Genomic DNA, 278,180 nt, shown 5'->3' on the forward strand with positions numbered 1-278,180 from the left:
CACGTGAGCCTCTAGTGGACGTCTTAACGTTAATGCTTACAGTATGTTTGTCAGGAAAATACAAGCTGTGTAGATGTGCATGATTTGTAAGTTTCACTATCAACTCTTGTAAATTATTGAAACAGATGAGAGACATGCGCCTTGATCGCAGTTTCTCCAGAAAAAATAAGTTATTATTATTTATTATGAGGACAGATATAGCTGATCTTATCAATAAAGCAGTTGATTATTGCATGTAAAATCCGTTTGTTCCATAAAACTTCAGAGGAATTTTAATATAGTTGCAAAATAAATCAGATTTATGGGAAATGGAGACGCATCTGCTGCTTATACTGATTAACACCGTTTTAAGTGTAGGTCAGAGCTGGAGGAGCTCCACAATTTTGACACAATCCAACTTTTTAAAAGGGCCAATTCAGCAAAAACTCCACCATGCAAATACATACTTAAATATACACCTGTTTGGGCGATCAGAAACGGAATATTTCGATGTTCAATTGCTCAGGTATATTTCGTGTTTCCTTCTCTGTCATAACTGCAAGCTTTGACACCCTGTAACTAAAAAAGTCTGCCTACAGCATCTTTAGGCCTGCCTCAGACAAGTGGATCAGTGACCATACAAGATATTATTACGCATTTGGCCGATGTGTCATGGGTCACTGACTCGGACACAATTGCGGCCCGTTTAATTGGCCTCCTTGTGTGTTTTGGGGTTTTTGAATGTTTACATTATTGTTAGCTATTATTATGTCCCTCCTCCTCGTAGCCTTATTATATTTATAGCAAATTTTACATAATAGTTATAAAACTGATAAACTTGGGTCTTATTTCGCCAAATGTCATTGTGTCACATGGCCCACCTGAGGCCCACAGTGTGGCTACAAGTCTAGACAGAGGACAGGCAGCGGCGGCCCCTTATCTACATCTGGCATCACCTGCAAAGGATACGCTGAATGGACCCACAACAAAACGTGCAGCCGCGCAGCGCGGACGGGACTCCCAGCCTGCGGACGCACCCTGGCGTGTCTTGAGTTTATTTTCATTCCAGTAGGAATCCTGAGCGACAAATAGCCGCTGGACAAGAGAGCACGCAGGTCAAGCCGGGACTGACACACTACACCTCAACAATTTGTTGGGGAGGATCGGCTTTTATCAGTGGAGGAAGTGGAGTCTCCTTGAAATTAAAAATCCTGTTCAGACCTCGATATAAATATTTAAACAGTGAGCAAAAAGATTAATATATAACATGATATAATGATAAAAAAACAACCTTTGAAATATTTGAAACAAATACACTGTAAAAAATTTTAAACAGGTTGTTTTAGTCATTTTTCCCCATTTGGTGCAAAGGACTTTAAATAGTTCACACATTTTAAACAGTAACCCTGCTTTCAACTGAAACCGAACAAGCTGGAAAATACAGCATATTTACAGTGTTGAAAATGTAAAGAGCAGTTTGTAGATATTTGTATGTCTTTTTCTTATTTTTGGGGTTACCTTCAGGCAGCTGGACGCACTGCTGGTGCCCAAAAGCAGATTCAAAAGCTCATTAAAATATTGTCCTTTTTTTACATCTGAAATTTTTTTTCTTCCAAAAGGGGTCAGTTTGTGAGGGCGTTAATGTGGGTGCAAATCACACCATTTCATATGTATTCATGTTTCTTAGAAATTCAATAATTTAACCATTTTGTGGAATGGAAATTGTCCATCCAACCTTAGACCACGTAAACATACTTTCATCTTCCAAATAAGAGTTGGACTCAGTAAAAAACCAAATGAGAGCAGAGATAATGGTGTTTAAGTGAAATTTATATTAAATTTATTCAAACTGAAGAACAGCACATAACCATAAGTTGCTTTTTTTTTTTTTTTTTTTTTTACATAACGAAGGAAAATGACTCCCAACAAATGCCTGCTAACAAAGAGAAAATGGAAAGATAAGATGTGAGCTTTAAAAATATAACTCTTAACACATTTGAAATCAAGGCAGGTCATTTAACTTGTAACTGGTGTTATGTAGACAGTAATATTCTGGTCATTCACATTCACAAAACAATAAATTAACACAAAACAGTATGAAAATGTTTGGCAAATTATAAATTACAGTATGAGTAAATATTTCAGGTTTAGGTGGTCGCTGCTTTGCTAATGTAACTGTTTCTATCTACAACAGGAACAAAGAGATACAAATGGCTTATTTTAACATTAAATGGAGTAGTTGTGCATGTTTTTCTAAACGCAACGAACAAATAAGACATTTTGTGCAAAATTCCTCCTATGCATCAATCTGATTTCCAAGAACTCAAAATAGATGCACCAATAAACAATAAGGCTTCACAACTTTTACATTTGACAAAGTCTGAAGAACAAATTTAAGTGCAGAGGTTATGTCACGAAGAAAAACTGTTAGACTGTGCTTTTCCGTTCTGAGGACAACTCCTTCACTCCTCCTGCTTCTTGAGGAAAAATTGCAGTGCTGAATCCCATTGATCTCTTGGAAAACGGTTGGACAATTCACAGTAATCCAGCGGCTGGGAAACTGTACAGGCAAAAAAGAAAAAAACTATTATAGTGGGTGTCCAACAGAAACCCTAAATCCTTTTAAAACTGAGGGTAGAAAAGGTTTCTAATTATAAATTTGATAAACTTATCAGGAATACTTACCCGATTTACTTGTTTTATTGTCGGAATGCTTCTCGTTTGCAGCACAGTCCTGGGAGAATTGATAAGTTTTAGTGTCATTAAAGAGTTTGCTGCAGAGTATACTGTAGATTTATGTATTATTATTTGTGTGAAATGTCATTTGTCTCATCTTCAGTTAGTTAAACAAAAGCAGGAAAAAAATGATATATATATATATCTCCAGCAGAATTTATAGCTGCTCCGACAGCTCCATCTCCTCGTGATTTACTCACCAAACTAAACCATCCTGGATTAAATTGTTCCACTCGGAGGAATGCTCCTGGGGTTAACTCGGAAAGGAGGGCAGCGGGGCAGGACCCCATGCATTATTGCTTTGTTTGAAAGAAATGACAATAGCTTGTCTCCCTCTGAATGGAGGGTAATCGGTGTCAAAACAGTGGTGGTTGCGGAGTGGCGAGGGGCTTGTTGTCAGAGGAAGATGAAGGAGACAAGCTGTTTACTGGGAGTTGAACCAGTGGCAGGTAAATCCACTGTGAAGGAAACCATTTGTCTTTGTAAAAGCCAGCCTGTTACTGATTCACTGCGGCCCAAATGAGCATTTGTCAATTAGCTGATCACAGAGGTTTCTTTCTGATGTGAAAGCTATGAACTGAGTTTAGATATTTTATTTAGCGACATGAAACTCTCAAGACAGGATATATATATACACACACACACACACACACACACATATATATATATATATATAAATAAAATTTTTAATTTATTTATTTTTTTTAATTTATTTTTTTTAATTAAAAAAATTGATTTTCCACTTCTCTTTAACATGTTATTTGTGAGATCACGTAATTGTTCATTTATGGTGTGTAAATGTGTTGTAGTGCACACTATATGTGCGACCATGTTTCCATTCTTACCTGGATGAATGTGGCCAGAAGAACGCAGCTCATCTCCTGCTGCAGGATGACCTTGTTCTGGGAGTTGTTGTAGCAGGCCGAGATGAGGGAGGGAAAGAGCACTCTGATGAGGCGTGGGTGGCTGAAGTACTGGAAGGGCAGCTGACACAGTTTCTGCAACACGCTGGGCTGGCGGCCAGACTGCACTATCACCTGGAACACACAGGGAGCAGGGCCAGTCAGTCACTAAGCCAGTCAGTGCCACTGCTGGTTGTAAATCACTCCTCTGTGCCCCTCCCACATGTAAATCTGCCACTAAAACAACACACAAACAGCCATTAGAAGGAGACCTGGGGGGCACAGCCGCCCACCACACAATTACAGGCTATAAAACACAATGATGGGATGTTTTGTAGCAAAACGGCAATGGCAGAGCTGCTGTACCATAAGAGGAAAAAAACATGTGAGCCGATGTCATCGTTAGTGGTTAAAACTTCACTTTCAAGTTTTGTGTTAAGCTCTTTAAGCGACACTCAAGCACGGAGTCGGTGCAGGAGTGAAGCTCAGGTTGAGAGGGCATTCACAGTGCAACAGGGGCATGAAGGGGTGGGGTGGAAGGCAGGGGGAACAAATCCCTACCAGCAGCGTGGCCACCCCCACTTTAAGAAATGAGCAATACCATTAATGGTATTCTCACCCTGCCGACATCCTGCTTTCCATCTCGGCCCGTCAATCACACACCATCACATCCGGGCCACTAGTATTAAAACCAAATCACTCCCAGCCTCATTTGATTAGTTGCAAAGGAAGAGGGGGAGGAGTGGGGGTCCCGGTCTAATGCTCTGGTCATCTCCCCTGAGCTCGAGAGCACCATCAGCACCCATCTGAGAGTCAGGGGGTCGACATGCTAAATCCTGGCTGAGAAAATGCTGCACTGCTTCACAGGTACAGACTGCAGGGACCGGGGGCTCAACGTCAATGGAAAGCAGAAGGGCAAGAGGAGGTCCCCAAGTCACGTTGACATAAATTCACAAGATTTACAAGATTTAAAAAAAAAAAAATACACTCTAATACTCTTCCACTGGCTTCTCCTTTGATAATGCACTCCTAGTTTGAGGAGCAGGATAAACAAAGCGATAATTCATTGCTTTTATCGGCCCAAGGTGAAGCTCTCTCAGAGCTGCCCTCTACAGCGGAGTTCAAAAGGACATACAAGTGTCATATCCTGTCATCATTTGTTTAAAGAATCCATATGGACGGGTCAAACAGTCTAAACCTTGACGTAGAACAAATATTTGAAAATGTGAAAAGCACTGAATTTATCAAACTGAAATGTAAGAGTTAGTTTTTGCTGGTAAGAGAAAATATAAGTGTAGTACTGAACTGCAGAATAGTCTTTCATAAGACACAAATATGAAACCCTGAGAATGTGTGTGGAACAAAATCCCGACAGTTTCACTCACTCAGTAATTTTTTGGGGGGAATCTGGGACACAGACAAATCCATGTACTGAAGACAGGAAAACACGCAGGCTCTGGTTGTTTTCAAAAGTAGAGCTGCTTATTTTCACAGCAAGTAGTTTTAACATGTTCATGCTACTTTTTCCACTAAATTCCACATCATCATATTTTATCTTGTCTGTTGCAACGCTGCCTCCCCCCATACAAACACACACACACACACACACACACACACACCAAAATAAATAATAAAAAAAAAAAAAAAAAAAAAAAAAAAAATGGAAATCAGGGCCCACAAGTTTACGCAGCTGAATTAATTAGAAAGTCAAAAGTATGATTCTGCAAAAGCTAAAAGAATCTCATGTTTTAATCTGCAACATTTATGTAGGAGCTTCATAATTTAACACCACAGCGAGTACTGGATGTTTGAGTTGGAGCTCTGAGGAGATCCGACCCACAAATCACCCAGCGATCTCATAATCCTCCACTATGCGCAATTCCATCTTCAGCTGCCTAAACAAATTGTCCACCTTCAAGTGCCTGACGCAGAAAGACATAAAACAAAGCCTGGTGGCAGCAAAGAGTCTGGAGGTAGAAACCCAGTCGCCTGCCAACTTTCCACGCCTCTACCAGGTGAAAAGCAACACCAGAGCCTGAAATGGCTTCCAACTAGAGATTATGCCGCAGTGTTACTTCTCCCGGCTCAGCTGAAGTATCTGCAGCTCAGAGCTCGACATCATAAAACTAACAACAAGCATCTGAATCTATGCATCTGGTCCATGTGTAACGCCGACCCTGTAAAAACTCAAGGGTCCTGGCTGCTCTGTTCTTTCTTAAGTTCAGAGGCCTGGCATTTTTAAACAGTTTTATGACGCTTCCATTATATAACTTCCTCACTGTCCACAATGACAACAAAGAGTGTGTAAAGTTAATGTTCTGAAACAAACAAATTCCTGGGAAAACCCCAGTGTTGCAGCAGAAACCAAAGTTAAAGCAGACTTAAGAACAGAGGGGAAAAAAAAAAAAAAAAAAAGACAAGTCATCCTTCAGCTTTGTAATAATGCCTAAACCTCAAATAATAGCACAAGCCTACCTGCATTCATGAGGCTGCAGCACAAAATATTATTCAATTCATAAGTGCAATTTTACGTTTGTATCGTCACAATCTTTAATGTGTGGAGGTCTTTCCATTCGTCGTTGTGTCTAGACAGCCCAAACACCTCAGGAGGAACCAGAGTCAGAGAAGGGCCATATATCTGACACTTGAATCCACAGTATAAACCAGATCCAGTGGAACTCCTTTGCTGATAAGAGAATCAGCTCAGCAGACAACACAAAGCAAAGCTAGTGTGTTTAGTGTTTTTTTTTTTTTTTTTAGTTCTTTACAACATTTACAACGGCTTATTGAGGAGGCTGCGTAAACTGCCTTCTGACAATTGGATGCAGACATTGACAAAGACACTCCAACTTGACGTTTAAGGCTGTTGTTTTAAAAATCCCATGAAACCTGTTGTTTACGCAAGAAAGCCTAATAATTCTTTATTTATCTCCGTGAGCTGACGTGTCATTTCAGATCTAAGTGCTGATAATTCTGCTCGGACACTGACTCTGCTCCGACAACAGTGTTACAGACAAATAGGAACTCCTCACTGAAAGGATAAAAATGTCCTCAGTTTCACTGAGTCGGATGGACCTGTGTTCACCCTTGAAGCCGAGTGTAAATCATCTACCAAGCTAACAATCAAGCTATCTCCTGCCAGTTAGAGGAGTGCGTGCGTGTGCGTGTGTGTGTGTGTGTGTGTGTGTGTGTTTCTCTGCCTCTGTTTATTCTGCTGGGTGATACACAGTGTGTATTCCCTACTGCTGGCTCCCAATGGTCTGCACGAGCTGCACTTACCCTGCAGGCAGTGAGGGCTTGGTTGTCTTGGCAGTAATGGACTGCTGAGGGAAGAGTTTCAACATCAGGTTAACAGGAATTACAGGCCTAAAGCCTGGCTCGGGCCCGCAGGGCAGAGGAAACGCCCTCGTCGAGAATGGGAAGAAGAGGACTGACCCCGCCGATAAGGCTGGAGATGCGTCTGGGATGTTCACGCTAGAGTCGATCCATGGCTCATTCATGTGATGGTCATAAAGAAAACAGTTTACGAAATATAAGCACGGAGAAGTCTGGTCATTTCAGGAGCCGGTGGAGGGAAAACTATCCCATTACATTTTTAAAGCATCCATACGCCACCTGAAATCAGACCTGCTTGTGCTTGTGTGTGTGTGTGTGTTTTGGCCACAACAGCGTTTATGTGTGGCTCACTCTGCTTGCATATGTGTGGCCGTTTTCCACGTGCTGAAAAAAACAACAACGTTTTCTTAAGATTTCCACACTCTTGAAATTGCTCATGTCTTTCTAAAACAGCAAGCAGGAATCAGGTGGGTTAACATGTCACCAGTTTACAATTACAGTCCCCTCCGCTCGAAGATTCAACCGATCATCACCATTGATGAATCACAATTGAATCACTGCATTTAAAGAAAAGGAGATTACCGGTACATATCTCTTCAGGGGAGAAAAAAAAAAAAAGAAAAAGAAGTGCAATTATATGTCAGTTACAAAATAGGTTTAATTTGTTCTGCTTTTTTTTTTTTTTTTTGTCAAGAGGTTCCTTCAGACGCACCCAGCAGACAATGAAACATATGGCTACATGGCTCAGAGGCCCCCATAAGCAGAGAGACACTTAGAAAAACACACAAGCCTACATATGTCACTCTCCCAATGGCTTTTTGTGTGACAAGGTGAATTATTCACCCCCCCATCCCACCCCACCAGAGCAGAGGGAATACATCACTATGTGTAGTGCTGCTTCAAAGTTCTGCTTTTTATGAGCGGCTTTATTTCTAGAGCATATATATAAACAAAAGCTGGTGTGCCGACAGTGAATCAGCAGTCTCTGCGACCGCACAGGCCCCGGGTCGGGCTGCTTTTGTGTTCTGCCAATGCTTACATTAGCTCGAGAAAAGCTCAAGCTGCTCTAAATATTCTCCTTAACGCCATCCATCTTGGTGCCGAACTCAATGGATGCATTCCAGGAACTGGACCACTGGCAAAGATCAACTCTGTGTGAAGGTTGTGTAGGATCTTGTTTCCTGACAGTCTTTACTCAGATATGTTTCTTTGAAAACCCCAAAAACAAGGTGAGAGGAGTTTTTCTTGGCTTTCTATCAAAACCTTCTTAATTTGAAGGAATGACAGATTTTGCATCAAATCGGCAACATGCAAATGTTACTTTTGCTAAACACGGTTAACAAAGCATGGCTGCTCTGTTAGCATCGCTAGTGGGAATACCAAGATGAATCGCCTGTCACATGCCTAATTTAATCATCAGTCCTTATTCAATTATTCAATATAATATGCAAATTGGATCTACAATGGCCAACAAATGCTAATTCTGTACATCGCAATAATTAGATTGGTTAGTAGCATAGAGGAGAGCTAAAGTGGCACAGACACGAGGAGGTCCCTTTAATTAAAAATAACACATCTGGCAAATTAGAATCAGTAATCAGCCTATCAATTGTTGTGATGGGGGCTGACTGCGACCGTGTGGCCATAAATGACATATCAGAGGCTGAAGCTGTGGCTGCTGCCTGCATGGGTCAGGCTTAGCTTAATCAAAGCCCAGCCAACTGTAGCATGGCTAATCAGGGGCCCGGTAGACGGGCCATGCATGACAGCCAGCTACACAGCAGCCAGGTATGCTCCATCACATCCTGCTCACTTCCACAGAGCCCCCTAAGTAGTTGTAACAGCAAGGCCCAGCGTACTGCCCCGCTTTACCAGCAGGAAACAATGGGTCACTCTGTTGGGACAATAGACGACACACAGACCAAAAGCAGGAAGGTGCCAAGGCATGAATCTTTAAACAGGTGCTTTTTGTTACAATTACAAAACCACACCCTTTTTCAGACAAATAATACATGAGAAGAACAATAGTAAGATGATATTACCGGGATCTCCCCACTCAATAGACAGCTTTACTCAACTGAAAGCATTAAATGTAATTAACCGATTAGTAGACAGATGACAGGTGACTGATAAACTGCATTAAGTAGAGCTAAAACAATAAGTAGATTAATGGATTCATTGTTAAGATTAATCAGCAAATATTTTATTAATTACTTGTTTCCGTATTTTTCCATGTGAAATGGTAAAATATTCTTTGATTCCTCGCTCGATGAGGATTTGAAGCTTTATATTTGAAAAACATTCAATCCAACTGACATACAGTGCATGTCCATGTTGGACTGTTGATTATCTATAACAAGGAATCTTAAGATGTCAACTTGGTTTCTGACCTTTTACAACAAAAAAATAAATTGAGAAAATTATCTGAAGAATAATGATAATAGAAATTGAATTGTAGCCCTGGTCATGTATTTAAGGAGTAAAAACACTCAGTTTCCATAAATACACATATTTGTTTATAAATGATAACATTTAATTTTTGTTTTTATAATTTATGTAATTAAAAAAAATATGATATACAAGATTTATTTAATAAAATAACAACATCGTTTGGTTGTGTTGGCTGAAAAAAAAACTATAATTCATTCTGGTGTCTGTGTGTGTGTGTGTGTGTGTGTGTGTGTGTGTGTGTTCACGCTGGTTTACCTGGTTGTCAGGGTGGTTAACAGTAAAGTATCCCACACAGATGATGACTTGGTGCAGCAGCTCCTCAGAGGAATGCTGGGTACAGTACCAGAGCAGGGAGCTGACAATGTGTCGGAAGGCGAGCGACAGGCCTTCGGCTCCTAGAACAGACTGACAGGCCACAGACAAAGCATGTCAGTGTGTATCACAGTCACTTGAGCATGAATCCTCTATGATTGTGACTACAAAGCTCAACACAATAACAATGTAAAGCAATAAAAGGTTACATGCTTTTTTTTTTTTTTTTTTTTTTGGGAGTGGGAACATACACGGTGTGAGTGTATAAGCAAATCAAGCAGGTCCAACCGTAAAACAACCCAATCCCGCTCAGAAATGACACGCGACGAGCGGTATTTATTAAACATGTCAGAGTGACTGAGCACAATAAGATCATCACCATTTGCACTGGAGGTTTGGGTGTGTTAGCATTTTAACATCCATAAACACAATAGAAGCTAAATGCTGGTTTCAAGGCTCAAAACTTAAACTCACGGAACTATATATATATAAAGCTATTATTATTCATTTCACAATACATAAATGAATTTACATTTAAAAATCAATTCGCACTTTGAAAAGGTATACCCAACCCCAAAGCAAAGATGGAAATAGCCAGCTCTGGTTTGAACGTGAACTTTTTTCCTTTATTTTTCTAACATTGATTTTTGAGGATCGCTGATTTGTCACAGCATATTCTGGCAAAATGCAAGCGCTGCAAAACCCTGTTATTTATTATGCACTGGACCCTTTTGAAAATCCCTTTTGAACACATTATTGGGAGCTGATGCGGCAGGGGAGTGACTTAACGGCTTGAATTTTGATCAACCGTCCGCTGCAAGTACGTATTAGCCGTTTGCTGTGAGGTAATGCGAAACACAAGGTGATTACAAGTCCCGGCCAAAAAAACGAAACATTATTTAAAATGTTCATAAAACTCCAGCAGTGAAATGCTTTCATTTCCAGCTGTTTTGAGTTGCCTGAATGTGGCGGGTCAGTGAGAGGAAGCTGCTTCAAAGTAATTACCCCAAGGCATTAAAATAATTAACAGCATTCTCGCTTGCTCTTGTGGCTTTCAGTCTATGCGGTGACTTAGCATAGTGAAGCTGTCGCCCTCTCCTCCTCGGGGTGGATAATGTATGGCCCTGCATACAGTGATAATCACTCGTGGTCCATTCTAACTGCTGACCCACCGGGCTCTATTCAACCCGCCCGAAATGACCTGGGGTCAAAGGGCACCCGTGTTTATGTCCATAGGTCAGCTTTGTCCTGAAGACAGCAACTCCTCTTATAATGGCTCTTAACAAAGGAACGAGCATTCATTTGATCATGTATACAGAGTGACTGAATCCAGGGAGCATAATTAAATATTTGTGGGTTATTTTACGATACCCTGCTGTTTGTTACAAGGCAAGTAATTAAAACGTTATCTTTCTACTGTCTATCATAATAGCAGGTAGTTACTGTTAACAATGAGCTAATACCAAGGTACCTGCTATTACTATAACAAACCTATTATTGTGAATATCATCCTATAAAATATTTATGGTATAATAATACTTTGCAGGACAGAAAATGTACAAACAAAAATCAGATACATAGAACAAAAACAATCTGTCTGATCTTCTGTCAACAGTGTGCAGTATTTTTAATTCCCATTTTGTTTTCACTTTTTGTGATTTTTTTTTATTACATCATTTTAATACCTGGAAGGCGGACAGGTCAAGAAGGGCAAAACTGTTGAGGAAGCGAATGCCTTGTAAAGCCACCTGGATGACCCCGGGGCTGTAGGGTTCCTGACTCTGGGAAGCGGATTCTGGCAAGAAACTGTGCAGCAAGATACAATACAGGGTGTGCACCACTCCCACCAGATCGGTGGACTGCAGCAGGGCTGTCAGGCCGGTCGGGTCCTGACGTTTATTGTCAAATATACTGGGAGCACTAGAGAGGGAGAGAGGGCAAATGTATGCTCAGTGAAACAACAAAAACTAGAGGCATTCATTAATGAATAGAAACAGATATCAGACTAGGAAATATTACTGAATGTTTTGCGAAAATTTTCTGCCCTCCTGCTGCCGGTGTCATGTTGACTGCTCACTTACTGAAACATCCCAAAACACAAATAACACTCCAGACCTCCAAATTTACTCGCAAGACAAAAGTTTGGAGATGGTTTTCCTTTCGATGAGAGATACTAGCTCTGTTAGCACTGCCGTGTTATCTGACTTCACTGTCGACCACGGGGGAAAAAGCAGCAAGTTTGAAATGTGTTGCATATTAACATGTTGGATCACAGCTGCTCTAAAATTCATCTTCTGCTCTTTGTATGCTTCCTGGTTCATTCATAGAATAACAGTTTTTCATTCTTCGCATGCAAGAAGCTTTTGAGCGGTTTCACTTTTTGACTTAATAAGTCCAATTTATTGCTTGTCAGATTAGCTAAGGAGTGGAACCTTGGAGATTCAAGATTAGCTCTTCCACTTCCTCTCCTCCTATAGTAAACATAGTAATGCCATGACGTGAAGCTCATGGCAGTGATTTCAAGCTGGTAGATTGTACCGAGTTGCCTGACAAGGCGCTGAGTGCAATACATTTCATAAAAGCCTGCCTGAGAAGATTGTAGGTGATGTGTTTGTCTGGCTCCAACAAGATGCCACTGTGGTGGTTAAAGGGATTGGCAACATCATCCTTTCATTGTACATGATATTCAACAATAAAGCCAGGGATAATGCTGGTAGGAAAGTGGAGCAAAAGTCCCCTTTTAATAGGTCAAAGAGGTAATCATCTCAATGGTTTATCTTTTTTTAAGGTGAATGTTTTTATGGCAAGAACTTCAAAAGACAGGACATTTAAACAGAATCCAACCATAGGGCATGGACATTGTGGCATTGCTTAACTTTCAAAGAATCCTGACATACCAGAGAAACTGAAAGTCGTTAATGCAATAATGTTGTTTAGGATTCTCAGTCGCAATGCAGAAGACTCCAGTGAAAACCCCCGGCTCATACAGACAGGCAATTTAAGACTACCGCAGCAGCACCAGCTATGATTTGCAGCCATAGAATGGAGGGCGTGTGACCCCTGGATGGAACCTGCAGTGCATGCTGATACTTGATGTTAGCCAACAGGCTTTGCGTGAAATATGCTGCTAGGCAAGAACACAGCCTCCTAATGCCATTATAATCCCCTGACACAGCAACTGGCATGGCCCAAATACTCTACTAGCCTGCCGAGCATTTGTATGTATGACACAAAGAGAGGCCTGAGCAGTACAGAGTACACTGGCTGCTGCATTGATCATAGTGTCATTAAACACAATATTTTCTCATTAATATTCCGAGACAAACATAGTTCTTGCTACCACGGCGGTCATCAACTGGTCACCGTTAGTGCAGCAGCGCACTGGTGGTCCGATAACAATATTCGGTCAAACAATTCAAATGGATAAAGGTTATTCCATTTCAGATTTTATTAGAATGCAGAGCATAAACGGAAATCTGGTCATGCTCGACCATGCTCGGCATTTTCCCCTTTGAAGTCGGGACTTGTGGTGCTGATGTCCCCTGGTGTGACTGTGTGCTTAGCCTCCGTCAGCGGCGCCACTGAACCTCTGTGAGTGGAGGTCACCGTAGCACACGTGGGTGGGCTCCCCCACGCTGCAGGCTAAGGTTTATGGTGAGTGACAGAGCGCTGGGTCAAGTAGATGCCTATCTCTATCTGCAGTAATGACAGCTTAGCCAGTTTGCTGGCTGGAGTAAATGACTTGCCGGCTGATTGCAGAGGAACCACAGGCTTTGTTTGAGTAACCACGAGCCCCGTCTTTATGGATCCTTCTGACAGTAAAGAACCGACAGTGACTCAGTCTCTCATTACTTGCACAGAGGGAGGTGTGTGTGCGTGTGTTTGTCGTAGGAAGATCAAGAGATCACAGAGATGTTTAAGGTGTGTAATAGAGTAAGAGACAGGCTCACCGTCCGGTTACGACAAAGCACAGCTTGCACATGCTGTGCAGCAGAGCCGAGGCTTGCTGCAGGAAAGCAGACATCTTGGGGTGCTCGTCTACAGGACTTTGGACCGACAAGAAGCATCCGTACAGCGTATCAATCAAACCCATGTTCACCACATAGCTGGAATAAACGCACACAAAGAGAAAAAAAAACCGGAACATTATTTATCACATTGGTTCCTGAATGTTTAAACAAGTTAATCATGGGTGACTTTCCGAGTAAAAAGCTCATCTCACATAGGCAAACAAAGGTCTTTACTGTGCATACTTCCACACCGCTGCAGCTGAAAGCCAATACCTCACCTAAGCCCTCCACCCCCCTGCTATTACTGTGATATCTTCAATTTGTCTTTGCCAATGACAGGTCTCATGATCATGTTCCCTGTACTCTTTCAGCCACAAATCACTGCTAATAGTGTCATTAGAGGGCTGTTGTGGCCCCTGTGCCAGCCCAGCTCTGGGCCCTTGACAGTCTGCTGACCTGGGGGCTAGTCCTCTCAAAGCCCCGGCATGCGGGGACCTTTGGGGCACTGTCAGCTTACGAGAACCTAGAGAGCACTACAGCTGCCAATCAAGGCTTTTAAGTCACTGATGTGGTCACTGCGAAGTCACTGTTCCTCAACGTAACACTGCTTTGACCACTCACTTCTTTCGCATACCTGTCTGTCACTCATCAATGTCCTCTCAAAGCAGGTGATTACGACCGTTTTCAACCTGCACTGCAGGTCATCTGACACTTGAACCGAGTCCCATTGTTTTGACTTGATCCTCTTCCACAGCTTTACTTGGGGTGAAAAGATCTTTCCTCACACTCACTTGCTTGCTTTGCCCCGAGTTCACTGTTTGACAGCCTGCTTTGGGTGGTCAAACCTGCCACTTGGTGTCTCATCATTGTTGTATCTGTTTTCAATCCATACTCATATGATAAGGAACTAAAAGCACTAGAAAGCAAACTGACAAGCTGGTAATGAGCAGAAAGGAAATGGTTATGTCCTTTCTGTGTGATATATAGGCTGGCATAATGGGAGAGTGTTGCAAAAGCTAAAAATGTTTTAATCTTTTGTCCTTCCTCACATATACATAAGACAGTTGATGTAAATCTTGTGTTCGTACTTGGGATTATCAGTCTGACGACACAATTTTTCTCAGGCCCTCCCCTGTCTTTAGGGTTACGACTGGGTCAGTGGATGAGATTGGTGGGCCTGTGCAGCTGCTCTGTCCAGATGAATCATGGCTTGTGGGAGGGATGGTGGAAAGTCTGCACCAGTCCACGAGGCTTCATGAGGCCTGCCTTTCCTCACAGTCTACAATTCTCCATCACAGCCCCGACTCCTACAGCCCAGAACCACATGGCATGCTTGTACGGTAGGTTCAAGGGGACTTTTCAAAGCTTTGGAAGTGCTCTTTGTTTATGCTACTTTGTGACCCACCCTCCCCCCTTCAGAAAAGGATTTTACTTCAAATGTGGCACCTAATGTGTGGAAAAAGTAGATGCTGGAAGGATGCCAGAATACACCTCATTCTCACACTACTCCCATTCTAACAAGACACCACTTGGACCATTTCCAAGTGGCGATTTGACATTTTGTCAGCCTATTCTTCACATAAGGCATGCTGTTGAGGAAATCAGAGGTTGACCAACTATCAACCCAGTGAAGAGGAGTGGAGGAGGGATGTGCTAAAGGAAGTAAAACGGTTGTGAGATGGAAAAAAAGAGGTGCCATGTAGGAGGATGAGGAGCAATGCGAGAGCAGCACGGAGCATCGGGGAGGGGGGGGGGGGGGGGATACCTGATTAGGTCTTGTGTGCGAGTGTTGAAGGACTCTGCGGCAGAGCTCTTGACCTTGGCATCTGGGGAGGAAATCCGTGTGATTTCGCCTTTCCCTGTCTCAGAGCAATGTGGCCACAGGGACCCCAGGATGGTAGCAATGGTCTGAAGCAGGCCTGTCGTCAAACCCTCAAAGACTTGTTTGTTCACGTTGCGCTCAAAAATGGACTTATCCTCATCCGGGACATGTAGCTGTTAGAATGGAGGAAAAAAGGCAGTTCACACAAGATGGTATATTGAGCAATAAATGAACCTGTGTTATATACATCCCTGGGTTCTCTACTCTTTTAATGCATGTGAATGGCATGACATGATAAACTGTGAAGTGAAGTTTAAAGGCCATTTAATCAATGCAAAAGCTATTTGTGAAATGCCCTGTTTTTAGAGAATAAGGCTTTTCCCGCATTGTCGCTACATTACACCGTATTATTCACCACCTTTAGTGAACAGATTAGTAGATAAGATGTATAATAACTACAGTATAAGCTGTTTTAGGTATTTCCTCAGTCACACAAAAATGGTGTAAACAAATAAAGTTGTACTATAAACCAGCGACATCACGACGAGATGCAGGCCCAAATAGTGAGACAGGCATTCTTCTCATTTGTATTTCCAGAGAAACTATATGAAACACAGGAGCAGGGGTCAACATTTAAGATATAGAGCCACTATTTAACGTGGAACCCTGCAAACCTCCGCGTTTGGTCTAATGGTTGGGGTGAACGCTGACAGCAAAGGTAAATCCACCGACATTCTCCACAAATCTAATTAAAAGGGGGAACGCTCATATGGCAGTGCAACCCCCCCCCCACTCCCCCCTTAACTTTACTCTAATGCTTACACACACACACGCATACCAAAACACAGACATGCACACGAATAAGAGCGCGTGTACGCAAAGCTGCTTAAAAGTTTAAAATTGTAAACTAAATCACAACTAACTCACACAGGGCTGAGTAGGAGCGTGAGTAATTGTTGAGCTCAATTTTTTAATCTGCACTGAAGACGTTGAGGAAAGTTTGTTCATCTCCTGCAGTGCTGTTGGATATGTCAGTCAGCAGAGCAGCTGCTGGGATATGTTTTATATAAACTGGAGCACACGGGCTAACCTCTCCCTGTGCGCCCTGAGGAAATATGACTGCTTTGGATTGGAACTCGACGGGAGAAGGAAGCCCCAGTAGAGTTCATGCATGCACAGCAACCCTGCGCCTGTGCCTTGTCCCGTCTGTGTTGTGAGTGTAGGCGGCCCCAGTGAAGCCGCCACCGTTGGATGTTTGGAGTGAGCTGATGTTTACAGTCCTTCTTACAGAGTGCTGAAGGATATGGGCTGACATGTCGCCGCAATGCAGCCTGCCTGCCTGCCTGCCTGCCTGCCTGACTGTGCTCTCACATTCCCTCAGTCAGGAGGCATCTGTAGAGAGGTTGGCCAACGGTTTGTTACTCACAAGTCTGTGTCTCGCTCTGTCTTTCATTTACACTGTGGCAGTAACAGACACCAGCAAGAAGTCAAGGCTTTCCCTGTGTTCAAAGCAGTGTTTATCAACAGATAAATGTTGAGTAAACAAGGGATTGCTTAAATAAAAAAAATGAAACGCGCATGTGTGGCTATGTTAGTTTAATCACACCTTTAATACCCTGTATTTAAATAAATTCAGCGTTTTCTTTATATTTACTGTACTTCTTACAAATTTAAAGGTCCCATATTGTATAAATTCAGATTGCAATCTCTTTTTTGATAAATAAATACTGTGAACGTGTCAAAATGCTCAGTCCATGGAGAAATACACACAAGCTGCATTCAGCAACTATGCCATTTGGACGAGCAGTTTGGACTGCTGTGGGTTTATGATGTCATAAACTCACGAACATGTCATATGTCGTTCTTCAGCACCACACTGTCCAACCTTCTATGTGGTAGAAAAACCCTGAGTTGACATTCCTTCAAGGCGGTACCAAGCTATACAACCAAAGGAAACCTGTGGTTGGCTTGGGAAATCAATGCACCTTAAAGATGAGGACACAAAAAAAAAAGCCTGTTTTTTTAGAGCTCCAAAGAGAAGGTTAAGAGAGGAGATTTTAACCTATAATGAGATGTTTTTTGGTATTAAAAACCACAAAATATGTTCTTATGGATATCGAGACACCAAATAAAACTACGTAAAAGGGTAAAATACGGGACCTCTATATAGTGTTATTGGCAGAAACTAATCAAATAACATTGAATTTCATTGTATCATCAAACAAACATTGTGTAGAGGGGGGGGGGTCTTGTTCATGTACTGGAATGCATTGACTTACTGTTAACTGGTGCAGCAGCAGGTCCATGAGGAGGACTATCTTGTTGCTAAACAATACGTAGGAGCAGTTGAGGGCGCAGCAGGAACATGCCATGTAGTAGATATTTACAGCAGCACAGAGAGATCTAACACAGAAAAATGACAAGCCATTAATAATCACAAGTTTAAAAGGAAAAACAAACCTCGGGGGACACCCCTTCTCCCCTTGCAATTTGTTAAAGAAACACGAGTACTGGGATGTAAATGTGACCTGGAAACTGACAAGACTATCTGCAGGCATCAGGAAACCAAACACACTCTTCTCTATTTGTGGTTCCTTAAGGGTGCAGTTTGTCTTCTCAAGTCAAAAGCATATCTTACTGACAGCACAAGTAAGGAAGTCGATTTGAGGAATAAAACACTCATATCAGCTACTTATGCGGAGACTCCCCTCTCTAGAGCCACCTTCAGAGGTGCTGAGTGCAATCTCAGTCCCATCTTGGCAGAGATGGTGCAGCATTTCCGCCGGAGAGATAAAACTATTTCTCCTAGCAGCTACTCACAGCCGTCAGGCAGCCCCAGGCAGCAGCCAATGCTGAGCCAGTCAGCGTGCCTCTGTATTATGTCTCCTCTAAAGCAAGTCCCAGAGAAGATTAATGCTTCAGATAACTGACCGATCATTCTGCTGTGACTGCTACTCCCCCTCGCCCCGTTTCATCAGTTAATATTTTCTGACAACTGTATATTTTAGCCATAGGAGAAACAGCGTGTCCTATCTGCTCGCTGGAAGAATGGAATCCACCTCTCCAGTGCCTAAAGTAGGCCGTGTTTATTTCAACTGGTAAACATTTTGATATCTACTGAACCTTCACATCTGCTGTGCGTTTTCAGTCAAAACACGCTGGCATAGTAAAGAAAAATAGATTAGGCGGAGGCTCACCAAAGTCTGTCAATAACTTCCTCTATTTTGTGCTTTGCATTTGCTAGTGGGCAGAGCAGTCGTTTTGCCGTATCATTATTGGCATGGCGGTATAAAGCTGTCAGACGTGGAATGTGGTGTTAATGCGAGAAGCTCTACATTTTTCGTGATCGGAGAGCGTCCAAATCTGACATCAGATCTGACTTCCGTCCACTGCCAAACAATAATAAAGCACTTTAAAAAACATGAACTACTTTCTTACAAATTGTTACAGTACCGTATGGCAGCGATATTAAATATTAAAGACAGTGGAAAAAAGTTAATTAATGGTTAAGTGCATTGATAGAAGAGTCTGTGAGGAGGAAGAGGGGAGGTAACATGAGAACCCAAGCAAACTATGCTTTGTGTGCAGCCACGCAGCATCAGATTCTCTGAGACTGTGATTCTCGAGTTAACACGAGACGCCGCTATGCTTCTATGCAAATACCGAAACGACAACTCAAATCCTTTTTCACAAATGCTACTGTATAATTACATGCTTCACACAGTTTATGAAAACGGCAGCAGCTGCGATGTAATTTCCTGTAAAGGACAGGAGTTACTTCAGGTACCTGAAGTTAGTCGCGTGGTATTTGTCCCTTTTGAGTAAAGTAGTGCACAACAGCAGGGTTATCATAAGATCTATCAGAGATGAAATGACAATGCAGGACTGACAGTCAAAAGACCGTTTCAGAACCGTCAGATAAAGTTCATGTTGGTCAAGAGCATTCAAATTACACTGAGATTCTGGGGCTCTCCATCTGCCAAATGTTTTTCCCAAGCTGCGTATAAACTAATATTTAATTGTTCATTTAAGAAGGAAAGAAGAAGTCAGCAATCTATTTGTTGTCCATGTTCATATAGTGCAATGATTTTTGACAAAGTTTCCCTTGTGACATAAAATTTTTGTAAGTTTAACCGGTGTTCATGTTGGCTGCGGTTATTTCTGGTAATTTGTAGTTCCTGCCCTGTGATTGACTGCGGACCTGTCCAGCATGCACCCCGCCTCTAAAGGATAAGAGTGTATGACTGTTATGGTATTTGGAGTTCCCCAAAATATAATGCATATATACATATAATTAACACATCACTCCAGAGTGATCAAGAGGGAGCAGTAAAGGAGAAAAGCTTTTTATAAAGAAAAAAAATCCTTCAACAAACAGTTCAAATTTCATTTAAAAATGAATGGCTGCATTTTCCCTCCCTGACCTGACAACTATATTCTAATTAAATCACTTAACTTCTGGCGAGACAGATCGGGCCCTCAACTCAGCACACTGCTCATGTAATGAGCATGCAATTGCTTTGTAACACAGCTAATCAGGCTTGTCTTTGGTCATCTCTGAACAAATGAGGAGGCTGTCAAAGGCATGTTTGAGTTATGCCCTCACACCAGCCTGTACAATGAACCATCACAGTGATCTGTCTTTGGTTTCCTCCCACCTAATTGAGCTTGATGAGCATGACACCTGATAGCCCAAACCCTCTCTGGGAATCTCACTATCTAAATACACCTCAATGACAGCTCTCGTCAAAGATTTTGAGGAACAATTTGGTAAAGTGCCACACCACCCTTTCTCATATTGCACAAAAACTTTGTGGGGACTGATATGTGCCAGTCTATCTAAGCAGACCACAATCCTCCACCTACACCACTATGGTTCTCTAATTACATGGGAGAGATTGTGCTTCACAGGTTCCCAAAATTACCATAACCTCTATCTGTCTCAACTCACCTAGTGCATTATCCCTTTTTAGAACAATTCTGCTTTGAAAACAGAAGCAATAAACTATTGTCATTGTAAAAACAGGAGACAAAGTCAGACGCAAATAATTGAGCAACGTAATCTGCTCGCCAACACTAGATAGTTTAGACCTCCCATTTTTCCTGTAAAGCTATTCAAATCCATAAAGAATGAGGCCAAGTGATAAAGGGATGGAGCACACCTGATCTTGTCTCACCCCCCCCTGCAGCCCTCTGAGACTCTGCCCTGGTAGCCGGAAGGCCTACACACAATAAGGTGGAGGTTTGAGGGGGGGGGGGATTAGATGTGCAACTGACATCTGAATTTAAATTCCTAATGCTCAAATATTGTAGAGGTTGATAGACATGGATAGAAAAAAATAAAACTAGGAAGAGAAAATAACTCCTGAAGAATAGGATTTATCAAGAAAAGAGCTCAAAAAGCAGACTTCAGTGGCTGGTTAAGTCTCTGCAATAAATACAAAGTCACAATCATAAACACGGCTTCCCTCACACTGACATATACGGTTAAGGATATTTTTTTTTTCTGTCACCCAAGTCCATTTATTAAGGTAAATGGCCAACTCTCCATTCAGTTGACAACAGGCATGTAAAAGGCTCTTTATACTTTTTGTCACTGCATCGAGTTATCAACCCTGAGATCTGTGCTCCTCAACCTGAGTCTCACATTCCTCGCCCTTTCTGTGCGTTTCCTATATGTGCAGTCAAGCCTGACAGGAGCAGCGCTGCAGAAATCTGACTAACTTCCAGATCAGGTTGAGCCCCTGCCTCTTAAACGGGGGAAGAAAAAGAATCCTAAGCCAAAATAAAAGGTGAGGAGCAAATCCATTTCCTTGTGCTGTCAAACAATCCCCTCATTCACTGCTATCTAAATGACATTTAATTTGATGCTGCTGTTGATCTCTCCGATACCCTGAGTGCTTCCAAGACATCTACTCTGGCTGTCGTGCCACACTGGCCAGGTATGAAGGAGGAGAAATCTGATGAGCCGTCACACAGCACCATGCACACGAGTGGGTGCACACACACACACACACACACACACACACACACACACACACACACACACACACACACACACACACACACACACACACACACACACACACACACACACACACAAATGGTGGAAAACATCCTGAAATAAAACCACAGGTTGCAGGTCTAATTTCTCAGGATACACCGGGTCATGTGAGACAGAGGTGGAAATACAAATTGGGTTGACACGCATGTCCACGCACTCCTAAAGCTTTCTCTGGAGCTCACCTGTTACCATCACAGCTTTGTCTTCCATTATAAAAACATTCAACTATAAGACCAAGACATCACAAGATAAACTTTTGAATTACATTTTTGCTAGGGGGATTCATAAACGTGCTCCTCTGTTCTTTTTTGTCATTTTGTTTTTATCCTATGTTATGTACAGGCTGATGAAGCTCAGTGCTGAAACCATCTGCAAATAGTACATAAGACAAGTCTTTCTTCTCCTCTTCTCTCCAGTGACCCCTATTGAAGACAGAAGAACGAAGCATCTGCAATCTAAATACCAGCGCTGTGTAAATTCCCATCAGTGTGCAAAAAAAAAGATTCTCATCATCTTTGACACTGGTTCTGGGTTGAACTGATTATCTGGAGCGGTCATGATGGAAGGACAATAAAAGGACACCAATTACACACAAGCACGTGTTGGCCCCTTGATATTTTTGTCCCGGACTAATGAAACAGTTTTATACGAGTGGATCATAACAGCTTCAACTAATAACTGGGTAAGATTATGCGATCATTTATAGCTGAGCTGCAATACCGACCAACATATTGCACAAACACCATCACTGGCACCATACAACAACACAAACAAAGTCAGATCTAAATGCAATTTTAGCTTAAAGTCACTTTGACAATGGAGTTGATACTCAATTCAATGAATTATTGAATTGCCATAAAACTAATCTCTCCCCAATTTAAATCTCGAGTCAGTCAAAAACTGACTACAGTGTCCCAAATGAGGATGTTTAGTGATTTTCTTAGACTTAAAAAACAAGCGAATATAAATCAGTAAGTTAAACGTCATTTGGTTTTGAATTGTAAATTTGATAAAACAAGAAGACATCACATTTTCTGACATTTTATAGATCAAATAATCACTTGAACAAGGTACAACCTTTAGTTGTAGCCCTTCTTAATAATATAGGGGGTATATAAAGTATGATAATAATTATCAAGTAATTTAAATGCCTGTGAATATGAATTGCCAACCAAAATAATTTAAATAATGCAAAACAAAATAACTAATAACATTTTTGTGATGTCAAATGAATGTTAATCATGCCATGTTTGGGATGGTATTGTGCCTTTTGTAAGATATCATCTCTCCAGCTGAAGTTAATGTAAGTGGCTGCATAAAGTCTGATCTAGACACTCCAGCAACCACAGGGTTACACTAGAACATTAGCGCAGCCTCGTAGAGGAATTAGCTCATTAATGTAATGGTAACAAGATGGAATCAGCCTCCCTGGGGAGAGATATGGCAGGAGCATCTCGGCAGCTGCCGTTTTTTTTTGTAAATCACTCCGCTTATCTGGTGGGAGGAGGTGATCAATATGGCAGCATCACTGTAAACAGATAATGTAGCGCACTCTGGGGCTCGCGTCTGTACAGCAGCCCATTAGGCCACACAGCAATCCAGATGACTGATAGCGATAAGCAGACAGCCGGGCTGCGTCCTTGTGTTGCATCTAGTCATGAGCTGCCGGCCGAACTGACCCGACTGATTCAAGGCACAGCGCGTGACCTCTCCTGCACTTTACACGGTTTACGAAACAGGAAAAGACCTAATGAGACTTGTTTTGAGAAAAATGCCAACTATTAAAATCTGTGTGTGGAAAAGTTTCGTTATTCTATGATTTTAGCTATTTTATCATTACCGACAACTCAATCCAGAATTTGACTGAACTGCAAGCGGAAACACAAGCGCAGAATCTTCACCTCCTCCTTCTTCACCACAGCATGTCAAGGACATGTCTTGAAGCCAGACAGGTATTGTGTGTACTTAAGCTAGCGCGCCATCCTGCACGGATGTGCCAACAAACTCTGAAAACAAACGCTTTGCGCCAGAAGACAGTTTCTCCCCATTTAAGATAATATTTCTTCTAATTCAGAAGTCTGCTTGAAATTCCCTCAGATTACAATGATTGAGAAAGAGAGACTACAAAAAAAAAAAAAAAAAAAAATCAATATACATGCAATGCCCTTTAAAAGCCTTATAAATATAAGAAGCATTTGTCCATTAGGAGAGACTCAGAGACCAGTAAATGCTAATGAATGGGAGAGCAAGGCCATTCGAGTCCATTACAGAGTCCCACTTGTGAGTACAGCAGCATCTCTGAGGTTATCTACTGGCAGGCCATGCAAACGTCAGACCCACAACTCAAAAATACTCCGTACTTTCAATGATCGATGGGACACGTGTGCTTTTTGTGTTTTGAGAGAAAGAATGAGTACAAATTGATTACAGAAATGGAAATGCTTTCCATTTCTTGAAGGGCAGCGCTGTTATTCATCAATACATTTTGAGAGTATTTATCGAGATGAAGCAACTATAAACGGTGATAAAGTAGGCTAGTTGACATGAGCTCACTCACTTTATGCAATTGCAAAAACAGTCACAAAGAGGAAATACAGCAGTGTTGTTGGTGAGGTCAGTGAATGAATGCAGGCATAGAGAAGTCATCTGGAGGAAGGACTGTAACAGCTGAGGTCGTGCGAAGATAGACTAGATAAAACATTTAAAAGTGTTCCTGTCTTTTAGGTTTAGCAAACACAATCTTTCAACAATGTGGAAACTTTTTTCTGGTGATAAATGGTAGCAAGTCTATGATGTACTGTCAATCATAAACAACCTGTTTTTAATAGAGAAATAAAGATATAAAATAATAAAAGTGTTCACTTTTTTTTTTCTTTACATTGTCTAAGCTGGTCCATATGTGTTTTCATAATCTAAGTGCAGCCCTCTTTGCCTTCGTCCAATAAGAAACTACCAGAACATAAACATTGAGCATTAGATTATTACTTTCTATAGACATTTATTAAAAGAGACTGTTTCTTCTGCTATTTCAGAGCAAGTTAACAGAGGAGAATGGACCTTTTCCAGTCGGGTCATCAAGCAGGTTCTGTTCATATTAGATTGTTCATAAACAGATCCCACAGGGAATGTCTGACTTTGCTGAAAATTAGTACACATCTGTTTTAAAAAGGAACTTAAATTTAGACTCGCACCCAATAAATAAGATCACACTCAGTCAAGGCTAATGAGGCCACAGGTCTCAGCGATGACTGGTCAACATTTCCAAAATCAAACTTTCCCAAACATAAGTTAAAGAGACAGCTCACCCTGCTGGTTTGAAACAGAAACTTGATAAAGTCATGACCAATAAACCTGCAGGGCACAGCAACCGATATCTTGTTTTGTGTGGCGTGTTAAATCACGGGGAAAAAAAACAACACATCCACTTTAAAAGGATTTATGTAACCATAAATATTTCAGTTTGGTGGCGATACTCACCTGAGGGGAATACGGGGAACTGCAGTGGGTGTGGGAGCGGCAGTGATGACCTGCAAAATTTGTTCCAGAGCAGACAGGCCACCGCCCACTTGGAAGGCCACTTGGTCTGCATTGTTCTGTCAAGGGAAGGACAGAGAGAGAAAGAGAGAGTGAGACAAACCGAGGTACAGTCAGGGGACAGCGAGCCGCCGGCTGGACAGGGGATTACATGGCTCTCAGCAGAGAAGCAACCTCTCTTTCTCCGACTGGGGCGAGGGATTGAAATCTGAAACAAAGTGATCCCTGAAGTATTCCTGTTTAATCTCAAAAGTGCCCAACCTGTCCCCGCCCCACAACAGTCAAGTTTCAGTGGAAGGCTCTGCAGGCTCCAGTTAGCACCGGGGTGGTCTCACAACCGATGACCACAGGCCGAGTGAAACTGAGAAAATGTAGCTCGGGTGATCTAAGACCAGAGCATAATTCAGACAATCATTCTATTCATTTGGTATATTTGAGAAAACTATTGGATTCTTATTATAAATCAAACTGCATTAATATTGCATTATTACCATCTTTATCATCTACAAAGGTAATGTTACTTTACCTGTTGTGAAGGGATTAATGAGACATGTATTCCTGTTCAGAGGCGGGTTTCTTCAACATTTAACACCTGCTCAACACACTTACCGAGAGCCACTGAATGGTCTCATGTCAAAAGTGATATTTTGACTCTGGTTCTGTTCAAATTTTGTTTCTTTTTATTGTTTTATCCATTTTATTTACGACTAGTAAATCATAGTTTTCAAATAAACAAATGAGGTGACAACAGCGGATACGGTAACATTATTGAATACATTATTTTCTACAAACAGGCTTTAAGGCCCTCACCAATATTACGGAAAAACATTTGTACGAGGCTATAAACCCCAATTCAAAATTGACTGGTTGTGAGACAAACAGTAAATACCTGGCCAACTGCTGTTGACGGCAAACTTTTATACAAATTGAGATGCTTTTTAAAATTTACTTCGGTGTATGAGCATAGCATACATAGTGTTGGCATAGAATCCTGTGAATTAGTGAGGCATTTGGCAGATAGTGATTTCAAGTCAATTGACCTTTTGTGGTGTTATTCCATATTATGGAACTCTGTGAGTACTTGAAAACTGTGAATAGTTGTTGTGTGGGGGGAAAAAATGATTTAAACACATTTTTGCCAATCTCAAAAGTAGGCTATTTATGGCATTTTAAACTTAAGAAATACCAACAGAAAGCTTGGTTAAAAAAATACCCTTGGAGTTAAATGCATCTCACTCAAATCTTAAAGAAACAGCAAAGAGGAGAGTTAACTTCCTGGTCACTCAGAGGTTATTTTAATTCGCAGTATAATTTGAGAAAAACAACCAGAAAATGATTTATTCTACTGAAATCAAACTGCTTAATATGAACACTAAAACAGTTTTTTTTTTTTAATTATTATTATTTACTTTATTATTCTGTTATGTGTATACTTTAGTCCTTTTGTCTATTTTTTAAAAGTGATGGTCTACACTTGTATCAGCTTTAGGCACACATCCTTGTTGCACAATTTCTTCTGTTTTTTAGTAGACAAGGCGGAAATAAATACACTTTACTTAGAAGGGGTGATTTTTTTTTTTCTTTCTTTAATTTAAATCCATTGGCTCCTGTCTTTTAAGTGAAAACCATTTCTCACTTCATTTACAATATGAAGGATACAAATAAACGAACTTTGTCTAGGAAAATATATCCACCCAGTGCATTGGATTTATGAACACATGTAAATAGACGGGCAGGGCCCTCCTGTGATGACAGAGGAACTGACAGCAGGTGGGATGCTGTTGCTACAATGTTTTATACATCAACAGGTACAAAACCAGAAGTGAGCATTGACTGTCAGGCATGTTTGTGCCTGGCTCGACAATGAGGAAAGGAACTGGAGGAGAGCTGCTGATGGAGGTTCTTCTTCACACAGACACAGAGGACTGTGTTACACTGCGGGTCACTCCTTCACCTAATGACGTTACAGTCTCCTCCATGCTGTGACGGCAGTAAAATCCAGCCACTTCATAGTGCTTTTGTTCCACACATGGGAAGTTGCCAACAAGCCCGAACACATTGAGAGAGAAGCGCTTTACTAAATTACAGATAAGCTCTTCATCTGTCATTCATGCCCGCTGCTGCGGTAACTGCTCCTCAATTCCGGTGTTAAGACACACACGGTAGACGTGCTGAACAATCACTTCAAGTTTGACACTAAAACGTTAAACACGCTACTCTTTGCCTGAGACGTAATGAGAAATGTCTCAAAGACAGTTTCAAGAGTCAAAGCAGCGTTTGAAAAGGAGCTCATTGTGACTTCCTCTCTGTACATTGCCAGTAGTTTCCATTCCTAATCAATTAGGTCTCAATCACCGAGTTTGGCTTAACCTCTCTCTTAACCCTCCTGTCAACACACCAACCTAAAAGCTCCAGGGCTAAATGAGAAAAGGCAGCTCTTTCATAGCAGCTTATCAAATGGTATTAAAGGGGGTAAACTGGGACCTGCCCAGTCCTGGCCGTCTCCTGCCAAAACTAGACAAGAGTTTCTTCCCCGTTAGCTCCTTTTCTGCTCCGCTGACAGATTTATCTGTTGTGATGATGGAACAATACGGGTGAAAAGATTAAGTTCAAACTACCTGACGTACTATCTTTAGGGGGTCTATGCATGCACTGGTCCACAGAAAATAAGAAGTATTTCAGTGAGGACACATTTCAATAAAAATATTGTTACTTTGCATGATAGCCTGCAGTCTGTGAATGGATCTCGTTGCTGTGCAAGGCAGTTTGACTTTCTAACCAAATGTAACAAACATCTCGTGATGATATAATCCTTTCTACAGACCCACGGCAGGGGTAATTATGCTTTATAAGATAATTATGTTTGTATGTAATTAAGTGATAGTGTAAGCACACAGGAAGCTGAATTTTTATACAAACTTTTGTTTCTTTAAGAAGGATACACAAATTACATTCTTGAGAGAGAGCCACAAAAAAGGTCCTTGACCCAGTGTTTAAAAGGATACTTCAACACTTATTTGATAGCTGCTAATCTTATCTAACTGTGGTAAGACTACAGTTTCCTCCCTGTGCATTTAGGACATCTTAGCTCGGAGACTGAACCAAAGGAAAACAAATAGTTGTGCCAACTCACTGCATACCGAATCAAAAAAATTTGGCCACATAGTAATGTTGCAGGGTTTGCACAGTCTTGCATAACAAAACCCGAGAGATTTGGATGAATAGTTGGCTGGCCTGCTAACTGACAAGATATTATATGCTAGTAAGACAGGTTTGGAGTTGTGAGAGAGCAGATTGCTTTAGGCACATTGGCAGGGTAGCTCTAGGGATGGCAATGTTGGTTGTCCACCAATTTGAAACGGACTGAGAAAAGAAAAGAAAAAAAAAAAGATGCCATTTAAAATTGTGAGCAGACATTCAAGTTCCCCAGAGGATGAAACCTGCTTGAGTGAGCCACTGACTTTTCCTGCAGTCTGTGGCTTTAACTGACATGTCGAAGCAACTGCTGGATGGATTGGCGTGAATTTTGGCACAGACATTTATGTCCCCTGTCGAATAAACTATAATACTTTTGGGTGTTTCTTTAACTTTAAATCGAGCAACACCTTCGGGGAAAAATCCTCATTTGTACAATCTCTTGATTTTTGACGAAATATTTTCAAAACTGAACATCTTATCAGCATCTGCCAAACTCAGCAAACTGCAAATATATATATATACATATACACATATATATATACATACATACATATATACATACACATATATATATATATATACATATATATATATATATATATATACTTTTAATGCCATCTTACTGTTATGCCTTGTTCTAATTCTTCAATCTTTAATGTAATCATATTTCACAAAACACAGCCATGTCCCTTCAAGTTCTAATCTGTCTGTGCCTGGTGACAACCTGGTAGAAGCGACAACAAAACACAATAACAGGATGAGCGGCTAATTTCCCCCCAAAAAGAACAAAAAAAAGAGGAAGCAAGGAAGGAGCATTAGGACACGAGTGAGAGATAGCTCATGAATTATAAAACGGTGACTATTGTTACCCCAGCTGATGGGATGGCTGAAGCAGCTGGTAATTCCTGTGACAGTGTCCGCAGACCAGCAGACGAGCTAAATGGCTCTCTGCAGTCTCCTCCCACCAGACACTTTAAATAAAGCGGAGAGGAGGGCTGCCCACCAAACAGATGGACAACAAATGGCAAAGTTCATTAAGGGCGGACATCCAACTTTGATCTGCGCCTTTAAGTCATGGCTTCACTCCCTCAAAACTACAACATAAATGACAGAGAGAAGAACGACAGATGAGCCTGCGCTCACATGAATTTCATCATTATACTGTGAGCTAAGTCAACTGGAAACCACAACAAGGCTGCTGGAGTAAACATTTGCAAGTCTAAACTTCTAAGTATAAACTTGTGTGTTTACAACACATAATGGTGCATGCTTTAGTGAACTGTTTAGAATTATCATTTTCCACATTTGCCCCACGCTCACACACTGTTTATTTTATAAAATAAATCAGGATTAATCAATCGCCAGTGCGGCACAAAATTCAAACCTGCCACAGAAACCACAGACAGCTTTCAGCTATTACTAATAATACAAGAAGCTGAAAAGCATTTCACGCCCTATTAGTTTTGTGGTAAGCCCCCCCCCCCCCCCAAAAAAAAGAGTCTGTTTGGGAACACATGACAGCCTACGGTTAAAAAAAAAATGCAGAATAGCAACCAAAAGATATTTTTAATTAATTATTTGGTTGTCCAATTATTGAAAGGAGGCTTCAAAGATAATGATTTGCAGGTCACATATAAAAACTGTTAAGTGCCACCCAAGAAGTGATAACATCATTACATTTATTATAGCTGCCAAAGGAACTTGTTCTTACTGTTGACCATGTCAAAAATAAATTCTTTAAATGTAGGAAGATAAAAAAGCAAATATATTTACTGGCAAATTAATAAGCACTAATTTACAAATGTTTTGTAGTGTTAGTTGATTAAGTATTTTTGGGATGAATTACTTAGAAATTTGACAACTAAATTAATATTCATATCAGCCAATATATCCAAATTATTTAAACTAAATATTAATCCCTTTGTATTTCAAAAATGACGTATTTGAAAGGCTTTGTTAATAGTACATGTCAAACACACAAGGCAAAATAGACATTTGGCCAGATTACTGACACATAACTACAACATCTGTTTTTGTAACTCTCTACAACCGTTTTCTTAAAACCAAAGAATAAATGTACAACACAGAAACGCTTTAAATCAAATGTGGCAGGAGAATAAGTTGTTTTAGAAAAAAATTCTAAACTGAACTAAATAGCATGCTCCTCCCTTTTGTTCTGGAACTGCTGATCTGGGCTGTATCTGTCAGTCTGCTGGAGGCCCATGCATGAAACCCTGTTATCCTGCCACTCTGCCCTTCACCTTCCCCCATGTCCCCAGATACAATTCCCTGCAGCCCCGCTACTCGGCCAAACCAAGCTCTGACAGCTTCCAAATGAAAATGTAAATACAGTCTGCAGTCTTTGGCTCTAAGAGCAGCATGTTTCTGACAGTTCCTTACCTGTCATACACGTTACTCTTTTCTAGACAGGCTTTAAGTAAAAGCAGTGGTAAACACTTTGGGCAATATATAAATACATGTGCTTTAATAAAAAAAAAGGCACGTGTGTAGCAAAAAGAAAAGAGCAGCACATTGGGAAAATTGCTTTTCTCAATCACCCAAAGTAAAGAAAAAAAAAATCAGGTTTGACACAAAATAAACCATTAGAGGCCACAGAGGGAGAAACACACTGGGGTCAGAGACTAGACGTAGCCTAGAAAGTAAAGGAGGAGTGGGGGGTGGGGGGTGGGACCCAAACAGCAGTGCAGGAGGAGAGGGGAGGGTGTTGTCTAAGGAATTAGCAGAGAAAGTGGAGACTGAATCAGATATGGGGGAGAAAAACAAATCTCTAGGTGAGTCAACGACATGAGAGATGCTTGTTAGGTCAAATAATCTAAACGGCCCTGACTTGAAGTGACTCAGGGGCCAGACAGCCATGCTGATGGAGACTCTATTTATTTGACTTTGTCAAGGGATTAGAGAGGGAAGTGCTCCCCAGGCTGCCTCATTGGCCAATCATGGTTCGACACAGCTTTGGGTAGATATCTCTGGAAGAAGATGGTGAAGTAGAACTTGACAAAATAAAAGTGTGCTTTTATAAGAAAACAAAAGGACCCCAGACAGAGCCTTGAACTGCCTCTTGCCAGCGACACTGCTGTTCTCCTGTGGCCCACTGACCTCTGACCTCCCTCTGGGAATATGTGGAGCTGAGGGGAGGAGCACTCGTGTAGTAACAGCTTGTGTGCTACTCACATCACACTGGTCTCCTCCTCTCTCCTTACAGGACGCAGTGCCACCCACCTCAGCCACCTCTTTCTTCATCTCTCTGGGGAAATTCGGTAATGGCCTCTCCAGCCGTCCCTGTCACCGCTGATGGGACACCATAATCTCTCTATCCTCACGCCCAGAGGCATGCACAGTGGGATGTTATGATGGCTCAAACCACAAGTTGGCAGGAAATTTATGCCTCGTTACAGGAAGTGGGCTGTATATTCTCCTCATCATAAACATGGTGGCAGGTGTTTTAATTCCTCCCCTCAGACTCTAATTGATGTGAGTTTTACTGTAAAAAAAAACCAACCCATCATACAACAAAGCTTCTGTGGCAGATGTTTCAATTCAACTGCAGTTATAAATGTCTGCTGTTATATCTGACAATTATAGATATTTATACAGCTGTGAATAAGCTAAATCTGTTTTTTTTTTTTTTTTTTTTTTTTTTTTAAAGGCTAATTCACTTGCCTTTGTTGAACCAAGTCTTTTGCATCAGTGGCATTTCATGTGGAAATCCAATTTAGCATTGTCTAAACCAGTGACATCTGAGTCGTGCAAGCCACAGAGACACAAGACAAAGCTTGCCCTCGTGTTAGGAAGCTCCTCTATTGGTACCATGTGCACAATGAAAACACTGTTAATCTGGTCTTCGTTAGCCAATAACCAAAGGCAAGTTGGTTTGGAGTAAGTGATACTCCACATTGGGAGGGTGAGACACAGCAAAAACACAACTCATCACTGAAGAGACATGCCAAAGGGCTGGCATGAGCTATACACTACGGCAGACTGTTCGGTCTAAAGCAAAGCAACCAAACAGAAGTCTCAGACCAGCACATTATGCACCCAAAAGGGAGCCGAGGTCATAACAGGCGGCTTTGACATGTACATTAAAGAAAAGTTCAGGTGCATAAAAATATAATGCATAGCCAAGAAAAAAAAAAAATCCACATATTTGAATCACATTGCCTGCTGCATAGGTGGAATTCATTTGCTGCTTTACCTGCTTCTCTAAGATGCGAGAGATCTCTCCCAGAGTTCTGTCCAGACCTGATGCTTTGTTGTTGGCCCACTGCCCACTGTCTTGGCCCTGCAGCTGCTTCAACAGGTCTTTCACCAAACGCTGCAACCTGAAAATAAAGGAGCCATAAATTACAACAAATCCAGTCCTTATTCTCAGGGCTCCATGATACCATTAGAGCTTAAACTTTATTGATTGATTGATTAGTTGATCGAGAAGAAATTCTGTTATTTTTTTTAAGTCATTTTTCAGGCAAACATTACAAAAACATTGGTTTCTCCTTTTGAAAATGTGAAGAATTTTCTTAGTCTTTTAACAAATTACAAAAAAATATTTGAACAACTAAATGAGTTAAACCTGATTAATGGACTGAAAGAAATCACTAGTTTCAACCTTAAAACTGAATAGATCTTTTTTTGTTTTCTCCATTCCTCATTTCCATTTTCTGATTCATAGAAATGATTGAGAAAATAATCAGAACAATTATGAAGATAATGCAACCTTACATCACATCATCAGGGTAATACATTCAAAATCAAGAAGAACGTAAAATGAAAACACTTACTTGGCCTTGTACGGGGAGTCAGGGACCTGAGTCTTTGCCTCCAATGATGTCTCATATTCCTTTGCCCTGCAGAGAGAGAAGTAGGTAAAAGTCTTTGAATCCTAGGAAAAAACGTGTTTGGCTCGAAACTAAAGAACACAACGGATCAAAGTGAGAAGAAGGAGACAGAGAGAGAGAGAGAGAGAGAGAGAGAGACAAAACAACTCAAACAGAGTCTGTTTATTTGGCCTGTCAGCCAATCACCACGTAACTTAGCTTAAAATAATCAGACATAGGCTCTGTGGGGACGCATGGTCTGCTGCCAATGCCTAATATAACTAAGACTTAAATCCATCTTTAAATTCTCCTGCTATTACTGACAAGGGAGGCTCAAGTTTTTCACTGCACTCATTGTCAAACAGTTACGAGGGGTCAGAAGCAACACAACCTGTGTTTTCAATGTATCACCTCCTGAAAGGTCACCGTCATTGGGGGACTGGTATCTCTGTGGCATTAGGGCCAACAGACAGATTCTAAGCAACACAAACTGTGTGTGTGTGTGTGTGTGTGTGTGTGTGTGTGTGTGTGTGTGTGTGTGTGTGTGTGTGTGTGTGTGTGTGTGTGTGTGTGTGTAATCGAGGTGGCATATTTATCTGTCAATCAAGCCTTCCCAGACATGATAAGTAACTATTGATCAGAAGTCGACAGGGCACCTCTTCCGGTTACCCATCTCTACACTGATAGGATCAATCACTTCCTGGAAGACGACAGGTGGATTTGTCCCAGCAGAACGTACCTGCACTAACCAAAGCCTGATGTACTGCTCATGATCTCTTGTATCCAAGGACAGTCCTCTGACAGACACTCGGATAACTCACCTCAAGACTAGCAGGACGACGAGATAACAAAACCCTACAAGTGCATGGTCACCCAGGACATATATTCAAGCATTTAGACCGGTGGTATTAACATTTTGTAATTCCTGGTTTTAAGTGTTTAATCATTAACTGTATCGATGTAGCCATTATAAAAATAATAAATACAAAAAAATGTTTTCTTCAAAATATAAAAAATGCCTTTGTATATACATTCCAAGATAAAAATCTAAACAACAAATCTGTAAGATCAGCCACACTGCTAAAAAGTATATATATATATATATATATATATATATATATATATATACACACACACACACACACACTCACACATGCATGCATATATACATACATACATATACACACACATATATATACACACACACAATAATATTCTTCTGATGGTAGTCATTTTACTTGTCATTCAAGCAGAATAAATAGGTAGCAAAGACTTGCTTTCAGAAGGGCCTGAACTATATTCACCCTGTTTGGCATTCATGATATTACATTATGAATCGTTGACAGCTTTATACCTAATCAGGTTTAACAGGGAGCAATTGCTGAGCAATTCATTATGGTCATGTTTAAATGGGCAATAAATCTCAGATCAGCAATAAGAAAGAGAGAACAGATCTATAGTGTAAGACTTCATAACAACAAATCTTAATTCCTTATAGAAACATACTTCTCTCCAGTGCTGCAGAAACACATTTAAATCACTCCTACAAAGCATGCAACACAGACCTAAAAAGTATTATTTCAATTGCATTAAACCTGAAGAAAAAATTATATTAATATTCAAACGTCTCAGTGTAATCCATTAAACTTGCGTGTACATTGCTAGGGATGTACAGTATGTGTTACATGTACAACCAGAACCCTTTTCCCTTAATCTGAGGCAGCAGTAGAATGAGTTGGCCACGGTTACCACCATATACTGTATTCCATACTTCATACAGAACTGTCTTTGTATACACACAACAACACACTGGCTACTCTGTTCCCTGCTCAGCGAACCACAAGCAACCAGCCACAGGCGAGCAGAGTACCAGAGTCTAAGTGGAGACTTTGGTTTCCAAGTTCAGACACTAACTGACAGGCTACTACCATGAAATTTTAATAGTTTCTTTTCTTTTCTAATACATTTATTATTAAAGAAGGCTAGCAAAACTGAAAAAAGGGGGAAAATGTGGGCAAAAATGTGTACGCAACACAACAGGGCTGCATGTGGGCCCGGTGAAAAGTGCTGTGAAAACCACTCGCGTTTTACGGACACCATACGGTGTTCCAATAAAACGCTTCATTTCCAACCAGTGGTGAAGCGGCTCACCTTTATGTTTACTGGGGCTCTGCGTTATTTATGACCTCTGAAGGCCTGCTGCCTTTGAGTGCTAGCCTCAGCAGGACTGGTGCGCGACTGATGGTGAACAGAGGCGGATCATGTTGTCATTTTCTCGGTACCGCTGAGCCCCACAAAGCCAAAAACAGCAGCACTGAGAATAAAGCAGTGTAGCAGATTGGGTGTCCTATAGTTGGCTCTTTGGTCCTTTTTAAAAAAAATTTTTTTTAAATATATTTTCTTTTAAATAATACAACATTGTCTTTTTAGAAATCTCAGTCATGGTCACAACCATAGATCAATCATGATAAGAGGTTGGAGGCTCATTAAGTCTGCCTACACTCACAGATGGACATGATAACAAAGGAAGAAATGTACTCCACGAATAAAGCCCGTCTAAAATTGTCGAGACAGACTCACGTGCGAATGGTTAAAAAAAGACTGAAAGATGTTTCGGAGGTCATCAAGACACCACTACTTGATTACTCCAATCTTCAAAACAATGTTTGAGATAATAAACACAACTGATGGTATTATAATAAGCATGTATGAGTCTTAAAAAAAAAAAAAAAAAAAAAAAAAAAAAAAGCCCTCACTCCTATGATTTCTATTATAACCCCCCCCCCTCAAACAAAAAAAGAGTAGGCTTTTTTCACTAAGTAACGTTGCCCTAATGTTCCAAAACAAACAAGACCGTGAAGATTTAATATTGTACCTAGATTAATAAATCATAATTTATGCCCTCTTTTGAATCACCTCAGACATTTCAACTAACAACTTAAATTATTATTATTATTATTGCCAAATACAACTGTGTGGTTATTCCAATATCCAATGTTTTTTTTTTTTTGCTTTCTTTGTAGTCTTGCTCAAAGGAGAAGGTATTCAAATGAAACTGGTCTTGTTGTGGTGTTTGTTTGGGGAGTAAAAAAAAGCAGTCATGTTCATAAATTTTTTTAGGTATTCCTTCTTTCTATTCTGAAAAAAAAAATGTCTTACAAAAAGTTTATTTTTCTTAATACAACACGTGTGTGAAGGTAGCAGGAACTGGAATGGAGCAGATCAAAAATACTGTCTTAAAAATACTGATTGAGGCGTAATAATTAACAACAAAACATATCAGCAATGAAGAAGGTAACTTGTAATGTAAGAATTGAAATAACATTAAACTTTTAAGATCACATTTTCAACACACTCTCTGGTGTATTGTAAATGGCAAATGGACTGCACTATAGCACTTTCCAAATGGAGTGGGACACAGCTGTGTTACAAAGCCTCATTCAGCCATGCAGGAACACTCACTCAAAGTGCCGGCCTGGTCACGGGGACACTTAGGGGTTCAGTGAAGTGCTCAAGGACAGGAGTGGCAGGAGAACCAACCAGCAACCATACCATGGTAGACCTACTCTAATTCTTAGACCACAGCCGCATCATTGAGTTGGTAGTTTATGTTTGTATATAAAGGCTTTATGTTCTCATTGTGGTGTGTGTTAGTAGCACGGTGTTTATCTAATTACATCTTCAAGCTCGGGTGCAACAACTAATAATGAAATTATAAAAAGGCCGGTGTTGTTTTGATTCGGTTTCTGAAGAGTAACAACGAGTTTTTAAATTGTCCTTCAGGGTCAGTTTTCTGCAGGCAAAGATGGAGGATGCTCAACCATTTTAAAGCCAAAAACAAAAAGTAAAAAGCAGTATTACTGAAGTGCGCTCTTCTATTCAGGTATTTTATTGTTTAAGTAGATGATGATGGAAGTCATATCTTGGTTTATACCTCTTTAATCATTGTTACTGTATTAATGTCATCCTGCTTATAGTGGAATCCTCCCAGTAATCTGCATCAATAACATCGTACAGTAACTACTGTCAACATCGTGTCTCTCTGCACTCTCCTCCCTCTCTGTTGTGACTGCCAGTTAAATTGATTGAGTTCGGGTCCAGGTTCTGACACACGACAGTATCACCTCCTATTTGTTGATTACTATTGATTTTCTTTGATACTTCATTTAAAAATCAATAACTCAGAAGATGGAAAAATAGGCACGGCTCATTCATACTTTAACATGCATCCTGTACACCGGGGGAGGCTTCAGATTTGGCAGTGCCATGGCAGCAATTTGGAGGAAAGCTCTTTACAGGTGAAAGCCGGGGACCTGCGGATCGATTTGCAGCTTTGCTCTCCAATCACAGAAAGTGGTCATAAATTAAGATCATCAGTGTTACTTTGTAGACAGCCAGGATGCACATAACATCTGCTTTCCATCTCCTTGTCACTCATAAAAAAGTCCTGGCACAGTTTTGTCCTCTGTGCCTGGGAGAGGATGGCGAGGGAGGCGGAGAGAGAGATGGACTGATGAGAGGAAATGGATGCATTACCTGGAGTTCATCCTGGCACGGAGCTTCTTTGCCTTCTTCCGAGCCTTCTGCCGCTCCTCTCCATCCTTCATGCTCTCAGAGGAAACAGAGCTGTCCGTCAAAATATCCACAATGTATTTCTTCAAGGAAAGATGTTCCTATAGAGTAGGCAGAAATCCATACATAAGACACTGCTGGCAAATTACCATTGTACAAATACTTACTTTCCATGACTCATTGATGGGGTTGTTATAAGTACTTTTACTCAAGTAGAGTTGTAAAGTACTTGTACTTTACTTTTTCTATTTTCTGGAACTTTGACTTCATTGGTAAACGTTGGTAATAGAGCAGTAAATATACACTATCCCTTACTCAATATAAGCAGAAGCAACACACTTAAGATGCAGCACTGACTATACTGTGTGACACATAGCTGTACACTTCTCAATAACACCACTGGATCCTGTAATTACCTCCAATAGTCTTTTGAAGCCACCTGCCCGCCCACGAATGTGCTAAAGGGCTGGAGGTGTTGCTTCCTGTCTGGCCCTGTCAGACGATTCTGATATTTCCACTAAGAGACAGGGGAATGTAACCCAATTTAAACAGCATGATGCATGTGCAAGAAACCAATTACCCAATTATGCTGTCATCCAGCACCCCAGAGGATAGGATGGCCTCAGATAAAGGGTTTCCATTCAGCATTCGAGCTAACCTGTGTGTGGGATGCCTTACCGTTTGGTCAGTGTTTTCCCTGCACCTGCTGACTGAATAGAGATTTCCACTGAGAGGCGTTGTAAAAACAGGTGTCGTTAGGTGGCCTACAGTGTGCAAAAGTGACCTTATGCCACAAAAAACTACTGACTGCATCTAATGGATTCTTCAGTATCTTCACTTAAAGGCACTAAAATCTATTTTCTAAATGAGCTTCATATTTTGAGCAACAAGGAACTGTGCTTTTTTTTTTTTTTTTTTCTTCTTCCCTCAAAGGGTTGAGTGTGTGCAACTCCAGTAATAAAAAGGTCACATATTTCTGTGCCCCAATCAAAAATATCACATTTGAAATTTAAACTTGATGACTGTTTTGGGGATGTTGGCCAACGATATCAATCAAATCTGATTTACCACAGCACCACGGTCCTAATGATGTCAATAAGCAGAGGCTGTGGGTGTTGCTCTATAAGTGTACATGTTTTCACAAGAATAAATGTTCAACAATAAATATATGAAATGTTCAAGTTTTTCCATAAGATTTAAATCTCAGGTGCTTTATGTTGATCAAATAGCTAACTTAAAAGGAATAAGTTGTCATTCAGTTGGTAACGGTAACACGAGTAAAAAAAAAAGGGGAAAAGGGATGGTGATAACTTTGGAATATAAAGGGCAATGCAAGTGACGGTATTACGTTTCCTAGGAAGGGGGGGTGTGTGTCTGTATCTGTATGCGCACACCTCTGCCCTCTCCTCACTGATATTACAGGTCAGTCATGTCTCATGACCGTAGCTGTCCCTTGCTTGGTGGGCAGCTGTTCAGTAATCTCTCTGAGAGGCTATCCAGTGGACGAGCCACTCACTTAATGGTATTGCTTCAGTCACACACCCAAAACATCATCTGTTGCAAAATCACACCGGTTGCATAAAAGGAACCTGAAATATGAGAGTACAACATTGACACACAGACTATGATTTAATTTTCAGTCTCTGGGAGGTTATTGCGCATGAAAGTATTGCAGACTTTGAGCATTTGAGACAAGCGGAGTCGATGACAGACAGGTGTCGACCACTGAACTGTTGTAACAAAGCAGTGAACACAACGCCATCAGGACGTTGCTATCGCACAATAACACAGATCGCCTCTGGTGGGAGAAATGTCATACCACTATAAACATCGCTCCCTTTCCCCCGACACAAACGGATCTTTCACAGATCTAAAAGAAAGCTTACACAAATACAAATTCTATGGGATGTGTCCATCCACTGCTTCTTTTGTCACGTACAAAGGCCCAAGTGGTTTGCTCGCATTTGACATGAAACAAAACGCTGTATTATTTCATGTTGGCTCTCTGGGTAAGATATGTTACTGCATTGGATTAGGTTACCTGTACTACAGCAGTTTACATGACATTTTTGTATTGAACTGCATCCAATGACATTTAAGGAGGCCACAAGTTACACCAAAAAAAGAACAAAAGAAAACTCTTCATCTACTGATTTTTTTATTCTTAGTATTTTAAAAGTGGATAAATCTTTTTGTTTTTATGTGAAGAACAATGCTTCGTTGCTATACTTTACAACAGTCAGAATTCAAAACAGTGTGAGGAGGGAGAGGCTCGCTTCAGCTGGCAGTCTAGATATTTCATCACGGTTCTCACTTTGTGGCTATCAGTACAGCTTCAATGACAAGCCCTTCAGGACTTCAGTGTCTCTGAGAGGTCAGTTCTGATACCCTCTGCAGCACAGTGATCCCTCTATTGGTTGTCCTTGCCAAACACTACAGACATGCACAACAGGAGAACAGTCTTTCCTCAAAGAAATATATATATATATATATATATATATATATATATATATATATATATATATATATATAAATAAATATATATCCTGCATCATGTTAAAGCAGAACAGATGGTGAGTAAAATGAGTGGATACAATCCCAAGCCCTCTGCCCATACATCAATCCGGGCCTGTTGATAATCACTGTATTTTCAATTTAATTCACAAGTCTTGGAGAACGAAAGAAAATGACTAAATATGAAGGTACGGGGCATTTGCCGCCAGCTTTTGCTGAAAAACTGTGGAGTGACCTCTGCACAGTTGAACCAACCATCTTCTTTTTAATTAAAATCTTTCATTGCAGGAAGAGTTATGGAGCCACAGTCTGGAAAATAGTTGGCAGTGGTTTGAATGAAATAGTGAACATAAAATTGAGGTTTGATATAAATAACAAGCGGGCACACGAGTCCATCCAAACAAAGTCTCCAGACATGCACCTATTGGATGATTTGCTTTCATATACAATAAGTAAAAGTAGTTATGGACATCTAAATCGTATCTATTAGAGATACTACAATGACTAGTATCACAATCCTGAAATAATCCTTAAATTGGCAAAGTATGACATTCAGATAAAACCAGATATTACAAGGAGGACTTGACTGATTATTACTGACACAAATGTGTATGGAGGTATAACAGTAAAGCCTCAGTATTATGGTTACTGTTAAAGCTATATAATACAGAAGGAGACAGACTGCAAATGTAAATGAACTAGCGTTCATATATGAACTGTTAATTGTGTTATATTGGGGAAGTGCTTCTCTCCATTGCCTTGTTTATCATACTGTCAAAGAGGGAAAAAAAAAAGATCTGCATTCGAAAAAGGAAATGATTTAGAGGAAAGGAAGGCGGGGGTATCAATTATTGCCCGCTGAAAAAAGCTTTGAATGAAGGAGCTGCTGGGGCCAAAGGTGCTGCGTATAGCACCAACAGTTGTCAGCCTCACAATGAGCACTGCTGAAAAGCCAATCTCATATTGCAGCCCGAGAGGTTACCTTGCATTAACGAGCTGCCTTCCCATGGAAAAGCGCCCCGTGACAAAAAAAGCCTGGAGACAAGGGGGTGATGTCAGCTCTCCACTGAAGCGCTGAACCCGAACTGTGTACATTTCAAGGCCCATTTGTAATCTGACAAAGCCCGCAGCAGAGCCTTGGCAGTATATAAGGGGATGCATAAACAATAATAATGACCACGTCATAAAAGACAACTGCCGTGTCTCTTTGTCTTTTTACATGACACAGGCAGCAGCGAGGCAGTATTCTTTGACAGAGTGAGTGGGTGTTTGTTCCCCGCAGGGTGTGGGTGATACGCACCACTTCCTCATCGGAGAGCTCCCGTCCCTGGATGCTGCTACTGTCTCGCACGGCCTGCTGGTGCCTCCTGCCCTTGATGTGGCTGAACAGGTGCACCTCAGAGGTGATCTACAAACACAAACACAGCGGTCAGAGGTCACTGCTGCGGACACAATGGCGATAGAGGCAGGAAAGGGTCAACAGGGCCCCATGTTGCCCTGGTGAAACGATATACCACTCTGACATGTACAATGGGGCGTGACCTGCCTCTCCTGAATCTCAGTTTAAAGCAAAGACTTAAGAAGGGAAATGGGATTTGTTACTTATACCACATTACATGATCTTTTGACAATACAATTAAACACAACAAAACAAAAGTTTATCTTTTTTTTATGATATTGAACTTACAGCAACAGTTTAACATAAAAAAAAAAAACACAAAAAAAACCAAACACAAAGAGAGACCACAAAAATGTGAAACAGTAGACTTATCATACACGTCTAAATAAATGTTGTGCCGGTCTGAGAACTGGCCAGTGCAGGAGGCAGGTGTACAACGGCCAATTTGGGATGGTTTGGTTTTAATGTCATTAAATAAAGTGCTTGCTGCTGACCCATCCATGATCTCTGGTGTCAGATGTCGGCCAAAGTCATTTAACATTTTAACAAGATTCCTTCTTTCATCCTCCACCCTCCTCTTTATCTGATGCCGGTTTGAAGACTCAAGGTGTCCTACCTTTGTTGTCGAGGTAGCCAGTTAATCAGAGATAAATGTGTCTGCTTGAAGATTTGCTGCCTGATGCTTAAAAAAAAGCGTAATCGCGTACAGTCATGAATCTCTATGTTTAATCAATGCCGTTAAATCCTCATTTAAATGTGCCTTCTCCCAAAAATTGGAATCACCTTCATGTCAACATTTTTGTGGAAACACAGTCTGCCAAATAACACAGCGCAGTTGTCCAGTGATATTCTGGTGCAGCATTTGGGTCATTTTGTTTTCTTTATCCCCAAAGACACATTTATAACTCAGGAGATGACACAAAAATAATTAAATGAAGGGTTGGACAATTTGATCTCATTTGAAATGAATGAGTAAAGGAATTTAACATCCCCCGTCCCTTCAATAACAGGAGTTGCAAAAAGCTGTGCTGTTAGAATCTGCATAGTTCATTTAAATCCCTAGTGGACATCAATAATCCCTGAGAATGATGGGATGAAACTTTACATACCACAACGCTGCACAGGGAGCACTGCTTCTTGCGCTCATATGGTGTCAGTTTGGGGGCGTAGTCTGTGTTAGCATGTCGACCACTGCTGAGCTCAGCAGCCTTCTCTTTCCTCTGTTCGATTTGCTCCATATGCCTGCGGCTGCTCTCATCGTGCTACGGAGGAAACCGGAAACCGTGAGTAACCTGGGAAACGGGGATACCTGCACGGTGTCCGTTAAAGAAGCGAGGTAGCATGAGGGGGGAAACTTACCTTCATCTGAATTTTCTTCTGTAGCTCCTCCATGGCCTCTTGTTGAGCAGCACTGAGAGCAGCCAGACGCTCCTCTCGGTCTCTTCGGATAGAGCATACAAAAGAAGTGTAAAATTATTGTAAAACGACTTCTAGGAATCAAAACTGGTGCAGCCACCTGTGTGTATCTACAAAGTATTTAAAATTTTTGGACACTCTGTGATGTGGATTGGATAAAACTGCCATTTTTCTCATCAATCTACGCTCAATACCCCTCAAAACACGTTTCTTTTAAATCAAAATAATTATAAAATTGAAAGTCTCAGTATTTGCTGGGGCACTCAAAACTGTGGTCAGATGTACTCTGCTTACTTGAAGTGACATTTACAAAAATTGACTGAAGTCCATCTGTGGCCAACTAAACTGTTTCCACATAGTTTATACATGTGCGTATAAAGGTCCCACAACACACACTGCATGTTCGGACAAAAACTGAGCCACAATAAAATAGAGGCAAGGCATAGATTAGGGCTCACAGCATAATCATATAAGAAACCTTTTCTAAAGTTTTTAGTGGGAATAAATTTGCCATTTCTAAAAACATGTTTAAACTTTGTCATTATGGGTAATTACGTGTAGATTGCTGGGCAGGAAGTCAATTTGATCTCTAAAATTGAATGTACAATGTATTTCTAAATCCACTGTAGACTCCTATACTAAAGGGATTTTAGGACTACACACCTGGCTCTTTCCCGTGCCGCATCCTCTCTAGCTTTCTCTTTCTCCTGCTTCTGCTGTTCAATACGAGCCTCCTGCTCCTTCCTTCTCATCAGCAGCTCCTCAACTCTTGCCTGCCGCTCTGCTTCCAGGATCCGCTTACGTTCCTACAGAGGAAGCAGAAGATAATGAAGATGCAACCAAATGTGAAAATTACTTGGAGGGAGGGGGGGATACAAAAAAAAAAAAAAGAGCCAAAAATGTATTTTTAGTCACCTGCACAGCCTCATCTCTGGCCTGCTTCTCCTCCTGTCTCCTCTGTCTCTCTTCCTGCAGTTCGTTAAGGCGTTGCTCGTATTCACTTAACTTGGCCAAGGCATCGTGCCTCTTATTTTGGGCTTCCAGAGTGTTGATGAAAGCGATTTCATTCACCTGTGCAGACATATAAACGTATGTAAGAGGATACAAACTCGCACGAGGTATATAATGACTGCAAACACACTTCATTCTTATGCATATGGTTACAGCTTTTCAGGGCATCCACTCCTCTACCTTGGCTTCTTCTTCTTGGGCCTTCTTCACAATCGCCTGAAGTTGCAGCTCTCTTTTAAACTCCGCATGCAACAACTTTTCGTCCATCATCCTCCGACGCTGCTCCAGCAGCTCCTCTTTCCATTTCCTCACCTCCTTCTCCTGCAGAGAGTGAAGAGAAAGCGGCATGGAGGTGATGATAAAAGACTGTACGGTACATTTTTCAGGACAAGACAGTCAATGGATTCTTGACCTATCAGTTTCTACTGTCTCCTGTAAGTCCGTGTGGGGATTAATGAGAATATACACCACTTCATGTATTTGTGTGGTTAACCTGACTTATACTAGGACTCACTCATCTTGCCATGGCCTGGAGTAGAAAAACAAACTTCATGAAAGCGTGTTGATTTTGGCCGGGGGGGGGGTCTCTCTCACGACTGCCCGTGGCCAGCTGGCCTGGATGCGACTGGAAGGGGTTATAATATTTAGTGATTCTATCGGGCAGTGTGCTGACAGAACCTCTCGTTGTGAGCCAGGCTGAGCTTAGCTTGCATGGAGTTTCTTTAGGGTGCTTTCCATCAAGCCGGCACGGCTTACTCACCCTCTCCAGGAGCTTCTGCAGTTTGAGCGTCTTTTCCTCCCGCAGTTTGTCCCTCAGCTGCTGCGCCTTCAGCTGTTTCTCCTCATGTTTCTTCTTTGACTCGGCAATGGTCCTGTCAAAAATATGGAAACAAATCATTCATCTCTTTCTGTCCTTATCAACAGTGTGTAAGGCAGACATAGACACTAACAGACACTGGGTTTAGGCATTCTGGGTGGTAACCTAAAAAGAAAGAGGTGAGACATAGTAAGTGGGCCTTTGATTCTCAGGTTAAATCCTTGTCAAACTGACCGGACTGTGTAGATTTGTAAATATGTGTCATAAAATAAAGTCGGCAGGTGAAAAAAAAGATGTAATCAACCAACCACAGAATAAAGAAAATGTTTTGTACCTTTTGCGTGACGGTGAGGATAATTTTTCATGCATGTGGATCCCATGTCCAGGAGGCCGAGCAGGTTCTTCTTCTACCATGTCCCCCCATGAGGTACTCTGACGCCACGGTTCACGAGCTACAGCACAAACAACAAAAGTAAAATAGCCTTCAGTGTCATGTTTGCCTTTATAATGAGCCGAGTTGTCAATTAGATGTTTCCCTTCATACCGTCATAATCTGCCAGCATGTCAATCCAATCCATATTGACTCCACAACCTCCATTGCCGATGGCAGTCTGTGGTACAGATTTGTGTTTTCATGTCAGTTCACAATAAAGCTAAATAAATTGTAGTCAATATTTTTTTTTTTTTTTTAAAGAGGCTGGGAAAACCAAAGTTATCAAATATTTACAAGTATGAATAAGCATGACTGAGCTTACAGAGAAGTCACTTTCATTGTCAGTCTCAAGGTCATTGTTCTCTGCTTGAATCTCTCTGGTCAACTGCTCCTCCTCAGCAATGGCACTGGCGATCGCCTCTTCGTTGGCTTTCTCCAGACGGTCTGCCAGCTCCTCTTTCTTGGCCAGAACCTCTGCCATGGACTGGGGCTGAACACATGGCACATATTCTACCCTCAAACACGTTTCAAACTTCATAGATCAACAAACTGCACACTCAGTGACCAGAATATGGAAATTCCTGTTACTGTAATGCCATCCAAAGCAATGATCTCGTGATACATACTGTCTTTGTAAATATTGCGAGCACCTATACATATTTTAGATCTGTGCAGTTGGTCTGTTTTGCACATGGGTGCATGATCCAAAGATTGAAGGGAAATATCAAACCAATCACAGTTTGTACCACACAATCATCACAAGTATCACAAGTGAGGAAGCATCCAAAAGTCATGCATGGCACATCAACAGTGAGGGTGAAGAGATGGTGGAAGGAGGCAACTGATGGTTTTGCTCTTATGAAACTGTCAGTTTACTAACAGGTTTTAAGTATTTTGGGTAGTTTATGCATTTTCATGATATGGTAAAAATAAGGGAATGACTCACAGCATCCAGGGCAGCAAGTACTCTGAATCAACTGCATAGCTAAATGAGGACAAGCCTTCTCAAAAGTTATGCATCTTTTACTTGAGGTATGTATGAGTAGGTTAAATCGTTCTGAGTGTAAGCAGACAAGTATGGCCTGGACGAGACGAGACTGGTGGGAAAACTAAGACCAAATATCATTCACTGCAGATTTGAATGGAAGTTGTTTCTCCTTGCTTTCATTCATCACCTAAAAATCTAACAGTATTCCAATCAGATGTATATTTATCCTCGATTAAGTGAGTGGAGCTCTGCGTTTACATACTTCATCACGTTTTAGAGTCGAGACAACATTCACCAAAAGATTTAACACTGGGTTGAATACAAACTGGAAACTTCAGTTTTCTACTGTGCAGAACTACCAAAAGTGCCCAATATAACTAATCCAAGTTCAGATATTACTTTAAGAAAACACCCTGGGAGTACTTGCTTGAGTACAAAGGCCATCTACTCACAGCTATTCTTAACAGTGAACTGTGCTATAACAACACTACACAGAGCTATGCGGTCTTGCCTGCACATTTGGTCTGGAGGTTTCTTGAGACTGACTTTGTTTAGGCGGTGAAGGACCCTTGGGGGTCCCTGCCCTCCCAGCCCTCCCCTCCCTCTGCTCCTCCATCTCTCAGCACTCACAGTAGAAAGCTCTGTGGGGTCCAGCACACTCTCCAGTTTCACCGCTGCCATGGGAGCCTCAGCCTGTCCAGGAGCAGATGTAGCCATGCCCTGTGACGCGCCCCCCTCAGCCACACTGTCCCCAAAGGCCAACAGCATGCCGGGCCCATCCGTCTGGGGGAGATCTAGGGATGTCGTGAGAGCCACAGCAGGGACTGGGACTGATAAAGTAATGTCTGTTGGTGGGACTGTGGCTGTGGATGGGGTACACTCTGGGGCTTGGGATGGGGTAAGAGCTGCTACGGGGGGAGGCGCGTCTTCACGGGGTGCGTCGACACACTGCCCCGAGTCTTGTACACTCTCTGCTGGGGGCTGCACCGACAGTCACACACACACACAAACACACGCAAACTCAATTAAAGACGTGCATATTTCAAGCAATTCATGAGAGCAATAAAAACAAATTAAAAGATCAAATGAGTCAATACTCAACACACGGCTAAAAACACAAATCATGCAGGGGATCTTGTACTGACATGCCCTCAACATCCAGTTATGGTCAAACTAAGCAGAGAGACTGGAAATACAGATTTGTATTTCTAAATCAGCCGATGGCTGTAACACACTCTTACCAAGTGTGTCTTGATGCGTCGTCAGAGTATTCATTTCATGACAGTGAAAATGGGCTTTTCTGCCTCTGAAATGTCAGTCTACAATCAATCGCTTCAAAGTTGATATGCCTTTCTGGACAGTCTGTCTATGAACGCCATGGAGACCAAAACAAAAACAAATGTGGCTGATAAAATGGTCTAATGTTACACTGCTACTCGTGAATTATTGATATTCAGGGCCCGCTTGGGCAGAAAGACGTCACAAGGTACTGAACGTCAGTACCTCCATTATGTGCCCGTTCTCTGTACATTCAACCTCCTCCAGAGGGTCTGGCTTCACGGGGACTTGCTTTTCAGTGTCCGTCCGGCTCACGTCTTTTTCCAGGGGACACTCAGGACGGAGTTGTTGCTCTTCCTGCGACGGCAGATGTGACTCGTTACGCTTGGCGCTGTCCTGTTTTGGGGTGACATGAGCCAGGACAGGACTGACCTTGGCGACTATGGCAGCAGAGCGAGGTTTGGCAGTGCGTCCTCGCTGTACGGTCTCCCAGCCCTCCGCATCCTTTTTACCTGGAAACATATGTGTCACTCCGTAAATCAAGAAGATGAAACCATGCGTTCTTTAGAGTGCTTTTACGCGAGATTTTTTACCGGGTTTTTCTGCCGGGGATGCGGTCGGTTGACTTGAGCTAGGGGCGGACTGAGTGCACTTCACTCGGTCTGCCCAGCTGGGGCCTGTGTGGGAGAGCCGCCCTGTTGCCAGTGTTGAGGGAGGACCACTGAGAGAGAGAGAGCGAGAGAGAGAGACACACACACACACACACACACACACACACACACACACACACACACACACACACACACACACACACACACACACACACACACAATGCATGAGAGCAAGCAAAAGTGCACCTGCACAGTGAAGTCTTTACTGTCAACAGATCAAATTTTCAGTTTTATTAATTCCCGTCTCTGAGCAGCTCCTACTGTCTTGCTTGTCTGAAACACTTCTAAAGATCCATCTAACCCCTTCCTGGTAAGCTCCACTCCGAGATAGCATGGGACTGTATTGGACAACAGGCCTCCGTCATGATCAATATCCATTTCCTGCAGCATCAGATTACAGAGCAGTGCACATATTGAACTGATGCTTCAGCAGTCTTTAACTGACACTTTCCTCTACACCTTGCACTGATTTTGTGGCCCGAGAGTGAGAGAGCAACAAATTGCATTAAACAAATGCTTCACCATCAGCAATCATTGGCTGTCTGCTGGATATCATGGGCTGCACTTTCTAACTGCTTCAAAAACAGGCATAGTGCATCATTACAAATATTGATTGGTGAATAACAGGCGGCCTTATGATACAATGCTCGTAAAATCCAAATGTGTAACTTTTTACAACCAAATCAGATACCTAATGATGACAGAAAAAAAAAATTAACCAAACAGAGAATGGACTAGAAATGACAATAAACAGCGCTTACCTAAAGTTGAGTGTGCGACGTGTACCTGAGGAGGGTACCATTCTGTCTGCGGTAGGGCTTGGCATCACATGACGTCCTGGAGACATCTTACGCACCTCCCAGGCTAAAGAAGTGGGCCTGAACAATGTGAAAATAGCATATATTACTTACCACTAAACCTAATTACAGTTCCTAGTTCCCAAACACCCACCGACTTGACTCACAAATTTGGCAAATCAGATGGATGGCTGATTCCCTTGTAGCATTGTGCGCAACAAATGAAGCGTGTAAAAGTTTAAGGTTGTCTTATTGATTAACAGCGCGCTTTAAATGAACAAATTGGGAGGCAGCACTGGGAATTTAATTTCTTAGTCAATTTACGGCTGCGGTGGTCACTGTGTTAAAGAGAAGCCAATAAACTCACGGATCTTTTCAAATTAAAGCCAAGGCTATTGATCCATTCTGTTTGTGACTCAAAGCCAAGGGACCAGACACCGGCATTTCCAGCTTAGCCGCAGGGAGCAATTGAAAATGGGAAGTGACTGAGAGTGACAGAAGAAGAAAGGCAGCCAGTAAGAGTAAACTTTGGATCACCTGTTCTGGACATCAGTTTTCTCCAACTTCTCCTGAAGCTGGATCCAGTCTATGAGAGCTTTGAAATCCCGGACGTAGTTGTCCAACATCATCAACACCTCCTGAGGTTAAGAGTAAGATGGAGACGAATTAAACGGCAGATCATAAACATAACTCATAATAATTTACATACTTAAAGAAATCCAATGCATGTACCGTATGCCATTCAATATTTGGTCGACAATTGAAAAAAAAAAAAATGTAATTCTGTTTCATATGCCAAAAAATCCACTGAGACCCTTAAGAGAAAGGTTTTACTTGATGAATGAATTGGTTGATTTTGTTAATCAGGTCATTTGCAACTCGGTTTTCAAACAAAAATGACCCATTCACATTCGTATTTGCTAGTACACTGAATATCTTGAAGGTATTTACTAGGATAAAACAAGATATTTGAATATGTCACCTTGGGAACTTGTGTTTGGTATTGTTCCCTCTTTTTCTATTTTCTTTTTTTTTTTTTTTGAGAAAAAAAACTGAGAAAATAATTTGCACATTATTCTGTGCTACTAATACCTGGTAATTTCAGCCCTATTCAGCCCTTGTATTTCCTATATAGGGGCTGTTTGGGATAAACATTAAAGGCATAAAAACAATAAATAAACACATACATATCAACCCCCCCCCCCGCTCCCCCAAAACACCAAAAACAGGTATTTTAAATGCTTGCTGATAGTCCAAATCCGCTTGATCTATTCAAACTGACAAAAGGGACCTTCAAAAGATCAAGAGTTTTGCTGGAAAGCAGGAGCCAGCAGGTCCGCATATTTCTAATGAGTCTAAGGAGATTGACAGCTTGGAGGAAGAACAAAGAAGACAAATTCCTGATAACAAATGCCTATTATCTGCACTCGGACTGAGTCACAGCGCTGATGATCCAGAGGTGGGGGGCTGTGTGGAGCTTTTTCCCAAAGCTCTAATGAAACAGACAAAAGTGATTGACGGGGAGCGTGAAGGGAGTGGTAATTGAGAGTAAAGCTTCACAGTGCTTTTAGTTAATAGACAAGTCAGGCCAGTGAAAGATGTGTCCAGCAGCAGGTCTGCTGATCAGGGCTGGTTAGTAGCTACATCCCAGTGTTCATTTGGTAATGAAGGCCGAGATGGAAAGAGGTTTGCTGCGCCTCTGACAGATAAACCAACAGTGAGTGAAAGCACCATAAAGTGACTTGCGGCATGCTAACAGACACACTTACCCAAATATAACCCTCGCATAACGTTTCATGAGAAATGACTGATCAATGTTTAACCTTCAAGAGGCATTGTCATAAAGTGAGGTGGGCAGTAAAAGCCTCTGTTCCGTACATTGAAATACAAATGAACATGTTCAGCCAAGGTCAGAGTTACTGACTGCAAGTAAATAATACACACTATTCATTGTTATGTATTTCTAATGGTAACCATATAAGAGCAGAATAGCCTTTTTCAGTTCACGTAAGAAAATCATAGAAATTGGAAAAACAAGTTTTGAGCATCAGCTGCAAACAGGGCAAACAGGAATGGTGTCCGAGTAGCTTTTCTGCTTTGGGTGTCTAATAAATAAAAAAGTGGGACGAAGGAACAGTGTATGGGAAGTAATTAGGCCGTGGGTTAAGGAGGTGTACGCTTCATTAATAAGCACATATGAATCATTCTGCAGGGTGAACAATTTCCCTCTGACTGGAAAAACATTATATTAGGTCGGCACTATAGTTGTCATTCAAAATTACATAAAGTATAAAAGTAACACTGCCTTGGCTGAGAATTTGGCATCGCACACTGATGATGATTACGTTTATGTTCATCAGTTTCTAGGTGGAAAATGTTGGGCAGTTCGTGAGAGCACACAATGCAGATTGCCCACAGCTACACAGGGGGATTGTGGCTCAGGGCTATCAGAGCACTCTGCTTCCCCTCCAGATGACTCCATCATCTATCAGTGTCCATTAAGCCCAAGCTGGGTGGGATGGGGGATTATGAGCAGTGCCCAGGTTCATGGCCATTAGACAGCATTAGAGTGCAGAGAGATAGAGTGGTATGAGAAAAAAAAAGAAAAAAGAAAACAGAAAAAAAAAATTCCTAGCAGCCTGTTGTCTGACACAGGACAACTGACAGCCTGCTTATCACACCACTGGGAGTTGCACTGTGGCACTGACAGCGAGCCGACCACACCGCTGGGAGCTGGGCTACGGTACTGACCGCAAACCGCCACCAGAACCATGCTCAGCATAATGCAGCATGGCAGAGGAATCAATAAACGACAGGACCGGCAGTATCGTGCCAGCTCGCCCTGGAGCGACATGGCAGTGCCACAACAGGGCTGCACCGACAAAAACAACAACAACAAAAAAAACCACTTCCACAAAATTCAGTTGTTACTTTTAGGTGCAAAGTAGAACAAGAAGGAGCTGAAATGACCAAATCCTGTTTCAGAATATCCCAGATGCCCACAACACACATACAATAAATGTTTTCATTCCAGTCATTCAGGCCAGAGAGACAGAGCCTTGTGATACTTCTCTACCCAGCAATCCTTCAGAGAGCATCTCTGAACATTGTGATCTCAATGTCCCCCTCTAGTGTTCATAAATCATACAACCTTTCAGTTTACCCCAAAAAGTTTGCGCTGGTGACAGCTGCCTAACCTTGCATTCCAAGACACTCTGATCGGATTCACATGTGACGTAAATCTCGTCCACAGCCCGACGCAGGTTGTCGAAGAGGAACGCCCAGTAGCGTGCTCGCAGGTCCACCTTGCGGGGCTGTCTGGTTTTGGTGGGACTCTTCTCTGTCCCCTTGTCCAACAAGGCTCCAGCTGTGCCTTTACTGTCCACACAAGCATTCTGTGGAGACAGAGCATGGATACAGTTATTACAGTGTCAGGTAGCTATCTTACAGTGTAAATATAGCTGCTACAGCATTTATTTTTTTTCTGCTGGCATGGAAAGCTTTATTACTAATCGTGCATATAAACCTAACATGATGGAAAATACTGAGAGTATTCTGAGCCTCTTGGGATAATGGCGACACCATGTATGTCTTATCCAGTGTTTCTTACTCAGAGCAGCACCCCAAGAATGACAAATTATAAATGGTAAAATGTCGGGCCGTGGACAACATTTAAGGTGCAAAAATAAATAACATTTAATGCATCTCATTTTTATACAGTAAGTATCAAACAATGAACATTATCATTGTCTAGCATTAAACATAGAGTACAGTACGTACAGTATAAGAAACAAGAGAAAACTGGCAAGAAGATTATTTGGTAGCTGACATTGTAGAAAGAATTTTGAAACATTAGATGTGTCAAGAAACAAAAGAAAGTACAAAAAGCACCGTGTTTGATTAATGCATCCTTTCCAACAGCATAAGGTCTATGAATTTCTGTCTGGCTTTTGAAATTAGGGTTGTAGTATTGTTCCCCTTTAACTAAAGTTGCACAACCATCATAGATTCACAGGGGGTTGGAGGGAAGTGTGAGGCAAAGGAAAAGGATGAAATAGGTTAGTGAACAGGGCCCTCTAGTGGGAGAGGGTGATATTCCAACCTGTTTTTTATTCCTTTGTTGTCCAGAATTGATCCTCTGAGACCTGGAACTGCCACTGGAGTTGCCTTTGGACTTTGCTATGTAGAAAAGAAAAGAGGTTTACATTTAGTTTCTGATTAAATAAACACTGTCAGGTTAAACTAAGTCAAGAAACAATGTATACGTGATCCAAATGTCACAAATGTACAATAACCAAGACGCGAACAAGACAATCATTTGAACATAAAGGATTGACTTCATTTATGAAAGAGCAAACTATACGACATCATAAACTGAAATACTGCAACGAGAAGAATTATGGAACTTAATTCATCCACAAAGTCAAGAGCTGAAAAGAAGAATAAACAACTGAGCCGACCCACAAAGAAGGAGGAGAACCAGAGGTAGGAAAGCCTGTGTGTGTGTGTGTGTGTGTGTGTGTGTGTGTGTGTGTGTGTGTGTGTGTGTGTGTGTGTGTGTGTGTGTGTGTGTGTGTGTGTGTGTGTGTGGTGTGGAGAGTTCTCAGTAGACTGGTATAAAGGAAGCCCACTTGAATACAGAGCAGAAATAATGTGAAGGGGAACAACAACGATCGTCTAGGAGACAGGCTGAAAGTTACCTTCTAATCAGAGCTCTCCTTTTTAAGGTGAGAGGATTTCAAAATGTACATCAAAACATGGGGGCTATCAAAACGGTTCGAACACTGAAGCATTATACACAACACTGGACACTATTGCATATTATATATTCTACATGTCCAGTGAAAGATGACTAGAAACTGGGTATGAACTGCTTAAAAGTGTCCGAGTACTCCGTTATCGTTTATCAGCCGAGTCATGAGATGAAAAATCATCATTGGGCTCCAGCTGATACTGTATTACAATTAACAGCATTTTCTATAAGTAAGGTCACAGACTCTTAATGACATTGCCGAAGGTGGTCACTGTAATGCTCCAAATAAATAAACTATTTCCACTGGCCCCAAGCTATGGGTATTACATAAAAATTTGACATCAGCAGCAACACCCGCAGCATAATCAGAATATTAGCACGGACAGAGAGTTTGTTTTGCATGCAGCTACCCACCTTCCTCCTCTTTGTTCTCGAGAGGTACACTCCAGGCAATGAGGTTTCGAGCAGCACGGCCCTCTTCAGCGACTATCTTTCGCACTTTGTCATGGCTGTTGGAGCGCTGGAAAGAGGCCTGCAGCAGAGACAGAGGATTTAACACATGCAAATTCATTGGATTTTTCTCCTCATCTTTATCCCAGAGCTAAAAGGAAGAGCATTCAAACATCTGTGATTAATAATGTAGTGGTAAAGGTGACTTTACATACAATATCGCCAATATGTCGCCCAAAACGAGGCTTGTATCACATTCGATTATTACGAGAGAGAGGATAAATTGTAAGACAAACACACACAGTGTCTCCACGCTCATTAAATGTCCCATAATTGGTGGCATAATGGACACAAAGCTGTGCAGCATGTTTTCCACAAAGTCCATTACTTTTCATGTTTTGCAAACAGGAAATGTCTTCTGGGGCTCATTTCGTGGCCACAAATAATGAAGGTCAATTTAAAGCAGAAGTCTGGTGATATTCAAGTTAAACCAGATGTAATGTGTGTAGCCTATGCCTGATGTAGCTTATTCCTCTGTGCAGTAAGTAAAACTTTTAAATACACATCAGTCATCAATGAGACAGACTCTTACGCAGAGTGAGATGTTCCTTCATATTCCGGAACCTGTTGACCACTTGTTGTTGTTGTTGTTTTTTTATTGCATTAAACATTCCCTAGTGAACCAAATCTATCACAACTATCATGTTTGAGTAATGTTTGCTAATAACTACAGTGCCCAAAGGTTATATTTACTTGGAATATTTTAGTTTTTTTTACAACAATTAATGAAATTAGAGTGTATAAAATAGAATTGAAGAAAATTGTACTTTCTTGATTGTTGTTGTTCTGGGTTTGTACCCTCATGGTTGAAATGCACTTATCGCAAGTCGCTTTGGATAAAAGCGTCAGCTGGATGAAATGTAATGTAATGTAATGCATATGTGGCCCATTTTTTAAAAAGACCTTCAGCAGGAACAAGGGTACTTCGGACTGAGTGCGACAGACAGTGCTGAGACATTTGATTTGGATTTTGTTATCGTCGACAATAACAGAAACGCTGACTGTCCCCAGGCTTACTTTCTAACCCAAATAGTTTTATAAGTGTTTACCAGTAACAGAGCCTGAAGCATAAGCACTGTTGCTATGGTTACCTAAAACATAATACATCTTGCACACTGATTTTGAACAGTGGTTAAAATACAATTTACAGCAGTACAATGTGTTTTAATAGCTCTAAAAATAGCAAGGAAGAAGGAAATTAGTTATGTTCAATATTGATTAAATGCATTATGCATTTTAAGTTACATCAAACGGTAAGTAAAAAAAAGGTTGCAGTCAATTTAAGAGGCTCATATTTTAAACTAGCCACATGTTAGACGGTTTGATGTTTGAGACTGAATATGTGCAAAAAAAAAGTTCAACACAACCAAATATTTCAGAGCATGTTGTAATATCTTGTTTCAGTTATTGCCCCCAACACTGGTGTGCAGTTGTGAGGCACGGCTGAAGCCACAGTTCTGTAATATTAACTGTATGAAAGAGGTCTATTGGCATTGACAGTGACAAGAAGCAGCTAGAGGCAGAAGCTCGAAGCCCACTCTGTGCCCAGCATGCATCACGGTTGACCTACACATCGAATATGCATCAGTGAACTTGAGTACAACCACGGGTGAGAACGGTACTGTGTGAACCAAATTAAATGCTGCACGATGTCTTTCATTGCACCCTTTACTTACGGGACAATGAGATGCCCTGTGATGAGATGTAGCCTCAGCATCTTTCTGCATCCCCATCTCGCAGAGAAACAATTTGTTACTTAACAGTTTGATCAGACAGCTCATGAATTATTGCATAAAAAAAAAAAAAAAAAAAGTCTAAACAATAACAACTACAACGCTATTAAACTCGATTTAATGTTGCATCACTGAAGATTCTGACTTCAGGCAATCTGCTTACAAAACAACACGAGCAAATATCTAGGGGCTTATCATTCTGGATCTTCCACTCCCAGCAGAGCACTACTTCTGTCCTCCTCATAAATGATTTAATCTAATGTTGACTGAAATCCAGACCAGACCTGACTATTTTAGACAAGTATGATGCAGTTTCAGATTTAAAATACACTGCTACCTGAAACCAACATAAAAATCGAGAGCCAGTTCTCCTCTTTATAGAAAATGAGTCATGGAACAAACCGTTCTCACTCTTTCCCTGGCTCCCTCTCATGAGCAACACCATTTAGACAAGAAAGCTACAGTGAATTGATTATTCTTCCACACTCGCTATTAAAAAAAAAACAAGGAAACAAGCAATAATTATGCATTGGGTTTCATAAAAAAAATATATATATATCATCGTTAATTCAAGGTTAATAGAATAACGTGAACATGGCTCATTAGACGTTACACATGCAAAAGCAGCATGCGTGTATTGGTCCGTTACTATTTAATGTCCCCAAGGGAGATACCCAGCTGACCTACTTTTGGTGAGCAAAATTCTTTACATGTCAAGTGGCCTAGGCTTCATTCTGCCAAGTAGAAAACGACTTCGGAGAGATAAACGAACATCGACACAAGCCTGCCAAAATGAGCAAATAGTACTGAGGTGGGGCAGCATCAATGCACGATATCTCATCTTAAGACTGTAAATATTTACTCTGTATTTCCTGGGCTGGGAAGCCATTGGACGGTTGAGGAGTGTTTTGAGAATGCCTTACACTGATCTGATCTGTGTGCAGCAGCCACATGCACAAAAAAAAAAAAGGCTTACAGCAACCATTCTCTTGAGCCCCTTAATCAGCTGCGAACAAGCCGTCTCTTGGGCTGCACCGTAGAAGAATAAGATACGTTGTATGGATCATAACTTCTGCTCTCTTCCTTAGACCTGGCAGTCCTTCCCCGTGCACTAGACAGCACCTCTATTTTACAGACTGTGCCGAGTGAGGGACAAGTGTAAGGTTTCTCTTTTGGAAAGGTCTGCAAACAGATGCAAGCAGCAAGACAGTGTGGGGGATCACTAACTCGGTTGGAAAGACAGTGAAAGTCAAAATATTAGAGGATACATACAGAATAGAAGTACAGTCTGTAAGCAGGTTCCTCGTCTTTATCCACTCCTGACATACTTAGAAGCCCACTTCAGGCAACCTGTTCCCCCTCGGCAGCAGTGCCACTTGTGAAAGGTGACATCGTCATCTGACAGCAGGACCAAAATAGACTCCCACTGTGTCGTCCACACTGCTGCAGCAACTTGCCCAGCTGTGTTAACTGCTCTCCCACTGGCGACTGAGAGAGACAAGTGCTCAATAGCCTGCCGCTCCTCCCTTTCACTTTGACTATTCTGCTTGTAACTCTGTCTGTAATCTAGCCTGAGCCCTCAGCGCTCTGCTGAGTTAGCAGCCGCTCCTCAGGCCCGACTCACTGCCTCCTCCTCCTTATCTGCCTGCCACTAGCTTCTGCACGCATCTTCCTGCAGCTTCTCTTCTCTCCCTGCTCTACATCAGAGCCCCCTCTCTCTCTCTCTCTCTGTGTGCTTCTCATTTCTCACTCTCCTTCTGCCACAACACAGTCATGTGCACTGAGCCGGCCTGCCCCCTCCCCCCACCCCACGTCCTGTGTTGCCAGTGATGACAGTACAGCTGCGGGGTCAGAGATGGTGTGCACGGAGTGATGCTCTGGATCTGATTGGACTCCGTATTCAGTGATTCACAGGCTGCTTGAGGACAAGACACACAAGTCCACATGGTTGTACAAATTAAGAAAGTCTGGAGGAAGACGTTGGGGGGGGGGGGGGGGACAGCGGGCAACCTTGGCACAGACTTGACCCCAGTACTCCTGCATTACTTTACATAACACTACATTTGTTATCACAGTCTGGCTTTAACAATGATATGATAATACATACACAGTAACCTCATGATGAACTTGCATCTTCTCAAAATCCTCTCATCCATTGATAAAAATAATAATAAAAAAAAAAAACCACTGAGGTAGTTGTGTTTAAGAAGGCTCTAAATTTTAGGAACTGGGGTGGCTCACCAAAGCTGACATACATCACACCTACAGGAGGCAAGTGCCCCTAAAAAAAAAAAAAAAAAAAATAGTCCCTTCCCGCCAGCACTGTTATCCAAGTGATCCAAATCTCAATTATCCAGTTGCTTAGTTCAAGCTGGCAAAGTGTGCATTGAAACGATGATGCATTTGATAGAATTCACTGCAGTATTTCAACTATTAGCAACGAGATATTGTCCAGCACATACCTTCAAAGCGGTTATGGATGCGTTCTTGCTTTTACCTCCTCCATGCGAGGAGCCTGAGCTGTTACTACCAGACCTCTCCCTCCCGTCCCCACCTTGGCTAACTCTCGGGCTGAGACGGTGCTGCCCAGCGCCTCGCCGTCGTCCATCGTGGCGGTTGTCCTTGGACATCGACCCGCCTTTTGTTCAACGCTTTAGTCGGTGAGAAATAGAACAAGCCCGCGGACAAAGTTGTCTTGTCAGAGCTGATGGAAAAACATGTCAGATAAATACATGACAGCGAGGACAACCTAACAAGGCAGGAAGTCGGTTGCGTTTACATTTTTGACGGGCGTAGAGCTCGTCCAATGGTTTCCCCGTAACATGGAAACAATGTCTGAGCCAGCCAGTTACCTGCTGTGGAATTCGGGTCAAGGGGCGGGACTTCAAATTGTCTACCATAGCAACCGGGAAAATGGGGCGGGACGTTCAGGGAAGTTTGGTTGAGGCCACAGTTGCGTCAAGTCCAATTCAAACAGCGGAAATACCACAAGAGAAGGGAACCTGCCTTCAAAATAAAAGCATTTAATCAAATCTTTTTCTTTTAAGATCACGAAAATGGACTCACAAAACATGAACTATATTAACACCATTTAATCAAAGTACAATACTTAAACACGCTTTGACAGCTCACTAGTTCTTCAGATCAGTACCTCATCTGTTTACACTGTTTCAAGACAGTAATAGTGATTAATACATATATAAGTGTTTCTATTTGTCGGCCACCATAGCTGTAAGTGTTTCCATATGTAAGTACACCAAGAAGCACTTGAAGCTGTGGTGAGTTACCTTATGTGCCTTTTGAATGGCTTATTTACAAACTATATTTGGAACACATGACCATAGGATCAAGGGCAAAGGGGGTGGAGGCAACAGCTCTGGGGAAAAAGCTGTTCCTCAACCTGTTAGTCCGGGTTTTGATTGTTCTGTATCTTTTTCCTGATGGCAGGGGAACAAACAGAGAATGACCTGGGTGTGTAATGTCTTCGCAGATGTTGCTCGCTCTTTTCTGTAGGCGGCCAGCATTCATAGTGTCAATTCAGGGAGTGCAACTCCCACAATCCTCTGCTGTTCTAACAACCCGGGCCAGGTCTCTCCTGTTCTCTGCTCTGCAGCTGGCATACCACACAGTGACGCACTGCCAGAGGATGGTTTCTATTGTGCTTCTGCAGAAGTTTACCAGAAGCTGAGGGGGCAGTTTGTCACCATTTGTATCTTCATTACAATTTCCAGGTCCCAGGAATTTGATGTTGTCCACCTCCTCTGCCTCCTCCCCATTTATGTAGAGTGGAGAGGGTGTGGTCTTCCTGGTTCACCTGAAGTCCACAATGACCTCTTTTGTTTTGGTGGTGTTGAGGACCAGATTGTTATCCAAGCACCACTCAGCCAAATGTTAGATCTCCTATTTGTAGTGCGTCTCGTCGTTGTTAGCGTCCCACCACAGTGATGTCGTCGGTGAATTTCACTATTGTGTTGGAGGAGTAGGTGGGGGAACAGTCATGGGTGAAGAGGGTGAAGAGGGCTGGGCTGAGCACACAGCCCTGCAGTGCACCCGTGTTCAGGATGATGACACTCAACAAAATCACAACTATTTGCTGTCCTGGCTCCTAAATGGTGGAATGAGCTCCCCAATGACATCAGGACAGCAGAAAGTCTATACATCTTCCGCCGCAAACTAAAAACACATCTCTTCCAACTTGACCTTGAATAGGTAGCACTTTAGTAGCGCTTAAAATGGCACTTACTTACAGCACTTTGTAGTATGGCTGTCTTGTAGAAATTGTATTTTCTTGATTTTGTTGTTCTGGGTTTGTACCCTCATGGTTGAAATGCACTTATTGTAAGTCGCTTTGGATAAAAGCGTCAGCTAAATGTAATGTAATGTAATGTGCATGTAATGGTCGTTGATGTCCGGTTCCCTATCCTGACATTCTGTGGTCTGTTGGAGAGAAAGGGACAGGGACAACGGTGGTGGATTTAAGGCAGCTGGGGACTGCAGCTTGTTGTAGGGAGAGGTTGAAGATGCTAGCTGGTCGGTACAGGTATTCACCTTGTCTGGTCCAGCTGCTTTGGTGATGTCGATCTTCCTCAGAGTGGACCTCACCTGGTGGTGCTGAAGGAAGAGTGTCTGCTCCTCCTTGGGCTGAGTCCTCTCAGCTGTTGCTTCACTGTGCTGTGTATCAAAGCGGGCAAAAGAGCGGTTCAGTGTGTCGGGGAAGTCACTGTTCCTGTCCTGACTGATCTGTGTGGTGCTGCTCTTGTAGTCAGTCAGGGTTTTAAGTCCTCTCCACATGCTCACGGGGTTGTTGTTCTCAAAGTGTCCCTCGATGCGCTGTTCGTACCTGTGCTCGGCCTCTCTGATGCCCTTCTTCAGGTCCCTCTGGGCACTTTTGTGGGCAAGCATGTCACCTGACCTGACAGCAGCGTCTCTTTCTGTCCATTTCTTCCTGTCTTTCCGCACATTTCTGTCCAGCCAGGTTGGTTAGGAAACAATTTTATGATTTTGGTGGTCGTTACTGTCTCAGTGCAGAAGCGTAGGTGGGCCAGGACAGGAGGTGCACTCCTCCAAGTCAGCTCCCTGTCCAAACACTTTCTACTCTGTGCTTCCAAAGCAGTCCTGCAGTAGTGAAGCAGCGTAATCGCTCCATACCTGAATAGTTTTAATAGTTTGATAGCTGGTCTTGTTTTGCAGATCACCGGTTTGTAGGATGGGGTCATTATCAGTTAGAGGTGGTCTGATCAGACGAGGTGTGGAGATGGCTCAGCTTTGTATGCTCCCGAGATGTTGGTGTACACTTGGTCCAGAGTATTTTTGTCTCTGGTTGGGAAGCTTACATTTTTGTGGAACTTGGGCAGATCTACCTTTAGTTCTGCATTGTTAAAGTCCCCTGCCACAATCACAGCTCCCTCTGGACGAGCGTTTAGCTGGTTGCTTCGCATTAGCATGTGGTGGGATGTAAACAGCTGTGATGAGGATGGCAGAAAGTTCCCTCGGCAGATAGAACGGTCTGCATTTCCCAGTCAGGTATTCGAAGACCGGGAAGAAGTGTTTCCCAATAATGTCCGTAGCTTCACACCAGTCGTTATTCATTCTGTTATCCTGTATTGCTCCTTTGTTAGTCCACCCAAGACAGGTCCTGAGGATGTTCTGGGTCAACCATCTGCAACTCACATAATAGACAAAACACTATTGCCTTGAATCCTATGCAAATATCTCATTTGGGTGGTGAGATACTGGCAGATTATTTTGCTGGGAGAATTAATTTCACATTTGCCCCTGTATCTGTACTGGGGAACTCAGGCATCTCTCACATGACCTGTGCTTGTCATTAATGATGATACAAGTTTTTCCATGGAAAAATCCTATCGTTTTTGAGGGGGTTTTAACATACAATATAATCAAATATACAAGGTGTAAACACAAGGGAAGTATTTTCTTGCATGCAAAATAACATAATCTATAGCACATACCTCAATTTTCTTTAAGTAATCTTTGTATGTTTTTGTCAGCCTTGTTTACGTGATATCTTATGAACTTGGATTTCCATGCATTAGCTGGTTTGTAGATTCCTAAAAAAAAAAAAAAAAAAAAAAAAAAAAAAAATCGTCATCGCAATAAAACTTTTATTTTGAAATTCGTGGCCAGAAGTACATCCTTCCATTAGTGTAAACGACCCTGACTTCAACACTTGTTAGAAGAACTTTCCACGGTGAGAGCACAAAAAACATTCATATAATATTTGTGTGCTCCGTGCATTTACGTTATTACTGACTCTTTTGCCTTGTCTTTAACTCTGCTTATTCGTTTTGTATGAACCTTTTGTTTGTGTCCTCAACTTCTGTTAGTCTGTAGCCTATCAAGTCACATTGTCTCTCTTCCTCCCAAACCATTAAGTATAAACAGTTATAAATGACCATCTCGACAACCTCAAATATTTCTACCTGGCATCAATTCTTTTTGTTTCTGTCTCTCATCTCAGACCTACGCAGCAGCTCACAGTGGATTTAGTAGGTTTTATTTTAACTTCCACCAGTTGGCCACCAGGCTGCGCAATTGCATTTTGCTAGGTCAGTTTTAACGTGTGCACTTATTTTCTATTCCCATATAAATTTTTTATTCTTATCAATTGTATTTCTCCACAGATGGCATCCACTTCGCTGTTGATCTTGCTGTTACTTCAGTTTGGATTTGGACAAAGCTCTCATAAACATCTTCATGAAGATCATTATGTCGGCCAACAGCACAACCCTGAACACGACATGAATATCCTGCTGGGAGATGAGGTGGCTTCATATTTTGTATTTATATTCTTGCACTCTTCAGCCCTGTTTCTACTCTTTCTTCATCACCTGCTCACCCTGTTTATTTCATACATGTCTAGACCACGGATGAGATAAAGAAACTCAGCCCCGCACATCAGAGGAAAAAGATGATGGAAATTGTAAAGAAGATTGATACGAATGGTGACAATCTGCTGAGTGCAGGTAACTTTATAGTTCTAAAAAGTAAATGTAAACATAGGGGCGTTAAAGGTCACACTCAGCCTGCTCTCTGTTTTATCCACAGAAGAGATCACTCTTTGGATTCAGCACGTCTACAGGAAATATGCTCTGGACGATGCAGAGGAGCGGTTCCCCGAGTTTGACACTGACAAAGACGGCGTTGTAACATGGGAGGAATACAACACGCTCGCCCATGACCAGCTTATTAGTTTTGACGTCAACGCTGATCTTGAGGATCCAGAGCAGGAGTCTCTCAGACATGTAGGCACACTTTGACTGTCCTGTTACACATTATGCCACAGCCTATTATATGTGTGAGACAATAACACGGGCTCATATCCCCGTTAGCTCCATCTGAAGGAGAAGAGGCGCTTTGATTTTGCTGATGTGGACGGGACGCCTGGCCTCAATGTAAAGGAGTTTCTTGCCTTCACCCACCCTTCTGAAGTGGATCACATGGCTGTAAGACAAGTTTGGCTCCTACTTTAAAACCTGATATGTTAATCAATTCTTCCATTCATTATAAGACTGTTTTGTTTTTTTTTTGTTTCATGTTAAAATTGATTGATTTAACTTTCATTTTTAACAGGATTTTGCCATTGAAGATGTATTGAGTGAATATGATACGGATAAAGATGCTTTCATCTCTCTGAATGAATTTATTGGAGACATTCGTGGTGAGGGTAAGACCATAGAGATTACTTTAAAACATGAACAATTCTTAATTCTTCTGTGTTCAATCTCTGTCACATATGCAGTGGTCATGTTTTGTTTTTTGTTTATCAGAGGATTCCCCTTCACAGTGGGAGATTGAGGAAACCGTGCGATTCGAAGAGCTTTATGACCAAAATAAGGATGGAAAGCTAAATCGGGAAGAGCAGCTCCGCTGGGTTGCACCTAACAGCTACGGTTCAGCACGAGAAGAAGTAAGACTCAACTGCTCCCTCATGTGCACAAATTTTTTTGGTATAATAGATACAATACATAACACCAAATTCTTGAGTTTTAATACCTAAGATGCTCCTTTAGCTTGTCAGGAAGCATTATATATAATTTTTCCAAGATGGTTATGGTAGCTGATTTCCTGATTTATTTTTTGATTCCTTGTCATCAACAGGCTCTTCACCTCATCAAGGAAATGGACCACGATGGAGATGGGCACATCTCAAAGGCTGAAGTTTTGAAAAATCAAGAGACGTTCATGAACAGTGAAGTGACAGACTACGGCAGACAGCTGCACGTAGCACATGATGAGTTATAACCAGATGTTTTTGGTTACTGTTGTGTTTCTTCATTTGTTTTTTTGAGGATGCAGTGTGATTTATTTTCTGTGTTGTACTTTGAGATTAGTAATGGTATTTACGTCACCCACTCTCCAGAGATTGCTGATCCTATCTGGCAATAATCATTTGCGACAGTAACGTGCCTATATTGCAACACGTGCTTTTGTCACAAAGTGTCAGTGTCCTCTAAAATGAGTGTCAGCTAAATCTAAACATCACAAGCATTACAAAAGAGTACATGTGTTGCAGCAGGCCCAAGTCCTGGATTGCATAATGTTGTCGGGAATTCCTCTTATTTTGAGCGCTCCTTACATGGAGGTTTGGCTGGGACTTAAATGTTAACAACCTATTAAGGACATTAAAAAAAAAATTTTTTTTGTAGCTGATTAAACCAACAGTCTGTAATTAAAGAAATTGGTTTTGATTACGTTTATACAACCTTTTTTTTTTGCAATTGCATTAGCTGTTATTCCTCATGTCAGTTGAGTTGTGGTAATCACTGACATGTTGCGGCTCTTCCTCATTTAAATCAAATGAGTAAGTAAGTGAAGGCTTGTTTCCTGAATGTGTCATGAGTCGTTTCACTTGTTTCGAGCTTCAGTCTGTTACGCTGTTGAGAGTTTTAACGTGATCTAAAGTCGAGTGGATTCTCCAGCAGGGACTATTTGTAACTACTGCCAAGATGACATTACAGTTTAAAGATGCCTTTTGGGTGAGTTGGAGTAATACAATTGATTCCTTATTTTTTGCTGATGTTCATGTTCAGAGATGAATTGACCATAAGTTTTATTGAACTGTGAAGCCAGTGATGTATTCAATATGTTCACTGGAGTTATGAAACCTACTGTATTTATGCTTTTTATATGATATGGACAGTGTTTACTGTATACTAGTGATGTTTTTCAGCATTTGTAGCCTGCCTACAGTTTTTTAAATACTTTATCCTATGTTTCATCTTCCAGTTATCTCAAATTGTTTTGCTTTGTCTCATTTTGAATCTCACTGAATGGTGATAGTGTTGATGTGAAAAAACATTTTTATTTCTGTGTTGTGTCCATCCTCCCTAATTCATCCAAAACCAGGTGTGTCACACAAACGAAACAGCTCTTTCTCAGCACGAAGTTTGTGTACAAGAACACAAAAATACTTCACCACAGTGATGTCATAGTCATAACCATAAGTTTGAAATTAATTTTGTGGGCTTCCTGTTAAGCATGCTCATGCTCATCTCCCTTATTTGTCTCGCTGTCTCACTGCATATTTTCACACCTGTCCAGAGCACCCTTTTAACAAATGTATGAAACGGACCATAACTCAAAATAATTACCAGCACTACAAGTTTAGCACCATTACCCCGAGCAATGTATCAGGAACTGGAGGACAATCATCTCCACTCCACCATAGCTTCCGTTTACACCATGAAGTTGTGAGCTTCCCTATCACCCTTCACCCTCAGTGTTATATCAGTCTTCATGTATGTAAAATGTAACTCTAGAACATATTTAAATGAGTGGGTACTTCCAGTGTGTCTCCCTCTTTGTTGCTTTCCATTTACAGCCCAGCATGTAAAAATTTCCATTTTACTGTAGCTGAGGTAAGGTACCACAATACATCTAGATGGAAAATAATCCATCTAAAAAATTAAGTAGAGTCACCTTAGCGAACATTGCTGTTGAGTCTCATTCAAATCATCAGCTTTTCCCTAAAGGTGATAACTTTGTTTTTTAAAAGCTGAACAACAGAAACAATTAAAATTAAAGTGAGAATCCATTTTAGACAACTATCCTTATTTTGGCCTTTTTCATAGGGAGTTGACTTCATCAGCAATGCTGGTTATGAGACCATCAGTCAAAGACTTAGTGATGGTCGACGGACGTGCAAAGACATGGAGGAGCTCATGAAAATGAGGTAAGCTGACCGATTTCTGGAAAATTGTACGCTACATGAATCAGTAAATCGCTGTCATTAAAATGTGGTTCTGCAGCATATGATTTTTAATTGCCAATGTAGGGCATCAGCAGAGGAGAAATATGGCAAGGAACTGGTCACAATTGCTCGCAAGGCTGGGGGGTTACATGAGATCTGGTAAGTGTGTGTGTGCATTTGATCATGAATATGTTTAATCACTCTCTATAAGCCATAATCTTGTTTTAAAGGAATATGTCAATGCATAAAACTGTGGCATCTTTTAAGAATGTGCTTTGTTCATTTTCCTTTCACAGCACTTTAAGAACATGTTTTGATGAAATGAAAACACGTAAGAACAAGATAAACTTCCTCCATTAGGTTGCTTGAGTATTTTTGTTGGCATCTCTGCATGTCTCTGTCAATGTTTAGCCACTTGATTTGTTGTTTTTCAGAACTTGAAAAAATAGGAAACTTGCACATTCACCTGTCTGGGTTGCTGAAGGAGGAGGTGAAGAAACTTGAGGAGTTCAGAGAGCGACAGAAAGAGCAGAGAAAAAAGGTACCCATGAAATGCTATTCTTTGTTTGTATAGAGGGGGAAAAAAGAGTTGCCTCTCTCCTTGTAGATTTCTGATGACATTTTTCTGTGACAATTTGTGCTTGCCTCTTAGTTTGATGTCATCATGGAGAAGGTGCAGAAGACAAAAACCTCCCTCTACAAAAAAACAATAGACGTAAGATCAACTCATTGGTTATTTAAAGTTATAATAATAACAGACCTCCAGAGATTTGTGGTAGTGCTTGTTAACAGTTTCCACAGACTCTTGCATATCTCATTTGTATAAGCAAGACAATGGCTTGAAGTGTGCAGCTACACCTTATTGTGAAAAGATGTAAAAGAACAGTCATGCTTGGTTGGAGGCAGATGGTTTTGCTGAAAGTATATGCCAGTGTTATAAAACATTGATGTGATGGTTATACTTAGGAGCCAAAGCTCATGTTTTTCTCCACTGAGAGGAAGGAAGTGAGTGATCTATTTTCTTTCTCGGTGCACTTGCATGACATCTCTTTCTTGGCTCAAACTCATCCTCACTTCCTGTCAAGGGTTTTAAGAAGTAGAGCTAAGCCCTAATGAACAAACCAGGGATGTTATAGTTTTACAGTGTATGGTTTCTGTTCTGGTTTCCGCCTAGTCTAAAAGATCTTATGAGCAGCGGTGCAGGGAGGCAGATGAGGCAGAGCAAACGGCTGAGAAGACAGGCAACGCCCTCACAGCCACCCCCAAACAGATTGAGAAGGTAAATCTGCGCTGTGGTGTGATTCATTCTACGACCTTCTACGAGAACATAATTTTTCAGGTTTCCACATGATACTTGTGTAAGTTCCATATTGGACCGTGAGTTGCTTCCAAACTAGATCTGACATCACTAAATCATGCTTGTAGGTAGGTCTTCAGGTTTAAAGTGAGCTCAGTGAAACCTCCCCCCTTCAGCCACAATAGAAAGGCTAGAACTAGAAATGCTAGTCCTCTATCATATCTGTCTAATATTTGGCAGTTTAATGGGCACTTAATTAATGATATATGCTTATACAAACACTAACACAAAAACAGGGATATTTTGTTTATTAGGAAGAATATATATATTTAATAAATAGATTTTGATGGTAAACAGAGGGGTTATTATTCCACACCACTGACAGAGATTGGGAAATGTAATTTTTTTTCTTTGACTTTATGATTTGATTTAGCCATAATAAACTAAGCACTTATTTTACTGTTTGTGTTCTCATATAACAATAAATAAACCCCATTTCCTACAAGATAACATAACGCCAATGTGCCATATTCTGTTCTCTTTTCTTTTTAGATGAACAACAAAGCTAAGCAGTGCAGAGAAGCTGCAGAAGAGGCAGGTAAGAAAAAAATGAGATGAGTGAGATGCTGAATGTTGAAACTGAAAATGTTATTTAACAGAGGAAGCCACAGCGGTTCACCAGAAACGTTTCTTAGAATGATGGTCGCTCGCTTTTCTTTTACTGAGGTCCCCCCCCAAAAAAATTATGATGCACTATATAAACCCATGTTTATATGAATGACATATGAAAATGGTACAATAACATTCAATAATTAAATCTGTGCCATAGAAGGTCTTGGTTTTTCTTTTACAATTATTTCATTTGTCTTCAGAGAAACAGTACAAATTAAACATTGACCAGCTTGACAAGATCCGTCAAGAGTGGGAATCAACGCACATTGAGACGTGTGAGGTACGGTATCAGAGGATGTGTTTTTTCTCGTTTCTTCTTGTATCTGTCAAGTCAGGACTGCACTTGATGGCTTGATGCTTTTTAAAATGTACAGACTTAGACCAATAGCGGTATTACCCGAGGCCTTTTAAGCCAACGAGGATGTGTAATACTTCCTAATTGTAAAGTACATTGTGAATCACTAATCTACAAAAAAATGTCCGGGCAACAAAGTGTTGTGTGATGATATCAACACAGCTGAAGACGCTAAGCAACTTTCTAAATCCCTATAAGGTCAGTTGGAGGTGGTAACTAACAAAACACAAAACAAACCAGGAAAGCTGCACATACAGTTCAAGTGACTAAAATATATTTGTAAAGGCATTTAAATGGTAACTTTAAACGTTTGAGTTGACAGATTGTAGAGAAACTAAAGGCATGTTGGGCACTTTTGTCATGCAAGGAGCAGTCTTTTCCATTTCAGAAATATACATACACTAATGTTTTCTGGATTATTTCCTAGTTTTTCAATTGAACTGTTTTGCAGATGTTTCAGCAGCAAGAAGAAGACCGCCTCAGCGAACTAAGGAATGCCTTGTGGGTGCACTGTAACCATCTATCAATGCAGAGTGTGAAAGATGATGAGGTGGGTGCAGCCGTTTCTACACACCCTCAGAAAGACGATACACTGCACTGTATATTTAGAATTCATCCTGCTCTCTCAGTGTTACGAGGATGTGAGGAAAGCGCTGGAAAAATGTGACATCGTCACAGAGAACAACTGCTTTGTGGAGATGAAAAGAACTGGCTCAACCCCCCCAGGTAAGCACCCGCCCTGCTGACCTTCCTCATTTGGATTTGAATATGTTCCAAGTTGAAAATTTTACTGTTATCTCTCAGCTGGAGCTAAAACAGTTAGCTGAATGTCTGTCACGGGGAACACGTGATGCTGTATGTAACAGGACATAACCCATGAAGCAATATCTTTTTATTTAATGAATATCAATGGTCTCTCCGCAGCTAAAATTGAATACCAAAACTACTATGAGAGGAATTCTGCAGATGAGAGAAATAGCTGTGGTGGATTTGTCGGAGGAGTCAGGAAAAGGTCAGAATTTCACAATGTTAGCAAAACAAATTATGATAAAAACTGATGATTATCAATGTTGCCTTAATGAGTCATTTCCCCAACTTGTAGGATTTCAAATCTTCTGCAGGGGAACAATTCCAGTGGGTCCAAGCTGAGCATCAATGAACCAGTTACACAACCTGCTGGTACAGTACCAGAGCTGTCAAGATAAAGTGCAATTTCTAAATAATGATAGATATCTCAACTGACCTGATGTTAGACCAAAGGGTTAGGAAACCACTTCACACCACCACCAACAAATAATTTCCCTGTCTTGCTACTGATCTGATGAGATGTTATCTGATGAAATGTGATACCAACAGTTACACATTTTGAGTCGCTACACTCAGTAACTGATTATTTCTCATTTGCAGAAACATCAGAAGGAGTTTATGCTTCCATTCCCAGATATCAGGCGTCCCAGCTGAGCAGTGGGGAGTACAAAGCCATGTATGACTATGTGGCACAGGTCAGCTTCTTCGCATAGATTTTTAACCTCTTCGAGAAACACTTTCACATATTTTAATTCTTATTCATTTTAATCTGTTGGTTGATGGTTTCTGTCCTTGTTTAGGGGGAGGACGAACTTTCTGTATCTGTTGGGGATGTGGTGGTCCTCATAGAACAAGGTGAGGATGGATGGTGGACGGTGAAAAGAAATGGCCTTTCTGGTTTGGTTCCAGGCTCCTATCTAGCTCAAGAGTGAGTTTACATGGCAGCCATGTTAAAAACTGCAAAACTACTACATTTCCACCTGTAAATCTATAAAAGACCTGGTCATTTCAAATGACTGATCAGTTTGAGCTTATCTGTCATTACAATTCCTGTCACATTATCATTGATGCCCCCCATGAGCAGGATTTGAAAATGTCCCACTTTGACACCCCTCTAGTAGTAGTACAAAACTGTGGAAAACACAAAGTATGCATGGATTTTACCTCGAGATCCTTAGGCTGAAAAGCTTACAGCAACACATTGTTCCTGTTTGATTGTTTTGTTATTATCAACAAAAAATTACCGTTAAGATAAAAAAAAAAAAAAAAAAACATTTTTTTTTTTTTAGGCAGTCTATTATGGTTATTTGAAAATATGATTTATTACATATTACTTTGGCCTATCTGCTATCTGGGAGATCTCTTGCACAGGATCACAATACTAAATTATATTCACATACTGTAATATATGAACATATTTGGTGACTTAAAGGTTGGGCAGACTGTTTCATTTCTGTCATAGGACTGTATACAGTTACTATATATAGTTATTATATTATTCTGGATGTAAAAAAGATTAAGTGTTTGTGAAGCATTTATTTGTATTTATTAAATTTAAAAGACCAAACCTCAGGTTTTTTTTTCACACCATCAACATTGTTTCTAGCTCACACTAAGTAAGAAAGCTGCTAATTTAGCATGTGATGCAGCATTACTGTTTTTCCCATCGTATGATTCATTTGTTGCAGTAATGACTATTTTCAAGGTATTAGAAGATGAGACCCGGCTCTATTCTTGGATCATGTGGCTGAATGTTCTGCTCTCTTAGGCTCAAAGGTATCTAGTTACACTGCAGTGAGTGACACTGCAAAGCCACCAAAGTGGTTTCCTCTTACCACTATTCTATGTGTATAAATGTCCACAATGGTTGTTCAGTGATCACAAGATGTCATAGAAGCAGATAGAAGTATTTTTGTAAAAAGATCCGATCGACTCAGTTCAAACCATGGGACTGCGTCTGAGAACCCATTACACCCATCCAACAATAGAAACACCTGAACTTTGACGTCTTTTTCGGGGGACAAAGACGACTTGTTTGTCCCAGTGACAACGAGCAATGAATTTAGGCATTGTTTGGACATGGCATTTTACATTTCTGTTATTTCTAACAGAAATGTAAACAATAAACCAGAAAACATATTTGATAAAATTTCAAACTTTCACCTTCCATACATTTTATTTACATTCTTGAGTCTTTCCACTGCTACACATCAGCAAATCCTATTCTAAAGCTACCATCAGTAGACTGTTGAGACAAACTCAAACATTACATTAGATTACATTATTACTTCAAACACCCTTCACACTAAAAGGTTTGATTCCTAAAATAAAGATCACATAAGCAAAAGCTACAGTTAGGTTACATATTTTATACACAAAAACATGCTATGTCATTGACCTGGGCTGTGGTGTTAACAATTTGTGGACAGAATACTGCTGGTGACAGGGGAGGTTAAAACCATAAGTGAGTTGTTATAGTAGTAGTCGTCGTAGAATAGCAGTAGCAATAGTAATAGGTACAAGCTAAAATTATACAATCTTTCATTCAAGCACATGACGGATTTTAAAATATAATATAATAAATGTAATCCATACGCATAGTGCAAACTAACAATGAGGAAATTACCCTGTCCGTATCTCGGCTCCACACACGACTAACAAGGTTTGAGTTAGGTAAGAATGAGGTCATCACACCGTCCTCGGAGCAAAAGACAATTGTCTCATTCTCATTGACCTTTGAAGAATTTGGCCAGTAGCTTTATGGAGAAACAGGTCAAATATATAAGTATACTGTGATTAGTGTGTCAAGGTTAGTGTGGTAATAGATTTTTGTCATGCTCTCACCAATGACCCATACATTCTGAATGAGTGTTCTGGTGAGAAATGTGTCGTCTATGCGCAGGTGCCCCCTGTAATAAGAAGCTCGTAGGGAGGATCTCTGCTTCTGCGGCACAGCACAACACAAGCACACAGCATCCCCAACATCTAAAAGAAAGAGACGGTGTAGATGTCAGTTACAAATCCTCAGACAGTTTAAGGCCTTATGGTGCGGCATTTTTTTGCTCACGACTTCAGCAGTAAATCAGAAAATAAATAGGTTCGACAAATAAAATTTAAGCTTTCAGGGTGTGGAATTATGCTTAAATATAATCCTGCAGATCTTTGTCTCATCAAGTCACAAGTTCACTTGTGACAGCTGCAAACAAAATAACAAACTTATGTAAAGGTAAGAGGTAAACATGTTGCTCAACTTCAGATAGATTTACAACAGATAGAATAGATTTGTATTTACAATTTACAATAGAGCAGAGGAGCATATTTACAGTATATGTTTATACACTGTAATTGCTGCTGATTAGCACTTCCATCTGCACAGTACATGGTTTTTATACTCTGTGCAGTATGCAAGCAAAAGTGAATGAGGGAGTGTTTTCAAACAGATGTCAGATGAGGTCTGAAGAAAACTGAATCCATAAATCCGGTTTAATGGTGGCTAATTCTGAGATACAGACCATTTGAGGAGGAAAAAAAATGATACCAATAAAAACAAATGTAAAAGCAGCTAAATGTCCATCACCTGCTACTCTTAACAGTCTGTTTACTTTACATACAAAGTAGAGAAGTCAAAAACATTTAAAGGGTAGCAACCCTGCCAGGTAAATCTCTCTGTATTTCACAGTACACTGAGTTTTTAAATCTGGTGTCTGGTGAGAAATTACCACACTGACCAGATGAAAGCACACTGGGCATGCTCTATGGGCAGAGCATGCTCACTAGAGCCGAGCAGACTAACCTTAGGGGTGTGCCCTAAACTAACTTGAATGGAAATGATTCAATCATGCAGCTCTTCGAGATTAGTAATTGTTATTTGACCAAATGCATCAAATTCTGATATTGAAACAAGTCATTTCGTGTGAGTTGTGTCACTCTAAATAATGTATCAACGGTTTTACAAATGAAAGGGTAGGAAATGAGTAGGCAGTATCGTGTGAGCGCGTGTCAAAATTGTTTTTGTAATTACTCTCACGTTCAAAGGGGGAAGAAAAAAGTTCTGCAATGCAAGTTCTTTTTTTTTTAAAAAAATTTTAATATCAAAAACTAGTTATGGTATATGGAACAAGGGTTAGAAGATAAATACCTGGATGGCAGCAAATGTCAGCGCAGTCCAGATGACATACATCATGATCTCCTTTAACTTCTTAACGACCAGAGCTTCACAACCCTACACACACACAGACACACACAATGTTCAAGCATATGAAACTAGGAGAAGTGATTCTATTTAGAAAAAAAGCTGTCTCTCGTATGACAACGTGACAAATTTAGAGGTTGTTTACTTCTTGGTAGAGATCTTCTGGATGATTAAGAGACCCTGTGCAGCTCCCGAAGTTAGCTTTGCAACAGCTGATTGGTACACTGTTGTTTTTTGATTGTTCATACCAGCGTGTGTGCTGCCAGTCTGAGTAATTGTGGATCCCACAACACTGAAGCTGAAACAAAAACAACAAAAAGTCAAGAGTCGTGTCAACTACTTACAAATAGGCACACAGGTGAAACAGCACCAGAGGCACGGGTGATAAAGGAAAGAGGATTTTGAGTCGTCACCTGTCTCTGAACGTAGTCGATGGCACGGCTCTGGGCATTGCTGTTGGTGCCGTTGTACTCATCGTAAACTTTCATGATAGAACTATTAACGTCCTCTTCCACCTGTTAAGAAGGGTGAGACTAAATATTTGTGGACACATCTCCACAGACGATCCAGACTAACATGGCAACAAACACAAGTGGATTATATCATTAAGGTATCAGTGGGTGACTGTCCAGGTGTTATCGGAGAGTGTCTGCTGTGTTACAAGTTAAATATCAAGAAAGGCTGAAAAAACAAACATGTACTGACTTGTATGTGACTGTCTCACCTTTGCTCTGGAAATATATCCGAGAACCACCACTGCCACTTCTGTCATGAAAACCAGCAGGAGAATGACGACAAACTGTGGATTAAATTTCAAGACTTAGGACAAACAGACACTTGTAAAAAGTGGGGTTGTCTGCCACTTTGGCCAGTTCAAGTTACCTTCTTTTTACTGAATAATGGATGCCTTGTGGTTTTGTGTTTCATCAAATGTGATAAATGAGGTGCTGTTTTACAGCCAGCCATATTTAAAATGTTAATGCTTTGTTACAATACACCCTGAAGTACCCTTTTTACTACTTACACTACTTTTTATTTGAAGCTGAATTTGTAAACTGGTTCACCAACCGTTGTAAGGCCACAGTGGCTCTCTCTCACTGTAGCGCAGCATCCAATGAGCCCAATGATGAAGAGGAGGGCTCCAACTACAATGATAATCACTGCTGGGATGAGAGTGTACACGTCTTCAAAGAAGTGATCGTAGTCATCATATGTTATGAAGACATAGGCTCCAACGTAGCACAGGATACCAGCAGCGGCCTGTGGGTGACAAAAACAAATATTTCACTCATTAGAGACTCAATACATTGCAATATATTATATTATTATTAGAATTATAATAGTAATTCCGTTTGTGTTGTTCAAATTTGCTTAACTGTATTTGTTTTTAAGTTGTGCTGTTACCTATCTCAGCCTTGACTCCCATGGAAAATAGATTTGTAATTCCAGTGGGGCCTTTTCCAGTTAAATAAAGGTTAAAATAAAAAGTAACAAAAGTTTGTTTTTCTTAAGCAATTTTTCCACTTTTAACGGTCTTGTTCCAGCTGCACCCCTGATAAACAAGGATAATATACAATAAGTTAGGGTTGTTTTTATTTAGCTGTTGTTCATTGTCCAAAATGCAACAGCAGTATATCATAAGTGACACTCCTCTTCCTCAGTTGTGTAAAGTAACTAAGTAGTTATCTTAGAGTATTTCTATTTGATGGTTCATTAAAATTATATTGACTTACATTCCAGAGAAACATTCTGTACTTTCCACCAAAATAAATGTATTTAGCAGCCATAGTTACTTTGAAGAGTAATATTTTACACACTGCACATCATAATGTGGGATCAATTAATAAAAAGTTATGCATTAGATTCAACGGCCCTAAAGTGTGTGCATCAGCCATAATAATGCAATTATACAGTCAATACCTGCACACCTATATCACTAATGTAAATGTAGGCTACTTCATACTTTAAATGCACATGGCTGATAACACATTTATAATTTTTTACTTAGTTGTATTTCATTTAAACTGTAATTATCAGTAAACAAAGGATCTGAATACTGACTGGAACTGCAGACCAAACTGGACCAAAGCAAAATGGAAAAATGTATAGGAAACATTTATTTTTGAACTGGCTCCGCTGTCTTCAGTTGTTTTTTAAGCAACGATCAACATTTTTTTTTTTTTTTTTTTTGCTGAATCATATTCTCTGCTGCTCGGTGGATGAATCTACTCCACGAAGGCGCAGAGGGGAAACCGAGAGGGGAAACTGAGAGGGGTGTGGGGGGGCCTCAAAAAGTGATAGTTTAACTTCCGCGAGCTTACACAGCAAACACTTTATTTTGAAAATGTGATCAAATGTAGTTTACATAACGACTTGTCAACAGGAATTCCCAAACCGTGTCTCTGGGGGAAATGTCTCTCCCTCCGCCTGCTCAAACTAATCCCTCTGGTGAAACCGAGGTCGGCCGCCCCAACTAGCTTAGCAGCGCTTGGCCTGTGGCGCACCTCTAAAACGGGCGTAAAACCTTCGAACTTACCCAGAATATCAGGTTCAGGAAGACCAGGACCGTCTTCGACGACGTGATGCCGCACTTCCCCATCTTCAACACGGTAGTTGAACGCTGTTCGTGCCGGGAAACAACGCAAGTTTCTACTCGGGCGTGCCACCACTCTCACTCCATTTACACCCCCGACTCTGCGCTGCTGGTGCGCACAGTGCCACCGACATAACCGGAATGACAACAACAAACCCTCCAGAAACACCCCCCCCCCCCCAAAAAAAAAATCTACTACCAAAAAAAAAAAAACGTGAAAATAATACGCCTGATTACCAGAATATTCTGTACGCATTATTTGTTTTCTATTTGCCGACGATTAGCTTGTATTTGTAATTATGTGAAAAATAAGAAATATAGGTCGAAGTTCATTCAAATTGCATTGGGAGTGCTTTGCTGTCATCTGGAGGCATATATATATATATATATATATATATATATATATATATATATATAACTTGATTCTTAAGCGTCCCACATGCATTTACAGTATCAGTTCCAGTATGGGATTACAAGTCAGGTTACGTGACCTAAAAAAAAATACAAAAGGAAATCTAGAATCAGGTAATCAGATCATTTTGTCTCTAGACCTGGAAACACATGCATTTAAAATGAGGAAGAATATAAATAAGCCTTGTGTAAAGCTCTGGATCACTTTCAAAGTGAAGAACCCAAACACCTTGTGAGACAGATACATTCAAAGCATCATTTACACATAGCTTAAATGATAACAATTTCATTTAATAGTGTAATAAACCTTGTCCCATAAGTGAGGTGTCGTGAGCCCGTGCACCATGTTTACCGTGTGCACAATTCAAGGAGTCCAAAGCCAGAAGTTAAGCAGGAAATAACTATCTTTATTATGACAAATGTATAAGAGGACACAGCCTTACACGCAGGTAGTCCGAGACTTAAACGTCCCCCCCTAATAAAGTCCTTCAATACATGGCTCCTTTTGTGTGTAAAGGAAAATATCTGAATTTGAAAAACAAGCACAGACACATTAAAGCAAAGGTCTATATCTAGTCGCTCCCAGTTATGCAATAGCCTAATCCATGGCAGAGAAGCTGAAATCGGTATGTGTGCCAAAGATTTTGTCCCAATGACTGAAGTGCGGTGCAAAGTTGGTGTTGGGTTTCTGATGGTGCACATCATGTTTGCTGGGCCCTCCATAGATGCCAAGCGGTGTCACACGGGACGTGGACCATGGGAAGTCATAGCCACAGCGGTCCTCTATAGAAACATAGACATGGACTACCATGAAGGCCCACGTGGTGAGCAGATGACATCTCAGGATCACAGGATTCAGGGTGGTCCAAAAGCCCACCGTGACCAGCTCCCAGCCGCCAAGACACTGAGTGGCAAGAGCAAAAGGGGGGGGAGGAGTAATTGTGGTGGATGGCGTGGAAGGTGACGTACAGCCAGCGGATCCTGTGATGGAGCAGGTGCCAAATGAAGTACTGGAAGTCAAAGAGCAGCAGATTTCCTGTGATCCCCCGGCAATCAGCTCCAGCAGGGACGGAGCCTGGTCCGGCAGGTCCACAGGCGGCCTCCATGCCCACTGGGCCACTGATGCCGGGAGCACAAGGAACACATGGTTGTACGAGGTTGACACCTGCACAAGTGCGACAGCGCAGAGGCTGTTGGCCGACGGCCTGGCTGCATCTTGAATTGCTGCACGCAGGCCCACCTGTCTCCCATGATGTCACAAACAAGGAAAGGCAGGCCGATTATAAAGTAGGAAGAGACGGTCGGCACAACGGGGAAGAGAGGAGATCTCAAATAGTCGCTGTAGTTGAGCCTCAGGTGGTCCCACAGAGGTTGCAGCGAAGAGTTTTTCCCCAGCCAAACATCTGGCCTGGTGTCTGCAACATCCCATCCTGAAGCAGAGATCACAAGGAACATCTGAGGAATGTGGACCCGTCAGCCAGAAACGGCAGCGTTAACACTTTATCACATCAGGGTGCTGCTTCTTTGCTCTCTCTGATATCAAGTGACACCCAGGGGCTACAAATTATTCATACACCTCAGGTGTAAAGAATTTAAAAAGAGAGACAACAGGAATGTATTTAATTAAGAGGAAGTTACATGAAAGACATGGAGGTCACTCTTTTTTTTTTTTTTTATAAAACAAACAAACAAAGTATGAATATAAATATACAGGTCTCACAGAAACCCCTATATTCAGTCTGCACAATATTTGGTGGAAAATATATGAAGTGAAAATGATTCTTTTTAATGTTTAGTGAGCAAATCCAGTTGTCTTTAGATAACTTTGATTCATGTTTGGTTATATTTCCATTTAAAAATTTTTTTTTTTTTCAAAAACTATCAAACCTGTTATTAATTATTCAGATGTCAGAGGTTTTGCTACAGGAAACCTGTTGTAGGTGCGCTGAGAAAAATGGACAGAAGTTCAGTAGATGGAGTTTGCTGGATCTTTTCAGAAGTTTTTTTTTTCCCCCGGTACTTCAATGAGCCTATTATACCTGTTTGATCTGAAACTCAAAAGGCTCCAGAGCAGCTTCTTATTGGGCTTTGTGGTGTTATTGCTTTCCGGGTTTAAAAATTAACTTTTGAACCTCAGCTTTTATAGCCAACATGGATGATAAGTCTTTTAAATCCTTAAAGAAATGGAAATTCGAAAAACAAAAAGTGCCGAGCGACTTTTGAACCTCCCAGACTGCGGAGGGCGACAAAACTACATTTCATTTCATTTCGGTGCGCAACAGAAGACCTTTGGACATCCCGTGACTAAAATATCCGTTAACATAGTGGTGTCGTCTGGCTAAACCGAGGAACCAGATTGTTATCCCCCCCCCAAAATGATTCAGTACCTTTCGTCGCATGTAAAGCCGCAACGCCTCCACCCAGGAAGACTGGAAATCGCGTTGACGGTGATTTCCGCTGACAGGTTGTAGTTAAAGCCCACCGTTAACGCTTGTTGTTGTGGGTTTTTTTTTTTTTTTTTTTTTTTTTTAACTCCTGTGGTCTTCTCCTCACACGGAATAAACCTTTGCACGGACGTTTGTGGGTATTTGAGGTAATGCCATCTTTCCACAATAACTCAGTTGATCTGAATGAAGTGACACCAACATTAGAATTACAGTTTCACGACTGTCAGTAAAGTTGAGGTAACTTACTAAGTAGATGGGCGACGTTCATCTTATCCTACTACTAAGACCAGTCTACATATAATTCCAACAAAACATTTTACTCCCACTTATATTTCACGTCATCATTCATGTGAGGTAATCAAAAGGTAAATCAAATAAAAAAAAAAAAAGTCCATCTGATTACTTGTTACTTTCTTTACTTTCTCGAGTATTTACATTTAAGTTTACTTTATACTTAAGATATTACTATATCTTATTATTATAATAGTAAATGAAGTACATACCGCTGCATAAGAGGTGTAACAAGTAACTGTATTCATTTTTTTTCAGGTATTGATAACAATGGAGGAAGGTGAACCAGAGCCAGTTCCACATCCACATCCGCAGCAGCAGCAGCAGCTGTGCCGCTTCTTCTCTCAAGGAAGACATTGCAATTTTGGGAAGAAATGTAGATTTCTACACGTGAGAGATGATGCCAAAGCTCATGAGAAGAAACCTGTCAGGACCCCCGACCTGTCAGACGCCGCACCTCCAAACTCCCAGAGCCATGGTGGAGATGGGGGCCACGGAGCACCTGCCTCTAATAACACCAGGGCCGCCCCGGCAGCCGCCCGCCGCCCGTGTCGCTACTTTATCTCAGGCCACTGCACCATGGAGGACAGATGTCGCTTCTGGCATCCACCACAGTTCCCCACAGAGGATGACCTGCCTGTTCCTGGCATTCAAACAAGAGCCGCCGCACCGAGGATTGTACCAGCAACCTGCCCCGGCGCCCTGCAAGAGGTGAAGCTGTGCGACATGACCGAGGATATCGCCAAGCACCTGCAAGACACGGAGATCAAGCAGCTGCAGAAGCGTTTCCCCAAAGACCAGCTGATCATTCAGGAGCGAAGTGATGGCAAAGTAACTTATTATAGGGTGACTGTGGGGGCCACTGATCCAGACTGGGTAAACACCTTTCTCCTCTTATACCTTGAGGGCCGAGCAGGAAGATCCACCCACATTTCACTTCTACGATACTTTACAGCTCAGTTATAACTTGTGAACCTGAACAAGTCCTTCCTTACGTTGACCAAAACAGACCAAGACTGTAGTGATGTCATACAGTGACAAATACTGAAACCTAAATACCATCTAGGATCATTTTAGTTTGATAGTGTGCTTTTAATTGGCACAAGGTAATCTGAGAATTATATCCATAAAGCTGCACCAGAGATTGAGCTAATTGCTTAACATCTGGTGTGCAAGGTTTGTTTTTAACAAGTAATTCAAGAGTTGCCACTTCCTTATGACTAGGGTAAGCCACACAGGGTAAACCATAGCAACACATTCGACCGAAGAATTATGCACCTGCATGTCAGAACTATTAATTCACCTGATCAGCCTGAAAACGGTGTTTTTTTCTGATGATTATCAATATCTTATCTCACGCTTTTCATGCTTTGATACCTCTATTTGATGACTGTTATTTTGCATTTTGTTATTTTGATTTACAGCCTTTTGATCTGAAAGAAATTGATATCATGGTGAGCTTCCCTGACAATTACCCCCAAGAGGTAAAGACCACTGCTTCCGCTTACAGTGCAGTTCTTTACTACTATATATAATAAATGGTTGGCATGGGAAAAAAAGTTTCTCATCACCTTGTTATATTTTCCTCAGATTTTTACCTTGGATATACCACTGGACCAGGATCTGCCACCAGTAATGGGAAGGTAAAAGCAACCTACAGATTATTTGAACGTGTCAGTGGCATTGACAGCAGCTACGGTCACTTTAAATCACTCATTAAATCTCTGGCTCCATAGACATGTGCAGCAAGCATCACTGGAATGGCTTCAAGCCAAGCACGCAACCAATCAGCTTCTGGGAAAGGTAGAACTGCTTTTCCGGCCTTTTCTTCGCTGGCTAGATCGCAGCCTGGAGAGACTGTTCACCGAAGGAGCCAGGCAGGTGAGAGGGCGACCTGCATGAACAGCATTGTGAATTGTGTTTTTTTTTCCCCTTTTGAATATACAAAAAAAAATAAAAAAATGATATTGTTTGATTTGATCTTTTTCAGTTGAAAAAAGACATTGATTTAGAAAAAGCTGGACTGCAGTTCATATCATATCAGGAGCTCCAGGCAACAGCAGGTGAAACATCTGACTCCGCCTCTGATGCTGCGGCCGTGGATACGCACGAGGATACCTGCAATGCAGGAGAAGTTAAAAACACGGAAAAAGAGAGGCCAGGTGAGGGAGAAAAGTTAGTGCAGCAGGAGAGTCTGGACTGTGATGAAGGGCAGCAGCAAGAGGAAGCAAGTCATCTGGTGGAGAACATAAAGATCCGTGACCCCCGCAGAGGCACAGAGGTGAAGCTGCTGGGGCTGAGGTTGGGAGAGAACACAGCTACAGTGGTCGCCCAACAGATTACTGTTTGTCTTCAGTGTAACAGGTGAGGACAATGAACAAGCACTTGATAACTGATGGGTATTACCAGAGATCTGATGCCTCTATGTGCCGTCCACAGGTGTAAGGTAACTGCCGACCTGACGCTCACTGGAAGGGCCCCCTGCTTAGCTCAGTGTGAAAAGTGTAATGCAAGCATAAATGCTGCATTCAGGCCCTGCATGCTCCACCATTACAGCGACGTCCTGGGTTACTTGGACCTCCACAACGCTGCACCTGCTGACCTCGTGCTTCAGGACTGTGATCTCATTGTTGGCTGCCTCAGCTGCTCCCACGAAGGCCACGTGCCGGTGAGGAAACGTGTCCTGCTTACACACTGCACATCGGTTTTGCGTGAATATCCACACTGTGAAATGTTTTCAGAGATATCTGAAATTGATCTGAGTGAGCTCTGACTTTCTCTGAGATCTTTTTTTTTTGGCCTGTTTTCTTACCAGAACCTTTTCTACGGGCAAACAAAGGAGTTCAACTGTGAACAATGCCACAGCCAACTCAGCATCCTGACAGAGAGCACAAGATTTCAGTATATCCAGTCTCGAACCATCAAAACAGGTCACCTACATTTGCAATCAAAGGGATCAGCAAAGGCTTTAAATCTCAGAACGACCCACTGCCACACTTGGCTTTTCAATTAATCTTTCATCACATTGTTATAAAAGAAAATGGCTGCACAAGGCGACCTGACAGCCAAGTGGTTTGGCATGAGGTTTATGCATCTGGTTAGGCCATTTCCTGCATATCACTCACCTGATCTCGTTCCACATTTCCTGCCTCTCTCTAACTGTCTGTTAAATAAAGGTCAAAAAGTAAAAAATATAGCTTAGAAATTAAAGCTATACGGTGCATAAAGAACTTTAAATATGAGCAATGTAAACAGACCAAAAAGGCCAATATAATGTCAGTTTTTTTTCCTCATTTGTGCAGGTTCAAATGCTGTTAATTGCAAGATGATAAGAGATCCTGCTGTGCAAAAGGGAAAGCCACTACCAGAAAAAGGAACGTGCAAACATTACAAACAGAGCCATCGTTGGCTAAGGTACCGTCCTCGCTGTGACCTTTCTCATTTCACATGTCCAGTATACTAGCTTTGAGAGAAACATGCAGAAGTAGGTGAAAGCTTTGCACCCATGTTCTCAGGTTTCCCTGCTGTGGCCGGGTTTACCCCTGTGATGTGTGCCATGACGAGAACCAAGACCATCCCATGGAGCTCGCCACCAGGATGATTTGCGGCTTCTGTGCCAAAGAACAGGTGAACTATTCGATTTATATTGCATTGTGTTAGATAAAGGTCAGTGTACCAGCTCCCTGCCAACTTCCGCTGTGTTCATTCACATGAAAACACCAGAAAAGTGACAATAAAAGATCTTAAAACCGTCATAGTTTGTTCGCTAAGACTCAGCATTTTACTCCTCAATTCAATTCTAAGCTGCATGATTTTACCTTCATTTTAATCATTCATTTCTAACAGAAAAGTTTAAAGTGGAAAATCCTTTCAAATTTTGCACACGTGAAACTCTTGAGCAAATATCTTCACACCTTGCCCCTTTGGCTGGACAGTGACAGCAGGATCAGCCCTATAAAGCCCTATAGAGTGTTTAAAGTTCCACAACCAGCCCAGTGCCTTTGACGCATCAATGCATAAGGTTAGACTTTGCCTCAGAATGGAAACAGTTCTGAATGTAATTCACACCGTGTCGATTCTTTGTCGCAGCCATACGGCAACGGAAAGCCCTGCATCAGCTGTGGCAGCATGATGACTCGAGGAGCACGCACCAGCCACTGGGAGGGAGGACTGGGATGTAGGAACAAAGTCAAAATGAGCAGGTACATCTACCTGATGACACTGAGGTCCACGTTCTGCTGTGTTTATACACGGTAGTGGAAGAAACATTTTTATTCACCGAAAACGATTGACATTTCTTTCAGAGGTTCAGAGGTTAAGAGCTTGTTTCTTCTTTCTCCTCAGAAATGATCGACAAAAATATGCCAACACCAACAAAACGGTTTCCAGGAAGGTAGCCGGTGACAAGAAGTAGTTGGTGAAGAAGAGCTTTGCTGCACCGACGAGTAAACAAATGAACAGATTATGATATACAAACCGTGATTTCAATGAAATTGTCCATTTCTACAATAAATGATGTTATGATCATTCAGTGTGTTCTCTGACTTTGTACGCTTTTGGCTCATCAAAACTAAACATCAAAACTGTTAAGTTTGAATTCACAGCTTTGCTGTTTAGCTATTTCAATAGAGATCTATCTAAAAATCTATAGACCATATTTTCATCCATCAATATCTAAATTCTATAGATAACTGAAATGATTCACTTTTGTATGCTATGAGAGCATTGTCATCAGCAGTAAAATAAATGAAGATTTTGTGGTATAAGAGGTTGAGAAATAAAAAAAAAAATCTTATAAGAATAAGAAAACAGATATTTGGGTCAGACTTCACGTTTACAAAAGTGTTTTTGCCCTCCTTCCTTGGATGCATTAAAATGGTTAACCTTGTACCGTCTGATACCCGTCTCGGGCTTATGGTTTGGCCGTGTCCTGTGCATGTTCTTGAACGGGTTTGTTAATCTTCTTGTAAGGCTGTTTTTTGTCTGACATTGAGGTGCTGAAAACAAAAGTAGCTGCTGGTCTGACTGAGTGCAAAGCCCCTTCAGTTGAAGTCCTATAAAAGGCTGGGTCTTTATCCTGGACTTGCAGCAGCAGCAGCAGCAGCCGTTGCCTTCAGCAGTACCACAGCAAGATGTTGAACATCAGTGAGCAGCCCCTGGAGTTCCTGCCCTCGAGGGCATCGGACCGTCTCCTGCAGCCATTCTGGGATTATTTGCTTTTTCACCACATGCCTCTCATTTCGTCTCCTTTCTTCCCCGTCCTAATCGCCTTTTGCAGTTATTTCATCTTCAGTGTACCTTTTTCTGTGCTGGACCTATTGGGAGAAAGGGTGCCTTATTTCCACCAGTACAAGATCCAACCAGACAGGCAGCCCACGCTGGAAATGATGGCCAGGAGCTTCTTGACAGCTGTGTATAACCACGCCGTAATTTTCAGCATGTCCATACTGCTCGCGCCAACACTGCCACAGAACGCTCCAACTGTGTGCGAGTTATTTGTTGAGGGACTGGCTATACTGCTCCTCTTTGACACTCAGTACTTTGTTTGGCATTACATACATCGTAAGAACTCCCAGCTCTACCGCTGGATCCATGCAGCCCACCACGAATACATGGCACCTTTCTCCTGGTCTACTGAGCTGCTCAGCATCCCAGAACTGATGACAGTGGGACTGTGGAGCAGCCAGAATCCAATTCTTTTGAAGTGTCACCCACTGACCGCATGGATCTTCACAGTTTTCAGCATCTGGATGTCAGTGGAGGACCACATAGGCTACGACCTGCCATGGACCCTGAACAACCTGGTGCCTTTTGGACTGCTGGGTGGTGCACTGGCTCATGACATGCACCGCCAGAAGCCAAGCACTAACTACGCTCCTTACTTCAGCCACTGGGACAGAATATTTGGCACCGCTGTCCCTTTGAAGAAAAAAACTCTGAAACGATAGGGACAAGTGAAGACAAACCTGTAAATACAAATAATTATTTTTTTTGCATATATAAGAACATCATTCATTTTTTCCCTTTGTAAAATACCTTATTTATCCTTAACTGCTGTCTCTGCTGGTATTTATATTCAACAACTTTCTCAATGGATGCCCTTTGTAAAATACAACAGTTGAAATGTGTATGTTTTTTGCTTTTCATTCAATAAAAGAATTGTGTTTACAAACAAATCTGGCACTATTGTTTAAATGAGTACCTAAATTCTAGTTTCTAGATATTTGAAAAGTTCCAGTCTGGCTTTCGTCCTCACCATAGTACTGAAACAGCACTAGTTAAAGCTGTAAATGACCCGAGAATGAACATGAATGACAATAAACCCTCACAACATCTTTATTGACAGATTATATTAAAAAAATAAAAATAAAATAAAAAAATAAATAAATGCTAACCTGTGCTTGAGAAAGTGCTCCGACTTGGGTGTTACTCATTTCAAATTATGACATCAGCAATTAATGAGGAAGAATATTTAGTGATAATGTGTTGTGTGTTGAGATTGAAGGTTAATAACTGACTTTGGAAACAGCAGTTTGACCTGCTTTTAGCTTCATTAATTTTCTAACGACTGATTTTTGTGTCAACAAATGAATTTGTAAATAATGTATGAAATTTGTATAAGATTTTTGGTAACGACTAATTTCTCCCCATCAAAAATGCTTTTGGTATTTCCATACATAAATGTTGACGCTCAAAAATGGTTCAGTAAATCTTTAAATATTTATTTGTCACTGAAAATTGCAAAAAAAAAAAATTGCAAAAAAACCCCCAAAAAAAACAACAAAATTTTTTTTCTACTGCAGACTTTTATTTAAATACTGAACAAACATGTTGTAGATTTGTCCTGTGTTCTCTGTCGGGTGCATCTTGGTGTAGCTGATAAACTGGCGCCGGAGTTTCCGCAGCTCTGCCATGTTGATGCTCCTGGTGAGCTCGATGTTTAACATCAGGTTAAGGACATTCAGCGGTTTCCACCGGCAGACAGGAAAGTCCCTTCAATTAATCTGGAAGTAGTAACCAACCAAAAGTCTTTCAAGGTCACATTATCACATTTCAACCTGTGTAGGTGGACAACACAGAGAAATAACACCATGTATGGAATGCTACCGACGTCATTTCAAAATCTCATTATGCAGCAGTCATTAAAGATCGACCAGCACAGAACCCAGTGGGCTTTTTAAGTTATCTTCTGCTTAGACCAACACGTTCAAAGGAGGCAATCAACGTTTGCTTCAGAGAAAGTGCTGCACAGTGGAAATCCACTAATCTATATCATTTGGCTTCTCTCCACCGCCAAGACCTTCTAACATTGCCTGGCATCATTAAAGTCTTTTGATGGACACACATTCTTCCACCTTCCTCTTCTAGCAACAAACTTCTTTCATACGGAGAAGTTTGCCTCCCACCGCCAAGGGAATGTGACTTGCTTTAGGAGGTAGATGATTAAAATGAATCAGTTATTCGTCAAATCATTAACTGTGACAGCTCACGGCTTCCCGGACAAGTGACACCACACGAAAATAGGACAACCAAAACCTAATGTGAAAAGATTTATCAAAACTGTGTTCAAAAGGATATTTTTTCGGTAGCGCCTGGAACTGAGATGAGATCCCCGGGTACGCTCGTCTTCTGTGCGTTAAAAATTGCCTGAAAAATGTGAATTAGCATTAACACGTTACAAGGTAATGTTGTGGGTACAAGATCAGCAAAGCAGGGTCATCAAATAGAGACTTAAAAGGGCCGGTGAATCATAATTAAAGCAGTATTTCCTCTCGAAAATTGTGCAATAAGCAAAGAGTGAAAAATTGCAACCCGTGTGTACTTACTTCGGCACAAAAGTGGAAAAAGCAACAAACTAACAAACACGCGTCGTCAATAGAAAATCAAGGACATACAGCTGTTGATTGCCTAGTGGAGCGCAGCACATCACATAAACAGGGAAATAAATGCCAAACTATTAAATTTATTTGGTGCCGTTTGTCTGCTAATGGCCATTAGTTCCCTTTGGTTTGCTATTTATTGTCATGAATCTGCAAGAGTTTACGTCAAAGTCCAATACATCAGTGAGTCAGGACTTCTGAATCATAATTACAACTTGGATGGTGACATAAAATCTATTTAGTTTTGTGTTACATTGGAAACTGACAGCAGGCTATAAATACTTGCTTTAGTCAACAATATGGAGGGACATTTTTACATTGTTCAATAGTTGCTTTGTAAATTGAGGCTTAAACCACAGATGTTTCTGAAAATGACCCCTCAGGTCATTTATTCTTTTATTTCAATGTTTGAGTCTTGAAATATGACAATTCAGATATCACAGGAGAAAATCTGAGACCGAGAAATGCCAGGAAAACCTAAAATACCTACCATTAAGACATCTTGTGTGATTTTGTCCAACTCGTACAAGAAGTTTGCAGATGACAACGGTTGCTGCGAAGCAGAAAAAAAAAACAGCTTTATAACTAATTTTCTATATTTTTTTTTTATGTATAAATATGACCTAAAATATCATCTGATTTTTACACCAGTCCTAAAAGTAGTCAACGAGGATCCAATTAAACAAATGATATAAAATAAATATTATACTTGGTCACTTATTTGTTGAGGAAAATGTTCTAATCCAACATATCTGTGAGCACTTTAAATTTAAATATTACTGTCTCATTTGTTTAATAGGGTTTTCTTTATCTATTTTAAGACTTGTGGGAAAATTGGGTGACGTTTTAGATCATATTTAGGCAGAAATATAAAATTTTTTAAGGGTTCACAAACTTTCAAGCACCGCGGTACATGTACCGAATATCGTGCTTTTATGCTTGTAATCTGTGAATGTCCTCACGCTTTGAGTAGACTGGTTCGGTGGGGGAGCTTTTCTTCTGAAAAGTGCATCAGAAATGGCTTCAAAATGGAGCGCCTCGTCTTTCAGGATGGTGAAGAGAGGGCTGTCCCATCGGTTTCGGGAGTCTGGAGCTTCAAATCTCTGAACTAATGCATCGAAGCTTCAAAACACAAAGCGGATGAAGGCAAATTACAGAAACAAATACATTCAGTTGCGTTCTCAATTGAAAATAGAGGGGAACAAGTCAATGGTGGAATGCACCCGTTCTGTGTGTTTCGAGCCTTCTCACTCACATGTCCTGGTTGTACTGATCCGCAGCATCTCTGCTGGTGTTCCATAGCGAGCTCTGTTCATCTGATGTCAAACAGTACACCTTCATCAAAAGACAGCGTGTCATTGCTTAGTTTTAATCGTGAAAGTAACAGGAGAGAACTTTAAAAAAAACAAAAACAAACACATAATTAAAAACTTTATTCAGTGTACTTACTCACCAGGCATTGTGGTGTCTGCGCATGTTTGATGAGACAGAACAGTTCATACCGGTAGCCTGTGAGGTAATTCATTGTTTGAGGTCAAACCACATCAAAGTATAATACAGGATCTACGCAGCACACTTTTGTGAGTAAGACTTACCTTTTATGTAATTTAACGAGTCCAAAATGACGATGTCGTCTCTGTTGACCTTCCTAAACAACAAACGCATTAGCAGTGAAAGGTTTGTGGTAGTAGTTTTGACATCTGATCCTGAAACAGATGTAAAAAAACAACAACTCACCTCTCTACTTCGGCTTTCAGAGAGGCTCGGACATTGCTTTCCTTTTGGGAATCTGCAACACACCCGACAAGTTACTGCAGAGGTTCGTCCAGTGCAGGTCCAGGGTTATTTTAGAAACCAGTTTCAAACAAATCTTCTTAGTAGCATGCACAGTTCAGCAGATGAATCGCTCAGCAACTGGCTGCTATGATCTGTACAGACTGTATGATATTCATATGGGAAACATATGGACGGGACATGGAGTTTGAACTGGAGCAGAGAAGTAAACCGATGAGGTCAGGAATGTCTGGACAAAGCGGTTGCGTGGCTTTAACTAACAATTGTTTTCATTATCCGATAATTATCCCAAAATTATTGTATTATCCGTTTGCTCTTTAAGACGTGAGAAAATGTCAACCCATATTTCCCAAAGCACAAGATGCAGCCTAAAATGTTTAGTTTTGTCCACAATCTGCAACCTAAAGATATTCAGTTTATTTTCATGTCAGAGAAGCTGACAGAGATATTTTTTATCTATTTAAAAAAAAGACTCAAAAATGGATCGCATTAGTTGGCAATACATGTTTTGTGTATCAAATAATCAATTCATGGAGAAATTGTTGCAGCTCTAGTATAAGAGCTTTCTGGAGAGCTCAGGCGCTGTAGTAGCAGTGAGGAGTGGTTGGCAGATTTTTAACTGTGCATTTGGACTATTATCATTACATCAGAAATGCACTGTCAGCAATACAAAAAAAATAATCACCAGACACTGGTAAAAAATTTTTAAAAAAAAAAGCCTATGTAGAGGCAATAAGTTACATGGCTTAGGTGCTGTGAACTAAAGTTAATAATAGGTGTAGGAAAAACCTGCTTTAGTAATGAGAGAACCTTTTCTGTAATCCCGTCGTGGGACATTGAGTTATAGGAGTATTTCTAATGTCGGCACGTTACTGCAGACGTTTGCACACCAAAGTCCATTCAAAGTTCCACGAATTTAATGCTGCCCCAATCCCAGATAAAAAAAAAAAAAATAATAATAAAATAATAAAAAAAAACAACAATCTCGATAGTGATACAATAAACACCGGCACAAGATTTAAAGCATAAAGCACGTGGTGTGCGCCGAATGAAGAATATTATATTACACTACTTACGCAGATAAGCCAGTTAGTAGTCTGTTTGATTTTACAGGTGATGTTTTTTGTTGTTGTTGTTGTTGTTGTTGTTGTTTTTTAGGGCTAACTGGTTCCTGCTGTGAATCACTTCCGCCAGGTAAGATAACATCGCTTCAGCTCGCAGGAGGCGTTATAACGCTGACTCAGCAGGGCAAGAAACGGTTCAAGCGTGCAAGACGATTTTCCAAGCAGGACTTAAAAGGTCTTAAAAAGATAAAGAAAGGGCATCGCCAGAAACACGCAGCTGAACAGACCCAGGTAGCTTCACTCGCCTGCGTAAACAGTGTTCTTGTCCACATCCAGGGCTCCTTCTCCAACTATATGAACCTTTCGCTCGGTGCTCTCCTCAAAATACACCTTCAGCTCCTCCGCCCTCCGTGTCTTACCGCTGCAGGGGTAACCGCACATCACTACGAGAGGCATCGGTGAGACTTGTTACCGCACAGGCGACCCTTAAAACGAGATGAGCAAGCCTGCACGTTGCCACTCTCACCCGGATATGATACCACAGCCTATTTTAGTGCGGACCGGCAGGTGGCGCCATTAACCTCGCCTAACTTCCGAGTACTGTTTTAATTTGCGTTGCAAATACTTTTGTATAAATAAAACACACACTTCCATGAAAATCTTTGCTTTTTTTTCTTTTTTTTAATGAAATAAAACGACATGTATTTCAAATGACCAAAAAAAAGAAGAAAAAAAAAGAAAAGAAAATGAAAACCAGAAGAAACACGGTTTATCATATTAGAAAACGGAAACATATTTATAGCTAATTTTCACAAAAAGAAAAACTCTCCTCTTCATCAGTTGGATGCCACGTCGTTACAGTTATAGTGTAACAACTGTTCGTGGAAATGCTCCTCGAGTGGGATCTCCTCCTTCTCTATAGGAAGGGGGAAAATACAGTGAGTTGTACAATTGAACGGCTTCACAGCAACACCAGTAAAACTACTAACAACAAACAAACAAATAACACTGAAAACACTACTACTTCTGACAACAAGCCACTGACGTGTCCAGTGTCGGTTATCGTTGCGTTTGCTGGGCAGTTTTCAACATCTGGATGAGCAGCGCCTGCGGGTCTCCCCCGCCGAGCAGAGGACCAACGTGTCGGACTTCATTGGGATCCTTTATATCTTCAATGACAGACTCCACAGAGGAACTATCCACAATGCTTTTCTTGCCCATGAAATGCCCTTATGGAATCAAACAAACAAACTCCATGTTATCTACAACAACAAAAAAACCGACCACACATTAAGCCAATAAAGTGTTCCATTTTCTTACCTGTTGCCCACAGATTCCCTCTTGGATTCACCTTGAGCTTTGAAACTTTATTTCTCAGCTCAGTCAAATCAAAAGTCATTGAAGTTGTCATGGCGATGCACAAGATGAGGACGAAAGAAGACAGGAGTCTTCCTCGGCAGGTGTTTGTCAAAGCGCCTTTCATTTCTCAAACCTGCTTCGAGTTCAATCGGTGCTGCTCAATTAAAACCCCTTTGCTCCTCTGTGACTTTGGGGACAGGCAGTTATACCGAGAGAGGATGGGCTTAATATTCTAATGGGATGAGATCATCTATCTGCGGTTGTCGCTCATTGGATGCATGATGCACGTTAGCGTGCTTTGTGCCCTCCTGACTTGCTGCGATGACTGTGAAGTACGTGGCCTCACTGCAAACCCCACCAATTATCACATCCAAATGCCATCAAAACACTTTCCTCCCCGGCGTCCAGCAGTTCAGGGACACAAAACAAGGTCTGCAACGTAGACGAGCAAAAGACGAGGCAGATGTGTAATTAAATGTACTGATTTATTTATAAGTACTCGAACGTAACGGCAAGGCACATGGGCCGCTGCATGCTGAACAGACATAATGGCTTATTAAGAAACGCTGTGAATCCAGGTGTCGTAGGCTACTATATGTACACAAGTTACTTTCCTATACAAGTCCTCACTGTACGCGGTATCAAAAGTACAAATATCGTTCAACAAGCATTACAAAAGAACAAGTCGTGAACGAGTTTAGTCCGTTCAGCCTCTGCAGTTTCACAGCTGCAGCGTGGCGACTTAAGGACTGACAAGAGAAGTAAAGAGCTCATAGCACTTTCATAGAAAAGTTCACTTTTCAGTTAAGTCAATATGACCATAAAGCCTTAATATCGTTCCCAACATAATTTATAAAATTGAATAATATGGGATAATACATGTTTTATAAACTGATTTTAACATTGCACCGAGATTAACTGCAACTTCTGAAAGCCTTTCAACGTTTAACAATCACTGCCATTTACCACGGAGGTAGGAACTGTCATGTAGTCGACACAAAACACGAGGTGTTGACTAACAAATTACATCCTGCAAACAAGAAGTATCCACCTCTGTAAGCGATTGAAGAAATAAGCTTTGCTCTGAAGTCAACGTGGATATAGTCATGCATTAGTTCCTCGGGTATTACTAGTATCACTGTGAACGCAATCTCTGATATGCCCCTGAACTTCACTCTCGCACCTGCACTGGATTATCCAAAACAATGTACCCTGATTTGACACAACGCTGACGGTTTACATGCCAGAAAGAAAAAAACAAAAAACAAAAACACTTCTGGCAATTTGAGGTATTTTCAATACTGCTGCAGCACACGTGTAATACCTCCGTTTCCCCCCAAACACTCTGAAAAAAAGTTTAAAAAAAAACAACCCCAAAACAAACCAAAAAAACATCGACGAAAAAAGGCCAGAACTGGGTCAAGTCATGCACCCAAGAATCAAACATGTTCATAAACTTGAAGACAAAAGCCTTTCAACGTAGTTAGAGTCAAAATATGCATTCGTTTGTATGTGTAGACCCACTTTAGCAAGACAGCTCCGTACCTGCATGGGATCTCTATTAACCACGTAGCACGAATGCACAAGTACTGCTATGAAATGGATATTCAACAATAGTATGTTTTGTGAGAAATGGTGATCACAATTCTAGATTTTGTAACAGTTCATGTCAAAAAAAAAAAAAAGCAAGCCGAATCCAATTCAGGAAATTACAACAATATTAAATTACCACTGTTTATAAAAGGTGAAAAAAAAAAAAAAAAAAATCTCCCTCCCTCCATTCACCAGTACATCAATCAATACCAGACCTTAAAACTAGCAGACTTTCCTGAGTCTCCTGTCAGGGTGGATGGAAAATTAGAGATAAAAAAAAAAGAAGAAGAAAAGGGTTCAGCTGTGGTATAAGTGCAAATATATGTGAAAGGCAAGATTAATATATTTCCAACATGCAAGGTTAAATTAAAAAAAATGAATATGAAAATACTGTTTTAATTAAATATACTGCACTGCCTCTAAATAACTTGACAGAAAATTAAAGGCCCCGAATCTTTGTACCACCTCCACGAAGAACATCCCTTGTAACTTTCACACGAAAGCCGAAGATGTTTAAGCAGCTTTTTTTTAAAAAAAAGGAGCCGAGTCGACCCTCGCTACCGCAGAGAAACTGCTTGTGTCGGAGAGTTAGTGCTAAGTTTTAAATTACAGTCCGAGGTCTTGGTACAGCGAGGACTCTCCGGCTCCATTGACTGCGAGGGCTCAAACTCGTTTCTCTCCGGCGGCGAGTGGTTTCCCTCGTCGTCCTCCGCTGCTCCGACGGGCCGATTGTTCCGCTCCTTCTTACGAACATCGGCCTCCCCCCCGCCTTCCCGCTTCACTTCCGCGGGATCTTTGACTTTGTGCACGATGAAAAGATGTCTGCTGAGAGACAGCACGGAGGTGAAACACAGGCCGCAGCGAAGGCACTGAGGAGTGTTCTCGTCGGTTTTGTGCAGAGGTATGTGCCGCTTGAACTCCGCGCCGTCCTCTGTGATGAAGCCGCACTTTGAGCAGCGGAGCTGGGCTTTCAGATGCTTAGCCGAAGGAGCCTCGAGACTGCCGGCGCCGTCCGGCCCCCCGGCCTGCGTGCCCACGGCAGGCGTTGCCGGCACGAGCCTCTGAAAAATCACACAAGCTCACGCGTTTTAAAATGCCGACCGGCAAGATGTGTGACGTTTGTCGACGTGCCGGCGGGTGTTTCTTTGCCGTCGGTGTAAACAAATAAGCTTACCTTGCCCAGAGGTTTTTTGGATTCCTGGATGAATGTTTTTGGCATTTGGCTGAGATCAGGATTTTTAATTCCGTGCATGAGACTGATGTGGTTCTTCAACAGCACGCTTGTCGTGAATATCATCACGGTGTCCGTGCAGTACCTAATGTGTGGGGAACAAAAAAAACAACAACAAAAAAAACCCACTGTAACAACATTTAATATCTTCAATTTTCACTTTCAAAGCGAAACATTTTCAGATCTTACCAACAGGAGTAAATTCCCTTCTTCCCATCATGGTCGGTGCGAATGTGTCTTCTCAGGCTGACTGCAGAGTTGTAAGACTGCTCACAATGTTGGCATGGATACTTCTTTACTGACTGTTGACAGAAAGAAGTTCAACATAAGATGGAAAATTCAAAAAAAAAAGTGTGGCAAGACTAGCTTTGCAGACTTACACTGTATTGAAGTAATTACCTCGAGTTATGAGGTAATCAGTAATGTCTAATGAATTCATTGTTCGGACAAATACGTTTTTAGAAATGATTTATTCATTACTTGTAATAAAGTAATTATACCCGTAACTGCTAATCTTGTTTATTGTGCAGAATTGATATATATGAACATTTCAGTTATTGTGCTACACTCAGCTACAAGGGGAAGGTTCAGTCACCATGTCAGCTAAAAAAAACAAAAACAAAAACCAGGACACCAAATGTTAAGCTAAACATTTAAGTTAAACACTGCTACGATATCCTCCCCAAACAGAGTAACTCAAAAAGGATGCACCGAAAGTGTGCAGCGATTCGTGCACCTTTACCTTCCTGTGGTCGGTCCTCATGTGAGAAACGAAGGAGTCTCGTTCTGTGAAGCCCTTGTGACACTCGCCACACGTCCAGCGGTTGGGCTTCAAGCCCGGCCGGCTGTTCTGCTCGGACCTTTTCCTGGGACTGTCCGTCCGCTTAGCGGGGCGGTGACTCTTTGGTTGTCGGACGGAACGAGAGTCCTTGTCCCGGTCCGCTTCATTGCTGCTCTTCTTCTCCGTCTCTCCGGTCACGTTCCCTACGTGCGCATCCTGCAAAACGGGAAACACAGTGGCAAAAGACGAAGAGTTCAAATATGACACCCTGTTGTCTCTATTAAGTCATTATTTACTCAACAATATCTGACTGCTCTTTTGCCAACGGTGCTGCTGGAGTGCGTCGCTTCATATTTTACCCCGTTGATTTCTATGCATCGTGTGCCTGGTTTTAAAAGAGCTCATAATGTGACAAAGGCAAACGTAGCACAACAGCAGCTTTGCTTTACTAGGCACGTTTCGTAATGCTCCTGCGGGTTGACGCTAAATGTCACTTTTTTTTTTCCCCCTCAGTTTTGACACAAATAACAGAAATCAGTAATCAGTTGCTTTTTGTTTTTCTTTACGCTACTTTTAGTTATTAAATAAGTAACCGAGAATGTGGATAAACATTTAAACTCCTGAAACCATCTCAAAATACAGGCTAAATAGATCATTACCAGGCAGTTTGTTGTTAACTGACAAACATACAAAGGGTATCCTAAAAAAAAAACAAAAAAAAAAAAAACATTGAGGTCTAACCTTGAAGTGTTGCATTAAGAGCTGCTTTTGTGGAAACACCGAGTTGCATTCTGGACACTTGAAAACACACTTAATGCGCTTTTTGGCATTCTGTTGGAAATGCTGAAACAATAAGGACTTCTTCTTGAACATTTCCCCACATGAACACTTAAAGATTAACCTGCAAGGGGAAGAGGAAGAGGAAACTTTTAAAACAACCTATCAAAATAAAATGTACCACTTTTTAACAGCTGGGAGTCACGGGATTTGAACTCACCGAGGAGATATTATGACAGCCCGGTGTTTGTTTTTGATATGCTCTTCACAGCTGTCGGAGGTCTCGAAGGCAACTGGACAAATGGAGCACTTATAAAAGACTTCACAGTGTTTCTCTTCGATGTGAGTATTTTGTCCTGGGAGGGTCCTGAAAACCACGTCACAGTGAAGACACCTGGAAGAAAAGGAAACACGGTGCCACTTCATTGTAACACTGTCCTGGATATTTGCGAGTTATTAATGAGGCCTGCATTTCTTGTTCGATACTTACTTGTACCAAGCCTTGCGAGCATAGTGCAGGCAGGTTTCCTTGACGTGTTTCTGTATGTCTGCAGAGCGACTCACGGTGCCGCACTCGGGACAGCAGTAAGGGGCCTTGTGTCTGTGAATGCGTTGGTGAGCTCTGAAGCTGCACTTGTTGGGCAACAACATTGAGCACAGTTTGCAAATCTGTGGTGTGAAAGAAAACGAGTAAAAGAACGTCAAAATAAATAAGTACACAAACGTCGGTGCACGTAAAGGAAGTATATTTCATATTTTTTCTGTCCACAAATTTTCATTTATCTTATAAAAAAAAAATAAGTACTCTGCGAGCAGCCCAAAACCCTGATAAAGCTTATTCATCAGTGTCACAGATCTCATCTGTTGTGCAAAAACTATTAAAAAAAAAAACAAACAGATCACTGTTGCAGAGAGGTGTCATGTGCCTTCGTTACACTTAAAAAAAAGAGGACACTGTATTTTATATGGAGTCAACACAATATGCACCATCCTGCCGCTATAAATACCCTCAAAAGCAATGAGTGTATTAATCCACGGCTGAAAACAGCCAAAATTGTACATCTGCAGGAACGAACAGGCTTTAAGCACAGGAGAAGCTGGGAAACTTTGCAAAACAAGACTAAAGAGTATCGTTGGCCTTTTTATTGGATTTGTTGGCGTCGAGAAAAATACAGATTATTTCCTTTAATGTTGCAGTGAAACATCTACTCACCAGTCCTTCCACATCCTCTGACAGCTCCTGGTAATGGCCTGCAAGTGCAATGTGGTCAGGTAATTGCTTGTTACACTCCAGGCAAGAGAGTCGGTGGCGAATGACGCTGTCTGGATGCAAGGGCAGGACGGGCTGACTTTTCAGTGAGGGTGCGGCCTTAGAGCCCACATTCACTGGTTCAGTGCTCAGGGGTGCAAACATTTGCTCCTCTGATATGGGTTTCAGATTGAGCTGCGTGCACTGCATAACCACGCCGTTGTTCTTGTGTTCCCGAGCGTGTGCCAGCAAGGCGCACTTGTTGAAGAACGCCATCGTCTTTGCGCAGGGTGTACATCCCACTTCGATGTGAACGCTCCTCCTGCTATGGTGATAGGCGAGGCTCCTCTCCAACCCGAAGGAGTCCCCGCACTCCAGGCAGCAGTATCCGTGAGCTGGCAGGTCGATATTGCTCCCCGGAGGGGGTTTCAAGTTGGGCACGTACGTAGGCACAGGGTTGGCATTGGTCAACAGTCTGTTTAGGGTTGCTGCAGCTGTGTTTGGGATGGATGTGCTGGGATAAGGGTTGGCCGTTTTGACCTGATGCACCAATGGGACAGTGCTGCACACTGTGGAGGAGAGTGTCGGTTGACTTTGTTGGTGGGTGGTGGACCGGGCAGCTACTGAAGCAGCAACACTGTGAGGGACCAGGTTTAGACTAGCTAAGTGCATCGCTTTTGGGAGGAAGTTTGTGTTAGTTGTCGGGCCTGCTGTGGCCGATACTCTCTTTGGTTTCTGCACCTGATGTGCGACAGATCTCTTCACAGGGCCGGCACCACCACCACCACCACCACCACCACCACCACCACCAGGACTCGTGTTATGGAAAACTGTTGCGGACTGCCTTCCATCCGACTTCCTGGAGTTTTCCTCAGAATTTCCGCGCGGAGCTTTTGGCGACGATGTACTTGCCGGGTTACCTTTAGTCTGTAGTCCAACGATGCTGTCAAGAGTTTGAGACGGATGAGGGGACACGTTACAGTAAGAGTCTTCGCTTTTCATACTCTGAGCAGGAGAGGATTCGTAGGCAGAGTGGACTTCATCCGTTTCTGAATCAGGCAGCACACTGGTGACTGTGCGCTTGATCTGCCCAGATGTGGTTTTAATGGTCTTAATTCTGACCCTGGGTATGGCAGGGGGTGACCCAGATGCCACCGCAGGCGACGCTTTGCCACTGCTGTCACTGTAGATGCTCACGGGGCTATCGGGGGATTTTATTAACCGTTTCACGGCTTCAAGCGGACTTCTGGGGCTTCGTGGCGACATGGGCACCTCGGGGTGAGCTTTCACGCAATCATTCTGAACCGTTGACAACTCGCTGGGATTAGTCTGATCACTGGGATCTTTTCTCGCGTTCAGAGCCACCAGAGCTTCCAGGCAAGAGGAAAATTTAGACGTCTGAGATTTGACATGGGAATACGAGGTGGGAACAACCATTGTGGTTCCTGAATTGCAGTTGTTCTCAATGAAGTTGTGGTTTCCGCTTGGCAGGGGAAATGCACTGTGCGCCATAAATGTTTTCTCTGTTTCATTAGTGACACACACATCAGAGGGCTCCTCACTTCTTCTATTTTCTGTGTTCTTGGGAATATCAGAGTCCTTGGGACAGTTATCAAACACGCTAAGGTCAATTTTCTTCTGACTGTCCGGGATTGAAGGTTCCACCAACATCGAAGCTTCCGGGAAACAGGGTCCGTCTTGTTTTGAAAGCAGCTCATCTCCACCACACTGAGTGCCTTCAGATTCGGGACTAGACACTGGACTAAAATGCGAAAGTGACTCGGAAAACACTGGCGCTCCATCAGGTTTATGCTGAGCGGGCGTCTTCCCCGGAAGCTCTCTTAAACTGTCCCCGTTCAAGGCGGAGGCAAACGACTTGGAGAAGCCACTGTCAGGCGTCCCGGCAGGGTCAACGGACGCGTCCTGTCCTCCGAATCCATTTTGCAAGGCTGACCCCGAGTGAAGCCGATCCTCAAGACTTTCCAGCGACTCCTGCCGGCTCGTGTTTTTCACAATAACACTTACAGCAGGGGTGTCTGCCGTTGCGAGGGATTGGTTGCTCAACAAACTGTCCAGACACAGCCCCGCGTGTTTCAGCTGACTCTCTGCCTCCTCGTGGCCCCCCTGGATGGGCTCTTTGGCATCCAGTCCGGTGGCATCTGGGATGTCAAAGGCTGCCAACAGATCATCAAAATCTGGGGTTTTCATGTCACCCATGGCTGTAGAGTCTCATGAACCTACAAAAAAAAACACATGCAGCGTTAGTTAAATACCTCACTTTTTTTTTTTAATTATTTTTTTTATTATTTAAACTTCACAATGGGCGCTGAGCTGAAAGAAATGTGAACACACACACAACAGCTGGACGACTGAACAGCAGCTGGGAAACGTCCTCGATGCTAAAGTTAGCTGCAGCTGGCGAGCTATAAACATCGACAAGGAAAGCAACAACCCGGCGCTTATTAAAGAGTAACACATCCCCTCGCGTTGTCAAAATACCAAACGAGCGAAAGGCCTCGAAGTTGTGTTTTAACGCGTGTGCGGTTAAACACAGACGACCAGATAGCCGAGCCAGCAAGTTAGCCACCTATCTTAGCAACATGCTAACCGCGGAAAAATCCTTCAGCCCAGCGGGTAAACTCGTCTCGTCCGGACGCGCTGACCGCTTACCATTTGATCCGGTTATGTTTAAACAGCTCCAGTAACTCAAGCTTACGTCGCACATTTGACTGTGAGGGGGGGTTGGGGGGTTGGGGGGGCCCCGAGTGTTCGCCGAGCTAAGTTGGGCTGTTTTCGGGTTTCATGGCTAAGGCTACGAGATGCTAACGTTGACTGGGTTGTTTGGAGCCCGCGGTGATGTCTCGCAGACCAGAGGCGGTGCTAAAACGTTTGCTGCTGTAAAAAAAACCAAAACCAAAAAACTCCACTACAAATACTTACGTGACCCCTCCCTCCCCCCCCCCCCCCTGGCTCAAGTGCTGCAGGACACAAACGTTGGCGTTTTTTTTTATTTTTTTATTTTTATTTTTTTTAATTTTTACGTTGTCGAAGGTGATCAGATAATGTTTCATGGTCAAATCAGTCAAAATCAATTATAAGATGCAAAATGACACGGCACGATCAGGCTACAACAATGTCATCAACAGGCCCCCTGCCGCCGTCCAATGTACTCCTACCTTTTGTATGTAACCATATAACCACAGTATGAACTTGAAGCTCTGGCCTGTAGATTATAAAAGTGTTACTTCAGCAGTTCAGTGTTGCGCTTCCAGTGTGTTGACTCACAAAGAAAGAAAAAAGTGGTCAAAACTAAAACAGCAAAGGACAAGGAACTAAAATATATATATATATATATATATAAAAAAATGCATCACAAGTGCCCAGAATCGTGCCTTTCATTAGATAGGATCCTGCTTGTCAAAAGTCTCAAGTCCAAATGAAATAAAATAGGACCTTTGCTGAAAATACAGAAGTGTAAAATACACTGCATGATCAAAATACCTTTGAATACATGGAACAGTAAGATTTGGACAATCATCATTACACAAATGATGTTCTTCTAAACACAAAGGTAATGATATCAGAAATATACCAAAACTCATTGTCATAATCACCAGCTAGATGTTGAACTTACAACAAGACAACCCATCTCCTGCTCAGAGTCCTCCCATCCGTTGTGCCAGTCAGTGTTTTGTTGACCCTTATCACTTTATAATCAGGTTGTAAATAAAGGAAACCAGGCTTCAGCTCCACTGTTTGTTGGTATTGTAGAAACCTGGATGTGTCGTAAATCACAGAAATTTTCAGATAAGGATAAGGGATTTTGTTACTGTTTGTCTTTTATGTCTATTGCTCGGATTTCCTGGTAATAATGATTGATAATGAATTGATTTTTCTCGTGAAATAAAGAAAAGGGGACTCGAATGGAGATATAGTAAAACTGGAACAATATCTTACTTAAAGATTCAAGCTATTTTACTTAAGCTTCATGGGACAGAGCTTATGTTTTAGTAAAAGTGCGAGTGCGTGATGCCTTGTAAGACAGGACTGAGGGATTTCAATCCCCCACGTCTTCCTGTTAGTCAACAGTGACACCAATTCCTGTGAAGTTTACAGACACTCAGGCCTGCAATACTTAGATTAAAAAGATAAAAGCTTCACTAAGTGTTAAAAAAGCCAGTATTTCCACCTAACCCCTCTCAGAGTTTAACTTAACAGAAGGCTATAACAACATCTAACAGATCTACTGGGTATCAGTGACCTGCTGTATTTATGGCTGGTAATGTTATTGAAGGGATAAAACAAATTTATCTCATTAGATTATGAATCATTAATACTTAAATAGATTAACTCACTGAATGGTGAGGTATGAATTCAGTTTAATGTAACATAAATTATATGTTTTTTGTATTGTACAGTCTAAAAGGATATCCAACAAGTGTATTTCACTTTGCTTGCCACATTTAAGCTGTTAGACTGGTTAATGATTTGATGGTGAACAGGAAAAGAATACCGTACTGTGTTACTGAACCAATGCATTTAATGTTGCACTACAAAATCTGTGATTAGGTCATTAGTCTCTGCTGAAGGATTTCAAGTCTTTCTAAATACTTGGACTGGACACAAATAAACTGCACTTTCAAACAATAAATATTCTTATTAAGCCCCCATTGGGTGTTATGAACCAAGGAATAAATGTTTTTTTGAAGGAATCATAGATTTTTATGTGTGAGACCGGCTCAAACAGAACAAAGAGCTGTTATCGTATCCGATCATGAATCATCACCCTGGAAGTAAAGTACAGATTGCACTGCAGTATATTTAATGAACCAGATAATAGCGACAGCTGATTTCGAGGCTTTTGGATTCTTGAGCACATACTCAATGTGTTTAGATGCATTTAATGTCAAATACAGTGCTCCACTGTGCTTTTTTTTGACTAAAGTAATATGTTCTTCACCCCCTGAACTTGCAGGGTAACTACTTGTTTGGTATACTAATGATATTTTATGGGTTTTAATAACTGTAACCTGTTTGAAAATGTGAACAGCACCTACTATATACTTTGTTATATAACTGTATGTCTGTCTATATAATGGCTACTTATTCTTTTTCATCATGTTGTTGATTCAGTGGCTTGTGACAAATCAACTTAAAAAAAAAAAAGTCTTCTTCAATAATAGGAGACTTTTTATGACTTTAAACATGGGGGGAGCGCAACCACCTACGGAAGATTCATGATTAATTCAATTTATATTCCCCTATTTTATCAAATATTAACTCTTGAAGATCTGTCAAAAAAAAATTCACATCTAATCTCCCCTGGTTCCACTGATTTGGCAAAATACAGCAAACATGGTCAACATCCCGTAATTAGGTATTGCCACATAAGACACATAAAATAATTTTGTGCTGCAAAGTTAGAGGGCATAAAGCAGGATGTAACGTGTCTGTTAATGATAAGATGTTTCATAGAGGGCAGAGTTTAGTTTCCCGTTGTGTATTTTACAGCAGAGCATTTAACGGCTTGGTTTAGGAGGACGCACAATGAGTAAGCTGAGCTCTGCTTTTCCTTGAATTTAAGCCATTTGTTTTGCGGTTATGAGCTTTGTATTTTTCACAAGATAAGAATGCTGAATTTATTTTAAGGCTCTTTTGTCTCACAGAGTACACAGGAGATGCAGATTGTTACTTGTTTGGCATTCCTGGTGGTTGAAGTTGAAGCGGTTTTCCCCACAGACTGCTTGCACACAAGTCAACAATGATTCTGTTTTTCAGTGGAACAAAACAGTGTCCAGTTAAGAAATGTAACCCTCGACAACACAAATGGCATCCCCAACCGGGCTTTTGAAATGGAGGTATGTGTCATGTTTCCTTTTTCTAAAATAAAACACCACAAGATTGTAATTTTTTCAAAATAAAATGACTTTGTTTTCTTAGCAGGACAGCGTGTTTTCAGTGGAACAAAACTGTGTCCAGTTAAGAAATGTAACCCTCGACAACACAAATGGTATCCCCAACCGGGCTTTTGAAATGAAGGTATGTGTCATGTTTCCTTTTTCTAAAATAAAACACCACAAGATTATAATTTTTTCAAAATAAAATGACTTTGTTTTCTTAGCAGGACAGCGATATCATCACCACCGAAAGGCCGACTGAAAAGACTAAAAAGGGATTAGGATCATACCTAAGGTGTGTCTCCTGTAAAATGAATCTAATCATTGTCTTATTGTGGGTGCAGCAGTAATTATAGCAGGTGTACAGCATTATGCCTCTGCCATGTTGATGTTGTTGTACTGTTTGTGTGTGTAGGACTGCACGTGCATAACTAACTTCCATACAACACAAAATCTGTGCAATTGTTTCTGGTCTACTCTAATCTCTGTGACTGTTAAAATTTTTTGAATGAAGTACAACATTTTGGGAAATATGTATCACTTCCAAACAAATCGTTGTAGTTATTACATAGATATTTTCTCATCACTTAAGATTGTGGTATTTGATACATATTTTATGTTCAGTCTGACTTTTCTTCTGATTTGTTCTTCAGCCAAGTTTCCAGGCCAATTAATGCCACAGAGGATTACATCAAGGCACACTCGAGTACCTTCAAATACGTTGTCCTGGGCATACTCGGAGCAGGTAATAGTAAAAGTCTGTTTTTTTCATTAGCAGTTTATTCAATGGGGGTGACCTGCACAGGTTTTCTGACGTTTCTTTGAGGACAATGACAAAACTACAATAATATTCTCAATATAGACAATGATGTTGATCAAACCCTCTTTTCTCCTCTGCAGGTTATGTGGCATATTTCATTGCAGCCTGTGTATTGGACTTCCAGCGGGCCACTGCTCTGGTAGTCCTAACCTGTTTGGCTATTTTTGCGACATCATATGAACTTTTGAAGAAGCACAAGGGAAAGCGCATCAGTCAGTGTTTCAGACCTGCTGCCAGATGCTTTAAATCAAACTTGAAATGGCTGAAATGGTGAATGGATTTATATTTTCAGCTCCATTTTCCTTATCGTGGTAACAATTCTGATTCAGACATGTTAATAAGTGAAGGTGTGTTGCTTGCTTGTGTTTTGCAGGGTTTTCATCTCAACGGTTGTGGTCCTGCTCGTCGTGTGGCTCGCTATAGACACAAGCCAGCGTCCTGAGCAGCTCATCTCATTTGGAGGTGTGTGCATGTTCATCGTGCTTCTATTCCTCTTCTCAGCACACAGGACAGCGGTGAGTCTTGCATTGTTAATCAACCACTGGATAGTCAAGGATGAACAATTTCTGTGGTGACAACGGTTTCGAAATATGTTTGGGCGTTATCTGTCAAGTTATCGCTCATCTGTTTAGCTGAGACTTTGGATATCATTTGTCCTTGAGCAACCTCATCTTAAGGTTTAGTTGAATTGCTTCCTTGCAATAACACAGGGCTTTTTGGAGACTTCCTGATACACTCTTGGTCAAACTATCTTTTTTGAAATCTTTTTTAGGTGTCATGGAGGCCTGTGTTTTGGGGTCTCGGGATACAGTTCTGTACCGGCCTTTTTGTTATCCGAACACAGCCTGGACTTATAGCTTTCGACTGGCTTGGAAAACAAGTGCAGGTAATAAATTTGGATGTTTTAAAAAACGAAAATGTAAATAAAATAATAAACACAGTTAGGATAAAATAGAAAGCTGATGGTTATTGTCTGATCCAATCAACCCCCTCCATAGTCACCATAAAATGTACAGCATACAACTCCCAATTCATATTAGCAGTTATTTGCACTTTATAAAAATCCATTCATTTATTAGGACCCCCAATTCCAAAAAACATCCATTTATATGCCAAAACATTTTGTATTATAGATTTCTGACTATAAGTGAGTCAGATATATATGTAACACCTTGATTATTACATTATTCACTATTGTGAAATGTAATGGCTACGTGATTCCTATAAATTTATAGACAGAGGAAATGAAAAATTATCTGAAAAAAATTTAACAGAGGTTTCCTTTTTGCCATATAATTACAGACATTCCTCAACTACACCAAAGAAGGGTCTGTGTTTGTTTTCGGTGATCTCATTGCAGACATCTTTGCCTTTCAAGTAAGTGAATGAGTGAATGATTATTCTCTAAATGCCCATTAAATATGTGCACCCAACCAAGATTATAAATTATTCACCTTGAATGTGTTTTAATTTAATTGGATTATTTACTCCTCAGGCTTTGCCCATTGTTGTGTTCTTCAGCAGTATGATGTCAGTCCTTTACTTTTTGGGGATAATGCAGTGGCTCATTTTGAAGGTAAAACATGTACCTCACAGCATCGTCCATGTTCCTTCAGGTCTGTGTGTACATTATATTGCTTATGCCTGCAGTGATATACTTTAACTAAGAGCCATGTGTTTTTGTCCATGCAGATCTCATGGGTTATGCAGATAACAATGGGAACATCTCCCACAGAGACCTTGAGTGTGGCAGGCAATATATTCGTCGGGCAGGTACATAGCGTTATGTCTTTGCAGCACTTTATTTTACACTAGTCTGAAAACATTTTATTTGAATCTTCTTGACTATATAAAGCTATTATAATCAACTGCAGGAAAAAACATAAAGTTACTCTCCTTGTTTATTTTAACTTCATGTTTTTTTGTGCATTAGACTGAAGCGCCGCTGCTGATTCGCCCCTATTTGAAGGACATGACCAAATCTGAGATCCATGCTGTTATGACTGGGGGATTTGCCACAATTGCTGGCAGTGTCATGGGGGCATTCATCTCATTTGGGGTGAGATAAAGCTGTTGATAGCACATGATACAAACATATACTATCAATAAAACCATACTAATATTCTGTATCATATTCTATACAAAAGGATGCAATAGCAAATGTTTATCAAAAGATGAAAATAGACATAAGAAGACAAACAACTAAAGATAATATGATTAGTGGTAAATTAATAACAATTTACAGTATATTATAGGTGTAAAACAAAGGAAAAAGTTTTGTGAGGTGGGGTATCTAACGGCCTATTAGATGAAACATGTCAAGAACTTTACTAGAGAAACCCAGCCATGTGTTTTCAATAGAAGACAATAAAGTCTGATAACTAAAAATAAACCAGTTTCTTAGATATTTTATTGCCAAGAAGATGTTACTGGCATCTAGAGTGTTTTTCCTCAGAAGAAGCCATATCAAAGCAGTTTTGAAGGTCACTGAAAAACATTATAGGTTCATAATGTTTAGTGGTGACAAGCAGTAAAAAAAAAGCTGGAAATCACAAAGCACAATTATATATTATCTCATCTTTGTTATTTTAACTGTGGAAAAAAAGCTTTAGAAAATCCATAACAATTAAATCGTGTTGACTGACATCAATGGTCGTGCTTATGTTTGCATTCAGATCTGGCAGTCAGCAGTTCACAATATTCTTAAGACTGAATTTCCATTTTAAACAAGAAATTACAACTTCTTGGGAATGTGATTATGGTTTTGTCCAGTTGATTTCAGGTTTATTATTTCACAACAGTACATCTTCAAAGCATAAATATCAAGTAAATACTGTGTATTGCTATTCAGTGCAGTAAGCCAGTCTCTTCATTACATTGAATGATACTTTGTGGTCTTTCACAGATTGATGCATCTTCCTTGATATCGGCCTCTGTGATGGCTGCTCCTTGCGCGTTGGCTATCTCCAAGCTGTCATACCCAGAGACAGAGGAGACTCATTTCAATTCAGAGAAGAGCATCAAAGTGTCTTGTGGGTGTGTATGCCTTTTAATTTATTCTCATAACATTCATGTTTTTGTTTTACTTCTGTGGTTTTGAATGATTTTTTTTAAAACCCTACAGTGATGAACAGAACATTTTGGAGGCTGCTAGCAGTGGAGCGTCTGCATCAATCGGTCTTGTTGCGAACATCGCAGCAAATCTGATAGCCTTTCTAGCTATCCTCGCATTCATAAATCAGGCTTTGAGCTGGCTTGGAGGTATGGTGGGATATCCTTCAGTTACATTTCAGGTATGTTTTAGCAAAATACTGATAAGTACTGTGATTTATTTTGGTAATGTGGTAAACTTTTGTTTTATAATATTTCAAATTAGATTTATTCAGACAGATATTTATTTGTGCTGACATTTCACAGATTTTGCCACCTTTTGTTTGCAAATTTAACAAAATTGAACTAACCGTATCTGTGTTTGTGTTCATAGCTAATTTGCTCTTATGTATTTATGCCTGTGGCCTTCATGATGGGAGTACCGTATGATGAGAGTTTCCTTGTGGCTGAACTAATTGGCACAAAGCTCTTCCTCAATGAGTTTGTGGCTTATGAGAAACTATCTCAGCTGAAGACCAACAGGCTTAGTGGACTTCATGAAAGTATTGGAGGTGAAAGACAGTGGATATCGGTGAGTAAATGTTCTTTACTTGACTTTGAATATTGTCATTGTGGTTGTGCTACACAGTATAAATTTGTGAGTCTGCGCAGAAAAAGGAAGGGAAATTATTTTACAATATGTGCAATCACATAACATGATTTTCTTGTTTCAGGTCCGATCAGAAACAATCAGCACTTATGCTCTGTGTGGGTTTGCCAATTTCAGCTCACTGGGAATTGTGATTGGAGGTCTATGTGAGTATTTCATTCATCATATCAGTGACATTTTTATCTTGACCCAGAATACTCTCTCTGGAATGATTTCTGACACAAGTATTTTGCTTTCTCAAAGCTTCTATATGCCCATCAAGAAGAAGTGACATCTCATCTTTGGTGATAAGAGCCATGATCACAGGGACTTGCGCATCTCTTGTTAATGCTTGCATTGCAGGTAAATCTCAACAATTTGTTTTTAGTGCATCTCTAGTGCATCTTGCAGTGCAGTTTAACTGAGTAACTCTTCACTTTGTTTCTCAGGGCTCCTCTTCATACCTCCTCTTGACTGTGTGGGGGTATTTAAGGTATCTGACTTCAATACCACAGATGGAAGCATTCAAACTTGCTGTCAGGACCTCTTTCAAAGGTATGCATTTTCATTTTTTTTTTTTTTTATTAAAAAATGCTTTATGGTGCCTGAATTTATTGGAAAAAAATTTGTCATAAAAGGTTAATATCTCTTTGTGATATGGAGATATTTGTCCTCACATTTCAAATGAATTCTTTTGCAGCACTGTAAACAATGGGACCATCTCATTTGAAGGCTCATGGAGCACTGTAGCAAACGCCACAATGTTTTTAACTAAATGTTGTCAGTGTTGTGGTCTTACTGGTGTGCCAGTGTGTAAGTAGAGGAGGAACAATCAATAAAAGTAGGCCTCATGCAAGGACATTTCAACAAATTCATCCTAAACTTCTCTTACTTTTTTCTGAAGTTTGCACGTACAAGCGTTAAAAGTTGGACATAATAAACTGTCTTAACTGGACAAACCTGTTGTGAATCACTTGCTTCAGCTCGATAAGCACTACCTGTTTATGACGAGGTAAGCATTAATGTTCCAAAAATTGTCAAATAAAGCTACCTTTTCGCTCCGTTTGACAAGTACAGCTGAGCTGTGTCTGAGGTTGTATTAGAGGACCCAAAACAATTAAATATAAATTAAATGCTCTGACATGAAATTGCAAAGTGAAAACATCTTTCAGAAGCAAAGCAGCCGATAGTGAGAGGTGGTCAGGAAAGCTGTGAACAGCCATGGAAGAGAGAATATAACAGTGCTTTGTCACTAAAATACCAATAGTATGCCAACAAAAATTTGAACTCTCAGTAAATTGTCATGCCCTTACAGGGATGATCTGGTAAACACAATATTTCTTTTAATTTAAGCTTCTCTTATTTTATTATTTATTTAATTTTCAAAAATGTCAGTATCATACTTTACAATTCATGTAGATTAAGGCATTACGATTTTCAGGTCAAATGAGTGTTTTCTCTGCTGTGGGGAGAGGCAGACTATCTATATATGACTCATGCATATGAATAGTTTCTTTGTACCCAACAAAATTCTAATTTCTAAAATGAAAAGAAAACTGGTGACTGTCATGAATCCTCTTAAATCACTCGTTTGTGGTTCTTGCATGAGGCCGAGTGTCTGTTTTATACTGTCGTTCATTACATGTCTGTGTTTGTACATTTGTGTCACAGTGAATGTAAAAATGTAAAGCATATACCTTTTAAAGATGATTGTATCTTTCATGTGTTATATTGTAAATTAATTTAAATTTTGGCTTTTATTTAAAGCCAGGGATAAAAAAGGGCTCCCCTTAAGAATATACACTTCAGAAAATATTCAGGAATCAACAATTTGATGGATGTAAATATTTCAAATAAAATCGAGGAACTCTATTGTTTTATAATGTTATTAATAATTATACAGTCAGACTTTTTCAAAAAAATAAAAATATTTTTAAGATGCTTGGACATGTTTTACACATTCATTTAAAAAAAAAAAGAAAAGAAAACATTCCAATGACAAAAACAAATTTATTCGCACACAGCCATTCACACGCTCCCTCACATATTTCGTATAACCTTTGGGTTGAACTCTGTGTACTCTATGTACACATTAAAACAATACAACACTTTGTTTGACACTGCACCTTAATATGACTGTTTTTACCATCACCACCTTATTGAACTATTCCAAATATTTCAACTCCATTTAAACTATTTCTCCCAGAATTTGATTTCCTTTTTTTTATTAAGGCTTAGGCTTAGTGAATTTATAAGTGACAGCAGCTGAAGTTTACGAGAGGCTATTTGGACTCTTTTGATTTCGTTTAGTTAATCAGTAACCAGGAATCCATTACAGAAAATTCTTAGTTATTGTAAAAAGGTACTGACCTTAAATGGAATTTAACCATGAATACTCACGAAAACTCATCAGACAATTGAACAGATTTCATGCTTATTCTATTCATAATGTCCATTCATGCTGGCCTTGCAACATAACAACAACAACAACAAAAAAAAAAATAGGTGTTGCTAAAAATTGGTCTGGTTACAGCTGACCAACTGTACACTGTAAAAAGTCACAAACTGCTCTCTTCTTCAGCTACATTTTGCAGTTACTGCAAAACACAGTGAATCTCACTCAGAGTTCAATAAGCTTCTGAAATTTTGTTTCAGTTTTTGTGTTTAATGTGTTTTTATTCTAGAGTCCATAGGTCAGGTCCCAGTAACTGTGTGGGTCTCATTCAAAATCTTTCCTTGTTACTGGGGAAAAAAAGTAGTTGTGAGCATGACTCCACCCTAGTTAAAGAGTTTACTGGTAAGACCTGTGTTACTCATTGCTTTGGCTGTGATATTCAAAGCATATTCTTAATTACATGACTGATTATAGACACAGACAACCTCTCTAATAAACAGACACAAAGTACTCAAAACCATCTAGAAATTAATGCCAGGAAAAAAGGTGCACACAAACATCTTTGACCTAAAAATGGAGCTCTTATTCCACAGCATGACCTCGACTTTGCTGTGTGAGGAAATCTTGCAAAGGCAGTTCAAATGCTATCAATAAATAAATCGTTTTCCGCAACACACAAACTGTACATCACAGATGAACATGCAGCGTTTTCTAACTAATGATCCATGCACACATTCTGTGGCTGTGGTCGTGTACATTTTATACACCACATTTCTTTAAATGAAAGCACTTAAACGTCGACATCTCTTTTTGATTCACTTGGCAATTGTTGTTTGGAGAGTTGTTTGTCCACTCATAGAGCTGATAAGACTCTGAGGCAGGTGTTGGAAGTGATTTAGTAGTTTCATGTCAGTTCTAGTGTGGGCCAGTGTTTTCTTTTAATTCTCTAATAGTAAAAAAAACACCTGTGAGCTATAAGATCAAAAGCTCTGAGCTCATCGCTCCAGACATTCTCATAAACCTTTTAATTGTGGTACGAAGATAACTGTCTGGATGGAAGATGGTTGTCTCATAGTCAGCGATAGAAATTCACAGTATTTCATAGAGAACGACTCTTTTTCTCATAACTCTTCAAGTGCTTGCTGCCTGTGATCACTGGAAGGAAACAGGCAAACCATTAAAAGCCATAAAACATTGCTTGAAACAGAAGAACCCTACCTCATCTCAAGAACATGAAGAGTTTCCGCAGGCTTGGTGCTTGATTTATTGTCCTCTGTCTCCTGAATTTTTTTAGTCACCTTTGGGCTAAAGTTTCCCTTTCTAGACATCTGAGGACTGTGTCCTTTTCGCTGTAGCTGTGGGCTGCTGGAGCCCAGCTTGCGGTTGAGCAGAGGGCTTCTGGAGCCCTTCATCTTGGTGGGCTGCTGCAGACTATCCATAGACTTAAGTGGGCGCAGGCCAAGAAGTCCACAGTGGTAGTTGCACTGATGGTGTGTCAGGAACTGTTCGAATACTTCAGGAGAGCCTTGCTCGGTCAGTCCTTGGTATCTGAAATTGAGGAGACAACTTTTTATTACAGCTGGTCTAATGTTATACAAGACATTTGCATGTGGTGGCTGATATACAAACCCTTTTGACTTGGTCACAACTCTGACATTAGTAATCTTCGTTTCAACACCTAGAAAAATAGATTACAGAGAAGCTTTAATAATTAATAGATACATTAAACAACATCTTTCTTGAGAACCTTGTACAGGTGTCTTACCCTCCAGTTGAGTGACCAACAAATTGCCATGCGTCCACTGGTGGATCCAGTGCTGGAAGGTGATGCATTTCTGCTCCACCTCAGAAACGTTTTGTGTAATCAGCTTGCCTTTCAGATCCATCGTGGAATACTTGAGGAAGACACCTGAAAGGTCGGCCTCCACTGTGGCATATGGCACAGAGTTTGCAGGCCGGTACATCAGGTACTGAGGAATCACTCTGCAGGCCACACAAAGTAACAGTGGGATGATCACAAAAACAGTGTTGTACCTTATAATAGGAATCGGTTATTAGATTAGATTAGACTTTATTAATCCCACAGTGGGGAAATTTAGTCGTCACAGCAGCATGTACACAGTATGAACAAATTTACAAATACGTATGAAATAAACGAAACAAGATCGATAAAGAATAATTATTTTTGAAAAGAATAAGAGCAATAAAAGAATAAATACAAACACACGGACTATATAGACAAAAACAGATGCTGTGGAATGAAATGACCAGTGCAACATTATTTTATTGTGGTGTTGAAAAGTCTGACTGGTTATCAGTTAGTGAGTGATAGATGTGGTACTTACTCTAGAGAACAGCCAAAGTTCTCAATAACTCTTGCTTCAGCCGCAAAGATTTTACAGTATTCTCGAATCATGTTCTGGACTTTGCATTCCTAGAAAACGAAGATTTAATGAAGTAAAAGTTTGCACTGAAATTAGAATCACTTTGAATTTATTACGAACTATTCTTGGGCAGTAGACTTATACTCACTTGCTTCGTGATTTCTAGATTTCTTTCCGCAAGGTTGCTCTCCTGTTTGGTCCCATAGGCGATGGGGTTCTGAACTTTGATGATGCAAGTGCTTCCAGACTCAAAGACGGGATCCAGGCCGTAGATGACCTTCACCCTGCTGGCTTTGTGAGCGCAGCCCTCCCCGATGTGCACCGTCTCGGTCATAATGCGGCCAAAGTATTTGTCACCCCAGTTGCCACAGTTCGCCAGGCCTTTAGTGAACAGCAGCGGGGTCATTTCCATCTCCTCTCCAACTGAAGGAGAAACAAACATGAACTTGAGCAATATGGGCAAACAGTTACAAAAAGCATAGAGAAATGCTGATGTGATACAAAGGTAGCTAAAAAAGTACCTTCCAAATCATCTTTTAGGAGTATTTCAGAGAGAACTGAAAAAAACGAAACATGCAAAGACTCATGAGATATTATTATTATGAAAAGCAGATTTCAAACTTGATTTTTCCATATATGCTGTAACTTACTGTCTATGCTGAGCAGGAAGTCAGTAGTGTCAGTCCCGTATTCATTGTTGATCGTACAGCCATATACACCACAGTCTTGTCTGGATGCCAGAACAATAGCCAGTGCTACCTGGCTTTCATCTCCTCCACTTACAGACGAAAAAGGAAAAATACACAATCATGGGCACATCAAGTTGGGAGGCTGCAACCAATTTCAAAGATTCACCAACAACCCACAAGGTGTCACTGTGAGACAGATGGTCATGCTGTGTGGCAGCAGTCTGCTGACACAGCAACCATTAGCACATATATAGACTTTTAATGCACCCTGGAGATGGGAAAATATTGTGTCAGGTTACAGTTTCTGTGTCTAGCCAGAGATTCACCTCTCTGTGTCACAGCTGTGGGGTTCATAGTCACATGAGCTGGACATCTCTGCAGTGAGAATATGAGAATGACAGGAGACCATGGGATGCCCTCTGAGGCCCAAATAAATCCTGTTCATCCTCGTAGGATTATTGTTTCTTATTTGGAACCTGTCCAGTTTTACCGGTCATTTTGGCTGGAAATCCTCAGAGTAACAGCAGTGGGAAAGGTGAAAAGTAACTCTGTTAATACCTAAAACACATTGAACACGTGATATTACTGTCACAGGCGGTTTGAGTAGTGTTGACAATAACATAACACAATAAGAGGATTTACCTTCTCTTTATCTCCAGTATTTCTTCCTCATCTCTGAACCACTTAATGGTGGAGTCAGTGAGCACGTTGAAGAACTGGCACCACAGCTTCAGGTGCCCTGAGGCATCTGGGAACGGCTCACCCCTAATCTTACGGATAACCTGCGGAGCTGGTGGTGCATGAGAAGGGTTGTGGGTAAGAGTGGGTCTAAGGTAAATATATACTGTAGTGGACAGTGGAGACCTTCTGATGTTTCCACTTCCTCAAGTTTCCATGTATTTCACAGAACCCTTTGGTCTGTGATATAATTTAAGTAAAGTAAAATGATCATTTAACACCTCATCAACTGTGACAGAACCTGAGTATCTATCTATACATCCATATTTTTCTACATACGCATATATGTTTACATATTTGTAATTCATACCAATAAGTTCAGTCATATGGTTAAAAAGCTTTTGTTTGAACAATATATTATATTCAGCAAACAAGTTGACTCAGCTCTTATGAGAAAACATACAACTTTTCCCACTTATTCACAGGATGAAAAAAAATAAATCTAAATGATTCATTCTTTACCTTTTAAAGGGTCTATCTTCTTTTCAGCTGGTTTCTCCTCTGGCTTGGTGCTTGCTGGTTCTTCTGCGGGAGTCTCCTCCACGACTTTTGGCACCTCCAAGGTGGCCCTTCTGCGACTCGGCAGCGGAGAGCGCCTCTCCATTGGTGGGGTGTTTTGTCCCGTGGGAGCCTGTAACAACGCTGCTCTGCGAGCCTGGCTGGGTGACATGTAGGGGGTCTCCTTCTTGCCTTGAGTATCTAGCGCACCAATCACAGCTCCCTCCACATCTTCTTTGGGTTTTAGGATGAAGATTTTGCGCCGGGCTCCAGAAGCCAGCTCCTCAGGCGTGGCGGACCGTATGAGTGTCAGACTGTCTCTGCGTTTCAGGCGGGGGCTGCTCTCACAGGAGAGGGATGATGTTGGCGTTGAGCCTCCGCTGAGGTCTTCATCTCCCTTGTCACTCTGACGGTCACCCACGGTGATTACAGGGACAGTTGTCCCAGCCTCATTGTCTGAGTCTGGAGCAGCTTTAGACATAAATTTGCGAAGACTGGCTGGACTGAGTGATGGATGTGTTGGGGGTTTGCAGGTGAGTCTCTCAACAGAAGACCTGTTTTTTAGGAGATCCTCAACAGACACAGAATTCTCTGTCTTGGTGTCTTTTAGGGATTTTGGCTTCAAGATTTCATTGACAACGTTTTCCTCCGTTGTTCTACTGATTGACGGCACATTGTCAACAACCTTTGGTAGTAGAGCTTCATATAAAATTGTAGGAGTGTTCTCTTTTATATTCTTTTCTGACATTTCTTCTACGTCCTGTCTTGTACTTTGAGTTTTTCTAGGCATCATGGTCATAGTGTTGTCAGCATCATACTTTGTTCCCTTTTGTGTGACAGCTAAAGTTTCTGTTTCAGTCCACTCTCTTTTAGTGGGTTGTCTGAGTTCAGGATCACTTTCATGACAAGTGACAGAGATTGGTGGCACCACAAACAAAGGCACCCGTGGAGTTTCGAAAGCCTGCTGTGTATGTGAAACATGGGTGTTTACAAATCCATCACCCTCCTTGTCATCACTACATGAAACATTTATAACTGGAATTGATGCATAGTTCATCTGAGGGAGCTGCTCGCTGCTCTGCCCATGTGGCGGCTCAACTGTTTTTGTCTTGTCATTCAATTGAGCAACTTCCTTTACTTTCTCCGTAAGTGAGATGTGGTAATCATTCTGCATTCCTTCCTGCGTGGGCAACAAGGCTGGAGGATCAACCGCGCTCCGGTCTTGGATTATTATCTTTGACTCATGAGTTACATCACGTTTTTGCGAATTAGCTGGCTCTGGCTTGTTTAGCGCCAAAATAATGAGTGGCAAAGTGCACTCTTTGAGCTCGGGCTCCATTATTTCAATCTTTGGGATTATAAATTGTTCATTTGGGCTCACGTCTGGCACGGTTGTTTTAATATCTGGGATGTCTTCAATAGTTGATATTTGGATTGGTGGGATATTGTCCGACAGCCAACCATGCTCACCACTCCAACCACTCTCACTTCCGTCTTGATATCCTTTAACAGTACTGTGTTCCTCCAAAACGTTAGTATTACTTCCTTTACTTTGTGTGTCTGAACGTATCTTTGATTCATCCAAGTTGTCTTTATTCACTGGAGTTTTCTTTTCTTCCTTTACTTCAAACTGTAAACTCTCATTCGTTAACTGACAGCTCTCCCCTTCTAAAACCATTTGCTCTCGTGTTTCTAGACTGTTACACAAATTGCTTTCCAAATCTTTCTCTAAGGTAAAATCCCCTCCTTCTTTGATTTCACTTTTCTCCTCACTGCTTGAGTTTGAACTCTGTATTGCATTTATGCTGTTGACTTCTGTGATTTCCTCTGCTATAGAAGGCGTGCATTCATGTTGCATTTTTAGGTCACCCGCCTCCAAACTCTCAGGGACCGCAGTGTGCGGAAATCCTACGTTCATTTCCTGAATTGGTGAGGTACATTTAGTGTCTTCTCCTGCATGACCTCTCTCCACACTGCAAGCCACCACAGCAGTAAAAGCCGACAGCACCTGATCTGGTGTTTTAGATTTACGTGGCACTATTCTGTTTTCCAGCGAAAACCGTGATAATTCAGTAATCTCAGATCTATTTATGTCCAAGCATGGCTGTTTCTTTGATTTCACTTCAGCTTTCTCTTCCTCACATAGCTTGGTGGAAGAACACCCTTCCTGTGTGTCAGGTTCACCTTCTTTGTCCATGTCATCAACACTCATCTGTTCTTGCATTTTAGTGGGTGCTTCTCCATGGCTGTGGTTATCTGCTGCTGAGATAACGCTGTGAGGGGGAGTCCGGCATTCTTCCAAACTGGTGGGGGTGGATGTGGGGGCGCATTCTTCATCAGCTGAGGCTTGGGTCAGTGGCAAGACAGATTTATCCTCCCTTGATGAAGACTCATCTCTTACAGCCTGGTGATTGGACTGCGGTGAAACTACCAGAGAATCGGTCTGTTGCTGGTGCATGGGATCCTTTTTGATAGCCAAGACTACCTCCGAGTCTTTCTTCTCAGCCTGAATAAAAGTAAACAAATAAAGAATGTTTTTAATTAATTGCATTTGCAGCTCCAGCAGTGATTTGTCATTTAGTGAACCCTAAACTGGCTTAATGTTGCTATTTTTTCCCCTCTGGATGCAAAACACGTTTGCCAGCTTAGACTGAGACAAGCTTTTCTGCCATAAATAAACAGAAGCATGAGCGCTGACAGATTCCGACGCACATGACGTCGCAGAGCAGTCTTATATCTCCGACAGACAGGAAGAGGGTTGCAGTCAGTCAGCAAACAAAGTTAATCAGTTTAGGAAGCAGCAAATAGTTTGAGAATAAGTGCTGACTACCGTCAGTCAATATATTCTTCTGTTTTATGACCTGTCAGCTAATTTCAGGGACTTTTTGACGGCTGTCACGAACAGGGTAGCTGAAACCATATGTTTACATATGCAAGGGTCCAATAAAATGCTTAGATTCTCTAATGGAGCCCTAACTGAATAACCATTTAATACTAACATTAATTTCTTGGGTTTCAGCAATTAGCAGTTACGTTTTGTACAAAAGGGACAAAACCTTGTCCAAAAAAAAAAAAGAACCAAAACCACAACTGCCACTGAGTTTCAAATAGCTTGTGTGCTCTGCCTCTAAAGTTAAAACACAGACAGGGGAATTACCACATAGTAGAAGAACTTGCTGGGTAGGGAATGAATAATAGCTCGTGTCTTGACAAAAGACCAGTTATAAAATGCATGTTTGTGGGAAAAAAACTTAAATGTGATATTCCTGAAAAAGTTTATTAAATTTGAGAATGAATTGTACTGTAGAGAAGATTTTTAGATCAAGCTTCAAGCAATGTTCTGCTGTTGTTGTTGTTGGGTGTTTGCTCTTACGGCTGCTGTTTTCGCTGCTCAGATCATTAAAATGTATGCAGAAGAGTTATGTAGCCACGTGCCACCTCGTGACAACATGTTTGCCTGCAGCGACTACCAAGAATAAAAGAAAAAAAAGAAGTTGCTGCTTTCGATGGAAGGGAACTGGTGTCGCATTCAGTCTAAAAATGAAGCTGTGGTCACAGCGACACCTCAGTGTAAACTGATGTCGTATGTGGGAAAACATTGTTCAGATAAAGGCTTTGACTTCCTCTGATCACTAATCTATAAAGCCTTACAGTATACCACAACTGTGGCAAAAGTACAGTTGTAGTTCCACATTATAGACATGTAATCACTCTGCAGGTGGCTGTTTAAACAGTTACTTCAATTCCCTTTTTTCCACATGCCACTGTGCACCATTCTATTTAACTAGATTTGAACACACAAAAGGTTCTTTATAAATATCATTCATTACATTTCAATAACTGATAAATTGTTACCTGCAACAATAAATGTTTAGATTTCATCTATATATTTATACATTTTGACCTGGCTTATGATAACCACATACATTTTTTTAAGTTATCACAAACGATCACTTTATTTATCCCAACATTCTCCTTCAGCAAACGCATTGAACAAAATATACAGAAACATAAATACTGTTACAATAACTCTCTTATTATATTTGTGTAATCTTTGAGATATGAAACACAACTAACTATGGTTTCAAGTTTAGGATGACTGTAGTGAAAGTGTGATGCTTATCAGGTTTGTTCATTACATAATTGAATAGCAATTTAATATTGCCGCGAAGACAAATAATCTTTTTCAAAAAAAGAGTCTCTTTGTTTGCCTCGTCTAAACTTTAGAAAAAAAGGGACACATGCATGGTCATGTAATTGCAAAATGGAGTTTCAGACTAATCACTTTTATAGAAAAAAAAAACAGATCAATACTAAAAAGAGACACACAGGAGTGTCACAGTCACATAAAATAAATCAGCTCAAATATCAAAATCTTCTGACAGACATGAAATAATTCTCCGAGGTCGACACTGACATGATAGCAGCACTGCCTTCCTCGCTATTTTAAGATATGGAAGGGGTAGTGAGGAATGTGTCCACTGTGATCAGGCCTTCCTTTCATGCTGAGACCTGCCGCAACACTCACTCTACTACCGCTCAGCTGCACAACACGGACCTCTGTCATGCAAAGCCCTGTTTGTAATGGGAGAACCCCTTCTGACATTCAGGTTTCATCATGATCTCTGACGCACTGCCGTCCCAGTCCTCACAGCCAACATCTGAGATATTCTGCATCCTAACTTCCAGTCTTGATACACAACATCCCCCATCTCCACATACAGTATATATTTAGTGTCCAAAGGTTCCCTATTTCTTTCACACTATCTTAATAAAACCATAGCTCCACACGGCCAGGCTGACTCACTGATATCATACTGTATGTTTGAAAGTGGTTGTAATTTTTAAATGTCACACACTGTCCCATGAGTCGTCATGTACTTCGTATCTACCACTTTTTAAAACCAGCATCAGTTTAAAGCCTGAACTATGTCATACTTTAGACCTCAAGTCATCTTGTGGTCTGTCTTGTCATGTAATTCTAAAGTGAGAGACCATTGTACGTACCTCAGGAGGAACTTGAAGCCCAGACAATGACACAGACAACTCCATGACCTCCGCAACATTATCAGCTTCCATCACACTGTGCCCTGTGGAGTCCTTCACGCTCTCAGGTGGAAATTTATGAGCTGGCAGCAGGTCGGTGTGTAGAACACTGTCTTTGTACTTTAATTTATGTGGCTCTGGTGACACTGACTGTTGTTCTATATGCACAGTTTTTATAGGCTCCTCGGGTTTATCCACTTCCATAGACACAACTCCCTCAGTGAAAGGCCTGCACACCTCTGGGTTATGTTCCATTTGCAGCCGAAATGATGGTGGTATGTCCGGTCTCTGCTCTGGAGGAGGCTGCACTGAAGCGTGTGCATGGTCAAACTCTCTCTCTTCGTTCTCACTGTAGTCATTAAAGTCCTTCTTGTTCTTACCAAAGAAGAAGTCTTTGACCGTGTGGAGCATAGAGGAGATGGAAGCCTGGATGTTGTGGTGGTCATGATCTTTATGACCCTTGCTGTGATGTTTGACTTCTGAACCATGCTTGCCATGAGCTGTTGTGTGAAACACCTCCAGCTGTCTTTCTCTTTCTTCCTCTCTTTCTATGGCTGATTCCTCTTCTCTTCTTTTCTCTTTCTCTTCCTGTAATGCTTTTTCTTGTTCTTCTCTCTTTTTTCGCACCTTCTCTTGATCCCTCTCTTTCTCTTTATTGGCACTTACAATCACTGTATCCATCTCTTTAGGATTCTCCACTCTAGATGAGTTCTGGTTCTCTTCAGCAGCCTGGGACTGGAGAGTCTCTGATAAAAACTGTGCCAAACTGATTCCTCCATCGTAACAATTTTCACCTCCATTCCCTATGACATGGCTTCTGCTACTACTGCTGCTACTGCTGCTATTAACCCCAGCATCGACTCCATTTGACATCTTTATTCTCTTTTTGGCCAATGTTTCCTCTGATGGAGATACCTCATTCTCCAGACTGCTGTCCATGGATGTCAAAGGGGCGGTGTCCTTGACTCCTGAGCTGATTCCATTTGGTTCTGCAGCAGCTCCCAGTTGCTCCACAGCCACAGACTCCTTGACCACTGCCAACTCCTCTGGTGGTGGGACTGACCGTTTCCTTTGAGGAGGTTCTGGGGTCTTCTGTGGTTTCTCTTTCTGAGTGTTTTCTTTATCTTTATTCTTGGTCTGCCCGTCCATGTCTTTTTTCTTCTTCTCTGCTTTCTGCTTGAGCTTCGCAAAGAACCGCTGGTGGATCTTGAACTCATTCATGGTGCCAACCTCCAAAACGCCAGAGCAGGAGACGATACCTTTGCTATTGCTGGCTGAGACCTGATAGATGGCTGCATCATCCAATGTGCAGCTGAAAACAGAAACACTTATTAGTCTGATATTATAGGTAGTCTGCCAAAATCAACAACAACAAAGAGTTGCATTTATGCAACATATGATTATTACAAGGCTGTCTTACATACTTGTAAATATGAAGAATATGGGTTTTTCCGTTGCGGTGAATTTCATACTTTGGGAGTCCACAGTACCGATCCATTTCCATATCATCTTTATACCATTTCAGTTCTGGAGCTGGGTAACCTATAGACATGGATATGTGAAAATGAACGTATTGCCTTTGGGCAAAACATTACAGTCCTTGTGCCAAAAGTGCTTATTATGTGTTTTTAATTAAAACACGAGCCCGTTTGTGCTAAAGAGCACAATATAAAAATCATGCAGTAAACAAAATGCAGTGTGGAGGCTTTGGCCTGAATGTGTTTTAGCTATTGCATCATGTTTGTAATGTGTCACACAGGAACAGCTGTTGCTGTTGGATGGGCCCACCCATCCTATCTACCTGCAGTTAAAAGCACAATATCTTGAAAAACCAGCATGAATATAATGTTGCCTGTTGCTTTTAAAGAGTAATTCAGGAAGAAAACAACAGTTCATTTGATGCCTTCAAAGTCAAATCTTTCTTTGTTTTCTGAATAAGTCACATCCTGTCTTTTCACATCAAAACAATCTGAAAAGTTTCAGTTTCTCCAACAAACAACAAGCAGAGACATGAAAATCAACTCAGCCTACCTGATACCACACAGGTGAATTTCACGTTACATTTTTCTGACACTGCCTTTGATTTCAAGGTGGTCTCAAAAGACGGCTGTGTGTCCTCTGTCAGCTGAGCCATGACGCTGCACAATGTGCTCCTGGAAAGAAACACAAACGAGAGTCAGTTTCTCGCTTCAGAAAGGAGACAGTTTTGCACTTCATCTCAGTGACCTCTTCACCTCTGTGCAGTCCATTCCAATTACTTTCTTAAACAAGAGGAAAAGATGTTAATGGTCATTTCTGGTAGTGACGAGAATGTGAAAGTGACACAGAAACTGGTGAGATGTCAAACAAAACAAAGTTGTCAATACAGCACTGACACCGATGTAGGTCACTAAAATCACTGGACAAACTAAACACTTACATTACAGTTAAAACTTGTGTTGATTTCATTCTCGGGATCAACCAGTATTTTGCGGTTAACATGTTAGTTGGGAGGAGTGTTTCAAAGTAAAGATTACCTCGTTGGCCTGTAGTGAGAATACCTTGAATAGCTAGGAGGCAAATGAAGGAACGTAAGTTATCAATTAAGATCTGCATATTTGGAGCCCACCTGAAGAAAATTTGCTCATAATTGCTCTCCTCTTTCACAAAAATGAGCACTTTGTTATCCTAGAGTTTGCAGATTAGAAACAGACACATGCATAATTTCAGTGATACATATGACTTTTGATCGACATTGCGATGTGCTTAACAATATAATAAAAAGCTGTTTTATCCAGCATAACCGTTTATTTTTCAAGTGTAATGAATTTTAATTACATTTTCAGTACGGTTTGTGATTGTTTTAACTTGACCTGGGTGACCCAGATGCTTTTTTTTAAAAAAAAAAAAAAAAATACAAATCTGCTTCACAAGAAATTCTCTCAACATACATTGATTATAGATGAGGTTGTCTACCTGTTTTCAGGCCTAACATTTGAGAGGTAAGTATTGCGGCTTTCTGTGCGGCCGTTGGAAGAGCTGCTCTCCTCTTCACTGAAGCTGCTTGTCCTCCCATTGCCAGAGAAAGAGCGAGTCATCGGCCTTCTGGAAGTCATTGTCCACTGAGGCAGTTAACCAAAAATGTAAAATACGAGATAAACGTTTTGCACGCAGTATGACGCTGCTCTGTGTTCACGTCCACAGCTTGTCAAAGATCAAGGCTCAAATGTAAAGGTACAATCCATGTAAAAGCTCCTAGAGAAGAAAAAAAGAAACACTTTAGAATGATGACAAAACCTGATGGAGGTTATTAAAAGAAAGTACATTACATGGGTTATTTTCTCAAACAAAATTTAGACTTAAAGCTTGTCCTTTTTGACCAAGCAGAGCACTCGCATTGGATCGAGGTATAAATAGGATAAGCTATCAGGTTGTGGAAGGACTGTTAGTGGTCAAACACAAACTTAAGACCTGTTATTTACTTGTATGTGTTGAGAATACAAGCAAGGTGTTTCTTAGTCATCATTAAACTTGGTAGATTTTCCAACTTACCATTAAGATGTCAGTGTTGCTTTGGAGCCAGAGTCTGAAGAAAATCTCTGTAACCGCCTATCATAGACATGCATGTGTTGCCACCAGGACCCTATTTTTAGCAGGCCCACAAATAGGTGCAAGAGCACATCAGATTTTCTGGAACTAGACTTTAGACTTTGCAAAGAAGTCAAAAAAACTAAACTGAGTTTAAAGTAAAAAAGTAACCATTTAAACCGCAACACATTCCTTAAAATCTAATTTCAAATACAAAATGTAAAATTCTCATTGCTTTGTTTAAAAAAAAAATAATAATTCAAAACTGTTTCCCATCTTGGGGAGACACTGCAGGAGATTAAATATGGGCTTGCGAAACATGTCGGTGGAATATAGCTCATGATGTAGCTGATGGCAACCAATGGCCTATGTCCTGTGCTTTGCTTAAGCGTTATTATAGGACAGCCCCCCTCACTTTGTGTTGCAACACATGGTCAATAAGCGTGTCAGGGTGACCCTCTTGTTGCTCACAGTTTACATCAATCAGACAAAACAGGCTTATAAAATCTATACTTTGATTTATTTATGTAAGGGTATTTCAGAATATTGATGTGTAGTGTTACTGTTTCAGATTGCAAAATTCTTTTAATTTTTTTTCATTTTTAGAGTTTCAGATTGGTCTTGAATTGTTTTATGAAGATATTTTATGATTTTATAATTACATTTATACTGTTCACTGGTTTGTCTACAACAGTCTCTGCTATCTTGGCCATGGCCCTTTGAAATATATATTTTAGGCTTTCCAGGTTAAATACATTTTTACACAAATGTAACTCTAACAATCAAACAAAATCAAAAAATATTCTCAAATAAAGCAAATATCCTTATTTAAACCTTTGCCCTTTTGTAAAAATGACACATAGGCCTACCTGTATGTCTCCAGTATAAAACGGAGACAAAAAAAATAAAGTGGATATTCACTTAAATAATTTAATGTATACAAAATCGTACAAATTGAATAATAATAGACATACTGTTTAAATATTTCACTTAAGCAACGGTTGATAAGAGATCATAATCTCTTCAAAATGATGTAAAGATAATATATTGAATATTTGATTGGAACACCTGAAAAGAGGCCAGATTGCTCATTACCGTAATGTTAGGAAAAGGGACTTTGCGTACAACATCTTTACATGATTTATGTCAATCTAACTGGCGCGCAGTTGATCATTTGGGAGTTTTTCAGCATAAGAAATCAAGTTCATTTATAACTGAAAGTGCGTTTATGTTTTTTTGTGTACCACAAATGAAATTTGACTATTCATGTTCTAAAGGATGCTCCCACATTACCAGCTTTACGGTAATGCGTGTGCTTGCACTGTCTTGTTCCGGGAAATGGGAATGAGTTCACGCTATATAGTTGAAGAAAAGAGAATAGGCAAACATATTCAGACTCTGGTCCGACAGCAGCTCAACTGATACAAGGCTGACGGCAAGTATGCACTAAAACATGTATCTTTATGATCATATCGAACATTTCCTTGTCTAAATTAGGACGTTTCTAGCAGAACTTGTACAGTTACATATGACTTCACTAAAAATGAGAAGTTAGGGTTTAAGGCTTAACATTAAGTTTACAGCGATTTCTTATTTACTTCGGTTTCCTAATGCTATTCATTTTGTAACTGTAGCTTTTCCACATGTGGCTGTTGTATATGATGATCCTCATCTTTAACTTCTTACAGGCTATTAATGAAAAGAAGAAAATGCACTGATGACTGGATCGCGCCCCAAACCCTGTCACATAATGATCAGAAGTAGCCTATGTTATATTCTCTCCATCACCATCATTTTTTCAAAAATAGTCACAACGCAGTGTGATTTCAGATGACTGACATTCTCCCTTGATTTGTTTCAGAAATCGTCATCGTGCGCCATCCTGTCTCTGTCTGTGTACCTGTGAGCTACACAGTGACTCTTCGAGTCCGTGCCGAGGGAAAAGGTGACCTCAGTTACCAGTGGTTCTCTGAACATGAAAAGGAAGTATGTGGCTGTAAAATACTATACTCAAGCATTTTGAATTACGGATTGTTTTCTTCTGTGTGTAAGAAGTGTTTGTTGTTGTGAATCTCTCTGTTTATGTTTGTAGTGTATGTATTTATTCTAATGTTAAAATTAAAACATTATGTAGATTATTTTATCATATATTATATTTTCACTGAGTCTTTTTTTTACCCCTAAGGTGTGTGGTGGTACTCAAGCTGATCTGACCATCAAAGCTCAGAACACAGAGCTCTACGTGTGCCGAGTGAATGACCACTTTGGTAACTGGGTGTTCAGTGACTGGGTGAAGGTGAAGGTGTTGGACATTGATAAATCAGGTAATGTATTGTGACGTTATCATGTTAATTTATACTGTAGTAGTCTGGTGCTTTCATAATTTTTTGTGGTTTTGCATATTTGCAGCTCAGCCTTGGCCTGTCAGCCTGCATGCCTGAGTTTTAATGTGTATTATTACTAGTTTATTGCTGTGGGGTTTTAACCTCCGTCTCTTTTTCTTCAAACATCAGCCTTGCCAGTGGACTGGCAGGGTGAACCACACATTGCTATCAACCCAAAACCGCAGACTGTACGAATAGGTACAAAAGTCACCCTCCGCTGTGCTGCCTTTGGCATCCCTGCTCTGCACTACCAGTGGTACAGAAATGGACAGCTACTGCGGGACAAGACAAGTGACACACTGCAGGTAAGGAAGCAAGGCAAGCGAGTGTTTACTTACGTCACTGCTGATAATGATTATTTACACTGTTTCGTCATTTACTGTCATTTCACTGACTCTGAATCACATACCTTTCACTAAACAAACCAACTTTTCATAACATTTGGTTAATATTTTACGAGAAGTTTGATTTGTGGTTGTGTAAAAATACCTGCAAGAGAATGGACACAATGACAAACAATATGATAAATTTTACTTGCAGTTTGATCAAGCAACATTTGAACATGGCGGATCATACCTGTGCTCAATATCTAATGTGCTAGAGGAGAGATGGAGTGAGCCGGTCGATGTTGACATTGGTAAGTCACAACTGAAACTACGTATATCAGCTCTGTAAAAATCTGTCTTTTCCTAATTTTTCCTTTGTATTTTCCTTTGACTGTACTTTCTCCATTTTCAATAGAAGAAGTGTGGAAAAAAAACACATTTCTTCACACTTCTTTCATCCCACTGATTTATATCTAAAGCTTTATGTTATTTCCATTGTGCTGGAGGTACTTTCCCATTTCTTAAAGGACCTACACTAAAAAGGAAGTTGTTAAACTCCAAATAGTACTTGCTCTGAGCCTTAGACACAAGACAGGAAAGTGATCTGAAGTGAAACTACCCCTTGCAGTGTTTCTAATGTTTATGACTTACACTGTGATATGTGCAGTGAATGTAAATAAAAAATAATGTCACCGATTGTACCGCCCAGTGTGTCCACCAGACAGAATCAGTACTTGTACTTTAGTTTAGGTTTCTGGTCAACAAATACTAATTTTGTACTTGTTTTTCTTCCAGTGCAAACTGATCGTCTTCCTCCAGCAGCACCCACAGGTACAGTTCAATGGACACGAACTCTGTCGTGCTATTTTTAGTGTGCAGGAGAGGAAAAACTACCACTGTTGGAACTTCCATGTGTTGCTTTGATCACAATTTCACTTTGATCTATATTTCAGCCACTGATAAAATTGCCCTACTTATTGGCAACCTGAATTACTCCCACCACCCGGGTTTAATGGCTCCCGTTATGGATGTACACGAGCTGGCCAACCACCTGCAACAGCTTAGCTTCAGAGTTGTTTCCTTGCTGGATCTCACCAGAGAGGAGATGATGGCCGCTATTGACAAGTTCATTCAGCTCCTTGACCGAGGAGTTTATGGTGACTATAATTTGTTTATATGTACCGTGTCCAAATTAGCATTTAACGATTCTTGTGGGATCTGAGTAATTGTCAATTCCTTTGTTATGTTGTGGGGCCTTTATCTGATGTTTCCGCTTTGTCATGGTTCATGGGTGGATGGGTTCATAGTGTCTTACTCTACATGTATGTGTGACTGAGTGGGCAGATAAGAGGTAAAAACAAGTGCCTATGCCACTTCCTGCCTGCATGTAACACTTGAAGATTGTAGATTTATGTATTGTATTTGCAGAGGTTAATGGACAATCAGACTAAAAGTCAGCTAAACTTTGATAATTAGTTAGTACAGTGTTGTAGTGTATGAAGTAATACATACAAGTATATACTGTAGCTTAAGAAACTAGTCATATTGTTCAGGTGATGTAAGCCACTTAAATGATAGAGCAGTAATATGAAATTGTGTTGATGACCAGATTAAAAAAATTCGAAAAGAACAGTCATGATGCATCAGAATAATACTGCCTGTTTCTGTTCTCTCTTTATTTGGTTAATGACCAAACATGGGTTAATAACCAATGTATTTGTGTTTTGAAATACATTGTGTTTTTGAAATTAGGCATCATTTTGCCGCCGTGTGTGACCATCAAACAATTTATAGTATTAATTCCAGGAATGCAGAATCTATGCAGTGCGATTACAATTCTTCTGGTTTTACAGTGCTAACTAAATGTGTATTTTATCCTCCTTGACAGGCCTTTTCTACTATGCGGGTCATGGCTATGAGCATGCAGGGAAGAACTACCTGGTGGCTGTTGATGCTCCGCAGCCGTACCGAACTGAGAACTGCGTCTGTGTGCAGAGGGTCATGCGCAGCATGCAGGAAAGGCAGACTGCACTGAGTGTAATTCTACTGGATACTTGTAGAAAATGGTAAGTGCAGTACGTAATTACTGGTTTCAGATTTATTTGTAAACTGATGATTACACATACTTACATAACAGTTGCTATAAAAGGCATCAAGTCAGGATTTAATCTTCTAAAAACTGCATGTTACTTTCTGCAGGTACAACCAGGACTGTATACCATCAGTCATTACTCCATTGGGACCCAGTGGGAACACAGTTTATGGTTATGCCACGTATGTACTTTTTAATTTTTAACTGCACAGAAAACAAACTAAATCACTGGTTTAATAGTGCAAGTGCAGTTATTATTGTCCTTCCATATCAGTCAACTTGCTGTTGAATGGAAAGTTTAGTATATTTTTGAAAAGCAGAACTAAATCTTTACCTGTGCTTGTGGAACATTTCCTTTATTAACTATGCAGATGTGAAGATGCGGAGGCGTACGAGGTCCAGGATGGAGGGAAAAGTACTGGTATCTTCACGAAGTACTTAAACAAGCATATCCTACAGTCTGAGAAAGTCACACATGTCTTAGAGAAGGTGTCTGAGGGTGAGTATTTTAGTGGTTAGATAGGTTGTTTTTTTTCCCATTTTGGTTCGTAAACATAATAGTAAATTTGAAATGTTTCAGCCTAGAACTAATTTAAAAGTGTTGCTGTAACAACAGGTGGAGTTTTTTGACCATGCTGTGATTTTTAGCAGGTGGACATGTTTCTACCATAATGTCTGATACTAACATCAGTAGTTTTTAAGATATAAGTACAAATAAACTTCAAATCAGCTCAGAGACCAAAATGTATAAACCCTTTCCATTTCCATTGAGTTTATGAATGATATATGTCATAATTAGATAGACTGAAAGTTTCAGATCAAGAGTAAACAGAACTGAAGGGAACATGTTGTTCTTTAGTGTGCTGGATGGACCACACACAAGTTTTAACATCGCTGGCACTCATTTTAACGTTGTGAGTAGTTATCAAGTTGTCCTGTCTTGGTAGCATGTTTGTCTCTTTGATTGGCCCCTGGTAGAATCATTTTTCGAGGTGCCATTAGCGTGTGACCTCATTCTTTGGAAATTCACACTGTTGGCTTGAGAACAGAAAGCAACCCAAGAACTGCAGACTGCAAGACAGCTGCTCTGCCGTTTGGGCACTCCCTGCCACTGCTCTCACGGCTTCACTCACAAATCAGTACGAGCAGGAGAGGAAGCCCTGCTGACAGCACTGTGTGTCTGTGTATGAGGACATATGTAGTAGAACAAATGTATCATTGGTTATGGAAATTTTATCTCAGATTTTGTTCCTTTTACTGTTAAATTTTAATATTTTTTTTTTATTTCAAAGAGACAATTTGGTCTTAACTTAGATGACAAGATGCTGTTTAACATCCATTTTATTGTGCCAATGTTCTTGGAAGCCAAGCATAAATCTGTCAAATTCTTTGAACTTGTTTCCTTTATTGTCTAGCCATTCAGCCTTTGTAGTGACTGCCATGTTTGCATGTTTTGAATCTCATAGAAAAGGCTTCCCCAAAACTAATTTACGCCAGTCAATTGTTGTGAATATTAACCATCTCATTTTAAAATTTCCTTAAGTTCCTCAAATGCAGCCATGTGAATCAGATGAATGTTGTCTAAAACTCACGCATTCCTCAGTCACTGCTATTGCAAAACTCTGGCAACCCCATGATCAAAAGAGTAGCACGTAAAGTTACGAGCATTAAATAAAGTGTAGATTTTCTTTAAATTGTTTAAAGTGGACTGAGTACAATGAGGGAAAAAGAATATAAATTTGTATGTGGAGGTATTGCCATCATATTTATCTGCACTTTCTTCCTTTCTCTACATCAGATCTAGGCAGAGACCCTCTTGTCACAGGAAAGCAGGCGGTGGAGATCAAACACACCCTAAAGGAACCTCGATCCCTTGTAGATCCAGTTCGGACCACCGGCCACACAAGAGAAGTACACCTTCGAGATGCCTCCTGGAGACAAGCGAATGGTGAGGAGAGGGAACTTTAAAAAAAAAAAAAAATTTCATATCTCACTACTGAAGATGAGATATGTAAATCTAGTTTTACACCCCAGTTATAGTTAACTTTCTATTAAAAAACACATTTCTGTTTCTTGATCTGTGGGCCCCTGAGTGAGAAGTTGTTCAGATTAGTCTTCCTCACACCTCCTACTATGCAACAAGTGACAAACCATGTGATATTGCGGTTTAGTGAGGTATTTTCAGAACCATTCACAAATCAGCTGGTCATTGTTTTTGATCAATCCAAACAGGGAACTCGTTTATTTTACAAAGTGTATTTTTCCTGTTTAATGGAAGGGAGTCATTTTTGATGCCTCAAACTTCCTCAATTTTACTTAACTCTTTTGTAAAATTTAATCTTGATAAAGTAGGCTGATCTGAGAATCTCCTTATTCGCCATCAGTCTAAACTAAAAGGTTCTGTGGCTTAAAATAACAGCGACTGAAAGTCCCCAAAGTGGTTTATCTGTGGCTCTGCTAAAAGATAACTGCTGTATCTCTGTAATTAATACCATGATGATAACAAAGTAGAGGGGAATTAAAAGTTTTGTTTGATTTTAATCTTTTTTTGAAAAAAAAAAATGTAAAAACCTTTTTTAATCTCCTTTCAGAGCTACCACGAAAGAAGCGGTGGATGTTTCTTTGCGGAGTGGAAGTGGAAGTCTGCTTCTCAGCTTTGTTCTCCAACGTCTTGGTAGCTTTTGCCACCGTAAAGACCACAGGGCCCCAGACTGAGGACTGCACCGTCATTCTCAGTAGCATACCTGTAAATATGTATTCTTACTTAAAACTATCAGACATTCTGTCACTGTCATCCAAACAGGAAGCCTAATAGATATGTTTAGTGACACTGGTGTACAAAGGTAGTTTTGATAGGGACATACAACTTAATTAATGTTCAATATAGGCTATATATAATATGTAATATATATAAACTTTTGTTTTTTATGAGCTAGTGAAGTCCAAACTGGGTTCAAACACCGCAAATTCTATGTGCATCATAAATTCCACATTGCTCACAGCAGATTGCTGTCAGTTTCCGTTAGCCAGTTAAAATTTCTCAATGATGACCACTCATGCTGATGCTTCATATTTCTGAGGAAGTGCTGCCCATATATAGGCTTTCAGCATGCTGCTACTGCAGACAAAGCAGGAAGTAGTAATCGGCTGCATTTCTATTGTGCAATACTTCCTTAGGTTTGACGACAGAATCTTGGACCATAGTGACATCTAGTGGCTGATTTATTTAACTGTTGCAGAGCTTTCTAGCTATAATTCGGTGCCAAAACACTGTAAATAGCTATGTATTTATTTTGATGAAGTTGGTTAACATATACTAATGATACTAATGCAATTGTTTGTGCTTTGAATCCTTAGCCAATGGAAGACATATTTTCCAGGTCTGACAGGTCAGAGGAGATGGACTCTCTACTATTTAATAAATCTGATAATCCAGACTGTACTCTGAGACTTTGTGGTCTACAAAAACTTAAGGTACGTAGTCAATGACATGTGTCCCACTTCTGTTCCATGAAGTGTTTACTTCTTTATAATAAATGTATTTTGTTTGTCATTTGCCTTTATTAGGAGTCGATGGTCATCAAGGTGGATCTATACTATACTCACACAAACAGTAAGCTGCGGCAGACCGAAAGCCAGCTGTTGGACATTGGAAAGCCTCTGGTGGCATCCTGTGGAGCACCCAGGAGAAATCATACATCGAAAGACAAGAAACAAGAAGGTGCTTTTGCTCAAAGTTTGGACAACATTTCAAGCAGCAAAGCTGTGCTGCATCAGACTCTGGCTGGTACACGTCGCCCTTTCACAAGAAAGGCGGTGTGTGCTGCTAAAATTCCAATTACATGGAGCAATGAACCCGAGGAGAACGATGAGAATGAACTGCAAGACATCCTGCAATATTAGACCTGTCGGGTCCTACTTTTGTAAATACTAGTTGGAAATTTTAATGTTGTTTTTTTACAGTTACTGATCATGCATCTTAGGCTACTTGATTGATGATGTTGAAGGAATGAGTCATTTCAATTCTTAGCCCGTTACTGAAAACACATTAACACTGTACTATAATTTCAGCATTAATTGTATAATACTTATAAAACATTACTTGTGTATGAAACTTTTTCCATTAATGGCAAGCTGGCTGGCCTAATTTAACAAATGAAGACATAATGTCAATAATTTATCCAATAAATACAACTACTTTCATCAGTTTTCACATTGTTTGCTTTCTTTTGTTTAAATCCTTGCACTATTGTATAGTTAGTTTAATTTAATATTCTATTTTATTGTATATATTGTGCATTTTTATATTTAATATTTTTTACTCTGTTGTTTTATTGCTTTTCCTGTATTTATAATGGAATTAATAAAGTAACTATCTATCTATTTATCTAGTTACTTTGCACCACCGGTTTCAGTGTAGTCTTGAAAGAACAAAACACAGAAATACACACAAACAGCAAGCCAGCGTCAACGTTATATCGGACCGAAACGGGACGAAGTACTGCTGGAAAATATCAACAGGTTAGCACAACATCGGCTAAAAAAAACAACTTTGTTATTACACTTTGCCGTTTAAAAAAAAAAGAGTCTGCTAAGTAAAATTCGTTTTAAATACTTTTGGTTCACCAACTTTAGATAATATTAGCATTGCTTTTTTTGACGTTAATTACCACAGCTCGCGTTACACGTGTGGCTAAGCTTAACATTTTTCGCGTTAAAAGTGAATGCATTCACACTCAAGTCATGATGCGACGTAACAAATGTGAAAACGTGATCGTCATCAATAGAATCTAGTGAATTGTTCGATATTCTTAAAAACAACATTCTGCTCATCGTCACGAGCCCCCCCCCCCCGGTAGCTCGCCGTGATCGTATAGTGGTTAGTACTCTGCGTTGTGGCCGCAGCAACCCCGGTTCGAATCCGGGTCACGGCAGGTCGTCAGCCATCAGTTGGTGTTTAGTTTTAGGGTTTTCCGTTTAGTAATTGGGTAAGTCAATATTACACTAGTCCATATCTCGATATATAAAATAAGAATATATATATATAATAGTTCAAATATGCCTTGTATACACGCCCCTGATTTCCATGTTAGCCCCAGCAACTATATATTGTCCCACTTTCATTGACGTTTTGTAAATTTGAAAATAACTGAGTTAAAGAAGTAGTATAATTACACCACTATTCACCTTTCCTTTCCTTCAAAAAAAACCTTAACGGTACAGGCTGCACACCGGATGGATTTTCATGATAAGACTCTAATGACAAATAAATTAGAGCGCAATGACGATGAGTGGCCTGTAGGTGGCAGTCCAACACATTCAATATGAATCCACTATGACACAGAAAGAGGAAGTGCTGTGCACACCTGAGGCCAGTGGTTTTAGGTCAACCTGACATGCGTTGTTTCTTTGCAAAGGGTTATGAGCTACTGCCCCAAAAGGCACATCAAGTGCTAGATAATACTATGCTCTGCTATTGTGTCTGGGGCTCCTTACTGCAGGCTGTAAATCGAGTGAAAGAATATTTAGGTTTGATTACGCTCATAGACTCATTTTTCATTTATACTTCTCAACCTATAAAGAGTCTCCAAGCTGTCTGGGTCGGACAAAAATAATATCACCACAGCGTTTGGTTAAAATGGAATAAAAAAAACCTGCAGTCATCAGTGAGTAGTTCTTCAACATAACGTAGCCTAAGTAAAATATGCGACTATGTTTAATTTAAATATCTGTGGTAGATGTTTTATAGCAGAAGCTAGTTTTGAAACATTTGCTTCGTGGGTCAGGAAAAATTGCGGCGTAAGAAAAACAACACTGGAAATTGGAAAAACACAGAGAAGATACCACACACTCTCCCGTTGGTTCACTTTGACGTCAGTTTTCATTGGGACCCGCCCGCTTGCTCAAGTGGCAGCGGCGAATGGTGAGAGATAATCCTCGGCTCGGCCACAGACAGACACACAACAAGGCTGAGCTGCCTCTGGATCTGGATGCGGGCATCCTTGGATTGTGCTCTCAGCGCGGGCCCACAGCACGACAACTTAACGGGACAACAATGCTGCACGCCTCGGTGCATGAATCCGTGGCTGCTGGTCGTTTCGGGGACCGGGGAATGCGGTCAATGTGACATTCACTTGCACGCTGGTGTTGAGTTTATTGTTCTGGTCCTGTAGACGCAGAGCGGCGATTCTCCCGAGAAGATGTTGAGCCGATTCATGAGTGGCAGCATCAGGAATCTTGAGCGGGAATACAGCTGCACGGTCAGACTGCTGGATGATACGGAATATACGTGCACCATTCAGGTTAGTCACCTGTCGACCACTGTTTATCCACCCTGCATAGTGAATAGTGCTGCAATTGTGTCTGACCTGGCAGGCAAGTGTTTGAGCAGAGGGACAGCCAGTGCCTCCGTGTCCCGCTGCTGGTGTCAGCCAAGTTCGATTGTAGACTCTGAATAGAAATGCGTGGTTATTTTTTTTATTTTTTTTATGTCGCGTCGAATAGTATAAATCTAAATCAGCGGTTTATGTTCCCCACACATGACCCACTATTGCCTCAACCATCAGGGAATTCGGTGGTAGGATGTGAGACGTAAGGAAGCTGGAGTACAAACATGGCATTTCACTCAAGCTCAAGCTGAGGAGATGCTAAAAGCACAATATCCTCAGAAATTAATGACTGAATAGGAACATTTTTCTTCAATATATTTTTGTTACTTAGCTTGAGGTAGGGTCTTGCTGAATATTTTTTTTTTTTTTCATGTGTAATTGGTAGTGTAGATGTAGTGCTGTCAGCTCATGTAGTTTCCCCTGAACCTCTGACATGAGTGATGCACAGAGGGTATCCCATGAAACACGCATCTGAAGTTACACAATGTTTCTCTACACTGAAAGGAGCATATCCAAAATGTGCCATGCTATTTGGATGCAGGATTGCATGCTGTTATTTAAGCAAGCACAGCATTTGTGTGTGCGTCCCCGCCTGAAAGTGGGCATTTAGTACACTGAAGAACTATTGAACTGTAGAAACTATTGATACCATCATCTTGGGCACGTTGCTTTGAAACTGAAAGCAAGCCGTGGTCCTGATATTTAAACACATGTCGTTTTTTGCCTTTTGTCTCATTACTACCAGCCCAGCTTTGATGATTGTGCAGTTTCATGTTCACACTGACTTGATCAAAAGTAGGTGCGAGGGCCTGTCACTTCAATTACAAGACAACATTGTTCCATTTGTGGATACCTTTGTAGGAAAGGGCTGTTAGGAAATCCTTGGAGAGGATTTTCTCCAAGTCAGCAACAATAAAGACACTCCACCACATTACAAGGAGGGATTTAACCTGTAATGTGGAACAGTGAAACATAACTAGACATGCCTGACTTCTGTCACTTTGATATTTGTTGTCATCGGCAGCCTGCTATTTTGCAATCTCTTCTCTCCCCCCCCCCAACCCCCCCTCGAGCAAGCGTGAAATAGATACTGCAGTAACTGTAGGATCGTGACTGTGTGCCCAGGTTGTAAACAGACCTGTATTTCTGCCCAGAGAGCTGAGCAAGAGATGGAGCTGGGCCAGATGGACTGTGAAGCCAGCAGGTGTGCTGTTTGCAGCAGAGTCGTGTGGTCCGGGTGGCTGACGTCACCAGAGTGGAGGGAAGGAGGGGAGCGGAGTGAAAGAGGAGAATGCTCCAGCTCTGCTGTAACTGTCTGGCATGCTGATTATCTCTTGTGTCTAACCTGGCTGCAGGGCGAGAGCAGGATAATCCACCTGACCAGCCACATCTCTGGGGTGTGTTTCTAATGGAGTTCTAACTTTACCTTCCCTTCCTTCCTTCCTTCCCTCCCTTATGGCTTCATGGCCTGCCAAAAACCAAAATCACCCTGGTTACCGGGACACCTGGACCAGGGAATGCAAAGTGAGACGCAGGTCATATTCTCAGTCTCTCCCAAGCACCCTCTTTCTCTTTGTATGTTTCAGTCTCCGTCTCTCTTTTTTCACCTGTCCTGCCCTGTTTCCAGAGTGCAGGCATTTTATTCCCACGGGATTTCTTTCCGTTACACTCTGATCTTAAACTTTTTAATGGCTACATATTCAGATTTGCCCCTGGCTTAAAGACACTGACATCCCCATGGTTTCTGCATAATAAAGCCACCGTCAGCAGCAGCACTGGAAGCACAAAATAAGCGTGCACCAAAGAAAAGCAGGGCACTGAGGGCTCTCAAAAGAAGAGCAGAAGAAAATGTGTCCATCTTTTTAAAGCAGCTGTAATGGACGAACATAAGTTTGAATTAATTATGGATCTTTCCAGTATGTTTAGAGGAGGAGAAGTGAGCACTTATCATCACACAGCGCTGTAGATTTAGTTCTCGTCTATTTGCAGGTTGATGGAAGTGCCTGAAATCCTCTTTCGCCCTCAGGTCTCTTCTCCTCTGTGATTTTAATGCAATGCTGCAGCAGAGTGTCAGTTTGAGAATTAGCTGTCCCTCACAGTTTTGTCATTTCTGACAAACAGACGACTCACGTGTAGAAAAGACCACATAAGTGTATGAAAGACATTGGGTTTTACCCACTGTACATACAGAATACACTCATTTTTGTTTGTTGGTGTTCTCCTGAAGCAAAAACATTATTCCAGTGCAGTTCTGTCAGATGCATTATTAATGAGTCGGAGACATCTGAATGCAGGTTGTTTATCCTGAGTTGGCCTTAAGAATTTGAGTCTTCATAACTTCTCCTTTACCAGTGTAAATGTGTTTCTCAAACCACCACTGTTTTGTGCTTGTGCTCCTCATGAATTAGAAGCGCAACAACATCTTTTCCAGATGCCGAGTTAATTATACCTTACACCCCGTGGAACCTATGTTTTCCCTTAGTTTTATTAGAGGAAACCATAGCCAACAGTGTTCAGGGGAGTGTCACTTATATTACTAATATGTTAAGAAAATAAAGACTTGGCGCAGGGTTTTATAACACTCTACAGCTGTGAGCGAAATCAATCCTCTTCAAGTCCTCCTGAGATCTGCTGACATCTTGCTGAGGAGGCTGCCGGGGGATGGTAGCCTGTGTGTCTATTGAGGGGTGCCTCGCTTTGAAGCATAGTGCCAGCATCTCAGCTGTTGCTACGGGGACTCCACAGTGGCCCTGGCAAAATGTGAGATCACTCAGTGGTCAGGATTCCTCTTCCAAAAAGCCCTGACAAAGACTTGGTCATTCACAGTCACAGGAAGGCAGTTTTTTCCCTGAATGCCATCGGAGGGCACTGCTGGTGAGGTGATTGATGCCATGTCTGTCAGGGCTACCTTGGGACTGTCCTGCTGTTCCCCATGATACTCATTCGGCCTCGTAACTCCTGTGATATTGTTCTTGTCGTTGCTATTCTAGGCAGTCTTTCTGTTAACTTTGGAGATGTTTGGCTTTGCTTCTTAAAGTTCACTTGAAGAGTTAAAATGTACAAAAATAATTACAAAGTGCATCTGGAGCTGTATATTATTTAATATTTTCAGACAGTAGTGTTTGAGTTCCTGTACTAGATGTGTTTTTACTGGAAAAGCACTGGTGTAAATGACAAAATTAATGACAGCTGGATTCTGTTGAACTGTTGGTTTTACGGTCCGGGTATTGCTTAGTTCACTCTCATTGCTTACTGGGACACATTGTTAGTGTCATCAGTAACACCTGTGCGGTGACCAGTCAAAATGTCTGCCGTGGAAAAAGTCAGCACCAAAAGGACTTTTTAAAAAAAAATCTTACTTCGAGAAGTGCTATAAAAGCAAACTATGGATTTAACAAAAAAAGTTCTCAAATGTAAATCTATGAACATACGCATGGACTCGTAAATGGTATAAATTGGCTAAGTTTTGATATAAATCAGGAACTTTCTGATCAAAGGACACAAGTTTGAACAGGCGTTTAATGAGACTTATTGCGACGGACACAGTAGGCAGTAGCAAAAAATTCGATGTCACTGATCGCATGAAGGTATTTGAGTATATTCATTTTCAAATATTCATCAAATCGTCTGAACTCAAGGTCTTTATTAGTGAATTTAGCTTTCTCAGAACAATGATGATGCATTATTCCAGTTTAAGCTGTCCAGGGGTGACACTTCAGAGATCCATGGTGACTGCAGGTGTCTCTCTCTCTCTCTCTCTGCTGACTTTTCGTTGTGAGGACCTTCTGAAGTGTCCAGCCCAAGGTCTGTATAATGCACCAGGGTTGAAAGAGTGGACTCGTCTGTGTGCAGGTGTGTGCGCTCTGAGCTCACAGTGGCTAACACTGTTGCTTTGCTTCATATGAATGATTAAAATGTGTGCTATGTCTGAATGTTTCATGAGAAGTAATCTCAGGAGAACGTCACTTGTGTGTTACCAGCATCACTGCGCACCGGTGTTATGATTGGCTGAACCTGTGGCGCATGGCTGGTTGCGATTAAGGATTACATCATTGTGGTGTCTATCTACACAGCAGAGCGGGGCAGGACAGCCCCGGCTCGCAGTCCTCCCCAGTCTCTTTCATGGGGATTTAATATGTGGGAGCAGCCTCTTGCCAGTTCCACTCTATCAGTCACTTCTTGTTGATAATGAAAGCGCTGGTGCATCGTGTCAAGGCGGCAAAGGGCTGCTGCTCCGCTGCTGGCTTTGGATGTGGTCCTTAATCTTCACTCTTGTGTTTCATTGCTGTCTCACACACAGCGGAGTATTACATGGAAATTAAACTCTGCCTGACTTGCAATGGGCTCTCTGGAATTCATGAAAGAGTTTAGCTGAAGACAAAATACCAAATGGCTCTTTTGCTACACACTTATTGGAGTGCACACACACATGAACACTTTATTCTATTTTCGCTCATGAATGTCATCCACTCCTTATTAGTTGTTGTGCTGTCCTCTTATGTTTAGGCCACATTTATGTGGGTGTAGAGCTTGTTTGGGTCTGTCTAGCCAAATGACCCTCTCATATTCCCCAGTGTCTCTTTGTGTGTGTGTGCGTGTGTGCGCGCGCGTGTGTGTGTGTGTGTGTGTGTGTGTGTGTGTGCGCGCACGTGTGCGTGCGTGTGTGTGGGGGCTGGATGGAGAGCAGGGAGGCAGTCTGTCAGTGTGTCAGGAGCAGTCTGCTGAGCCCTCCATTGTGCTGTCTGGGATGTATTGTGTGATGACAGCGAGGCCTGAGGTTCTGCCCCACCTGAAAGCATGAATATTAAACACCCTACCAGAGCAATAGATCCTTGTGACGACCGGTCTGCTAATGAGAGAAGTGGACAGGAGCGGGGCAGTGTTGATGATCCTGTTCCCGCTCAGGACAAGGTTCACTTTAAAAGGAGATTGCCTCCAGCCATAGTAATGCAAACACATTGCACAGCTTGTTGGTTATATTTACATACTTCATTGGCCTCATAAATGAGTTCACATGGTGCAGTGCAACTCTTGGTAGGCACTGTGAGAGGGAGAGCCTTGGATTGCTTAGCACATTGTAAAAAGGAGAAAACGGCGTCAAGTCAAGCTTTGATCAATTACAGATAACCAAGAGTGTTTGTAACCTGCAGTCATGTTTGCACAGGAGTGATACACCACCACAAGCCTCAGAGGGAATCCGATAAGAGACGTCTTCAGACTCTGACCTCAAGACGTTTGTGGGTGCAATTTAGTATCAAAGAGAATTTTAATTGCAGTGTTATATCAGGCTCAGCGTGTACTGTAGGAGGACAACAACTCTATATTGGATATCGGGTTGTGTATTGTAATGAGATTAATTCTGTGCACAGCAGTTTTTGTTGTGTAACTGCCCTCATGTTTTTGTGTTTTGACCATTTCATGCTCCATCACAGCGTTATAGAGACCTGCTGATGGAGGGCACAAAAATTTGATTTTTATATTGGTACAAATATTAATTGTGATACATGTTCTGCAAAATGTATTCCACTGTGTTTACAAACAGAAATAAAGGGAGAAGTAAATGCCATTACAGAGGGTTTTTTTTGGCTATGCTTTTGCCCTGGACTTTAGTACAGAATATTTTGTTTAAAAATATATTAGCTTTGCAATTAAAGTTTAATTTAGTTTTCATAATTTACTGTTTATCATGATGCAACTGCTCTATATTACTGAGCTGCATTCCTGCAAGAGGTTTGATTAAACACATTTCACAATGCTTCTATCCATGGTAAGACTTTAGTTTTTGTCCTCTCCTCTCTAGTACTCCCTCATCACCCTGCTCCTGTTTGTCTTTGAGCCTTGGGACTCTGTACTGTATGAGAGAATCCAGCCTTTGTCTCTCTCTGTGCCTCTCGCTGTGCCTCCGCAGACTAATGAGGAAGCACAGGGAAACTCAGAGTGGAAAAACAGCAGAGCTGTGCTTTTTGTTTGCTGATGGCTGTTCAACATAAGGCTGGAATTTTAGTGATCTGCAATCTTTTGGGTTTAAGATTCAGACACTATAAACTTATCTTGTATAAGATATTTAGTTTATGATCACATGGTTGATCAGATCAGATCAGAGAATATTTAGCCTTTGTCAGTCCAACAATTTTGCTTGTTGTAAATAATCCGTGGTCACTCTCTCCAACACAAAAGTAGCTTTGTGATGGAGATTAATACTCATGCGGGTGGCATCAGCATATAGGCCAGGTGCTGAGCTGAAACAAGATGTGGTCTGACAGCCGTGACAGTCTTCTGTGGGCCTACTAGCCAATAATGTTGTGAAAGACAGTAGTCCTGACAATGAGTGTGTAAGAGCGTCATTTTCTCCCAGTCTTCATTGCATTGCAGTGAAGTTTGATGTGTTACAAAGGAGCATTTTTTTTTTTTATCATTGTTTATGAAACACATTTGTCATTTCTCAATATTTCATCCTTCCTTCGTCTACTCCACGGGTCACCTCTTCCTCTGTCGGTATCATCAGGCTTGTGGTATAGCTGCATACAGTCTCGCTGCGGGACTTTTTTGAGCTAATGATTGCCATACCTCCCCTCCTTCTTCCCTTTCCCCTTTCCTCCGTCCACGCCTCAGTGTCTTCTGTCTTATTCGTCTCTTCGGGAGGTTTACTTGTTCATTGTGCTCTGTGCGATCTCGGTTCTATAACAAGATGAATGTTCATTGCTGTTATGGAAACCGATGATTTGCTGTCAAAACAATGACAGCAAATCATCTATTTCCATAACAGCAATGGATATTCTGATACACAAACAAGTGTATCAGAATATCCAAATGTTCTGAAGGTCAGAGCGACAACTCGTTTCTGTCTATTTTCCAGCTGTGTTCCTGAAATGCTGCCGTTTATCAAATATACAAGAAAACGGCATTTAATAAATGTTATTGATACTAACTTTCTATAACTAGGAATTTTTTTGGGCCTTGTGCTGATATTTTTAGTGGGCAATCCAAGTTTTGAAGTGGTTGATTTGTTGTTCCATTGTTTTTTACGAGACAGCTGAGTTCATGGATCCAGCCTTTCTGGGATTTAGCTTCAGAAGATTGACGTATTACTTCACTACTATTATTTTGACTGGAATTTTGACTTGTCTCGTCTGAATATTCTCACATATAATGTATTCAGTATCAGGTAAAAAGGTCATTTAATGAAGAACTGTCAGGTCCCTCAGGCTTTGTGTTCAGCAGATAGAATGACTGTTTGGTAACAGCTTCTTTTCTACTTACCGTATATAAACAGTATTTAAACATTGCATTTGTAGAGCATCAGTATCCATTTTGTGCATCGCTCTGTTTAAAAGATACTCCACCAGACAGTGAGTCATGTGTAAATAAAACACAAGTAAAACGAGCAGACAGGGCTGAGAATTTCAGTGGCGAACTTAATAGTGCACTGAAGGTCCCTCTTTTAAGAAGCATTTAGTGAAAGCTTTTGGCATCTCTGAAATAAGGGGTGTCCTGAGATTCGAGACACAACATTAGCATGAGCATAACCACAATGTCTCGGGTGCGTCTCAATGCACAACCTGTCCACTGCAGCTAAAGAGGACAAAGCACGTCTCTGCTCCTGCAGCTAAAATTAGGAATGTAAAACTAAACGAGTGCCCACTGCTAAATTTGTAAAGCTGAAATGTGTTGGATTCATGATCCAGCTGTTTCTCAGTCAATACCAATTACCAGCACGCTACGTGCTCCCGTTTTTCCCCCAGTTTAAAATCTGTATAGCTCATTGCTTGGAACTCGGTGGGAGCATTTTGGTTGGCCTGCTGCCCACTATAGAACTAATAGTGGAAACCCTGCATTTTTTTTTAAAGGCATTGAAAAATAAATTGTATTTAATCCTGATTGGTCTTATGATGGCAGATATTCAGTCCACTTTATCGGGTAACAATAGGTGGCAAAATGATCCAGCATATCAGAGGGGTGCACCAGTGTCTAGTTTAAACATGTTAAGTTGTCCTGACAGTCTCATGTTAAAGCTAAAATTTTATTTTATTCTAGAAAATTGTTGCTGGTATGTGGGACATTTTGTCAGCACACATAGAGCTCTGTATTACCAAATCATCATCGTTTGAACACAAGTGCATATAATAGTATTGACAAACAAGTATAATTGTACTGAAATGGGGGTGTAATTGTAGCACTTTAACCCTCCTTAAAATGTTCTATTTAGTATTCATAAATATACAGTTATCTCTGGTGAAGCAAAAGGAGCCGGCAGAAAGTGTTTTACGGCTTGGCGCTGTTTACCAGGAGGAAGGTGGCGGATCTTGAGCATCATAATGAAAGGAGTCATTAAGGAAAGCCATCTGCACTCTGGCCAGTGAGTGCGTCGCTGTCGGAGAAATACAAGAGCCTGTCATCTTCGTGCAGATGTGGCTGGGAGCCTGTGAAGAGGGATACTTGAGCCGCACCGAGAGCGTATGCAGCTCAGTCCTCATCTCCCTTACTGGCTTTTATCTCTCTGTTCAAAAGAGTGACAGTATGTGCTTTTCTCTCTCAGGTGTGCCATGGCATACAGTTGAACAAATCCGCTTATGAAAACTAAGAAAGGCAGAGAGTGGAGGCGCTTTGAGACAGCTGTGTGCAGTGGTGCAACAAAACGGTGAGACAAGGCGGACTGGTTGTTTTTGATATTTAGAGTTGAAAAATTACCCTTCGGATGTTTAATTCATATAATTCCAATTTGCCACCCACACTGGATAATTTTCCTCCAATGAAAGAGTTATGTTTTTCCAATGGGAAGTTAGATGAGTTACTTTATGAGAGTCATTATTTGTGTGTTTGCACTGCATGCCTGGATTATGTGTGTCTGTGTGCAATGCATATATATATATATATATATATATATATATATATATATATATATATATATATTTGCATGGCATATCGTCCATCAGTCAATATTTTACTCCCATCTTTGCATCACATAAAGGCCTTGGTGGCTCCCGTTGTTCCACGTGTGTCTGGGCCTGCTGATTACACTAACGGCTATTCATGCATGCAATCGGTCTCCTTTTCCTTTGTGTGTGTGTCAGCGCAGCAGTCAGATGAGATGAGTGTCTCTGGAGAGGAGATAGATGAACACACACAGGAGACAAAGAGGCTGGCCAGTGGAAACACACAATACGCAAAGACAGCTGTCCACTGTGGGTTCTGGTTCAGTTCAGCAAATGTGCTTTGATTAAAGGCAGTAACAGAAGTGCAGTGTTGGCCATTAGAAGATTGCTCTGCCCAGTTTTTTTTTTTTTTTTTTTTTTTTTTTTAATGTAATAAATGACAGCAACCATTCTTCCATTACACAGTTTCATTTAGGTTTTTAGTTATTTTCTAACTCTTACTAAACAGACAGGCATCTCCATGCACTTTTGTCTTTATGTATTTTCGCTTGGACCTTGTGGACGGGTATTTCTGCAACCATGTTTTTTTCTAAATTCAACTGATGAACTAAAAATGTATGCTTTTACTGCTGCAACTTTCATCTTTAGTTGGACTAAAAGTCTACTTGTTCTATTTGACATTTTCCTGCTGTTGCAAATAGATCATCAATGGAAAGATCTGTGGTTTTCTGATAAGGCACTCGTGTCATTTTACATACTCAAATTGTTGTTGTAATAATTCTTTAACAACAATGTTTTATACAGGTTTTTATTTTTCACTACTTTTAGGTTTTAGAAAGCAATGTAAAATTGATGGTTTCATTAACCCTGCTCACACTTCATGCAATCTGTCTCAGTTGCTCGCTGTCTTGGTGCTGAGGTCAAAAAGAAAGGATGTTGGTTTGTAACAGGATTTGCAGTTGGCAAACATGATGCTAGTGCTCAGCTGGTGCTTGTATATTTCTCCTGTGTAATACTGCCTGCTGCTAGCACTGTCCAGATAATAAATCATTTATTACTAGAGCTAAAAATAAACAAATCTCCAACTTTTCACATTATTTGATGGAGCAAAAAGGAATTTCATTTTTTTTGCCATTTGCTAGTTGTTTCAGTTATTTTTCAAGCATAACATTATACATATTTGTTGTTGTTTTCTTCCCAAATATGGAAATTTGCTGCCTCTCTATCGCATGCCGTAGTTTAGTTTATTCGATTTATTTACGACACGGACAATGTGCAAAATACACTACTTAAGAGAAAGAGGCTTTCTACCAGATTTGGCTACTACCTATTTTTGAACAGCAGTTCCGAGGGTACTGCATGGGGCTTCAGGTTGGACAAAACGAGCAATTTGTACACTGCGCATGTTTTTTTTAAATTTATTTATTAATGGCAGGTTTCATAAATTTCTGACACTCCATGAAGAAAATAGTTGCTGCAAGAAATCACTAAAGGAAAACAATTTCATTATTTCTGGTTCATTAGGTTGCGTGTCTGGATATATAAGACAACAAGCCAATGCGTTATTTGGGACTCTTTTCTTCTCTTCTCTTCTCTTCTCTTCTCTTCTCTTCTCTTCTCTTCTCTTCTCTTCTCTTCTCTTCTCTTCTCTTCTCTTCTCTTCTCTTCTCTTCTCTTCTCTTCTCTTCTCTTCTCTTCTCCTACTCTTCTCCTACTCTTCTCTTCTCCTACTCTTCTCCTACTCTTCTTCTACTTTTCTCTTCTTCTACTCTCCTCTCCTCTACTCTTTGCCTTCTGTCTTCATTTGTCTCTCACTCGCTGTAGTTCACTCAGTCGCAAGCATCTTCTCTTTTCGTCCAGAAAATTCCACTCAGTGCCCTGTAATGTTTGTAATTATGATCAGAAACTATTTCCCACGTCTAGCACGAGAAATCACTTTAGGAAGAGCGCTAGCGTTGAACAACTGCACTGCCGTGTTGAGGAAAATGGGTTTTCAGGCCAAGTAGTGACATGTGTTTAGGGTTTAACAGTTGTGTCTATGATCTTCATTGTGCATGTGTCTCTGAGGGTGTTTGTGTCATCGTTACTGTCTAAATAGAGCATTTGAAATGGTCTTAACTAGATGCACACTCTTTTCTCTGTTATGTAAAACTAGCGATGAGCTGTTTTTATTGTCTTCCATTTCCTTAGTTAAATGCTAATGCTGGTTTGGAAACACAATGACAATGCTAATATCCGGATGTCTAGTAGGTGCACTATAATAGTTTAGCATGTTAGAATGCAAATGTTTGCTAATTAGCCACAATCACTAAATACAGATTAGCCTGATGGGAATTCCAATCCATCATAATACAAAATACCAGATAAACAGAAATCTTGATGGGATTTTAGCACTACAGGAAAAACTAAGAATGCACCAAAGTGATTGAATTACATCATGTGGGAGTCAGGAACTGCCGTCCCAGTGCACCCAATTCTCAGATGTTGAGATATTTAACAGGATAAGTGAAGACATCGACCTGCTGATGGTGCTTGAAGGAAAGTCAGGAGATCACTGAGCTCAACAGGGTTTATCCTCTGGGAACCATGAATGTCAACTCTATGGCTTTCAGTCCAATAGTTGTTAGATACCTCAGTGTGGACAAAAGTCATGGACTGATCAACATTTAGACTGACATAGGATGGCCAAAAGTAACACCAGCATCATAGGAGTCATTTTTTTTCAAAGATTATATATTGTTTTTCTTTCTTTTTTTTTTAACTTTATTAGATTGGGGGAGTAGAGAGCTGAACGGAAATGTGTTGGAAATAGAGCAGGGGAATAACATTCAGTAAATGTCCGGCCTGTCAGGATGTGGCCCAGGGACTCACGGCCTGTGCCTATATTGTATGTTCCCTCACTATTTGACTATCGGGTTGCCCTGAGAGTGTTCATTTTTGATCCTCCTACTTATAAATTGTACTCTGCTGTGTCTGACAGAACGGATGCTTTAAAACGATTGCCCTTTAGATGAAAACATGGGTATATTTGTGGTTCCAAACTGACGCTTCAAGCATTAATATTCAATGAAAGACTTTGTGGATAATTGTATTCTTAATTTTCTCATTGTGTGTTGTGTGTTTATGTAGTACTTAAAATCTGTTAAATTTGTGCAATGATAAGGCCTCAGGAAATCATTTTTGGTTTTTGTGGTCGCTCCGTCTTTGTTTTGGCTGAGGACACAGACAGAGGTGGGCCATATGGCAGCAGAATAGCAGTCTGGAGGGGATTGTTACAGCAGTGGTGCTTCCCTTTCAATAAATGGTGTTCATGGAGCTCCCCACCGCCCCAAGGGTAGACAGGTGCCACTGAGGGGAATAAAGGGATGTTTGCACAGCTACACAGCATGTCAGTCTCACAACTCATTTGGAAGGAAAGAGGGATTGTTTGCCCCGGGCCTCATTGGCTGCATATTGTGCAAGAGTGCTCTGTGTCATATCAAGTACTTTAAAGATGGGAGCAAAAACCTTAACATTTAAAATGTTCTTTAAATGTTTTAGATTAAATATGTAGCTTTATTTGTCCTATAAAGGGACCAAATGGTTTCATTATTTACAGTGGCTTTATATACCAAAGGTAGTGTAACTATTATGAGGAAATGCTGTTCATCTAAATTGCAAACAAAGCCTGTTTCCTGTACCATAAGAGTTCATGTATCATAGGAGCTATCCTAATCTGAATGCAATCAAAGTGTGAATCAGTCCAATCAATATGGAGATCAATAGCTATCCCGTGGACTGTGGGAAAACTGATGATGCTGTGGTCTGGTTTGTGGTGAGCTTAGCTATGTTTAGCACCCGTCATGCCTCCATTTAGGTACATCGAGTAAATGCTTCAGAGGATATGGCCAAGCCACCTCACATGCCCACATGGTGCCTCAAGCACAATGCAAAGCGAATGAATCATGAACGTGTCTGTGGAGATCAATATCTGATCTATCAGTGCCCCGTGTACAAACACCCTGTGAAGGGTCAGTGATATATCTCGGATTGATTGTATTGTTTATACTGTGCTGCAGTTTTGTTGCCTTTTCAAGCCAAAGGAGTCTCACAAGTTCAGCATTACATAATATGTAGCCTGTGGCCTCCTTCTCTGATAGAAGACACAAAGCAGATACTCATGTAGCAGGCATGATCCAGACAGCACAGCATGAACAAAATGTGATACGGGGAAACGTGTAATGAGCGTTAAGGCGGGAAATGAAAAAAAACACAAACAAATTAAGAAACCAGCTGACAGTTGGACAACAATAACGTGATACGAAGAAATGTGAGAAAAGCCAAGACATGCTGTTAGTCCAACTGAACGAGATGGAAATGTTAGGAGGACACTAAAAACAGATGCATCTTCTACTCATAAGTGATGGCAGAAACTTTGATCACATGATTTTGATATTTTTGGAGATATTGATCCCACCTATCATTAGCATTTTCTAAACTACTAATGTCTTCATCAGTGTAGTTTTCCCTGGAAATGTCTTTTGTGTTGTAACTTTATTTTATGAGAGATTAAACTTGCTCTCATTGTTAGAAGGGGCACCAGTCCAATATTGGACACATTATTAATTCAAGTTAAAACAAAATCAGTCAATCCTAATCTGAAACATGATCTCTCGGAATTCCAATCATTTGACATAATCAGAAAGTTGTCACCATGACACAGTTGGGTCTAATTAAAAAGGGTTTTGATAACTTCACGCAGTAAATGATTAAAGGTTGGATATGTGTATATAGATGATGAGACAAATGATCATGGACAAATTCTTCTGATAAACTGGTGGTGGAATGAAAGAGGGACTATGAAAGACTAAACTAACGGGAAAATGATTGAATTAATGAATTTAAGAATTTAGCAACTAAGATAACACCAACCCCAGGATCAAAGCAATTGTCAGCCTACTTTGAGAGGAGGTGATTCACGCAACGGACCGATGCGGGTCCAGTTGATGGTACTCCCAGAGGTCTGGAGTCGAGTCGCTGGCGTTTACTCTCGCGTTCGGCTCCTCTCCATCCAGGTGGATCAGGTTCTGGCTCTCGGTCCCGCTGGCGTTTGAATCAGGTCTGTAGAGTGCCGTCTGCACGGCACGACGGTGGCGGGCGACGGCGATGTTGAGGCTTCAACTTGAGCTGGCGATTTAAACTGGCGTCATTAAAAAGGTGTGCTTATCATCACTGTGACAGAAAGTTTGAGGATTTACGAGGAAAACGGGTGATAAGCTCTGGGGAAGAGGACCGAAAGGTTTAATGGCTGGAGGATGAAAGGTTCACCTCCTGCATAAGGTGTGGGGGTGAAAAAGGCTTGACGAGGTCCTTCTTGGGCTCACTGAGATAAACTGGTGTGGAGATGTGGGTGTCTGGTATTTGGTCGAATTAACCAAAGGTTTGTAGGCTACACAAGACATGAAGCGTTCTTTCTTCCTTCCTTTAGATTTCCAATATTTTTTCGGCAGGTGTGATGAATGAAATGTCAAAGCGGCCAAAGTGTTTACATTTTTCTTATTGAAATTGCAGTGCAGTGAGCTTTTTCACCTACCATGCATAAATAAGGACATTTACAAATATTCACAAGGGTAGATAGAGGATGTTTACACAAAGGTAAAAGCATTACCTTTGTGTAAACATCCTCTGCAGCGTTTGTAAATATATCGAGAGTTATTGAGAACTGTCCAAGCATGTGTCAATGTCCTTGGCCACCGACATAGTTCTGATTTTATGCTCATGCTCAGTGGTTTGAGAATTTAATATGGTGTCATGCAGTGAAATCGCTGTCAAGAAAATTACTGCTACTAGTGTGTCCCGCTATATCAACTGTTTTTAGAACAAGCCTTTGTTCTCCTTGAGGAGACATGACTAATACTAATAATACAGGTTGATCAACACCCAGACATTTGGTTTCTCTGTGTAGGTGACTCATATCATTGCTTGTACCTTCTCACTTTGTCTCTTTGTCCAGGAGAGAGGCACATTTCCCTCCTGAATGAATTACTGACTTTTGCTCCACCATCCTCAGTGACCACTGCTCTGCCTCCTGCCTCCTCTGGGCTTTCCTAAAAGTTCTTCCTACTGTAGGCATTAACTGGCCTCTATAATTAATGAGGGTAGCTAACCGAGGAGTGGCAGCACAGCTTTATAGAAAGCCCCCCCCAGGAATGCCCTTCAGGACATCCTATTACCCTTGTTGCTGCTGGCTTGGTAATGATGTAGCATGGTGTAGTGGCAGTCGAGGCTGAGGAGTTCTGTGGCCCGGAGGAGGCACAAACAAGCTGGGTTTATTCTTTGTTATTGGTTACAAATCTAGTGTAACTGCTGTCTGTACATATACTGCTTACACGTATTTACTGTGTGGTTTTTCATCCCTCAGTATCATAACCTTGATTGTTGGTCATACTTGGAAAAGCTTTGAGCTGAACAAAACAACAGTAAAGCAGGTTTAACAGTCAGTGTTTCAGCCACCAGGGACTGCTGTTAGTTTGCATTAATTACATCTTTGCCTACTGTGCCTTAAAGTTGCAAGTGGCTAAATAATAGATGGAGGAATATATGAATTATGTATTTGGTACTGAATACGAAGGAGGCTGGATATTGAGATATTCTTTTACTTTAAAATTAAATTTACAATGCACTGCTGGCTACTTTAGTAAAACTAAATTGGACAATTTCACCTTGACCAAGGTTGATTATTGTCAATTAAGCAGAAATCAGCATATTGCAGATCTGTGACATTTCACAAAGTTGTTAACTTTTTCATCTCTGAACTGTAGCGTGGGCAAAATAAGAGTGTTTGAGTCTTTGCCAAGGCTGTGCCCTTCTGCGAATGGTGCAGTAATTACCAGCCAGCTGTCAGGTCCTGTTGACTCCATGACAGTTAGCCAGACTTTGCAGTCGATACTTTACTGCCCACTTCATTCACTGCAAACATCACCTTGATTTGATTGATCACCAAGACTCTTGTCTTTGGATCAAAGCACTCAGTACCTGCACAAAGACTTCATAGGGCCTCCTTTCCTTTTCTGCATTGCATGCCACAGTAATAATGATTCAACACTCTTGATTTTGCGTTTGTTTTGTGGCCTTTAGGGTCATCTAAGATTTGCCTACTGCTAGCATGACCTAACTTCTTTTTTTTTTTTTTAGCATATAGAAGCTGTAGTTATCACTGCAGGCAGGCTTTAACTTTTTAAGCCTGTGCACTGAAACCACTGAAGTCATCTCCTTCGGTGTCGGAGTTGAATAGCCTCAGAATTGCTTCATCCGATGTTGGATCGTTTTCATTGTCGCTCTCGTTACTTTCATCCGGAGGCAAATTCCCCGCTGAGCTCATGCTGCCCTCTTCAACACGCAGTAGTCCAGCCTTTCGAAAGCCGTTGAATCCATAAATTAGCCGCGTCATTGTTTAAGCCGCGAGGTTCAAAGCGTGGGAAAAAAGTAGCGGCTTATAGTCCGGAAAGTACGGTACATTTTTAAATGCTCCTTTATATCTGTTTTTATGTGAAACACTATATGTAATTTTCTTGCTGTAAAGCACTTTGAGCTGCATTTCTTGTATGAAAGGTGCTATACAAATAAAGTTTATTATTATTATTATTATTATTATTATTATTATTGGATCTCTGCTCAGTGGTGCAGGTTTCGCTAAACAACTCAATTCCCTTCTGTGTCCATTTGTGTCAGTTGATCTTTGTTAATTCCTCCGGCTTTGTGCTGCAGAAGGTCATAACTTAATGATGCCTGTAATGTTTACACAATGGACACATTAGATGGAAAATGAGTAGTCCATCAATTCTGATTAAAACCTTTTGCCCACCACATAGCCACTACTGAGAGGCTGCTGTATCTATCGCTTCTTCTACCGTGTCCATAATGCCTGTGCATTAGTCTCTTTCCCTGGCTGACTGCTGGCCCACATAACTCATTTAGGAAAATAATGTCTAATTGTTTGTATCACAGTCTTTTTTAGTTTTTTTTTTTTTTCTTCTTGTCATTAGTGTGTGTGATGTCTTGTAATGGATGGCAACAAAGCTTTCTGGACACAAAGCTGTAAAATGAACGGTAGTTTTGGCGGCTGCACACCGTAGCACTGTGCTCGGAGGCTGCGTTTACACCTGTGTTGCACAAGTCAGTTTGTTCTGAAATAATCTGCTCCTTGTGTGTCATGACTGGACAGCTAGTTATTAGTAGTGCACAGTGATGCAACACTTGATTTGCTCACAAATCTGCTGTATGAAAATAAAACTTCTTCCTGCCTCCAGCAATGGTTATTAATTCCTTCAGAGCAGATGAGGTATTCAACACAAGCATGCTTCCTTGTCCCAATTCAAACTGGCACAGGGATTTTTGGCAGTAATATACAATGCATGCTGCACATTGAATTTGTCCCTCGGGACAGGGCTTGACATATTGCACTGCTCCACTTTTTCCAATTGCATAGTGGAGACAGAAAGTGATATTGTTTTTTCTCATGACTTCATTTGAATGCAAAATGAAGAAATATCGCAGCCCTCTATTGTGTGAAACTGAAACACGGCAGGTTGACAAGCTGGTCAACACGACTCTGCAGCTTTACCAACAAGCCAGGTACAGCATGAAACTGAGACTGGCAATATTACACCAACCCCATGAGTGAATCATGAGTATATAAATGCTTGGAGACCTACATAATTGGGAAGATGACAGATGGAAGAAAATGAAGGCCAATTCTGAAGTGCTTTGTAAATCTTGTGCTGAGTGTGGGTGTTGAAGGTCGTTTGTCAAGGTTATTGCCTGATGAGTCACTTTGGGGAGGCAGTGAGAGAAAGGCAGATGGGGGCACAGCAGACTGCTAAACGAACAATATAATATTATTTAAGCACCTTCACAAATCCTTCAATATGTCAGCACCAAAGGGAGACAGATAAATGCCTCAGTTCTTTCAGAGGGTAAGGTCATGGCTAGGCAGCAGAAATTTAGTTCACAAAAAAAAATCTAATATGAGTAATAGTAAAAGCTGGTTTATTTTACACTGCTTTCTATCTTTTTATGCTGCCCTTGGAGACAGAAGATAAGGCCAAACCCAATAACCATTTCACACATACCAAGTAGATTTTCGGCTTTCAGTTAGAGAGATCGTGGTAAATTGCAGCCGTGCAGGTCTAATCCAGGTTTTCTAGCTGCTCTGCTTCCATCTCCACTTCCTTAGGCACACGGGCCGTTATGTTTAGATCACAACCCACTCTGCAGGTTTATTTCTCTGTGACCCTGTTCTCATATCCAGTAGTGGATTATTTCTCTCAATCAAGATGTTTTATGTAACTGCTAGCCTGGGAGGATTATAGAAAAACATTCCGCTTTTAGAATTTAGTCCAATGAACCATGAAGATGGTTCCTACTTTCTGTCATATGTTGCATGTCAATAATAATCCTTCTGGTGTGAGATGTGGTCAGTTTAATGTTTCAAGATGATTTCCGAGACATCATTTGACACATACTTAAGCATGTCTTTAATTATTTAGTAAAGGAACGTCAGGTAGATGCGATAAGCTACTTGATCCTTTACATCCGCACATGCACCGGACTTTGAAACTGACGTGTAGCCGCTTGAAGTTGGGTAATTTGTGTTTTCATTAATCTTTGGTGTATCTGAGTGGCAGCCAAGGAAAAATGACATTTCCCTGTCCTTGGAGCTCTGCGATGCTGTACCACTTCATCACCATGGCAACTGCTCATTTCGTCATTGCTCCCCAGGTGTGCTGTGTAATGTTTGCCCAAACTCTCTCTGCTCCCAACTACATTATGTCTCAATTCATGTTGCATTTCCTAGCTCCCCTCGTTTAACAGTTATTATTCCTTTATCATGACAAACCAAGATGATAATACATTCACTGATTGTCATGATTATCCCTTGTTTATGTTAAGCTTTTCTCTTTGTTTTCTCACCGTATCAACCAATCTGTGAGTCATCTCCATAGAAGACATGCCAGCTGGGTATCAGACATGGTCTCCTTGAGATTTCAGTTTGGCTCTCTAAACTGCTGTCTACTATTCCTGCATTTCCAAATTTAGAGTACCAGTAAAGACTGTAAAATGACAGCAAGTGGCGACACATCACACTGAGCAATACAGCCCGCAGACGAAAATCCGCTTGTTCTGGTACAGTAATTAGTGCCTGAAGGGTGCAACATTAGCTCACGCTGCTAATCCAGGCCCGTTGCTCCAGTGGGCTCAGGGCTGGGAGAGCAGGACTGAAATCGAGTGGAGCAGATGGATGGCGTGATCGGAGGGGCCCTGAAAGGGGCCCTAATCATTAAAAAGGCTGATTTCATGGTGGTAATGAGATCAGCATTTTGGGCTCAAGGCTGGTGGTGTGCGGAGGATCCCGTTCTCTCTGGCCTTCCAAGGCAGAGTTTAGAGGACTTTAGTCTTGAAAGGGTTTTTCAAGTGGATTTTACTCAAGGTTGTGGTTGTCTCGACGGAATTTGTTAACCTCCACACTTTGTGTTATAACATTGCTTTTATTAACCAAGATCACAGGACAAAGTCTCTGTCTTCAGTGGATATAAACCCTCACTTGTTTGGGTTACATTTGCCACACTGGGATCAGCTGGGGTTTAGTGTCCTACTCAAGGACACATAATATGAATCCAAGAATCAAACCACCAAACCGTATAAATAATGGCCAACCTTCTGTATCGTTTGAGTTACAGTTGCTTCTTATGTCTTTTTATGTAGGACTGCAGAAAGAAGAAGAAAGAATATGATGATGATGGTGATGTTACTAGCAGAGTGAGAACAATTATCTATTATTATTTTAACTATTATTATTCAATGTTATCACAGAATCATAAGAAGAGTGATGACAACAGGAATTTAAATGGATGATACATCATCCGAAAGCTTTCGTTAGCCAACCTTCATTGATCACTGTCACAGCCAACCAGAGATGGTTGATGTTAGAGCGTGTGCGTGTGCGTGTGTGTGTATACAGCACTCTCACTGCACATCCAAACCAAAACTACGCACATGTATGGACAATGCCCCTCTGGCCTTTTCTGACTCCAGCGTTGCCATCCATGTGTGTATTTTGTCTTTCTTCTGTAGCACAGAGAAGCTTTAAATGAACCAAGCGATGTGCCCATTGATCAGCGTTTGTGTCTCGACATTGAAATAATGATAAAATATGAATGGTTGTATGCACCCACATTCATCCCAGAGCAGGGATTACAATTTGATTACAAATATTTATTAATTAGGGAATGTCTAGAAAAGAAGCAAGAGCATTGTTGGCAGGATTAAGACAGATTTAGTGGCTGTTGTTTTTTTGGGGGGACTAAAACAACTCGGCTGTATTCATTTTTAAAAGTCAAAAAGGGCTTGTGACTAAATGTGTTAGAGCCTGTTTTTTCTGAGAAATTATAAAATCGTGCCAATTCTTTTAAACATTCTTAAAAAATATTGTCTTTTCAATCAAATTGTCAGCTGAGATGAGAGAAAAACAAATGATAGTGAATGCAGATGGTCCATTCATTTCTTACATTTGACTTTCATCACCTTTTTAGTTGTTTGTTCACAGGTTGTAAATTCCAAACACCTCAGTCAGATGTGGATGTATGATTTATTACAGTGGATCCCTATTTACTGTCCCTTTGATCGTGTGTGGCCCGACTCACTTGATAGCTATAAATTCAGGCATGCTGTAGACGTCTTTTACCACATGCAGTTTTACTTTGCTGACTCGGGAGGTTTTCATGTTATTGGTTGTGAGATTTTCATCTTATAAGAGCTCATCCATCTCGAGCCGAACAGCAGCAGCAGCACAGTGGTTGAAGAAGGTGATGATAATGTTGAAACACGCCTTTTGCTTCTGGGACCGCTGCGCTTCGGTTGCTTTATTCTGAGGTGATTGATGTTCTTTTCCTTACACACCACCGTGAACGTCATGTTCTGCTCAGTACTCCCTGCTGTCATGTAGAAGGATCCTTTTTTTAAAATTTGCTTTTCAGATGGGATAGAACCAACATTCCTGCTCAGTAACAGTGAACAGATGGAAGTTTTGACTTGCTTTGCCGATGTTGTAATTTTTTGTTGGTGGCACTTGCTAATTGGTTTTCTAACCATCTTCCATGCCTGTGAGCACTACACAGGGAGATCACAAATTGATATTTAGATTGACTAGGCAGATTGTTCTTGCTCAAGTTATTCAAGGACAGTTTGTTTACAGCAGTTTTATCAAGCATAGAGCACAATAAATGCACACATATCCAAGCCTTTCTTTAAATCTCAGACTTTGTGCAGCACCTTGAGACCCACTAGGGAGGGTGCACACTGCCTGCAGCACTGGATGACATCATTTCTCCTAAAGCTGCATGACTGAGTCGATGTTGGAAAGATGGGGAGGGAATGGGCCTGGAGCAAAAAGCGCAGCCTCCCACGCCACCCCACTCCCAGTAACACCAGACCACATGCCACCCTGTGCGGCCAAGCCATGCCATTCTGGCTCCCCCCCTGGGCAAACAAAGACCCCTTTCAGGCCAGTCCCTACTGTGATCATGCAGAGCAGAAGCAATCTGTTCCTCTTGGCTGCTCACTGTGAAGTGACCCAGCCTTTTCCCCGCTCAACCAGCCAGGCTGGTTCTGCTTTTTTGGTTTTGATGCTTGGACCTGTCCGTCTTGAAAAGGGCATGGAGGCAGAGATGAACCATTACCTCAACTGTCTGTGGTGATGCTTTAGTGTATTCAGTGTGGATTTTGATTTGAGAGGCAGAAGTTCATGTATGGCCTTTAAAGCAAAGCATAAAGTAATGATTTTGCTGTCTTAACGTTTAACTATAGTTAGGGTTTTAAAATTCCAACTTGAAACTTGACTAAATAGCTTAAGTTTGCATTTTATTATTTGAAAAAGTTAAATGCAATAATATGGTTGCCTGTGTAGTGTAATGCAATGAAAATGGAATCTTTTGAGTGCCAATTTTGGATAAATGTCCACAGTGTTGCATTGTATATTGGCATACTTTAGCCATCACATTTCATCACGTATCACATACAGTATGTTTTTCATATCCCACAGCCTTAGCTTTTGATGATATGGATTGTGTTAGTGAGAAAGTGCAACAGTAGCTGGAGGTATTTTGCTGATATTGAGTGACTTTCCTGAACTCACCTTCCTTTTGATGGTTTAGTATGCTCCAGGGCCAAAGTGCTATTTGTTTGACTGACGAGATCCAAACTGGGCAGCCTGGACCAGCATGCACCTGCACTCCCATCAGCCCTCTGGGGCGATGTCATATCTCCACTGTGTCAGTCAGCAGACTCCCATTTCTTTCTACCTGCAGCATCAATCCACTGCCCTCATTCAGTCACACTCTGCACCAGTCAAGGTATTCAAGAAGCCTTGACCTACAAAATGAAAAAGCTTTTAAGCCCCCAAAACCTTTAATTTTGTCAGGAACCTTTTTGTTCGCAACTGGATGAAGAAAAGTTAAAGCAATATCAGTTTTTTAAAAAGGCAAAGGGAAATTTAGTTTAGTTTGTCACTGGTCTAAACACATCAGCACTCGTCATTTGTTTTACATTGACCTGTTGTGGAGTTAAGCACCCATCAGTAGGTAATTTCCTACTCATCTATTGTGAAAAGTATTCAACAGCTGATTAAGATGTATTTGTCAAGGTATTGACATGTTGGTCAATACTAACAAGTCTCCCCTTGGCCATTAAGATTCAGATGATATATTCCATAGAACAGAACACCTGATTTATGTATGTAATCAAGCTGTGATTTATTCGACAGTCGCCTGATTGTTGATACAGCCATCACTGTTTTAAAAGCTTAAAGAAAGTCTGATCTACCTATAAATGAATGCTGAATAGCTTTAGTGGATCTGTGACCTTTTGTGAGACGGGTTAGCCTGACAAAAAATACTAAATTCTCATTTATGTTAATTCTATAAATCTGTCCTGGTCAATGACTGTAATGACAATCTGTGAGATCTGTATCCTAGCTCTACCATAGTTGAAGTTGGGTATTCAAAAGGAGGAAACAAGGGGCTCTCTATTTTAGTACTTTTTCCACTGTGGTACTACAGTTCTACTGGCAAGAGTCTCATGTTACCCAGTGAAGTAAAAGGCAGTCTCTTTTTCAATAGGGACGATGTGTCTCAAGTAGAAGTTAATGATTTTCATGTTCAGAAAAGAACGAGAGACTACAGCATAGTATCCTGTGTACATGTTGTCATTTTAGGATTTGACTTTGAAAATCTGTAATGAATTTCATTAGACTGTCACATCTTTGTCAGGTATTCACGGCTAAGCAATTTCTGGTGTATCTTGCTGTGGATACAATATTCAATTAAAACTGCAAGCAGTGATATGCTGGCCCTCGCACCTCGCACGGCGGCTCTCACGGAGTTCACTCAGAGCTTCCAGTGACTCAACCGACAGTCTGGTTAACTCAACAGGTAAAATATTCGACTTCACCAAAGGTTGCTATTAATGGTTCAGATTCCACCTTGGCCTGTTGATGGTGATTCAACTTTTAGTGAAGTTGAAACGTTTGGAGAAATTGAAAAGGTTTTGCGTACACTACACATTACAAGAAGATATTTAATATCACTGCAGACCCTCTTGAAAACACATATATCTACTATCCAAAGAATGTCTGCGGCAATTTTGGTCACATTTGAATGAATATTTGTGGACGGTGGAATTATAGGTTACAGTGAGCCAAAGATTTGTCACAATGCTGTCTAAGTCCTGGGAAGATTGGTGGCGCAGTTTGCCGCATCGCCACGGCGACGCCCTTTCACAAAGTCGAATGAAATTCTCAACATATCATCAACCACATGTTTAGGCTATTCTGACCCGACTTCATACCTGTAGCGTTTGGAGAAGGTCAGTCCATCTACATAAGATTTAGAGCAACTTGTAGTTTCATGACGAGACGCTCAAAATGGCTGCCACGCCACGGGCAAACCCATCGAAAATGAATTCTTTAAACAACTTTTAACCCCAAAACTTGTTAACTGTGCACAGAAATAATTTCAAGTTGGTCCGACAAAATCCCGAGGAGGAGTTCGTTAAAGTACAACATGTGCGAATCGCTAAAAATATCGACTATATTCAAAATGGCGGACTTCCTGTTGAGTTGACGTAATGTTGCAATGTAACTTTTTTGTTTGTCTAGATGTGATACACATGTCCACCGATTTTCGTGCATGTACGTAAATGTAGCCGCCGGGGCATTCGTGTAGGGGGCGCTAGCGAGCCATTTGGCCACAGCCACTCGCGACTCCACTAAAATACGAAATTTTTCGCCGGGAGATTTTTGTACCAACTTTCATGAGTTTTTGAATATGATAAAGCCTCCAAAAATGCATTTAAACTTTCAGGATAAAAAGAATAATATTTTTACGAATAACAATAGGGCTTTCGCACCTTCAGTACTCAGGCCCTAATGAAGGCTAAACACTAGGGCTGTGTATTAGCAAGGTGATACAATATTTATCATAAAACAGGCTTTCTGTTTATTTATATTATGGTACTGCAAGCAAGGATGTATATTACAATTTGGATTGCTAATTTTAGAAAATCGTCCAAAGTCTAAAGTATGCATCACCACATAACATTAATCACTACAAAAATTTTACTTTTCTCATCCAAATAGAATAGTGGGATCTGCGTTTTAATTTATCACAGTCTCTGTAATAATCCAACATTATTGCACTACTTTTTGTGCAGTATAACCAAAGGAATAGCCACAAATCTTTGCATGTAAACTATTCATTAAAAATCTGTTTTTAAGAATCGTCACAGTATCACAAAACACAATATAAGTGTATCAATATTTTCTTACACCCCTATTAATGACCTGGAAACAGGGGTTTTAGATATATCTGAACACTAAGTTTCAGAGGCTAGTTGAGCTCAAGTTCCAGATTTTAAGGTAAAAAAAAGTGAACATCGCCTTCATCCTTGTCAATATCTTCTATCGCAGAAGTCCCCTTTACTTCAAGCCCTCTGACAATGTTTTGCTCACCATCAGCTTTTTGTAGTAATTATATATCAAAGTAACACAAAACCACAGCGTACGCCAGTTTTAGGACCATCAGCAGCAGTCCTGTTCAGTGTACAGTGGATCTAGAAGTTGTGTCCTGTTCCTCCACAACATAATGCCAAATCGCCTCAAAAAGCATTTGGCTGCATCTTGAGAGGATGACTGGGCTGAGCCAAAGTAGCATGACAGAACTTGACGTGTGACAGAAGCTGAACTGAGAAAATGTCTGCCGTCAGTGCCAACATGATTGTTACAGATATACAGTCCTCAGAGTGACGACGTGCAGAAATCAGTTTTTTTTTAGTTTTTTTTTATAGTAGTCAAGTTGAATCGACGGATTATTGCATTAAGCAAAAATATAGACACCTAAAACGAAGATACTTTTGAACTAACTCAGCTGCATTTGTTCTAATCGCGTTAGACTTTTTAGAATTTATTTTTCTTTGAACACATCGAGGTTTTCTTCTCTACCTGCTGTGCTTGCTTGGAAATAATGTCGTCAGCATGCTGTAGGTCAAACATCTCAGCAGCACAGTATTTCAGGTGTCCGACAGCAACATTTGGATATTTTGAGGATATTTTATGAGCTTACTGTAAGTGCTGAAGTGATCTCGCCCTCAACTCACAAGCAACATTTCTCATAGTATCATTTGTCTCATTGTATCTTTCACTCGGTATTTGAGATGTTGCTCTCTCATTCAGGGAATCTGCAATTTTATGGTCTTAGTGCCATATTTCTATACATAAGATACAAAACTTAAACATGAAAACAAATTTACATGAATCCTGCTTTCTAAATATCAATTCAAATGATCTTTGAAAAAAAAATTCAAAGATCATTTGAAATTTTCTTTCTTTTTATTTTTCCTTATGATAGCACCTACTTGCTTACGTGATGTTGCTGCCTCGTTGTTTCGTTTTCACCAAATTCTCGTCCAACTCTTGTTTTTCCCAGAGACGTCAGTTTGCCGTCATTGCACACTGAGATTGAAAGCAGTAATTTTGAGACAAAACAAATCTTTTTTGATACGATTTAACTGTTTTGTTTGCTAAAGCTATTTAGAGTTGCGTCTTACTCACTTGTTTTTTTCCATTTGAAGTCTGGCACACTCAAATCAATACCTTATGTAAGCTGTGTGGGAGACAACTGAAGATGAATTTGAGACTCCGTTACTTCAGAAAACTGACTGCTATCTATACATTGTGCATGTCTTGCAAAGGCATTTCTATGAAGAGTGGTGAGGAGCCCTGAGTAAGAGAGGCTTGTAAGAAGTGCTGCTCACTGTTGCTATGAGACTGTCGAAAACGTGTTTGAAGCACAGCGCTGTTTTGATAAAAGTTGAAATATTTTTAACACCTAATTCTTTGGCTGATGTGTGCCAAAATTATGCTAAGCCCAACAGTGTGCTCCTCTCCATTCAAAGCAGCAAGAATAAGAAGCTGAACGGTGCCGTAACAGTGCACCGCACGTTGAAGGTTGTGCTCAGCTCCCGTCCTGTCTCTTTTACCTGCAACTGCTCTCTGATCAGCTTATGAGGAACAATAGTGTCTCACCACCTGAATAAAAGGGAGACAAAAGACCATATTTGTACCTCTGTGTTGGTGGTAGCTGGTTGAGGGAAGTGGTTAAGTGAATTCACTATCAATGATGCTCGGTAATTTGTCATCTTCTACTGAAAACCTCCTGGAACACTAACAGATATATTCAGACTCTGCTTTCTCTTACCACGTGATGTTGCTGGAGCCCATATGATTGCATTGGAGGTTTATACCCTTTAGTCCCTGTGGGCCGTAAGACAATCAGCACCATGTCTTCCCCTGAGGAAAAGAAGCTAAGCTGTAATGGACTGGATCTGAAAGGCGGCCAAAAGAGTTCTCACAGCTGCCTTTGAAAGTGCTATTTCTTGCTCCCCTCCTGGAGATTCATCCTAAGAGGTTTAATTCATATTAGCTGTACAATCAGATTGCTCTCAAAATACCAGCTTTTAATTAAGCATGCAAACCAATTACGCCATGCTCTTCTTCATTTTCCCCATGGTTAACCTCGGACAAGGTTAGCCGCAGAGGCGTCCACTGTCACCGTCTGAGACCCACAGATCTCTCTAGTTTGAAAGTGAACAAGCTGAAGCACGCTCATTGAAAACCTCTGTCAGGCGTCTCATGCAGGTGACTTACACACACATTAACTGTATCTGTCACAGCTGTCTTTCTCCTGTGGCTGCTCTGACACAAGACACATGTTCAGCTTCATCCATGGCATCAAGCCTGTCTATTGCACAGCAAAGCACCTTTCAATTGTACAGTATATGTATGAAAAGCATTTTTAGAGCAACACCAGTTCTTCAGCAATTATTGGCCAAACATTTTCTTGATGAACTGTGTACTTGTTAGTTTGCAGTAAATAGTTAAACGTGCATTGACACAGGAATCCACAGCCAAAGATTGCATCTTTAAGATGCTTTCTTTGTCTAACAAACAATTCTTAATACCAGTATATTCAGTTTAGTTTATATAAAAAGGAGGAAATCAAAAAAATGATACAAATTGCTAAAAGGATTATCAAATGGTTGCTGATTAGTCAGTCAACTGTTTACTATTATTATTGATTAATTAACAAACTGTTTCAGCTCCAGTTTGTTTTTATCTTTCAAAAGACCTAAAAACATAAATTGGGTTTGGCTTTGAACAGCTCGGCTCTGTAAAAACGATTAATTAATTGGTCAATGAACAGGGAAATAATTTGCAACAATTTAATTAATCATTTGATTGTTCAAGTGATTTTTCAAGCAAAAAAAAAAACAAACCGTTCCTCGAGGTTCGTCCTGGAAAGACAGTGGGTGCTTATTTCCTTCATATGATCGTAAAACTGAATGTCTTTAGACTGTGGAGTGTTGGTCGGACAAAATAAGCAATTACATGACTTCACTGTGGGCCTCATGGACCAGTGATTTTATTTGAGGTAATATTGGGCAGTTTTATCATTAATTAAGATATGATGGTTAATAACTGCAGCTCCAGATTGAAATTCTTCTGGTTTTTATCTTTTACAGTAGTGCAGATCTCCAGGATGTCATGAACGTTGCTGTATGCCATGGTTTTTTTTTAAGGACTGTACATGATGAGACTTGTTGCAATGCAGCAATGTTGTCAATGCTTCATACCCTATTTTCAAACTGAAACGTTATAGGAAGGAGTTAATTCTCATGTTTGGTTCAGTGGGTGTCCACTTTGTTTATATTCGTCCTCATTAAAACACAGATCAAAGAAAACATTTCCAGCTTGTCCAATTTAGCTCTAATAGTGTCAAGGATAAGGCAGTCGGGAGACTCCTTCTCAAAACTTCATAAGTGACACCAAAGTAAATCTCTCAAATAAGCTGTCACTCTAAATCCCCGGCCAACAACTCAGCAGCACTTTTTAGTTTATCCTGCCTCACAGTTTGGTTGCCAAGTACAGAACAGTGGGTAGCTCGCAGACAGCAGCCGCTCTCGGCTTCGTAGTTAGACTCTTCATGGCTGTCATTCTAAATAATCAAGGGATATAACAGTCTAAAAAATGTTATTCTGTTCAGTATTGTGTCTCGAAGATGGTAAAAGTAGGTCGTGAACCGTTTTAAGTGTTTTGTCCACCATATGAAGTAGTCAAAGACATCATAACAGATTACAGTGAATAGGATAGTAGGAACATTACTCTGTTAAATCTCCTGAAGTTAAAGCAATAACAATGACAGTACATCCTGTTTATAATGAAACTACTTTTGTATTCAATGTACAATATGTTCTTTTTGTAATTCTTCAAGACTTTATAAAATTAAAAATAATATGCTGTTTATGAAGTGTGAAATTACCTTCAAAGCAGGTTTGATGAGAGCTTAGGTTTTTTTGGCAAGAACTTGCTGCAGAGACCTCTTGGAGTTTTCAGTTACAGCTCAGTTTTCTGGGACTGCTCGAGAGCTCAGTGGTATTGAAATGGTATTTTTTATTTCCGGTAGGTGAACTGGTGTGTGTGACCAGTGAGATGATTTCCTCCATTATAGTGGAGCCTGGCATTATATGAATGTGATGGGAGCTTCTGACATTTAAAGATGATTTTTCTGTAGTGTAACTTCTGATAATCAAACTACAGGGTGCTGTAGGTGCTGTAAAAAAAAAAAAAAAAAAGAAGAAGCTTGAGTGCTGCACCTAAGTGTTATAATGGTAGGGAAGTTTTGAAATATGATTTTTTTTTTTTAATCCATTTTCATTAACTCATTTCATGAACATTAGGGCTGAACTTAATTATTACTGTCATGGCCAATGATATTTATTTATTTTCTTGACTGTATCAATCCATTGTTTGGTTTTAAATTGTCAAAATATTTCAAAATACTTTGACAAGACCAAGGTGACCACATGACTATCAGTTTAAACCACAAAAAAATGTACCTTAGTGTCATGAAAGACTAAGAAAACCACCACAGATTAAGATCAGAGAATCAAGTGACTTTTGAAAAAGTGCAGATAGATTTGAAAAGTAAAAAAGTAAAAAAAACAACAACAACTGCAAGCTCCCTCTTAAACTCTTAAAATATTTTTTTTTTCAAACTTTGAATCCTAATATGAGATCCTCATCTCTGTAATTCCTGTGCTGATCTGTACCTCACCTCTGAATTGAGCCAATCTTCACTCCAACCAGTTAGCAGATTATTTTATTCGAGGCATCAGCAGGAGGTTAGATGACCCACCCTTTGCTAGATTTAACCTTGTCATTACAATCTGGAGCTGCATTCCATGAAAATAGTGTCTCCCTGAATCATGTATTGAGAAGATTGCATCTCCCTTGGGCATCCATTAGAGCATTGACACACAGGGGCAGTGGTGGGCCTTTCACGCCTGTGTGCACAGGCAGCCATACTCCAGAGCCAAACAGCTCTCTGCGTTTTTATGGCTGGCTTCACCACTAGAAAGTGATCTTTCCCGAGGCTCTGGAGACAATGGATAGGGTGAAGTGGTAACACGGAGGGCCCCTCTGCTCAGCATGAGACATTCAAAACAGCTAGAGGGTGCCAATTCATGAAGCTCACCGTCTTTTCACTCATCAATTAGCTGACAGTCATGTCAAGTAACAACAGTTGTTACATACAAGCAGTAATTTACTTCAGAGGGCCGAACAGACTACATGCCTGAGGGATTCCTTTTGTGTGTACTAAGAGTGCAGGGAACAACTCAATGGCACTAAGAAAAAAGTACTATTTCATAACCTCACTGTGACATCATAAAGAACAATATCTCTGTCTTGTCTTTTGAGGAGCCCTCCAATTACAGCAAATGCATGTCTAGTGTTATGTTGTCATCCTCTGTGCTATCAAGCAGATTAAATGTCTTTACGTACTGTCTGTACAGTGGGTGATGTGGCAGTCTACACTAAAAGACAATAGGAATTTGTCATCAGAGATTTTGCTGTACCATTTACACCATGGTAGCTATGCCTTTAATATCTGAGTGAGTTAGACAGTTTTGAACAATATCTGAAATCAATGAACAGAACTGCTTAATGTTTTTTTATGATCTTTGTATGAATGTTATCTTATGATGAAGAACTTTGAGTTGGTTTGTCATGGATATAATATTCTGCATTAACAGTTTCTTAGTTGGCTTTACAGAACGTAACTATTAGACTAGATTAGTTAGTTAGTTCTGCGTGGATCTCCTTCCAAAAAAAATAAAATAAAATAACAGTCGAATAGTTCTGAGCGAATATCAAATTGTAATTTAGCTTGAAATACCCATCGCTATTAACTATTAATTAATCTCATCCTACCTCTCTCATCTGTATCAACATATACAATGATGTAAATCATAATGATATAATTATCCTATTAGGGATGAGCAAGTACAGGATTATCTGTATCTGTATCTGTATCTGTTAAACAAACTAAATTATCTGTACCTGTATCTGTACTCAGATGGGCTGGGGCTTAATCTGGAAGGGGTAGGGCCTAGACCGGAAGTGGGTGTGAATTGATCAGAACTATTTACAGAACAGCCGCCGAGCTTCATGAGCAATGTTTTTGTCCACCATTTTGAATATAGTCGCCATTTTTAGCGACTCACACGTTGTACTTTAACAAACTCCACCAGATTTTGTCGGACCGACTTGAAATTTAGTCTGTGCACTCATTTTTTGGAATTAAAAGTTATGAAAAGAATTTGTTTTCGTCGATCGGTGTGCCCGTGGCATGGCAGCCAAAAAGTGACCCAAAATTCATGCTCTTGCATGTCGTCCAAAATGTGACATAAAAGTCATACTATAGCATGTCGTCCAAAAAGTGACTCCAAAAGGACTTTTAGGTCACTTTTTGCTATAGTATGATTTTTTTTTTAAAGTCATAACAAAGAGGGGAATCAAACCTCCACCCTTCTTCCTGAGAGGCAGCAGTGCTAACCGCTGCTCCGCCAATCTTCCCAGGACTTAGACAGTATTATGACAAATCTTTGGCTCACTGTAACCTATAACTCCAATGTCCACAAATATTTATTCAAATGCGACCAAAATTGCCGCAGACATTCTTTGGATAGTAGATATACGTGTTTTCAAGGGGGTCTGCAGTGATATTAAATATCTTCCTGTAATGTGTTGTGTATGCAAAACGTTTTCAATTTCTCCAAACGTTTCAACATCACTAAAAGTTGAATCACCATCAACAGGCCAAGGTGGAATCTGAACCATTAATAGCAACCTTGGTGAAGTAGAATATTTTACCTGTTGAGTTAACCAGACTGTAGGTTGAGTCACTGGAAGCTCTGAGTGAACTCCGTGAAACACTTTTTCCTGCCGCGACTCATTCTCTGGCGCCGAAGATAGTCCAGCGGTCTACAACACCGACGCCAAGCTGGAAACGACCTCATGAGGACACGGAGCCCCGCTCAGATATCACTCATGGTTCATGGTTTACGGAGGGCGAGTCCCCTTAATAAGCCACACGGTTCACAGAGAGCAAATCCCTGTAAGGGTAAGCCACATGGTTCACGGATGGCGAGACCTCCTAAGGGTAAACCACACGGGTTCGGGTTTGTACGTGTAGTCATACTAATACCAAACCAAAGGTCAACAACAAAAACTCAAACAAAAAAATAAGTCCAAAAGGGACTTGTTTTTTTATTGTGCACTGGTTAGAGCAGTTGCCTCCTCAGTGAGAAGTAACTTGAGGCATGCATGCCAGTTCAGAAAAAGGTCATCCAAAATAAGTGTTGTCCAAAATATGATAAAAAAAAAAAGAAGTCATACTATAGCATTCATTTAAAATTATATAGTATAAAGTATATAGTATATAGTATATAGTATAGAGTATATAGTATATAGTATGTAGTATAGAGTAAAGAGTATATAGTATAGCCAGGGCGATGTGGCTAAGTTTGATGTTTCGCCGTTAAGAGCAAAGTTCTCAGAGTAACTCGGCTGAAGATATTTTATACAAACCTGATTGAAACGAGCTGATGCCAGACATTAACCAGGAGAGTCGTGTGTTGTTATTAATTTCTGTCGACACTGACATACTAGCGTGTCTCTGCTTCTGTGTGCGGGGGAGGCGGGGCTCTGTGTGTAGCTGTGCTCACACAGCTAGTGTCTGTTAGAAGCCTTCATCAGCACGGATATCAACAGAGTTACTCGGGTGATACTCGTACTCGTCAAAAGCCCATTAGCCGTACCGGTTGCTCGTCTCATCCCTAATCCATATGATTGACGTTTAAAAAACAAATAAAACAAGACTTCATCTTTAATCTCTGACGAGCTATTTTTGTTGGTTGACAACGACTTCCCACCAGGTCGCAGAAAAACAAGTGTGCCTATCGAGCATGCTTTATATTCCATCTGGAAGTGACTTGATCAGCAGAGCCAGAAAAATCAAGCTTCCACCTACTCACTACAGAAAAGCTCAACTTCACTCAAAAAGGATTCCGAAGCTTTTCACTCTTCTTGCTCACTTTAATGTTTTGCCTTTGACTTGCCGGCAAATGTGCAGTTTACTACTTGTTTGCTTTGTGAAATAATGGAGTCTCTTTGTGCTCTGGCTTTAAGGATGCAGTGGATACTATCACAATATAATTTTTATATTTCTAAAGACCTCCTTCAATAATGCTGATGTGCTGTCCGTGTGCTGCTAATGCATTGAAATTATGCAGTTGCTTTTACATTCAAGATTCATGCATTTCCTAAAATATCAAAACATTATATAATATATAATTACACAACCTTTGCATGGCCTTTATGTAGGTGATAAACTAGTCAGAGGTGTTAAAAAGCTCCTAATTATGCAAAAAGGAGGGAGGCCGTCACTATGCTCTCACCACAGAGCATTGTCATTGAATCAGTGAACAGCAAGAAAGCAGTGTTTGTGTCTGCGGTTCTCAGTCAGGCTTTTTTATTGTTTTTTTTGGTTCCCTCCTCAGCGAACAATGCAAACAATGACACCAAAGCTAATTTAGAGAGGCTCCAATACAAAGAATCGCCTCTGGAATTTCTGCCTCATAATTTCTCCCTTATTTGTTTTCCCACACCTCCGGTGAAATGCAATATTAAAAGGCCCCATCGTAACTCACAGACCAGGTGACGCGCCTGTCATCACCTCCTTGGTCTACAGTGGTTCTAGGCTCTCAGACAAGTTGACTGTTTTCGACAAGATAGCCTCACATTAGACTAACTTAATGTGACAGAGGAGAAGTGAAATTCGGGGACTAAAATCTCTGTAGTTGGTGCCCCCGGGCTTTTTCTTCACGGCAATCCAACTGACACTGAAGTGCCAATCTATTCTTCGCAGGTATCCAAAGTCAACACACAACACAAAGTGACTTCTCTGTATTTTCGGGACTGGTGTATCAACTTCTAATAGTTCACCTAGTGGTGAATACTGCCAAATGTGCACATACAGATGAGTGCCGTTCCCATGTGATGTTTTCTCCTGTGACTTCAGATTCAGTCAGCCCACTTGGTAAAAATAGAAGAGGCGGCTGGGAAATATCTTTCTACAATTATAACAGAAAAAGAGCAAGAATTCAGATGGGAAATTGAAGTTTGACAGTTAAAAAAAATCTGTCACAGTGAATTCTCTTCTGTCACAGAAGCCCCCTTTTTTCTTCGTGCCCTCTCTCCTGCGCAGTCTTGCTTTTCATTAACGATCTGACGGAAGCAGTTTGTTAAAGGAGACACAATGCGTTAACCAGCTGTTATGTTTGTGCCCACGGACTCTTAAAGTAAAAGGACAGTTTTGAAAGAAAACTGTTCAGTGGGACACACAGGAGGCAAACAGAAGAAAGGCTCGTTTGACATTGTCAGTAAATGCACAGATGAAATCCACAACACAGGAAGGTGGTCAGAGGTCATCGGTGTGCAGTCAAGAGGGGATTGTGAGATGAAATCAGAGCGCGTGTGACCTGACGGATAGGGGGTTTCGCATTACCAGGTCTCATTGCAAAAAGATGGTGCATGGTAGTGGAACAGCCAGGCCTGATGGGTGTGCAAACATATTTTTAGAGACGGAAGGCTTGAAAGAGAGAGTCAGTGGTGAATACTGTAAAGGCTCTGGCTGCCTTTGCCTTACGGGCGGGTCAGCTTTGGCAAAGAGAATGAGGATGGAGCTCAGTGTAGTAGCCGCCTCATTGTTTAGAAAAAGCACACGACTGAGGCACACTTTGGAAGTTGTTGCCCGAGAGCAGTTCCGGGTTGTAGACCATGTAGATAGATAGTTACTTTATTGATCCCCAAGGGGAAATTGTTTTGCTACAGCAGCATTTATAGATACAGGAAAGCAATAAAATAACAGTAAAAAATATTAAATATAAAAATGCACAGTATATACAATAAATATAATAAAATAAAATAGTATAATTAAATTAAATTAAAACTAACTAAACAATAGTGCAAAGTTGTTGTTTTTTTTTTTTTTTTTTTTTTTTTTTTAATATTTAAACAAACAAGAAAAACAGACAACGGTGTTATTGTTGTGTGACGGATTTTGCCAGAGGTGAGTTATTGTACAGTCTTGTTGCAGCGGGCAGGAATGATCTCCTGTATCTGTCCTTGTGACAGCGGAGCTGGAGGAGTCTTTTGGAGAAAGTGCTCCGTTGTCCTGCAGCAGGTGGTGGAGAGGGTGGTCAGGATTATCCAAAATGGATAATAGTTTGTTCAGCGTCCTCCTCTCCACCACCTTTTCCAGACTATCCAGATTGTAGCCGATGATGGAGCCGGCCTTCTTAACCAGTTTGTTAAGTCTGTTGGTGTCGCCGGCTCCAATGCTGCTCCCCCAGCAGACCACAGCGAAGTACAATGCACTGGCCACAACAGACTGGTAGAACATCTCCAACATCTTGCTGCATATGGATGATAAAACACTAAAGGCTTGCAGGCACTGAACAGCTGTCTCTGCCAAGAAATCCATAGAGCAGTGCCTATGGCTATTGCACCGACAAACAACAGACATTAGTCAATGTGTGAATGGTTCTTTGCCAGCAACTCCTATGTGCATGTCTGGTGCAATGCGTCATGCCTGTGAGCTAAACCTAGATGGAGTTATGTTAATAGTGCATGCTGTAAGACTGCCCAGTTCTCATTCCATTTAGAGGTTAACTGTGCTTGAGAATAAATGTCAGGTCTGAGGGGCTGATGTACTTCGAATTACCCGCGCTGAGTCATTGCCTGACAGCCTTTCACTGCATTGGGGGAGACCGAGCTGGCGCATCCCCACCAGCGCTGTGCAAATGCCAAAGAAAATGAAGCATTGTTTATATGCTAATCCCAAGCATGACACCAATTGTGCTGCTCATTCTGTTTCGAGGGTATTTGTCACACTTTTTAGTAAATGTTGTGCACTGTGGGGAACAACTCCAAGATCACAAAGATAGATAGATAGGTAGATAGGTAGATAGATAGGTAGATAGATAGATAGATAGATAGATAGATAGATAGATAGATAGATAGATAGATAGATAGATAGATAGATAGATAGATACTTTATTAATCCCCAAGGGGACTTTAAAAAAAAAAAAAAATTATATACAGTCTCCAGAGATGTGCACAGTAAAAGAACATTTTTCAGCGGGCAACAAAAGACCAATCCAGTCACTAGGTGGTGCATATTTTGTGTTATCCTTGCGCTGCACAGTGGTATGAAGGGGCTGCATTTTAAATAAGTAGTATACACAATGTTGTGTCGTGTGTGCATAATGAAAGATGTGACGGAAAAGTTATTGGAGCCAAGCTGGCAGTAAAATCCATCAGTGGTGTGCTGAAGGACTAATGACTCAGAAATACTCATTGAGAAATGTATTCAGTTCCACAGGCCTGCAGGGAGGCACAGAATCATTTAGGCACATGTCACAAACAACTCTCCATCAAATGTGCATGTAGGGGCCTTTTTCCAGGTGGTCAGGGTACATGCTGTTTGTAACCCAGGAACCATGTACGTACAGGATGTTTCACAATGGCTATTCATGAATACCAGGGAATATTTCTATGAATGCTATTCCCTTTAGACTGAGGACACAGTGTTTACAAGCAAAAGTGTAGTCGCTCCTCCTTCCTCAATCTGTCTCCTTCCAAACCCTTGTGAACTTTACAGGATTAAGTCCTCGAGTAAAGACCGAAACCTACATTTAGCTGAAGTGTGGCAAAGATGTTTCCTTACAGTGTATTTCCTTTTGACACAGACACACAAGATTAAGCGCATCATTTCTTGTGAAGACATTTGGGAGTGATTAGCGATCTAGAAACGCTTCTTTACGCCTCTTTGCTAGTGATGACTGTATATTTGTTTGTCACAGGATGTTTACCAAATCCCACGGGTATGTAAATGTATGCGAACAGCCAACCAAAGCCACCCTGCGTTCTGCCAGGAGGATTTTTTTTTTACACCTCAGACATTTGCATTTGACTCCGTGGTGGCTTTCTCACGGCCTCTCCATTGGTCACTAGTGTCAAACTTCAATTGGCTGGATTTGAATTTTTTTCACCTGTCCAAGCCATGAAGGTCTCTGCTTATTGAGCCACTGCATTCATTACCTACCCTTAAAAGTAATTTGACTGAAGGTAGGGCTTGACTTCTATAATTTATTAATTTATTGTGATTCAAAGTTTGATTTTAACGGACTTGTTACATAACTTAATTATTTAAATTGCACAGAATCAAAAACTCTTTTCACACACACATTTCCATTCTATTTACACGTAATTCAAGTCAGTACAAATGTTGCAGATCAATACGGCTTATAATCAGGAGAGCAAGTCAGTTCAATATAAATTTAATATCTGTATTGGTGCCAAAGTTCACTGCTGTTAGATTGCGATGACATTTGGTAGAAACACACGCGCCACCGCGTTAGCTTTTTCATTGTGAGCATGTTACTATCCTGGTGATTGTAAGTGCAGCCACACAGAACAGATTGGATGCCAGTAAACTCCTTAGCCTGGTTTGAATTGAAAAACACTTCTTCAATTAAGATCAAAGATGCATGTCCTTCAGAAAATACTTTTCTTGAATTGCAAACAGTTTCAAAATTAAAAATGTATTTGAATTCACTCGTGTAAATCCTTAAACCATGCTGGAATCATGGTTTGAAGTAGTAGACATAGAGCAGGAGGACAAATCTAAGCTGTTCGGTCTGCTGGCCATCACAATATTTTTCAATATGCATTAAAAGCAGTTCAAAGAAATGCTGCAACCGTGACTAATGTAAAACATCCCGTTGAACAGCTTGTGGTTTGCAGTTTTCCCTTACATGACTTCATTATAAATTTTAATTGGACTATGTTCACCTTTTCTCTCTTTATAATTACCTAACATCCTATAAAGCGTTCCTGTGGTTCCAAACCTGTTATCACATATTGGATAAGGTAATTAATAAACCACGCTCTCAAATAGTTTTTGCTGTATAATATTGCATATTGAATTTAATTCAAAGATAAAGGTCAGTCGCTGAATCTTCTCTGCTTTTATGTGTGTCAAAGTACAATTACGTTGGTCCCAACATCGCTGATTTGTCAAGAGAACCCAGCACCGAATCATCCAGGGTTAAAGCTAAACATATCAATAATGAATGATTTTTGAGTCGTCTTGAAGTGATGCCTCTGCATTTCACTGAATAGAACATTCCTCTCTCATGAATTTCTCTTTTAAATGCCAACTCACATTTCACCCATTCAAACTATCTTCTGCTGAGAAGCTTTAAAAGCAATTATCCATATCGTGCCATCCGCAGCTCTCTTTTCCTTTACTTATTCTCCTGATTCCTCCCATTTCTGGGGCAAATCCTTGCACATTCCCATCGTGTTTTGATGGCCCACTTTCCGCCTTGTGAGACTGTACTGCAAACTGTTTCTCTGGTTCACAGCATCGCCTTGTACAAAGACTCATTACTGTACAGCTGCATCACAGTATGCTGTTAGACCAGTCCAATTCTTACATGGATCCACCAGAACAAAATAAATCTACGTCTTCTGTGTGCACTTGACCTGACTTGACTTTCAGGTTTTTTAAAAACGTGCACCGTTTTGTCATGTGCACTCTTGCATAAGGCTGTATCGGTCCTCGAGGCATCACTCTGACATTGTGATGTCTTTGTCAGTGTCGTCCTGTCTCTTTACATTCTGGGTTTGTTGATTGATGATTTATAATAGTCTGAATAAGGGTTGTAATCACACTGGAGATATTCTGTCACCATCTATTACATGTTACATTATTAAACTATAGATTATTACTGCCCAGGGCTGCATAATATCAGCTAATAGCCCTCTTAAGAGCTGCCGTTGAGCTACTACAGTGACAGCAAATGTCCAACTGTATGCTGATCAATTGGTTCCACACATTCAGGACATAAGTGATTTCATTTAAGCTTTTTACGGCACATTTGGCTTCACTACTTTTCTTATATATTCTTTTGCTCTGTACTGACTATTGAATCCTTGTTAGGCTCATGATGCTGATGAAGTTATTACCACTTGGACATTATATATTGTTCTCATTTGCTTCTGTCCACCTCCGCTCATTAGCATGATAAATGTCGTCTGGCTGTGGCTCGATGGCCGAGCGTGCTTTATGTTAAACACCCATAACTCAGTTCCGTCTTCCTCGAGGCTTTTTGTTTTCACCCCATTAGTGTGTTTGCAGTAACGTGTTGACTGAGAATTAACTCCATAAATGCAGTTCATAGCAAATCCTCTGTAAGATTCTATAATAGTGTTTTGCAAACACTGATTTCTTGCCATTGATTGTTAAATATACTGCTGGTGGAGGAGGGTGAAAACATGAATAATGCAGATTCAGAACACACTGCTCTTGTTTTTAATTATTTAGCCACAATAATAACATCCATTAAAGACACGATAGACTCTCAATAGATTTACACAAAATTACGTTTTTCTCTGTCGTCCGTAGCCTCAAACTGATGATTAATAATCATGTTCTTTTAATGGCTTGATTTCTAATTGAGCCCCTGCCTGTGTTAATGTATTGGTCATAAAATGGTCTATTAATGACTCACAAAAATTTCTACCGCAGTAATGATGTATGTAGTTTACAACCGAAATTGTTGTCAATGCATAAACTGGCACGACCTGTTTAAAGACATGTTGAGCGCATTCGTCAGCTGTTAACTAAGAAATGTGCACTTGATGAAAAATAACTCATTTAATTTTATTGCGTTGCTGCATTATGGAGAAAATTATATAATTTGAACCAGCGTTTCAGTTTGCAATATGATGGGAACAGAGTTGATTTACTGTGAGGAGAGAGAGCTTCATATTTAGTGTGAGTGGTTGTGGGTTGCCCTTTTTGCGCTCCCAGTCCCTGCTGAAGCGTCAGGGTCACAACTTGAACCTCAGGGGCTCGGTCAGGAGGCTGAATCAGTCTGACACACTAACCAGTGCAATCACTCTGTCTCCAGGGATAAAGGAAAGTAATCTGTTTATGAAACCAAAAGAAATCACCTCAGGGCTTACGATACCTTTAGCCTAACACTGCTCACACACAGACACACACACACGCACGCGCACACACACACACACACACACACACACACACAGGCAGTCAATGGCATCGTGTTTCCGCTCCTCTCACTATGAAGTGATACAATCTTTTATTAATGGTCTGTGCTCCTGCGTTGACATGGAAACCATTTTAATGATTAATCTGAAAGGAAAGTGCCCATTGTACACAGGGGTCTCTTTAAGATGTTCGAGAACCACTGTGTTGTTTTCAGTTGGAGACTCATCAGTGAGATCTTTTTAATCCTTCTGTCTTTACTGAGATGTTCATTAAATTGTGTCAGGTGGTTGGTAGTGAGAGACACTTGTTGGCAGCGAAAACCGTGAAGCTCGTTGCATGTGACTTAATTCATTCACAGGTGGAGACAATTAAACTTGTATCATAATATGTAGATTTAATTAGTTACAGAGCTGATATAAAGACAAATAATTAATAAATAAAAAGGTTTTATCAAAAGTACTTCCAGGCTTTCTACTCATGTTACATCTGTTTAGGAGACCCAACATTTAAAAAAAAAAAAAAAAAAACTTGGTGGGATTTAATAGAAATTACTTGCAACAACCTTTTTTATTGTTAAAAGTGACAGAATGAAATTTAATAATAATGAGCTAAATTCTCAAAACTGGACTGTTGGACAATTTCAGAATTGAAAAGGCCTATTTATTCATGTTATTATTTTAGGGTTGCAGCTAAAAATGATATTCAGTATTGATCAGATATTTTGATTAATCGATGAATTGTTTATACTATGAAAAACTAAAGTGAGAATCCTTTAAAGTTTCCGGGAATTCAAAGTGATGTCTTTAGATCCCTTGTTCTGTTCGATCAACGGACAAAAACAAAAAAAGATATTTTGTTTACAATTAAATAATACAACAGCAGAAAAGCAGCAAAATTTCACATCCTCACATTGAAGAAGCTTGATACAAAGACTTTAGTCTTGTATTTCCTAACAAAAAGTCAAAATGATTAATTAATCTTAAATCTTTGCTGATTACTTTTCTTCAATTAGCTATTTGAATACTTGACTAATCATTGCAGCTCTACATTATTTATTTTATTTTGTCTAATGAATTTAATATCAAAAACTTTGGGTGGTTACAATATCTGTTAAAGCAATGGTATCCAACTTGGGGTTTGGGACCCCTAAAATGGGTCATATTACCAAACTTAAAATTTAAAAGCTGTCTCAGCATTTCTCTGAAAGATTTCCTCAATACTAATGAATGAAAATGACATTAAACACTGATTAAAGGTTTCTAGGAAGGATTTCGGAGGATGTACTGGCAGAAATGTAATGTTATTCATAATTGTTGAAACTAAAAATTGTTGTGTTTTTATCACCTTAGATTGAGACCGTCATGGAGCTCCCACAAATCTCATCATGTTTCTACGGTAGCCCAAAAGGGACAAACTAAACACCAGCTCTAGCGAGTTTTGCATCCACCATAGATTCTCTTACACGTTTGGAAAGGGAAGGTGAAGCGAGAGGTGCTCAGTTGGTTGAAATTTGCAGCCTAACCACTAGATGCCAATAAATCCTACACACTGTTTCTTTAAGAAAGCAACAAGGAGAGACCAGCTCTTCTTTACCGGGTACGCTCTTGATTAATTTTGTATTTTCAGAGCAAGACTGGGCTTCTGCTTTTTAGTTGAAGCTAAGCTCTACCTTTGGCCTCTGTTGCCTCAACATATGATATCTTTTTCTCCAGAGAATTAATTTAATGTGGCTCTTTGATATTTGATGTTTCCATCATTTTCTGCACATCAGAAACATTTGGCTGTAGATGATTTCGTACTGAAGAAATTGCCATTCTTACAATTTATTCCAGTCTTAACTCACTGTTTACTTTTTTTCCTTACTGAGGTGACAGAGGGTTTTAACTTGTGCCCATTTACTAAATACATATAACAAAACAGGACTGGGTGTTGTAAACAGGGTCACGGCTGGTCACCTGGTTGTGTTAAAAACTCTTTCTGCCACGTGTCAAAACCAATAAAACCTTTGATAAATCGCCTGAGGTTTCTCTACTGCTCCATCGAGGTGCCAGTCCAGGTGAGGAAATGGCTCATTAGTATTAATCAGAAATTTCAGGACATTCTTTCTCTCTTGCAATCACCTCGATCTTGTATTTAGAGAGTGGTGGGGGAATAATGCAGCTGTGCTGTGTAGGGGAGCAAGAAAGGGGAGCAGAAGGAGGGAGGTGGGTGGGAGTGCTGATGAATACTAACAAACTTGCTCTTTCCGTGCAACAAAAGAACAGATGTCCTTTCTGACTCAGTGTGTCTTCTGCCACGGAGCTGTTTTGAATATGTTTGGCTTTGTTTCTCTCAACAGCTCCCTATAGCAGGATTTTGAGCCCAGTAATGAAACCAAATGAGGAATCATGCTTTACACTTTAAAAACACATCAATATTTTCAGCTTTTTTTGTTTCTGTGTTGTTATATCGTAAGCGAAGCAAACCTGAATGTCTCAGATCTAAATTCGATTAAGCAAGAGTGGCGGATCATTTTAAATGTGCATGTCGCAAAAAAAAAAAAAAAAAAAAAAAGCTTTTTTCTGGAAAAATCGTATTTTTCTTATCCCCAACCTCAGAGTCATGTTCCTTTTATGCGTGAAGTTTTAGAAGTCAGATTACCGTAGAAAACCAGCTTTTTTTTAATTTGTGTTTATACATAGTGTATGTCTGTGATCCTTTGAAAAAAACCTTGCCTGTATGTGTCACTGAAGGATCCTGGCCTATCCATTTTGTCGAGGCTCTGTAGTTAGCAGGCACGTCAGATTGGTTTGTGATATTACAATGAAGTAACAATGTTGAAGTGACAGCGGCGAGCACTCATGAAGCCCTTCGGTCTCGCTACAGAAAGGTCAGCTACCTCCAGTCGCAGAGCTCCAATCCGCATTCGGTCACAGAGTCACGGCGGTTAAGCGACAAGCTCAGCATTGACAGGGATGTGTCCTAATGAAGTGGCTGCTATCTGCAGCCTGAGTAATGACATGGAGGAGAGTGCTGCCAGGGACACTTCCCCTTGCTGCCACGCAGAAAACGAGCACAAAGTGAGAAGGAGGAGGCGTGAGGCAGCCAACTGGCTGTTCAACCTTGACCTTAGCTGACCTCCTCATGAGTCATGATGAGGGCTGAGACCCGAGTGCCTGGCCTGGCCTGGCACGGCACGTGTCCACATTCGTTCAGTAGTGGAAACACAATCCATCCTGAGGACGCATTGTAAGACCGCCTACTCAGCTGATGTACTCTTAATATATCAATAAAAAAATAAATGCAGCTCCACGTTCCTGTGTTGGTATCTGACGCTTCGATGAGTTACCGTCACGTCACAGCAGGTTCATTCGTTTTGGATTTTTTTTTTTTTCTCCATTTAGTCTTTCGATTCCAGATCTGATCTCTGTCTGCTCTTCTTTTCTTTTTATTTAATCTCCTGTGTGATAATGATGATCCGCTAAACTGTAGCCAACTGACAGCGGGATAAACTTACAGCAAACTGATATTACGAAGCAGCTGATTAGTGAATTAAAACACACGACGCTCGTTTCACCAAAGCCTCCTCTGGGTTTGTCTTGGTCTCTTTTAGTTAATATTGTGTTATTTCCGACACACATCATCCATAGCAGCGGGAGACACGGACCGGAGACGTGCTGTAGATCTATAACTAATTCATCTAACGAGCCCAACGTTTCAGGCTGTGAATTAGACTTACAAACTCCGGTGTTCAGACATTTACAAACGTGAAATACGTCATAACGCTGTATTTGTAACAGACAGCGCATTAAATAGCCGACCTGTATCTTAAACTCCTCTTGTCATGCATCTGTCTGTCTTGCAGTCTGTCTCCTGAAATTTCGGACACATCAGACCCACAGCTGTGAGAGACCCCGCCCCCGTTAATCCTGGAACAATGAGTTTATCTGACCTGAATCATTGGGGTTCTGATGTTCAGGTTCCTGTTCTTGTGCTTATTTACTTGTATATTTTGGTGACGTAGCCTACGTGTTGATTTGCATAAACAGCGGTGGAAGCGAGATCCGACCTCAGGTGTTCACCCGAGGACGCATGTTGACGCAAGGTGGAAACACTCCGCCTAAAACTGGTCACTATTTGATCCGCTCACGGCCAGGCCAGATGTCTGGATTAAAATAGCCGAACGGAAACAAGGCCTAAAACTGCAGTTGCTTGTAAAATGCATACAAGCCAGGCTGGGTGTTGTTTTAGATTTTATTGCCGAAGTTTGAGGAATACAAGACTATTTTTCTACATGATCTTTTTTCCATCAAACTCATTATTGTAAACTGAAATTTAAATATGGCCTCAAATTTGAAAAAGTTTTCTGATTTAGCTCAGGAAATATCTGATATGTGAATCTGTATATTAGACCAGAAATTTAACCAAGCGTTTATTGCCGATTAAGTTGAAACTGTTTCTACTTTGTATTTACACATTCAGCAACACACAGTAAAAGCATTGATTTGCATTCATGTTTCTGGCTCCCGCTCAACATCACAAGTTCAATAATCACTCTCTTTTTAGTCCTGTTTTGGTTTCAAACCTAAATATCTGGCCTTTTGGCTTTCAAATGCTCTGCTGTCAGGGAGATTCCGCCAACGCAGGGCCGCTAGGCTTGGGGTTCATATGTATGGACGGACAATCCAAAAACGAATGCCTCCGGCCATGGCCATTGCCGTCACAGGGGAAAAAAAGCAATAGCAAAGCTCTGCAGGGGAAAAAAAGCATTTTACATACCATACATCAAGCATGCACGTCTCTGCAATATCAATAACTTGTCATTTTATCTAAATGTTTGCAAGAAGATGCCATTAGCTTGCAGTTAAACAATGTGAAATGTGAAAAAATAGTTTGCCTTTCACTGAGTATTTGTCATAGAAGAGCTTCATGAGCTCACCTGCTGGGCACTTTGTCAGTTTGCAGTTTTGAGTTTTGTGGGCAGTTCGTGTCGAGTGGGTTTATTGGAGCTTTTTGGCTGAAAAGTGTCGCCATCAGCATCTAGAAATAATACTAATGAGTGCTGTGAGAAGTAACCAAAACAATGGAGTTATATGTTGGAGAACCAAAACAATAAGGTGAAAAACACTTAAAAAATACCCATCATAATGCAGAGTCAGGTGATATTTCTCTGCATTTTACATTTCACTTTGTCGTTTAACTCCTTGTTCATATAGGAATGTTCACTAGTGCAGCTTTAGCAGCCCCATTTCGCACATGGGCATAGGGTAACTACAAAGCTGTAGAGATGCTGCCTCTAAATGCCGATCAACAGTGTAACTTCTCGCAGGCGTTTGTGAGAGCGACAAACCCTCCTTTGAAAGAAAGAGCTCCCCATTGAAACAAGTCTGTGATGTGACACGTGGCCTGCTGTTTCTCCAGCATGGTGGCAGACACTGAGCAGTGACAATACTGGAGTGGCTCCAGGATTAATGTTTGCTGTCTTCCTGATACTGATTAATCACATACCTTCTAACCTCATCACATTTACCAGACATACACTCTGCTCTGATGTCATGCTTTAATGCCACAAAAGTCAAGGTGCAGAAATGTCGCTAACAGCGCAGATTTACTTGCTGAATTTAAAGTATTTAGAGGTTAACCCCCTGAAAAACATGCCAGTTTATGATGTCCAGGTTAGTAAATCTACTTGAAATTTAAACTTAGAAAATTGAGGTTTATTTTAGATACGATGGTACAGTTTGAGAGTCCTCATGTGTTTCTCTTCCGTCTTCACCATTTAGATTTCCATACTAATTTCCATACTGTCACTGATTTGCACTGTGTGGCACCTCTGACGGTTTTTTTTACAAGTGAAAGAACTGAATTAATACTCTGCCTGGCTTACTACAGTGATGCACCCAGTTGTAATAATCACTCTTAATGTACTTATGCAAATGTATTTGCATCTCTCACAGGTGTTTTAAGTACTTCCAGTGGGAAAGCAACACATTATGTTGAGCAACATTTAATTTGCTTTTTGTCCTATTGAGGAGTGTTTCTTTGTGTGCGTGCATATGAGGATTTGATTTATTGTTTTCATAATAATACCCTTAAAAAGTTATGTTTAAAACGAATGCTATGTCAAACGGCATTATGTGCTGCAGTTTGATTTCCTGCAGAAAAAAAAAGTCTGTTTCAGTCAGAATCAAATGTTCTGTTTTAAGCCAGAATGTTCCGCAGTGCTATGCAGACTGTACTGTTGTAACTAGAGGGGAGAGTATCAGATATATTGGATGCAGAGCAGGATGTCCAGGCTTCTCTCTCTGCTGAAATAAACACAAGTGTGTCCCTGGGAAGCTTCCTCACGAGGCTCAGAATGCAAAGTATTATCAAAACTCCGACTAGATCTCAGCACTTTTAATCCGTCCTCTGTTTGAGCTCCTGTTTTAGCTGTGTGATGGGGTTTATTCTTGACACTTCAGATGGTTCCGGCTGTGTATTAATATTAGATGAATCCGAGATATCTGTGGTGGAGTTTTAAAAAAAATAACTGGAGCACATTCTGCTGGCAGAAATTATTTCTCATGTTTAAACTCAGGCCAGCCTTTTCTTTATTGAATCTTTTTGGTCGCATGCTCTAACATGTTTGTGATTTGTTGTTTGCTAATTTCTTTTTTTCTTCTTGTTTGTTGCAGCGGGATGCAAAGGGACAGTATCTGTTTGACCTCATCTGCCACCACCTCAACTTACTGGAGAAGGACTATTTTGGCATCAGATATGTGGATCCAGACAAGCAGCGGGTCGGTGTTTTTTTTTGTGTGTGTGTGTGTGTGTGTGTGTGTGTGTGTGTTTCTTTGTGTGCGTGCATATGAGGATTTGATTTCTTGTTTTCATAATAATACCCTTAAAAGTTATGTTTAAAATAAGATTTAGTCTATTTCGTCTTCTCTATTCCTCTTTAAGACAGACCTAAGAGAGAAAATCCATTCAATAGTACGCATTCAAGCCCATGTCCTAAAGAGAATCACAAGCATTGAAGACAAACCGACATATTGTTTTAAAGTCCTGTAGGAGTGCGTTTCTTTTAATTGCACATGTATGGTGTATAGAACAGTATATGTCCTTTGGTCTGGCACTGTTGTGTTTAATAAAAAGACAGCTCCATTTTAGGTAATAATAAATTCTCTTTCCTGCTGATGCTGGGATGAGATTATTGATACCACTCTCATTCCTTTGTGTTAATTTTGGAGCTAGGGCGAGCCCCCTGCTTGCAGTCTCTATGCTAAGCTAAGCTAAGTGCCTCCAAGCTTCGCCTTCTCATTCAATGCAAAGACATGACATAAACATGAGAGTGGTATCATCCATCTAACGAGCTCCAGAAGTAGAGCGTGGTGGATATTAAGTCTTGCAGTAGTTCCTACTTTTGTTGTAAGAAAATGTAAGCCAATCTTTGAGATGAAATTACAAAGCTGAGTTTGAGCCGAGTCAGCCTTGTTATATCCCAACTTTTGTTGAATGTGAACTGGGAATGACTTCACACTCGTGACTGCGCTGCTGAATGAAAATCCAATGCATGGCTGTCCTTCAAAAATTTAATGTATTACATTTTAGTCAAAGAATGAGAGCGAGATTATGGTCCAGAGTGAAAAGTTGTGTTCTCTTCAGTTTCTCTTTTTCAAGCCGCCTTTCAGACTGAAGGCTGTCCCATCCAGCTCTTCTGCTACGAGGCATGTAGTCGCACTGCTTGATTCATGAAGTATTAACATGTTCACGGATCATGTTGTAGTCCTGCAGAAAAGAGCCGAGTCCTGCTGATGCTGCATCTCCAATGCTGTCACTCAGGACTATTTTGGTGGTTGTTGCTGTGGGTGGTTTGGGTTGGCGAGAAGGCAACCTGGGTGGAAAGATGGAGAGAGAATATGGTTCCAGGATGAAAGAAGAATCTGGATATGGCAGCAGATACAAAGGAAGTGTAACTGTCACAATAAGCTCAATGCTCAAATGAGCATGTTGAAGTACTCCAACAGTGTCTCAAGAAGCGGGTGGAACGGAGCGGTTTGAGCCGATTTACCTGAAATCTTCAAAGGTTTCATAAAAGAAAACCTTTCAAATTGAAATTCAATGCATTTTTAACACATTTTGCGACTCGAACAGTGTCGTTGTAACACCATGCGCAGTACCAACAGGTTTCCCCAGAAAACTGTCAGTAGTAACAGCTCAACATCACGGCAACTGATACCAAAATGTGTGGATTACTCACAGAGGATGTTTTGTGAAATTTTGTCATTTGCATTTTTCTGTGTTCCTTCCCCATGCAGCACTGGTTGGAGTTCACAAAATCAATTGCAAAGCAAATGAAGTGTAAGTACTTTCTGATTATGTTTATTTGTTTACAATCTCAGAAACTGAGCAATTAAATTCCTTATACTCAACACAAGGTGCCACTGATGATAGTAAATAACATATTGGAGTCCATTCAATTGATTTAACAACAGCCAATTTATGCAACACAAACATAACTAAATAATCCTTACTGTCATTAATGTAATATGAACACCAAACATCTACTCAAGTTGCAGAATAATATTTTACAAAACAAAACGCTGCTGAGTCTGTAAAATACAATCAATGCGTATTGAATAAATTACCCAAAAGTACATAAAGACGTTTAGTTTGCTCCACCTTAAACAATAAAACATAAAACACAAGTACATCAGTAAAAATTATTTTGTAATATCATATGCTCTATAAACTAATACTGTATAAAAGTATTTTTTATGCTTTAAGTACATTTTTAGACAACTTATTTTGCATGTTACAAATATAAGATGTTAAAATCAGGACTACTATGTTGTGCATTGTGTTCTTGTTTTAAGTAAAGACTCCAAACGTTTTTTTCCACAGTATAAGAACTTATATTCTTCTGCATACATAACAAAAGTTGTTCAACTGAAGAAACAAAAATAATCAGTATTTGAAGAGAAAATTTAAACTGTGCCAAAAAAACCCCATCAAGCTAGTCTCTGTTATAATGAAAGGGAGTGCTGATAAATTTGTATATTATTTTGTGTTTTATTACAAAGTGATAAAGTTCTGCTGACTTGTGTTGAGGGTGCAGGAAAACCAATTTTCACTGAGTTTAATTTATTCTCTGCAATGTGTAATTTCATAAGAAGTTAATTTAAATCAAATTCAACTTTTTTCCTCACATCAACTTCATGCAATTATATAACTAAATTGTTACATGATCACTTTCAAATCTTTAGAGATCATAAATTCGGTGGACGGAAAGTCGAATTGGTTGTTTATTTAACTCATCAAATTAATTTATATGGAAACATTGTGTGAATATTTGCATATATTTCCCAGCATGCACTATGCTAAGATTTATATTCCCCAGAAATCCTCCTTATCTCTGAAATGAAAGGAATCCAAGTTCATTTGTAAAACAAGGATTTCAAATGGATACAATATGCAGAAATGTGATGGGCATGTATTGTTGTTTTTTTGTGACTCTCTATAATGGAAATGATTCATCAAGATTGAGATGAGATTAGTCCATATTAAAAAAAAAAATCACTAGTTTATATTTTTTCAGGATGAATTTTATTCATTTTTTTTTAACAGGAATGATGCACATTGATCAACAGAAACAAGAACTGTAAATGACTTTGCCTAGATTGCTCATTATAATCCTGGCCAGATGTTTAAAATCACCATAGAAATAGAAAAAAAACAAACACATTACAATAAACATTCACCAATAACTGATGCCACAGTTATGATACCTTGCAGTTAACTAGAGTCCATGCTTAATAAGTAGGTATGTAAAATTATGCAAATGACTGTAAGAGGACTGATCAGGACAGCTGAGTATCTCAATCTTTAATGTCTTCCTTCTTCTCGTGTTGATTGATTGATGTGTTAGCGGGAAATTCTTCCTGTAAATTTCGAAACTGTTTGCTGTTTGTTTCCTGCAGCTCAGCCTCCGTTCACCATGTGTCTGAGAGTCAAGTTCTACCCTCCTGAACCTGCTTCTCTGAAGGAGGAAATCACTCGGTATGACCTCCTGTGGTGGCTTTCACTTCAGACGAGATGATAAATGATCTTCATGCGGGTTTTTTTTTCTCTGCAGATAGAGTTTATCTAGTTACCAGTTTCAGTTACCAGTAAGGAAAACGTTTGTCATGGAGAAGATGGCCATCGTTGCACAAACCTTTGAAAGGCAGCTGTGCTCGGTTGTTGTTTCTGTTTCTACAGATTGGCCTGTAGTACAGATCATGCTCTAAAACTTTTTGACACTGCAAACATGTCTACTTCTAAAACATTATTTATGGCCTTTCATAATTGAAATGCTTGAGTACTGTCTAAAACATTATGATAAATATTACACAGTTTGTGTAAAAGCCTGAATGTAAAAGCCTTCCCTGGTAGCTCTGAAAGATAATGGGTTGAACATTAAAAGTAACATCATTAATACGTTTTGTGTTTAAATGCCCCCCTCCCCTCCCAATGCTAATTCACTCTAAATGGGACCCTGTTATTTTACTTCCAAATAATTCGCAGTGAAATTGCTGAAAATTCACAAACACTGAACAGCAGTGAGTTCACACTTCCCCCAAATGACACCGAGAGTAGCCAGCCGGTGAATGTGTGTATGTGCTGATGTATTCACGACTGACCGGAGGGAGAGGGATCCACTCTGTCTCTCCGAGGTGCAATGAGATGAAATGTGCACCACATGTAGTGTACATAATGAATAGAGTGGATAGAGGTGGCAGGGGGCAAAGGGTGCTCATTGAGAGTGGAAGGGAATAAGGAGGGATTGTGAAAGGAGTGAGGGGGGGCGGGGAGGGGGAGTGATTCATGATTATGACAGTGGAGACCACAGAGGGTGGAGGAGTATAAATAATAATGTGTTCAGTGTGTCGTTCCTTTTTTAAATATTTTATTGTGTGTGGACTGTTTGGACATTATTTCATTATGTTATTGCCATATACACATTCTATAGATTACAAATACAGAGATATTTTGATATTTATAGCACGCTGTTAAAAATAAAATAACAAAAGTAAAAACAGGCTTTTTGAGGCTTGATTTTGAATTGATTACAGGATTATTTTCAGATGGACCACCAGAAAAGAAGGACGGACTTGAGCTAACAACACCATGATAACTTCCCGAAAAAAATGATTGATTTTGCATTTCATGAGAGAGGTTGGATGGGAGTTTATAGAGCCAGAGGCTTTTTGGAGACAACCCCTAGCGGCACTCAGTGGTATTGCAGTTTATGTGACTTCTGCATCTGCCTCATCCACTTTTATATATGGTCTGTGGTTATTAAAGGCCTTTTTTTTATAGCAGATATTTTCTTGTCATTGTTGGAAGAACTAACGTTTTCTACCACAGACTATTAGTATAAAGTATGGTGAAATGTTATTATTTATCTAATGTGTGTGTGTGTGTGTGCTCATATTTGTGTACACGTTTTGTCATGTAATTCAAACATCAACAGCTATCAGAACCAAATGGGTGTCGATGTTAATACCTAATGTATGTTACTGTTCACACTTTGAAGAACCAGCTGCAGTGGGAACAACGTGGGATGTGTAAGCAGCTTTTTAATGCATGTTTCCTTAAAAGAAGCATCAATAGCCTTTGGTCTAAACAGAGGGGAGCAGGTCTGCCTAACTGATTGTCCTATTTCCTAAAAAACAGTTTCTGAATAATCCCACTAAATGTGGTGGCCTCACTCAATAATAACAGTAGTAGCCATCACCACTGTCATTATCATCGTCTTGGCTGCAAATGCTGTCTCATTAAAGTTCATGCTTAAGGAGCTGATTGGTCGAGTGAGTCTGAAACTAGGCTGGAGGCTTTAAGAGAAGCACAGCCTCAGTAGCAGCTGTTCCCTCAGGGCCTTTCTACCCTCCTTTCCCCAAAACAAAACCCTCATTTCAGCTAAATCAAAAAGAAATATTCAAAGCACCCAAAGGGAACATGAACTCAACATGCAGCCTTTGAGGTTTATCAGGTTTGCTACTCCTTCTCTGTTTTCTTATTGTTTTATTCCTTCCTTGTTTTCGCCAAGAAATTACACTTCACCAGTGGTTACAGGTATTTAGGAATGCCATCAACGCTCCTATTATAAGCAGTGAGATGGTCTCACATGATTTTTGTCCTTTGCAGATATCTTGTCTTCCTGCAAATCAAGAGAGACCTCTACCACGGCCGGTTGCTGTGTAAAACCTCGGATGCGGCCATGCTTGCTGCCCACATCCTTCAAGGTAAATGCAAAGTGACAGATAGAAATGACTTGTACCACTCTGTGCTTCTCACCGCGTTCTCAACCTCTGTCTTGCCCATGCCAAGCAAATAGAACATAAATTACTCCTCGTAGGATGTACCTGCAGCTGTTCACACGTCTGCTGTAACACATGTAAAAAGCATTTCGTTGTAAAATGAAATGCTATTATGTACTGTTTGATAATTGGCTCAATGGCTCGTATACTCCATAACAAACAAGAAATCTTGCTCAATTATAAAGTCTTTGAAGCAGTTATCTGGAATCTTCTCATCCTCTCCTCACACACAATTGCGTAAATAAACACTACACACACGACGTACGGTGGCACAGCCAGCTTCACAGAAGGCACAGTGTTTGAGGGGAGGCAGGTCTTCTGGAGGAGGGGCTGATGAATTAAAGATGGGCTGCCTGGTCAGCTCCTCCTTGCAGAGAGAAACCAGCATCAGGGTCATCTGAGGGAGTGCAGTGTGGCATGAAGGACCGCAAATAATCCCGGCCGTGTTTATCCTGTCTCCACTGGTAAAAGCACCCCTGTGTTTAAAACAGCTTTGAACTCTCGTGTGCTCTGAATGTTCTGTGAATATGTTTAACATTTAACTTCTTTCCTTCAGCTGAGATTGGTGATTACGAACCTGGGAAGCATCCCGAAGGTTACAGTTCCAAATTCCAGTTCTTCCCCAAACACTCTGAGAAGCTGGAGCGACGGATTGCAGACATCCACAAGACAGAGCTGATGTAAGAGACTCAATACATGAGTGCATCTCCACTGTCAGTATCTCTCCATGTCGCATACCTGCCGATCCTGCGCTCATTCAGGCCAAGCGAGCTCTAGACTCTCTTTGACATTTATATAATTGACTGCAGTAATGAGGTACCACTGGTCTGCGCTGGCTTGGCTAGATGGATTATTGTCGGTAATTTGAGCACATAGCGGTGGACAGCACACACTCTTCTCCACTATCCAGTCTTATAATTCAGTCAGATTGGAGCTTGCCCTTTATTTGCACAGTTATTAGTGATGGGTCTTAGCCCAAGCTATAACTGGAAGAGCAGCAGAGCACGATGATGAAAGTGATCAGATAGAGCACACACAGAAAACAACAGCATTTCCAAACCGCAACTGAGATAATGAAGATTTTCATTCCCACACTGATCAGTCTTACTGATTATTGAAGTACTATATAATTTCTAACATGTTATCTTGCGTTAGTTAAGTGTTTTTTTTTTTTTTAATAGTTAATGGTGGCTGGAACAAATAAGAGGCAAGAAAAAACAAAAGCTGTCTGTATAATGATGTACCCTGAGACACAATAGAGGTAGAATTGCATCAACCAAGTCTAGTTTTGATGCTGTGGCAGCAGAATGACAAGCGGCACAAAACGCTGCTGCCCACTAGTGGTTTCCTCGTTCTTCACCACAATGTAAGCACAGTGCTGCTATATGAAAACATATCAGCCCATATTTTATTTGCTTCACTCATGTTAATATTTGATTTGTTTGGGTATAATCTCTGTCTGCCTCTTCCAATCTTTACACATGGATTCATGTAATTATTGGAAGTTAAGTAGCGCGTGTCTCTCTCACAAGTCTTCAGCCTTTTGAATTTTAGACATTTTATGCTCTGTTTTTAATGGACTGACTGCTGATTGCCCCCCCCCCCCCCCCCCCCCCCCAGTGGACAGACACCTGAAACATCAGAGAGGAATTTCCTGCTGAAAGCCCAGATGCTGGAGACATATGGCGTTGATCCGCATCCTTGCAAGGTTAGGTGATATTTTTCAAGTACTGCGGCACTATTTTTAGACACTAAACATTTCAAAAACATTTCTGTCCAACTTGAAGGCTGAAATGTTACCATGGGATACACAGTACACGCTAACACATATGCCCAATGTGTTGTGTGCGTTTCAGGATGTGTCGGGAAACCCGGCTTTTCTCGCCTTCACGCCATTTGGGTTTGTGGTGCTACAGGGAAACAAGAGGGTTCATTTTCTCAGATGGTGAGCCCAAAGTAAAACATTTTCTTCCGTGAGCATCAGGATGACACGCTCCTCGAGTTCTCGCAGAATTGTAAAAAAGACAAATGTTGTACTGCAGGCCTTGATTTGATCTAATTCGACGTACACGTATGTGCGGGGCAATCTACATGAAACAGCAGGTGCACTACAGCTGGTTGTACAGTCACAGTCAGCAATACCTCTCCATCTGCCTCTACCTGTGACAAGAGCCGGGGGCTCGTATGTGCACAGATGGCTAATTACAGCAGCAAGAATCACAGAAAAACTAGAAGATCAGGACGACATCTTGAAAAAAGCGACCGCTACTTGAAGTAGATGCCCGCTGAACTGAATTCAGGGAAAGGCTTTATTGATTAATTGAAAATCTATGCAATATCTATCCGTTTGCTTTTATCAGACGAGTTTACTGTTACCATTATGAAGCCAGACTTGTTGTATTATGTTTGCAATATTTATAATAGCTTTGTTTGTTTGTTTGCCCTCAGCTGCACTCAGGTTTCTCTCACTCTCCATTCCTAGTCAGGAGGGAATATTATCACTTATTTGTTTTGTCAGCCAAACATAGAGCTCCGTGACTGTTTATGTGATCTCAAAGTGGCTTTCATGAATATTTAAAGAGGCTGAGGCTTTCTGTTTCTGCTTGCTGTACGTGTGACCGTTGCTGTACTCTCTCCTGGACAGGAACGAGGTGACCAAACTCAAGTTCGAAGGCAAGACTTTCCACATATATGCAAATCAGAAGGAGGTGAGAGCTTGAAGTGTTGGATGTGGGATGGGGGAAAAGACTCAGCGGTACATGTTGCAGTGACACTGTGTGTAGAGTGCCACTTTCTGCCTCAGTTTGTTATATTGTCCTGCACGTCCTCTTATTTTCAACATGCAGGACAAAAAGATCATCTTGACGTACTTTGCGCCCACACCGGAGGCATGCAAGCACCTTTGGAAGTGTGGAGTGGAGAATCAAGCTTTCTATAAGTGAGTCCACTTTCATTTATCTTGTCACCCAGCCGTCGTGATGTAATCACCTGGTCTGCATCCCCAGAGGCTGTCGGGCAGGTTACCCCTCATGGCACCTTGGTGTCCTTAAAAGCCCTTCGATTCTGGTTGTTTATCAGCGGTAAAATGAGGTGTCAGTTGGCGCCGACCTTTAGTGAATGAGGATGCACTGGCACGAGACTACAAGCACTTTAACACTCCTTCTGAGATATGGCTCCCCCGTCTCGGCCAGGAGTAACAGTGCAGGTCCTCTCTGCTCCCTCCAGCTCAGAAAAAGTGATTAACGAAAACAAGCAGTGTGAGCTGCGAGGCTGGAAGTGGTGTGGTAATGAGTCGGGCTGATGGCTCATGTGATGAAGGCTGGAAGAAAGGGTTAACGGATGGAAGATAGAGGGCATGAAAAGGACGGAGCTTAGCACGGCCATTGACAGATTATTAAGATCTTACTGTGGTCGGAAGTCAGTGGGACTAAAGAGGGCACACGATAAAGATCCTGTCTCTAGGAGACGCGCACATATCCCCTGAAAGTAAAACATTAAACATTAATGTCTCTGTCTATGACAATAGAAACATATTGAATACTGTATGGAGCCGCGTTGACGGTGCAGACTACAGTGCAAAGAGACAGCATGCATAATTAAATTAAAAAACAGGGTATTTGATCCTAGTCTCTGCCGTGTCCTGGGATTCAGAAAACCAAGATTACATACACACTTCAAATGCCTGATTATATTAGAGCCATATTCTTGCAAGAATGTATTGTAGATTGTGCATACCTTATTGTTCTTCATCATTGTCTTTTTTTTTTTTTTTTTTTTTCTTTCATCAGGCTTGACAAGTCGAGTCAGGTTCGCACAATGTCCAGCAGCAACCTGTTCTTCAAGGGCAGCCGTTTCCGTTACAGGTAGAGTACACGAGGAGGAAGTATGACTGATGACAGGGAGGGGAGGACACTGCAGAAACCCCCCCCCCTTCTCTCCCCTCCCCCTTCACCCCAGCTGGAAGCGGAGAGAAGTGTTCCCAGAAGACGTGGCCTCCTGGCCTTCTGTTCTGTGATGTCAGCCCTACTTTTGCCCGGAGGATAGGACTGACACCTCACAAGACAGAGGACACGGAGGGGGGAAGTGAAGGGGACTGATCGCACGAGGCACTATCACTTTGTATCTGCTGTAGACCTCTAGTGTTACCAAGACATTGTGCTATATTAAAGGGTCAAATTATTACCAAAAAAAAAAACTCATTTGAAAAAAAGTTCCAGTTTTTATGTGCACAGGTCTTGAGATATCCATCCACGAGATTTGCAGTGTTCAGCACTGAGAAATGACTTGCACATTTTCTAACAGTGTATTTCCAGAAATAATAATGGATTTCCTTCGGATGATCCTCTGAATTCTCATTGAATATAATTTATACCAAAGATAAAGGACATACTATGTTAGTGGTGGAACATCTCAAAACCTCAGTAGATAAAACTGAACTGAATCTGCATAGATACAACTAGAGGAGTGTGACCAAATGTATGTTAATTTCGGTGAAGTGTCCCTTTATGTAGAAATCAGTCATGATATTTACTAATAAGTCAAGTGAAATGTTGAGTTTAGCGTTAAAGGGCGCAAACCATGATCATTGTTTTGATATTTTTGCTTGCAAGTCTGTGTGTGCATTTGTCTGACTGGTGCTAATTCAGTTACACAAAGCTGAATTCACCTGGTTAATTCAATCATGAAGCTCATGCACTGCACAGTGATGGCTTTCATAGCACTGGGTGAGACCAGGAAGCCTGGTTATGTGTGCGCGTGTGTGTGTGTGTGTGTGTGTGTGTGTGTGTGTGTGTGTATGAAACTCATCCTGAGCATCGTCTCTGTGCTTTATAACAGTGGACGAGTGGCAAAAGAGGTGATGGAGCAGAGTGCCAAAATCAAACGCGAGCCTCCAGAAATACACAGGTAGAGTTCTAAACTCAGGAGAGGTCAGAATGTTTCATCAGAATTTTTGTTTAATTTTTCGCCCATTTTCTCAGGCACCAAGCTACTGTAAGATGTCTTTATATGAGCAGCGCCTTCTGGCTACAATATGACTCGTGTGCGCTCGCAGCTCGGTGCGGTGACGGCTGTGCATTTGTGTCTGCGTTTGTCTCTGTCTCTGCAGGGCTGGCCTCGTGCCAAGCAGAAGTTGTCCATCCATCACCCACGGGCCCCGGCTCAGCAGCGTACCGCGCACGCGTCGGAGAGCGGTGCACATATCTATCATGGAGGGTAAGGACCGAGCTTCACCCCGACGCCTCAGCAAACAGCACGTCCGTGCTTTTACGGGGAGCGATACGTTGGTTCGAGGCTGTAGAATGAGTTTGCGATTGCTCACAACATTATCAGCGAACACGTTCGGTAATTTGCTTCACCGCTGTTCAGAAGTCGGCTCCGGTCCTGTTCTGCGGACACGCTCGTGAATAATGTGCTGTTGCGACAACACACCGCCGCCACGTAATGTTCAAGTCCTATTTGTGAGAACTGCTCCCCTTCTGGAGAAAACACACTTGTGCATACGCTCTGTCACACACACACACACACACACACACACACACACACATACACACACACACACACACACACACACGCACACGCTGTAACTAGAGCCATTTGGCCCTATTCATGCTGGTGGGACATGCTGCAGGTGTGTGCGTCACTCAGCCTGCCTCGCTCCAATACAGTGTTTCAGAGATGTGTACGTGTTTGAGCGATTGTGTTGTATGTGTGTTTGTGTTAACACAGAGGCGGCTGAAGTCTCTTCTCCCGCCCATCTGCGGGCTCCTGGCCCAGAACAGGTGGCTGCAGTGTTTCTATTAGTGAGACGGACACAGCAGGCGTACAGACCTGCGTGGCTTTCGGTAAAAGTGAGACCCGGTCGCTGTGTGTCTCGAGCACACACTACAGCTCTTTGTACACTGTGTTAAATGGAGGTCGGAGGCAGGTGCAGTGCGTATATTGAGGGTCTTCTGCTGTGGGTTCAAGAGAGCTATAAGAGTTTCTCACCCCCAGTGTGTGCTGACTGGGTGTCTTACAGTGGTATTAATACCCCCGCTGAAAATAGCCTAGGTCTTCTACTCCATGTATGTCACTGGCCTGGGTGGGGCCAAACCAGGCCAGGCCAATGCTGGTGATCATAGTACTGCTGCAGAAACCCACTGTTTCACCTCCGGCAACCGAGGCAGAACCCTCCGGCCCAACACAAAACACACCCTGTGGCCTGGACTCCGGAGCGGGACCATAAGGACAGGATAAACAAGTGCATGACTGCAGCCATGGTGAAGTGTCTGATCCGCATCACCACCCGGGTGAATGTCCACCTGCGTATGATCAATCACTGCTACCGGGATGTGAAGGTTCGCGTGCTGAGCCTGGGGCCTCGCTTGCTGGGGAAGGCCCTGGGCGTCCTGCCCCTGTACCCTGCCCTGACGGGGCAGCAGGAGTCTGCCGCCGTCACCCCTCTTCCTGGCACTCCGCTGCCCTACGTTCAGTCCAGCAACCCCGCAGGTAACCTCATCACAGAGCGAGCCAGGACTGTGCTTTACATGGAGGTGGCAGTGGCTTCCTCTATTTTAAATCGGTCTCTGCCTCATTAAATTGCTGGGGAGGGAGTGATGCCATTCCCATGGTTGTCTGTGCTTGCTGGTTATTGGACAGTTACTTATTTAACTTTCTTCTCGTTGCTATTTGTTTAGAACATTCTGCTGATGCGGATTGGAGGACTCTTACTTTGGTGTGTTTATTCGGTGCATACACTTCTGTTAAAAGTTCTGTTCTACCGTATTGCTGAAAATGAAGAGCTCTGAAATGGAAAATATAACTTAACAATGCATTTTCAACTCTTTAACTCACTTTTGGAAGCATAACAGTGGATAAACTCAGGCAGATCAACTCTTGAGTAAAGCGGGCCGCTGACGCTAACCCAGCCATTATACCTCCACCCTTTTTTTTTTTCACCTGACAGGAGTTTCATGTCAGCAGAGGCTTAGACCCTGGACATAATCTGCCCCAATTCTCCTACAGTTTTAAAAAAAGTCCTTTTTATGATTTGCTTCCTCATCAAAACACGAGTTTTAATCCCTTCTTCTCCATATAGTGAAGGTGTAATGTTGCTGCTTTGACACTCTGGAGAATGTGATATCGTCAGCAGAAGGCTCATCTTCACTGACGTGTACACTGTAGAGGGTCTCATATACCGTACTGTTACTTCTACTGCATACAGATCAGCTGTGTAGTACTGTATCTTTAGTGGGTCTTAAGATCTTTGTTGAACGTTTGTTGGTAGCGTTAAGTGATGCGACTGAATGATACTTGAGGTATTTGAGGCTTCTATCTGTTAATATATAAAGATTTGAATTTTTTTTTTTTTTTTAAAGTAATCGTAGGCAACGTTGCTATTCAATTATCGCAGTCTTTTAGCAATATTTTATTCTTTAGTACTTTTGCATCAGTAATCTGATAAGAGTCCTGTGCTTTGGGGTCTTCTTGACACCACAATGGTATGTGGTATTTGGCACATATCACATCCTGACTATACATATGTACTGTACATACAGGGTCATTTATTGTCTGCAAATCTGATATTTATTTCAACATTTTGTGCAAACACTTAAAAATCTCTGGGATTAGTTTGACCTACACTGAGAGACACGAGACCCGGCGTCAACTTCATGTGCCAACAAAAAAATTCAATTCAATTCCTTGTGTGTAATAACATACTGGGTGAACAAACCTGATTCTGAGTCTGTAACCGCAGCATCTGTTGTTCATTTCCAGCTCAGGATATGTGCTTCTTGTTATTCCTCTCTGGTTTCCTGTTGGCTTTTATATGGTCCTGTTAAAAAAAAAAAAAAAAAAAGAGAATACAGATTTCCCAAGATATATATATGTCATCATTAATTATTTCATCCATAAGCATTTCATCAAAAACAGTTCTCTTTCACTGTAACAGACATCCTGTAGACCACAGTAGAGGATTTTATACAGATAGCTCATCCTAATGCAGGTAAAAAAAAAAAAGTACATTTTGGCCTGATATATTTTTGTGCTCCTTTTCTCAATCGGGACTTTCTTTTCTCTGATTGTTTGGTGCTGTTCATGTTCAATATTCTGTCATGAGTTGTGTGTGCCTGCATTTTGCGGTATTTTTCCAAAAATATTTTCAGATTTTCTATTTTAGAGCCTTTATGTCATTTAGTTTGAGAAGGAGGCTTTTTTTGGCTTGATTTTCCAATGTGTATTATGTTGTTGCGTGTCCTAGTTGATATTTTATGTAGAATTATGTGTCGGAAGTGCACGCTACACAAACGATAATGTAGAAATGAATGAGCAATGCAAGTAGGTCCGATCATAATTTACTCGGTTAAGAAGAATCCTTTTGCTTTGAGGCAACGAGACTCTGCTAGGAACATTAAGAATCCTTTTAGAAACCTTGAATGCAGTCCATACAAACTGAAAACCGTAATATCCAAAATTGGATCAAATGATAAAACTTCCACTATCTGATCAGAGATTAGAACTCAGAAGTAGATAAAAAAAATTATCCTGTATTTTTTTTATTTTTTTATCTACTGGCTGTTTATAACCAGGAAGAAGATTTGACTTTTGTTTGTTTGTAATGTTCTCTTAAATACACCCAATCTCAGCGGGTTTGTATGCTTTGTTGTTAAAAGACAACTAAACTGCTGCTGGCCGCAGGATGATGTCTTCCATCGGTGATGATTAGTCTTCACGTCTCGTGTGCATTCTGTACGATGACGGTGCTCCTCCCTGACTATGTGACTCAGGGCAAAATGTGATCAGATTTCTGCTCTCATAGTGGAGACTATAGTGGAGTCTGTGCTGTGTAACAGACCTCTGTCATACAGCGTGCCTGTAAGACCTGCCTGACCGCTTCATGCCGTGTCAGCGATCTTTAAGCGAACTGTAAAATTGTGGGTAATGTTTTCTTTCTTCCTGTCTCTTCCTCTCTTCATCTTCGTCTCTGAACCCCTCCGCCAGGTTTGGAGTCTTTGCGTGACAGCGCCCACTCAACACCAGTGCGTTCGGTGTCCCACGGCGAGTCCTTCATGCCACGCTCCCGGAGCCAGGCCACAGATGCCAGCGACGGGATAGCGGTCATCTCGGACGAGGCCTACAGCCCGTCTGACAGCGTCCTGCCCACCCCGGTGGCCGAGCACAGCATGGAGCTGGCCGTCTCGCGCCAGATCAACGGCGCGCCCTGCAGCATTGAGGAGGAGAAGGAGTCGGAGGCGGGCACCCCCCCGCATGGGGAAGGGGGTGGTTTTGTACAGGAGGGTGCAGGGGGGGACTCGGCACTCAGCGAGGTAGAACAGGTGAATAAGTTTGTCCTAAGTGTCCTGCGTTTGCTCCTTGTGACCATTGGACTCCTCTTTGTCTTGCTCCTCCTCCTCATCATCCTCACCGAGTCAGACCTTGACATTGCATTTTTAAGTGATATCCGCCAGACCCCCGAATTTGAGCAGTTCCATTACGAATACTTTTGTCCCCTCAGGCGGTGGTTTGCCTGCAAGCTCCGCTGGGTGGGCGGGTTGCTCATTAACAAGTGAGAGTGAGGTCGTAGAGTCCAAAAGCCCGTTCGGGGGTCTGAGAAGACGGTTAGGACTCCGGAGTGATGGAGGGCAGCCGCGTCCCAACCATGAACCCTGCTTCTCTCATCCTCCTCCTGCAGACATACAGCTTGGACCACTCCTGGTAACACCGGGCCAGGATCTCTCCCCCCCCCCCTCCTTCTTCTCCTCCTCCTCCACTTTGAGTTGCCCCCCAACCCAACCCAACCCAACCAACCACTTCCTCATTTCGCTTACGTTCTTCTTCTTTCTTTTTTTTTCTACAAAGCCAGGAGACATGGTTTTGCTTTTTTTTTTTTTTTTTTTTTTTTTAATTTCAAGTCATTTCAGGTATTTTATTTTTTCAAATAACACAAAGGAAAAAAATTTAAACTGAAAATCAAAAGAACTGAATAATCTTAATCAGTTCCTTTTTACAGGAACGGAAGATCTCGTTGCAATGGATGAACGTTGCCTTCATTTATTATTTATTGCTTTTAAACATGTATTTGCATCAGAAGAGGAGAATAGATTATGAATGGTGATCGAGGAAGTTGATTTGTTATTGAAAGGTGGAAGCGAGTTACTTTAAAAGTCAAAAGACCTGCTGCTGGAAAGGTCACGCGAGTCAAAGTGGTGGAATAACCTTTGATATGAATCCATCCCCATCAGAAGTCAACTAGGCAAACAGCAGATTAACCTTACGAGGAATAAGTGAACAGTGTGAAGGGAGCATCAGTGAAGGTTGATTACCAAATGCCTTTTTTTTTTTTTTTTTAAAGATACTGATGACAGTTTCGAATTTTGTGGATTGTTTAAGACACGATTAGACTCTAGTACACAGTGGTGTAAAAGTCCGATGATGAAGATCAACGTTGTTTTTCTAACATTTTGTAAGGCTGCCGTTAAATAAAGCAGTTAGCAGTAGTGTCATGTGACCCAGTAGTGTCTGAAGCGGTTAGAGAAATACTCCTGATGAGCAAAGATTCACTGGCACCAATAGATAATAGTCTAGATAGATGTGCAATGCTGGTATGGTTTGAATAATTAAGTACTTTGAATGTTTTCATTTGTTCTCTTGATTCTCCGGTTAATTTGCATTTTTTTTTTTTTTTCATCAAGTTGAAATTCGATGAATTTCAATTATTTCTTTCTATGAAGAGTTTATGATTTATTTTGGTTTCATATCAACCTTGCTCTTAGGTTTATGTATCATACTATATTATTATTGTTAGAATAAGAGTAATGATGTACTTTTTGTACAAATTAGTTTGTTTCCTAATATATATTGACAGGTTTTCCATGTATATTTTAACAGAACTGAAATGTTATTTTGTTATTGAAGATTAAATTATACCTTTTTTAGCGCTGTGTTTCAAGTAAGGTCAGAAGCATTTATGGAAATGTGGAAAGGGGGGGGGGGGGGGTTTGAGGGAAAAAAAAAAAAAAAAAAAAAAACAGGGCTTTTATCCAGATCCACTCAACACTGATCTCACCTCTCATCTCTCCACCAGCAGTGAATCAGCCTTCCATTTTAGTGATCTTTTTAGATACGTATTTATATTGAATATAATCTGGACACATCATTATACTGCCACAAATGCCAAATAATCCAAAAAGACATTTTCACCTTTCTCGACTTTACCACATCTTATTTTACTTGAAGAGTTTGGAGAGGTGACTGCGAGCCTGACCGACTGGATCTGCACTAAAAACTAAACTCTGGACTCATGGACGAGCTGCCTGCTGAAATTCATTGCTAAATATGGAAAACAAAATCCCCGGGTTGGAGACGATTGGTCGAATCGGAATCGGTTGATTGAAAATTAATTGGCAGCTATTTTGATAAATGAAAATTTCATAGAATAATGCATAGGACAGCAGATTTTCTGGCTTTAGCTGCTCTAATGAGCGGATTTTCTGTTGTTGTTGTTTTTTTTTATATGTTTAATTTTCAGATTTTAGACAGCTGACAAGGAAAAAAAAAGAAAATTTCTCACTTGGCAATTGAGAAATTACAGTGGATTAATCTCCCCCCCAAAAAAACAAAAAAAAACAATCTATAAAGAAAATAATAATCAGTTGCAGCCAGAAACAAAACATTTTGTATCTAATCAATTAAGTCTGCTGGAACTGCATGCACTTTCCTCTGAATTATGTACTTTAGTTACTTTCTTCACTTGACATTGATATGAGCCAAAACAAAAAAACAAAAAAAAAAGATATTTTATCTTTAGGATTTTATTAAATAACATGTGCCCCCCCCCACTATCCCCCCCTTGATATTTCGGTCAGGCTCTGGACTCTTCTGCCTCACAGCTCCAGGGAGCAATAACCGTCGTGGCTGCTGGATTCTGGGTAAAATCTGTTTTTTTTGTATTGCGTGTCTTACTTCCTGTACCGAGTGCAGGTGTGTGTCTGTATGTAGGAATAGGAAACAAGATTGAAGGTGATAGTTGCCGGAGGAGACGAGAGGGAAGCCGAGAAGGACGTACGAGGAAGAGAAGTGCAAAAGGGCATGACGTAGGAGAAGCCTGAGAGGTCTGCTTCTTTGAAAGTGGGGTTTTGAATACAAATTGGGAAGTTGGAGGCACCTGGTGACTCATCAGTCTAATGGCTGTACAGGTTTTTTTTGTTGTTGTTGTTGTTTTTTTGTGCCCCCCCCCCCCCACCTGCCTGCAGCTGCTCCACCGAAGGTGCTACTTTTCTTTGTGGGCTCACGTAATCTGAGCCCATCAGTCGTTGGCTCGTCCCGACCACAGAGTAGCATGCGATTTGGTGTTGTGGCTGGATCCACTCCTGTAGCTCATTATCTTTCACAAACCGTGGTTTATCCCTCGGTGGAGGTAGCAGCGCCGACATCTCCCAGCACAGCGGAAGAGGGAAAATAAAAAAAATCATTAGGAGCTGCACTAGCACGCAACCTGTCAACTGTGTAGGAGCTTATTTATGTCAAGTGAATAGGTTTCAACTCGGACACGTCTGGTAAATAGCAAAGATGAAGCACATTTCCTAACAAGCGGTGGAGCAGGGTGGGTGGGTGGGTTGACTTTTTTTCTTTCTTTTTTTTTGGTATACATTCATACTTCATGTTTTGGTCACTGAGGTCAGTGTGACTCATCAGCCCAGCCAGGCTGAGCTGCCCAGACATCTTTTTTTTTTTAAAAAGTCTGTCTGCAGAACGTGTTTCCCTTTCATCTATCAGCATTATGTAGCTTCAGTGGTCCCTCTGAACATGCAACAGTTTTTTTAATTTTTTTTTTTTTAAAAAGGCAGCATTATTCAAGGAGCAATAACCAGTTGTAAGGGCAAAAAAAGATGTGATTTACAGAATTGTATGAAAATCCAATGATGAATAATGTTTAAATAAGTCAGACATGTCCTGTTTCTAGAAACCCACTTACCAAATTGCTGTTGTTCTGACTCTTAACGACGATGTGACCGCTGAGACGCTTAAGTTACCGTTGCATTCAGAAATAACATTTTATAAAAAAAAAAACAACAACAATCATTTTTCCTTAAGAGACTTCTTGTGTGGATGTTTGTTCTGCTGTTTTCTTTGCTGTTTTGTTGTCAAGAGACGGCTTGTTTCCTGTGCCTGGATCCTAACTGCAGTTTACCAAAGTGGCAAAGATGAAGGAGTGGAGACAGACAGAGAGATACAACAACCCTTTCAACTGCGGACTTCTCCATCCTTTTAAATCTGCCGGGCCGGGAGGGAGAACAGTTGTTCATCTCTGTCTGAAACTGTTTGTAACATTCACCGGGGGGGTTAGGGGGGAGGCGGGAGGGGAGATTCTGGGATACAGTCTGAGTTTGTCTCCGCAGGCGTGTTTCCCTGTGACAAACCTGACTTTACATTTACATTTCAGTTGCTGCGTCATGTTTACATTTTTCTAGTTCTTTTACTTCACGGGAATACGCACGGGAATAGGTTGGATTTCCGTCCATATTTCATAAAGGCGATCAGCTCACGTGGAAAAAGGTACAGCTCTGCAAATAAAACGAGGTGCACGGGAAGAAGACGCTTTGATTTAGTGGTTAGTTTGAATACAGAGGAGCCGGAGTCGATAATGGAAAACACCCGCGTGGTAGAATGTCATTCCACGCAAAGACCTACACGTTGTGGTGAAACGTCTTATTGAAGGAGCAGCGTTGTAGGATTTAGTGGCACCTAGTGGTGAGGTTTAAGATTGAAAAAAAAAAAAAACTTTCCCGAATGCGTAAGAAAATCCACCGTGGCTGTGAAACTCGCAAAAGGCTTTCTCAAAAAAGTTCAGATTCGTCCCTTCTCGGCTACTGCAACAAGACGCACCCCGCGGAAGAGGACCCGATTCTTACCGCCCGGTTGTAATTTTCAAAAGGAAGAAGAGGCGTGAAGAAGTGTAACGGTGTGGAGTGTAGCACCGGCTCTAAATCCCATCCTTTTTCCTTTTACTGCAAATGCTGCGCTACAGATCGATATGACCAGGAGGGTCAAAGTTCAAGGCACATTTTTATGACAAATTAGTATGTCCAGATTGGATGCATACTAAATGCAACAGTAAGTACTTTGTAAGGGAAGCTGTAGTACGTACTGAAAGTAAAAAAAAAAGAAAAAAAGTATTTGATTGGGAACGTTGCTCTGGTTTCGGGCGATTATACGCAAGTTAAAACATAAATATCATGATCCACTTCTGCCAATAGATGCACCTAAATCCTACACGCCGCACCTTTAAAGCTTCATCAATAAAAGATGTTTAGGTTTAACATCCGAGACCCATTTTGTCGTGTTATTCTACTGCGAGGTGTTCTGGTTATTTTTGTCCACTCAAACTTTCCCTACATATTTCAGTAAGCATCAAATTGAACATTGAAATAGTTTTAAATATCGTCATCGGTGGGTCCTCAAACGTTGTTTTTGTTGATTTTTATGTGATCGGAGGATTAGTATAACCAATTTACATGATCCAAAATTTTTTTTTTTTTTAAATCAAGGAATATTACTCGGTCGGCCACTTAATTTTCCTTCCTCGTCAAAAAAATGTGTGCGATGCCACTGAGGGGTTGATGACGTAACTGAAGACATCTTGCTTCTGCTTTTTGCCCCACTGCTGGCTCCCAGTAGACAGACCCGCACACAACCGTGCATACACGCCAGTAAGTGTATCTGCATATCCATGTCTGGTGGTGTGTTATGTAAGTCTGCCTCGTTCTATCCTCGGATTGGAGATTGCTGTTTAATTACGTTATATATACAAGTATATATATATACATATATATATATATAACTCCATGTGCCAAATCCAATTCTTGTTCAGTCTGATCCATTCCGAACCCATGTTTGTACTGTAGGTGACCTTCTGTACAAGTCAGTATAAAATATTGTTTCTCTCCAATAGTCCCTTGTAACTGGTGCCATTAAATAAAACTATTCAAACTTGAAATAAAATAAATTAAAATAAAAAAAAAAAATTAAAAAAAATGTGATGCGGCTTCCCTCTGTGGTTTTGTGGAAGAACACAAATTCAGCACACAGCTCTGTAAATATTGAATATCAAATTTTTATTGGTCTTTAATATATATTAAAAAAAATAAAATAAGATGTACATTAAAAAGGACGGGGACATACTCCAGTCGGTTTAAATTTTAAAACTATTTACAACAATCAATATAAATCTGAACGGAGACCGTGCGATAACTAAACAGAACGTAAAACGGCATTTTTTGTTTTTGTTTTTGTTTGTTTGTTTGTTTTTAGCCGTTTCAATAAACTAAGTCAACAGCAGAACACCAACCGGTGTGAAAATGTAGTGGAAAAGTTGTTTTTCTACCCGACGAAGTCGGATCCAGCAGCAAACGGCCCTCAGCCGGAGTAAGAGAAGTTGGCCTTTAAGAAGGGACGCTGGTTGCCGCGAGGCACCGGGACGGCCAGGAACCCCGGCCTCCTGTCGGACGGTGCGTCTCCCGCCGAGCCCCTGGACCCCCGACCCGCGCCCCTCGATCCTCCTCTGGAGCTGGACGACGACCGCGGTTTGCTGCCGCTGTAGCCACGGCTGAAAGTCCACAACGGCGAAGCGGGGAGAAAGAGGAAAAGACGTTTTTCGGGTCATCGCTGAATATCATTCCCACCCCCCCCCACCCAACTGCGCCAAAGAAATGAGAGACGAAGACAACACGCACCCTCTGGAAGCGGCGCTGGCGTTGCCGTATCCTTTTCTCTTCTTGGAATACTTGAAGAACGGAGCTTTCTTTCTCTTCTGTCCCCGAGCGGCCTGATTGTGGAAGTACGTGGAGGACTCCGCGTCGTCCTCGTCATCGCCGTACGCGCGGCCTCGGGTCGTATCGATCCACCCGTCGTCCCCGCCGGCCGGCTGATCCTCTGCTCGAGAGACGACATAACTTTAATACTACAAAGTGCAGCGTTATAAAAAATAAAAAAAAGACAGTAAAACAGTAAAAAAAGGTGCAAATAATAACAACACGAGTAAAACTTCGGTGGAGTTCGTGTTACCGGGCAGCTGCCACTCCGAGTACTTCTCCAGGACCTGAATGACTTCGGCTCCATACTTCTCCAGTTTGTCCTCGGTCACTCCGTCAATCTGGAGGAGGACTTCGGGGTCGGAGGAAAGCTTCTCTGTTTATGAGAGACAGAAAAGAAAAAGAAAAAGTGCGACAAGTTTAAAAAAAAAAAAAAAAAAAAAAAAACCTATTTGTATCACATGAAACACAAATCGGGACGCGGTCATGACGTGTCCGGCAATCTGAAGAACAATTACCAGCGATCTTCTTCAGCGTGGCGGTGGAGAACATGTTGTAATAGTGAATGCCGAACGCTTTCCCCAGCCGCTTGCACAGATCCGTCAGCTCCTTCAGACACTGCTGGACCTTCTCCTCTCTCCGAGAGACGTTCCGGGACACGGCGGCTTTGTGTTTCCTGACGCTGGACGCGCTTTCCGTCTCGTAGAACTCCACCTGGGAGGGCGACGCGCGGCAGAAAGGTGTTTTAAACCGTCGCGGGTTCGACGCGGGGCACCGCGACGCCGCCGCCGCCGCCGCACGACCGGGTTTACCTGCGTTTGTCCGGACAGCACGTGCGTGGCTTTTGCTCCGGCCGAGATGTAAACCACCGTCTGGCCGTTGATCGTGGTGTAGAGGTCCTCGAGCAGGACGTTGTCCAGGACCAGTTTTTTGAAGAGACGGTCGGCGTTGTGTCGGGAGTAGGCTCCTCCCATCCCAAACATTCCCGTCTGGACCTTGGCGGTTTTCGACCCTAACAAAAAAAAAAAAAAATAATAATAATTTCCAGACATGAGGATATTTACAGTTCTCGTCACGTAAGGATACAAATCGACTTCTTTTATTACATCCTTCGCACCGGATTCACTGTCGCGTCAATGTGGGGTTTTTTTCCCCCCACTGCGAGCGCGTACCTACGTACCTACGAAGATATCCACGAGCATGTTCAGCGTCAGCCGGTTTTTCTGGGCCGTCTTGCCAAACCCCGCGCCGACTTTCTCGCAGTTCTCCTGGACGAACCTCACGATCTTCTTCACGTCTTCGGTCACGTCTCGCGTCTTGTATTGCTGCACAGGGGGAGATTCAAACATTGTTCTTCTGTGGGAAAAAAAAAAGCCCGTGTTTTTTTTTTTTTTTTTATATGAATAAAGCAGAAATGCTTCTTACGTTGGGTTTGGCGCAGTTGTCGCAGCTGACGTCCGAATGGTCCTTACAGAAGCTGCTGCTGAACTTCCTCTCCCCGAAGTAGGCGAGCAGCTGAATCCTCCTGCACTCCATCAGGTTCTCACAGAAGTGCACCATGCTCTGCAGGTTGTTGAAATGAGTCCCCTTGGTGTGTCTGTCGCCTTCTCTGTCCACTGTGACAAAAAACACAAAAACAAGAGTTTACTAACTAGGCCAAAATAAAAATTTTAAAAAAAAATCGCGCCACATGGGAGGTTTATGTTTTATGCCACGTACTGTTGATAATCCTCTTGATGCGGTGGACGTCGGCGTAGGAGTAGAAGAGGATGCAGTGAGAGGTCTCTCCGTCCCTGCCGGCTCGTCCCGACTCCTGGTAGTAGCCCTCCATGGATTTCGGCAGACTCGCGTGGATCACGTAGCGCACGTCGGGCTTGTCGATGCCCATCCCAAAAGCTATGGTGGCGCAGATGACCTGGGAGACAAAACGGGTGGCAAGAGCAAACGTCTCAGCCGGGAACTTTCAAATCCTTCGGACGTCCGCTGCGTTACGATGCGTTCTGTATCGAGCACCTAATCGACTTATAATATATATATATATATATATATATATACATCATAGAAATGTTTTTTTGGGAGTCGTGAGCTGACCTGGCAACCGTCCTGATTGATCCACTTGGTTTGCACGTTTTCTCGTTCGGCGTCACGCAGCCCCGCGTGGTACGACAGCGCTAATATCCCTGCTCTCTGCAGACTTTCCGCCATGGTGTCGCAGTCGTTACGAGACAGGCAGTACACGATTCCCGAGTCTCCTGCAACACACCGACACGCAGGTTCACCAACAAGATACTCATATATGTGTATATGTGTGTGTGTGTATATATATATATACACATATACATATATATAGTTATATATATATACATACACACACACATACACATATATATATATATATACACACACACACACATATATATATATACATACACACATATATATATACAAACAAAAAAAACGTTAAATCCCACTTTTTTTGTCAAATAATTAATAGATTTTTGTAAGTAACCTTGTAATGAAAAAAATGATTTTTAAATGATGTGATTTAAAAAAAATATATATATATATATTTTTTAAATTTATTTATTATTATTTATTTTATTATTATATATTTTTTTTTTTTTTAAATCACATCATTTAAAAATCATTTTTTTTTTATTACAAGGTTACTTACAAAAATCTATTAATTATTTGACCAAAAAAAGTGGGATTTAACGTTTTTTTGTTTTTTATAAAACACTTTAAAAAAAAAAAAATCCTTAACAATGCAATTACCAAACACTAACGTATTGATGAGGGCTCAAAATTGAATTCACTATAAAACACAATCCCGTGGATTTGTTGCCTGCAGACTCCTATTTCTGTCTTGCGGTTCCTTCAGCTCTAACGAGACATGTCAGACTTCAAAGTGTCCGTATACGGTTGCATTTTTTTTTTTAATTTTTTTTTTATAAAAACAGCAGCTACGCCTGCTCCGAAAATAGCCTGCACCGGGATCAGAGAGAGCACTGAATTATTTACGTGGGTAGTGCTTCTTGATCCAGCCGATGCAGTCCTCGTCAACCTTCCTGGGCTTCTTGGGCAGCACCGAGTACCTCAGGTTCGCTCTGTTGAAGCTCATGGTGAACCTGAAAACACACGGCGTGTCAAATTCGCCCTCCGGGATAGATCGGCGCTACAAGAGACGGAGACGGGGACGGGGGCCCCCCCCCCCCGAGCGTGAACACGTACACTTGCGGCCGAGTCATGTTCAGCTGGTTGAGGATGTCTTTCTGCACGCGGGGCGTCGCGGTGGCCGTCAGCGCCATCATCGGCACGTTGGGGAACTTCTGACGCAGCTCGTGCAACTTCTTGTAGTCTGGGCGGAAATCGTGGCCCCACTGAAAAGAGTTTTAACGTGACGGGGTGATGATGCACCGGTAACTGCTTGAAAATCAAATAATAATAATAAAAAAATTTAAAAAAAAACATGCTGCAGATCGTGTGAACATTAAAGCAGAGGAACACACCTGACTGACGCAGTGGGCCTCGTCGATGACGAACCGGACCAGCAGGCCTCGCTCGTACAAGTTCTGCAGGGCTGAGATTAACCTGTTGCTTGCGCTCACCTTAGGGGAAGGAGAAAAAGAAAAAGAAGAAGAAAAAAGATGCGTCGGTCTTAAATTGTCCAAAAATCACAAGCTGCTGATGACGAAGCTTTCGCGAACAGGCGCGCAGCTCACCTTTTCAGGTGTGACGTACAGCAGTTTAACAATGGGGTCTTTCCTGGAAAGCTGCATGTAGATCCTTGAAGCTTCACTGTCGCTTTTTTCACCGGACAGACTCGTGGCTGGAATCTGAAATGAAGGACGTTAAGGAAATAGCTGATGCGGAGCTGCGCGGATTATCTGCATTTTTGAATAATCTGACAATTCTTTTTTTTTTTTTTTGCAATTATTGTTTTTGTTTTTTTTCCAGCAAAAACGTCAGAAAATGCCGAAGGACGGCCCGTCGCGTCCCGTCGCTGAACGTCTCGTTTTATCTGACCGACCCGTCTAAAACTCGATGCGCTGGACTCGTCGCAACGTAAACGCAAAAGAAAAGGCGACGGCTTCTCAAATTTTGACGACGTGAAACAAAAATCGCGGGGCGGCGTCTCATTTAATTGCTTAATCAGCTGTGGAAATAGTTTCTTTATTTTAAACCGACTGACCGATTTCACGAGCTCGTCGCCGCTGCCTTAAATCGACGCTCCCGAGTCGCCACGCGGACCGGTACTTACGTCCAGGGTGGTGAGCTTCTGGACCTGGTCTACGATGAGGGACTTGAGCGGGGAAATAACCACGGAGACTCCCGGTGAGATGCAGGCGGGCAGCTGGTAGCACAAGCTTTTACCTCCACCTAAAAAAAAAATTTTTTTAAAAAAGAAAAAAAAAAAAAGACATCAGCGCGAGAGATCGGGACACCTCCGCTGCGACTCTTCCGCGGACACTTGCGGCGCGCTTTGGACCGACCTGTGGGCATCAAGACAAACGTGTCCTCGCCCAGAAGCGCAGCGTTGATGGCTTCCAGCTGATTGAATCTGAACTGGTGAAGTCCGAAGCGCTTGTGAAAGAGCTTCATCATCTCCCGCGAATGCGTGAAATCGAACCCTCTGAAGCGGTTGTGAGCCGGGTTTTTGAAGGTTGCTTCTGCGAAGAGAGACGAAGTGTATCGTGGTGTGTCTTCTCGGAAACATGTTGTGGGTTAAAAGTACGCTCGTTTCGCCGTTATTGAAATTAAAAATTGTTTTATAACACGCTGTGAAAGGAAATGAATGACGATACCCGGTTTGCACGGAGGCTGGTTCAAATCATTCTTGTTGAACACAGGAAAAGACTACAGATGTGTTTACTGCATGACACCAATGACTTTTAATTTAGCGGCATTTGGCGCATGCAAAATATGCATTGCTTTGAGAATTTTTGAACCAACTTGAGAAAGCTTTGGTTATCGGATGCTTGATGAATAGACATTCAGTTAGTCCATGTTGACTTACCTGGGGAATTAATAACTGGAGGTTTTGGTGCAGGGGAAGGTGTTGTTGGTTTCTTCTCCCACGACGTCCTGCTTGGTCCTCCCTCTCTCGCTGTCGTCGCAGGCACAGACCTCGAGTTTTGTCCCAAAACCGATGAAGTTTGCGGTCCGTCAAAGTAATCGGGGATATCAGAGTCATTTAAGTCGTCTATGTCAAAGTCGTCAATGTAAAAGTCATCGGCTTCGGGATCTCCCGCGGGTGTAAAATGCGGGGTCTTGGATTTGTCCTGAACGATCGTCCCTGGCTTCTTGGGTGAGGCGAGCGAATCGGAGCCGTCAAGAGAATCACAGGCGCTCTCATTTCCCACATATATCGTCGCGCTGTCGTTACTGTGCGGAGGCTCCCAGTCGCCAATACTGTGTTGAGAGTCATTGTCCACAGAGATGACTGAGGATCTCCTGAGCAGACGAGTCTTCGTGGAGCCCACAGGCGCAGGACCGCCGGACGACGTCGCGCTCGACGCGCCGCGGCCGGAAGGAGGCGTCTCCTTAAAGCTGGGCTCAGAAGTGACGGTGCTGCCCGGCTGCCGCACCCGAAACAAGCCGCAACTCGCCAGGATCCGCTTCCTGCAGGAGAAAAGGCAGGTGACCGCAGTGCTACCGAGATACTATCAAACATCGCGAATAACAACGGAGCTGCTCTTGGGACTCAAATGAACACACCTTTGAGCTCTCTTCAGTAAAAGTTCATTTCCACAAGACAGACCGATCAGCTCATGCTCGGGGACGGTGTCGACCAGAGCACAGATGGACTCCGTGATACTGACGAGCTGTTCATCTGTGTGGTGTTCAGGGAGAAAAAAAAAAAGGCATCATGAACAGAGAACAGAATGACTCGCGACCAAAATCCTTTTGAATGAAGTTAGCAGAAGGTCTGGACAAATCAGAAAAAGGCGCGGCACCCGCCTGCTTTGTCCTTCGAGTGGTGATCGGAGGGTCCATGCCGAGGTGTAATGGGGCCCTTTGATTGCGCAGGATTATATTTGCTTTGGACATCAGCTGATTTAGTTCTGTTTGAAAAGGGAGCAATGTTAAGTGAGAGAACGGAGATAAAATGCACAACAAACTGAAAATACTGACCTTCTCTCCGGCGCAGAGGTCGCGTAGGAGATCCCGTCGGGTGTCGGTGAAGGTGGAATAAAATAAAGGTCATCTTCAGGCTCCGAGCTGTTATCAAGGTCGATTACCTTTCGCTCAATCGATTTATTTTTATTGTCTGAAAAGAAATAAAGCGACGTTCTATATTAGCTTGTGTGTGTGTGTGTGTTTTTAAAAAATATATATAATTAAACACTTTGAAGTCTGCATTGGCTTTGTTATATACAAATAAAACAGAATAAACAGCCAATTACCTGTCGTTTCTTCTAAAGGTTCACTATTACTAATGTCAGACTTTAGATGTGCGGGAGGACGTCTTCTGGTCATTTTGACGGGAGAGTCAAACGGGTCAAACGGTGCCGATCCCTCAGTTAAACCAGGAGCCGGTGAAACGGGGGCTCGGTTGACTCGGCACTCAAGCTCCTCCGTTTCCATCCAAGAGTGTTCACCGTTCTTCCTGCTTGACGCTGGCGTCACGAAGGAGCCGCCGTCTGCGACTTCCCAATTTTCTTCACTGGGAACCGAGCGTGATTTGCTGCTCTTCCCCGACGTTTCAGAACCGAATGAGTCGTTTTTTGCCTTGACGGGGGTTTCAAAGTCGTCAAAATCGTCCCAGTCATCCACCGGAAACCCGTGAAATACATCCAGACTCGAGGAATCGGGTCGACTGCCGCTGCAAGACCGGCTGCCGGGTTTAGTTGCAGCTGGAGACGCCTTAACACCAGACACCGCTGAAGGAGTCTGATGCGCAGGAGGAGCGTTACGTGCCGGGCTGATGGAGTCTGACTCGCGTTTTGAACTTACGGGGTAGAAGTTGTCGTCGATTTGGGACTTTTGAGGTCTCTCGAGCTTGTTTGAAAACGTCGAAGGAGATTTAGTCACCAAACTGTTCTTCGGGACGTTGACGTTCCCGTTTGCCAAACCACTTGAGCGGATTACCTTGGTCGGGACTTCCGCTTTGGTTGTACCCGATGGGGACTTCTTTTTGAAAGAAAAGGCCCTGAAAAGCACAAACAATTGGTGTGAAATTACCAAAAAAAAAAATATGACGGGACGGTCAAACTATTTTTTTTTTTATGTGACACAACAATTTTAGTATTTTTTTTTTTTTTTTCACTTCCTATACAAGCTCCCTGATGAACACAACACATACTAGTTACTACACCGACATATGCACCGCAGTCATAAAGACACACGGCTGATTTGTTTCGGGGGCTCACTTCATTATTACACAAGCAGCAGCAGCAGGTGAAGGAGGTTGAATCGCAGGATTTTAGGTTTTTTTTTAAATGGTTACACGCGATTATATATCTGTCGGTGAAATACACCGATTTGCTTTAAATGTGTCTGTTGTGTTTACAGCTGCAGAAAACGCTCCAAAAATGGAGATATATTTTATTATACACGAGCACAACTAAAAGCTTGAAGCTAACTGGTAGCTAATGGTTTTTTTTGTTTTTTTTTTTATCACACACGTGTTTTGACCTTACTTACCCCGGTTTGGGTTTAGCCAAAGATAGCTTGCTTTGAGCGGCGTTGCTGTGCCTCGCCAGCTGCTCCTTCAAGTTATTTTGTGGAAGAGTGGACATTATGGACGAGGAGCCGACGGACGGCCCCGGCTAGCACAAAGCGGCGGCGAATATCTGTAGCATTTCGCGCGACGCGAGAAGTGACTCGTCTCCGGAGTCTCGCACTTCGCTTGTCCAGCTGCTGTTTTTTTTTTTTTGTTTGTTTGTTTTTTTAATCTCGTAGTTTGAGCGCAACGTTTATCTCTGTTGGAGTAGGACGAGATGCACACACAGTGGATTTTGCGCCCGTACAACAAACGGGAGTTCTTATTGGCCGACGCTCAGCAGGAAGAAGGAAACTGGAGCGTGAAGGATTCTGGGAAATGTAGTCTTACGGCGAGAGACCGGGGCTGCTCTCCCAAAGACAGTGTAGACTGGTTTATAGTGTTAAACCAGTCTACAATCTGCTCTTTAGATCAGTTTAATGCAAAATACGATTTAGATAGATATGTTATATGTTATGATCCAAGACTCCAACAAACAGATTTCATAGATTTTATTAGTGTATTTGATTACAATGATTTGAATGAATGGCACTGATCATTTCATTTGCCCTGATTAGATAGTATAGGCTATATACTAATCTGGATATGACTTGATCAATTCTATCATGGTGCTTCAGTGGAGTCTACTCCCCTGTGCTTCACCTTGTATGATAACAAAATATTTGTACAATGCTTCTTTTTCTGTCCTTCTGTATGATCATGTAAAAATCACACCACCGGGAAAGATGAGCAGGCTGCGAGTCCACACATGTTCTTTCCACGCTGAATGAGGAAATATCTGTGAAAGAAGAACATTGTTAATATCTTTCTTTGGTTCATATACATTTAGTAGCATAATACTTTCCTACATGTGATTGAACAGATAAATTACCCGTCCATGCCCCAGCTGGGTCCCCATGAGTTCTTTACTATCCAGTAAGGGACACTGTTCTCTTGTCCATAGCCAACCGCTAGCACTGCATGGTTCACCTTGTCTGTAGTGTCGTGGCATTTAGTGCTGAAACCAGGAAGAGATGTAAGTTACATCTGATGACCATTTTGATTAGGTATGAGGAACTAAACCTCTATAAAGCCTAACAGCTCGACTGACAGAAAAGGGCTTTGTTGTAGTGCACAAGACTTTTACACACCACAGAGAGCAGATGAATCTTTTAAATAAAACTGAATAATATGGGCAATCCTTTCCAAATCCTTATTCGTGACATTAGGGGAATTTTGCATTGACTTATGTTATACTGTCAGCGCCAAGGGACGTACATGTTGTCATCAGAGTGAGTACACGTAGGGTCTATGCTGACAGTCTAAATATTTTAAAAACACCAAGTGCTTTTAAGATATTTGAACTCAGGATTCAGTGAGTAGATTATTCTTAAATGTTCAAGTGAAAGTGATATTTTTAAAAGATCTGTGTTATAAAAAAAACTTCTACTTCGGCAAAACGTGTGGGCCTTTTGATGGACACTGTCACAGAGGGGAAAAAACAGAGGGTAACAGAAGTTTTTATATTCCTCAGAGAAAAAAAATGTCAAAATATAATTTAGCATTTAGTGTTGTGTGAGCAAATATTGCTGTGACAAATGACTTGCCCTTTATATTTGTTTATGTCAATCTATTGACTATACCAGCACTTTAGGTTTTCACAGGTTTATAAATGTAAAAAAAAACTCAGATTGAACTGATTTCCATGACTTCCTCTCACCTGGCATACACACCCCGGTCATAATTCATGAAATCAGAGGTCACCTCAAAGGCAAAGCTGACAGGATTGTTTGTGGCGACAGCATCCACCATCCCCATCTCATCGTACTGACAGATAGCAGAAATACTTCATTATTCACTCGCCTCAGTAATGGCTTTTATTTTGAAGAGAATCATTGGTGATCACTCACCGCTGTTATGTTCATCACCTCCCTCACAAAAGCAGCAGCCAGGTCTGGTTTATACATGCATTTACCATCCTAAAATAACGGGAAAAAAAGTAAGAGGCAATTGAACATGTCATTTCAAAGTCAGATTTGTTCAAAATGTAATTTATGCTGTAGGATAACTCATTAGTTACAAAAGCTGTGTATGGATAGTCCTGTTCTGTCATCAGCCCCTTGTTGTACATGATGTATTCAAATGCTTGACTGGGAAGACCGCTGGAAGACAAATTAAGATCTTGTTATAAAAACAGCAGTGGTTACAGGGAACTTATCAAGAGGGGAAGGAAACGTTTGTCTCTCACCCATTACATCCATGGTTGTTGAAATCCTGAGCGCAGTCTACCAGCTGTTGTTCTGACTAGTAGGATAGATTACAGTTAGTACTCTTTACCATCTTGTGACAGTTTTTATTTTTATACCAGCGCAGCAGTTTCAATAGAGAAGTGAAAGTAAGTCACCAGTGGTACGAGCTTCCCTTTGGCGATAGCAATAACGGACTCCAAACAGCCAGTTGTGGAAAAAGTCCAGCAGCTACCACAACCGCCCTTTGGTGCAAAATAAATAAAACAATCCAAGATATTTAGGAACATTTTTAGATAAAAATACAAAGTAACGTGTATCTGAGGTTTGTACATAGAAGTAGGTACATAGTAAAAAAAAACTAAAAGAGGAAAACTGATTGTATTGTGTCATACTATCATACTCCCTGCTAGCCAACCAAACACTAACCTTAAAAAAACACTGCCAATTTACTTGTTTTTTTTCCAAGAAAATGTATGGTTATTTTTTGTTTCTGTTTTTAAGTGTTGCAGGAGCTGTTCCATCTCTATCAACAAAGAGTTAAACAAATTTCCGGCTATGAGCAGCTTCTCCGTCTGTGTCCAATTATAAGGGTTTTCCAGTTACATTTTGTTGCATTTCTACACAAATACAACTATTTTCATCTACTGTGTAACCCAGCAGCAACTCTATGATCCATAACTGAGAATTTAAAAAAAAGTGCATGTCGAAGTTTGTGTTAAACTTCACCTGGTTCTTCACTTCTGTCACATAATTTCCTTTCTTTCTCCAGTCAATCGAGTCTGGATGCGGTCCATTAGTGCTGCGGTAGTTCCCGTTTGTAGCAGAGCAGTTCTGCAAAAGGCAGCATGTAAAACGACTTCTCAAACATCAATGCAAACCAGCCAACTTCTTATGTAGAGATTCTTACCTGCGGCTCAGACCAGAGGAATGCCCTTTGAAATTCCCTGAATGTCATGTCTGAAAACGGGTTCAGCGCCACTGCAGGCAGATTAAACATGTTTTAGTAGAGCTCACGTGAAAGAAAATAATTGTAAATGCAGATATAAAGAGTTCCTACTTGTGAATGAGTGATTTCCTTCATTGTGTTTGTCAATCCTCTTCTTGTTGTCTGTAAATATCTGCAGTCTCTCGTAGTACTCGTTCATGTTGTAAACTTTGCTGTGCTGTTTGGGAGGGGGAAGGTTCAGATCATTTCTTTTGTTTAAAAGTGTAATTATTGGTATATATGGGCGTTTATATGGCAGTAAATATGCAGCTCATAAATAGCCTTTATGCTTCAAGGAAGTTTAGCAGCCATGTTACTGAGATTTATTTAATTTCAGATAACTTCCTCATAACCATAGTCTAGTCTGGCACATCTATTACATAGGCTACCAGGTAGATAAAACATACCTCTGCCATCCATGACTTGAAGTGGAACTCCTCTGAAAACAATTCATAACATCAAAGTACTGTAATATCTCATACAAAGCACGAAACAATAAGAAGACTCAGACAGACACCACGGCCTCAATACGAAAGTGAAAGCTTCCGTTGACACGAATAAAATCACAAAATGTAAACGGGAGCTACTCTACTCAACGAATTATTTAGTATAGCTTACCTTGTTGAGACAGACGAAAAGCCGAAGCTACTGACGCTACAGCAATCACAAGCAACAGCTTCATTGTGTTCATTTATGAAAGTTGCTGCCGGTGACAAAGGGAGGCGGCAGAGAGCGAAGTGAAACAGATGATACAGTCACGAGGTGAAAAGCTATCCGTTCAATCTGATACATGGAAATATGATACGGCCGCAAAACGCAACACCGTGTTACATGGATCAGGAACCAATAACTGGTTTCTGCTACTTTACTTTTGCTATACGGATGGAATAACAACACGACAGGATATAGGGATGAATAAAATACAGTTTTAGTTATTGGGTTAATGCAGAATAGCCTAACAAAATTAAAACCAGATAAAATTGCATTATAGTTGGCTGGTAGCCCATACAATTTTACATTCGTTTTGTAGCCATTTTATTTAAACCTGAAATCAGCAAATGTTGGAGTTATCTACCACTTTGTGCAATAACCTCAAAAACCTCTCTGTTTGTGTACCAGGTGCTCATGGTCAATTGAGGTCATAATACGGCTGATTAGCGCAAAATTGTGCACAGAAAGATAGATAGAAAATTTATTAATAGGTTAAATGTTAATTTAATTATCTCAAGATAATATAATATAATAATGATTTTAATATGATGAAATTACAGGTTAATTGTATTGACATTAAGGAAAAAGGAAGACTTGAAACATCTCGTTTCTAACATGCAAGGCTTAATACCAACCTGCCAAATGAATAAATAAAACAAAAACAACAACAACAAAACAAACCCAAAAACCGTCAGGTTTACTGTTTGTTGATTGCCAATCATGATATATTATTTGATTAACTGCTTTGATTTGTTTGAAGTTAAAAATCATTAAGGCCAGTCCTGCATTACTATAAAATTGTTGTTGACCTGTGGTGGCCAGAATGCTGCGATAGCAACAAAACAGGGTTTATGATTCAATATATTGCCATATATTGTTATATTGAAAGCAATGGGCAGCTGTGGCCTCGAGCTTTAAAAGCAGAGCTTGGGACTGAAAGGTTGCCAGATCAATTATTGCATCAGCAAGGGAAGTACCCTTAAGCATAGCACCTATACCCAACTGTTGTCGTGGGGTGTTCATTTCTCGTGTGTTACTGTGTATTTAAACACACTGTACATAACATACTGGCAAATAAAGTGATACTCCTTAAAACGCAGCACAAACTGAGCCACTGTCTGTCATAATTCTCTCCAAATCAGCACAGTGTTTTGGGGAATAGGTGACGTATCAAAAGCAATAATGTAACCCTCATACATTCTCCTGATATGGAGGAGGAAGAGGAAGAGGATACAGAGAATTTGGGATTGAAAAAAACTACAAGCGAAGGAGCCCTCTAAAAGTCTTCCACATGGCATACTCATCATTCACCCTCTGATAGTAATTATGCAGTCTTTGCTCAGTGGGTTGGATCAGGCTTTTACTGAAGTATTGACACTGTGTCAGGATTACTCAACTTGAGAATAAGGAGGACCCAAATGCAAGACAGAGGCAGGTGTTCCTTAAATAGAAAGCTTTACTTAAAGATTCAAAGAGACCACAAAGTCCTGGCAACAGATATAAAAATAAAATAGAAAGCTGACGATTACGTCCAAACAAGGTCAAAAATACTCAAACTGCAGTCCAAGGCCTGAAGTCAGAACAAAAAAATAATTAAAATAATAATACATTTCATTTATGTAGCACTTTTCCAGGTACTTTGATACAACAGTGACTTTGATAATCCAGCAACTGGTATTTTTAGACTGGGAGCAGGCTTTATATACGGATAACTGATTACTGAGTGGCTGCACGTGTGGCTGTTTGGAGAACAGGTAACAGGTGTAGCAAGACGTCCTCTTCAGCACATAGAGCATCAGGTCATCCTAAAGTTACAAGAACTTACGACGCAGGACACCACGGATCAACAGATAAACTCCAAAAAACCTGCTTAATATTTATAATTAGTTGCTCTCTGTTTAAATGAATCTCACATGTTCCCGATCGTCGTAGAGTTGTCACGCTCTATAGTTTGTATTAACCTCAAGTAAACTTCAAACCAAGTGAAGAAGTCGTACTTATATTTGAGAGTAATTGAGTCTAATTATCGCCTGCAACCGACAACGCCGTTCTTTTATTCTCTCTCTCGGCTCCGCTTATAAGAAGTGGTTTTGGTGATGTAGTCAGGATAAATCCAGTCATATCTTAACCTGGACAAAGCTCAGAAGATCCATTTGGCCAAACCTGGCAGCTTTTGCATCACTGCACCCTGGTGGTCGATCCTAAACAAGACCCAACGTGACCAGCAGATGAAGCCTGGGCGGGACGCCATCTGCGGGACTCAACACCCACAGCACGACGCCAAACTCCAGGCCCTGACATCTGCACGGAGGTCCGCGGGAAAGAGACTTGTCTGAACGACTGGGACCACCCTCCAGTAGGCATAATCTTTCTGATTATTTTGATCCATGGGGTTGATGTCTGATAGCTGATTTATCCAATTCTAAAGTCATAATCTCTCATTTACGTCAGGAACTAACTCCATTTTAATAACCTAACTATTATTCGTTCCCACCATCACTCCGTTTTTGCTCAGAAATCCTGTTCATGACATCCATGATCCATATACTATACATGTATACACGTATAGTTTATACCTTTAGTAAATATTGTTCAATATATATCCTTATGTACTTGTTTTTGTGTATTTCCTGGAGTATATTGAAAGAAAACATTGAAAGCAGAAGTCACGGTTCAGACTATGTTAACTAATCACTTTTATGGGCTGTACAGCCTATTGAAATTAAATATTGATTCTTTCTGCTAATATGAATCTAATCCGCTACACAGGTGAGGTGGGCGTGGCAGCCAGACAGAAAAAAACATGACACACCCTATGCCCCACATCTCAGTTCACAAGACCTGGATGTAATAGACCCTATACATATTAGAAAATCATTTCCAAATCCATTGTCAGATTAATGTTGGAGTTTTGAGATACTCTGTGTGTGTGTGTGTGTGGGGGGGGGGGGGGGCTTACTTAATCTCCTCCATACAGGGCCTAGATCAAAGATATGGGTGTATGACTTTTGAGTTGGCTTTTATCTGATTTTACTACAACAAATAGTTAAAATAATATCAAGATATTTAAGTGAATTCATATTTTTTTTACATTCCTTGGCCAATTTATTTTAATTTAGTTTAGACTGTGTTTGCATAATCCTGGATAAAGAAAATCAAAGCTCGACAATAAAAATTTTTTGCCACAGAGCATATTAATCACCCCGTGTGTAAAGATTTATATCATAAACTGATACTAAAATAAACACTAAATAAAGTGATGCAAAGAAAATGACAACCAACTCTGACTGCACTTGCCCTCTAGACCTGAAATTAAGTTATTTTTCCAATATAATGAATTCTTGTTGACACATTATATCCTGACAACTGTAACTTAGGTTTCAACAGTATCCCACGTTTGTTTATGGCTGTGTATTGTTGCTTGCTTGGACAGAGAGTTCCTCATAATGTTAAAATACTTTCAGATTATATTTTATTTCATCATATTATATGAGCATGATGTCAATTGATAGATGATCTACAAAAACACTTGAGACAAAATGCCCCTGAGATAAAATGGATTTATTAGCAAGAGGTAACTGGGAAACATATTTTTGTTTATTTGTTGTTATTATCATCTTCATATCTTTTATTCTGTTTTTTTTTCTTACAAAACTGGGAATATTTCTTAAGCTGTGGAAACATGAGGGTTGAAAGATAATTTTCATACCACTGGGTATTGCTAACAGCAAAATGTTTATTTGTTTATATACCTTATAAGAGTATGTGCATGTATAAGTGTATACAGTATAAGTATATAGTATTATTCTGTCTGTGAAGGTGTTGCATGCCTACCACATGAGCTTCAAAAGTGTACTGTACATACATAGTAAAAATACATACAAATATTCACAGAATAAGCACTACATTACTATATTCCTGCTAACAGAAATGGTTATAGACAGGATTACAGTATAAATGCAAAACACTTTGAAGTTGTCTCCTACCTCTAAGTCATGGTTTCAAGACCACACTGTTGTAGCATTTTGTGTTAAGCTTGAGATGCAACTTATTTTTGAAAGGATTACACAGTTCCACGTTGAGAAATATGCCAGGTTGCATGTACAAAATGTACAGCACATCTCAGTGAAGTGAATTAACAACAAAGTACAAAATACTTTCCCATGTTCATATAAAGAGCAGGTCACTCTCTCTTATACTACTACAAAAATAGTGTTTGAATGCTGCAGGCAGAGGTCATTCACATACATTTTATCATAAGTTTTAACAGCAATGCATATAACAGAGTGATATACAGTCACGTTCCACAATCACTGGAACAGCAAAAAGGACAGATTGTCTTTTAATTACAGAAGAGCAACAACCTTTTACTCTACAGAAGTAGAACCCGAACCTGAAGGTACAACACTTACCACATCGCATGGGATCTTTCCAATTTATCAATAGAAAAAAAAAAAAAAGAGAACCCAATGAATTCAAGCGAAGGGAAAACTCGCCGAAATGTACTAGTGTACTTTAAGTTTAAATTAGATGACTAATCTATCATCTTAAATCAGACCAATCGCAAAAGATGTAACCGTTTTTTTGTTGTTGTTTTTTTTAATCACCGTTTTGTTAAACTGATTCTAGAGATTTAAGTGATGAGACTTGAGGCACCTCATCTGCCAACAGGCTACGAAAGGAGCGTATCGCTTTACAAGAAAGAAACAAAACATTTTCAGTTGATAATAACATATACTGTATGTTAGAGCAGAGGTTCCCAACCCCTGGGCTGTGGACCGTTACCGCGCCTTGTAACATGTACAACTGGTACCAAAACAGTTTTAATCATCATAAAACTATAAAAAAAAAAAATTAAGTTTATGCAGACTTTCCTGCATATTTCATCATGCCCCGTTACATTTGATTTATAATTGTCAACATTTGTAGTTGTTCTTAAATTTGCTCTACGGATACATTCGCATTGACAGTCCCAGAAACAATACTCACATTTTTAGCCATGCTGGCAGCATGTGAGACCCTCTGAGGGAGCTCTTTGCTACAGACTGTGGGTCATTTTAATAAATTGGGACAGATATCTGCCTGCTGACATCGGTGATCTCTTGACTTTCCCATTAGCAACAGCAGCTCTGTTATATTTGTTGTGTTTAGTTAAACATCTCAACAACTGTGGGATAGATTGCCATGAAATTTGGCACATAAATTAATGTGCCCCTCAGGACGGATTGTAATAACTTTGGCCCTCTCAACTTTTTATCAGGTCAAACTTTTTACTGATACTTGCAGAACCAACAACATTCCCATCAATTTCACTCGTATGTTTATTGCTAATTAGCGGATATGTGCATGCTATAACATTAAACTGAGATGCTAAACATGGTGTTCAGTATTCCTACCAAACATCAGCATGCCAGCATTGTCATTTTGAGCACGAAGCACCGTGCCACAGAGCTGCTAGCATGGCTGTAAATACTAGTTAATAAAATGCTGAGTTTGTGAAGTTACCAGTCTGTCATCAGCACTTTTCAGCATTCACTTAGTATTTTTTTTTTTTTTTAAATTTAGTAAATAACCACAGTTAGACCCAGAGCCCTGCTTTTTGTTTAGTGACAGACTCGGTTGTCACAATAACCCTGTCAACATAAAAAAATGTGAAGTGTTGAAACAGTTGGGAACCCCTGTCTTTAGAGTCGTGAGCTTACATGAACATACAAATCCCTCTTGTTTTGTTTGGGAAGCAGAGAGACACTTATGCTTTGGATACCTTGCTGTCATTTCCTCTGATCATTGTTCCCCATCTTTAAATACAGGTGTATTCTCTGTGCTCTTTTACCTGATTTTTATGCAGTTCATTTTTACAATGCTACATTGGTTGCAGAGAACTTCAGTCATCAATAAAACTCAAGCCAAGAGAACAACAGCCAGCAGCACAAGTGCTCAGAAAGTGCAAATTTGACACGGTATGACATAATGCAAAATAATGTCATTGGTCACTAAGAAGACACAGTGCATGCGACTAAAGTGACCTCTATTATTATACTTGAAATACCCCAAAGGAAAAAAAAAAAAAAAAAATCCTTTAGGCAGGTGTCATCATGGCAACGAACCGAAAATATACACTAAAATGTTTTGTGTCGTCAAACAACCTTAAACATCTACTGTACAGAAGAGCAAATATCGCAAACATGTACAACTATACAAAATGTCAGTGTATGTTAACTCGTGTAATATTAACAGAGAAAATAATGTGGAGAACCACCTTTCCCATCAGTTGGGCACTTTAGGCTCAATTCTGAGTGAGGCTTCGTACATGCTTTCTTCATCCAGAACAGAGCTCATATCCAGTAGATACTGGGCTACCTGAAACACGACAAAACAAAGGCAAGTTTAAGGAATTTTCTCTATGAAATCAATCTTTTTAAACAGTACAAAACAACTCTGTTAGCCAACTACAACACATGCTACCACAGCAGCATGTGTCTCTATTATAGTGCATGATCGGGTCCATGAATGAGAATATTTTTTTCCCACTTTATTTCATTTAGCTAATTTTAGATGTCCAAAGAAGAAAGTTACTTGGAACTTTACAAAGCCAAATATTAGACACATTTTGTAAACAATTAATATATTTGATCTGTTCTATCAATGTTTTCCCCAAGTTTCTATCCTGTCAATTGTCTCAACCTTGTCAGCAACTGGTCTATGGTCTGTGCATTCCTTTACCTTTGGTTGGAGGTCAATCTTGTATGATGTTTGTTGAAATTGCCTGATTTCTCTGATGATGTGAGAAATCTGAAAGAAAGAAGTGTAAGAACCAGGATGTTAACTTCTGAATGTGAATGTGAATATTAGTTTTTGGTATGAGAGGTGAACAAACATCTCACCATCCTCATCTTTGAGAAGTTGACCAGGTTGTCTTCGGTGTAGTTTGGCGTTCCCTCCTCAATGAAAGCCAGGTCAGTGAGGTACATCCCCAGATAGGGAACACAGGGAGGGTCACAGCTAGTGGGGGAAAAAAAAAACCCACTCGTCATCTACTTGTACTGCATATTTGGTTTATCAATCTGGCTCGAAACAGTGTCCTTAAACTGAACTCACTTCTTCAAAGCCTCTCTCAGGTTTTTGAACCTCCCCTCTGACGAGACCAGCTTCTGCAGTTTGTCAATCAATCCTTTTGTCTTGGAAAAAAAAAACAACCAACATGAACACATTTAATAATTTTAGTACGCACATCAAAAAGACACAACAAAGCAAACGATGTGTGTAGAGATAGGCACCTGCTTGGAAACCTTGAGCCAGGTTTTCTTGAGACGGAAAACAGAGCTGCGGTTCAGTGAAGAGGTGATCTCGAGCACAGCGTTGTAGTTATGCAGACAGCGGCAGATGTCAGCCACAGCCACCCATTTCTCTATGACTACTACCCGAGTGACCACGTCCTCACAGTGCAGGATCTCTGTGGCAATAAGGTTACTTACCTTGGGGAGGAAGGAGAGGGAAAGAAGTAGTTTGAAAAATCAATACAAGTTACAGATGATGATTTGTGCCTTTTTGGGACTTTTTAAATTGGAACATACATCATTGAAGTGCTTTGTAGTTCTCATGATATATGGTGTCTTCTCATTTTTGTCATTCTTCATCCAGCCTTGTCCAAAGAATTCCCTGTAAAGTGAGCAAATCAGAAAAAGGTGAACGATAAATTGGTGTGTGCGTGTGTGTTCTTCTTGGCCACAGATTAATTGAGATGTGACGGCACTCACTCATATGGGATGACCTTGAACACTAGGTGGTCCAGCAGAGTGAGCTGCTCTGCAATTTCCAATGCAGAGTGGTTCTCAAAGGAATCAGCTTTCCCTCCTCCAACCTAAGAGACACAAAGCAGCGTTACGACTTCACCAAGCAACTTAGAAGGCAAGTCAAAAATATAACATTTATGCACATTTTAATAAAATTAGTTATCTTGATGTTGGTAAATGGCCTAAGAAAGCCTGATTGCTTCACAAAGTACAGCAAAAATGATGAAAAGGAAATATTTAATAGTTTCATTTCCAGGTTTCTTTGAACTGAGCAAGAGTTCAGGGATTCTGATTTTTTCAGCCTCTTCAAGTTTTGGATGAACCTGTAAGACCTTTAAGGAGGCAAATCTACTTCTCAATTCATGTAAATTGGAGTGCTATTCTCCATTGGCATTAATTGCTTCTAGCATCATTTTGTGTTTTCTGGCTGATGGAGATAAAGGTGGATATATTTGCCATGTTTCTGTTAAAGTCTTGCTTCTTACCTCTATCCAAATCTGCTCCATGATAAACAGATGCTGTCTGAGATCACTTTGTATTACTACAGTATATGCTGTGCTACATTTACATTTTTTTTAAAAATTCCTGTGGATTTAAAAAAAAAAAAAGTGCTTTCTGTTAACAACCCCACAATGCAGTGCTCAGTTTGCTGACGAGCCATCAGTAGCAGCCTCTGACTTCACTCACTAGTTGGGTCACGTCTTCGAGGGTGATCTGATTATCACCATGATCTTCCTGCGTTAAAGTCCTGACAGACAGGAAAAAAGGTCAAGCTGTGAAAGTTGTACGGCATAATGAGTCAATGAAATATGCCGAGCAGTACTTATCGGTACCTGATGATGTTGGCTGCTGCTTTCCTCTCCTGGGTCAAAAGTTCAGGATCGTGCATCACTTCCTCCAGGAAGGCAATAACTTTAGTCTTCAGCTCGTTATTACTGTCAAAGTCCTGAAGAGACAAACAGGTTGCTTAATATATACTGTAGAGTTCTTTATGTTGTTGGTCATAATTAAACAAAAACTCTTCATTAAGATTAGTTGTTAATTTGAGACATTGCTGCAAATATATTTTTAAATGTCTCCTGAAGTGACTCAAATAAGCCTTCTTTGTGTTACTACTACGATACTATACTGTAGTCGCGGGTAAATGTGACATATCACCAATCAAAGGCAGTGTTAATATTATGGTTATTCAGCATTGCAGCCAGACTGCAGGTATAAACTGCACGTAAACGTGATCTAAACTGTGTTTTACCGGCGAGTGTTTGGACACCCAGTGCCTCAGCACATTCAAGACTCTGTTGGTCGCAGCTCGTCTGATCACAAACTCTTTGTCTCCGTTTCTCTGATCTGTTGGAAAACCTGCAGAAAATATATGACATGAGAGGCAACAAAGATTACCGATGTTGTGCGACGTCGATGCCCTGCAGCTGAAGCTGGACTGCAGTTCTAATGGGATGATGGACAGTGGATGTGTGTACCTGTACTGGCGAGGGACATCCGTCGATATTTTTCCTTGGTAGGGGTGCCCTCATTGGCTCCAGCTGTAGCAATAGCAAAGGCGGAGGCAGCAGAGAGGGCGCTGCGGTTGCTGTCCAGCTCTCGACACGAGGACATCACCATGCCATTGTTGTAGGAAAACAAGGAAAACTCTACAGAAGAGCACAGTTTTTAAAAAAAAAAAAAATCTGAAAACTGGCAAGGTAAAAGATAAAAAGCTGTACAATTGATATTACTGAGCATGGCTGAATATGTATTGACTGCAGAATGGTGCGCATCTCTTTGTACAAGCCTCCACTAGGGAGCACTGCAGACCAACACAACAGTTTCCCTCCAGACTTTCCTTTACAAGAGGCTTTGATATTCAAGATGGTTGCAGCTAAATATAGCCACCAAATATCAGCATAACAGAGGAATCAACAGATTCTCTGCACTCTGCTATGTTTAAATCCCGGGAACATAGACAGACCGTAAGCAGCTAAGAATCCTACCCACTGCTCCACAATTTCAGCTAATTCACACATTCAAAAGCAGGCTTTGCTTTTAAAATCTATTGTGCAATTTTGTCATGAGATTCAGAAGGCCCAGATAATCTTGGCTCCAGCGAAACAGCCTCATTACCGGGGGCGGCAGGGAAAACACGCTCTGGATGTAGTTGCTATGACACAAGTTTCCCTAACACCTACTGAAGCCAAGCTTTGGCTTTCCCTGCATGTTCATAACCATCGACCAACTAATATGTTTCACAATGGCATGTTTTTTTTGGCCTTGCATAAAAGCTATCAACCCATCAGCCATTGCAAATGATGGCTAAGTGAGAGCTTGTTTCTTTTAAAACAATTAATCTGCCTCTTTCAGAATGTAAAATCAGGAGTATTGTCAGCTGCAGGCTTTGTTTTTTATTATGTGTTAAATAAATTGGGGGCTAACTGGTGGGGGCTCTGGATACAGGTGCCATTTCAATGTACAGTTTACAAGCTTTGATATCAGACATTTAATTTGAATTCATGTCACTCGACATGTCTAGGACACAATGTACCTGACGAGTTTTTGCATTTGATATTTTTTGGTGTGGTTGGAGACTTGGTGGGAGACGCTTCTGGGTCTCCGTCATCACTCTGGTTTTGATCATTATCAGTTTCTTCTCGTACGGAGAGATCTGTATCATAACAAATGTAAGGTAGTAAATTGTGAGGTCGTTGAAAACATAATTACAGCAAAGCAAAGTTGGAAGAAATCTGCTGCGAATGGCTGCACCTGACCCACCTTGTTTAGACACCGAGGTGTCCTCCACCTTGTCCTTCTTGTCCTCTCCCTCATCAGAGATTTTGCTCGTGATAGGGCTGGACACGTAGAGTTTGTTGATGTCCAAGGTGGTCTTGCTGAATGGAGAAACGGAGGAGTACATGCTTGCATAGCCGTTTGAAGAGCAGCTGAGGGCAGCCAGGTCAAGAGCTTTGCCCCCAGTGATGATGGGGATGTTGAGGGAGAGCTTGCGCCGGCGGTTCGGGGATGAGTTCTTGGCAATGGCTAGAGGAGGAGGGGAGGAAAACTTTCTGCTCGCCCTGGGGGAGCTGGGAGGCTCTCCATACAGGAGTTTACTGTTCTGACTGCTGGCAAAGAATAACTCCAGAGACCTGCATCAAGGGTGGACACGTACATTGGATTTTAGGACATAGGAATTTGGCAAACCTACTCTGTTTTAAGAGCTTAGCTACACAAACAACACCTCCATAAATAATTTATGCAAACTAAGTTAGCCCAGCAACCAGAAATCTCTTTGCAACGTCATCTCGATGTTTTAGCGAAGGATGCAGGCTGCAGTGTTTCAGAAAACCTCTCCCACTCCCTGCCACCCTCCTGGCGACCTCACGGGTTCCCATAAATAGCACAGCGAGTGATACTGCGCATGGCCGCTGCTGACACAAGCAGCCAAGTGTAGGTGTCTCACAGTGACATGACAAGTGCCATGGGAGAGCATGCTGCAGGGCGTAGACATAGAGAGCTCCCCCTGATCTGAACCCCACAGTGGGGCCCTCTGTCAATATTTCACACTATGGATCTTCTGCAGACAAGGAGAAAGAAAGGGAGGGGGGGGTGGGGTCCTGCAGCATTGAGGTTGGTTGCCATAGAGCGACAGAGACCAGTTGAGACACTCCCAGGCAAACAGTAGGGACTGGACCCAATTACTGACCTCAACCGATGAACACGCATAAATATACAAATGTACACTCACACACACATGCATGGTGTTACAGAATCGGCTTCTTCTCTGTGCTCACATTAACAGACACAAACAAAACTTCCAAGATCAATGGACTTCCAGGTTTCCAGCATCACACACAGTATTTCGACACAAATTTTGTCCTATGTGACACACACAATAAATGTCCCTGAACACCACACAGACTTACTGTTCATCCTCTAACTCGAAATCAAATTTAAGTTTGCATCATGACATGACAATAACTGTTCAGTGTGGTCAAATGGGTAGTCTAGTGATTCCGTTCGACAGTTTTATAAAGTTGGAGGACTTGAAGAAACAGGTTTCCGGCATGTTTGGTCATTTGTTATGTGACCATTTGGAAATGTATTTACAATAGGATGTTGCTAGAACTGCTATTCGAAGTCACCGACTCGGGAATTTGTCAATTTTGGTTTTCCAGGAGAAAACATCTCTACTAATTTGACAACACAGGCACAGCATCTAGAAATAAAACACTGCAACAGCAGTGCGCTGAGCTCATAGGGCCACCACAAATTCTTCTGTCCAATCTCATAAATTAATTTGTGCAAAAACGTACAAACTATAATTTTTTTGAATAAAAGCAGAGAGAAACACTTCTTATGGTTGCAGCTAAACCCAAAAGTTTGACATTCCAGCTCCTTGGCTCCTGGATTTGCATCACATTGATTAGGGGATGACAAAGCTCCACATCCTCATAAATCAATCTCATCTTTATGCACAATAGCAAGCTCTGGAGGGATGCCAGACACCTCTAATAAGATTGTTTTTTTCTATTGTAAGTGCTGTCAACAACCTCGCAACACTCAAGTCTGTCTAAATGTAATGTGACTCACCTAGCAGGGATGGCACTGATAGGCTTCTTGTAGATGGTGATGAGTTTATCTAGCACCACATCAGCGGTGGTGAAAACGCGATACGAGTGCAGGAAGGTGTTGAGGAAGTCGATTGAAAGGAAACGGAGATCAGTCAGTCTCTCCAGCAGGCGCTCGACGCTGGCGTAGCGGATCTGCAGCACCTTGCAGGAGTTCATCATCTTACTGAAGCGGATATCCACATCATCACAGTACAGACTTGAATCTGACCTGTTAACAAAACGGACACAAATCAGAAAAAAAAAAAAAAAGCACGAAAAACAGGAGCAACTGCACATGCACAGAGTTACATGCAAAAAAAATAGCTTACTTGATCATCTGTGGTACTGTGACTTTGGAGTTGTCTTCAAAGGCGTTCATCATCAGGCCATTGCAGCGGATGTTGTCTATGCACTGCAAGACACGTGCAGTGGAAGTAAACGGACAGGACAGAGGAAATGTTAGTGAGCTCTAACGTGCGGGCTTTCGGCCGACATCCTCGGCTTCTTGTCTGACTGCTGGAGACTGATATGTGTTGACATGCCTGGCTGATGTCACTGGTCCATGCAGACTTCTCCTGCCTCGAGGAGGCCACCAGGATGACTGTGAATGACTGGCTGTCCTTTGGCTCCACGACAATCTTGAAGTCCAGGTGCTCCATGTCCTGGCCACTCTTGTCTGATTTTGCTTTGAGGGGAACACGAAGACTGCATGTCATTTTGTCTGCAGATTGACACAGCTATACAGTAAATACACAAATATGTTGATTAAAGTATACTGCAGCAATTTTTCCAAAAATATTTCTCGAAAAAAAAATCCAACATTTGGTAAAAAAAAAAACAGGGCAGTCTGTCTATCATCGCATCATCCTTTTAACAATAATAATTCTTATTTTATTTTTAGTCTACCACTTTCTGGTGATACTTCCTACATTTGTAGCACTATTTTTCAATTCTTCCAAATACAGATTATTCAATGTTAATAAATTCTAGCTAACTGTAGTCATCATATGTTATATAAAACACCATACATGGTACATATGATGCATAGGTCTGTGAGCTAGGATATAAATTAAACACTCACATTCATCATCTGTCCCCTCAGGGTCCTCCATAAGAGTGCAGTCTATAAGTGAGACTACTCCATTCTGCAAACGGCATACAATATACGTTTAGTTTCTTCACACCAGCCTCATTTGACTCAACATCACGCAGCATTGCATAATATACCAGACATTTCCATAACAAATTTCATTATTTGACTGCTACTGTAAATTTGAAACTTCTTTTGAAATATCCATCAAAGTGAGCAGAAGTGTTGTTTTGAAAGGGTTCAGCAGCATCTCTACTGCTTACACATATACAACTAATTTAAAGGAAGTTTTTTATTTGTTTGCTTTTTTGTGACACCTTTGTGAAAGGAATAATAATCAATTGCAAAGTGTCAAATCCAGCGCAGAACACGGTGAAGAACTCGTCAAAAATGGGTATATGATGTTCTTTATGACTTCTTCACTATTAGCAAATGCTATTGGGAATGTCTTTTAGATTTCCGGCATGTAAAACACGCCTGGCTTCAAACCCCACTGCGAGCTTTTTGGAAACAAAGCTTTTTGTTGGGTTGATTTTGGTCATATTTTCTTCATTTTTGTGCTTCTAGCAGTTAACATTGTTGTATGGTTTCTTTTTTGTCTGTTTTGTGTTTGTTGTTGTTATTATCTACTTTTTTGTGCTGTAGTATGTCTCCAAAGTTAATACATCTGACTTCTTTTTAGTTGTTAAAAAAAAATCATTCATCATCATCATCATTTCACATACAGTGCTTCTCTGACTTGAAAGACCAGGGGGTAGAGGTTGATGTAGTGATGTGACATACTATAGGGAGTTTGTACAGGGTGTTTTATTGTGAGATTTTCTCTGCTTTTCCTTTGTCTGACTTCCTGCCCACCTGATCTGCTCTTCTGTCAAAAATAAAATAGGCCCGTATTTTTTTTTATAGCAAAAAACGTTGTAATAGTACTTATGGTCAGCAATTTCAGCAATTTCACAGCAATAGCCAAACAGGGTTCAATTTCATGAAAGTCTTACAGATTTTGACTTGTAAAATGTCTCAGAAAAAAACAACTACTTGGAAGGCCTTTATTTAAAAGCTTTTTGGCTTTTTTTTTTTAGATCCCAAACATCGATTACGCTGTAAAGTAGAATAACAATACACCACTGCTCCATTACACAAATCATAGTGACATAAAGCAGCTGGTTTCAAACATGTTAATGAGCCTTTGTGTGTAAGCTTGTATGAGCACATATAGCTCCAGTGGTCATTGGCACTGATAAAAACCACAAAATCTCTTTCATCTGCTGTCAGATAATTTGTTCACTTTAGCTCAGACATTCAGGGCTTTGTAAGATTGTGATGTTGGAAAAAAAGGAGCAGCGCCACTGCCAGTTTAGCAGCTCAAGCCCACCTTGGTGAGATGAAGCTTTCCCCCAGAACCCCTGGTGCAGATGATTAAATGCTTGGAGAAGAGAAAGCACTGCCTCTCCCCCTCCTTCTTCAGAGACAGAGAGCCTAGTCGCCCACGGGTGATCTTGCCCTTCTCGCTCATTGGCACCTGGATGAGAGAACCTGTATGCAGAAATCAAACAGTGAGTGCAAATAGAAGCAAGAGGGAGAAAGAAAGAGTGATATATGTATAAATGGAAAAGAGGCAAGGATAGGGGAAGAAAGAGCAAGGCATCACTGGATAAACTAAATATATCAAACTGCTTGTCTTGCCTCCCTCTACACGCATACATACATGTACAGTCACGAGACACTAAGGATTAAATATTCTACCGTTTGTTTCCTCGTCCGTTAAGGCCTGTTGGGGACGTGTGACATTTAAAGTCCCAGATTCATCATCAGTTTGCTTTAGAAGAGTCTAATTACACTTAGAAATTAAAGACTCTCTTCATGAGGAGCACATGTTGTTCCCCAGAGAGAGAGAGAGGTGGTTCTTTTCTTTTTTTTTTAAACGGGGTACCCTCCTCTGAGTACAGTGCAGAAGATGTGAGATCAGACATGTAGAGGGACATGGTTGTGATTTGGCTTTCCTGTGGAAACGCTGGGTTCTGCAGTACAACCCTTGAAGGTGGGAGTTACCTTGTCTTACAAACGTCTGGCTGGTGTCGAGGAGAATCTCGCAGCCCTCTACAATCATCCGCTCTATTGCCAAGTTCTTCCTGATGTTCTCGGTCTCGCTCACTTCGTCGTGCATTATTCTAATAAAAGGGACATTTCAGCATTCTCATTTGAAGTCTTCGGCTTCACAAGAAATTAGTATTTTGAACACTTTAATGCCCTGGATTTTGCCTTTAAAGTTACATACATCTTATTGGTCAGGGCTGTTATGAAAACTGGGCAACCAACGTCAGTGGTATTTTGTCATTTGGCACATTAATATGAAAGCATATATGGAACCAAGCCATGTCACACGATCATTTAAGATGTCTTTTTTTATTCTGTACCTGGAAAGCTCCTCCAGCTTAGATTTGGCATAGTCCAGACTGTTTCTCTCTATATGTTCGTGAGGTGTGTGGGCCAGAAGTTCGTGGAGAGTAAGGATGTAGCGGGGAATCTAGAGAGATAGAACAGAAAGCAACAGGGGAGTCATACTCACTTATACGATCTTACATGCAACCACAACCAACACAGGAATACACACGTGCCAGCGTAATTAGAAAGTAGATCAGTGGAGAGCACAATCTACACTCATCAGCACAATTTATTATCAACACAGCACAGCCTGCAGAAGGCCCCAGCAGACTGTCAGGAAACTGCATGCCTTGCCAGAAAGGAGCCATTATTAAAACCTGAGCTCTAAAAACAACCACTTTTTATAGACATGAAAAACACAACAAGGCTTTTCTGAACCAAAGCAGATAAATGCCTGCAGTTTCTGTTGTTAATCAGTGATGCTGCAATATGGAGCATCACTAAGATAACCAATGGGGCTCACAAGGGAGGTGGGTCTTTAAAGCCAAGCGCTGACTGAGTCACAATGGCCAGAATACGGGACAGAAAAACATTAATGAAAATGGAGCTTTAGGCCAAGTGGAAATTGGTCAAATTTTGTTATGTTTTTATTTAATCCTACTGTCTCCTCAGATAATATTCAGATCTCCTCACTTTTTGCACGCATTGTGCCCTCTCTCCTTGTGCTCTCTTAATCTTTTATATGGTGCCTGGCAAACATCTTGCAGGCTGCCATATGTATTTAATCAGGAGTGACTTCTAGTTCTGTCTAGCTACTCTACTACAGGCTGTTGCAGAGATGGTTGTCCTTTCTGCAGGTCTTTTATCTCTGCAGAGGACTTCTGAAGGTCTGTCAGTGCTTTTGCAAATTTATGCTGTGAAATGTTTTGTGAATATCTCAACTTAATATCTAACTAATATTAACAATCCAGAAGGAAATAAACAACAAATGTAGTGTTAGGTGTTCAATTAAAACACCCGTCAGTTGGCTCAACAGTGAGAGTCGGTTGCAACCCGACAGAACAAACCTAAGACTGAAGTCAAAAGTTTTATGGTCCAAAGTGACACGTTTTAGATGTATTAGAAAAGCATGGTGATGGACTGTTTATTTACGTTTGCCTTGAAAACACTTTAAGCTTTGAACATCCACAAAACAAAGTAGCCAAGTGCTTTGCAGACAGCTACAACTGGGTATCATTGGCATAGCAATAGCCATCTAGTATTAGGTTGGTGAAATATATGGCCCAAGGGTAACATTTATACATGGAGAGAAGAACTTGGCTTGGGTTGTGAGAGCATAAAATTAACGACAAAATCTGGCTCCAGGCTGCACCTCTGCAGCAAACAAATGGGTCTGCCTTTATTTCTTGTGTATATCAGTGAGACAAATGGGCTAACCTGAAACATGGGGTAGGTGAGGAAGGTCTCCAGAGTCCTTTCCTCACAGTCGGGCTTGGCCTCGTACTGCTTCAGCAGCTTGTCAAAGTCTCGGTTCTGCTTGCAATGAGCCAGGATCTGTAGGCTATACTGGTGGTTCCTCACAAACTCCTGGTAGATGTTCAGCATGGGCAGCAAGATGTCGAAGAGGTCAGCTGTAGACAGATCAGTGACGCAAACATTAGCGAGGGCTTCTTCTGTGGTGTAACTCGTTATCGCCTTTAATCATGCCTCAAACTGAACAAACTTCAGGATGGACGCATTATGAAAAAAGATCATTCTTACCCAGCACTAATGTTGGCCAGCTCGCTATTCTGGCTTTTAGACCCTGGTAAAATATCTGATGCAGAAACATGATGGTTTCACTGAAATAAAAAAAAGATAATGGAAAGAAATATTCGTTAAACTATTTTTTTTTCTCACATCTAAGATAAATGACGAGTTTGAGTTAATAATTTTGATGATACCCTGTGAAGTTTGATTTTCAGTCTCAAATTTCAAGGTGATTGAATGACACTGTGGCTTAATTTTGGAATTGTCCAAAGAGACTGCATTTTTATTGTACTGGATTGGAGCTGGAGGACTATATCAGCTTGGGTGACTGTAGTTGTGTAAACAACCAAGAAAGGCTAATACATTTAAAATTCAGCATTTCTTCTTTTTGTCAGCAAATTCCAACCAAGTCATTTATCTTTTTAAAAGGATGACAGATATGCAATCTGCATGCAGAACCTCAATTCCAGTAATTAATCCATCAGGGGAAAGAAAAAAAAAAATTAAATAGTCTTGGAGAAAAGTCTGTATTGAGAAAAGTGTCAGTCATCATTAAATGGCAGTCAATAGTCTGTAGGAAAACAGGAAGGGTGCTTCTGTGACATGCATATATCAGTATTTTATTGATGTTTAGCATTTCTGTGTAAACAGTGTTAGTATTGTGCACCCCGACAGTATCCTGTGTCCCAAGCTTCTGTCCTTACTGCCCAGTAGTTCTGTACGTGTTTGATTATAGGTCAGGTCGGATCTGATATTAGCCACAAAAACTGCCGTGCATTTGCAGTCAGAGTGGTTCGAGCAGGTTTTTAACACAAATACAATTTTGTGCCAAAATGATTACCAAAATTGCACTGTGCTGCCTAATCAGCATATCCAGTGTCTCAGCAGTCCCTCTCCTTCCACCTGGGCACAAACATGTTTGTTTGGTGCCAACGAATTACCAAACAGGTGCAGGCACAAAAAATAGACTGCAGGAAAATTGCATAGAAACTGTGTTTGCCTTGGTGCTGTCTTCAGGCCTGTGGAAAAGTAGAGCCCTTAGTCTCATATCATTTTAAAACTTAATTTTCTTAATAAAATGTACAAGTACGGCCAAACAAAAGTATTCATCCTCTCGGGACCATAAATGCTTGTCATAGCTTTTCCGTCTCTGATTTGGAGACGGTGAATATTTTTAGCTGTTGCACCAGAGAAAGGTCAGAGGGTGACCAAAAAACCTTAATTGTCAACAGCAAGTTTCTGTCACAGGAATCACTCGTTAGTTTTTACACAAACAGTACGTGGTCATGATTTTCAGGGTTTTCAGTAAAAATTGTTGCCATTTATCTAAGATAATATATCATTACTAATATTATAGGTGGTTTCCTTCTCTGCAGCATGAACCTCGGGTTTCATGACAAAGTCTGTAAGTGTACAACAGTTTTGTGAGCCTTTTTTTTTATTGTTTCCATAAGAGTTAAGAGATGATTTAGAAGATGATTATTTAACGTACTCTAACAATGTCAGTAATGTCGAATGGAGAACTGACCATAGATCTACATCTTTGCAGACATTGGATGAGTCTGCCACCGTTACCGTGTACAACATTTTTATAAATGCTTTTGCTGTATTTCACGAGTTATTTGTGGCAAAACCATCATTTGCTATGATTATCATCAAGTTTTTTTTTGTGGGGTTTATAGTACAGAAATACCTAGTTTGTAAACTATTGGATTACATGGTGATGAATTGTGTGTCCAGCAGCCTGAAAAATCTGAGCCCATTGCAATAACATTTTTACCACATGGATATCCTGTAAACTACAGCACAGATTTCTGAGTATTCATATTCATATATAACTAAGCTTTTGGCACTGTTTTTTTAAATTTATGATAGACCACTGCCTCCGCTATCCAAGTAGTAACTCCATCAGAACCACAGCAAAAGCTACCTCTCCTAACGGTCATCCTGGGGCCCGTGGATAGCAACATGAAAACATAATCACTAAGCCAACAGGTGAATGTACAATAGTTTCTTTTGTAATATAACTATTCTGGAGTTTTTGTACAATTAACCGGTTTGCTGCGTTTTCAGAGCTGCTGTTTCAATGCTGACTGAAATTGGTTATGCGAATATTTCACTGTGAACTAAAATCTTGCGTGCATGCACGTGTATCCTCATGTGTGCATGAAATACAGATACATCCAGGTTCTGGTCATAATAGCGATTCTCCACCTGATCACTAATGATCAGAATCTACCTTGAAGATGATTATGTTTTTCAATGCAAACAGAAGAGGTCTGTGGGACAAGATGAGCCAACCTGTTGAGGAATATGCTGCTGACATCATCGTGGGTGATCGGTGGCTTCTTGGAGCTGGCAGCCATGCGTAGTGGCCTCAGGAAGTTGTTCACCAGGATATGAAGCTGCTGGACGTACTCTGCCTCCGAGTCCAACATGCTGAACACCACCTGGTTCCTCTTCCTCATGCTCTCTGCATGAGGTGAGCGGATATAATCCTGGATGATGGTTTTCCACTTCCTCCTGCAAATCCAGCCTCGCAGAAAGCTCTGGACCTGCAGCACACAGGGAAGACGGTCAACACCGCAATATACAATCTATGACATGAAGCAACAAGTTTAGATGACACGATTTTACCTTTTTGATCTTCTTGATTTCTGAGTCGTCGTCAGTGGGGGTGGCTGCAGGGCTGGCATGTATCTTCTCGTTGTCTTTGAGCAGCCCAGAAATCTGCCACAAGAAAAGACTAATCATTCCCACTTGCAAACTTCTCTTCTTCACACTTACTGTAGCAGCATGTAAACAAAGTGACTGAGTCAACAGGACAGGGACCTGACAGCACTGTCAACACTGAAACATTAGCCTGACTAAACTAGCTGTGTTCACTTGGCTGGTAACTCAGCATTGCTTTTACTAGTATTTATTTACATTCATAATTACAATCATCATTTAACAGCTATATGTAGCAATCAAACTGTCCTGCATGTATGCTGACAGGAGGTAAACAGGTTGTTGAAAAAAATCTGGAGTTGCCTTGAACTGTTTGAAGCTTCAGTAAGTGTCTCCATTTACTTTGTAGACAGGGAGAGTTAATTGTCATTGCATTTCATAGAGGAGATGCAATATAAAGCAGTGTTCATGCATATTCAGAACATAATTTGATTTGAAGGATCACATTTGCACATTAAAGTAAAATGACTATTTGATCTGAAGAATACAGCTGGGAACACGGCCATGCTGGAGGCATTGTTTCTGAGAGGAGATGCAAAGTGGAGAGTGGTTGGCCTGAACACAACTCTCTTTGTGACGGGGCTGCGCTTCCATTTCTGTCCTCTCGCACGAGTTTCCACATACGAGACAAACAGAACAACAATCAGCATAATCCATCATTTTCCCACTGGCTCAGCTGTTATTTGTTGTGCTGGCAGGTCGAGGCGCAAATGGGACGCAGACAAATTTTGGTCAGGAATGAAAGTGCAATGTAAGAAGCAGTGGCAATATCGTATTATTGTGCCAGGAAGTCTATTTACAGCACGTCTGACTGATATTGTGTGTGGCTGCCACACATTTGTCTGTAGATGGAAAATCCCGTAATCCATGGCTATTGTAGTCGAGTCAAAGAGGACAAAATCTTGGATATTTTAACAACGCTCCCTTTAGTACTGCGGATACCAATACAGTAAATGGACCTCCATTAGAAGACCAAGCTCAGCCAGAAGAATCCAAACAGATACTCCTGATTATAGAAGTTGCTATCTGTATCGGTTTATGTGGGAAAATTGTGTTCGGATCTATACTGGAAATGGTTTTCTGCTGCCATGTGTACATTTCGTACATCTTTAACTGCCAACATTATATCCACAATAGCAAAATACTTTACCCATTTAACATTGAAACAGGATTTTATCGAGTATAAATAAAGGCTGTGTAATTGTTAATTGTCCCAGAAGAATAGACTTACTGGAAAGAGACCAGTAGGAGGTTTTAATAGTCGTTCAAAAAAGAGGTTCAGTTGGCCATGATGCCCGTTTTTTTTCTGAAAAACATGAGGTTGTGTCTGGAGGCCCAGATGAAAATGTCTGAAGTGTTAAGATTTGCACTGAATAAATAACAATCATTTGGTTTACTCTGATGCTGAATAATAATTAAAAAAAAAAAAAAGTGATTCTAAAAATAATTTTTAGCCTAGATCTGAAATAAAAAATTGCATCTTTTTTCCTGTATTTTAAAATGGATTTATGGGCTTTTGTCCCTAATGCACACTGAATATCCTGACGTTGCTGTACAAAGAGAATTGACCTGATGCTGTGCTTAGGTTTAACTGAGGTCGCGGTGGGACGCTTGTGGCGAGGTTTGTTAATCTGCTGTGGCCAGGGTTGGTCAATTTTACTATGTATTTCTATTTGTTTACATCCTGACTCTTGAGCGTAAAGAAATCACAGTGAATATTACCTCTGACTTAAGCCTTTCGATCTCTATTTCCCCATCTTCTATCTGTTGTCGAAGTTGCTTAGCAACTGTTTTCTCTGTCTCCACAATCTGAAGCAGATGAAGATACTTCTGCATGAGAGTCTCATGCTCGGTAGCCAAGTTTCTGTAACTGTAACAAGCACACACACACACACACACACACACACAGCTTGAATAATGAATTTCATACTGCATGTAGTTCCATCTCACATCAAAGCAATCAAGTTTTTCTTAATAACAAAGCATTTTCATCAAATGTCTGTTATTCCTCATATTTTAACCCCACTTTTGAAACCATGGCAACATTCACTACCAACTGTGCACATCAGTCAAAGATTACTTACCCTCCACCGACTAATTCAACTTCTAATTGCCATGTTGCACATTTCACTGTTGTGTGTACCTTTACCTGGCGTGTGATATGGCAGCCACCCATTCATCGCAGTCTTTTACATCTTCTGTGCGTAACTCGAGTGACTTTTGGTTTTCGTGGGTGAAGCTGACTGTGAAATAGTACTGAAACAAACGGGGGGAGAGGGTGAGGAGTTCAAGTTAGAAACAACAGGACTATCATTAACCTGACATGTTATATGTTCCACACAGAGAGGTGCATTCATTATGGGATGCCTTCTAGATAAATCTGTTACACCGTGGCTTGACTGAAGCTTCTGCACTGCTTTTGCCTTTGTGTTTGTTCCGCTGCCTCGCTGCCGCAGACATCAAGCGGGTGATTTAAAATCGCACAGAGCCTGGGGAAGCCAAATCTTCATCGCCCACCAGTGCAGTTGATGGAGCACAGTGAGGGAAGCCTCCCCCAGCTCAGTTCCTGGGATGTCTCTGGTTCCCAGGAGGAAATGCCATAAGACATAGAGGCTGGAGCCACGGCCAGTTACATAACTGTGCGGTACCTGTTTCCTAGCAACTCCAGTCAATGTGAACAGTTGTTCACAGCTGTTTTTGTTGCGTTTTTATGTGTCACTCGATTGTAGATTAGCTCTTTTCCTTTCACGCTGGACTGATTGTGATGGGTGAAATGAAGAACTTATGTGCTTTTGTTTTAACTTACTGATCATATATTCTGCTCATTTAGGAGTTAATACTTTAGGATATTTTGACGATTTTTTTTTTTTAAAGCATGATTGCTATAATATTTAGCATTCGTAACCCTTTTTTAGTTTGTTAAAGTGTCTCCTGTGGTTTAAGGGAGGATTATTACTTTGAGATCAGTAGTGGGGAAATGTAACTAACCATGAGAGTGAAGTTTCTCCAAAAAGAAAGACATTTTTAGAAGCTATGTAAGGAAACTTGCATTTTCTAATACATTTTGCTGGCATTGCTTTTGTGCTTATATTTAAATACAACTGAAAATACTCAACTTTTACATTTATCAGAAAACACACAAATGCTGCTAAAATCATCTGAAGTCTGAAGATATTCTTAAGTATTTTCTCATATGAATCATTTGAATTTATAAATAAACCTTGTCCTTTTATCTCAAATTTGCACATCATTTTTGTAAAGCCTTTTTTATGGCAGCTACATGTTGTAAACATTGCTTATTAGAAATAATATAAATCACAAAAAGTGAGCTTTGGATAAAACAAATCCAACAACTTTCAGTGACTCTTTCCTTTTGGACTATCCCGACCACGTTGAGTGAGACCAGATTCTAATCTTTGGCCTGCAGATGTTCAACAGGCGCCTATCAACCTGCAACTGATCATCATTCATGGATGACTGCTCTTCCATCTTCACATTCATTAGGCATCCATCATACCGTCAAAGAAAATCTATTTCCACCAGAGAGGCATGCATGTTGTTATAGTTTTCCCTCATGATCTCTGAGAGCACGGTGAACGTCTGGTGTCAGGCGATGTTAAGCACAATGTCTGCTATATATTTATGGCTGAGTCATGCATCTTTAAACATCCATACTGATATTAACAGAGGTCTGAGATATTGATAACTCCTTTGGTATTGATACATTTGTATTATATGAATGAACATTAGTCAGTCTTGCTTTGCCATGGATAAGAGTGAGAGGTAAAGAATTATTATCAGTCATGTTTTTATCAATTGATCCATGAGTAGAATAATTATCTTTGTTTAATTACTACTGTAATTACGGTTTTATTGCAGCTTTATTGTAAAAAGACTTTCCTGATCTGTATGATGAAATATGTACATCCTTGTATTCCCTGGAGACTGAAGTGATAGTAATAATTCTATTTTCTCTTTAATGAGGAGCTTTAATGTGGAAGTTAGTCCTCCCCTAACCAATGTCACTGACCCGAGGGTTGTTTCTTTTACTGCTACATATTAGCCAGAACTTTTGATTTTACAGCTCACTTTTTCGCCAGCCATCAGAGCCATCACTCAGCTTCTTGTGTACCTGGTTGAAGTGCTGCTGTTACTCAGTGTGAGCAAGCAGGGCTTTCTATAATTGGACTCTGACCCCTCCAAGGTACTACAAGGAACAAATTTAGCTCAGATAGTGCTCACATTAATAGGAGAAATGCGACACACTGCTGTTTTCTCTCTGTTACCCTGCCTCTTCCAACTGCATCATTCTTTAGGATGCAAATAAGGGTTGCCATAGAAACCTCAGGCTCAAACGCAATATCATTTTCACATTAACTGCATTTGAGTACAAGTACAATGTAGGGATTATGGTGGATTGATAAAATGTTGCCTCAAAACCATAAATCCAGGTAGGGATAGGATATTTGGGGTGTGTTTTCTTTATCCTTTTTAAGATATTTGTTTGTTTACACTGAGAGGTAACTCTTCAACAGCCTGTCATGTCAGTCATATTAGTTATATACTATTTGTGTGCCCGTGTGCTTGTGCTTTTACTCTGCGAGCAGGATTCGCAGTACAAAGAGATTCAACAAATTTTTGTGTGCTTTATCGTGAATTCAAGATGGCAGAGCTATGGATCAGGCTTTTCTCAGCATGCTCACATTTATGCATTCAAATTGGCACAATACAGAGGAAACGGCACTGCTGACAAAAAAAAAAAAAAAAAAAAAAAATTCAGGGAGTTTTTTTTGGTGCCTTTTAAAGCAACCGTGAGAGCACAACATTAGCCAGTGTGTTGCATTCTGCTTTGTCAGCACAAGGGCAGCTGTTCACAGGAAGAGCCTGGACTCACTTTGGATTGCAGCCCTAACTACAGAGTCCGGCACAGAGCCGGAGAGAGAGAGAAAGCGAGAGAGAGAGCAGAGGGAAGCTGGCAGTACTGGAGCATTATGTTACTCGACTGTTTATTCACAGTAACAGCGTTTACAAGCCAGTTAACGTTTCTACTCCAAGCTGCTGTGCTCCTAATTGAACAAGCAGCCAGTTGAAATCAAGCAGGATCAAGTAAATACTTCATCTGCAGATATTTATGATTTAAATTGACAAATCGTGCTACTGCGAATCATTCATAAGGAATTATAACGGTTACCATGTATAATGCAAATGTAACCTCCAGAACGAATAGTCCAGACTGGATAATTTCATTCAGGTCATCCAGATCCAGAGCTGACTGATCACTGGCACCCTGCTGCTTCCTGAGCCTTGGCTGTAATTTTATAAACTTACCACAAGATGGAAACCTTGAGACCACAACTTTTTTTTTTTTTTTTTGCATGTTTTATTGGTAGGAGCATTAGGTAGGCTATAACACTCTCCGCCCTAAAACGTCAAAAACATGATGACTGAAAGTCAAACGCAAAATATGTGACCAGCCAGAATGCAAATGATTCTCTTCGATAAGTACAGAGAACCATTTGCATGTCTTGCACCGCTGAAAACTACCTCAGCAGGTAGAAAAAAAAAGAAAAAAAAGAGAATCAAGCACAGGTTTGGTGCAACCTAGAAAAAAAAACGAAAAAAAAACCACTGCATAGCTTATTGCCAAGCTGCTGTAATATCATTAGGTGTTATTATTGTTACCTCATCATTAATGCCATGCATGGATTACATAACGTGCAATACAGCAATCTGGATCCTTGTGCTATTCTGCTGCACTGCATTTGAGGTCATCATGCGATGGGAAATCAAAGAAAATATGCACACACACACACACACACACACACACAAAAAAAAGACGCTTTGTTCGGAGTTCAAAGGCATTTGGAGCAAATGTTACAATCAGTATTGCACCCCTTCGGGGTTTTAGCAGGAAGTCAGAAAAACAATAAAACAGAGAAAAACAGAGAGAGCGGAGTATGTGCGTGTGCGTTTGTGTGTGCGAGCGCACGCGCACGCTCTCCCTACCTGCTTCTCCAAACACTCCTTAGCTGACAGCGAGGGTTTCGGTGAAGGCGCCCTGTCGCATACGCACCCCTCCAACAGGTATAATCCCGAGGGTCGAGAGCTGGACTCGTTCTCGAAATAAAAGAGCATATTCTGTAACAAAGCGAACCACTTGGTGTGCCATTTCGTGTTGTCTGAGCTCTTTTTGCTCAAGCACCCTCGTCTTGTGCCGTCCTTCTTTGCCAAAAGCCCCAGGTAGGTGACATGACCATCATTAAGTCGTATTCCCTTCTGCATTTTGATGAGGACACTTCAGCTGCACAGGGTGGATGGGTCGTTACATCCTTCTGAAGTCGCTCCAGAGGGAAAAAAAAAAACAAAAAACAAAATCAAATAAAGAAAGACAAGATGTTGACTTTCTGAATGCGGACCTCTTGCAGCAGGCTTGTCCACTCGGTCCGACGCATTCACCGTGTTGGCATTTAAGTAAAAAGAGAGGAAAAAAAAGAGGAACACAAGTCCAGCATCCTAAAATATTTCACTCCGAGCGCTTTGAAGGTCCACATGATCCGATGGTGTGGGGAAAAAAAAGAGGGCCGACAAAAACAGTCGCAGACGCAAGATGAGAGGAAAGGGGGTTCGAGGTTTGTCCTTTTCTCACATGAAATCTCCAGAAACCAGTAGGCTTGGTGCTGAGCTAGGCAGTGCTGGGTGAAGTCACATGACGCATGCTTGGGAAAGCAGATTTCAGGACCTTGGACAGGGACGTCTCAGCGAGATGCCGCATAAGTTCAGTTTCCTCTCAAGACATTCAAGTACTGTGGCTGTAGCAGGAAAATGGAAAATGTACAGACACTCAAAAGAGAGAGACCAACTTCAATGGAAACCAGCCATTTGGAGGATGATGGATCGTCGAATTTTATTTTAATTCACCTAATCTAATTAATTCTGTCATCTTTTAGCCGTCATTAAACATGACCACATTAACTCCTTTTTTGTTGCTTTTTAAAAAAAATAATATATAATATTCATAGAGATTTGTAAGTGGTTAGATATAACACTTAAAGTTTCTCTGTGATCATGAGCACATTTTAAAGGCTATACTGACAAGGAAGAATTGCTTTTCAATCAAAACACAAACAAACAAAAAGTAAAGCAGTTCAAGTCAAATAAACAAAAAAATAAGGTCCACCCACTCTTTCTGACTTTTCAGCTGCACCTCACCTTTTTGATGTGTCAACATAAAGGATTATACCAGCGTTTTTGTATGTTTTTCCCATTCACTACAAACCAGAAATAATGTACATCACTGACAACGATGATCAGGTATATTTGATTTTTATGTGTTCAGGTCAAGTTCAGTTAAATGACTCCCAGTGTATTCTGTCTGGAGTTATTCCTGAGTTACCACTTCATCTGTAACTGATGGCACACACAGTGGTCAGTGGAATTAAATATCGTCTAATAAGTCTGCAAGCTGATTTCCTGACTGACCTAATCAAATACAGCAGACATTTTAACTTAGAGTATTAAAAGTAGTTGTTTCTGTTCCCATTAGTGATGGCTCCGTTCTATTCAAGTGTCTCGGTGAACCATGACCGTGTGGCCACTAAAACCAAAGCACCTTGTTTTTGGTGCACAGCCCAAAGCACCTTACTTTTCATGGCTTGGCGAGGCAAACCGTGACACTGATATGGTGCCCTCGTGTGTTCTAAAGGGTTTATTAGGCCGCAGATATACTTGGTTTAAACTAGGCACTCTCATGTGCTTGATCGCTGCTTCGTCTATACTACATCGTTTGAAGCGTTGGTTGTGCACATCCTGTGTAATTTTTGCAAGGAGTCCGCAAGATGCAATATACACACGACCAGTAGGGGCGGCTTAGTGGCAGTATGGAGATGTGACGGGGTCAGGAACATGCAAAACTAAATGAAAACAAGTGTGAGACCGTCACGGCCTCGCACGGCAGAAAATGATGCCGATGACGTATTTTGTTAATCTGTGGTCTGAGAATCAGCAAAGTATCGACCCCCTTCAAACGCTGACATGTTTTTCGTTTAGGAAAACCGGGATGTTCTAATTATATTCTTGCTTCTTTGGTGTGCCTGCTAGTGGAGTCCTCCAATAACTTGCAGAGTACAGAGGCAAGTATGTGAGCAATAATGTTCACGACGCAAAGGGTTGTGAACGCAAACGCTTGGTTCAAAGGGAAACATCTCCAGCCTTGCATGCTTGGGTGTGATATCAGGTTGTAAATAGGTCTGTGAAAAAGGTCCATGGTAGCGCAGACAAACAATACAAAAAAAAAAAATCCTCCAGCTGCAATGTAAAGCACTTTAAATGATTTGCAGTTAAATGGCTCATACAAAAACAGTGGCATGGTCCTTTAACATGTGCTCTGTTTAAGATCAGTTGTTGCTGCTGCCTTGAAGCTGAAGGTTGCTGACTACAGTAAATCAGGCTCTAGCCAGTGGCAGGAAGTAGATACAAGATAAACTACTGCACCACATCAGGGCTTACATTAGACTCTGTGTGTACTGTTCACATATTGACTAGATTCATTTTACTATCAGATATATGGATTACAATGGGGGAGCTGCACCAAGTAAAATGTGACACTCCAGAGTCATTTAGGGAAACGGTAGAGTTGTGAAATAAACCGTAACAACATTACCGTTATGATCTGAATAAACATCATTACTCTGCAGGATGCTGTGGATTTATTCATTAAAAGGATATAAAATAATCAAGTGTGTAAAAGGCTTAATTATATATACAACATACATCTCGTGACCAGTTTAGTAGGTACATTGAAGCTTTTGGTTGTGCTGCTTTTGATCTGTATTGGGTTGTACGGAGTGTTTCTGTTATTTAGCCCACCATCACTGATATGAATGGGATGGGTAAAACACTTGTCAGTATATTGCCACACAATTCAACAAAACTTTCAAAAATGTTAAGTGTCACTATTTAGACATAATTTCTCACAGTGTACTGGAAAGTGATGTGACGTCTTATATATGAACATCCCTGCTAAGTGGCGGTTAAATTCTTACATTTCATAGTTTGTATGTAAAAATGTAAAAAATGTGTCCAGTAATCCTGCTGTGGACTTTTCAGGTTGTTGTTTTACTGTTTTATTACCCGTTTTGTACAAAACTAGCTCTCCCACAAAAACACACCTGAAAATTGGAAACTCATTCGCAATGATCCCCTTATGTTTTTTTTTTTTAATCATCAAAATTTTTCGGAATATGTTGTTAAAGTTGGCTCTAAGCACTGCATACATCTTTTGACGCATGATGAAATACTATTGAGTGAGACAATTGCCACTGGGTCAATTAGATAAAAAGGGTGATTGCAAGAAAAAAAATAAAAGAGTATATTTGCAGTGTGAGCTTGTTTGAGCTGCACCATGATGTCATGGGAACTGACAGACATCTCAAGCACATAGCCAATATGCCTCCTTGAGCACCCAATTTGTTTAAAAGGCACATGCTCTAATCTGCTGCTGTCAGTCCTCCAGCGACTTCTCAGAGAGGAGATTTATTTATTACTCCATCTCCATTGTTATCTGCTCTCTCTCTGATCTATTCTGCCATAAATCCCTCCAGGCTCTGCAGCGTCTTCCTCAAAAAGCCCCCTTATTTTCTTCAATTAGCCACTCCATAGTTAAATATTAACCAGATGTGGAAAAAATATGTACGTGATCAGTGAAACTCTGGCTCAGTTGTGGAGAAATGAGAGTGAACGTCGGTTTTGTAATAAACTGATCCAGCGTTAGCTACGTGTGCTGCGACTAAGCAATTAAAGCTGCCCAGTTTTCAGGAGATTTGCATAGACACGCATGCGAGAGGCTGATAACACTGTGGGTATTGTTGGTGTGCATGATATGAGCAAAGAGACTGCATCTCTGATGGAGAAAACATCTCACCCAGATCTATCAATGTCATCTATTTGAAAGGAGGTGACATCTGAGCTGATCACTTCTCCAACATGAAGGATTCGTTGCCCATAGATAACTGATGATTGTACAAAAATCAGTGCACTTGTTTAACTAAATGATGGATTATTTAATCAATAAATGTCAGACAATTGTGAAATCTGACCAACAAAATTTCCCAGAGCAGTAGATGATATCTTTAAATTGTTTGTATTGTTCAAATATCAGTTTCATACCCACATATACTAAATTTACAAGACTATAAAGTAGGCATGAGTAGTAATATTCTCACATTTGAGAACCAGAAACCTTCAAATGTTTGGTGTTCTTAGCTTGATAACTGACTTAAATAGTTCATTCATTCTCAAAATTGTAGCCAATTGATTTTATGTCGAGCAACAATTTATTTAATTACTTTTTAATAAAAAAAAATATATATTTCCCATTGAAATGTGTTTTTTTTATTTTTTTTATTAGGAACTGCAGGAGGAAACACACAAAAAATGACATGTAAAAACAAAAGAAAATACAAACTGGAATCTCATTTAAAACTGTCACATTAAATAAGAATATAACAGGAAATATTTAAAATTTCTTTTGGTTGAAAAAGAAATTGCCACATTGAAAACCCAGATCTTTCCTAAAAGCTCAAACTATATGTTTTGAAACTAAACACAATTTGTCACATGTGACTTTCATGTCATCAATGTGTGAAAACAAACACACCAGCAGCAGTCATGCATCACTGTCAGCCTTATTTGACACTGTGATCTGTGTGTGTGTGTGTGTGTGTGTGTGTGTGTGTGTGTGTGTGTGTGTGTGTGTGTTTTCTCGTAGTGCTGTCCGTGTTCAGCAGAGGATGCTGCTGTAGTGTCCTCGTCTTTCCCTGAGCCGCCTCTGAAAAAGGCTCTGGTCCTAATTACATGATCCACCAGGCTTCTAATTCGCCATACTCCTCTCAAATGACATTTACTAATTACTCCATCCTTTTTTAGTAGCAGTTTTCTGGATTTGATCCAGGCCCCCCTCATGCGCATTGTCATGTAGCAACAAACAAGTTGGCTGTTGTGGCAGTCACATCCCAATTGATTGAAAGTGAGTAAGCAAACATACAAACAGACATCTTAAATCCCTTTAAAGCATGATGTTGTGTTAAACAATCTAGATTAGCTGTAGAGAGGAAGAGGGAGAAGTAAAGGGAAATCTGCAGTGCAGTAATGTTGGGACTGAAAGCAGGGGCCTCTTTAAAGAGGGTGACTACTTTTTTCTTTACAGTGAGCAAAAAATGTTTTCCCCAAATGTAGAAACAATGCGAAATAAGTGCAAATCAGTGCCATGTGTGCTATTGTTAGGGAAAATGAATAGATCCATATGAATGACAAAACACTGGATTTTTTTTTCTGTTGAATCTTGGGCTCTTTGATAGATTTGTGACCTTTCTAGGATGCTTCAATACCTTCTGCCCTGTGCACACAGGGACGATCTTCAGCCAGGGGCGTGCACAGACTCTCAAAACGGCAAGGGTGAAAATGCATAGGGTTGGAGGCATTACTTTTGTATTGTGTTTATCTTATAAAGAGTTAACATATAGTGAAAGTAATAACTTTAAAAAATAATTTGTCATTAATTAGAAAAAAAAATTGAAACTCTATTTGTGTTTAATTTTATGCATTTTATCTGTTTCTTATGCATTTTATCGGTTCTTGTGCATCTCATTTCTTTTCTATATTTTCAAATGTTCCTTTATATCTGGTTTTATGTGAAACACTATATGTAATTGTCTTGCTGTAAAGCACTTTGAGCTGCATTTCTTGTATGAAAGGTGCTATACAAATTAAATGTATTATTATTTTGATCCAGATGTGCTGCAGCTTTTTCCTCCCAGAAGGTTAGAAGTCAAACCATCTACCGTAGCGGTCTGACTGATTCAGTGCACTAGGATAAATATCGGTAACAGGGATACAGTATTTCCCTTCTTGGTAATCCAAAAGTTATTTTTATTAATGGCTTATGAATATAAAGCATTATTAAATGAATGTAATGCATTGTAAAGTGAGCTATTTGAATGTAGTAGTGGGTTCACGTTTATTCTCAGGTGGCATCAAAGTAACACTTGAACTAACCAAAGGGTGCCTTTTGGAGCATTTGAGGGGTCCTCAAGTGTCCCACTAAATGAATGATTGAGTGTATTAATGCTAATTTGGGTGAATGACAACACTCTTGGAAAAGAAGAGGGCAAACACCCTGCATGTGTTTCCTGCTGTCAGATTAATACACCACAGGAATGTGTTCGGTCTCTGTTTGTGGCCATGATTTACAAGCCCGGCTGGGCTTCTGTACAGTTCAACACGGTTTTGGGACTTTAACTGCAATGGAGTCTGACATGTCTCGCTGACAGTCTCCAATGTGGCAGGCAGGCATTGCTCCCACGGCTGCTCCCTCTCAACTCGAGCTGATTCTCTTGTGTCAGGGCTGGTTAGCCAGCCTGCCACTCACAGCTCATGATGGGGAGTGGGAGAAACTGGACCCACGAGATAGTGGCTCCATTATGTTCTGGTGTGATACCACTGACCGTACCACACAATGTCTAACCTTCAAGTCACGCGCATTCACTGTTGAGAAAGTTACATTTTCGGAAAAAATACTTTCATTTTTGCCTCATTATTGGAGATAGCTGGGGCCATATGTTGTTTCCTGACACTCCCATCGTTTAAAACTGTTGTGTAACAGCACAGAGATGCTGGACCATCCCCTGGGGCCACTGAGTCTTGGTCACATGCAGAAAGTCTGGGCTTGTGCACATGCAGATTTCATATGTGCCTGGCTGATCCTCCACCAACCAGAAAATATATTTTTTGACGGTTTACCCTCACATCGATCTCCATTTGTGTAATTTGAGAGATGGCCACACAGAGACACCATACCGTTAAGTTAACAGCCAACATAGTAAAGTTACCGAGGCATGTGTACACCTCCATCACATCTCAATCACAATAAACCCCAGTCATTTCTGTCATATCTGGAAATATGCAGCTCTTTACTCCGCATGCATGCTTCTATTTTTGCAGGCACAGATGAAACAGTGCGTACTGTTCGAGTATTCTATTTTAGGAGCAGGACATGAATTATAGAGCAAAGAGGCCAACAATGTGTATTGCAATCCCTTTCTACCGCACTGAGAGAGAGACGTGTGGAGAGTGTCTGTGATGAGTGACCATGAGCTGCTCTTGGAGTGTTGGTGGGCTGTGTGATGGCAGAATCCCAGCTCTTGGCAGCTGCCCAGGCCATTGTGATTTGTGCTTGCTGCTGCCTAGAGGGTCGCCACCTGGCTGCCGCTTCCTCCAATCTCCCTGGGTTACTCAGAGTGCATTCGCAGCAGGTCTGTAATTGAATTTCACACATGTCACAGGCAGCTTAACTGTGTTTTCTGCAAGGTGTGCGGACAGTGCAGACATTTTATCTTGAGATGCTTGAGAGTTACCGTGATGAGGGAGTGTAGATTTCAGCTCCTCTGCACACTTTGAACAACACGGCTAATGCAAAAACACTGTTTAGGATACCAAAACAGGGAAACAATTAGAGGGCTGACCTGTCAGAGGTACAGTATGCTATTAATCTGGAGGAATTGATCATCTTCAATGCCTCAACCTGCAGAACCGTTGGACTTTCTGCCTTTTACTGAAACCTCAACCTGAAACTTCCTTTTTTCCCACTTTACAAGGGACATTTGTTCATTACTGGCAGCATGTCCTCCTAGGCTGCGTGTTATTCCATTAACAGCTGTAATAATCAATATGTCAATACAAGGATAACCATAGGTGGGTAAGGTGTGGTTTTTGGCCATAGTTGGCCATTGTGTTAGTTGAGGGAGGCAGGATGTGAACTTAGAGTGAGAGGAAGGCCTGTCTGAAAGGCTTAACTTTATAGAAAATTTCCCAATGCTTGAGCATTACTAGCTGCCTTTCCAACATCATATAATCTTTCTCAGTTTTTCAACCGCTCCATTCACAAACAAAAATTAAATTGGGCTTATTACAAAGTGAGAATACTTGTAACCTTTGCAGATACACCAGAATCTTCAAGATGTCCTTTTCCCTTTTCTTCGGTCTTAGCCATGAATCATACCTTAAACTGAATAGAAAAAATCATGCAAATAAAGATTTGGAGAGCTTGGATGGCCCGGGTTTGAGGCACACACCATTTGTTGAATTGAAAAAGATCAAACTAAAAGAAAACTAAATTCCTAAAGAAAACTAAGTAAACGACATGCTCTCCACAACACAGACACATTAATGCAATTTTGTGATTACAATTGAAGAAGTTTTAAAGCCAAGCAATCATTAAAACATAACCTTCCAAAAATCGACAAAATCCCACATGAAAATAAAATACAATATGAGATTGAACTGCTGCAGTTCTGTCCAGGTTTGGGAGTTTATTGTTTTTTTTTAACTACATTTGATTTTTCACATCTGTTTAAGTGGAATCTTTAGACAGCGGTTGCCGTCCCTTTTCCTTACTGTACAAATCCACATAAGAGACAAACGCTCGCCTCAAAGTAGGCCAATTACCAGTCACTATGAATAAAGACATTAATGCAGTGTGGCAGAGCCCAAGAAGCAAAGGCAGGGTGTCTTCCTTCAGCTAATATGAACTCAGAGGGGACATGTAAACAAGTCCCTCCATTACATAATCATTCCCTTCCTCCTTGAAGCATCTTCTCTCATTTTACACACTCATTCCTCCTCGCGTCGTCCCTCCGCTCACTGACTGGCACAGAGACTAGAGATCGTTAATGTCATCTAATTCTGCAATTCCTCTGGCATTCACAATGTATAGCTTCCTCATTGCCCATCCATTAGGCTACTCAAGAGCAAGCACAGCTTTTCAAGGCGAGATCTTTACAGCTGTGCTTGCAGTTAATCCATGACTTTGGTTGAGATTGAGTTATTTTAACAAATACTAGATGGTCCCCAGAGGAGGAATCAAACTAACTTCTGCGAGGTCTTAACTTTGGTTGATATTTGAATTAGTTAAAATCAAGCGGCAACCCAACGTGCCATCATCCATTGGTTTGTGTACTGCCATTCTAAAGCCTTTAAGCCACATCTGCATTGTCCTCACTTTTCAAACCCATTACCTATGTCCACTTTTATATACAGTCTATGGTCCAAAGACTTTAGTTTATGTCAAAATACTTGCAAAACTCATAGAATTCATCCTTAACAGTAAGAAGGTGAATATATGCAAGTACAGTCTACAAACTGCAGACTTGGCTGTAGACGCTCAGTCTGGTTTTATTGAGAATGAAACATGTTAAATCTACCTTCACAGACAACAATGGAAATTGTGCTAATACTAAAAAGGTTTTAAAACAAAAACAAAAAAACCCCACTGACCTGAGACCAGCTTGATAACACACATTATGGTGAGTAATTAGCTAAATAAAGACTAATATGAGCTGCAGGTACATGGCGCAGCATGAGCCTGGCCGTATTCACAACTTCAGTGAAATGGGCACAGGAAACAGTTGTGACATCAAGGGTGGCAGGCACAGATTTCATCCGGTAGAACAGGAGCTATGAGACGGCTCTCGTGGGTTATTGCCAATATGGTCTCCGCAGCACTCAATCACTGTTAAATTAAATCTAAGGATGACAGATGCTGCCAATCAGTGACGGGTTAGTGAGGTCAAATTAAGATCCATACGCTGACCTTTTCCTCGCCTGCCTGCTTTCAGAGTGCCTATCATCAGGGCTATCAATAGGGACTAATGAGTCTTAATGGTCTGATCCTGGCAGAGTGCCATCACTTACACTACAGCACACCAGGCCCGGGCAAGGTTATGCCACTGTTGACGAGTGCTTTCAATAAAAACACTATTATCTCAGATGTTGCAGTGCATCAACAGCCCCTTCAACACAATTGGCCCACCCAGCATAAACCTGTCTTCAAGCTTCTCCACTGTACAGGTCTTTTTCTTGTCTTCTGCTTAGACTGAAGCCATAAGGCCAGAGGTGTTAAATGCATAAAAATGTTTATTCACTCTCATCGTGAAATAGTCAGTATTTCCTCCAGTTTGAGTAACATTTGTTCAGAACCAAAATGTACAGCTGTTTAGGGAAAAAATTACTTGTTTTTAAAGATTCATGGTTTGGGCTGAGAGCCACAGACAGGGTAAAAATTAGAACGTATTAAGAGATGAAATATATATATATATATATTTAATATTTTATATATATATATATATATATATATATATATATATATATATATAATATAAAATATTCTTTCCCATACCTTTCATCTGTTCCTCTGTACATTTGTTGGCCACAACTTGTCAATCCATTTTGCCGGAAAGTTTTTCTTGCCGAATGTGTCGGCTAGAAACAAACGGAGTTGGTCTTGGTCATTTTTACTTGCCAAACAGCACAATGGTGATAAACGTCCCATACAAAATCCTGTGCATTAAGATTATATCTGCCACAACCACTGTCTTGTCATCTCTGATTTGTATTTGTTTATCAAACTGCTATCCTTTCCAGTGTGCTATTAATAAGATGCAGATCATTTGGTGTTAAAGTTGTCATCTATTTATTTGGAGGTTTTCTTCTCTCCGTGATTGATTTTAGCAGCAATAATCGTGGAAGTAGAAACTTCCTTGTGCACGTTCAGTGCAGATGATGGTTATCTTTAGCCTTTATCTTTACTTCATAATGCAGTTATGAACAAATTTGGACACTTGGGGGAGCTTAAATGTGTCCTAATGCAAATGTGCAGGCTCACCAAAGCTTGCACAGAGTGATTGAGCCATGAACCATGAAAATGTCAGCCCCTATTAATAACAATGCTGGATCAAGCATGCTGGATCTTAACGTCTGCACTTCATACTGTATATTTAGATGGTCAACATTAGAAATCTATTTATGTCACACAGTGAGTGCAGTTTTTTTTTTTTTTTTTTTCCTCCCCCTTGATTGTGGCCTTCAGAGTGAAGCTGCAGCCCTGGGATTAATAAGCCTCTCTCAGTCTGCCTCTGTTAGACTCAAAGCCACAAAGCCACAAGGAAGCTGAGCAGCGGCCGCCTGCAGTGCATAACAACAGCTCCAAATCTGATAGAAATGGACAAGTCAATGTGAGGGTGTAAAAAAAAAATCAGTTTCTTTTGAAATCTTTATGCATTTTAGCTGGAAAATTCGCAGAATGTTTAACACGAGATTTTTTTTTAAGGTTGCAAATAATGATAGAAATATTGGTTTTGTAATTACTTTACTATCACACAGGGCAAGGAAATCAATGGATCCCCACAACTGAGAAGCTGGAACCAGGATGTTTTTCTCACCTGGGAAATGATTAAACAACTATCAAATTCTTCCAAACAGTCAACTAATCAATTTGCAAAGAGGCTCAAATTATTATTTTTTTTGCCAAAAGCTATTGAGAGTTTTAATAAGCATGTGTGTTTGTTAAATATCCAGGGTTGTAATCAGAGGAGGGGGCTCTGATCTTCTGAACTGGAGAAGTAATAAAGTGTTACTGTAGCTCACTGTAAACAGAGAAATTTGTGAGAAAAGAGAATAGAAATAGACAGTAATTTAGTAGATTGTAAATTGTGCTTCTGTTTGACACGCATCTTGCAAACATGCGCTGCACCATCTCCTGAAAAAACAGACATGAATTTTTGGACATAGTCATCACGTCTTTCCAGGTCAGATGTTTTCGGCTTTTCAGACTGGATTTCTTCCAACGGCATTGACGCAAGGCATTGCCATCTTGGTTCACTGGAGATCTCCTACCTGTATTTGGATGCATGCATCTATTTATTTCAGCCTACACTGTGCACTCCCAGCCTAAGGGCTAGTTACATTTGCACAGTCCAGAGGTCCTCTATTGCCGCTTTATTAAATGGCAGAGGAGAAAATATGTTGAGATTTTGAGGACAATCAATCCTCTCGTTGTAATCTACCGATCTCTGAAATGAGCACACACGGATCACGGAAAGTTTAAAAAGTGAACAATGCATGAGCATATTTACACATAGCTCGAGGTTCATCTTCAAGGCTGTTTATTAGGATGTCTGAGGTGGAAACACACTCACACTCACATGCGCTGACACATGCAGCGAGGACCATGTAAGATACAGAGGAGCAGAAAGAGACAGAGAGGGAAGCACAGTTGACTTCCTCTGTCGTTACTCACACCTGCAGTAGGATGCAATCTCCATAGCAACAAGACTTGGCAACACTGTGCAGAGTTGATATTTGAGGTTGTGATCTTTAATACCCCTTTTCTCTACCTTTTTACTGCAGTATGTTGTGGAAATACATCTTTCCCTCTCTCTCTGTTGTTTTTCCCACCGCCATCACCCTTATTGTGTTTGTGTCACAACTACTAAGACATTAGCCCTCTGATGATGTCATCAATCTGTCATATGTAGAGGATCATTAAAGTGCAACAATCATCCCAAATCAAGCTCATATCCCCCAAAAAAACAACCTGGTGTAATAATTTGTTTGCCCACATTTTTGTTTCCTGGCTGTCTTACACTCGTCATTATTTAACATACAAGGCATCGAGATATGTGGCTTAAATTTGCATATTGTGGATCGTTCTTATACTAAAGTACATGTGCAATAATCTTTTTTTTTTCCAGAAAAGTCAATTAAGCAGGACAGCCATGTTCATCTGAACCTTGAGGACTGAACTGACTTCTCAGTGGAGGGAAAATTGTTTTTTATTTGCTCCGCACAAATGAATTGAATATAAGTTTTATACATTTACAAGAAGTGAATAATTGTTGCAAAGCATTTGTGAAAGATTTGAACATGCTCTAAGTTTCATATATTATATCAGCTTCGGTGTGTGAGGTGTTCTAAACTTGTGTTTTTCATGACTGTGTTCAAGAAAATCTTTATCAGACTCTGTGCTGGTCACTAGACATGTATGTAGCTGGTTAAATTTGCACAGCTCGTGTACCATTTTCTGCACAATGATTTAAAAAAATCTACGTGTATTATTATCAATACATAAATTTGAAAGTGCTTACATCATTACCCAGTCAGCTTTTATCTCCTATGATGTTTCACACCTTTGTGGCTTCAAGTGTAATCACCTCACAGACCTTGGACATAATCAAAAATACAGACACTCACCACAAACTGGTCGTGAAGTCCCCTTTGCACATGAAATGTCACACTGTTATAATGAACAACACTCATAACATAACACATGCACACCTTAAAACCATCCATAATTGATCCTGGATGAATATAAAAGCTGCTGCTGAGGTGAGAGCCTAGCAGGGGGGAGGGGGTCTTATTTCACAACGACCTTGGACGTCCACTTGTGTTGGATTTGTTATTCCTCAGTTTGTTTCCTTTATCCCTCTTAAATATTCATGTAGTAACCTGCATTCGCTTCCCCCAAGAAGTGCAGCCTCATCATGTGCTAATAATGAGCATGGTGGCCACACAGTCCCATCCTGATGATGGTTGACTTGACGCCGCCATCTAGTGGTCGTGTAGAAAGAGCAGGCTGAGGCAGGAATCAATCTGTATACATGGTCAACTTTTCGTAAAGGAAATGCTTTCGTTTAAACCCCCTGATCAAGCAATCATTTGCAGTATCTAAACACCAAACATGATTCGTAACACGCTATAATCTAGTTATATGTAGGTATAAAGACATCTAGTCTTTTTTTATTATTATTTATCAGTGGGTTTGATAACACCTACAACTCCACCAATGAAACATCTAAAATCTGCATAAAAATGGATATACATGCCCGCTAACATCACCTGTTACTGCTCATATATATATATTGGCATATTTTCATGACTTTTTTTTGGATGCTCCTCTGCATGCGCTATACATCCTCAACCCATCATTAATCTCCTGGAACAAATTCTTGATTAAAAGAAAAATGCTGTCATGTACATTATAATGATTTAGATTTTGATGCAATTTAAAATGACGGCAAAGCAAAAATAGTAAAGAGGGTGCTATCATATTTTTATGCATCAAAAATATGTTACATAACATGAAGATTTTGGAGAACACATGCAGTGGAGAGCACGGATATCACAATGACATATGATTATTAAAATGTACTACTGTAACTAATGAAGACATTTCCCCTCCTCTCTTCCTGGCATCTTAAAATGCATAACATTTCCTGTAAAAAGCCATTTTGTTGTCATGGACACAGACAGAAAAAAAATGTAGAAAAAAAAAAGGAAAACATCATCTGTGTCCATAGCAACTGAGTCAAGTTTAGTGCTGCCAAAAATGGTTTGGGCAAAAGTCTTCTCAGAGATGTGAGATATGTGTATTAGACAGCACATTGCATGGCACATACAGCTGCCAGTAGACCAATCACACACATTCAGTTGTGCAAAATTAACAGAATCAACTGTATTTAACAGCATCTCAATGACAAAAAGATCAAAATATAACACTAAATATGCAGGTGTTGGTTTAAGGTGTGTAAATAACATGGCACAAAACAACTGCAAAAGCCATCCACTGTTGTGATATTAATATATTGCATTTAGTACTGTTGCTTGATACTGAGGATGGGTAAATGCCTCATGCATAGTCTCCTGTTAGTGCTCAGTCAGAGAAAATAGGCCTTTTCCCTGAAAACAGAGCAAGGCATCCTCAGGAAGCCTCTAATCCCCTTTAGAAATCTTAGTCAACTACTATAAATAGAAAGCTTGCCTGGTGCCCTCTGCTGGAGATTAATTTAGCCAGTGACGAGCACTGTACTTAGGCGGTGCTACAGAACAGTTCACACACTGCTGATGTGTTGGATTTCATGTAGACAACACTTTGTGGATTGGGCTGACAGGTTTAATTTCACTGTAGCATTTATCATCTGAGATGCACCATGAGTACGTTTCTCCCACATGCATGCCTGCACCATCCCCCAGCCAGCCAATCCACAAGCTCCCCCTGCTCTCTCTCTCAGGGTGTCATTAGTAGGAATTACCTTGTCTCCCCGGGAAAAAGCCTAATCAAGCCTCCATTAAACTGGGTGCATGCTTTGTTTGCAGACAAAATAGTGCAGTGGAAATCCCCCTTTGTCTCAGGGTAATCCTGTATCGTTATCTAACAAATGATAATTGTGACCCAGGAGGACTCAGCGGGGGGCCAAGGTCGCCTCAAGCATCCTCCATTGGGATGTGACCTCTCACTGAGCCAAAGACAGGAAAGCTAAATAGTGATAGGTGGTGGTATTTGGAAGCATAAGAGAAAGAAGGGAAACCTAATTTACTTCACCACATGTGGCGGGAATCAGGAAGGTCGTAGTCATTGCTTTTAAAAAATATCATGTGGAAAAAAAAAGCATAGAGAGTCAGAATAGGACTGAAACATACAGGACAGATTAATTACATTTTCATCATGCACTACTACATAATAGCCATGAATGAATTCTGCTCTAAACTCAACAGCGGTTGTGTGTAGTTTGATTCCAGAAGTGTAAAGTTTGGCATTGTAGTGTGCAGCCTTGCCAGCGTTAGGTGATGCATGTGGCAATTTCTTCATATATTCTTTTCCACCGTCCCTGGGGGGGGGGGGGGGAGCGGATCTCTGTCCTGTCAGCGTAACAGAACTACAACCTTTCAAAAGTTTTGTTAAGCTCTGTTTTTGGGAGAAGGTGCATCTGCAGATGCGAGATGAACTCGAGAGGGAATATTTCTGCAGACTGATTCTGTGTGAGTTTGTGAGTGTGAGAGATAAAGCTCGAGACTCAGTGAGAAACAGAAACGGTGAAACCAGACTGGTGTGAGTCTGTGGGAGACAGAAAGACAAAGAAAAGGAATTTATATGTGTGTGTTTGTTTGCGTAGACAACCCGGCCCCTGCCGTACACTGAATTGTGTGTGTGTGTTCGTATGATGGCCCCGGTGCTGCTGACAGTGGGAATGCAGTGCAGCTAATCCCAGAGGAGAGCAGAGCACTGCAGAGGAGATGCTTGGCAGATCTCCCCTCATCCGTGTGACTGCTGTTGGCGGCTGGTGTGGAGAAGAAATCCGGAACTGGATCAGAAAGCGAGTCAGCCGTGTTAAATTTGCGCGGGACTTTTCACACTGAGGGGAGGAACTAGGCAGAGATAACCAGCACCAAAGCACACAGAGACGTCTGCTGTCCTTCCTCTGCCAACTGCATGCCCCAGGAGTGACTATAGATAACAGTCAGAAGGGGTCAAAGCATTTCACATATTGGTTCATTTGTCCTTACTCATCCTGATTTAACAGCTTGTGTTTCAATGAGCTAACTTTAAAGTGTCTATTTAACATTTTCTATATTGGTCTTTGATATTTATTGACAAAATTAACCCTTTAACAAACACTTTTCCCCTTTTATTTTCCCTTCAGTTGCTTTTTAGTTGTTTCTGATAGTATGAGCTTATTCCAAGTCAAATTAAAATCCATGTAATGATTATGCTGACAGAAACTGATGAGCGAAAGCTTTTAATGACTGACCTGCCAGTAGGTTAACATACTTATGCGTCTCAATAATAACCACAAGTTAATAGAGGACCTTGTGTGATACAATTTTAACTTTTACTTTCATATATCAAGTGCTGCTCTTTGGAAACTGAAATATGAACACAGGTTAACTTTCTATCCCCAAAACAATGAATTTTGGATATCTTTAGATTATTTTCTCTATAGTTATTAATTTAGAGATATACTCTTAGCAATTGATCAATTATTTAGTATTTTCGAATCATTCCTTCCTATGCAGTATCAATAACTGAATTAACTGGACCCTCTGGTGAAGTGATTGGATTTGTAAAATGATTCAATCTCTTTGCACTTTTACTCATATTTCTTCTCAATGTAGATCATTTCTATTTAATTACAGAGGAAAATATCAGTTCAACAAATATATTATTGAATTCATGGTTTAATGTTTTTTCTATACGACATCCCAAACTTTAGATGACCAAGTCATTTTGTTGGAGTATCTGTAGTACCATGTTCATTCACAACTGAATTGTTCCCTGGCCTGATCACAGCTCAGAATATGCTGGCTCTTTGTTGGCAACCTCCTTAAATACACAATGGCTAAGCACATTCCCTGATATGATCGTTACAGAGCTCTCGGTGGCTTTCATGCATAGTGCAGGTGAGTGGACGGGTACACATTGGTTGGGAGCGTACTGTATGAAAAGGGAGCTGCTGACATGAGAGTGTCTATCTCTGTCTGATCCAAGTATGACGCTATAATGTTTCAATATGTCCCGAGAGGCCGACAGCGACATAGAAAGCACAATAATTAGGTAGTGAAAAGATAATCTGGGCATTCAGTTTTCAACCAGTGAGAGACAGGGCAGTACCGGGGATGAGGTGGAGCCAGAGCGCCATAAAACTGCTCATGAGACGTGTCCTCAAACTTACTTTGCCTTTAGGATGCAGAGGAATGCCTGATGGACACCAAGCTGACATGAGTGGACAACGACCGTAGCTGGACAACATTTTGTTTTTGATGATGAAGTGATTCAGCGTTCAGCTTCCAGACAACTTTTTTGTTTATCTGCGTTAAATTGTGGACAAATCATGTGTTTGGGCATTATTTTTGTGGTGAAGACAAAGTGAGACTTTTGTTTTTTTAAGTCCTTGCTGAGGTCAGCTTTGAGTTGCAGTTGCTTTATTGTTTTTATACTTTATTCACGATGGCTTTATTACAAAATGCTGTTCAGGCTATAACGTTGTCAAGCACATCTCCTTATCACTTTTCCAGCCCAGCTATCTATCAAATGTTTGTTGGACGGAGAACTGATAAGGGTATGTGTCTGGCACTTTCCATCACTGTTAACTGGACACAATATGCTGCCACTCGGGGGGAACAAAAGCTCACAAAATGAACCAGTAACTGAACCATCAGGACAACAAGAGCTTAACCTTTTCAAAAATGCCTGTACCGCTTTATTAGTCCAAAATGTCTTTAGGCCACTTTTGTCTGGCTCACTTTTACATTCACCTCACATCATTGCTATTTGCTGAAAACACCGTTGTTCTTATAATTTCTGTAATATTTCACTAATACTTCTAACTCTAATACTAATTGTATTGATGTGTTTTAAAACATTTTGCTATCTTTACAAATATCAAAGCATTTTATTATCAGTTGGACTCAGATCACATGTGTCTAAAAACAAAACTATTACTGAATTTGGAATTTTAGTGTAAAATATTTACACCTGACAGAAGCTATTTGCTTGCACACTTGTTATAATCTACATACAGGATTGATGTTCCTTACACTGCATGTTGTAGACCCTAATTTAGTTTTATCGTGTCAGCTGATTTTCCTCGTTGTTGAACTGCATTTTGTGAGAAAATTTTTCTTCAAAAGAAAACTTGCCAATTTGTCCAGTTTTCGTTTCAGCACCTCAGGGCTCATGAAAAGTAAAAGTCATGTAAAGATGTTGAACTTTGTAGTGGCATATTGTCAAACCACCAAGTTTATCAGGCTTAATGTTGTCATTCGGACGAGTCTCTAACTGACATTTGTTTTACATCTATTATGTGCCATTAACTTTCATTTTAGTACATATTTTCACACACCAGTGGAGTAGGTACAGTCATTTTAAATGTAGTTCAAAATCAACAAATGAATTAACAAATCATTAGTCAGGTATTTATTAGTTATATACTACCAAGTGACGTTGATAACTGCCATAGATCGGTGACTTTTCTGGTGTTCAGCCTGCCTCCATTACATACCTGTACCCCTTCAACACAGGATAATGCTATTTATTTAAAACAGGGATGACAAAATTAGATGCTGGTTTGTAAAAAAGTGGACATTTGAAGGAAAAATGATATAATGCTTCCTTCAAATAGTAATGGTGAGACCTTGTTTTTCCAATCTAAATCTCTTTTCATTCCTTGTGTTCACACGTCACATATATAAAACAATTCTCTAAGGTTTGCTTCTGTTAAAACTTTTGTTTTTGTTTGTTTCCTTTGTATTTTGTGTAGATTTGTAATAAATATGAAGTATAATTTTACTAACTTTAACTTTTCTTTAATTTCACTTCAAATATAGAATGTTATGACCTACATGGGCTACTACATATGTTTATAAATTATTTGACACAGAAGTTATGCTTGAGGAAATCCCTGTGTTTTCAAGGCATCCTTATGCATTTTTTTAAATGATAAATTAATCTCAGAAACTAAAAAATGGCAAAAATTTCCCTTTTTGGGAAACATGATTAAGTCCAGTTATAATATTAGTCATAATAACAATGATCATAACAATGATAATAACCACTTGATCAAGCTCACTGTGCTTTTGGTCTTTACCTATACTTTTATTCCAACAATAAAGACAATAAACCTTCATTTTCATGAGTCAAAAAGCTTTTACAGATTTCACAGTTCGTATTTTGGGAAATGCAGCAGTACAACATTATTTGAAATTATAAAAATCTAAAAACTAATAGTAACTAATAGCTGACCACATTTTTGTGCTGAGACCTAGACTATAGAGAGTGCAGCTGCATGAGTCAACACAAGAGGGTATTGTTCCACTACTTTTGCAGAGCAGCTCAGACACAAGTTGAGCAAGTGTTTTACACACAGGACACACCAATGATACACCCAATGCTCTATATATAATAACATCCCTAAGAAGAGTGAATGCAATCAGCTCAGATTAGCCACATCTAATACAATGATCATCAACCATGTCAGATGTGCAAGGTCAGCCAATGTCACTTGAAGTTAATCCGTGGAACGCCTTGGACTTTAGATGCACAGATTATTATCCTGTGCTTCAAGCATCCTCACCTGTCAAGTAAAGGACCCTTCAGTTTTGTCCTGCCTGATTTGTTTGCAAAATCTTTGGAGGAACACTGTTACAGCTTGATGTGCAACACATAGCTTTTCTAATAGCTCTTTTAATCATATTTACAAGAAGGCCAGTGGGATGTTATGTGCAGTTTGGAGGAAAGACCACAGGTGAATTATTTTTCAAAAGTGCAGCACTTTTTGTGAGGAAGTCTAAGTGCTAAAATGAGCTTCAGTCGAGTAAAAGTGTAAAGTGTAATACTCCTTCTAATAGGAAAAACAAAGATGCCTGACTTTATTTAAAGATAATGCAGTGACACAAAACAACGACGCTGCTTTGAAGCTTTTCTTTTCAGTCTACTGCTATTATGAAGCCATTATATATCCATTTTATATCGTAGTTTTTGAAGCAATTATGACTGTGTTTACATTTACATAACAATAACAAGTTTATTTCTCTCATCTTTGAGCCGCCTTCTCTTGTGCCACGTTGTACTGTTTAGTTGCCCCGAATTATTGCCAAATATCTCAGTAAAGAGACGGTGCGAGGTATCAAAAACCAATTAGGGGAATAGCTCAACTTTAAAAGGTGATGCTGCCCCTAAATGTCACAGTCATGATTAACAGTCCTGTGTTGCATAATATTTCTTCTAACAGGAGCCATGAAAAACATGACGCAAAAAGCCATGTTGAAACTGGGAAGCTTTGGCTCATCATTTCCTATTCTCCTGGTAACTATGGAAACTATGCGTTTTAATTAAGAACTTGATTTTTGATTGCTGACATGCTCTGGGATCATTTTCCTTTCACAAGTCCAGAGATGTGTATTTCTAAAAACAAACTTGTTTACTGACGCCGGTGTCTGTCAGCCAGGATCACACAGAGTTTATTTGCGCAAGAGTTTGTCACAAGACGAAGGATCTTCTCCCAAAGCATCAGTAAACCAAGAATAGTCTAAATAAATAACAGTATGTGACACAACCTTCTCTTCGTCTGATGCTATTTGTTTCAATCCACACGTATGTTGGAGCTGCATGTGCATGCTTCTAATTAAAGATTAACCGCTTGATGACGACTTGAAGAAAAGTATTGGAGGAGAGGTATTCTGTAATCTGAAATAGTCAATACATCTAAAGCTCTCTTTGATTAGACATAAGGATGAAAACCCATCACCATGACGACACAATAAAAAGATAGAGGCGAAGGAAGACGGGTTGGTGTGCATCTCTGGGAAGCAGAAAGGGCACTGCGTATCACCATACATTTGGCTATAATTTTGTGATACGATGGTAGCGCCTTTTTAATATCTGCTGCTAATTTATTTTGACATGGCCTTCAAATCAGCTCTGACCACATCGTGACACACAATGTCCTTTTGAATAGATGGCAGCTCCCCACTGGTCAAAATATAGAACAGTTAATGAGGTATGATTATGTCCAGGATATACAAGAGATGAAAAATGGCCTGCTCATAATTTTATTATGGAGGAAAAGAGGGGAGAGATGAAGCACACCTTAAATTGAGTGGGTATCACACCCCCACTATCTCAGACTAACAGCAGACCACCCACTGACGCTTTGAGCGCCATGCCACCATCTGTTGCCATGTGCTAAGTGTTTACCAAGGCATCAGATATTGTGCCACAGAACCAGCCTTTTCAGTCCTGTATCATCTGTAGACCAGCCAACCACAGTAACAGGCTAACTGACGGGCCTCAGTGAAACAAAATGAGTTCGGGACACCCAGAGAGCCAGCCAAGTCTTGGAGGGCCACACGGTGCATGTTGAGACTGGTGTGTATCCATGTGCTTATAATGGAGCTCAGCAGTTACTATGGCTTGACATGTGGCAAAGCGACTGCTGACACTAATTGCTGTGAGCTCTGACGTCAGAGTCTTACCCACAGGAGGAAATCTATGAAGTCGATGATAAGGCTGCATAGCAGGAAAAATCAGCGCCGGCCCAGAATGACTTATCTTTGTCTACATGTCATGTAAATAATGAGGAGGACACACACAAGAGTAGCAATGAAAGCCATTATCATTGGAGAGCAATGTACGCCATATTAAAATTTTGCGACATGCTTCAGTTATTTTCCTCAAACAAGGTTGAGTTTTCCCAAGTGTTCCCATCAGATTGGCGTTTCTTTCTCCTTTGTGTACCAAAGGATGCTGACAAGCCCAGAGACGATGGCTCCTGAAATGACATGGGCCACCTTGACATCACCTCACATTACATCTGCAGGTCTCTACACGTCAGCTTTGACAGGAAGTCTGGCGAAGTTCTAATAAGAAATATGCTGCCGTGCAAATGTTGTAGAATCTTCTTCTTTTGTTTGGCTGTCCACCACCAAACAGTAAAACTGTTATGAGGCAAAGAAAAAAATTCATACCCAATTATGAGCCACCTCAAAAGCAGAAGAAGGAAATAAACATTGGCTAAGGGAAGCAATCAAAGAGCCTCACCTCCAGGATGGAGTCTTTGAATGGTAAATAGGTTGACTGGCAAAGACCAAAACCATGAATCAGTTCACTTTTTCCACTGCATATGACAAAGACAGGACAGGTGAACTTATTGTATAAACCCTGCTTGACACCACGCACATCTAAACAGCACTGTAAACACATTCAGGTGCAGATTTAGCAATGTGAAAAAGTCAAGTGGTTCCTTATACCCTAAATACTCTGGTTTCTTCTTTGTACCCACTATCTGCAGCACCATGCCATTTTGTGACTGTCATCAACTCTAAAAAATGTATCAGCACTTGAGCACTGCTGGAAAAATGCCTGGAAGAAACTGCAGACCTGCACACTAAATAGTGAGCATATGTAGACTTGCCAGTGTGAATAAAGGCGGGTCATAGCAATCTTTGACTGATTGAAAGAGAAATTTCATCATCAACAAGAATAACCACCCATGGTTGTTTGCCTTTGCCAGTCAGCCAAGTTGCAGTTTACATCCATATCGGTCCAGACTCATATGTAGACCGTATGTAATGAAGACTTTTGAAGGAAACCTTAAATATGTTCACATGCTTGGGCAATAAAGCTGACTGACAGTAGACAATTATCTGCATGTTGATGCAAATAAGTATGAATGCTTGAGTTATAGCCACAAATGTGTTTTCTGAGGTCACACTGACCTCTGACTTTTTACCTCCAAAATTGAATTAGTTCATCTTTGAGTCAAAGTAAATCTAAGTTTGAATTAATTCCTTCAAGGCATTCTTGAGATATCGCGTTCACAAGAATGGGAAGGACAGACCGACAACCTGAAAACATAATGCCTCTGGACATGGTCATTGCAGGTGCGGAGGCATACGACAACTGCATGACTTCTTAAGAAATATACCCGCTTTATCCTGAGCAGGGTCACATGGAGTTAATCCCAGCTGACTCTGGGCAGCGGTGGGGTACAGCCTGACGAGGTCACCAGTGAATCACATTATGTTAAAGAAATAATTCAACATTTTGGGAAATATGCTTAATTGTGGGAGGCTGGGGACTTTCTGTGCTGAGTTTGCGTGTCCTCCCTGTGTCTGCGCAGGTTTTCTTCCGGGCTTCTTTTGACAGTCCAAAGACATGCATGTTAGGGTTAATTGATGATTCTAAATTGGCAGTAGGTGTAAATGTGAGCGTAATCGGTTGTCTGTTTTCTTTGTCTTTCTGTGTTGGCCCTGTGATGTACTGGTGACCTGTCCATAGTGCATCTTCATTTACCCAAAGTCAGCTGGGATACAGTCCAGCACCACCTGTGAACCCTGTACGAAATAAAGCGGTATAGATGTCGGATAAGTGCTTAATCATTTCTTGCCTCAAGTTAAATGAGCTGATCGATACCAAATCAAATCCATATTTTAAAGCCGTTAACTCTAAACCTAACCCTAGAGCCAGCAGATGAGTTACTTGACATAAAGACTGGAAGAAAGAGGAAACAGCTCACCACACCTTTGTTCAGAGTGAAGGTCCCATAAAATGTTGGCTGTGCTGCTCTTGTTGTCTATTTGCTGTGATGTAACTTTTCCACACTGCAATGTCTAAAAATGACTAGTTGAGCTGTGTACTTACCCTGTCCAAAATGTTTCAAAGACAATTCTATATTTTTAATCAATTAAGTTGCCTCTCAGTGGCGTCGTATTGACTTCTCTACTTGCTATGACTTCCAGGGAAACTTGGGACAGCTCAGATGATACATCAGTGAGTGAGGAAGGGACTCCATGAACTAGGTAACATTTGCTGGTCACTTTGTTGTACTATTGCTCGCATTGCTCGCTTTCGAGGGAGCACGATTTTTTTACTGCCATTTATGTTCAGTTGCCAAAGCTGCCCTCATAAAGCGCAAATGTACTGTTGAAGCAAACGACCCAAGAAGATTATGGGAGAAGAAGAGAGCCAAAATGAGGGTAAATATTGTTTGGGGATTTCCAAGATATGAGAGCTTTGTGACAACAAAGGACGACAAAGTGTTGCTGATCTCGCATGTGTTCTGGTTAGCAAACAGTTGGCTAATTTTATCGAAATGATAATTTCTCGGAGACACGTTGTGAATTGTTGACTGTCAGTTTGTTTCCTCCAGTGTGTGGCTCACCTGCCAGTTCACCGGGCCTAATTTGATCCCCAGGTAGGACCAAGCATCGGAAAACTTTTTTAGTTATGACTCAGAGTTGTTTGTGTCGCCGAGTGGGGAGAATCTGTTATAAACGTAAGCTGATAGTGGTTAACCGTGGTCTTCTGCTTGGGGCTGTGTTTCTTCTTGGACAGTCACGGTTGTTTGGGAGCTGCTTTTGTCAGTTAGTTACATTAATGATTGAAATAGGAGAGATTCATGCCAATCTAAGCGATAAAAGTGCAAGTCTGACTTAATATGTGGGAACAAATATGAACATTTACTTCCAGGACCAAGGGGCTTGATACAGTCCCCTTCACTTTGCAATTCTACAAACATCTAAACAACAGCTAACTACACTATATAGTGGAGCTTTTTTTTTTTTTAATTCTTGAAGATTGTCAGATAGCCTATCTGGGTAATAAATACTGGAACAGCAGCCATCTAAAATATTTTTTCGAATTAAAAATATAAAGTGTTGAATAGTAAATTATAGAGGTGATGATAGGCAAGCGGTTTTCAAACCTTGGGAAAGAAAAATTCTTGCCAACTAGCTATAGTCTTGTATTTGCTGCACAGGTATGACAGAGGTATGAATCTTCAATCCAACTATTAGCAAGAAAGACAATAAAGACATTTCCAGAAATGTCAAAATATTACTGTAAGAAAAACACTGTCAAGAGAAAAATTTAAAAATTAATAAAATATCATCTGATAAAACTCAAACACAATTTTCTTTTCTCTATATTTAAATCCAATTTGGAAATTGTTGTTGTGATTATAAATGGAAGTGCACATTTGCCAAATCAGTGGTGGCTAATTATATGTTGTATTTTCTATTTAGGAAACAGTAACGCTCGACCACTGAAGTGCAGCAATCTTCAGATAGTTTTCCAACTGTCACATTTGAAAAGTTAAAGAATATCCTTGTGTAAAAGGTCTATAGATGACTATTTGTGTGAGAGAGATGTAATGATAGCTTAGGCAAGATAACACATCATTATCCAACAAAAGATGCTTGATAAGATGAATGGGTTTGTGCTTTTTTTTATTTGGAGATTGTCACCATGACAATTGACGGTAACGCTGTGAGTGTTTTCGTGTCTTCGAAGCTGCATATGCTGCAGAGTTGCTGTTTATGGGAACAGATTGCATTGCAAGGCTGTTCGCTCTCTGTGTTTCTTGGTGGTCTCGGCTGGATGTGTGATGCTGCATGGTCATCTCCCCCTCAGAGACATGATCAGAGCGCTGCTTCTCTCTAATGATGCTACTCTGGGCTGACTCACCTCCCAGCTGACAGACAGTGCTTTATTAGTTTCTTCAGGATAAACGTCTGCCTTTCCACCCCTTCCAAAGCCACATCTCAAGGGTCACTGACGGCACCTTCCTTTATTTGGTTTATTTATAAACCCTGTCCCTGTGCCTCACTGAGCTTTTCCACACAACTGGCTGTGCATGGCTGATTACATTGATCAAGCCAAACGTCTACTAACAATGAGCACTAAGCAACAGCAGCAGCGTAGCTTGAGCACTTCTCATCTAATGTCTTATCTTCTTCTTATGTCTTCACACCCCAAATGTCAATCATAACACGCTGGTCAAAAATGCCACTGACACGTGGCTCCGATGTTGAGATAATGGCATATTAGAATGTGTTTCTACATCTTTTATTTTTCATGTGAAATTATTAAGACACAGATACTCATTGCTGTTTTTAGGCAAAAGCTGACATGTAACATGAAAGGACACTGTATAATGCGTTATTTAAACAGGCATAAAAAGCCAGGCACTGATTTGTTTTATGGCACTGTGGGAAAATGTACTATATTTTTTTCTCTTTTTCTGCAGACAGGATAGTGTAAAGTTTTTGGGAGAAAGTAATTGTAAAATTGTATTTGAGGCCATTTAAGTAATTCAATTCTGTAAATAGGCACATAAACTGTTTTAGCATTTAGGAGGAGAGGTGGTGTGGTGGTGGTGGAGAGGAGGACGCTGAACAAACTGTTATCCATATTGGATAATCCTGACCACCCTCTCCATCACCTACTGCAGGGACAGCGGAGCACTTTCTCCAACAGGCTCATCCAGCTCTGCTGTCACAAGGACAGATACAGGAGATCAGTCCTGCCCGCTGCAACAAGAGCTCACCTCTAAACAAATCTGCTCTACAACACCGTAGCACTGTTGTTTGTTTAATTCGTTGCAAATGTTTAAGTGTAAGTGAGAGAGCCTTCTGAGGAGAAAGAGAGAGGAAGAAATATTATTGTGCTACTAAACTATCAGAGGGAGGTGGGATATTAACACGGGGTAGTTGTTAATGTAAATATAGCCTTGTTATTGTAAATATACTGCGCAAATGAAGGGCATCACGTCTATGAAAATTATATCTAAAAAGCATTAAATATTCTCAGTATTTAAGGTACTTTGGGTATAAATAAAAAATGCACAATATAATGTTCTTAGAAATCTGGATAACAACAGCTACAATAGTTTAAAATGATATTGTTGAAAACATCATTACAGTGTGAAAGAGGTAACTCATAGTGATGATCCTACACGCAGCTATCACCTGAATCTTCAGCTTCACAGAGCTTTATGGCAAGTTTCAACTTGCTGTTTAGCTCCACTCTCATCACCCTCATAGCAGCCTCAGCAGGGAGCTGATTTCTGTGTCCAGACTCTAATACCTGCTTTATACAACCGGCTCAGTACCAACAGAACATAGCTGAGCTTCTAACATCTAAAGGGCCCTATATATTTTTTTAGGATTTGGTAGAGACCAAAAACAGAACTGGAAGAAATAAAATATTTGGCCTATGTTTTGTAAGAGGGACACAAACACACATCCATCTGAATAATAATGTTGATTTGTAAATAAGTGACCCTTTGTGAAGGTCATCATATCAACTTAAAAAGTGATAATACAGTATCTATAAAAAATAAAAATAAACTGTTAAAAAAAAATCAGTTGTTACAGGTTGAATAAAATCTCTTATCCATAAAAAAATTAATGACATTGTGCAGCATAATTTACAAAAACAGATTGCAATTTTCAGGTTTAAACTCTCAACCTAAATGATATGAACATAGAAAAAAAGGTAACCATACAACACAAGATGTATCTCTAATAACTAAAAACTACAAGAAGCAGGGAGAAGATCCGTTGTGTATCTGCACATTCACCACATACACCAGTTTTTTTTTCTTTTTTTTCTCCCCTTTGGATGACCCCATTCAGTTCAATCCACAGTCCTTTATGGATTGTATTCTCTAGTCGGCTGTCCTGGATCGGGAATCACATTACTCATCCCTAAAAATACACAGAGACATTACTCTTGTTCGCGTTACTCCCATTGGTGGGAAAAGTACATTTTGTGTTCAGCATGAATGCACCCAACTCTATGGACTTCTCACACTCCTACTCTTTTGAATTTAATCCCCCTTTGTTCTTATTTTATGCTTTAGCAATTGTCTTCTTCAACTGTCAAGAAATAGTTGTTGTGACTCAGCTCGCATCAGGAGCCTCTTTTGCTGACTATAGTTTACACTGGGAACATTTCACTTGAGGCATTTAGGCTTTAAATGAGCGATTAGATCAATAACATCATTGAAAGCAGCAGGAGGACCAGGAACTCAGCATGGCTACTTACATATTTATTTAGGGCACATCCCCTCCATCTGTGCCTGTATCAACAATGTCGCTGTAAAACGCAGAAACAGACACATCTCACGACTGTGGAAGTGAAACACTTGTGATACATCTTTTTAGCTGACACATAGAAAGACTTAGAACCAGTGACGCAGTAAAAATGTAATTGATATTAGCCAGTTTTGCAAAACTTCTGGTGTTTAAAGTGTAATTGGAAAGATCACAGCAGCTGATAGAGAGCAGTAACACCAAAGTGGAGCACGTAGCGTTTGATAAATTGCTGGTTTGGAGCTGTGTTGTTGCAGTAAAACTGCATGGCATATAATTGATTTCAAAGTGATGACCCCAAATCTTCCTACCTCATATATACTTACCAATTTGGGCACAACAACGACCGCAGCCGGCTGTGAGCACAGAGAAAGTCTGCATCCTGCAGAGAGCTGTACATCACTTAGAAGTGTGTGAATACAAAGTGTTCTCGCTCATATGTTTCAATCAATGGGGGTAAAAGAGTATAAAAAGTCTAAATAAATGACAAAGATTATCTTCTGCGTTCAGTAATGTCTTAAATGCTGCAACATCAATGCAGCTCATTGTCCTCTCATACGGATCAAATCTGTCGCTGTGATATCACAGCTGCTGCAGATTATGCTTTGTGACCATTTTGTCAAGGCTCACTCTGACAAAGAAATGCACTGCGAACACTTTGATCAGCGCTAATGAAATCAGGTTCCCTCTCCATTCAGCATTCATCGAGTCCCACTGAATAGAGAACAACATCACAGGTTGAGTCGGAGGACAGCACACAGCTGATGTACTGAAAACAGTTAAAAGATCATCACACTTTTCTGAAACTGTATATTTAAAAGATGTCACTGTAATCTTACATAGTCTGTTTTATTCATTTGAAGAAGATATATATCTGTCAGTATTGATTTTCTTTAAATTAATTAATTGACAGCAGTTTTTAGTATAAACACAGACACTGATGCAGATAAATTGACACACACATAATGTTGGCCACACTTGACAAACCTCATATGAGGAGGAGGCACAACAGGGGAGAAGATGATAAACATGAGTCACCACTTTGTGATACTGACACAGTCGTGCCATGGAAAACATCCCAGCAGAATTCTGGGTGACTCCAACTCCACGGGATGTGTGTCATTAGAAATGAGGCTTAAAAGAAAAAGAGGATTGGGAATCCTGGAAAATAAGAGCCTTATAAAAGCTTTAATGTTCAAATTTGAGAATTTATGCAATCATCATCATTAAACAGAATTATAAATAGAATAATATCAGTCAGCCCAGAAGAGGGGCAATGTCCTTAAACTGAACTTTATTTAAAAATGTCCTCTTGAAGCCAGTTTGAAGGTTGATCCAACACCTCCCTTGTCTGACCCTGCAGAATGAAGCAGTGCCCGAGTTCAGCTCTCCACTCATAGGAATTCTTTATCTGGACAGAGTCGTATACGTCTGAAAGCCTTTCAAACCGAGGCACAATACCGTCATCCAATCACACAAGATATTGTTCTCAAAGTGTGCCAACTGGAGTGCTGTCTGTGAGCTCAGAGCCAAACTAAACTGACTCCACTTCACCCAAATGTTGGGAGAACCCAGTGTAATAAAAAGGGCTTACAGCAGTTCATCCTCCATCTGCTCAAAGACTGAGTCATTAAAAAGATATAAAGCTGCACTAATCAATATTTATGATAACAATGGATCAAGTGATGATGTTTATTGTGAAAGAAATTGCAGTTCTTCTCAGTTTTACAATATTTTGGATCCATTGTTGTGGTTGTGGTATGAATATACATACCAACTACAGTATATGCTGTATAACCTGCATTGAGCGCCAAGTTAGCCGACATGCAAAAATCAGTGGGTGCTGTTCAGGCTGAAGACTACAAGTTTGAAATTAAAATAATCTGGGGGTTTGGACAAAGACATGAGTTTACCAGACCTTTGTGACATACCCCGCATACATTTTTTTGACATAACACACCCAAATCTCCAACCTGATCTTGCGTTCAGGCAGCAGGGGATTGGGAAAGTTCTCATGAGGGGAACGTCCCAGTTCCTAGAGGAAGGCGTTCACAAACATACAACATGACCATCAACAGAAATGTCATCTATTTTTACTATGTGAATACAGCAAAGTGACAAACAAACTTGTCATCGTACGTATAAACCAACTCAGGGATGAAATGGAGCTCAGTTTTGATGTCCTACTGCTATCAAACAAGGCAGGCTTGGCTAACCAAGTCTGGATGTTTCACCTAACTTTTGGAGCAAAAATGTGTTATTTTCGCCAAAAACACTGCCGTGTTAATAGATGTCAAACCTACTTCTCATATCTCTCTAAAACCTCCTACTCTCTGAAGGCTTTTACTCTTCAGCAGGATTGATGTGAGGCGTGTTTCACTTCCAAACTTTGTGATTGATTTATGCTCAAGGAAAAAGACCTTTTCCACCCCGAAAAAAGAAAACACCAAAGAAAAAAACAGCTGCTTTTTTGCAGCGTAATACTCATATTCTGTGTGAAAGTACTCCTGACAAAAACAAAATTTCAAAATAAGATATTGATGTGCAAATTAATCACACGAGAAAAGGCCCTCATTTTGAATTGTATCACTCCCAGCCACTTCCCAGCTACTCATAAACACAGCAAAAGTACTGACCGTCGAGTTGTGTTGTGGGTAATGTAGGCGCCAGGTTTTGACAAGGTAGAAGAATGTAATGAATAAAAAAAAATATGATGTCTGCAGGATTGTTTTCCTTTTTTTTAATGGTCATTTGTGGCCATATTGAGTTCAATGCTAAATCAGCGGGACACTCTTATCTTAATTGCCTCCGGCCAATTATAGATAATTATTAAAGGTGGATACACTGTATGAGTAAGGGACTGTTGTTCTGTAGGATAACACTCAAGCACAAATGCACAAGATATTTTAATGTGTTTACTTTACATCAAAGTCTAACTGTTCCACAGCTCAATGCCTCATGATTATTGTTCAGCTTCTGATCTGCTCCACGAGGATTCAAAGTGCCTGACTGACAGTCAGCTGGTGCATCTATTGTAATATTATAGAGCATACTTACAGCTCATCCTGGCCAAATAAGGATTTATGCTCTTAAAGTAGGCACCAGCAAACTGCATTTACAGACAATTAATTACAATTTACAGCACTCCTGCTTTTGAACTGAGTGTAGATGGAAGTTAGAAAGACACAGAGTAAATGGTATTATTTTTGTTTCACTGAATCCAGGGCTGCTGTGTCTACTTACAGAGGTGATCTCCCTTTGGGATGTGGAGTGCTGTGAGACAAAGATAACTGGTTCTTATCTCGATCTGCTCAGTGAGGTATAAGAGCTCCTGACCCAGGGGAACACTAACAACGAGCCACACGAGCACAGTGGGAACCAGACAGTGGGTGAATTCTCCCTCCCTTTAACTGTGTACTGTGTGTATTAATTATGTCAATTAACTTCCTCGCAGTATTTTTGTTAACAGACTGGCAACCAGATCACCGCGGTGGTGCATTGTTGTCAAGCCTGTTTTGAATTGAAATCAGACAGGAAAAGGGACTACAAACCAGCAGAGTTGTGATTCAAGCAGAGAGAGAGCCTCGCTCACTCTTCCTCCTGTTGGAAACTCTGATACTTGTCCTGCCTGGTCTGTGTGTGTAAACAGCAGGACACAAACACGGGCGACTCAGCCAAGTGTGTCAGCTAAATCACTCAGATTTAGAGAGTGAGAGCTACACAGGTGATACTGTGCTTTCAGCACCGTGATGCTGCTATATTGCATGTAATATTCATAATTATGTTTCCAATGAAACTAAGATTCATGTTTTCATTACCCTAGAATGAGGCCTTCATATCTATGCAGGTAGCAGGTCTTCTGCCACTGAGGGCGCCGTGTTTCTACAGTAGCTCAGAGGGGACAAACAAACACTGGCTTTAGAGAGGGACTTCCACATTTTTTGCATGTTTCATAGCCATTGTAGAGTCTCTTACTCACTTGGAAGAAGGGTTTGAGGTGAGGGGTGTTAAACAATCTACAACTTCACCACTAAATCCGACACACGCCTTCTAATTTATTGGTTGCTGGTACATGCAATCAATTAAAATTAAAAAAAAAAAAATGTTGTAAAGATGAGGTAACCTTTCTTTAAGTCAATTCAGTTCAGATTACTGACATGACTAACTCAGTGGTGATGTCACGTTATCAATCTGGAGATTTGATGTTGCTATGTTTCTGGGGACTTAATGTCGTACAGTTAGTCGACACTTGACAGAATATCTGCGAAACTAAAGCAACGGTCATCAACCTCAGCTATACTTAGTGTTTATTACTAAACAGTGAATGTTAGCCTACTAACATGTTGGTGAATATGATATGGATCACGACTGGGCATTTCAAGCAAAAACACTATTCGAAAATTGCTGTTCGACTATTGAGACTATTCGCTGATCTGCCAGCTTTACCTGCAGAGTTTGTATTGCACTTCATCTTCGTTTGTATTTTGAAGAGGTTCCACACAGAACCTTCTGACGACTGTAGTCGTTTTTGCATGTTTCTCCTGTTTACATCTGGCATCTAATCTCACAGTGTAACAACACAGTTTTACCTTGAAAGCTCCAGAACCTGGTAGCAACGTGTTCTTCTTCTCCTTATGTTGTTTAATGGAGGCTGGCGGACAACTTTTAGATGCATTACCGCCACATTTTGACAGGAGTGATGCATTACAACCAGGCATAGGTAAAAACTGGAAATAGTCGCATATACTAATTGATTTTTTTATATTTTCATGTCTATTTAAATTTTTGAAAATCATGTCTCATTACTAATATGTGTAATAAACACTGTCATGGGCATGCCAGTAAACTATTATCACTATGGTGCACTGAGGAGGAGATATGCAGCACGTCTTCATTTTGATGGCATTGTAAATGTGAACATTTTAGCATGCAAATGTTAGCCTATAACTGCACAGCTGCAAAGAGCTGCTAGCATGGCTCTCGACTCTTTTCAGGCATTTTTAAAACCAGAACGTGTGTGTAAGAGCGGCTCATCTCTGCAAAGCTGGTGTGCATTCAGTCAGACAGTTTTCATTGTCTCACAGCTCCTGTTGTAGAATACCCAGCAGTAATTACTGACTCGTATTTGTCCTCTGATAGGCTGCTTGCCAGCTCTTCCCACCTCCTAATACAGCTGATGAGACCCAGCTGTAACACACTTGTGCTGTCTTGCTCTTGCCACATCAGAAACCTGAAGAACAAGAGCTGCATTCACAAGCCTTTTATTAAAGGAGTTGGATTATAGCTACAAATTCATTAGAGTAGATATACTGTATAAATAGATGTAAAATTCAGCCTACTATAGACTGATAGTTGATTCAGTCACTCAGTGAATAATTATGGATGAACCCAGAGGAGGATGATTCAGTCTCCAATTAACAGGTGGCAGGTATCCTGCCTAACAGCCACATTTATGAAGCTTCAGATCTATTGTTAGTTCTGTCACCAAGAGAGGATGCATTTTGCTGAGACCAGGCTGATCCTGTTCGGTCCTGTCACATCTGATTCTGCTCATCTGCCGACATCCTCTTGAATGACCATGAATGATTTGACGTCACCCAACAACAACATACACAGAAAAAGCATATTTCCTCACTTTGTGCTGCAGAGGAGGTGTATTTTGGTCAGAGTGCCTCGTGGTGTCAAAGATGTCACAGTCTCAGGGGTGTGAACCGCAAGCAGAGTGAAGTTCTCTAACTCACTGTCAGAACATCCACTCATCCACACTGATGTACCCACATACTCTGACAGTCCCAAACTTCTGGCAGATAACAGCTCTCAAGCAGTCTGTCATGAATTCACAGTGCAAAACAAAAATTTATTTAAAGCCACATTAATATTTTCCACGGTACTCTACCAATAAATTACATGGAAACTAGAACTGATATAAAACCCTGTACATGCAGTTATCAAACAGTTTAGAAAGGATTCAAATGTTTTTAAAACCTGATAATATGACTGCACTGACAGATATCCCTGGACGTATATTGATAGCATTTGCTCTGTAGTCTTTGGTTAGATAACTTATTTGATAGCAGAGAGAGCTCTCTGATCAATGTGGGTGCAGACACATTGGTAAGCTTTTGATTTGGTGGTGTGAACAGAGGTGTGACAGATCCTTCCAAAACATCAATTTTGCCTCTAATTACTTCTATAGATGGAGAGGTGGCTGTATAGAATCTAAAATGCTGCCTGAAACGACAACCACTTGTTGATTCAGAGGGCAGGAGGAAACATGACCACATGAGGAGAAATGAAGAGTTCATGAGTGCTCAGTTTGGATATTGACATTAAAATACTTAATGGTGTTAACAATACCATCATCTGTGGATATATCTTGACCACTTGATTACTGACAGGCCATTAAGGTGCCTCCTATTCCAGTGTCCAATTAAAGGCTTCACAACAACCCCTACTAAGTTGGGTGTAGAGTTGATAAGCAACCATTTCTGAAGCTTCAAGCACTCTGCTTCATTAGGAGGATGTTGAGCTAAAACAGAAAATTCAACACGGCGGACATCAAAGTGCCCACTCTGCAAAATGAGTAACAAGCTCCTTATTAGATATGCACCAATCTCCTAGGATACAGCCGACATACACAATGATCACCCAGCAAAATTGTTGCCTGTATAATGCTCCTGAATAATGCTCATCTCAATTACTGCTCGCCAGAAGGGCAGGTGTTGGTTTGCACTGCGAGATGTGAAAGAACAGAAGGAGTGATGAAGGAGAAGGAGGCAGAGGAGGAGTGGAACCATTTCAAGATTTCAAGTATGAGAAAGTAGCACTTTTTCAATATGAAAAGATCAAAGTGTCTGAGAATGTGTCATACTTCACGGGCTATAATCATGAGTAGATGAGGGAGAAAAATAAGATTCCTTGCAGCATATGTGAGGGGTGGCAGGTTTTTAAGCTGCACTGGAGGCATTTTCCTAAATCTGCCGAGGTAGGAGGGAAGGCAAGGAGCAGTCCGGTGCAAGGCTGCAGCAGGGTTCGTGCCAGTTTATTGCTGTCGCAGCCCACACATTCGCTTGATACAATCGCAGAGACACCAAATGCCATGAGAATGTCAAACTCAGTCTTTAAAGAGACAACCACCACAAAGGAAGAAACACAACAGCAGCACAGCAACAGGCTTTACGTGCACTGGAAAAATCAACTTGTTGTCAGGAAGGAAAGCAGAGTATTAAACGATCTTTCTAATGGGTTTAACTTTTTTATAAAACAAATTTATATAGAAATTTCTGTATTCAAAATCCCTCTGATGACAGAAGATCAGCTCTACAAGCACAGTGGAGATGTGCCTGGGCTCAATTCAAATTCCTATATACACAATTTTCCAATTTTACCCAGTGCGCATCATAAAAAACTTTATCCTCTGTCATTCATTTTCTTGCTGAGAGTTCGGCACTGCTCTCGTGTTGGTGTGAAGCTACCGACAGCAGCCGGCTTACTTAGCTTTGCACAAAGACTGGAAACAAAAACAAAAACAAATCAACGATTTTTGGGGGTGTTATGTGTCAGACTATTTCTTGGTTCTGAGCAGTTTCCCAGCAACCAGGTTCCCAACCGTGTATCCCCCATAAAACAGTAATTTGCCATTTTTACAGTGAGATTTTTTGTGCGGATTAAAAAAAACTAGAGGTTCTAGTTGGTGCATTTTATTTACATTTTATTATCTTTGGACAGATCCAGACAAGCTGTTCCCCTTGTTTACACTTTTTATGCTAAGTTAGCTGGCGGTTTAAGTTTTGTGTTAATTCTGGTTTTGATGCCTGCGACTGGATTGTTCAGTAGACAGTTTGCGCTCAGATAACAGCTTCAAAACCCGACAATAAACCCAATAAAAAGTTAAATTGTCATTGGACAATAGTCAAAAGGGGGGCCCCAAGATTTCATTTCAGCCAATGCGTTCTGCTTCTATTGAGCTCGACACTGTTTATCTGCATGCAGACAAAACCTGCTCAAACATGATTTGTCAAAACTACTTTAACTACAAACTGAAACCAGAACATTTCTTCTACCAACATCTTGTCCGAGTGCCTGAAGATTCAAATACACATATCACTTTACAGAGCTCATTGGTTATGAAGCTGTTCTGATCCCACAATTTCTGTCAGCTTCACCAAAAAGCAGACACATTTCTCAGATTATTTAGATTACTGTTGTGTAATGAGCTGTCATATATGGCACTTTCAGGATTTTGAATAAATTGCATTTTGTAACATAAGCTTGTTAGGCTAACCAAAAGTATATATAATCCATCATAATGCTTATGTGATACATGTTTTTCCTGTTATCCTGAGAAAGAAACATCTCTCTATATCTTAAGCAAATACGACTTGAGAGTCAAACACATGCAAGCAGAATGATTTAAAGTCTAAAAAGTCTAAAAATACACAGTGTGACATATCAGCACATTTTTTTTTCATCTTTGCTGCACATCACTATTGAATTCCTAGAGTCCTGTCAGTAAAGCCAGACATTTAATCAGCATAGGATTTTAAAAATAGACATATTTGGTTCCAGAATCATCAATTCCAGGATATGTTAGCTTTGAGCCCTTTTTCATTTTTATTTCACTCAAATCCATTTAAATTTTTCTCAAAACCCTGACATGAGTTGGGATTAGATGTCATGTTTTCTGTTGCTTCAGGAAATATTGTGATCAGACTCTAAATTTGAAAACTTGATGATTTTTCCAGATGTATAAATAGTGTCAGACCTGCTGCGGTCTGATGAGTAAAAGTCTCACAATGAAGACCGAAGAAAAGGTTATATTTAGAACGGAGGGGAGGAAAAGCAGCAGCTGCGATGTAAGATATCTGAAAATGGAAAGTTCTCCCATGGGTGACAGCTCTTTTTCTCTCCACTTTAATTATTTATTTTCCCCTTTAATATACCCCTGACGACAGCATCGATGGGCCAAAGATCACACTGTATGAAGACCATTGACGTCCTTGTGGCTTCCAGTACGAATTAATGTGTCTAAACTAGTGAGCTTTGGCCTTGGTCTGATTCTTTGTCCATTCTTATGTCCATAATAAAGGTTTGACATGATATACCATTTATGTAACAGTTGCACTTTGGGTTTTTTGCGACCAAACGCTTTGAGATGTTCAGATTTTGAAATATGAACCGCTAAGTTTGATTCTTCTAGATATTAAACAATAGTTCATACAAGTTTATATTCATTTATGGTGACCAAATAAAGACATTTGACTAGATTTTTGTGTTGGCATTTCTATCATAATACCCTTTAAATGGGAGGAGCCCCCTCTTTTGACTTGGGGGACTACAAAATGTGTTGTTTTATAAGACCACCTTCTCCATGTGCCTCGTAAACAACCTGTCCCCGGGGACTGAGAAGGCAATCACAGGTGAGAAATCACTGCCAGCATTGACAACTGGAGTCCTGAGACGTCAAATGTTCGGATGGGTAATAAAGTGATTAGTCCCAGTCTCAGAGGAAAAGAGCAGGGGTCAAAGAACTAATGATTGATGGTGGCTTACTCATAAAAGGAGAAGAAAAATAATAATAATAAAAAATAATAATAATATTTGCGTAAATGCCAGAAAAGCCTTGCAGTCCTTGGTGGAATGTGTCTGATTTACCTGTTTCTTGCAGGGCTGAGAACATCACGGTTCTCATTAGAAACTGCTTCTGTGCTGTCTCATAGCAACCTAAAAATAGAAATGTCCCTATTAGGCTGTATAGCTGTGATGGCTGCTACAAGTTTTGGTCTCTTTAATTGTACTGTAAATACATATGTAGCTGCAAAATATTTTTGCTCTATCTCTTAATTTGATGAGCAGAAAAAAATTGATGGAGATTTGCATATTGTGGCCTTAAACTCAAATTATTAATTGATATTATTTATTAAATTGTCACCTATTCTAAAATATGATTTCTGGTTTAAAAAAAATAACAGCTTGTGAATGCTCCATCTTGGCATTTCCTGTATAAGAGGCAGTATGATGGTGATCCAGAACAGGTTCCTTTGTCACATTTAACA

At 40.7% G+C, this 278,180-nt stretch overlaps 17 protein-coding genes and 1 non-coding gene across 29 annotated transcripts in view; 9 read left to right on the forward strand and 9 right to left on the reverse strand.

Annotated features, from left to right (window-relative positions):
• Window positions 1–182, forward strand: part of isl2a (ISL LIM homeobox 2a) — a 4,108-nt gene extending 3,926 nt beyond the window's left edge. The window contains exon 6 of the mRNA XM_069162837.1: window positions 1–182. This exon is cut by the window's left edge and continues 434 nt beyond it. The gene's annotated coding sequence lies outside the window, so the exon portion shown is untranslated.
• Window positions 183–1,796: 1,614 nt separating this feature from the next.
• Window positions 1,797–58,802, reverse strand: scaper (S-phase cyclin A-associated protein in the ER). Of its 4 annotated transcripts, XM_069162393.1 has the most exons (32): window positions 58,531–58,802; window positions 54,240–54,357; window positions 53,175–53,251; window positions 52,270–52,467; window positions 49,610–49,710; window positions 49,037–49,153; window positions 48,198–48,325; window positions 48,037–48,116; window positions 47,830–47,961; window positions 46,957–47,307; window positions 45,661–45,828; window positions 45,450–45,516; window positions 45,240–45,357; window positions 44,849–44,960; window positions 44,269–44,409; window positions 43,993–44,148; window positions 43,741–43,883; window positions 43,021–43,102; window positions 42,771–42,923; window positions 41,563–41,670; window positions 37,713–37,849; window positions 33,141–33,206; window positions 32,558–32,684; window positions 25,090–25,205; window positions 17,828–17,951; window positions 15,492–15,721; window positions 13,667–13,822; window positions 11,402–11,636; window positions 9,660–9,809; window positions 3,561–3,752; window positions 2,665–2,713; window positions 1,797–2,539 (listed from the first exon to the last, which is right to left on the reverse strand). In XM_069162393.1, exons 1-32 carry the CDS (start codon window positions 58,696–58,698, stop codon window positions 2,442–2,444), a joined length of 4,398 nt encoding a protein of 1,465 aa, XP_069018494.1. In that variant the 5' UTR covers window positions 58,699–58,802; the 3' UTR covers window positions 1,797–2,441. The 4 variants fall into 4 exon arrangements, with proteins under 4 accessions (XP_069018494.1, XP_069018493.1, XP_069018495.1 ...); XM_069162392.1 differs by having other exon boundaries at window positions 47,830–48,116; XM_069162394.1 differs by lacking the exon at window positions 58,531–58,802 and adding an exon at window positions 57,341–57,765 and having other exon boundaries at window positions 47,830–48,116.
• A 3,434-nt stretch (window positions 58,803–62,236) lies between these two features.
• On the forward strand, window positions 62,237–65,875 carry rcn2 (reticulocalbin 2). Of its 3 annotated transcripts, XM_069163412.1 has the most exons (9): window positions 62,237–62,276; window positions 62,547–62,634; window positions 62,710–62,850; window positions 62,949–63,051; window positions 63,134–63,330; window positions 63,418–63,531; window positions 63,659–63,752; window positions 63,856–63,995; window positions 64,187–65,875. In XM_069163412.1, the coding sequence occupies exons 3-9, from the start codon at window positions 62,710–62,712 to the stop codon at window positions 64,328–64,330; spliced, it is 933 nt and encodes a 310-aa protein (XP_069019513.1). In that variant the 5' UTR covers window positions 62,237–62,276; window positions 62,547–62,634; the 3' UTR covers window positions 64,331–65,875. The 3 variants fall into 3 exon arrangements, with proteins under 3 accessions (XP_069019513.1, XP_069019514.1, XP_069019515.1); XM_069163413.1 differs by lacking the exon at window positions 62,547–62,634 and having other exon boundaries at window positions 62,238–62,276; XM_069163414.1 differs by lacking the exon at window positions 62,237–62,276 and having other exon boundaries at window positions 62,555–62,574.
• pstpip1a (proline-serine-threonine phosphatase interacting protein 1a) lies at window positions 64,976–71,452 on the forward strand. Its single transcript, XM_069163411.1, has 15 exons — window positions 64,976–65,064; window positions 66,160–66,260; window positions 66,363–66,437; window positions 66,575–66,609; window positions 66,713–66,819; window positions 66,931–66,993; window positions 67,453–67,557; window positions 68,128–68,173; window positions 68,448–68,527; window positions 69,054–69,152; window positions 69,232–69,328; window positions 69,527–69,614; window positions 69,705–69,781; window positions 70,010–70,104; window positions 70,210–71,452. Exons 1-15 carry the CDS (start codon window positions 65,035–65,037, stop codon window positions 70,339–70,341), a joined length of 1,230 nt encoding a protein of 409 aa, XP_069019512.1. The 5' UTR covers window positions 64,976–65,034; the 3' UTR covers window positions 70,342–71,452.
• Window positions 71,453–71,548: 96 nt separating this feature from the next.
• tspan3a (tetraspanin 3a) lies at window positions 71,549–76,336 on the reverse strand. The gene is made up of 7 exons (XM_069163418.1): window positions 76,138–76,336; window positions 74,670–74,861; window positions 74,326–74,400; window positions 74,015–74,116; window positions 73,747–73,899; window positions 73,548–73,631; window positions 71,549–72,394 (listed from the first exon to the last, which is right to left on the reverse strand). Exons 1-7 carry the CDS (start codon window positions 76,198–76,200, stop codon window positions 72,302–72,304), a joined length of 762 nt encoding a protein of 253 aa, XP_069019519.1. The 5' UTR covers window positions 76,201–76,336; the 3' UTR covers window positions 71,549–72,301.
• A 719-nt stretch (window positions 76,337–77,055) lies between these two features.
• On the reverse strand, window positions 77,056–78,060 carry ch25hl1.2 (cholesterol 25-hydroxylase like 1, tandem duplicate 2). The gene is given in 4 exon segments (XM_069162350.1): window positions 77,056–77,530; window positions 77,532–77,651; window positions 77,654–77,784; window positions 77,787–78,060. Coding segments are annotated over 4 exon segments (852 nt in total). The 3' UTR covers window positions 77,056–77,203.
• An 826-nt stretch (window positions 78,061–78,886) lies between these two features.
• LOC138206595 (uncharacterized) lies at window positions 78,887–83,870 on the forward strand. The gene is made up of 12 exons (XM_069163409.1): window positions 78,887–79,198; window positions 79,602–80,219; window positions 80,768–80,827; window positions 80,934–80,986; window positions 81,080–81,224; window positions 81,334–81,707; window positions 81,783–82,011; window positions 82,159–82,273; window positions 82,646–82,757; window positions 82,859–82,970; window positions 83,433–83,545; window positions 83,688–83,870. Exons 2-12 carry the CDS (start codon window positions 79,614–79,616, stop codon window positions 83,755–83,757), a joined length of 1,989 nt encoding a protein of 662 aa, XP_069019510.1. The 5' UTR covers window positions 78,887–79,198; window positions 79,602–79,613; the 3' UTR covers window positions 83,758–83,870.
• Window positions 83,871–84,448: 578 nt separating this feature from the next.
• Window positions 84,449–85,307, forward strand: ch25hl1.1 (cholesterol 25-hydroxylase like 1, tandem duplicate 1). The gene has a single exon (XM_069163417.1). It carries the CDS (start codon window positions 84,476–84,478, stop codon window positions 85,289–85,291), a length of 816 nt encoding a protein of 271 aa, XP_069019518.1. The 5' UTR covers window positions 84,449–84,475; the 3' UTR covers window positions 85,292–85,307.
• Window positions 85,308–86,117: 810 nt separating this feature from the next.
• On the reverse strand, window positions 86,118–90,603 carry kti12 (KTI12 chromatin associated homolog). 2 transcript variants are annotated; one of them, XM_069163416.1, is made up of 9 exons: window positions 90,501–90,603; window positions 88,961–89,012; window positions 88,819–88,871; window positions 88,677–88,732; window positions 88,479–88,558; window positions 88,186–88,345; window positions 87,714–87,776; window positions 86,920–86,990; window positions 86,118–86,279 (listed from the first exon to the last, which is right to left on the reverse strand). In XM_069163416.1, the coding sequence occupies exons 1-9, from the start codon at window positions 90,535–90,537 to the stop codon at window positions 86,138–86,140; spliced, it is 714 nt and encodes a 237-aa protein (XP_069019517.1). In that variant the 5' UTR covers window positions 90,538–90,603; the 3' UTR covers window positions 86,118–86,137. The 2 variants fall into 2 exon arrangements, with proteins under 2 accessions (XP_069019517.1, XP_069019516.1); XM_069163415.1 differs by having other exon boundaries at window positions 90,387–90,603.
• A 1,303-nt stretch (window positions 90,604–91,906) lies between these two features.
• Window positions 91,907–99,881, reverse strand: znf592 (zinc finger protein 592). Its single transcript, XM_069163138.1, has 9 exons — window positions 99,742–99,881; window positions 97,036–99,308; window positions 96,313–96,491; window positions 96,043–96,216; window positions 95,787–95,946; window positions 95,007–95,261; window positions 94,454–94,566; window positions 94,208–94,349; window positions 91,907–94,094 (listed from the first exon to the last, which is right to left on the reverse strand). Exons 2-9 carry the CDS (start codon window positions 99,286–99,288, stop codon window positions 93,591–93,593), a joined length of 3,780 nt encoding a protein of 1,259 aa, XP_069019239.1. The 5' UTR covers window positions 99,289–99,308; window positions 99,742–99,881; the 3' UTR covers window positions 91,907–93,590.
• A 2,730-nt stretch (window positions 99,882–102,611) lies between these two features.
• Window positions 102,612–109,307, forward strand: slc28a1 (solute carrier family 28 member 1). The gene is made up of 18 exons (XM_069162640.1): window positions 102,612–102,622; window positions 102,850–102,929; window positions 103,193–103,263; window positions 103,622–103,713; window positions 103,869–104,058; window positions 104,162–104,303; window positions 104,561–104,674; window positions 105,091–105,165; window positions 105,284–105,364; window positions 105,481–105,561; window positions 105,722–105,847; window positions 106,694–106,824; window positions 106,913–107,081; window positions 107,273–107,470; window positions 107,613–107,694; window positions 107,792–107,890; window positions 107,977–108,082; window positions 108,228–109,307. The coding sequence occupies exons 1-18, from the start codon at window positions 102,619–102,621 to the stop codon at window positions 108,346–108,348; spliced, it is 1,962 nt and encodes a 653-aa protein (XP_069018741.1). The 5' UTR covers window positions 102,612–102,618; the 3' UTR covers window positions 108,349–109,307.
• A 210-nt stretch (window positions 109,308–109,517) lies between these two features.
• alpk3a (alpha-kinase 3a) lies at window positions 109,518–123,115 on the reverse strand. Of its 2 annotated transcripts, XM_069162638.1 has the most exons (15): window positions 122,809–123,115; window positions 122,233–122,511; window positions 121,794–121,826; window positions 121,309–121,430; window positions 120,702–120,819; window positions 119,239–120,589; window positions 114,196–116,737; window positions 113,638–113,785; window positions 112,957–113,084; window positions 112,828–112,863; window positions 112,455–112,729; window positions 112,268–112,356; window positions 111,688–111,905; window positions 111,552–111,600; window positions 109,518–111,470 (listed from the first exon to the last, which is right to left on the reverse strand). In XM_069162638.1, exons 2-15 carry the CDS (start codon window positions 122,370–122,372, stop codon window positions 111,137–111,139), a joined length of 5,583 nt encoding a protein of 1,860 aa, XP_069018739.1. In that variant the 5' UTR covers window positions 122,373–122,511; window positions 122,809–123,115; the 3' UTR covers window positions 109,518–111,136. The 2 variants fall into 2 exon arrangements, with proteins under 2 accessions (XP_069018739.1, XP_069018740.1); XM_069162639.1 differs by lacking the exon at window positions 121,794–121,826.
• Window positions 123,116–124,192: 1,077 nt separating this feature from the next.
• malt3 (MALT paracaspase 3) lies at window positions 124,193–131,856 on the forward strand. Of its 2 annotated transcripts, none has more exons than XM_069163432.1 (15): window positions 124,193–124,279; window positions 124,533–124,604; window positions 124,706–124,830; window positions 125,030–125,168; window positions 125,358–125,533; window positions 125,769–125,865; window positions 126,350–126,385; window positions 126,508–126,711; window positions 127,443–127,620; window positions 127,754–127,828; window positions 128,018–128,145; window positions 129,445–129,594; window positions 130,238–130,392; window positions 131,004–131,120; window positions 131,214–131,856. In XM_069163432.1, the coding sequence occupies exons 2-15, from the start codon at window positions 124,562–124,564 to the stop codon at window positions 131,547–131,549; spliced, it is 1,959 nt and encodes a 652-aa protein (XP_069019533.1). In that variant the 5' UTR covers window positions 124,193–124,279; window positions 124,533–124,561; the 3' UTR covers window positions 131,550–131,856. The 2 variants fall into 2 exon arrangements, with proteins under 2 accessions (XP_069019533.1, XP_069019534.1); XM_069163433.1 differs by having other exon boundaries at window positions 124,203–124,283.
• Window positions 131,857–132,508: 652 nt separating this feature from the next.
• On the forward strand, window positions 132,509–132,580 carry trnah-gug (transfer RNA histidin (anticodon GUG)). Its single transcript has one exon. It is a non-coding gene; the product is annotated as a tRNA-His (tRNA).
• A 975-nt stretch (window positions 132,581–133,555) lies between these two features.
• Window positions 133,556–197,265, forward strand: LOC138206732 (FERM domain-containing protein 5). 3 transcript variants are annotated; one of them, XM_069163675.1, is made up of 14 exons: window positions 133,556–133,948; window positions 180,638–180,742; window positions 182,261–182,303; window positions 183,923–184,001; window positions 186,132–186,229; window positions 186,861–186,984; window positions 187,925–188,012; window positions 188,161–188,249; window positions 188,949–189,012; window positions 189,151–189,242; window positions 190,093–190,167; window positions 191,141–191,209; window positions 191,412–191,518; window positions 195,287–197,265. In XM_069163675.1, exons 1-14 carry the CDS (start codon window positions 133,847–133,849, stop codon window positions 195,853–195,855), a joined length of 1,704 nt encoding a protein of 567 aa, XP_069019776.1. In that variant the 5' UTR covers window positions 133,556–133,846; the 3' UTR covers window positions 195,856–197,265. The 3 variants fall into 3 exon arrangements, with proteins under 3 accessions (XP_069019776.1, XP_069019777.1, XP_069019778.1); XM_069163676.1 differs by having other exon boundaries at window positions 189,160–189,242; XM_069163677.1 differs by lacking the exon at window positions 191,141–191,209.
• A 4,118-nt stretch (window positions 197,266–201,383) lies between these two features.
• Window positions 201,384–210,062, reverse strand: blm (BLM RecQ like helicase). 2 transcript variants are annotated; one of them, XM_069163678.1, is made up of 21 exons: window positions 209,743–210,062; window positions 208,503–209,248; window positions 208,231–208,366; window positions 208,057–208,160; window positions 207,814–207,928; window positions 207,113–207,717; window positions 206,589–206,765; window positions 206,357–206,475; window positions 205,818–205,931; window positions 205,605–205,703; window positions 205,327–205,475; window positions 205,117–205,223; window positions 204,187–204,347; window positions 203,815–204,010; window positions 203,521–203,711; window positions 203,276–203,420; window positions 202,908–203,107; window positions 202,614–202,809; window positions 202,349–202,471; window positions 202,018–202,216; window positions 201,384–201,890 (listed from the first exon to the last, which is right to left on the reverse strand). In XM_069163678.1, exons 1-21 carry the CDS (start codon window positions 209,835–209,837, stop codon window positions 201,701–201,703), a joined length of 4,167 nt encoding a protein of 1,388 aa, XP_069019779.1. In that variant the 5' UTR covers window positions 209,838–210,062; the 3' UTR covers window positions 201,384–201,700. The 2 variants fall into 2 exon arrangements, with proteins under 2 accessions (XP_069019779.1, XP_069019780.1); XM_069163679.1 differs by lacking the exon at window positions 209,743–210,062 and having other exon boundaries at window positions 208,053–208,160; window positions 208,503–208,589.
• Window positions 210,063–210,303: 241 nt separating this feature from the next.
• Window positions 210,304–213,751, reverse strand: ctsh (cathepsin H). Its single transcript, XM_069163447.1, has 12 exons — window positions 213,653–213,751; window positions 213,442–213,473; window positions 213,107–213,212; window positions 212,957–213,027; window positions 212,776–212,880; window positions 212,205–212,291; window positions 212,049–212,104; window positions 211,881–211,962; window positions 211,711–211,779; window positions 211,521–211,627; window positions 210,693–210,818; window positions 210,304–210,599 (listed from the first exon to the last, which is right to left on the reverse strand). Exons 1-12 carry the CDS (start codon window positions 213,723–213,725, stop codon window positions 210,530–210,532), a joined length of 984 nt encoding a protein of 327 aa, XP_069019548.1. The 5' UTR covers window positions 213,726–213,751; the 3' UTR covers window positions 210,304–210,529.
• Window positions 213,752–217,287: 3,536 nt separating this feature from the next.
• On the reverse strand, window positions 217,288–240,858 carry rasgrf1 (Ras protein specific guanine nucleotide releasing factor 1). Its single transcript, XM_069162140.1, has 27 exons — window positions 240,094–240,858; window positions 236,237–236,343; window positions 235,810–235,957; window positions 233,995–234,087; window positions 233,659–233,912; window positions 231,370–231,449; window positions 231,046–231,239; window positions 229,641–229,750; window positions 229,276–229,394; window positions 228,599–228,759; window positions 227,218–227,281; window positions 226,679–226,821; window positions 226,466–226,548; window positions 226,117–226,365; window positions 224,302–224,672; window positions 224,075–224,194; window positions 223,017–223,187; window positions 222,791–222,897; window positions 222,372–222,484; window positions 222,226–222,286; window positions 221,503–221,606; window positions 221,320–221,404; window positions 221,023–221,220; window positions 220,844–220,923; window positions 220,630–220,747; window positions 220,469–220,537; window positions 217,288–220,105 (listed from the first exon to the last, which is right to left on the reverse strand). The coding sequence occupies exons 1-27, from the start codon at window positions 240,367–240,369 to the stop codon at window positions 220,013–220,015; spliced, it is 3,771 nt and encodes a 1,256-aa protein (XP_069018241.1). The 5' UTR covers window positions 240,370–240,858; the 3' UTR covers window positions 217,288–220,012.
• Between the last annotated feature and the right edge of the window lie 37,322 nt (window positions 240,859–278,180).

The sequence above is a fragment of the Embiotoca jacksoni genome, unplaced genomic scaffold (genome assembly GCF_022577435.1).
Source record: "Embiotoca jacksoni isolate LCO1_2020_lvr unplaced genomic scaffold, fEmbJac1.0.p SCAF_3, whole genome shotgun sequence".
NCBI classification, from domain to species: Eukaryota; Metazoa; Chordata; class Actinopteri; family Embiotocidae; genus Embiotoca; species Embiotoca jacksoni.

Coding starts and splice junctions, on each gene's coding strand:
- LOC138206595 (XM_069163409.1), top strand. CDS start 79,614: ATGGAGGAAGGTGAACCAGAGCCAGTTCCACATCCACATCCGCAGCAG. Junction 81,708..81,782: donor GTTTGTCTTCAGTGTAACAG/GTGAGGACAATG, acceptor TGCCGTCCACAG/GTGTAAGGTAACTGCCGACC. Junction 83,546..83,687: donor AACAAAGTCAAAATGAGCAG/GTACATCTACCT, acceptor CTTTCTCCTCAG/AAATGATCGACAAAAATATG.
- malt3 (XM_069163432.1), top strand. CDS start 124,562: ATGACTGGATCGCGCCCCAAACCCTGTCACATAATGATCAGAA. Junction 124,831..125,029: donor TCTCTGAACATGAAAAGGAA/GTATGTGGCTGT, acceptor TTTACCCCTAAG/GTGTGTGGTGGTACTCAAGC. Junction 125,534..125,768: donor AGACAAGTGACACACTGCAG/GTAAGGAAGCAA, acceptor TTTTACTTGCAG/TTTGATCAAGCAACATTTGA.
- slc28a1 (XM_069162640.1), top strand. Junction 104,304..104,560: donor TCTCAGCACACAGGACAGCG/GTGAGTCTTGCA, acceptor AATCTTTTTTAG/GTGTCATGGAGGCCTGTGTT. Junction 107,082..107,272: donor ATCCTTCAGTTACATTTCAG/GTATGTTTTAGC, acceptor TTGTGTTCATAG/CTAATTTGCTCTTATGTATT.
- ch25hl1.1 (XM_069163417.1), top strand. CDS start 84,476: ATGTTGAACATCAGTGAGCAGCCCCTGGAGTTCCTGCCCTCGAGGGCA.
- pstpip1a (XM_069163411.1), top strand. CDS start 65,035: ATGACATTACAGTTTAAAGATGCCTTTTGG. Junction 65,065..66,159: donor AGTTTAAAGATGCCTTTTGG/GTGAGTTGGAGT, acceptor CCTTTTTCATAG/GGAGTTGACTTCATCAGCAA. Junction 66,994..67,452: donor TCTACAAAAAAACAATAGAC/GTAAGATCAACT, acceptor GTTTCCGCCTAG/TCTAAAAGATCTTATGAGCA.
- blm (XM_069163678.1), bottom strand. CDS start 209,837: ATGTCCACTCTTCCACAAAATAACTTGAAGGAGCAGCTGGCGAGGCAC. Junction 202,810..202,907: donor TGCTGTCCGGACAAACGCAG/GTAAACCCGGTC, acceptor TCGCCCTCCCAG/GTGGAGTTCTACGAGACGGA. Junction 201,891..202,017: donor GCCAGCGCCGCTTCCAGAGG/GTGCGTGTTGTC, acceptor GTGGACTTTCAG/CCGTGGCTACAGCGGCAGCA.
- scaper (XM_069162392.1), bottom strand. CDS start 58,698: ATGTCCAAGGACAACCGCCACGATGGACGACGGCGAGGCGCTGGGCAG. Junction 47,308..47,829: donor AGAACGGGCACATAATGGAG/GTACTGACGTTC, acceptor CTGTCGGTGCAG/CCCCCAGCAGAGAGTGTACA. Junction 2,714..3,560: donor TTCTGGCCACATTCATCCAG/GTAAGAATGGAA, acceptor CAATTCTCCCAG/GACTGTGCTGCAAACGAGAA.
- tspan3a (XM_069163418.1), bottom strand. CDS start 76,200: ATGGGGAAGTGCGGCATCACGTCGTCGAAGACGGTCCTGGTCTTCCTG. Junction 74,862..76,137: donor TCCTGAACCTGATATTCTGG/GTAAGTTCGAAG, acceptor TGTCACCCACAG/GCCGCTGCTGGTATCCTGTG. Junction 72,395..73,547: donor TGACATTTGCTGCCATCCAG/GTATTTATCTTC, acceptor TCTTTCTTTTAG/ATGTTGGGGATGCTGTGTGC.
- LOC138206732 (XM_069163675.1), top strand. CDS start 133,847: ATGTTGAGCCGATTCATGAGTGGCAGCATCAGGAATCTTGAGCGGGAA. Junction 182,304..183,922: donor AATTGCAAAGCAAATGAAGT/GTAAGTACTTTC, acceptor TGTTTCCTGCAG/CTCAGCCTCCGTTCACCATG. Junction 191,519..195,286: donor GCACATATCTATCATGGAGG/GTAAGGACCGAG, acceptor CCCCTCCGCCAG/GTTTGGAGTCTTTGCGTGAC.
- rcn2 (XM_069163412.1), top strand. CDS start 62,710: ATGGCATCCACTTCGCTGTTGATCTTGCTGTTACTTCAGTTTGGATTT. Junction 63,753..63,855: donor TGGAGACATTCGTGGTGAGG/GTAAGACCATAG, acceptor TTTGTTTATCAG/AGGATTCCCCTTCACAGTGG. Junction 63,996..64,186: donor ACGGTTCAGCACGAGAAGAA/GTAAGACTCAAC, acceptor TGTCATCAACAG/GCTCTTCACCTCATCAAGGA.
- rasgrf1 (XM_069162140.1), bottom strand. CDS start 240,369: ATGCAGAAGGGAATACGACTTAATGATGGTCATGTCACCTACCTGGGG. Junction 231,450..233,658: donor AGCAGCATATTCCTCAACAG/GTTGGCTCATCT, acceptor TTTTTATTTCAG/TGAAACCATCATGTTTCTGC. Junction 226,822..227,217: donor TGAGGGGACAGATGATGAAT/GTGAGTGTTTAA, acceptor TTCCCCTCAAAG/CAAAATCAGACAAGAGTGGC.
- znf592 (XM_069163138.1), bottom strand. CDS start 99,288: ATGGGTGACATGAAAACCCCAGATTTTGATGATCTGTTGGCAGCCTTT. Junction 94,567..95,006: donor TGAGGACCGACCACAGGAAG/GTAAAGGTGCAC, acceptor TTCTGTCAACAG/TCAGTAAAGAAGTATCCATG. Junction 94,095..94,207: donor CCAAAAAACCTCTGGGCAAG/GTAAGCTTATTT, acceptor GTGATTTTTCAG/AGGCTCGTGCCGGCAACGCC.
- alpk3a (XM_069162638.1), bottom strand. CDS start 122,372: ATGACTTCCAGAAGGCCGATGACTCGCTCTTTCTCTGGCAATGGGAGG. Junction 116,738..119,238: donor GGCTTCAAGTTCCTCCTGAG/GTACGTACAATG, acceptor ACTTTTATTCAG/GCTGAGAAGAAAGACTCGGA. Junction 113,786..114,195: donor GAAGATAGACCCTTTAAAAG/GTAAAGAATGAA, acceptor ATGCACCACCAG/CTCCGCAGGTTATCCGTAAG.
- kti12 (XM_069163415.1), bottom strand. CDS start 90,537: ATGCCTCTCGTAGTGATGTGCGGTTACCCCTGCAGCGGTAAGACACGG. Junction 88,872..88,960: donor CTGAAAGCCGAAGTAGAGAG/GTGAGTTGTTGT, acceptor TTTGTTGTTTAG/GAAGGTCAACAGAGACGACA. Junction 88,346..88,478: donor GATCAGTACAACCAGGACAT/GTGAGTGAGAAG, acceptor TGTGTTTTGAAG/CTTCGATGCATTAGTTCAGA.
- ctsh (XM_069163447.1), bottom strand. CDS start 213,725: ATGAACACAATGAAGCTGTTGCTTGTGATTGCTGTAGCGTCAGTAGCT. Junction 213,213..213,441: donor TCAAGTCATGGATGGCAGAG/GTATGTTTTATC, acceptor CCTCCCAAACAG/CACAGCAAAGTTTACAACAT. Junction 210,600..210,692: donor CCCAGCTGGGGCATGGACGG/GTAATTTATCTG, acceptor CTTCTTTCACAG/ATATTTCCTCATTCAGCGTG.